Here is a 234819-nt window from a genome sequence, read left to right as displayed (position 1 = left end):
TTAAACTCTTAAACTTCTTCATCTCAACCAGTGCTGCAACTCTTGAATAACACTGAACTAGGACGCAGACACAAGAAAACCAAACGATATAACCCTGAGTAATTGTGTAGTGAAGTGTACTAAATGACAAAGACTTAACTTTATTAGAGACTAAGTAAGGGTGGGTAGGTCTTCCAAGTTAGTCGGCAACGATTAGTAATAATGTATTTTCCAGGGCTGGAATTGGCTTGATGCATCCCCTCCCTGTTCACCCAACTTTCCCCCTTGGACCATCACTACCCCTTTCATAAACATATCTTTATGTCAATTTTATAATCTTACTAGCGACCCGCCCCGGCTTCGCACGGGTGCAATGCTGATACTAAATTAAATACACTACAGAAAAAATATGAACGTTGTATATAAAAACATAGCGGCCCGCTCCGACTTTGCACGGGCATAAAATATATATGCCTATGTCACTCAATGAAAACATGATTAAAATCGATCCAGTATTTTTGGTTCATTCATTACTGCCTTTGGCCTGCACGCATTAAATTTGGAGTAAAACAATTCCTCTTCCCCTATACTTACTATGAAGATTTCCTGCTATCTTTGGAATATCTAAATTCATACAATTTTTATTACATTACACATTTTTAAACGCAAATTTTAAATTTGTAATATCTCCGAAAATATTTGTTTAATTTACATGCTGTAAGGAACCATATTGATCTATATTAATTGCACACTGTATTTAAGGTACTTAATTCGATAAGGATTAATGCCGTATTGCTTAAAATAGCTTCGTAAATAAGCCATTTTCTCACGTAAAAGGTAAACAATAAAAATGGTTAATGCGGGTTATCCCTAAAAGATAAACATATACCATCGCGGACTTTTTTGTAGACCTTTTTATGGTGTACAATACTGTAGTACATTAATTTGATCTAACTCGTAGGGTTAGGCAGCGTTTTTGCTAATTGCTAAATAAGCCTAAAAAAATAGGTTAATTTACGACATCACGTTAGAAACCTCTAAAATTAGCAATGTTGACTTAGTATATTATGCATGTATTTTACATATAAACCTTCCTCTTGAATCACTCTATCTATTGAAGAAAACCGCATCAAAATCCGTTGCGTAGTTTTAAAGATTTAAGCGCACATAGGGATATAGGGACAGAAAAGGCGACTTTGTTTTATACTATGTAGTGATTATCTATCTTATTCGGTCCAAGTTCTGGGAATTTCTCTGCTCTCACCCTGGCCGCAAGCACATATACACCGATGGCTATAAATCTCGCAGCGGGCTTGGCAGACAACCGGGCATTACGTTTCAAGCTCCCCGAACACAGAGTACCAGTATTGATCGTTGATCTATTCGCGATATTTAAAGTTTTATCCTACATCACAACACAATCCTTCAAAGAATGGCTAATCCTGACCGAATCTAGAAATGCTCTCGAATGTTTCCTGGAACAGAAGTTCAACCATGCCCTGGTCACCGACTCACTCTCGATCATCCGTACCCTCTCTCTGAATTAGATCAGGACAAGTTTCCTCTGGATCGGATAAATCGGATCGGCCTCCTCTCCCCTCCCCATCACGGATGTTGGTATCCATACTTATCTTATCCCATTCGTTTCTTCTCTCACAAAGAACGAGGTACAACGTCGTTTGGCCAAGGAGGCCAACCACAAGAGGCTCTTTGAGATTAAAGCTCTTTTTTTTTCTCTCTTCGTGTTGCTTCCCTTCGTCACCATGTCGTAGCTTTGAATCGACTGAGATTGAGCCACTGTCGTTTCTCGCACGGTCACTTGATGACTTCGAGCCCGGCTGTCCACCGTGAGTTTTATCACCGTGCCCCTATTTTAGTCTACCACATACTGAAGGATTGTCCACGGTCCACCCAGATTGGAACTAAGTAAGGGCTGCAAAATGTAAGAAAGGCCTCAACGGGAGAAAATACAGACGGACTCCTTGGGTTTTTACGAGAAATCGAGTTTCTCCATAGAATCTAGCCCATGCTGTGTTAAGTGTTACTGACCTAATAACTATTACCACTTCGGTATGGGTGCTGATGTGTGCTGTCTGGATGGAACCTCTGCACCGTTATGGTTGTGTTTGTAATCCTGTATCTGTGCTCATTTTTAAATTGTATGTACACCATTTGTACTTGTTATTAATTTTATTTATTTATTAATTTGTTATTTTATATATACACTTTATGTCTGTCCTATTTCCTTTTATATCAAGATCGTACTATTGTATAGTCGCGAAATGACGACATCCATCATCGACAAGAAATGTATTAGTACATTAAGAAAACTGATGTAGGAATACGTTTGAGACGCTTCAAATATACCAGAATCATATCAGAAGCTTTTCAAACAAAAATGGTAGATCTGATCAATTGAGCGTAGAAATCAAGAGAAAATGGCCTTACAAACAAAAGCTTCATTTACAAAACAATTCACCATATCACGAACGATAATTAAATTGAATCTAGTGCCTAGCGATCACTGGATTATAGTAGACCACATTTTTTAGAGAAAAAAATTTGGCTTATATAAAAAGTTAATTTGTGACTGCCGCAACTGAAGCTTATTTTTGAGCGTAGTGACAAAGTGTAATATACAAAAAGCCAAAGACAAGTAAGGAAAACTTTTAAATGAATTCTTGAACTATTGATTAATGGATAAAATCGAATTTCTAAAAAAAAGTGTTGATGTGTTGGTTAACTCTATAGGTAGACTTATAATTTGTTCTCATTTATAACACTGTGAAAACAAACACACACAGGAATAAACAAAATACAACAAAAGTCGTTGTTGATTAAGATAATAAAATGTGCCTAGAGTTAAATGAACCTCTTCAAAGAAAGCTTTTTGCTAGAAATTGAGAACTCCGTTTGAATTTGCATGTGAAATCGAAAGTAATGGAAGCTAGGAGATGAAAATCTATACCAGAATTGGAAAAGACATGAATTACTCCCGGATAACAACGGATTTAATACTTCGCGACGTGCTACAAGTTATGGCAGTATGTTTAAAGTTTTATGGTTCCGATAGCACATTAAGTGGTAGTGGTTTTGTTAACGCCCAGTTGTACTTGGACTCAGTGGAAATAGACACCATTGATAAGGCCATTAGAAAATTTGCCAAGGGACTTTTCATCATGTCAATATCGAGGCAATCCAGTTTCCCAACAATGTAGGTCTGACGAAACGACTCAAGAGAACCAAAGCTTTTGAGTCGGTGTAGTGTACTGTTAGTGAAAAAGCAGAGTCTAGTGCTAGGTACCCCTTAATGTAGGTGTAAACAAGTTACTAGACCTAAGGGAATGTATATGAAAATGAAAAATATAAGTCATGTACTAAAACTAAAGAGCATTTTATAAATTAAATAAAATCATTCAAGGGAAATCTGTTTTATTTTATTTCTGATTTAACAAAAGATAATTGAAATTCACCAACAGTTGAAAGGCAACATCTCTAGTAACTAATAAGTAGAATAAAATAAATAATGATGTACGCTGTAAACAGTAGAACATCGATAAATTTGGCTAGAACCGTCCAGTCTCCAGTCGATTGTGTCCCTGGGTTTGAAATGATCGCTACGCCATCTTCGCTGTTCTCAGCTGCAGCTGCACCCTAAGTACATAACATAAAATACTTATTGTTGTATTAATGCAATAGAAGTCGTAAATATAACAAATAATAAACGCTTTGTCAATAAGTAACATTGTAATTAATATAGAGAATTCTTAGAAATAAGTCTGTATTTAGTACAGATATAATATCCGTCTCATTTTTTCAAATTCCCTTTAGACATACACAATTATATCTGTATTGTTATCTCGTTGACATTAGAAATAAATACTTGTAAAAAATAATAATAAATTACGTTTCATTTAACGTGTAATGTTGCAACAAAAATATTGGTGTTTGACAAATAATAATATTAGATTTAATAGTGATATCTCTAATGTAATATTATAGAAAAGAAAGACATTCAAACCGTCTAGAACTGTAAAATAATTTACTATCATCCCGTATATAAAGTACAAGGTAATTATATGTATTTGTTTGTGATCAAAAGTAACTTATGTCATAACAGAAAGTATTTCATTGACAGGGAAATTTAGTTGGTTACTACTTTTTTCCATCTCTTGTGAAATTTTTACGGACAATTTTAGATTTTTGCGAAAGAAATACATCATAACCTATCAAATCGTTGTGTGGTGAGGTCAGTCCTCTTCTTTTTATCGCGAACTGGCCACAGAATCAGATTGACCAAAAACGATCAAGGACATACAGAAAATAGACAGCAGAAATATGCCTCTTCCGACGTCCAAGCATCTTACATTCAATCAACAATCATCCATTCAATAATCAAACATTCATACATTTCATTAGTTAATTAGTTGTATAATAGTTAGGGAAACATAGTTTCATTCAATAAATTACACGAAGACCTCCATAGTTGTTCGAATCGTCGAAAGAACTACTAGTCTGAAGAAACAATGTCTGACTCATAGAGCTGATGCGGCAAAATATCCTGATTTAGCGTTCTTAGTACTAAACTAATTTTGTATCAAAATTTAAGAAATCAGAGAACTAAAATCAGTGAGCAGATAGATAAGAATTTTAAAGGTTTTGAGGTTAAAAAGAAAAATGTGGAAAATTAATCCAATAATAAATAGGACAGGACCAAAATAACAGTAAAAAGAAAAAACTGATCGAATGGCAGAATAGTTTCCCAAGTGCATAGATATTATAACTCCCAACTGATAAAAAAGACCAATGAAATTTAAGATATGAAGGAGATAATACAAAGGCAAAGAAAAGCAGGAAGAAAGAAAAAGATGTTATTGTCTCGAGTACGAAAACAAGAGATGAAAAACTGATTCCGTATTAAGAAACAAAATCATAAAAATTATATTGAAAAAAATATGGAAAACAAAAGGTAGTTACAGAGTATAATAAAGCTAAAAAACAGAAGATACAATAAATAAAATAAAGCATCAAATGAGTTAAAAAGAACAGAGCAAAAAAAACATAAATACACTAGAAGAATTAAAGAGATAGAAATTGGGAAAACATAGGAACCAAAGACACACAAAAAGGGGAAAATAATAAAATAAAAATTAGTGAAGGATGAAAATGAAAAAATAAAAATGTAAAAAACAGAATAAGCATCTAAAATATAAGGACAATGTTGAAAGTAACTCTAATAACTTGCCTTTAAAGAATTGTCAGAAAGCAATATCAATTGACCAGGTCTTGTGTTAACCAACACAGATACAGTCGAGGACACCCAGCTTGGTGTATCAGTTCCTTTCTGCATTAGGGATTTCAACAGTATGGTTGAAATTATACTAATCCCTGTCAATAGTGTGGAATCCCTTGATATGGACACTGTAAAAAAAGATAATTATCACTATACAACTATTATTAGGTGCTTGAATGAATTCTGATTATGTTTTCGTCTTAAAAATACCTATATTGAGAAAAATTGGTACAGTAGATATCAATAGAAATATTTTCCATAACTTTCTACACCTTTTTTTCGATCTTTCTAGTATCATGGACGAATTTCTAGTATCATCATATCATCAGTCGAAAGAACAATGTTTCTTTGGTAGCAATTTAATTATAGCAACTCTTCAGAATATCCAAACCAATCCATACTCTATTGAACTAAACAAGTGATAATCAGAAAGAATACTTTATGGTCGTGAATATTCTGCTTCGGAGTCCATGTAGAGGGCTCACGTGGACTAAACCGATGACATTTTGTATTTGGTATTGTCGTAGTAAATTCGCTTTTCATCGCCATTCTCAATATGCCACAAAAAAAAGTATTTTTTTTATTTGACAAGCAATGAAACTATAGGAAAAAAAAGATATGAAATTATATTCTTAGTATAACAGGTCAATTGAAAAGTCCCCGGCCTACATAACAACCTATTTTGGGCGTCCACTGCGTTTACCATCTTCGGTGCTCATTTCACCACGTCTAAACCGAGAATACCAATTCTTGATGGTCGATTTTCCTTGGGCAATGTCCGGAAACTCGGCATCAAGCCAAGTTTTTGCTTCAACTGTATTTTTTCGCATCAAAAAGCAATATTTTATCAACACAATTCATTTTTATCCATTTTTTCGCAATAACACAAGTTGCTTCACTCAAAATGCTATAATTCAGAAACTAACGATCCGACAGCTGTCAAATTTATACACGCATCTTTTGAGGGTTAGGGATAACTAATGGATTTAATTCTAGTAGTGCCATCTATGTGTCAACTCGGTGCCTTTTCAATTGACCATTATTATTAATGTGGTAACCATTGTCCCTCGTTTTGGATCTCGATGGAGATATGACGGAACAGCATCATCATAAGTTTATAAACGTATTTAACGGATTTACATTGAATAACTAAGTAATACTAAATAGAAAACTCGTAATTTATGTCGAGAAATGTCAAAACCATCGAATTTAGCACCTGATACATTATCTAAAGAAGTACTTACATAAACTGGGCATGTTCTCACCACTTGTTGGTACAATATAGGACAGGTTCTGAACATGATAGATGTGAGCCAATAAATTGACGCAAGCCAGAATAAGGCGGTCTTTATTTAGAGGGGACATGGCCATGGTGCTTAACGTAAGCAGGATGCAAACTGAAAGGCGTAAAATAAGAACAACTACTGAGAAAACAAAGCACCTACCCAATAATGGTAAAACAACATTGACGGTATGAGCAGCCGAGTGTCGTTTGATTTCAAACACAATGTCTATCGAAGGATAAGTGCTGTTGGGGCAGCAGGAATAGTTTCCCTTATGATAGATGGCGTTGAAAGACAACAGTTCCCATTCGCCATTTGGTTCCATATCCTCCAAATCCACCATCGGTGTTAACTGAAAAAGAGATCGACAAAACAAAAATCATTAATATGTTAAGTGTTTCACCGTTCACAATATTTTCCATCATTTTCTACAACACTTTCCCATTTCTGACAACATACTATTTTATTTTAGCTGTTGCGCTAAATCGCTTAATGTTTTCATGTGACGTGAAATATTAGTAGCCAAACCATCAAAATAATCTATTTTGAGTGTCAATTATGGAAATTCGTAACCCAATTATTTGTTTATATCTCACATAACAAAACAGTTCCAATTAAGGTGCTTAATTGAAATGCTGCAGCCTCCTTGTTTGAATAGATTTCCATCGCTAATTAAACTGAACGTGGCTTATAGAGTCGGCTCTATAAGATATGTAGAGGATTAAAATTAAACAATTTAAAATATAGCTGATAAGAAAAATATTTATGTAATATAACATCCAATATTAAATCCACGAAGAAGTGCTTTTAAATTATCCTTTTTTAAGGTGACTAATATACGTGCATTAAAATTTTTATAATTCGTAAAATATGCTGAATAAAAGCGGCTCAACGTCAAACATCCCTTGGTGAGTCCAAATTACTACACAAAAATTAACAGGTAAAATAATTAGAAAATTCAGAGATTGTTCATACAAAACAAAATATCATTTGTATCAGTATTGTTAACCAACGATATAGAGATTTTTTTTTTAAAAGGTCTAAGGTTTATGGAGCTTGCTACTGGATTTTTAAATTTCGAAAGGCATTTTATCAAATCAAATAAAAATCGAGAGCTTGTGCTAACTGTTATCTGATCAGACACAAGCATTGTTAATACGCGACAATTCTGAAAAAACAAAGAAACCAAATCTTACTAATAAATTTACAAACTAGGACACGTTTAAACTTATAATGCAGAAACAAATCAGTTTAAACCTACGACTCAAAAGTATTGATGATCTTGAGCAGCAAACCCGAAAAATAACTGAAAAAAAAACGGAAATAACTGATCTAGCGAAAAGCTAGAAGAGTATGACACAAAACCGGAAATGCTTCCGAAAAGAGAGTTGCTTCGAGAACTATGTGAGTGAATGAACAAGTTCATATTCAAGTTCAAGTAATGTACTGCTTACAAGTACATCAGAACAGTAGTAATGAACTAATTTGTATATTAAGATTATACTAAACATATTTAACGAAGATGTAATTAATTTGAAAAAAAAATATAAGTTTACGTAGAGGTGATCTAATTTGCTTTGGCTGATATACAATTTATTATAGCGGATGGCTAAATTTCGTGGTTTTATTTTGTCAATTAAATTATAAATCTGCCTGTAAATATGAAAATAAATATATTAATCCCATTTCATCAGATAGGTATATTATTTCAGTGATTGTTGCATGTGCTGTTTGACAAAGAGTTCCATTTTAGTCAATCTACATGTCAGGAAATTCATAGCTCCAAAACGTCACCAACTTTCTATTTTTTTTATAACATCTTTATTAGATACGCTTAGTACAATCTTAATTATTATTATTACAATTAATTTATTACAACTTTTCCTATGTGCTACAAGTACGAGAAAATACATCAGTATGCATTCCTCAATTATAAAATTATAATTATTTATTAATTATTAACTTATAGCTATAGTTTACATTAATAACACACACTAAATGTTCACACAAGTTCGTGTGGTTTTGTTCGTTTCAATCTCCTGACATCCTGTGCGCTGTCCAGCAGTTGTATTGCTTCCACGTTAGAATGATTTAGTAATCTTCTTTCGTGTTTTAAAGCGAAATCCTGCACAACTTCGCAAATCCATTTGATTTCCAGGTCATCGTGCAGTTCTTCATTGGTAGTCAATCATTGATAGGCATTGGTAATCAATCGAAGAATCTTGTTTTGACAGCGCTGTATGACTAACTGACTTGAATTTTTAGTGCAACCCCATATTTGCACCCCATAGGTCCAAATTGGCTTTATAATTGTATTATAGGTCAACCTCTTTGATTTTAGATCAAGTTGAGAGTATCTTCCGACTAACCAGTATAGTTGTTTTATTTTGGTTCTAATGTGTTTTGCTTTTTGTCTAACGTGATGCTTCCAATTTAATCTACCGTCAAGATGGATTTCAAGGTATTTTGCTAATTCTGCTTGAGGAATCGGGCATCCATTGAGTGATATAATTAAGTTTTTATTATTTCGCCTTAATGCAAAATTAACGTGGACAGATTTGGAGCTATTAAGTTGAATTTTCCAATCTTTTTTCCATTTGTAGATTTTGTTGACCGCCACTTGCACTTTTTCTATTGCCCTAGGCAGAGATATATATTTTGCCATAATAACTGTGTCATCAGCAAAGGTTCCAAGAAGTGTTTCTTTTGTTGTTGGAATGTCAGCAGTGTAGAGCAGATACAGGAGAGGTCCTAAGACGCTACCTTGTGGAACTCCAGCCGAGATATTTTTAAATGTCGAGAACGCCATTTCGTGCTATACTCTAAATTTTCTTCCGAATAAATATGACTCCAGCAATTGACAATAGTTACGCGGTAACAATTTGCTCATCTTACAGATTAATCCCAAATGCCAAACCCGATCAAAAGCTTGTGAGACATCCAGGAATATTGCAGGGCAGTATTTCTTTTCTTCAAACGCTCTTTCAATAGCCGCAGTTACTCTGTGCACATGATCGATAGTTGAATGGTGATTTCGAAAACCAAACTGGAAATCTGGTATTGTTACCAGATGTTTAATACGTTTATATATCAGCTTCTCAAATAGCTTTGATATTGCAGGTAGTAGCGAAATAGGCCTGTAAGATTCCACTTGTTCTGCAGGTTTGTCAGGTTTTTTGAGCATACTTATTTGTGCAACTTTAAAGCATTCCGGGGCATGCTTCAGCCTTAAACAGGCATTAAATATATATGTCAACATGATGATTGCTTTTCGTGGCAGTTCTTTCAATAATCCAGGTGAAATGTCATCTATACCAGGTGCCTTTTTAGGATTGAGGTTATCAATTTCAGTGGCAATTTCCAGTGGAGAAATTAGATTTAGATCTACATCGGGTTGATAAATAGGAGATGTATCTATGGTAGATTCTATAACATTAGGCCGAAAAATGTTTGCAAAGTAACTTCACCAAAATTACCGCAAAAAGTTCGAGCGCCCTTATCGGGATCATGAATTTTCTACTTATATTAAATTTGATAGTCTGCCTTACTTACCAGTTTCAGTTTAAGGTCTTCGCCTTTGTAAATCCATGAGCCAAAACGAACCGTACATTCTTGAACGTCGTAAGGGTATTTTCTTAAGTTTGGTACGCACAGAGCGTCAAAATGCACTGGAGGGACACATAAAACCGTTCCCTTTGAATTAACCGCGCATGTCGTGTCCGTTAATGTTCTGGGGTCGGTAGATTGATCCTTCCTGAAACAACAGTATCGTTTATTTTATTGGGATATGTATTAAATATAGGATATAGAAATTCTCGCTGTTTATTTTTTGGAAATATTAATCGAAATATAGCTCACAGTGGAAGCTACAACGTTTTCCCATTTCTCAGGGGAGGAAGCTTGAATGGGTTCAAATAAAATAAACAAAAACCGCCCAGCATTGATCGAAATAAGGAATAATCAGGCCTTAAGCCTTATTTACGAATCATTTTCCACCATTGCTTGCTTCACTTTCAGATCTGGAAAAGGTTGGGCTGAAAGGTGAGTCCTTTCAACCTCAAACGACCAACTATGTTGATCAAAATTCCGAAACCTAGATATCGCTAATGCAATCAGTAATCGAGATACAGTTTTACCAATCGAATTACCGCATGGGCACGTTGTCACTCCAAAAATGTTCGCAGCAATCATTAAAAATCTCACTATCTGAAGAGCATCGGTATAAACATCCAGAGCTAACTAACATCACCAATCGATATTCGGATTGAAAAAATGTCTGAAATCACGCATATATCTCTTTTACTTTAACTACAGTCCAATCAGCCCTCTGAACCCACTATAGAAAATCATCGAGACGAGGAAGAATATTATCCAAAACGTACAAAATGATTCGATGCCAGACACTCATCGATTCATCAAGCAGGCGAAGTAAACCGCAACTTTCTGGACAAGATCCTCATGAAGGCAGACTTGTTGAACAATATTGGTCTAAATTGGAACGATATAGACATTCCAAGTAAAGGTCTAAGTTTCTCTATCGAGTAAGAAACTTATCTCTAATCTATATATATATATATATATATATATATATATATATATATGGACTGAAAAGTCACGGGCCTAACACAAAGATGGCGCTGGTTTAAAGCTGTTAAATTTTCATGACATTCTACTCATAAGTTTGTCAGTTATTATGCTAAGAGTGACACTACTTTTGTTATTTTCAAAACAATGGATCAAAAACAATTTCGTGTTTTAATTTTACACTGCCACATCTTGATGGGAAAAAAGCCGCAGAAACAAAAACAACAATAAGACGTTGGTTTGCTGACTTCAAACGTAGTCGTAGAGACATCGATGATGCAGAACGCAGTGGACGTCCAAATGAGGTGGTAATATAACAAATCGACTTAAAAAAAATCCACAAAATCGTTTCGAATGATCGAGACGTGAAGTTGCGTGGGTTAGCTAAAATCGTAAAGATGCTCTGTTCAAAATGAGTGCCGCGTTTGCTCACTGTTGACCACAAACGCATTGATGATTGTGAGCAGGGTTTGGCCATGTTTAAACGTAACAAACCGGAATTTTTGCGTCGATATGTGACAATGGATTAAACATAGATCCATCACTTCACTACATCTGAATGAAAACGATCGTCATCTGAGTGGACAGTAACTAGTGACAGGCCTTATTTTGCGGCAAAAGATAAATCGTTCTACAAAAGTGGCATTGAAATGTTAGAGCGGTGCTGGAATGATTGTGTGGCTCTGGATGGAGATTACGTTAATGAATAAAATCAATTTTGAACTAAAAAGCGTTTTCGATGTTACGCCCGGACTTTTCAGTCCATGTGTTATATATTCCCGAGCCAGTATCTTCTATTGTTCAATTCCTGTAACGATATGTAAACGACAAGGAAGCAAGATCTGAAGATGGTAGATGATATTTTTCCAAAACGTTGTCAAAAAACTACGAGTATAATTTCTTCTGCGAGCTAAAGACTCTAAAAAAAGCGAGAATTTATAAATACATTTAATGATTAACTTTTAGAAAATGTATGAAAAATGACAAAAAAATGAAAAAAATATTACAAAAATATATACCTATTGTATATGGAGATATCAGGTGTCCATATGTCGTAATCTGAAGACAAGTGTATGGATTTTATACCATCGTAATCTTCTGGTCTCCATTTCAGATGTTGATCAGCCCAATACTAAATAAAAAAGTTAATAAACATGCTAAAAATATGAATAAAAATTACTACTACCTTAAGAACAATTTCGAAATATTAAAATTGAAAACAAGCTAACAGTTTTTTTTAAAGCTTTTAATTCAAGGTTCCGGGTGGATCCAATAGGCGGAGAAACCGGGGATATAAAAGGATGAAAATTAATGAATATACATGCTCGCAAATGAAAAGACAAATTGTCAATGCCACAGCTGAGTCTAAGTCCGCATTTAAAAACCTCTTAAAACAACAAGACAAGAAAATAACTAATTCTCTGAACCGGATATTAATAATTAAAACACCTTACTTATCTTGAATCTTAATAACAAGTCTCCTATAATTCCATACAAATTATCATTACCATGGATTAATTGTCTTGAGTACTCTCAGTATCTGATCTGTACTGCTAATATATCAAAACCAAAAGAAACAGTGCCTGGAACATTTGCCGACGACACAGTTATTATGGTACAAGATATATTTCTGCTTAAGGCTGTAGAACAAGTACAACTGCCTATGTTAATTTTGCATTGTGGCAAAAACCTAATTATATCACATGATGGATGCCCGATTACTCAAGAAAAATCAGCTAAATACCTCGGCATCCATTTCGACGGCAGTTTAAATTGGAAATATCATATTGTACAGAAAGCAGAGCAGATCAGACAGTCAATCATAAAACCAATTTGGGCCTATGGTGCAACTGGATGCAAACATGGAGTTGTATTAAAACATCAAACCAACTAGTACCAAATGTACTAGTACCGGAAAATAATTACCGGTTATTCTAACAGATGTCACTACCGCATATGTCATTTTATTCTACTGAGATCAAGCTTCAAAGCTATACATGTTAAATTTTGCCAAAGTAATGCCTTAATACATTTATATCTCTTTGAAGATGTCAAGTTTTGTGCCTAAAAACCTATATTTGTGACACACAATATTTTTCTTGTTTAATAAAAAGAAAAAAAACCGCTGAAAATCATTTTTTGCTAGCAAAAAATTCATCGGTGAATACAAGGTTGAGGTTGAGGGAAACGTAATTTCGTTTTTTTACGATATTATAAATATTATAATATTATATTCATTAAATATATGACAGGTCAATTGAAAAGTCACCGGCCTACAGTAGTAAAACAATTTTTTTGGCAAAATTAGTTTGTCCTTTGCTTCAAAACAGGCCTCAGTTTGGTATCTGAAAATATCTCTTAATAGTGTTAAGGTGACATTAAAAGAGGCTTGTCAAAATTACTTGTCTCAGATTATCACTCAAACATCTCAGAAGCAAGGGGTCGTCGGCCAAAACCACACATATATCATTAATTAGTGTTTGAAACTCATATAATTTAATATCATTTCTTTCGAAATCAAAGAAATCGAAATTACTTTTTCCCCAACGCAATAAATTATATTACATTACCGTGGGAAACCAGGCGTCCACACTCAGAGTATGCGTGTAATGATCCTGCAACATTCGAACTGTACTATTCAACAAAAATCGTGATACATGATCATAATACTTACAAAAGAAAAATATTTTAACAGTAATCTGAAGGAAACCACGGTTGCGTTACGGTGATCTTTAACCGACCTGATATTGGAATCATAATCGCATAGCAGTTCGGATCTTAACCGTGCCAGAGTCGATGATCCAGAGCTTGAAGGACACGAGAGCTCGTGCACGGCAATCACTGGAAACAAATTAACTCAATTTATTTCAAAACAAATTTAAATTCGTGTATAAATCAAAAAAGACTTTTATAGAAAGGTAATTTTTTTATTAATCTCGTCAACCATCTACCCGGAAGTTCATGACTATTCAATTTTACTGAGGGACATGTTCTTCTGCAAAGGGTGAATGTCATATGGGTAGATTTTGTCTCATTTACTTTAATATGTCACGTTTTCAACCACAATTTGACTTTTTTAAGATGAAGTTAGAGGTTTCTTGCGGCTCATATTGGATCCTCGTGTGATGATAAAACTGTATTGTCAGCATATGTTGCAACAGTAGTGTTTCTTGAGATCGGTAGGTCAACTGTATACAAAAGATATAACAATGGGCCAAGAACACTGCCCTGCGGAACACCCCAATATATTGGGTGTAGGTCAGTGTATTCGTCGCCCTGTTTGACAATAAAGTGTCTGTCGGTGAGGTACGATTTCAGCAGTTGAAAGTGCGTATGGGGCAAAAGCGTTTTCAATTTAACGTGCAGTCCAGTGTGCCACACCTTGTCGAAGGTCTGAGAAATATCGGGCAATATGTTTTATCGTTTATGTTTTTGTTAATTTGGTTGACTAATCTATGTATTTGTTCTATTGTTCCGTGTTTCTTACGGAATCCGAATTGATGGTCTGTAATAATAGTTCCCTCCTCTACGATTATTTTGAGTATATTAATGTATAATTTTTCGAATAGTTTAGAGATCGCAGGTTTAAGAATCATAATGATTTTAGCCACTTTCCAAGTGCTAGCGAAGTAATTAAGTTCCAGTAAGATTCTTCCAGTTATTAGATAAAAACCAGGAACCTTTTTAGAACTGCTTTCTTTATGTATTTTTCGTTTTACTTCCTTAACAGTAAATTTATCATGTGGCAGATCCATTTGAAAGGGAGTGTTAAGAAAGTTAACTATGTTATTTTCGTTTGTTTAAAAGGTTAGAGGAAACTTCCGCTTTATCTTTATCATTCTTATCTAGCCCAGGTATTGTTGTCAATTTTAATGGGTGGATTATATTGTTGATGTTCTTTAATTTTTTTTTGTTACTTTTCAGAGAGAATATTCCGTTGCATCATTTGGCGTTAAGTTTTCCAAATTGTTTTGAATTCCTTGCTTTTTGTTCCTTATTTATTAGCTCTTTCAACTCTTTTGTGGCCTTGTTGAATTTTCTCTTGTTTTCATCTGTTCTGACTTGTTGCCAGATTGTTCGCACTTTTCTCTTTTCGGCAATTTTTTGGTTAATTGTAGATGAAATATAATTAAACTTTTGATATGTCACGTTATTAGGTGTTGCGTACCAAGCGGCCTCTTGTATAGATTTTGTTATATTTTTTTTTCTGCTATTTCTGCATCTCTTTCTATTTTGAGATGTAAATTTAGAGATACTAAACTGTCTAAATTCTCTCTAAATAATGGCCAGTTAGTTTTGGTGTTATGCGAAGAAAGTGGTTTCATTTTGTTGCGAATACTGTTATAATAACTGGTGAGTGATCAGGTGATAGATCGAAGCATGATTCAGCTTTGCACGTTTTGGTGTAAATATATTTTGTAACACAAAAGTCTATGGTATCGGGAATTTTATTTCTATCTGACGGCCAATATTTTAGCTTACTAGTAGAGATATGCTGTAAGTTATGTGCCTTCGTTGCTCTGACCAATTATCTGCCTTTTGTTGCTATTAATCTAGAACCCCACATTACATGTTTTGCATTGTAGTCTTCTCCGGCAATGAATCTATTACCCAGCGTGTTAAAGAAACCGTGGTATTGTTGTGCCTTGTTGTTGTGTTTAGGTGGACAACAGATAGCTCTCATTGTTAATGGTCCATGAAAGGTTATTAAAACGAATTTTGTCATTAAAGAGTGCTGTGTCAGTTTTGTTAACATTTAATTTTAAAAACATAAAAATAATTGACAATTGATAAATCGGAAAATTAATAAATACCAACAGCAAACGTAAAAATATAATAATTACTCACCAAGTTTCAATAAAACACCAAAAATAACAACCTGATGATACATATTAGTCCGAAGTTGACACAAAACTGACGAAACCCACTCGACAACTACGAAAACGTAAAGCAATACCTTACACTAAAATCCACCCCCTTACTTAACAGAAATTCAATCGATCCCATTGAGCAACTCCTACTCCACGGGATTATCATATTTGTTCAAATAGTCTCACGGTTACTGTAGCCGACAAGATTTAAAATAATAAATTAAATGGTACATCACGCCCATTATCGAAATATATTTAGAAATTTAGGTTCCAAAATATAATACATCTAAAATGTAATTACGTTTCCTATTATTATGACATTTTATACGCTTAATGAAAGTAATGCAATCACATGTCCATGAACATTACTTGTTGATATTAGCACCTACTTGATATTAATAACCAATATCACTTTTCTAGCTAAATATTCATGATATATTAAATAATAAAGCACTGAATGAAACATGGTAGTAAAAAACATATAATATGAAATACTACGTGTTATTATATAATATATTTCCAATATAATATTGAATATATTTTCAACGCTCGACACAAGAATACACTAACAATAAATTTTGTTAAAATTGTAAAATACAAAACTTCATGCGTAGGAACAATATGTCAACAACATAACCTTAAAATATTAGACATTTCAAATCAGAGTATGTGTTGTTCCTTTTTTATATTATGTTCGAGTTTTTTATCGAATAAGCATTACTATTTGAGATAACATGTTATTTGAAGAAACCTCTGATTCCTTGTAGTGAACGAGGTAAAGTTGTTACTTCTTTTATGGACAAAATGAAAGGTATTAACCATAGAGTAATATTTTTTTTGGCCTGGAACCGTGAAGGGGAATATTGTTACGGATACCTGGTCGGGGAGACCCGCAGGAATAAGCGAGTTGGACTGGTTATGTGGAGACTGCCTCTGGGCTACCCACTAAACTCCACCCTATCAGCTGATCCAATAACCCTAACTGATACTTCTTACTGTTAGTAAGGACAAGGGCCAGGCAAGGACATGGCGTCGTTAATTTTTTTTTAGAGTAGAGTAGTTTTTTAGTTTAGAGTAATATATAGAGTGTTTATATGTTGAGTATAATTTATTCAAATAAAATTCTATATAAATACAAATATAAAATATCATAAAGCAAAAATATAAGTACATAATGAATATAAGCTGTCACATAACAGTTATTTTATTATTATTTCAAATAACTATTTTGCCATTGTTGCAAATCACACATTAAATATACTTAGATATTAGAAAATATAACTTTAAAAGTTAGCAGCACCTGTCCAGACTACATAAGGTACTTGTTACATAACTCTCATATTAGCAAATTGCATTTTTCAGAATAACAGGTCAATTGAAAAGTTCTCGGACTACCATAGTAAAACACATTTTTTGGCAAAATTAGTTTTTTTAATTCAACATAATTCCCTTCAAGGATGATACACCCATTATAGCGACCCTCCAGCTTTTCGATACCCTTTTTGCAGTACGATTTGTGCTTTGCTTGAAAATAGGCCTCAGTTTCGGCGATCACCTCTTCATTCGACGAAAATGTCTTCCCAGCGAGTATTCTTTTGAGATCTGAGAACAGGAAATAGTCGCTGGGGGGCAGATCTGGAGAATGGATGGATGGATGGATAAGGAAGCAATTCGAAACCCAAGTCATGGATTTTTGCCATCGTTTTCACTGACTTGTGACACGGTGCATTGTTTTGGTGAAGCAGCACTTTCTTTTTCTTCAAATGTGGCCGTTTTTCGGCGATTCCGTCCTCCAAACGATCCAATATCCCTATGTAATAGTCGCTGTTGATGGTCCTTCCTTTTTCAAGGTAGTCAATGAAAATTGTTCCATGCGCATCCCAAAATAAAGACACCATAACCTTGCCAGCCGACCGTTTCGTTTTCCCATGCTTTGGAGCGGGTTCATCGCGTGCAGTCCACTCGGATGACTGTCGATTGGACTTCTGAGGGAAATGATGGAGCCATGTTTCATCCATTGTCACATATTGACGCAAAAACTCGGGTTTATTACGCTTGATCATCTTCAAACACTGCTCCAAATCATCAACTCGTCGTTGTTTTTGGTCAAAAGTGAGCTCGCGCGGCACCCACTTTGCACAGAAGTTTCTCATACTCAAATATTCGTGAAAGATATGATGTACACGTTCACATGATATCTTTTGGAGTGTCTGCTATTTCATTCAATTTCAATTTACGGCCATTCAAAATCATTTTGTGGATTATTTAAATATTTTCGTCGGTAACAACCTCTTTTGGACATCCACTGCGTTCACCGTCTTTGGTGCTCATTTCACCACGTCTAAACTTGACATACCAATCCTTGATGGTTGATTTTCCTGGGTCAGTGTCCGGAAACTCGGCATCAAGCCAAGTTTTTGCTTCAACTATATTTCTTCCCTTAAAAAAGCAATATTTTATCAACAGGCGAAATTCCTTTTTATCCATTTTTTTCAAATTAAAAAATTTTTTAAAAATTTTTTAAAAGTTGCCTCATTCAAAATGATATAATTAACAAACTAATGATCAGATAGCTGTCAAATTTATACACGCATCTTTTGAAAGTTAGGGCTAACTAAAAAACATATGAATTTAAATCTAATAGCGCCATCTATGCGTCAGGCCTGGGACTTTTCAATAGATATGTCGCAACATTTAATAAATTGTTTTTCCCTATAGAAACATTGGATAACGAGCTTTGAATAACAAACATATATTGTTCTATGTAACACGCAGAATAATTACCAACATAAATTGCAAAAACTATTGATCTAAAAATAAATATCTGCCTTTTATATGAAGTGAATCCCTGTTACTTTGTATTCTACACCATCATCTATTGGATTACAATTTATGTTATTTAAATGGTATATTAATGTGTGTTTTCGTTACGAAATAAGTAATAATCACTGTTTTGAGGAAACAACAACATTATTTCTACTATGTTCTGTAAACTTTTACTTTCTACCCTCTCCAGTATAAAATATATAATTATAAACGTTTCAGACCTAAGTCGTTTCTTCTTTTAGGATTTGTCTGTGAAGCTATTGTCACTATTTTCAATAACTCCACCTTACATGTCTAAAAATATTTATTCTTAGAATTCATAGTTTGAAAACATCGCTTATAGTAATTGTCACTGTCACAAATTCAATCAACTGTTATTTAGTTTCTTTAGAGTACTTGATTTTGATTCCAAGTGTTTTACCATTTTTACAATCGATACAAACATTGAACAAAGTTTGATTTCAATTTTTTATTGCAAATGTATGCTGGCTGGCTCGGTCAGAGTGATGCGGAAAAATTAGCATTTTAAAAGTGGTAATGTGATGGAACGTAACACCGCGTAAAAATACTAGGAGTAATTTTTAAAAAATCCCATTATTTGTTGGTTACGAATGTCCATAAGAAACCAGGTTGTGACAAAATATAGATTTTAACAAATCTGTAAATATCTATTTTGATACGTATAATTGGATCTTTATTATTATTTTGCCGATAAGTGCAGATGATGACGAGTCACTAAATGTCTAATTTCGACCTGTACTTCATAAACAATAGTATAGCGAGTCATCATTTAAAAAAAAATGGGATAAGCTTAAATATGAAAATTATAATTTAGTGTTTACTTCTCAACTAATTATACTAATTTTTCGCATCTTTGTGCTTTAAGTTCTTATTTATTTGTTCTGCGTATGAAGTGATTGAAAAAATGTTATAAATAAAACAAAAAATAATTGTATAAATATATTTATTGTTTAAAAAGTTCACAGTTTTTATACAAAATACCCTCCAATTATTTCTACTATATATTTAAGTAAATAATTATATAAACTGGGTAGGTTCTCACCATATTGGTACATATGAGTCATTTTATACATGGTACACAAAATGTGCAAATCAAGCAGAATTCAAACTAAAAAATATACAATAAGAAGAAGGAATGATGTTGTTAGGATTATTACCTAATAATGGAATGTGAATGTAAGTATTAATAAAACGGAAATCATTTAAAAAATTATAAATTCAACTATATCTGTACAAACTTTTCTCTCTAAGGTGCAAGCGAAGTTTCGAAAAGACAAGAAGCAAGTCAGCAACAATTTCCGTTAGCGAGTTCGTTATCTGTTTGTAGAATGTTCCTGAAACAAAACACATAACAGTAAACGCGTATACGAGAGCATCTAATTTAGTAATTCAAAATAAATTCAGAATAGTGAAATGACTATGTAGTCCATCTAATTAAAGAACTAATGTGTGCCGATCAAATTTATAACTATTATAGTTACATCATAGTTACATTGACATATGACAACGGTGTTGACTTGTACCAACAAAAATAAAATTTTATAGACCGTTTCGGTTGCATGTTCGGACGCATTAGACTTCAGTCTATCTCTTTTTAACTAGAGTAATGCTAATTGGTAAAATAAGATAAAAAATTGCTCCTAGTTTAAAAGGGACTTTACGTTTTTAGAAACTGAATTTGGTAATACGTTCTACAGTGTTGCATTGTCCGTTTTATTGAAAGGACTATATATTTACTTTAATTTTAAGTTCATTAATTAAGCTTAAATCCCACAAAACATTACCCTACAAAACAGTAAAATACCGGAATTACAATGTTATAGATGTTATATTTAAATAAATAATATTATCTGTAAGGGTGAAATTTTGCCAAAAGAGAACCAATAACGAACTAATCTACTAAACCACAACATCCCCTCAGAGTCTCGATTAAAAACAGTAACAAACTTCGTAATTAAGTTCAAAGAGCGACAATTAAGAAATCAATTTTCTTTGAATTAAAAAGAAAAATTATAGATAATTTAAGAAGAAAAAAAAGTAGTTAAATTTTCATATAATTACTAGTTAATACAATAAAAATTTAAATAAAATACCAAAAATGCCGCCTGATGATACATCATACGACAGTTACAGAGAAGTAAAATAATACATTACACTAAAATCCACCCATTAATTTTAACTGTCGACAGAACTACAACATCGATAATATTGATATAAACCTTATCGGTCAGTAAGTTCACACAGTTTATTACAGAATAGTTTAAGCATGATCAAAATGAAACTGTTTTGATTTTAAAATTTGTACCTCAAAAAAAAAAACAAACCAGGAAAAAATGTTAGATGCCTTATTTATTTTACATATTTAGTAAAAACGCTTGGAAATAACTGTTTTAATTGGTTCTTAGGTGAGCTACAAAACTTTAAAACATTTCCATAGATTCTTCGTTTCATATAATATTAGCACCAAAAGCACTACAAATTATATGTTTGTATCCATATAATCTAGTGGTCTAAGATGTTATATAACTCATGTCCTGTAACTTCTCGTTCATCGTTCTGAAATATTACGTCTGATTCTTTCTACACCACTTTCTATTTTAAACAAAAGTTTATAACGTTTAACGTTTTAAAACAAATCTATTAAAATCTAAAAAATTCTTCAACGAGAACTGTATAAAAAATAGGAAGTAACTCCCTATTAGCTATCAACACATATACAATTAATGAGGTATCATAACTGTTAAACTACAAAAATTACATCCGTAACAATGAGTGTATATGAAGTTTCTAAATCTGAAAGATTTATAAAATTCTCATTTAATTATGAATGATTATCACACCTCCAGCATTCATCAAAAATAATGTTAATGAATTCTTGTAACTATTAAATTATGTATCGTTAATTGTAATTACTGAATTACCATAAACATAGGTTTTGTGTTAATTTAAATGTTAGTAAATCAGTGGAGATAAGAACACGGGAATAAAGTTGAAATAAAACACAATTTCATTTTTAGATCAATGATTTTTATTAAGCAACTTTACACGTAAGCCTCTTGTAGTCTGTACAGGAGGTAATTTTCTGTGAAAATCAAATTTTAGGTCCTAAGAAACGAATTTACTCTTTAACATTAATTTATCACAATATATATATATACTACAACTAAAATATAACCTTAAATATATAAATAAACATTTATTAAAAAAATAATCGTAACAGAATTTACTCTAATATACACAAATCCGGCATGTAAAACAACAACAGACGAACAGGGAATTGTCATTATAGCACATGCGCCACCAATAAATAAAATTATCTTGTCATGACCGACCGGGGGCATGGCGAATATATTTACAGAAATATTACAGGGTGTACAGACTGCAAATTTGTAAAGTAAAATTAAAAATTATACAAAAATACCGTTTCATTAAAACTGAAACGATACGTAGGAAGTACATGCGTCGTACTATTTTAGTCAGTGCGATAGGTTTCATATAATTGCACTGCGAACTCTAAACAGATATATATTTATGTATAATATATTTATAATTTTTTGCAATCATATAAAAAGTTTGTACGATTTTCCAATGGACCTTTGCGTGGCTACGATGCCGCAACAGTTCAAATGGAAAATAATTCTTGAAAACCTTGTGCACCTGTATTGATACCGTATATATAAATTTTGATAAAATAGACACAGGAATTATTTAAACACAACTAATTGAATATATTTATAGGATAAAAACAAACAGACGATTAAGGCTAGTAAACAAGTGTATTCAAAAAATTCAAAGCATCGTAATATAAACACAAATATATTTACAGTACTAAACATCTAACTTTAGATTTTTGTTTGAAATCGCTAGAATAAGGAAATATTTTTTTTTAAATCCGTTCGATGAAATGCATATGTTAAAGCGCGAGAAAATATTCTTGTCTATCAGTTACTAACCGATCCCATTTTTCTGTTGGAAAATCGCCACAAAATTTGAAATTCCTTCCACATAATAAACAGTTATAGATTTATTTATTCATCTCAAATATAACATCTCTATTTGTATTTACTCGGTAGTTTTTAGACGCATGTACCCATATATCTCTTAAAGCAATTAAATAAAAAAAACGAAGACAAAGGTTGGACATTAAAAAATACATGTACCCTAAATAGGTAAATTATCAGTCTACTACTTTTTTTTACTATCTTATATGACTTTAATAAAGACATTATGCCTTTACACTATATACACAGAAAATAAATCATTTACAACACACGTTTGCATTGCAAAACAGCAGTGTTTCTATAGAAAAAAAATAATTCGTTAAAAGTTCTGTTTTGGGACACACCAATAGTCGGTTACATTCACGTCATTTGTTTCAGTGTTCTCGGTTTCAGTCTGTGTTAAAAAAAGGAAACACTTCACTAATATTCTCCACTATTTCTTCGTTGGCGGTCTGGACATTGAAGGCTGGCCAAATACAGTGACCATTGCGGACTAGTGGGGTGCCACAAAAAGACGCTGAATGGATACGGAAATGAGCGGTGCACACTAATAAAACACATCTATTTGGAATGCTTAAATTGTCACTCTACAACACTTGGTTTGAATTTTGATCCGGGATTTCACTTGGTCGGGTACGGGTTTATTACTGTCACGGCGGCCGCTTGCTGGCTAGCTAAAACAGCAGCTGAAATCAAATCAAATCTATTAATATTTCTGACACATATTGAATTTTGAAATGGCATTAAAACGATGTGTAAAAATCTTCAGTACCTTAAACATTAATTAATAGAATACAATACATTTTAATACATAATGGCATTTCAATTTCAATGTATCAACTGTCAGTAATGTCGAACTTACCACCATAGGGAGCTGCGTACATGGGATAACCGAGCCCTACGTGGGTGTGGTGATGAGTATGTACATGTCTTTGAGGAGGGGGAGATCTTGAATCCTTATTGTCTCCTGGAGTCTGTTTACCGTTCGACGGCGCCGTGCTAGGCGGCTGGCTAGTCGGCGGTGCACTTATTTGTGCGGGACTCTGGCCAGCAGGAGGGGGGTTATTAGTCGACGGGCTGGAACTAGCCGCGGACGTTTTTGGCGTCGGAGATTTTATAGCTCTCTCTTGAAGCTCGTGAATCTTATGTGACGAGTAATATTGCGCGTGATGCTGCAGCATATCCAACGTTTTGTTCGGCGGCTGGGCTCGAGAAAGATCTTCCGGAGCGTGATATCGTGGCAGTTGCGCGTGCAAGTATGGACTGCTACCATACGGTCCAGGAACCATTATACCTCGATAGACGGGATGATTGGGATCGAACGGTAGCGCTCCATAATGTGCAGACTGCATATAACTCGGGTGGATATAGGCATATTGGGACGTCGGAGGAGGAGGGGGCCCTTGCGTTTCCATCGTTGGCTTGACGCCTTCCTGTTTAATCTCCTTCTCTTTCTTATCCTCTATCTTCACTTCCTTTGATTTCATATTCGGACTGGGTGGTATCGCAATCTTATTCAACGCGGAATTATTTTGTTTCCCGTGGTCCGATATTGTTTGTTGTTGCTGTTGCTGTTGTTGTTGTTGCTGTTGTAGCTGCTGTTGTTCTTTCCTCCTCTGTTGTTCATAGACGTAATACCGACGCGTATCATCATCTCTATGGCTATGATGTTGAGATACCGGTTGCTGTTGTGGTGGTGGTTGAGTTGGCGGCTGACGGGAATATATATATGGACTCATTTGATTCTTCATTTCGATACTCTCCTTAATAATCTGATGATTTTCGTTCTGATGCTTATCCTTGTTGTCGGATTGCTTGGGTTTCCCAGGAATAGGAACTTGAATGGGGTTAGGAATAGGTGTTGGCTGTTTAATGGCTTGCTCAATGGGGCTGGGACTTTCCTTTACCCTGTCTTCTTTATGCTTGTCTTCTTGTTGCATAGGGACACTGCCATAGTTTGGATCCATATTATATGGATAACCTGGCATGTAACTATAAGGATAATAATGTTGCTGTAACATTTTCGAAGGATAGTCCGAACTCTCCTTCTTCCCGTCTTTCTCGTTTTGTATCTTATCTCCGGATTTCTCCGGTTCCTTTGCTTTATTGCCGCTTTCTAATGGCTGTTGCTGTTGATTGGGCACAACATATTGATGAGGTTGAGGAGAATAGAAGGGGTAAATTCCGTACTGGCCCATGTGAGGTAGCGTCTGTCCGCTTTCGGTCTTTTTATCGGGATTCTTATTTTTATCGGCATCCGTTTCCATACTAACTGGCGGAGCTCCGTCATCTGAAATATCGGAATAAGCCGGACTCTGCACCTCATCCCGTCCGCTCTGCTCTATTCCGAACACCGGCTGATCCGCCGGACTGGGATGAGGACTGCCGGCCGGCGATTTCCTATTTTTCTTCTTAAAGCTTTGCGGTTTTTGTAAGTTAGCACCGTTTTGAGGTTGGGGCGGTTGCGGCATCTGCTGAGATTTTTTATCGTCGGGCATAAGGGCCGAGGTGGGCTTCACCTTGAACTGAGACAATTTGGCGGTTTGTGTAGGAGATGGCGGTGGATGTTGGTGCGGAGAAAGTTGAGATGCCATCTGCGAATTGGAAGCGTTCTGATTTTGGATTATAATATTGGGCGGTTGGGTGAAAGACTGCGGGGAAATATGAGATTGCAGTTGATTGGCAAAGGACTGTGCCTGCACACTGTCCTGTTGAACAGCACCAGCCACTTCGGCAACAGGGGCTCCTGGTCGACCTGATATGAGTTGGTTCGCGTTTGTAATAGGCGAAGCTGTAAAAATATAAATATTAGTCAAGACGTATTTCCGCGACCTAACGGGAGTATCTTACGTGGCACCTGCGGCTTTGTGCCAGATGAAAATAATCCTACTCCGCCAGGAGGTGTGGAATAGTCTTCCGTAGATCCGTATCGAAGTATAGCCGGTTTTACGACAGCCTGCGGTTTACCGGTAGCAGCATCTACCATAGGCACGCTCGGTGAACTGGCAGTTACTGCCGGCAGTTCGTGTACACTCTGAGGGGTCGCCGGGGATGGAGGAGTGCTAACACTTTCGGTAGAATTTCCGAGTAGCGAAGGTAGCTCCGTCACACTGTTCTCTTTTTTCACCGGCGTCGATGGACTGTCCTGTCCTTTATCAGGAGATTTTACTGGTGTGGCAGGGCTGGGAACTTCGATGTTTGATTCATCGTTCTCCGACATGGAAGTCACATCTAAAACAGATACAGCGTCACGACACTTACTAATTTTATACAAAATACCAGTTCGTATGTGTTGTGGATTAAAAAATAAAAGATAAAAGGAAACCCCAAAAACTAATCATAACACTAATACAGGGTAATTATTAGTACATTTATTAACTGGACACTCTAGAGAGTTAACAGACATGTACAATATCATAATAACTATATTGGAGACATCATCGAAGAGCAATATGATATAAATTCAGAGTGATGAAACTCACATGATAATTTTGTCTGTCAAACAAGAAATCCTCGCGTGACCATCCCATGGGTATCTGGTACGGTTTGGCACATTGTATAGTTTGGACAGGGACCTTAGTAATGGAACGAATTCCTCTATCCTAACTGCTAAGTGAACGAACTTTGGGAACGTGTGGCACGCACGACATATTTTCTGTTATACGATTTCGCAAGTGATATTCACGATTTGGTGACAATCTTCCGACCACCACCGATATTTGTCTACGCGAGTTTTCTTCGTGTTGGTTATCTAAACGAGGCTAATAAACAAAGAAGAGTTCTGAATTATTACAAAATAAAAAATACCAGAATCTTTTTTTGTGCCACATCCAGAGAACTACTCCGATATTACTTCCTCGATATATTATTGCATTTTTGCACATAATACAATACAACCCTGTATTAATGCGATAAAAGGAACTTGAGACAAAGAGAAGCTTACAAAATGTGATTAACTATCACCTATTACCTTTAGTATCATCATCGTCGGCTATTGATCCGTGAGCGTGGGATTGATGGTACTTAAGTCCGTTGATATGCTTGTACTTTTTGGAGCAGTTTGGTTCTGGGCATTCGAGCAGTACAGGGGAGGGCGGCGGACTACCGCAGGGGGCGGGAGCAGCGGAAACGGGCGTGGCGGAAGGCGTGACCACAATCTTGGCCTTTTTGCCGGTGCCCGGGGGCGTTTCCTCCTCGCCGGCACGACTTTTCCGCTTGTTGTCGGGCCGGGGCGGTGCAAAAGGGGCGGGGGAGGCCGGTGCGTTGGCCGGACCGGCTCCGTTCGCGACACCACGGCGGCCACCCTTCACGCCACCGCCGTTTCGTAGTTTGCTGTGGACCGACGATCGTGTTTCTAAAAGAGACGGTCAGAATTCGAGTTTTTGGTCTAACATAAGTCGGTGATGCGTTTACCTCGTCCTTTAGGAGTCCTGCTGTCGAGATCGCTGGTCGGGGAATCACAGAATCTTGGTGGCGCCCAATCGTGTCTAGTGCAGTCTAATAGAGTACCGACATATGTCTTGCCTCTCCATGTCACATTGACTACTAGCACTCCTGTAAGATACATATAAGATATACAAAAATGTAAAAATAGTTCAGAATATTTTAATTCTACTCTATATTTACGATTTTATTCTCTAACTTCATAGCAGTTAACATACATAAATGTATCAATGATGATTGTGTGAAGTGTCTTGTTAGTTAGCATATAAAGAACTTTTGAAAATAAAACCTGCACTCAACGTCCAATAAAACAGCCAATCTTCAAAATGTATGGGGTCAGTATTGACTTTTTGTTTACAGCGTTTGCTAGTTTACAATGTTGCATTTAGCAATCGAATTGCAAATTGAATTTATATATTGATTCTGTTACATGTTCCGACGCATCTATCTGTTTTTAACTAAGATAAAATGAGAAGGAAAAAATTGTTTATGGTTTAAAACAAATTTTACATATTTACAAACTGCAATCGGTAATATTATATATTCGACATCATCTACACTGCATCTACATTGCACTATTATTATTGCATTTATTGGACAGGCTATAGTAGTAGTTCCCAGCGTCTATCGCACATATCGAATACAAAAATTGGTGTTGTTTCAACACGCACTGATCTTCCGCAAGTATCTTGAATCGGTTACACGAAACATATTCATTCAAATAAACTGTCACACTGGGCAAATTATTAAAATCATGTATCAAGAAAAATAAAATGCTAAATAGAATAGTCATACCAATAAAACAACCAATGCACGTCATCAACACCGTCGAACGTATTACCAAATTCAGTTTATAAAAACGTTTCCCTTTCAAACTCGTATCATTTTTCTTTCTCATTTTACTAATTAGCATTACGTCAAGTTAAATAGAGACAGAATGAAGTTTGATTCATCTGAAAACGTAACCAAATTGGTCTATAACATTCGACTTGTGTTAGTACTGGTCAACGCCGTTGTCATATGTTAATGTAAATATAATATAACAAAACAAACTCTAACCTACTAACTATTGTGTTTATTGTTAGCTTGTTTAATAAACGTCAGCACGTCGCAATGTTGCCGCATCACATTTGACTTTTGGTTTACAACGTTTGTCGATTTATAACCTCTAACTATTTTCATTAATGTTTGAAGAATTTTGTAGATATTTGGCAATAATGTCTGCCAGTACCAACACAAGTCGAATTTAATAGACTCATTCGATTACATGTTCCGACGCATCATAGAACATTCTAACCCTTTTAACTAGGGTAAAAAGAGAAGGAAAGATCTGCTCCGAGTATAAAACGAATTTTACACTTTTGCAAACTGCATTTGGCAGTATATTCGATGTTAATTATGAAAGGACTATACATACATATAATAACGCCATAAAGATAATCGAACCACTCATATATCATATCTTGTTCCTATCCTTATAGTCTTAGAAAGTTAGATTGTGGAAACAAATAAAAAGTAAAACATACCACCTTCGGTTTCATGCCAAACTATGCCTTCTAAAGTGACACTTGTACCAGGTTCGCAGGGCCCTAAACAGTCGGGCTCCGTAATGGTACCGATACTAGTGCCCACACATACATCTGCAGTTTCCTGGAATGACAAAGAGTATATCAGAAAAATTCGTACATTTACAACAGTTAAATATAAATAATCATTAATTAAAAATACTTTTATACCTTATATAACAAGATTGGAAACCATACGAACGATAAATTAATCAACTCGTCGAGCTGACGACCGTCAAGATTTCGCGTTATTCATCCTCACTCGACTCTAATGATAGCAATAACCAATTATTTAATCAATCGTAATGGTAACACGGCGGTAATCACATCCGCCGATATAATCGGGAACTGTAATATTCGAGGCTACGAAAGTGCGGTTCGTAGCCTGGGCCCCGGAGCAATGCAAGCTATTATCGAGTAAATTGTTATTGTACGATGATGTATCGGGTCTAAGTGAAGGGCAAAGAAGATCGATACATTGTCGGATTTTCAATAAATCCGTTGCGGGAAGGACTGGTGCGTGATTGTTCCTCGTAATCATAGATTAATAGTAGTTCGTCTCCTGCGTATTATTCTAGGCATTGTACTTAATAATTTGCTCACAGCGCAACTACTATAAAATATAACAGAAATAGTTTTATATATGCCAAATTTGAGATTTGATAAAATTATTAGTACCTTCTTAATTTGACAGAGAGATGTCTGAAAGATATATAATCAATGAAAAAATCAAAGATTTCCAAATATGAAGCCTAACTTTTTTTTACTAAAGTTCAACTGATATTGTTACAACGTGAAAATGAATCAACGAAAACAAATATGCTCCATTATTAATGACAATGTTTCCCCATATTTGAGTGAGCCATGATGTCATCGCCACAACTTGCCTTATGTGGCTTCTGGTTTAAATAACTCTCGAGGTGTCGGCTTTCCAACGAGCGTCCAGTGGTTGCGATATGTGTTTCCTGGAACTTCCTGGGTAACCGAAAGAAACCGAAACTTGGAATTGGAAGCTCAAATCGAATCAAGCCATTATGGAATTCAACTGGTGTGTTCGAACAATACATTTAAAGAAAACCAATTACAAAACAAATAGAAACGCTAAAAAGCTGTTATAGCAACAACAACATGAAAACTAAATGATAATATAATCACTCTCCTTCCGAACTGAAACTACAATTTTTCTAGTTTTTAGTTAACATGATAGCGACGCCTGTAATGACTTAGCTAATTATAATTATTATAATATATATTATAATATAACTATTATAATTATAAATTCTTATAATATAATTAGTTTCCAATTTCAATCCATAACATATCAAATCGCCTCGTGAACATAAAGATTTTAAGCCCAACAATGAAACCGAAATTATGATCGTCAGTCCCGTTTTATTACAGAATATCAAAAAGTAAGATCTCTCTAGACTAGCCACCGAGGTGGCTATCAATCAACAACATTGTATTAGATAGAGTCTTGCATCAAAAATTGAATTCAGAAATAAAGTGTTTAATACAGGATCAACAGAAATGATAGTATCAGTATCTAAATAAATAACCGTTAAATTGCGTATACATTATGCTAGTTTGAAGCGATTTATTGTTTGATAGTTGATCTCGATTAAATAAATCATGAAAAATAATTGTAATGTATATGTATTGAATAATAATGGTACTTTAAATTATAATTAAGAAAGTAAGCTGAAAAAATATATATAGAAATGTTATCCCATAACTTATTAATATGTTCAGTTCAGTTCTAATTTATGAACAATCATAAATTTTACAAAAGATCACTTATTACACTTATTATAATAGTAACTAGACGTTGTCCTGCCTGAATATTGGCTTTTTGTTTGAATGGAATAATCATTACTATTAGTAGCGTTGAATATGAATGTAAAAAACGTTTCTTATTTTTATAATGCCAAACAATATAAGTGAATAAGAGTATTGTATTGACGACATCTTTCTTGCACTTTAATTTGATACTACCTCTCTAAAAACATATTCTGCAGAGAGATATTAAAATCTAAAAGGAAAAAAGTATGTAGCCAGAAATACAACATTCAAACATTCTAATTAGACTTGGTGTATCCAACGAAATTTGGTGTTTTCGAGACTATTGAGTTTGGGGATGATACAAAATAACTTACAAGTTAAAGATAATTTAAGTAAAGTAACAACACTACATGAAAATAAGAGCGAAGGACTAAAACTATTTGAATACCCGTATTAGCAAGGTAAGAACATAAATTATCAAAAAGTGATTGTTGCAAGGCAAAATATTTTTCAATTGTGAACAATGTACTCACAGTATATCACTCTGTTAAACAGATTTAATTAAAAAATTATTCATTGTAGTAAATCTTCTTTTCACAGTTAAGATTGAATCCTAATGCACCTCGCAATGAAAAGCAAGATACTGTAATATATTAAATTATTATTCAAATAAACTAACATACAACAAAATATTAAACAATACGTCAAAATTAATGCTTCAATTGTATTAAAAACATAAATGACTAAAAGACCACTTGTTGAATATGAAACATTCTAATAATATTGAAAGTAATTCATTTATTATGGAAGCACGCCAAACGAAGCGTAAAAACCAACAATAGCCGATTTATTTCTACACGTCAGTTACACCCGTCCGTCGATTAGTATCAATCATCGGTATATAAATAAATTAAAGCGTTTAAAATCGAAATTACCATCGCTGCAACTTCTGAATGTGTTTGCCCGTCGCCGCCACCAATTTCACTAATAACACGTCCGTTCGCCGACTCCGAAAGGATATCGGCGCGTCGCCAGTAATGGGGAAAAATTGGCCAAACACAGGTGACGCAACAGATGGTCCAACGGTATTTCAATTAAAATATTTTACGAGCGCGATTGCAGGACGCTCTACTTGAAGCGCTGCCGTTCCATTCGATTATTTACGACCGGTTGTCATACGAAGTATTAATTTAAGAGAGGTCCGAATTCGGCGTTGGATTTAATGGGACTTAAATTATACCGAGTGCCGATGGGACATTTTGAAAAACTCCGTTAATGAATATTTATGCGACCGAAAAAAGGCAACGCGAAGCTGACAGTAATAACGGTTCGCAAAATCATCCTGCCTGAGTGAGATTTATATCAATATATGTAAACATGTTTACGTGGTCGGTATATTTCATCAGTAGAACCGCTGTCACTTTAAACATAATATTTAAAACGCCAGAAGAACAATAATTAACCACTTTTGCAATTAGTGAACTAATTTAAGTTGTCAATATAATTCTGATATATGATAAAATTAACAGATGAATAAATGGCGGATGCGCCCGATCGTTGAGTGGATTGGTGAATGCGCCAAAATATCGAAAAATACCGGGTATGTAAGTTATCCTTAAGTATAAAAATAATTAAATATGCATGACATTTGGGACAGTTTTGATTTTAAGACGGCCGTAAATTTACCTCGATCATACATTTTAATGAATTTTTTCTCGAGATATTCATTAAACTGAGGTGGCTTTATACAATTTTCTCAATTAATTACATATTAAATTATCTATGCTTAGTACAACCTTAAATTATAAATTAATTTATTATTACTGTTCTGTAATAAACGCATTAACACACAAGCAAGATTAACATATTACAGAACAGAAGTAGCGGGATTAATACATGAGTATGTATTTTCCAAATTAAAATAAAACCAAACTATTCAAGCTAAATTTAAGAGTAACACTCATTCAGTATACAAGTACGCGTGGTTTGGTTCGTTTCAATATTCTAATTTCCTGCGTGTTGTCCAGTAACTGTGTTGCACCCACGTTACTGCAATTTAGCAATCTTCTTTCATTTTTAAAACGAAATCTTGGATCACATTCGTAGAACTTTGGTTTGGAAGATTTGGATTACTAGTTAGTTTGATCTTTTTGTGTAACTCAATATTTGCACCCTATAAGTCCAAAATGTCTTTATGATGGACTGATAAACCAATCTCTTTGATTTTAGAACAAGTAAGTACAGTACCATCGAGATGGGTGTCGAGGTATTTGGCTGATTCTGCTTGAAGAATAGAGCATCCGCAAGTGATATAATATGTTTTTGGCTTTATACAATGAGCAAAAAAATATTTCTAAAGTTAGAGCAATAACTATTTATGAATAAACTGGAAAATAGATATCAAAATGAAATGGCGGACGCGACAGGATAGACCAGTAAAAATGCTCTAAATAACTGTTAGTCTAAGGATACACTGTACAATAAAGGTATACAGTTACGCTTTATAATAATATAATATATAAATTAAATATAATATAAAGTATCAATAAAGTCTAACATGTAGAGTTTAGTACTAAATCCTTCGAGTTCATTAAAATATCGTATATAAAATAATGTTAATGCTTTATTTATTATTGAACGGAAATATTTTTTAACAAAAATCGAGAGAGTAATCGAAATATTACCAAGCAAACTTCAAAAAAAACCATAAAACTATATAGGTCGCTGCTAGGACGACAGAGTCAGAAAGTTAAAAATCAGTGGAATGAAACTAGTAGAACCAAAAATAGTAACTAAAAGTACATGATTGAAACAGTCAATAGTAAATAGTAACAAAATCAGTGAGACCGAAAATAGCGACTGAAACAGTCACTGGTACAAAGTAGTAAAATCAGTCGAACCAAAAATGGTGACTGAAACAGTCGATAATAAAGAGTAGTCAATTACTAAACAGTCGATAGTTCCCAACACTAATAATGACCCACGCTCAGCTTCCCCCATTACACTCGACCAACACAATATCAAATATAAATCGTTTACCAACGAACCGAGACAATTTATATGGCAAGGCTTCAATTAAGCGGTCGGCGTGCGTCAAAAGAATATTTCCTAATCTTAAATCAAATAGGAACGATATAATTGCCGGTCGATTCAATTCAACAAGCTGACGCCATTCGGAAATTACACACTTTTCAAACGTTTTATCCCATGTTTCGAACTATCCGTGAACGTTATCGAAACGGACGTATAGAAAAACAAGAAACAACCATTAATGGCCGAGCTCGCCTACTTCGATGGTTATTAATTCGAATGGTCATTAAAAGTTGTGTTTTATAGCGTGGTTCGTTTAATTGGTGAATGATCTGAGATCACTGAACAGGAAGTTGACAAGCGATATTAACAAAGTTTTTAAGGAAAAACATCAACTATTTTCAGTATATGATAATAGAAAAGTGTTATTAGGTATAATTATATTAGTAATGAATCAGCGATATTGATATATGATATTGAAAAACTATTTTATGATAATAGGTTAGATGACTATTTCTGAAAAACCACTTTATGAGAATTACACGTATTTACTTTACTCGGAATAAAAATTATTTCTGCACAAAAATGGATTTGGAAAAAAAAATTGACGTTCAAATAATGAAATTCTAAATGCGCGCTAAAATCTGCAGGTGATTTAGTTGTTTTGGTCGGACAGGATTGTCTGTATGTGTATATATCTTATTTATATATTATTTTAATAATCTTGTGTTATAATTAGACCATATTTTATATGTTATAATTATTCTACCGTGGGTCGATAGTGGCAGGGAACCTAGTTTCATTATACATCACTAAAAAACCCAAATAAGTTGTGTATTTTCGTTTTCAAGGCGGGAACCAGCCAGTAAAGTTTGAATATTGGTAATTTGTTTACTACAATAATATTCTAATGTAAGTATTTACTATTTTAAGTATCTGTAATAATGTCTAATGTGTAATAAACGTAATATCGACGTATATAACATTGTTGATAACATTTGAGGTTAGGCTTCATTTGTTTTGTTTATTCTGTATATGAGTCCCTAATAATTTTGTTTTTTTTTAGTTACCAAATAATATACAAAATTATGTTCAATAAAATGTGACTGGTTTAGTCATAAAAGTAAGCATGAAGTCAGTATATGTTTCTACATGACACGAATGAGAACTAGACAGAAGTAAATGGTTATCCACTACTGGCCATATATTCTCAAAACACAAAGAAAAATATTAATCAATTGTCATCAGTGAACTCAAGTAAAGTAAAAGAAATTATGTAGAGATCGAGTTTAAGAATTCATAGGAAAACTTAATATGTTACAGCAGTATGCCTAATTTTTTTTAATAGTATTTGATAATGTTTAAAATTCCAATTTGTCTATTTTATTTAGCCAATATTAGAAGATAATTTGTCGTCAACTATATATAATTTAAATCATGTTGTGTTATATGTTATTTCAAAAATAGTTTTTCTGAAACACCCACTCACTTCAATACTATAAAAGTTCTTTTTTTTAAATTATTATTTCAGTTACAGTCACCATAGACGAATTCATTCTGGACAAATTCAAGTCATTTGCTTTCATTAATCCCAGTTTACGTTTATCTTTACTTGCCGTTGGTAACACAAAACCGTGTTTTTAACTGAAATATATGATAAATAATCTAAATAAAATTGAAGCCTGCCAAAAAGTTCAGAAATTGGAATGCGGAAATAACGGTTAGGAAAACTTAAGTGACGTCAATGTTTCGTAACGCTGCCTAAATAAATCCATATTTTTGTTGGTCTTTATTATAGTCGTCATACCTATTGAGTCGACCGAATATCGTTGCTCTATTAAGGATATTGGTTTTTAACGAAAACAAAACTATATATTTGGGACATATTCCAGTAAATTCAAAATGTCAGCACATAACCGACCAAAGATTATCGGACAATCTATCAAAGCCGAAACCGTTGCTGTCAACAAAACAAATATTCGGCGTTTAGACGCTCGATTTACCGGCTCTCGGCTCATAAACGACGGAAATACCACAAAAGGGGGGAGCCTGTTATATGACACCCGTTGTCTTCACCTTCCCATAACCAGTATGCGGCCCTATTGTCGTGGCCCATCCGCCTACACATTGGATTCGATTTACGTCAATGTCATCTTCCATTATTTTATTCCCTCTTATAATTATTTTTGTTCGAGATTAACGTGGTGAGTTCTATAGGGTGTCCCAATATACATTGTGTCAATGTTGTGTTAATAGAAAACACAATATTTTTTCATTTCTTTTAAATGAATTTTGTTATGAACATAATTGTAGTTAATCTCGTTGGTACACCGTCGAATCTCTTTGTTTGATACACGTATTAGTGCGAGAGGTAGTCGTCACAAGATACCGAAATTCTGAATTCTGAGAGGACAATTCACGAGAATGCACTTTTATATGCATCATTAATTTCGAAATTCACATCATTCTGTCCATTTGTCCCATTCATCTACAATAACATCCTTCGGTTTGGATGAACTCCATCAGACACACGGAAGAAGAAATTAGCAAATGGTGGAATCTTGAACAAGTGTTAGATGGAACAGAATGTAACAGTGAATGAATGACACTTTCTGGAGGTGGAATTATGATTCAATGCTGACAATACCAAGACAGGGTGATGAGAGTGGAAATAACTAAAAGGGTGAAAGATATGTGTGTAATTATTCAGAATATAAGAGCATTTGGTAAAAATGTACGTTTTGTAGATATGGCAAATGCATTAGGGAGAATGCAGTGACTAAATCTAATTTTATCAAGAAATATGTGTAAAGGTAATAACAGAAGAAACTAAGGAGAAATAGAGTGATATTAGAATGAATTAACAAGAAAACACAGCAACGAAGGAAACAAGAACTAAACATAAGAAGGTAAATATGTTCTCTAATGACAATAAAATATATTACTTGAATGTACAATTCTTAATTAGATGGATTAAGTGATACCATAGGTGCTTTACAAAAGAGTTCAACATAAATATAATAAAATAACTCTAATCTACAAATTATTGTGGCTTTTTAATTAAGTGTAATTTATGCTCTAGATGTACTATAGTGTTAAAAAAAGATGTTTTATAACATTTTTGCTTCATTGCCTTATTTATATTGGAACGTTGTTATATATCGAAGCTAAAATAAACTAAAATACGCAAAATGGCAACGTTAAATGCGGCAAAAATTGCACAGTTTCTGCGTCATGAATTGAGATGACGTGAGTTCACGGCTACTTTGGATAGACTATATTTGTTTAACGATTAGTATCATAGGAATCGTGATGTTTGATGATGTTATCGCCTAACAATAAGGCGATTTCTTGTCGGTAAAGTTAAGATCAAGATAAGCGAAACAGAAAAATTGATTTATCAGCGCGTGATAATTAAATTTTCACGGTAAAACGAAACGGAGCCAAAAACAAAGCCGACCGTAATTATATGAGAGGGCCCTATTCGGCGAAGGAACAAAGCCTCTTATTAAAAGGTTGTTAAGCCCTTAATGCCGACGTAAAACATAAATAGCGACGTACGAGCACGGCGCGGACGGAAAAAGCGGTCTCCCGCCCCCGTAATGGTCTTTTATGATCTGCAAACAACATCGTCATCAGCGACGGTGGCGGTGGCGTCGGCTGTGACGACGAACGCCCACCATTTATAATTGAACATCGTAAATTCCGATGCGAATTCGCCAGAGCCCGACTACTCGGTCGCAGTTCGATCCGCCGACCGCCACCCCCCCGGGTTCCCCCCAGAGCGGCGGCAGCGTTCAATTGCGCGCGGAGCTCTCACGATCCACCCCCTTACAGACCGCAGTATCGATTTCGGTCACGTGATGGACGGGAGTCCACCCGTTGTCCCCTGTGTCCCCCCTCACTGCTCTTCTCGCACGCCAGGCTCGACGGCGGAATCTTTTCGGGCCTTTTTAGCGGGTCGACAGAATCGGACTGGTTAAATTTATTTTCAGCAATTGGGATTCAACTGACTAGTTTTTTTTATATGAAATCGTATCTAATCTTTAATTAGTTAATAACATTGCGATACTTGCTACTGAAGACAATAGCGAAAAAGCAAATAGAAAAATAAACACGTTCTAAATAAGCGGTCCCAGACATGGAGAATATCAGTCAACGAAAGTAAGTCAATGTCAAGTACTTTGCAATTAATCTTGATGCAAAACCTCCTTGGAAAGAATCAAAGAGAATCAAAAAGTGTAATCTTGTGTAGATATATAGTGAAGAGTACTATACTAAATGGTACAAACACTGAAAAGCTACTAACTTTTATTATATTAGTGACTAAGTAACGGCCAATGGGTCTTACACCTAATAATAAGTACTACTAAATTACTGTAGAGACAAATTTTAAGTTAGTTGTCCACGACTAGTAATATATTAATAAATAAAAAATAATTTTGAATAACTTTTTAACAATTTACTTTTATGAAATAAAGACCAAGAAGTTATCTATGCATCCAAGAGATGGTTCATCAAGATCGGAGAGAATTTCAGTTCACAACTAATCACTACATATACTGAGCTTAATACTCATTTTAATTAGATCAATACTATACCCAGTTTATTGCTATTTTTTGTAGGTTAAATTTATTTTACATTTTTCTGTTCACACATAGTTCTGTATTTCTTTGGGCGTAAGAAATTATACCATAATATTATTTAACCCTAGTAATTTATGAAGATGATTTTTCGCCTCTTTTTATCAAGCGTCCTGAATGAAGCGTTCTATATGCGACATTAACTTCCTTCCAAACGTTGTCACCAAAAAAAAAAAACATAGAAAATAGTATAAAGCATTTTTTGTTATATCCACGAATCCATTCAATTTTTGTAAAATTAGCGTGTACAACTTTATACACTAGACTCATTAATAATATCTTAGTATAGCAAAATCACCAAATATGAAGATTTTTCAAGAAATTTTCAAGAAAAGAACCTATAATAGGATGGAAATCGCAATTAGTAGTAATTAACCTCCACAAATTCACACAAATCCACCCACCACAACCCACTTCTTCAATTGATAATTTAGAAAAGTTTTTATTATTATGATGATTGCTCAAAATGAATTATTTGTATAAACAATCGCATTTGTGGAAAAAATGGTTCTATTAAAAACATGATTTAATAAAAGAAAATAAAATGCAAATAAAATAAAATCTTAAATGCGTTTTTTTGGAAACTAAATTTTTCAAAACAAATTACATGATATCTCAAGTTCTACTAAACCGATTTACTTTAAATTTGGTATGAACTTTCTCTATACATTCCTCTATCATATCAATGCAATGAAGTATGAAAACTGTAACAAAATTTGGATTTGTATGTCAAAAAAAAAAAGGTAAAATAAGTATTTTTTTTTTAAAACACGACGTAGTTTGACGAAAAAAAAACTTTCTTCCGATAGAAGAATGAGGAAGAAGTTTTGTTTTTATGGGTGTGGTTTAGATACCATGCCACTGAAACAGAAAAATCCTCTCAAGATCATATTCTTAAAGGATTAAACTTTGAAAATATTTTTAAAAAATCGATTTTGTCACATTTCCCCACTAGAATACCTCTTAAGACATTATAAATTAGACAAACTATACTATACATCAAGCTTTTGCTCAAAATAATTACAAATCTAAACTAGAAACAAATCAAAATGAGAATGAAGCGTGAGAACGCTCATTCGAACCGTGATAGATCGATAAAACCACCAAATGGACGAACAGAAACTGGCGAAAATCAAGTTAAACCGGTCCTGTGCGTCACGTCCAACTTCCGTTATGACAGATGGATCTCGACACGGCACCCCAACCGTTTCCGGTTCGATGCGTCCGGATACAGACGGTCGGTATGAGTGTGTCTGTGTGTGTGCAGCGACGGGTATTGTACGAAGGGCCATGTTCGGAATTAGGGAGACCATTTTTTTTTATTGACGAACTATGGATTCATCGAACAAACGGGCGAAGACTTTTTCAATTGGTTTTAACGGATAATCAGTTATCATTATCGGCGTCACGGCCTAGTATTGCGGCCGAAGGGGATTATTGATCTTTTTTTTTATTCGGTCCAACATTTTAATCATATCGGATTATTTCACACGTTACCTTCTTTTTTGATACGAAAGACTATTATGATCATGCCATTTTAATAGAAATGGATGCTGAAACTGAATTTGTATTAAAAATAATTCCTAGATAAAATAAATTAGAAAGCTCGTGATACTAGTTTTAGGTTATAGTAGGTTATAGTAGGTTTAATGTTAACGGACTTGATGAGAAATTATTTCAATAAAAAAAATAGATAACGAATTTAATTTCGGAAATATAGTCAAAATTCTCGACTAGTTTTGTTGGCGAGTAAATAAACAAAGTGGTGTTTTCATAGACAGACCTTGGACTCACTCATGTTTTTCAAACTGTCGAGGTTTCCCATGACCTGGATAGTCAATAAGCTCGAACACTAACACAGCAACTAATAGGACTTTCTTTTAATAACATGTCCTCCTCGTGTAAAAAATTCACTGTCTATCAGTTACCATCATAAATCTTGCTATTGTCATTTTGCATAAGTTGCTCTTTCGCTGTTTTGAAAGCTTGTAACAGGTCAATTGAAAAGCCTACCAGAGTAAAACACATTTTTTTGCCAATTTTTTTTTCTATGATTCACTGATTATAGCGACCCTTCAACTTTTTGATACCATTTTTGTAATACGATTTGTCATTTGCACCAAAATAGGCCTGTTTCGGCGATCACCTCTTCATTCGACGAAAATTTCTTCCCAGCGAGCATTCTTTTGAAATTTGAAAACAGGAAATAGCCGCTGGTTGTCAGATCTGGAGAATACGGTGGATGAGGAAGCAATTAGAAGCCCAATTCATGGATTTTTGCCAATTGTTTTCACTGACTTGTGACACCGTGCATTGTCTTGGTGAAGCAGCGCTTTCTTTTTCTTCACAGGCGGCCGTTTTTCGGCGATTTCGTCCTTCAAATGGTCCAATAACGCTATATAATAGTCGCTGTTGACGGTCCTTCCTTATTCAGGGTAGTCAATGAAAAATATTCCATGCGCGTCCCAAAATACAGACGCCATAACCTTGCCAGCCGACTGTTGCGTTTTCTCATGCTTTGGAGCGGGTTCATTGTGTGCAGTCCACTCGGATGACTGTCGATTGGACTTCGGAGTGAAATGATGGAGCCATGTTTCATCCATTGTCACATATCGACGCAAAAACTCGGGTTTATTACGCTTGATCATCTTCAAACACTGCTCCGAATCATCAACTCGTCGTTGTTTTTGGTCAAAAGTGAGCTCGCGCGGCACCCACTTTGCACAGAGCTTTCTCATACTCAAATATTCGTGAATGATATGATGTACACGTTCAGTTGATATCTTTAGAGTATCTGCTAATTCATTCAATTTCAATTTACGGTCATTCAAAATCATTTTGTGGATTTTTAAATGTTTTCGTCGGTAACAACCTCTTTTGGGCGTCCACTGCGTTCACCGTCTTCGGTGCTCATTTCACAACGTCTAAATACCAATCCTTGATGGTTGATTTTCCTGGGGCAGTGTCCGGAAACTCGGCATCAAACCAAGTTTTTGCTCCAACTGTATTTTTTCCCTTCAAAAAGCAATCTTTTATTAACACGCGAAATTCCTCTTTATCTATTTTTTTTCACAACAAGTTGCTTCACTCAAAATGCTATAATTCACAAACTAATGATCCGACAGCTGTCAAATTTATACACGCATCTTTTGAGGGTTAAGGCTAACTAAAAAACATATGGATTTAATTCTAGTAGCGTCAGGCCGGGGACTTTTCAATTCACCTGTTGTTAATAATTTTAATGCTGAAGAAAACAATAATAAAAATATAGTCATACACCTAATATCTGGTCATTTTATTTCTTTTAGTATAATCAAGGTATAGCCTTAGCCTTACTACTTGGTGTGGTTATAATTTATAATGATCAGTTGTAATATTTTTACCAGATTGTGAAAGATCAAGAGACAGTTTATTATATTTATATAATATCACACCAAGTGACTCATGGGCTTATGTTTTGTCCTTATTAAAAGAATGCTATAGAACAATAACTTAGATCAACTATATTAATCAAATTTAATGTAATAGGCAGAGATTACAAAACACTAACAATTATTAGCGTTTCCCCAATTTTTTATTCCATTCAAAAAATAGGTTATCTCGATGCTTTCAAAATAGCCGTTTGTTTCAATGATGACCTCTTCATTGGACCCAAATCTCGTATCATCCAATCATTCCTTTAGATTTGGAAACAGATAACAGTCACAGGGAGGCTAAATCTGAAGAATATGCCGGACGGGATAGCAGTTCGTAGCCCAATTTATGGATCTTTTGGCATGGTGACACACACGTGTGCACCCGTCAATTGTCTTGATTGAACATTTTCTTCTTCGCCAAATGCAGTCAATCTTGCTTCAAATCTGTTCAAAAGCTCTGAAAAATATTTGCCTGTAATCATTTTATCATATGGGTTATGGATTTGAATGAATTTTTTTTGAAAATCATTGTTTTGATTGTTCTTTGATTTCTGGTGTTTTGACACATTGGACATTTGTGCTGATATTACCCAGTAAACCACTTCTTAACAATAGAAAATGATAGCGCAGAGTCTCCATAGTATCTATAAAGGTTCTCCTTGGTTTTGGTGATTTGTTTCCATTATTGTTAAAGTTCGTGAGATTTCAAAAGTCACTAACTTTTGAAACTGCTCCCGTAGTGCACTTTCATTTGATTTAATCAGCACTATTTGATTTTAGAATAGAAATGACCAACCAATACATTATTCAAATATATTATAATTCATTTTACCATAATGAAGAAATCAACGACATAAAAACTACAATAAAAAAACCTTGAAATATAAAATTAAATTAAAATACTTGACCAGACGATCCTGTTGATATTTTATTCTATTATATATTTTAATATTACTAATAAATCAATAAATATTAATGGCGCTCCCGGCCTCCATTTAACAATTTCTCCATTAAAATAAATAAACCGCCGTATTTCAACAATTTTACCTTCTCTCGCCCGAATATTCCATATTATCCCAGTTAAATATACATATTATATTTCAGGGAAACCGATAAATAAATTCGTAGGATCGTTAATAACGAGCGAATATGTTGTATTGGGCGATATTCATAAAAACAATTATTTTCGAATGGATTTTTGTCGAAATATTTACGAACATATTAAAGCGAATTCGATGTTTGTCCGACAATATACGAGCACCGAACTGAACGCGATATAAATTGGAAAATTAATTGTTTTCGGTGTTGGTTTGTTTATTGAAATTTGCATCGTTGAATTAAAATTCGCCAAACAACCGAATATTTCGACGAATTTCAATATATACACGCATACATAAAATATTCCCGTTATGTCAATATTTATTTCCGATATATGCTCCTTAGAAAACCGGAGCAATAATTTTTAGGTAATAAAATCTTAGAACTAATACGTTCCAATGATATTAAATAACTATATAACATAAAAGAATGGTTTGATGCTAGGAGAAGTAAAATTAATGAAACAACTGTACTGGATAATATGATAATAAAGTAAGGAAGATACTCCTAATTTGATCTAAGAGAAAAGAGGATGATTTGTCCGTCAACTCTAAAGCCTATTAGGACTTATAGGTTGCATATAAGGGGTTGTAATAAAACAAACGAAAGTCCTTTTATTAATTACTAATGCTTATCACTAGGAAACCGACGAATACATGCACCCTAACCTCGAAATCAAATAAATATACGAAGTTATTCAAGGTTTCGCCTTAAAATATAAAATAAAGTTGCCAAAAATTAAAAAAAGAAGAAAAGAAGAGTACATATAGTCTGTTCATATGTCATTCAAATTTGTGACATCAAAACGTTGCAATGCTGCCGCATCAACTCTGAGTTTTAGTCAAGTTTGGCTTTGACATACAACAAAATTCTAATCTAAATGAAATAATTGAACAAAAAGCTATCAAATATAATTTATTTTAACATGATAGTACAACTAAAAACTACAGTTAATTATACAGCCACAATAATTTATAGGTTAGAGTTAAACCTCTTATCATTATTGCTTTCAAGAATTTTACATTCGTCTGACAACCGGACTACTTTGACAGGTTCATTCATTTACGTGTTCGAACTAATCAGACAGCACTAGAATAAAATGAGAAGGAAAATATTGTCTGATTCTAAAACATTAAATATCTTGATGACGTATGTACAAAAAACTTTGAATACACTATATTAGGTTTCCGATGCAGACCAGGATAAAAATGACTCTTCAGTTGTGTTGAATTATATTGTACACTTTATCATTCGTAGAAACACATAGTTTATTGAACCAGGCCCTGTTATAGTTTAAAATTAAACAAAAAGTAGGATAAAAGAAATATTTTAAATCATCGGGTAAAAAACTAAACAAAATTTTCTATTATATGTTTTAAACAAAATTAAAATTATACTCACATAACTCTGATACTGTGGAAGATAATAACTGCTTACCTAAAACAAAAGAAAAATCGATTAGTGATATTCAAGCCCACAAAAGTTTATATTTTAATAAAAAAAACTGATGTTATGTGATGATTTGACGATCGCTTAAGAGAACACAACACGAAAAATAAACCCGGTTATAACCGTCAGAAAACTTTTTATTCTCCACCCCCCTCCTCTCCCTCGGAAGCGACGTCTTTCCAGCAACAACAGCACCAAAAAAAAAAGAAACGTCCTGATGAGAGAACTCCTAATCTGGAGATTCAGAGAAAACTTCACCGATTCCGAAGAGTTAATCGGAACAAAACGGGGACAGGCTCCGTGTTCGGGATTTATTCAGCGGGGAAAACAACTTCTTGTTCCCCGAAGAGAAAGTTATCCGGGCAGAATCTAAATTAATCCAACGTTTTGAACTGAGAGCGGAATTTGTCTCGAACGAAGTTTCGGGGCCAAGATAAAACAGCCCCAAACGATTTCCATAATATTTAAAATACCACCCTCCCCCTTTTCATTTCGTCCTATTGTGACGATTTATATATATATATATATATATATATATATATATATATATATATCGATCATCACGACCACAATTTGTAAATGCAGACAACATTTTCCTTCCCGTTGTATTCTAGTTAAAAAGAAATACAATGTTGTCTGATACGCCCGTACATGTTTATACTGACATTAGTGACAGTTACACTGGAAGTTAGAAACAGATTGCGTCTCTAAGGAGTTGCTTCTAACGCCAAAGAAATAATGGAGGCCTCCTCTTTCCGATAAAATGGACTTGGAGCAATGGACCACAACATGTTTTGCTCTGGTTTGAAAATCAGCTGAAGAACTTGGAGGAACCATTAGTTAGTTTCATGGAATGCAGCAATGCAGTGTACACTGGTGAAAAAGGCTGTAATTAAGTAATGGCTTGCAATACATGACTTAAGTTTTACGGAGATTAAACTAATGCTAAAGGGTGAATGTAATTATGTTAATGTAACTTTATGTAATTTACTTTATTAGAAATAAGCGTGAAAGAAACATGGTAATTCAGATACTTGAAGGAATACTAAGTGTTTTGTAGATAGGGCAAATACATTAGGGAGAAATGTAGTTACATCAAAGTGACTTGGAAAGGAATCCCTGTAATGAAGGAAACAAGAATTAAACGTAAAAAGGTAAATATGTTCTCCGATGGAAGAAAAATAGATTACTTGGATATATAAACTGTTAATTAGGTGGATAGGGTCTCCAGAGGATACCACTATAAAAAAAAGGCGAACTCTACCTTATAAGTGGTGTGGAAAATAATTCATAAATATAAAACCAACCCAAACTTAAAAAAAAAATAAAATAAACGTAATTAAAAATTATAATGACTGTATAATTAACTGTAGTTTTAAGTCCTTCGATAATATATGCATTAGATGTACTATAACGTTAAAATTAATTATATTTGATAACGTTTTGTTTCATTATTTTATTTAGATTAGAATTTTGTTCATATCAAAGCCATTTTCGCCACATAACCAAAACTGAAAGGTCAACATTGTGACGTTTTGACGTCATAAATTTAGATGACCGATACAAAAAATTATATAATGCAATGCATCCCCTTCGCGTTAGCAGCTCTAAAAGCGAATTTTTGAATTTAGGCTCAATTATCCTGAATCAGAAGTCCGACAGAGCTAAATCAAATAAAAGTTATGTATAATAATCAAATAATAAATGTTGCTGAAAAATATTAGTGGTGAAAGGAATTCCTGAAAAAGAACACTCAATAAAGACCACAGCAATATGAAAAAAAAATTGTTGCGGAATAACGAAAATGTAAGATAGTTACCATGTTACAGGCTTGTCAGACACGTCAATAACACAATTCCTAACTTAATTTTTCAAATGTGCCTACCATGGACAGCTGTTAAATTAAGACTGAATTAACATAACAAGTCGATGATTTTTTAAGTCCTTGCATAACATTAAATTTCTTATTTTCTTTCTTGTTGTGCATCAATTATCTTGCCCAGATAAAAAAAACGACATAACATATGAGCAGTGACTGTTAATTAGTTATTTAATTAATGATCGAATAATGTTAATGTTTTTTTTTGTATAAGAGGATGCATGTGATACCTGAATAATTTTTGAGTTGAGAAACGAAGCATAAAATGCACGTGTCAAAAATGGGCAAACAAAGGGAACAACAGGGAGCTATTGAGCCACCCCAAGTGACGAGGGACCGAAATAACATCTGTCATTTTCAATATCTATCCCCATCAAATAATAAATGAAGCAGAGATATATAACGTTATTTTATGTTTCAAGGATTTATTTGGATATTTGACATAAATATCTTTACGACCGTTTCTTGTCCATTTCGATTTTGATAAAGAATAATAAAATATAAAGCTATTTAATTTTAATGACTATAAAAGTCACAATATATTAAATAGGATTAATATTATTTACCTTTCGAGTGAACCAATCAAAGTTAATTCACCGAAAAAAAAAAGAATGTCATGTATTTATAATGTATATTACAAAACAAATACAAACGATGACTTTATGGAAATTCTGCAGGTTCATCCTCGAACACCAAACATTTCAACATGTTTCATTAAGATCGTAAAAGTTGAAGAAAAACAACCAGAAATAATTGAAAGTATTCACGATATCTATCAAAATATTCATTTGGATTTCCAAATTTTTCCTCAAAATGACAACCGTGATTGATCACAACCGACAATGTCTGAAAATCTAAACCATTGTTGTTGAAATATGGTTATATGATATTCAATTACAATAGTCTCTTAGAGTGACGCTCTTAGAGTGAAATCAATGAAAAAATATGAATTAAATGTGTTTGTGTGGAACAAATATTCACAGGTTCATAAAAAGACATGATATAGATGGTTATCAGTGATACCAAATAATATGGAAGGAAGACTGAAGAATGCATTCGTAATACTGCACAATCAGTGTAGAAATTGTCCAGATAGTTATACCAAAACACATAAAAAAATTTGGTATAGTTACTTTAAATATTTTGTGTGATATGGAAACTAATATAAAAGAAAGATATATTTCATCTATTACAACTATTAATTTGTTACATCATTCGACTATGAAGTAAATAATATTTTATTATGAAATTCTTTTGGGTAGAGGATTATAATAAATTCCTAGAAATCCCAGGCTGTTATTGAGACCTGAATCGGTAGATAGAAGAATAAAGCTTTCCTATCTTTTCTAAAAGTTATTAATAAAGGGTGTGTATTTCTGGCGACCTTTTGATTTTTGAGCATAAGTTTTAGCCAGGTAGGTAGGCGTGTACTTTTCAAATAGTCTTCGGCCTAATTCTTTTATGATACTGAAGTAAAATTCGCTTATTTCAGCTATATTCAAATATTAAATCCAATGGCTTAAAAAATAAAAAAGAATTGACTATACATCATTTACCAATCGATATATCATATAATTTATGGACCAATAACAATAGTTTCAGAACTGCATTTAAATATCAGTCATAAAGTGGCAATATTGATACATTCAAAGAGTTTAAACTGGTTCTTTCTACAATATCAACGATGTGGAAAAAAAGTCAAAAAATACGGGAACGTTTTAAATCGATTTTTTTTAATTATGAAAAATATAAAATCGACTCATCAAGATATCGAAAACAATTTAGTGTACTTAAGGTTCTAAAGAAAGCCAAAATGTTGAGAAATTTTGGAGTTCAGAATGTTATACCCATGCCATATTACCCCATATTAAAGTAAGTAAAGGTTCTAGAGAAACCGTCAGTATAGTTCAAAATAACCGTGACAATTGGGCAAAAATAAGAGAATAGATAGCAAAATGTATCATTCTAACGAAATACGAGTTGCAACAGCAACATTATATAAGAGCTACTATTGCTGGCTGTCATAATGGCTCTAGGTAAATACCATGAGAAAGCAGCAATGAAATTGCAAACGTTAGTAAAGAAAATTAATAATTCGGCTAAGTAATTAAGAATCAGTTTGAATGAAATCATTTTACGACAATTTTACATATAAGAGTTTATATCAGTACTTCAGAATAAATAATATTAAAGTGTCATATGCTAAAGGGGTAAAATATTCAGGAATGACATTGGACGCCACGCTGAAAGGAATTTCAAAAATATAAAAGAAGAAGGAATGGATATTATATTTAGAACAAAGTATTGGCTATTTCAAAGAAATTCTGTCCTGTTCGCATACAGTAAAGCACAGATTTATAAACAAATCCTTCAAAACAAAGTATTGAAGACAACTGTTAATACTCCATGGTACTTAGAAATAGTTCAGAAATTGTGACCTCTATAGAGATTTGGAAATAGAAACCATAAAATGACTTGCCTAAGGTCATAAACAGAGACTTCTTTACCATGTCAATATTGTGTATTGATGTATTGTGCCAGTGTACATCTTAGTATTAGTGTAAACAAGTTAATGATAAATAATAAGAGATTTTAGAGATGAGAGACATTTAGTTTTTCTGTAATATTAATCACTGAACAATAGTAATTCAAATTGTAGTTCGTAGTAATACTGACATTATTTAATTAAAATTATTTTAAAAATAACTTTACGTTGCTGCTTCGTCGTTTCGTTTAAAATGACTTACTAATGACTAATGACTTGTTAAAATGGGGTCCTATTAATTAATTCAATACAACCGGTAATTAGAACAGAATAGAACAAACTAAATCGGGAAATATTTAGAGACGAAGCTAATAATCGACCATGTTATAACAGCGAAAACCCGAAACAAGGGTGAAGTAAATTTCTATGAAAAAAAAATCAACCTCCTAACGATAGTCGTTTTTTTTTGGCAAATTGTTGGAGTGTCGTGCCAGGCCTAATAAATAGTCCATTAAAATTTAGAACAATACCCGCCCGTGCCTTAATTTCAGACCATTCGCGACGTTAACCCTTTTATACCCATTGTTCGATATTCGGCACGCATACACCCGGTAACTTATTGCCGCCATTGTGCACGCAAATACCCTGTTTTCTCGAACCTTAATAGGAGGTTCGCGTGCGAAATGCCATCTTTGACAATTTATTAGGCCGTTCCCGAAACCGACCGCCGGATGGCGTTGTAACGGCGAGGCGAGCGCGAGCTTTGCTCTTTAGACGTCGTACGTGTCGTTCCATCGAGTGCCCGAGCAGTCACCGTGCCACTTAAACAGCTTCGAGACAGGTGCCGAAGCATAATTCCATTAATACACGTTGTTATACGTCTTCGGCTACGTGTCCACTGCTGAATTATCCGCATTTTCAATGCAAATTAGTTTCTGGGAAACACGAACGACGGCATATTATCAAAAATATGTAATATTATCTAGTATCCCGGTGAATTCCGTATCACCAATACCAATATAGTGATTATATAGTAATATATAATCATCTTGATTATTAGACGTTTAGCTCAGTTTCGTTTTAACCATTGTGTTGTGTAGACGTCCAAATTGTATTATGGATAAATATACGCCACAAGAACGGGCAGAAATAGATAATATTTATTGAAAATAATCGTTCCATTATTGGCAATTGGCAAAATTGCATCAAAAATATCCTAATCGTCCAGTGCCTCGCAAAACCATAATTTATAGTTTACATGCGAATTTTCGACAGTACGATACGACAACAGATATGGCCTCGTTCTGGAAGACATCGAACTGAACGCTCTGGTATGCGATAGTGTCTCAGAGTCTCCAGAAACATCAATTCGGAGACTTGGTTCCCAGTTAGACAATTCTGCACGCAGTTTAAGGCGAATTTTGAAAAATGTTCCCGTACAAAATTCAATTAGTCCAAAAATTGCTACCGAAAGATCCCGATGAACGAGTTGAGTACAGTAATGCAATCCTAAGGCTGTTCGATGAAGCGATGAAGCCTATTTTCTTTTCAGTGGCCACGTCAATAAACAGAACAATTGGTAAATCCTCAATTAAATCACGAAACATTATTGCATCCACTAAAAACAACTCTATGGTGTGGTGTTCATGCTGGAAACATCATTGGTCCATTATTGAATGACGTTATGAGGTTTTTCGGAATCAAAAGTTTATGTGAATAAGCCCCAAACGATTCAACATCTTAAAGACAATATTCGTCACGAAATTGAAGAAATTCAGCCTCAGACGTTGCAGGATATCATGAAAAATGCCTTAAAAAGAACTGAAAGTTGCATGGCGGATAGAGGTCACCACTTAGACGATATAATTTCAATCATAAAAAAGTTTAAAGACCAAATAGACTTTTTATGAAAACTAAACTTACTTATTGTTTCTATGACCAAAGTTACAGGCAATTGAAATAGTAGCGAGTCTATTGCCCCACATTGTATATTATTTATTTAAAATATTTGATAAAGATTAATAATTAATAATCACAAATGTGTTAAAATAATTAAAAAGTTATCTAAATTTAATAAAACAAATATAACATAAAATATTATAAGTAACCAAATACAGTTTCAATATGATATCGCAATCTTATACTATTGGATTAAAACATATATAGGTTGCCTTCGATAAGTTTGTTCTTAATGTGGCGTTTACATTATAAAACAATGAAGATTGGCTCTTCTATGACTGATGGCAACGTAGAATGTTATAAATGAACAAGGGAAAATAATATTGTTATGAGAATAAATATCTATAAAACAATGAAAAATGGTAATTAATTTGGTATTTTGGCATTTAAATGCTTATTAAATTTAATACTACTCCTGTTTTAATCATACTTTTAATTATATTTTCGTTTCTTAACATTTTTTTGTTCTGGAATTATAAACCAAAGAATTTTGTTATGGTATTATACTGTTCCATGGAACTAACAGAACATATTATAATCGATCACATGCTCACTTCTGAATTAAACCAAAAATGACAACTTCTGAACGTCATACAGTTTAATTGATAGGGAAAAAGAACTTTAGTTCATTAGTCGGAGTACCTTCAACGACCTCCCGTAGTTTTCGAAACATTCGACCGCTGTCAACAAACCCGTGGCCGCCTGACTACGGTCATACGGGGTTAATACGCACCCCGTGCCTCATTACCGCTGATTACCCTTCCAGCCGCAGGTCCTTTCGACCCTCCGTAATGACACCCTAAAACTTTCAGGGTGGTTTCCGGATCCCCTTTCTACGTATTTAATGAACTGGGGCGTGTTGCGAACCTCCCCCTGCCCTAACCCCGCGCGGGTCACGTGTCACTACCTAGAACGGCTCTAATTGACGCCAGTTGTTGTCCCAAAACTTTTCATTAGCGACATTTAATTGAATTTCGACGATGAATATGAAAATATTATCGCTGGGAATGCCGCTTGTGGGTGTTGTATGTATATATGAACGGTTATTTTTAATCGTTGATATGCAAAAAATATAATAAAGCGGGCGTGGCTCGGCAGTAGCGAGGGATTAGTTACGATTAACACACGGAATGTGAAAGTGGTGGCGGTGTGCTGTGGGATATTTTAAAGTCGTTTTGTCATTACTTCTAAATTTGGAATCTTACCTAAAATCAATAGGGCAGAACGTTTTTTTATTGTTAACAGGCCAATTGAAGTCCCCGGCCTGACACATAGATGACGCTACTAGAATTAAAACCATGAATTGGGCTTCGAATTGCTTCCTCATCCACCGTATTCTCCAGATCTGACCCCCGGCGACTATTTCCTGATCTCAGATCTCAAAAAGAATGCTCTTTGGGAAGAAATTTTCGTCGAATGAAGAGGTGATCGCCGAAACTGAGGCCTATTTTGAAACAAAGAACAAATCGTACTACAAAAATGGTATCGAGAAGTTGGAGGGTCGCTATAATCAGTGTATCACCCATGAAGGGAATTACGTTGAATAAAAAATAATAATTTTGCTAAAAAAATGTGTTTTACTACAGTATACCATCGAGGACATACTGACAAGAAGAAAAATCTATATATTAAATATCTACAGATTTATCGAAAACTAGAGGATTTCTAACCCGGTCTATCTAGTCAAGTTCTTCAACGGATAATTTGCTGCTAAGACATTAATTATCTGATCGATCTTGAAGAAACTCTAACTTCCAATATATTCATATATTTTTTATTTGGTAAATACATATTATGTATTAATCTCGTAATAACCTTGCCTGTCTATTAACGCAAGTACAACCGAACAGTAGTATTAAATTAATTTGTATTGTAAGATTGTACTAAACGTATTTAATGTAAGATGTAATTAATTTAAATATATATATATATATATATATATATATATATATATATATATATATATATATATAAATATACAAATAACCAGATAAACTCATAGTTGGTAAAAGGAGACTTTTGAAAAAAATATTCAGCTAAACTATATCCCCCTATAAACTATAAGTTCTCTGAATAATTCATAAGCGACAATCGTAATGCAGAACGAATTCATGGAACGTATAAATTAAAATTTGTCATCGATTTTGTCAGGTATTTAAATATTCTGTATAATAACAAAATGCCATATAAAGCACTTAATGCAAATGAAGTAGGAGGCATATTAATGACAAAATAAACGTTGATTTATTTTGATGGCTATACACTTAACTCTCCGATACTATTAACGGATTTTATTTTACTAAAATAGACAAAATACCTTGAGCCATACGCTAAAAATAAAACCGTTCATTTTTACTTAATATATGAGAAATGAGAACGATGTTCATTATGGTTGAGAATTCCTTGTAAGAATATCCAGTTATTTATTGACATTATTCTTAGAAAGTGAAGAACTTATTTGGTATGCGATGCCGATTATTTCGCAATTTTAATTATGTCCTATTAGAAAAAATACTTTTTAGTATAAATTACCATTTTTTGATAAATAAGTCTGCAGGTTTCCATTTTTGTTTTCATTCTATTCATGGTATCATCAACAGTTTTCTGATGCAATTAACAATGACTATGATAAAATCATTTATTAGTTACATCCACCATTACAACGAATGAGTGAGACGTTTAGACATAAGATTTCGTTTATATTAGAATGGATTTAAACCCTCAACATTGTTTTTTGCTCGCTGTTCCACAGAACCCACTTACGTAAAATAAAATAGTGTAGTCGGTAGGATTCCAGGATGATCATAAAACTGCTTTCTTTTAAGTTCATTCAGTTAACCGGAATCAAATTAATTAGCAAGAAAAAAAGACAGGTTTGAGGTTGGACTGGCAATCGCTCCGCAGTTGCTCGATGCATGATTTGGTGTAGTTAATTGGGTGAAGATAACAAAAGATGAGTTGAAGATGCTCAAAGACCCCTAGCCATAAACTATTTTAATTAGGAAACATAAGAGCTTTAAGAGAAAAACACTCTTAATCTGTGGATTCCCACCACAGGCATCACAGTGCAGGGTGTAAGGCCACTAAAAGCGGACTGAAGTTGTTGGTAACTACTTTACACAGTTTACTGTTTACTGTATTTGGACAGGACCTTGCAATTTAAGATGTATTGGTTACCAATTATAATAGTTTAGTTTCGCAGTCGTAGAGTATTGGAATATGGAGTCACCAACAACTGGGAAACCAGTCTCTACAGGGTATACCATCGAAATTCGGATAGAAACAGTATCATTTCCACTTACTATAAGCTGTCCAAACGGGATAACAATTACAAACACCTCTTTAGTGTTTTCACTTTTAACCGACTTCGAAAAAGGGGGAGATTCTATGTTCGGCTGTATATTTTTTTATGTATGTTCGCTGATTTCTCGGTCAATTGTGGGCTGATTTTCAAAATTCTTTTTCGAAGCCGGTTTGGTGGTGCAGTGGTAAAGGCGATGGGACGGTCCTCCTACTGTTGCGATAGCCGCGGGTTCCAATCCTGATGGGGCAAGGTCGTAAATTTATGTATATGACTGTTTAAAATTTGTGAATGTTCTAGGTAAGAGTGTAAAATCCGACAAGGAAAACGATCCCAGTCACGCCAGTAACCAGGCTGGGCAAGACCGGATGTCTTCTGGGATGATTTCTAATGTTGGTCACTCGCCAGTCGGTAGGCTTAATGTCGAGGAACATGGCTCACGGAGTCCACGTTAAACTGTAGGTTCAGTCCAGATAAACCCATAATTGGTAAAAGGAGACTTTAAAATAAATATTTAAAAAAAATCCTTTTCCAGTCGAAAGAGTCTACTTCAGAGGTGGTCGCACTGGAACCAAATTAGAATCTGTTGGGGGGAAGGGGGGTAGACAGACGGAAACATTCAAATTTCAAAGGCACGTATAAAATTTTCACATGTTTTTTGTCTAAAATAATCAGATATTTGTGTATATATAAAGTAAATAGTATAGGTAAATAGATAAAGATATAGGCAGTTATTAAGTAAATTGTGTGTATATAGTGGAATATAAAAATCTAACTTTGATTATTTTTTAATTTTTAGTTAGTCGGTTCAATTTTTTTGTTAAAAATATTTTATTTTGTTTTTTAAGCACCTTACATTTCATAGCCAACATAAATATTGGCGAAAGGAGCAGGAAACCAATATGTATAGGTCTGAAAAGTACCATAAATTGATTATTCGATAAACCCCCTTAAAAAATAAGAATACGTCTCAAATTTTCTATTGCGAATGGATTCTCAATAGCTGAATGAAAGTTATAAGTTCTTTAAATAAGTTAACATCGTTAGTAGTAAGAAAATAGCGAAATTTCTTGGGCTATTTTCTGACCAAAAATTCAATAAATGCTATCGAACAACCCTGGTATTCACCCGATGTGACTCCTGTCGCTTTCCAAAACTTACTCAAATATGATATTCAAAAATTACATTCACATAGAGTTTTTAACTTGGAAATGAGATCATATATACTAGTCTTATCAGTGAACAAGATTGATTGCGAGATAAATAAATAAAATAGAATACGAGAAATAAATGTACGAAACCAATCTTCAGTCTGATATTGTCGAAGGGTATAACAGTCGAACCGAATTCGATCAGAAATTGTGAAAACGTAATAGAAAAGCGTCGCTATCCGGATCCCGACTTTCCAAGTTCGTTCGAACGTAAACAAGGAAACGTTTCGGGTCCAATTCCAGCGAGCTTGGTGACGGTTTAAAGCGCTACAACTTGCATCGCATTAGTTTCCCGGTTTTCTATTTTCCTTCCAGACCGAACGAGATTTTCTCGCTTTATTTGAGCGAGAAGATGGCCGGGATTTTAATAAGATCTCGCCGAGTTTTATAACGTTGCCTTCAACGAGGATATTGTCACTTTATAGCCAGCCAACTGGGAGAGCTCTTTCATGCAGTTTTTTTCGCGAAAGTTTTAAATTAAACATTGTTTTCAAACACAGCATAATTAGAATTATAATAAAATAAAAAATATATACAAAAAATGCCATGTTTGAGAGAAATTGGTTATTTTACTATGACTTCGTCCATATCCTATACTAGTAAGGAAGCAATTTTGATAACAAGTATTTTCATGTATATTGATGAAAATGCGAAAATAACTGTTAAATAACTTTACCTGTATTATTGAGTTATTCAGTCTATACAGATTTATTATTTTTGATGTGATTTTGATCAATAACATATTCGAAAACAATGAACAGAAAGATTTATTGGATGAAAACCCATCTGAAACCCTCAAAGAACTTTTAGACAGCTTAACAACTGAAGAAAAGATCCAAAACCAGGGAAATGGCTACTGTAGCTATGGTTTTAACATCGCGGCTTCATTGCTGTCCAAGTAAAAGAAGAATTGACAATGAAATGTGGATTATTGAGGAGTTAATAGATTAAGTTGATGTTTATCTTGTTTCTGCAAATATACATAAATAAATGAACCATTTTTGGTTAATGAAAAGAATCAGTGAATGTCCTAGTAATTGAACAAGCACAAAAGCTATACGTTTTCAGACATTTCACACACATTGATTAGTATATATTATTTATCTTGTATCTTTGAAGCTTGATGCTTTTAGAGTTCCTAAAAGATTCAACTGTTTTCATTAGTAATATCACTAAATTGTTATAAAACTCAATTTTAAACAACAAAATACTGTACATGTCAGGTAAAATTACAATACTAATTAATAGCAACGGTGCACTATAGCCTCCATATATTGTAAATAATCCATTTCCTAAAATTATGTTTTCCATGTAAAATCAACATCAATTAGCGCATTTAGTTCACGACCACATTAAGTGGCTTTTTTCCAGCTTATTTACTACATTGTTGATAATTAACCAAAATAATACCGAATACAAAACTACGCAATTAGTTGTTCCAATAATATTTGACGAACCGAAAATAAACAGACAACCTTTGAACGTTAAGCCAAAGCTATTTACGTTGTTTACGAAGAGTTGTTTGCCGCTCGTCGAACAGAAACAATGAAAAATATAAACAAAACGAGATTCCGGGCAATTAATTTCGAATTATTCAATCGAACGGTTCTAGTTGCGATCGGTAAAGCGGGCATCAGCGTAACTATATTAATATTTGCTTTTAGTCTGCGAATACAAAAAGTAAATAGAAAAATGTTTGTTTAAATAATATATGCGACATCGTTAATGGTTCGACGTACTAGATTTGCTAATAGATTTGTTGATATTGATGTGAAGACATTGCAACCTATTTTGTAAGTGTAAATAAACCTAGAAGTACAAAATAAACTTATTAGGTGTTCGCGTGTTTAATAAGCGATATTTATTCAGTATATACAGACGCTGATCATAGAATGCTCAAAACTGCATTTTCGGCAATCATTACCTTTTGGTGATTTGAAGATAATTGGCTAGTTCCGAAATGCCAAAAAACTGCGGAAAATGGATCGATGATTGGATATTTCCCAAACCAACATCGTTCTTTCGATACGGAATATTACCAGAAAGATAGGAAAGGTTTAATTTTAGTTCAGAAGAAAGGAAAGTACAGATCTTCTCAGCATACATTCTTAAAAACAAATTAAATTGTTAATAATTTAAATAAACTGTTAATATTAATTCTAACCTAATAATGACACTATATTCTGCCATCGTTAATATCACAGTCACAAGATATAGAAAAAAATAGAATGGGTAAGAAATAAAATCCTGGTAATTATAAAACAAATGAGGGTATACATAACAAAAATTGAAATATATATGGTCTTAGTATTAACTACAAAAGAAAAGTAAAACTAACAGTAACTTTGGAAATATCTCGACAAAAAGGAAATTACTAGAGACCAGAAAAATCGGTAAAATCACATCTAATAGAAGAAAGACGCCATTATCAAAAAAGGCAATAATAAACTTAAAAATGAATAAAAAAGAACAACGAACTGATAACGACAAACCTGAAATCAACGTATAAGAAATGAACGCCGAAAAAATAAATAAAAACATTCATTTGTTTTATATTTTCTACTTGTTATAAAATGGAATTTTTATTTGTATTTCCCCAATAAAAAAAATAGCCCTCTATAAAAATATAAATATCCTGACAAATTTCTACGCATATCGAAACCACAAGTTTTCCTTATTGTTTTGAATATTCGACGTCGCTACATTTCCCCTTTTACACAGTTCCCTGAACTCCCGTATTTTTCATTTTCCTTCAAATGTGCCAGGCTCTTCCACTAAAGGAAATATTTTTCCGAATTTTGAAACATACTGAATATATCGTGTTGATATGAGCGTTACATTGATTTTATCCGAAATGCAAATTCACAGTGAAAGGGAATTTGAAATAAAATAGCTTAATTTATATCGTATAATCAATTTATTTTATTTAAGATCAGTTGGTAGTAGTTAAAATAATATTGTAAATAGCTAAATAGGTTTAAGTAAGTATTAAGCTAAATTGTGTATTTATAGTAGAATATGAAATATGTGTAAAAGATAGGTTAAATTTTTTTTAATATTTTATTTTTCTCTTTTTAGTGTTAGATATTTCAATAAATGACGCAGTTATTTTAATTATGTATAACAATGTGTCTTACATCGAATCAGCTCAGCAATGGCATTATACAAATATCTGATTATTTTAGATTAAAAAAATATGCGTCTTTCGAATAAAAACTTTTTTGAAAACCAGTCCATGACGGAGAAATTGGTGGGTGGGCATATATACAAAAAATATGTAAAGTCGAACGTTAACGAAGTTGGTTTGAGTCGGGTGACTTGAACAACTCCAACTTTAAAAGCTGTAATTTTAATATGAAGTTAGACGCAAAAGAAACAAAAACTTCAACGAACTCGCAATATTTCCGTTGCCGGGTGCCAGGATGTAATATCGTTCCGATTTTGTATCACACGATGGACTAATTCTTCCGTGCTGGTACGTCATTGTCGTGAATGACGCGAATTAAAATCCTATTTGGTGCCGGACGGAGGATTTATACGGCGAAACGGTCTGGTTGGGCGAAGGAAAAATACGATCCGAAGGTGACCGAAACTAATGGAGTGGATTTAGCCGGCGCGATTTATGGAGGCACCGGCGAAATTGGATTTTCCTGCGAGAAAAATGGACGGAGCGGCGATGCTTTTTCGCCATGGGACACGTGTAAAGGGGAATCCGGTCGGTCGCGGCTAAATCGACCGCATTCCTGCAGATGGCGTTGATGAATTAACCGGACCGAGTAAGGAATTTGCCACGGGTTCGGCGAATTGATGAGAAATCCTTACTTTACGTGGACGACTTCTTCGATGCAATTTAACAGCCATCCATTCCATTCGGCGAACACATAAAATATCTAAAAATTGCTGATCTGTGAGATGGTCTTTTGTTCAGAATTATGCTCTTTTTGTTTCGGATTCAGGTGTAAAATATAAACGAAATCAACTGGCAACTGATTTTCTATAATTACAATTACATCATCTGAATAATATCATAAAATATTTTTTAAGAGACTCCCTGTACTCCATAATGCTTCTCTAGAAGCAACTTCTCTAGGTTCTTCAGTGTGACTTTGATAATATTTTGGATTAACTTGATTTAATTTTTTATTTTTGACTAAATCTGTAAATCTGTTCCTTCTTTTTTTGCTCTTGACTGAATGTATTAATTTAGTTGTACACGTTCGTCACTATAGCCTACTAAAAGTCGTCAATCTATCAACATTTTGTCATTTTCTGTATCACCTTACATAAATATATTCAGTGTTAATATCAATATGACAATATAATGAATAAACAATATACATAAAATATAATTGTAAACACTAACATTATTGACGAAACTTTAGGCAGAAATAGAAACTTTTTCAAAACTGATAAATAATTATACTTAGAATTTAAAAAAATGGAAAAAATGTGAAACCTTTAATACTTTTACAAGAAAAGTAATATAAATTAGATATTTTTTCATTCTAGCTGCTGTATAAGACTTGCTACAGTGTAATAGGTATTTTTCTTTATAAAGAATATGCGTAGTGCTGCTATACCATTTTGTACCTTTTTATAATTATATAATATATGCCCGAAAACATGGTATTTTGAACTAGGTATTTGAAAAAATCGATTTTATTTTTCATATTTTCAAGTTTAACCCTTTATTATTACTATTTCTCGTTTTATTTTTCAACAGCCGTAATTTAAAGAACATAAATTGTTGGACTTTTCTACGACTAATCTAGTTTATTTTATATAAAGTATACTTTTATATACCTGAAGACATTTTACATAAACGAGAACCTGAATTTCTTTAAATTCTCGAGTTCGTAGAGTAAAAAGTTGAGTTTAGAACATCAATCCAATTAAGTCTTATATAAACTATTGATCAAAATTGTATAAATAATATTCCAAAACTAATGATGCTTCCAAATTTGACCGAGTTAAGTGTTTCGCTCTTAGTCACTATTACTGAAAAAATTATAAATGTACGTATAATGCTAAAAAATAAAAATGAATATAAAATTATTTCACCTTCGTTTAGGCAAGAAAAAAAACATCAGTATCTAAAAAGGCACCTCAGTATATGTTCCTGGATTACAAAACCCAACCACACTGGTCATAATGGCGATACCGATAGAATAAAATAATAAATGAACATCTTCGCCTTCGATCAGATAAGAAAAATCAAAAATCAATCTCTAAAAAACGTCAGATCATACACAAACAGCAACCATTAATCAATAGGTCCATTTTGAAATTCCCCTAAGGCCCTGATCGATAGATTATTAAAAAAAGACCATTAAACGGCTGAAAGCGCGCAGATTTCGCCAAGCTAATTAAGCAGGCCGACGCTAATTGAATGAAAAGGGAAGGAATATCGAGCGTGCTATAAAAAGAGAGAGGAGGAGTGAGAGAGTGGGCACGTCGAGAGGCAGAGGGGACGGAATTTGATTAGCCGCCTTTTAATTAAATTCCGATCAAAAGCAGTAATTGAAGGAAGAATTATGACGCTCTTTGAACTTGCGGAAATGACTTCCAGCCATTTTGCTGCGATAATATTCGGGAAGCGTGAAAAAACTCCTAAATAAAAATTTTTTCTCGAAGCGGTTGTTAAATATTATTGTTTCAAATTACCATTAATACTGTTTAAGTAAATAAGACTTGAAAATATGAAGTAATCATTAAAAATTACTTTACAAACAAAATAATAAAAAACCAATAAAAAATATAGTTAGTTTCGTTAAAACTCAAAAACGGCTTGACCGATTCGAGTAATTTTTCTTCTGTTTCATTCGCATTAATACAGGGGTAGTTTAAACAAGTAGGAAATCCCAAAAACAAACAGTTGAAAAATGTAAAAATTAAAAATTCGTCATTTTGTATAGAATTCGCTACTTCTAATTATTTGTCATAGATGGGGTTCGAAGTGGAACTATGTAGCGACCGCTACTACGGTCCTTCAGGCGACTACGTACTCACCTACGTTATGTTCAAAGGTTGGCAACGCTGTGCAATTCCCGGCTATAAAAAACCATCACGACGTCTCTCTGTCTCTCTTTTCTCTACCCCTTGTAACAATACTACTTCCATAGCGCTTCCGTACTTCCCTAACCTAATCTAATATCCTGTCGATCCTCCTGTCGACCACATGTAGTATTTAAACACATGAAATAAACAAGTTTTTATTCAACCAGTGTTTTCTACTCACGTGTGAATTCCTTCCACAAAAATGGTAGTGAGTCGACAGCCACACATTCCGACCGACAAGACGAACATTCCTACAACTATCGTCTAATTCACGTAACATCGTTTTTCGAAAAATGACTTGTAGGTTTAGACATTGTGAGTAAAATTAACGTGACGAGAAAATGTTAGATAAATAATGATATAACCTAAGTTTTTTCTACCTTTTGAATGTGAACAACATAAAATTTGAATATAACTAGAGAAATCTCTTTTATTCATTCAAAAATCTGCTTTAATATGAGAGAATATTAAAATATAGTTAATAACATGTGTGTTATAGTAACAAAGAAACCAACAAGACAAAAAGTAACTTAAATATTTATAAAACCATCCGCAGACTAACGTTTATGAAATTTAAGTATTTGATTAAAAGAAAATAAGGGAACCAACACTTAAACTTCACATAAATATAAGAAAAACTATAATCCATACACTGAATTTGTATTACAAACACAAGCATATTTGGCATATTTTTAATTTACATCTTACGTTAGATAATACGCTTACAATAATAATTAACATATGAAACTAAATTGACTAATGACTAACTTTTTAAAAAATGGTACAAAAAATGTTCGCAGAGCAAATTCAAGAAAATTCACGGTTTTGGACCTGAGCAAACAAAAGCCAAATAAGATAAATTCGCATGTTGAATCCAAATGAGCAATCCTTTAAAACTGCTCAGAACTATCTATAACGAAATCGCTTTCAGTGCTCGCCAGTGATGAAAACTAAGTTCTTAAGGCATTTTTTGTACTTGTACATGGATAAATTAGTAAAAGATCACTGTCCGTACGTGGACGCTGATGATAGGTCAGGATATTTGTACTGTGCTTACTTTTTTGTATTTATACCGACGACATTCATCGAGCAAGTAGCAATTATCTACGTATAGTATTTTTGTGTTGTCTCCATAACGTTGGCAGAGAAAATGAAAAGTATACATTTTCACAAAGTGACCACTTGCACAGCTTTGCTCTGCACGTGTAATAAAACAATTTCGGTACCCATGACTTCTCAGTATTTACTACAGCAAAATCACGGCACAAAAACAACTTCAAAATTATGTTTAATGCAACGTCGTCAACTAACAGCCGTTATAAGAGCACAGAGCTGCCACCGTGCGTGAATTCGAAAACTAGAACCAATCTTGACATATCAATTGAAGATCTGAGTTCAGGGCATCGAATAACGTTAAGAATGGTTCTCATCGGCTTCGGTCCAAAAGCTTTTCCGAATTACTAAACCTGTGTTATCAACACACAATAAACTATGTATATACCCAGAAATGACTATTTGAAGGTATCTATGGTTGAATATTAGATCAAATACAACTAAAAATTAAAGTGTTTTATAATACCCTAAGAAAGGAGAACCTGCCGAGCATCTACGATATAAAAGGAGACATATAAAATGGACGATGCAAAAAAATGAGCTTGGGAATCGATGAAGCCGTCACAATATCAATGAAAAATAATGACCGAACAATTACCAATAAATCTATCCAACCGCAATCATCGCCCGTTGGTATAACACACGATTCGCCCCTACGAACGTGCCCCAACCCCTCGGTTCTGACGCCCTATCGAGCGTCACTCCATAAAAACAAATTTAAGCCGGCCGTGTGGCAAAATCAATTTCGATGTCGCACATCTGCGAGTGACAGTTGCAGGCCGATATCGCCCTTGCCCCTCCGCTTACCGCCGGGCCCCGGATCAGCGTCACGTTCTCCCCCTTTTCGAAGTTATTACGTTGCCCGAACAATGCACCCCGCCGACCGAACGGTATTGTCATTATGTTTTCGAGATTTCTACCAGTCCACCACGATCGTTCTTTGTTATTTTTAAAATGAACTAGACAGCGATCGAGAAGCGTTATTTATACCTCGATGGGTATCGGGGTGTTATGAGGATCGTTGAAAGGAGCCGCATTTTGATGTCCCGGTTCATGCCTCCATTTGGATTTGCCGACAATGGGAATTTATAAGTGCGGGAGGGCGTTGGAGAAAACTAATTTAACCAAGAAAGTATCCTCTCGCGCACAATCAACTTCGAGTGACATCTGACTGGTATAAATAATAAAAGATGTAATGACCATGTGAAAGACATATAATTGCTACATGGGTATATATATTTAATGAACAGTATCCTCGAACCACGAATTAGCGAGACATTCTTCAGCAACCTAAGCAAGATCGAACAGCTGCAAGTTCAGCATCACATATTATTTCGTTTCTTTTGATGGGGTTTTGAGTTGCACAAGCGTTATTGCAAAATAAACAAATTTCAAACCGAGCTGAATCATAATGGAACTTTGAACGCTAGAATTTGAAACTAATATGTTACAATCAAATAGAAGTAAAAATGCCGGTTAGTTATTTTGCAAAAATGGGAACGTTCGGTTACATCTTCAAATCCGTGAAAAAAAAAACGTCTAAATGCTTAAAATGGAAAGCACTACCTCAGGCATCGTATCCATCAGACATTACTCGTTCAATGTACTGCTTGTTCCAGTCGATCTCTCTTAGGAAGATGCCAAAAATCATGTCCATTCTTGGATCGTCTTTAGAAGAAGAGATCTTATGGAAAAGGCGGAGAAAAGTCGTTGCTAACAAAGGACAAAGGCAAAAAAAGTTAAAACTTATCTGTAGACCTTATATATTTTCAAGCAAGATGAAATAAACAATGCGCTTTAAATTAACACTATAATTAGTACTGTTGCTTTCATGAAGCAATAAAACAGCGAAGGAGCAATTCCGTGACCAAATAAATGTCCTGGAAAATTACAAACATTCAAGTTTTAATCTATAAAACGGATATATAAAATTATACGAATACCGAACTCATACTGACGCCGTTAATCACCATAAAAAGTCAATTTCGCTTTAATCCAAAGCAACAAGAAGTTAATCCTTTTATCATCCGGACCCCACCAGAAAAACGAACACCTGCTACCCGAGATAGAGCCCCTCAACGAAACAAACCTTTTTCGTTTCCCGTTTCCCATAACCAAGATCGAGACCGCCAATCCCGGACGCCCACCCCCATCCAGATAACCTCCTCTATCCTCCCCCCCAACCTCCGCTGGCCGGCTCGGTTCGACTCTAACGAACTCGAGCGGCCAATTTCCCGCTGCTTTATCTAAACGGCACCCGCCAGAGGGAGCCACTTATGCGCGGCCGTGGAGGCTCCATTATCGCCGTAATTATCTTGCATGTAAAGAGCGCTTCCGGCTCCCCCTGGCGGCGTCAAATTCGACGATTAATGAACAAGGCATGCAACATGGCTGGCTGGTGCAGCTGACAACGGATGACAAATAGCGTAAAATACATTAAGACATGATGTTGAATATTACGGAATCTAATAATCTCAACATTCGCTAGATACACAAATGATTTTAATGAATCAACTAACAGATAACAATTGAATATCAACTTAATATGGTTAATTAACTTTACCATCAATCTAGATAACTGTTCTGTTGTTCAATAAATAAGCTTCTAAAATCAGTAAAAGGATGTTAATAAACATAGGAATAGTATGAAAGGAAGAAAGGAAGGAAGGAAGAAATTTTCGTCGAATGAAGAGGCGATCGAGGTGAATGAAACTGAGGCCTATTTTGAAGCAAAGGTCGCTATAATCAGTGTATCGCCCTTGGAGGGAATTATGTTGATTGAAAAAAAAACTAATGCTGCCAAAAAAATGTGTTTTACTATGGTAGGCCGGGAACTTTTTAACTGAGCTATTACGAAGTCATGCTAAATAATGGCAACATTGATGGAATGTCAAGATTGTAATAAGCATATCAAATATAAGATCAGATTAGAATATAACGATGTCGATATTTTAAAGAAAATAGCCGTATATCGATATTTTACTGACGGTCGATTATCAATGGTAAACTACAATTTTACTCTGTATAATTATAAAAAAGCAACAGCGAAGCCATCCATGGGTAGGTGAAGAAAATTATCGCAGGAAAATGCAAACGAGGACGATCATTTCGGTCGTCAGCGTTCGCGTCCATCAACCGAACCAATTTAAACTTTGTTAAACTTTAATGAAACGCCCTCTCCCCGCTCCCAAGCCGTCGCCGAAACTCGTTTTATCTAATGACTGCGTGGAATGGACGCCATATCGCAGGGACCGGGCCATTTACTCGGCCAAAAATACCTCCAACAATTAACACTACGCTAAAAAGTAAAGATCGAGGTACACAGACCAGAATAAGTCAAAATACCAGTTTTATTTTCTTTTCTAATTTGTATTTAAATAATAACAGCTGTCTTTGACTATTATTACAGTTAATTTTTATTTAATCGTTTTGGGCTCAAAGGGAGGATTGAAATAAAATAGGAATTTTACGATATTTATTTTAAGTCCAGAACCAACAGTTTGCAAATTAATTTTATAGCCCTTTATTCTTGTTTTCACAAGATGAAACCATACAGATCATTATTTATATCAAGAATTTTGAGTTGTAGTTATTTAACACGAAATATTCATTGATAACCGAAAGATACCATTCAATCAATAAAAACTGTGAGGCAAAAAACTTAACTGGTTAAAATTAAACTATTAAGAGTCATCTGAGGTATTTGCACGACAACGAATTTAAAGCCAAAACACACCACATGATTATGTACACCCTAAGGATATGTCACTATTGTTATCCACTGAATGAAGTCATTACAAGTTTATACTATTTGTTTTTAGTATAATAATATTTTGAATCTTAAAACAAATTATGAAGAATCAGAATATAGACGAAAGTTGTCGATAGATCAATAGAGTCGAAAGCGATATCCAGAGGAGATGATTTGATCCCAAGTTTCCTAATTTTCAACATATTGGGATTAAATTTAACAAATCCCAAGATATTTTTATGGATTATCAAAAATGTTTTGAATTGTTATAATTGTTGTATATATATATATATATATATATATATATATATATATATATATTTAGTTAATAAATAATAAGATACAAAAAAAACAATTTCGTACTTTTTTAATTGATTATTTTATCAATGCAAATCTTGCTCTTGTATTGTATTGTGCTTTGATTTATCGTTATCCGTTTTACTTTTACAATGCTGAAACCCCAGAATAAGAAAAAATAACTGGGATCGAATCATCTAATTGAGAAGCAAGATCATTGATATTGCAGCCAGACCACACCGTTATAAGCACGTTTCAACTCCAAAACTAATCGGAACTATTATTATGACAAGTTATATTTGTTTTTTTCTATTTTGGTGTATAATTGTAATTTTCCACGATGTGAAGATTCAAATAAAATTAATTATTTTCCAAAAGTTGCTGCCCTAGCGCAGAAACAGTTTTTAAAAGTAAATAATGATAAACTTCAGGCAACTTTGTATGATCTCTTCCGAAGGAAGGTTTATTCTTTGCATTTCTACTAGATGAATATGAACCCAAATATGGAATATCATTGCTTAACCAAGATACAATTCCTAATTGTAATGATAGTAGTAAATCTTTCATTAAAATCAATATCGATAATTGAATTGAAATAAATAATATGTGTATATTCACAGATCATTTCCCTTAACCTATCTTATATATTGGAGTCATATTAGAATCTTTAAAAGTATCGTTTTTTTTAAATGAATGAATCAAATGAAAAATTGAGAAGTTTGAAAACTGAAAATTATAACAGACGTTTTTCCGCAGATGCTTTTGAAACAGACGAATCTGTAGCTTCAATTTCATGCTGAAAAGAACCAGACAGTATAACACCAAAAAGACTAAAGACTAAAGAACCTATTTTAATTCGTTTGTGTGGGAAGCTATATCTAGACTTTTTTGATTTATGTACATAACCAAATATAATGAATATTTTCATTCAGTTGTTGTCAGTAAAGTGCGATCATTTTTAAAATAATTAATAATTAACAACATACCGAGCAAAGGCAATGTAATAAGAAAAATAATAATTAAGTGTTACTTGTTGTGATGGACGAAAAAAAGGATTATAAAAGACAAAATATAGCAGATTAATTGAAAAGTTCCCGGCCTGACACATAGATGACGCTACTACAAATAAATCCATATGTTTTTTAGTTAGCCCTAACCCTCAAAAGATCCGTGTATAAATTTGACAGCTGCCGAAGCAACTTTTGTTACTGAGGAAAAAATGGATAAATAGGAATTTCGCGTGTTGATAAAATATTGCTTTTTGGAGGGAAAAAATACAGTTGAAGAAAAACTTGGCTTGATGCCGAGTTTCCGGACACTGCCCCAGGAAAATCAACCATCAAGGCTTGGTATGCTGAGTTTAGACGTGGTGAAATGAGTACCGAAGACGATGAACAAACAATAAAATCTCTCATGCACGAACAAAACTTGGTTACAACTTTATACAGAAAAGATCGCATTTTAAATCTGTGTATTATGTGAATGTATATATATACAGTTTAAAAAAAATGTCAATAGAACAAAATGACATATGTATCAAATCATAACAATGCTTATTTATGGCCAGTAAAACTATTGCTGCTGTTAAATTATATAATTCGTAATAAACAGGTTTGTAGTTTATCGTAACGTTTTGTATAACAAAACGAAGGTGAAAACATAACGTAAATATAGAGACACATTCAATTTAATATTTAGTTGGGTTTCCGCCGTTTACGGACGTTCCATTTCCCGGGAGGCACATAAATCCGACCGGCGAAATTGCCTCCCCTCACACTCGGTTTGCTCAAAAACTAACAAAACCACAGCGCTCGTAGCGCGATCGAGAGTGACTCGGTCCGTTTAACTGCAGCGAGAGCAGCGGCGTCGTCGTCGCCCGAACTGCAGTAGGATTTCAGGCTCGTTTGCATTTCATAACGCCAGATACGTACGCGAATTCCTTCCGAACGTTCAGACCAAACGAGCGAAAAATAATAAAACGCCCGTATTTATGTTAGTTTCGGGACAGTTTCCGAGCATTTTATGTCGGCTTCATTTCGGAACGGCCTTTTTACGGTATCGATGCAAGTATGCAAATCGCGGGATTACCGCTCGGCTTGCTCTCGAATGGTCTCCAGTTATAGATATACGTATATTATTATTCGCTTACTAAAAAGTTTAATGGAAAGTTTGTGTTAGAGGTGCTATTATGACGTTATAGGTCTGGAAACTACTTAGGAATGGCTCGACGCTTTTAAAGATCACGTTAGAGGAAGAAAATAGCATCAGGACGCCGTCGAATCATAAAAGAGTGTTAATTTTATTTAAATCAAATCTATGCAATTTAATTTACATATTCATGACCAAAATTCTCATTAATCAATATTTATTAAACTATAAGTATTTACTTAAATACATAGTTTTAAGAAATCGCAGAAAATATATATGAACAAAAAAACAAAAAAATTCATCAATATTGGGCCAACCATTTAGGAACACTTCACTGATATACACACAGACAGAAGAATTATGTATAAATACTTGGAGCCCTAACATAGACTATTTGTTTGGATGGAATAATTTATACCGACAACAACACAAATAGTGATAGTGTTGTGATATGTTCTTCTTATCGAAAACTATTTAAAACTTTCTGGAAGTCAATCGCAGCGCCGCCTATCGGGTCCAGTTGTGAATCCAAATCATTCTCGAATTCACAATAACACACCAAAAAAAATCCACTAAACCCGGTTCAACCGCTTAGAAGGAGCAATTACATTGAAGCTTCAATTACATACCTACGGGCAGAAGAATTATATATGCTAATTTTGAAAAACAATCAATCAAAGAGCCTCTGAACTCTCTGCATCTGAGAAATTAGCTACTATCTATTAACTAACTTGATTCGGAAAGTTCAATTCGCCTAGAAATGGCAGTTGTTTCGGTGGAGGCTGCAAAATAGCTTTTAAGAAATGTTGAGTAAAGTAAGTAACTTTTTGAAATCTTCCTTTTCCCTCCTTGACATTTCTTCTTCGCAATTAGAAATTAATCCTTTGAAAAAGGGTGTTAAATATTAAGAGGTGGAGGGGGAGATGGAAGAAGGTCATTCCAGTTACGACAGTAACTAGGTTGGTTAAAACCAGATGTCTGGTATGATCACTCTGTCAGTTGATAAATACTAAAGATACTAAAGATAATGCTTAAGTAAAGTATTAATAGGATTTGGATCACTTATATAACGTAAATTATGCAAATCTCCTGTAATTTGTATAAAAGTTTTATTATAAAGCTTTACTTCCTCGAAGATGTCAAATTACGAAATAAGAGTAGGAAGGTTGTAAAATCACGAAATAAGAGGTAATGTCGATTCAAAAAACCCTGTTCTATGAAGAAGATAATTCGGGAACCAAATCTGATCTCTATCCATTAAAGTATTTTCAGTCAAACATTGAAAGTAACTGTTTAAAATGACAGTGTCCGGCTATGAAGATCCACCTGGCAATGATTACATGACCATCACTTATTTAACGAGGCAGTATGTCCTTTCTACGAAAATACTGACACTGACAGAAAAATTCAAAAAAGTAGTAAACTATCATAGACGAAACCTTACAGAAAACAGAATAAAAACAGCGAGAACTTATTAGAGAACAAGAAAAAATGAATTAATTCCTAGAATAATGTCTCACCCGACAATAAACTCTGAAAAATAGTTGAAGAAAAGCTATTTTTTTACAAAATGTGTTTTACAAAACAATCATAAAAATCACCTTTTGCAATTGACGCCAAACTGACGAAATAATAAATACTTGGACGATAATGAAATAAGTTTATATCTCGTTTGAAAGTTATTTATCTGACTAGTGAACAGAAATCTTTTTTTAATTTAAATACGTTGCTTTTAGGTAGTAGACCCTGCCATAAAAACCCTTACCCGAGATATAATCCTGTTCCGAAGCCGAAGAATAATTGAAAACGTAGCCTTGTAAGTCGTATTTTATCGGGAGAAAGAGAAAAAAAGAGAACCTGCCTCAGGTAACGTAGATATTCGAACGAACCGCCCTCCATCGATTTAAATCCGAGACCGTTCGAAAACCGCCCCCTAATACCCTACTCACAGCCGTATTCCCTCCTCTCGGGCGGTTTCCGACTATCGTACACCGCAAGGGCCAGAAACAAGGAGCTTTTCCGGAGAGAGGGCTCTCCGAACACATTTTCACTACGTCCAAAGGCTTACATGCGAAAATCCCAGTGGTAGATACACACAGTGGGACGAAATCCGGAAAATCTTATCAAAGGAAAATAGTTTCTCACACCAAAAACCACGTCGAATACATATATTAATATAAAATAACGGATTTTGTGTAATATACGTTATAAATTTTATAAAAATTGAAACAAATAAGCATTCAATGGTATGTGATGTTTTTTTTATCGCCAAATATCAGTTACAATTTCAGATAATCACTACAAAAATTAGAAAATCACCCAGTAGCTTGAACTAAAGATGTCCGCAGCAGAGAAAAATATTGATATATTAAAAAATATCGAAAAACTAGAAATTGTGATATATCGGTCCAAAAAAATTCCGATATTCTTTAAATATATGTTTAAAAACGCAATATTTTTAACAAACCTTTAAAACTAAATACCAACTCCACCCATTATATTTTGAAAAAAAAATCGATATGTCGGCATTTTTCGGCATCACTTGCTTGAACTGCTGGAGCTATGAAGCCGGCTCTAACACAGTGTAATCAAAATGTTAAATATCCACTAGAGCTTTAAACTCTTAAATAAGTAACATATATAATTAAATACCTAATAATAATGCATTCTTAAATAATCAGCTTTGTAGTGATCATTATTTTTATTATATCTTACATTAGAAATGCTTAGTACAATTTTAAATTACAAATTAATTTATTATTATATGTTCAACACATAAGCAAGATGAGTACGGGATAAATATATCAATACGTATATTCCAAATTAAAATAAAATTAAACTACTTAAGATAAAATTAAGAGATTAATACTTATGTGCTATTCTTTCATGCTTAAAGACGACATCTTAGATAACTTCGTAAATCCATTTTATTTATTTATATATCATCGTGGAGTTCTTCGTTGGTTACATGCGATAAGTATTGGCAATTAGTCGAAGAACCTCGTTTCGGCAGCGTTGGAATTCTTGTTAGATCGTTAATGTTTTAGTGCAACCCTATATTTGCACCCCGTAGGTTCAAATTGGTATTATGATTGACTAATAAACCAGTCTCCTTGATTTTAGGTTGAGAGTATCGTTCGATTAACAGTTGCTTGATAGTGAGTCTGATCTGCCTTGCTTTTTATCTAACATGATATTTATAGTAATTATGACACAAATGATAATAACAAACATAAACTATATAATCAATCTATGATAAAGGTTCGATCAAATTTATTCTGGATAGAAAAGGCCAGAGATTAATTAATTTAGATAAGGCAACACAACAGAGTTACACGATGAATTATGAAGGTATATAAATTGTCTGCTAGAATTCTATATCAATTAAACCAAAACAGATATTTTTTTATTGAAAAAACAACAATACGTGTTGTACATGTTATAGGGTTAGTACAATTAAATACCCAATAATAATGACACAAATGATTATTTATAAAAAAACAGTATAACTAATCAATGATAAAGATTGGATCAAATTCATTCGGGGTAGAAAAGGCTGGGGATTAAATCGAGATCAAGCAAACCCGTAGGGTTCCGCATTGGACTATGGAAGAACTAAGTTTATGAGAACCCTGTATCTGTTAAACTGAATGAGACTCTTTTTATTGAAGAAAACTCTTAGCAAGAAAAGTACATGCGGGGACACATAATACGTAGAAGGAATGGAGACCTACCCCTAAATTAATACAAAAATTCCACCACCAGGAATTGAGAGAAAACCGAAGTACTGTTGATAATATAATTGTCTATAAAATTAAATAACCCTGATAAGATGCTTTAAAAAGCTGGAAACTAAATTTTAAAAAATTACTATTACTATATCACCCTTTTACAAAAAAAAACTCTCGTTACTATGAATGTTATACGAGTTAGACACGTTTTGTGTTCATGTTTTTCAGTGTGTTATTTGGTCGTAATTTTGAGCGTTAGAAGACAAAGCATTACTCCAAGAAGATGAAAGTCAAAGGTAGGAGATCAGAATCATTAGGAGCTACGCAACAAGCAATGTCCGTTGAAGTTTAAAGAAATTATTGAACAAGCAAAGTAACTGGATGCCTTATGGACTGAAAGATCAAAGTCTCATAATAATAAGATGTACAAACAAAAGAACCGAACTAATTTGTACCACTGATAGTTAATATAAAAATCAATATTTTTACAGCATTTTCACAAAAAAAAAAACGTACCACTGCGCAACATTTTCGCTCGTCTCCCCTTTCAACGTTTTTTCTCCTCATCCCTGCCCCATTCCCTTCATCGCCCTAATCCACCGCACTTCCGTAAATTCGTTCTTTATATGCGCACAGTCTTCCGCCACACGCCATTAATTCCCGCAAGTCGGCGTCGGATTAAAGGCAGATTGGAGTACGGGTGGCGTTGGCGGGGTTAGGAGGGAGGTGGGAACGGCACCCGTCGGGAAAATGGAGGGTGCCCATCTAGTAAATCGGTCGGATAAGTTTCGATTTGCATATAATGATTGGAATACGAACCAGAACGGCAGGTTATCCGAAGTCTATTGGAACGGAATAACGACGGATAGGTGTCTAATACTACTGTAGAGAGGATGCTTTAAAATTAATAAATAATTAGTAGCCATAGTTTCACAATAAGGCCCAAAAAAATAATATTTAGAACCTCTTATACAATCATAGAGGTTTTTGATGCAAACCTTTTATTTCTGTACTTATTTAGTGATTTATTATCAGAAATTCTCCAAATAATTGAAATAGGTTTATTAGAATGGTTTCACAATAAGGCCCATAAAAAAAATACTATTTCAAACCTCTTACATAATCACAAACAAGTTTTTGATGCAAAACTTTTATTGTTATCTAGTGATTCATTATCAAAAATTGTCTCGAAATAATTAGGATGTTTATTAGAAGGTCTTTCATTATACTAATTTATTGTTTTTTCTTATTGTAACTCCAATGTTGTTCCAAACAATTACATAACTATTATTATGACTACTCAACTATAACTATTATCTCACCTCTAGCTCGGAAATGTGCCGATTTTATTCCATAATTTCCATTAATTTCCAGGCCAATTTTTCATGATTCATGTAAAAATGGATTTCGTTGCAGAATTGATTAGACTTTGTTCACCAAATGAGGAATAACATAGTGAATATAAAGTTTGTGTTTATATTTATTATTTAAATAACATAACTCATGGTTATACTAAATGATCGATCAATCAGTTAGCGGAGAACCATCTATTCGTGAACATAAAAAAATTAATTCAATTTCACACAGCAAGCTGGATGGACACGTGAAAATGAGTGACAGGCCCAATTGAATATCTTAGCAATGAAATAGAAACACATTTCACAACGTTAACTGAAAGCCTTTTGTGACATTTCATCATTATGAATGAGATCAGCCTCCATAATTCTAAATCAAATAATGCTTAAGGCCAAGGCAAATCACTTGCTCACACATCTTCTGAATAACTGCGTATAAATTGTTTTAATATTCAGGTTATTGGTCGGGTTTAGCTCTCTCTCTGATATATTATATTGTATTGATTATACAGGTTTATCTCTACTTATAAACCACTTTTAAATATATCAGATTTCCAACGTTAGTTATAGTTATCCAACGTTATCAAAACAAAGTTATTTGGTTAATTATCAATATTTATCACTACGTAACCAACGAAGAACTGAATGATGATCTCGAAATCAATTCTATCCATGAAGTTATCCAAGATTTCGCCGTAAAACATAAAAGAAGATTCCTACTGAACAACGTGCAGGAAATCAGAAGATTGAAGCTAACCAAATCACGTGAAATTGTATAAAGTGTTACTATTAACTTTAACTAATAGTAAATTGATCCAAATACAACAGAACAATAATAATAAATTAATGTAGAATTAAGATTGTACTAAGCGTATCTAATAAAATGTTTGTAATCTACTGTTTCTTATAAAATGGTTAGAAACGCATCTTTGATCGGGTGATGTATTTGTTTTAATGAGATAAGATTTTCCATCACATTTCATTTGACCTTTTATTAACCTTTCTCCTTCGGATCACGGCTCTTATATCTTAATAGTTACAGATAACCAGCGGGTAAACAGAGTAGTAACAAACTATATCAAAAATTAATTGTAAAACATTAGGTTCCGAGATAATTACAAACAATTAACGTTATTGCTTTTTGTCGATAAGGTTATCGGCTTTCCGAAAAATACAGACCAACTTTAGCAGTGGGATTTCGAACTGTTTACATTCTCGTGTGATACAAAGCCTAGCCGCGTATATGTTCTAAAGATAACGGTGAATATATCTCCAGTTATTTTATTCAGACATGCGATTAAATAACGTCAGAACTCCTAATAAATATATCTAAACAGAGGACATGAATTATTTGAGAATAAACGCGCTGGATGGCGAACATTACAGTTTTTAGGGGCGAGGGATTTTTACGACAGCATAAAGACAAGACAAAGGGGGCTACTGACGCTCCGCTCTCCGGGAGAAAATCCTCCGCGTATAAATAACGGCGAGCGGCTGCAGTAAATTTTCCTGCTCGTTTTCGAGGCGCCTTTTCCTGCATTGTTAACCGAGACGGCGAGAACAACGCTCTCCTTTCTCCCCCGGACCGGAGAAGGGCGAGATAGGAGGGAGGTGAAATGGGGGTCTCGGGCCCCACCCTAACCATCTCGGCGGGATACGTTTGAGGAAGCGTCACTTTATGGCACTTCTCAATTCGTCCATCTATCGATCGAGGTTGACACGTTTCTGCTGTTACGCCCGAAAGCAGTGGCGGAACGTTAGGAATAGACCACCGAAAATTACATTTTATTAAAGTAGACACAAGAGGGCTTTACGTAATCGATTAGAGGAAGAAATATATATATAAATATATATATTAATCGGTATGCGACTCTTAACAATGAAAGAAGAAAGCACATACATATATCATGTGCAATACAGGAAAAAATAGCAGAAAAAAAGACTGCAGAGGCATTGACAACACGTAAGAGCAGCAGAAAATAATATAATAATTTTTATAAAAGCAATAAAAGCCCTGAAAGAATTGATCCAAAATGAACAAAACCAAGAAATTCGAGAATACTTCTAAAATCTCACACCAACGGGGGCTACAGATTATTCATTATGGAAAGCAATGAGAAAGCTCAGAAGTTTCCAGCAGCTAGGGCTAGATAATACAATAAAGAGAATGGTGATATTTTCTCAAATCACTTAAGCTATCGCGAGCTGCCCAAAAATGAAGAAAAGAAAATTACCGGCTTCCTAAATTCGATATTTGAAATGGAACTGCTACATGAAAAAAGTACAGTCTGAGAAGCTAACAAACTATAATGAGAAAGATACATTGTAAAAAAGCTAGAAGCAAGAAGTATCAGAGAAGGGTGTATAAAATTATTAACATTAATATTTAACGCAATAGGACAAATGAATTAATTTCCTAGTAAGTGTAAAGTAGCAAACATAATAACGATTCTCAAATCCTACCAACATCGCTCTATAATTTTATTACAGACAATCTCGAAGGATATTTTTCAAAAATTATACATAAAGAGGATTAATATAATAGAAAAAAGAAATATTATTTATTACGAGACTATAGAACAAGTGCATAGACTTGTAAACAAAATAAATATGGACTTAAATGCCAAAAAACATTGTTCGATTGCATTTCTGGACATCAGGCTTTTTATAAAGTATGGCACCCAAGATTGCAGGTTAAATTAAAGAAATTCCTTCCTCATCCACATTTTCAGTTATTAAATTATCTCACAGCATTGCACATCCAATATATTCAGGAGTTCAGCAAGGCAACGTATACTGAATCTCCTATACACAGCCGATCTACCAACTACAAAAATCACTACTGTCGCGACAAATACAGACAACACAGCTATCTTAGCATCTCACGTAGATCCGATAGCAGCATCAAAGAACCTCCAAACACACCTTGATAACATACAACTGTGGCCAATGAAAAAATCTACCCTTATAACTTTTCTATTCGACTTTTCCTTACTAACATTCGATCTGGTCAACAGGCAGATTTTAAACCAATATTTCGACTAAGATGTCATGAATAAAGTACCACGCCAATGAATGTATATGTCGTATACATAATAATTATCATAAGAATTACTTATTGCCCACTAGGCAGATCATATCTAAAAAATCAGTTGATCAAGTACGAATGATACAATACGGCCCATCTAAAGATAAGACGTGATATTAAAAGTGATTTTAGAACCAATAACCATAACAATTAGCCAAGTGCCAAAAATTATTGGAATATTAAAAAAAGAGAAATCTTATTATTTCGTTTTATGACGTAATTTTATTATATATCGACACGACAATGGTAAATATAACTATTCGATACTAACATAAAATCAAATTGACACGTAAATTTCCGTCAGGAACGTCGACAAAATGGTTTTTTCCTACTTCGTACTACTACACCCAAGAAAAAAATCATTCGCCTTCATTATACCGAACAAGGGCGTATACGCTCCCTATCTCTCCCACTTTTATCAATCCACCCTGCTCGTCAATGCGACAGTCTGTTACGATAAAACCCATCGACGTCCACTTAACCTTCGCGACATCTCGATTTTCCGCTCTTTTTTTTCTGTGCGAGATCCTATCGCTATTCTCCCTATCGCACGATCTGCCATGCCATCTTTTATTAAATTCCGAACGGCATTAGTCAACAACGCCGTATTCAATTTATTAAAAAAATATATTGTCACGAGAGATATACATAAAAACATCGAAAACCTTAAGAAATCGTCTTGCGTGTATGTTTTTCCCTTATTTTTATATATATCACGAGAAAATTTAAAAATAAACGTTAAAAATGTTAAATTGTTAATATTAAACTAATCAAATCAAAAACACACCTTAGTAATACTATTAATACAATTTATTGAAAGATGTTCGACAAGACATTGTAACTAGAAAAATAATAATTAAGAGTTATTTCTTTTAGTGGATTAATTCAGCTTATATAGAGACAATTTACAATTATATAGTTACAATAAATATATAATAAAGAGAATTGTTACATTTATTTTGGTATCAAATACAACGTGGGGCAAAAGTCTCACTACCATTGACGCAATACTGACTGGCAATAATGGAACCATTATTTTCAATAAATATTGTCACTATTTCTACTCGTTCTTGTGGCGTATATTTTATCCATAATAAAATTTGGACGTCCACACAACATAATGGCTAAAGCGAAACTGAGCAAGCCATAACCATATCACATAACCAAGATGGCGCGTAATCAAAATGGTAGCGGGACTTTTGCCCCACACTATATTATATGCAAAATTTTTCATTCAGTTCAAGGAAAATGAGCAAATTTACTTGCCTATACGAGTATATTTAGAATCATTAAAAATATAAAATAGTAAAAATTCCCATATAAAATGGTATTACTGTTGTAATAACGTTTTTTTTTTAATTTATTACCCTATTTATCATGTAGTTTCGATATAGGTACTTAAAATGCGAATATTAAACATCCTATTATCGATCGATCTCTCGTGACAATACTTAAATAAAAAGTATTTTATTTCTTTTATTGTGTGTTTATTTTCTTGTTATACGTATATTTTAAATTTCTCGATATTCATTGGTGGCTGTCACATCCTCTGGTGGCAAAACAAATCTAACTGTTTTCACGACTAATAATTTGTGGTAATGCAGGAAAAGATATGGAACAACCCGAATACGGAGAAAAATGTTAGTATTAAACTATTTAAATATTATCATAAGATATAAACTTGCGTATCTTAATTAAACTATAAAAGTAAACAACAATCGGCTTTGGAAGAAAGTAAGCCGTTAGTCAATATTATTTCACATATCTTCTTAGATAAGGAAATAAGTGTAACCAAGTGGAATAGTGTTATAATTATAAAAACAATTAAAATAGTTTATTTAGATTTAATTGTAAGTACATAAACTGTTAATATATTATTAAACTCAGAAGTTGATATATAAATATATCACCAACTGTATATCTTTAAATAAATAATAATTACATTTATCACACTTTTTTCCATATTTATCACTGAACACTCATAGTTTATTATGAAACATATTATTACCAAATAAAACACATTTTATATCTATACAATTATGTTAATGGTTTAAAAAATCTAATAAAAAACATACTATATACGATGAAAAGCAATTAGTTATATACCAAAACAAGATAAGAAGAACCATGACCAAATTTTGTTAATAAATAATCACCAATAATTTAACTAAATAGAGCTGGAACAATATTTAGGGCACTAATGTATAATCGACGTTTAGAATAACTTTCTTTTATTTTTCTGACAACAAATTTTAACGCCAAGAAAGATGAACCTTAAAATCGAAGGAATGTTTCTACCTCTTCATGCTGCACCTTATATGCATATACTCATGACATCACCTCTTAAAATGGCAAAGCTTACGATACACGTCACATTCAGCTATTGAGGAATTCAACGGACTGACGAACCTCTCAAATGGACTGTGTTGCTAGTGTTTTTAAATAAAATCGTAGCAGACTCAAAGTTTATTACAAACTTCTACAAACTGATCAAAGGCCAGAAAGACCACATAATTTAGAATAAAGTATTGTCTATTATGAAGAAATTCGGCCCTATCAACGTACAACAAAGTACTCCGATATAAGTAAATCCTTAAGTATATATATATCCATATGGCAACTAGACATGAGGTTATACCAAGAAGAGCAATTTGAACAACCCTGTAAGAACAAAATATTGCAACATTATATATTAATGCCCCGTGGTACTTTAGAAATAGTGATCTCCATAGAGATTTGGAAATGGATTTATTATTATTAATTGTTAAGTATGAAGTTGCTGCGTTTTTTATTAAAAATTATTTTTAGTCATTAAAATATCTCAAAATATGAAAAGTATAATCTTGGATTCACCGAAAAGAAACCGTCCTTTCACGAAGCGGATGACGAATCAAGACCTGCTTGATGTTAGCTCTATCAGAGATCAAATATATGAAATGTATAATTTAATACAATTATCTCAGAGAAAAATGTTAGTCTGAAAACTATCCGAAAGAAAGAAATCCGTAGAAAGTTGAGATATATGCAGTTATTTGAGGGATGTAGCACATCTCTTTATACACTGTTGTAAAATATAGGTTTTAAATTGTGTAAAGATAACCCACGAAAATGCCTAATGGAACTACCCATCATGACATAGCTTTTAAAAGAATAGAAATTTTAAAAGCTTATAATAAAATCAAGTAAGAATTATTATTTCAATTTGTGTATGTAGATGAGACATGGATATTTCAGAATGGGATATTGGATGGTAAGATGATAATAAAAATAGTGTTAAGAAAAAAGTTGATGGAAAAAGGTAAACGTTAGAATAACAATCGATTATGTTTTATTAGTCATAACATTTATTAATAATTCATTGCAGATATATTGTTCTTCACGCTGGAAACAAGAATGGTTAATAACATCTTCGGTTTGAATGAACTCGATCAGACATATTGAAGAAGAACTTGACAAAAAATGGAATTGTGAACAAATATTAGATAGATTGGAAATGAACAGCTTAGTCATTCACTTGAATGAAAGTTTCTGAATATGGGATATTGATTCAATGCTGACCACTTCCAAGAGAGGGTGATGAGAGTGGAAACAAGTAAAGGTGCGTATATAATTAATATGGGATAAATCGTATTGCAGTCTGAAAAAGTCTGTGAATGCAAATATGTGTGCAATTGTTCAGAACATACATGAGCATTTAGTTAGAATGTTTGAAGGGAGAACAATCGATATAAATAACTGAGAATAACTGATAATAACAGATATGGTAAAGGCATTAGAGAGAATGCGGTTAATATAACACAAAGTGTTATTATAACATGTTAATTATAACAAAAATACTGTTAATTAGGTGCATTAGGCCTCCAGTGGATACCACTGCATAAAAAACACGCCTAGAACTCCAACCTGTTGATGGTGTGGAAGAAAGCTAAAAGTGGAAGTGGAAGAAAATGTAGCTCTAAGTCCTTCGATAATATATGCATTACATGTATTATGACGTAAAAATAAATTATATTTGTTGACATTTTGTTTCATTATTTTGTTTGGATTGGAATTTTGTTGTCGGAACCAAAAATCCAGAGTTAAAATGCGGAAAGACTGCGACTTTTTGACGTTTTATTGAACGGACTATAAGAATATATTATCTTCTTTGACACTTACCTTATGCTCAGTTTTTAATTTCTTCCCTGGAGGAGGCGAAGTACTATTAAGTCTCTGATCGTCGTGTCCAGCGGCACCACTAGATGCCGTAGCGTTACCACTCCCGCCGTTGGTACTTCCTGACACGCCCACCTTCGACTGCTCCGGCTTGGCAGCCGATCCCTGAGCAGTAGCAGCTGCTGGACTGGCCGGGGGACCTGGAGAAGGTGGCGGCGGTCCCGGGCCGGTACTAGCAGGAAACACTGATCTCGGAGGACCTGGTTGCGGCGCACTGGCGGTCCTTAGTAGTCCGTTCATGTCGCCGGACGACGAAAGGCCGCCATTGCCCAAGGTCGAGGGCGAGGAAGCCATGCCCACCGGCGCCTTGGCCGGACCCTTCTCGCTCGCCGAGGCACTGGAAGATGACGAACCGGAGGTCTGCTGCGATGATGCTCCAGCAGCACCTGATGATGCTGAAGAACTGTGCACTGGAACGATACACGAGAAAATCGATTAAACCTTCAAAATCCAAATGAATCCGGAAAATAATTTACCGTTCCTGTCCGTATGTTTGTCGCGAGACGCCTTGTCTCGACGATGGCCGCTGGAACCACGCTTACTGGTCGTTCCGGATCCGGTTCCGCCACCCGATGATCCAGAAGAAGAGTTCGAACCTCCGCCACCAGACGACATTGCTCCAGACCCAGGTTGAGACGCTCCCGTCGATGAAGGGGCGTGTTTATTGCCGCCAGGACCTCCGGGAGGTCCCTTGTTGAGTTCGCTAGCGTCTACCACGCCATTCTGTTCGTTGGATTTCACTATTTCATGTTTAGCCTGAAATTTCAAATAAATAAGGTAATTTCTGATAATGTAAAGTGGGGGAAAAAGAAGTTTCGTTTTTTTTTCAATGAATACATAGCGTATTTGAGAGTCTGTTCATCGTCGACTGTTTCAATCTATTACTTTTAGTATCAATATTATTTTTCCGCGTGATACCACTCGACCACATGTTGCAAAACCGGTAAACTTGGAAACATTAAAATGGGAAATCCTATCTCAACCGCCGGATTCTTCAGACTTTGCTAATTCTGATTCCTACTTGTTCCTATATATGAATCGTGACGCTTCAGTTCTTATCAAGATACCAAAATAATCGGTCGATAGCCTCAAATAATACATATTTCTTTCGAGGAAACCGTAAATTCCCTGCGAGATGGGAAAAAGTAGCGGCTAACGATTGACAATACTTGTACAGATTTCACAATAAAGCTTGAAATTAAAACAAAAAATCCTTTAACGAATTTATAGGCCTAATATTATTGTAGAGCCCGCTGCAACCCTTTAGGGCACCAGTCATATACCTACATTAACTTCAAACGTTGCCAACGCTGATGGATTGGTACTATACGGTCTCCGGCTATAAAAGACCATCACCACGACGCCTCTCTCTCTTTTCTCTACCCTTTGTAACAGTACTACTTCCATACTTCCTTAACCTAACCTAATATCCTGTCCATCCTCCCGTCGAAGACATGTAGTATTTAACACATGAAAAAAAAAACAAGTTTTCATTCAACTAGTGCTTTCTGTTCCCGTGCGAATTCCTTCCACAAAAATAGTAGTGAGTGTTCCGATAAACGATAGCGACGACAGTCACGCATTCTGAGCGCCAAACGAACATTCCTACATTATATTAAATAGTCGTACCTTGGTGGTAATGGGATCTTCTATGTCCGATTATTCTACGGCGAAGTAGACTAACGTTTAAGACTAACAACAAGCTTAATAAAAATATATTTAAAATTCACTCTCTTAATTCACCGTACTCGCCAGCTAACAGTTATCAAAGAAAAAAAAACAGCAATTACACAAACACAGTCGTTTTCTCGGCAAATAAAACTAATATAACCGGCAAGAGAAACAGAAAAAATTGCCCATCACAGCGTGAATAATCCGATTTTATTCATCACGCTCGCCGATACCCGTTCATCGATTAATAATCGATCTGCGTCAGATCATAAATTAAAATTTTAATGAGATATCCCCGGTCCATTTAGCAATTTCCCCGAAACCGTTGCCGATGTCGAAATTAAAACGCAATTAAATTAATCCCGACCTCCCGCAGAGATCGTCGGTCCTCCACCGCCCCCGCCTCACCTCTGACGTCTTGGTCCCGGGCTTCGTCCTCTTTATCTTCATCTTAAGACCCTTATCGGCGGTGGCCGAATGCTCGATGTGCATCTTGCCAGTGGCTGCGGCCTTGGATGCCTGAGGGCCACCCCCCGCATTGGCAGCCATGTTGCCGACGGGCTGCTGCTGCTCGTTCGTTTTTTCTATGTCCGCATCCAAGTCGATGATTAAGTCTCCAATTCCTGCAACAAAACAAAAAAGTTTTTTTAAATTCCGTGTTTAATCGTGTACATTATTATTTATTATCAAATGTACAACCGTGTGACATCGACGAGAACAAGTGGAAATTGAAGGAGACGATATTTATAGTTTTGTCCTCATGATAGTTTCTTTATATGTAACGTATGTACAACGAAATAACCACTTCTAAAATGCTAAACCAAATGAAACTGTTATTTACTCTTAAGACTCCAAAAATATTCGCAACATTTGTTGACTATCAGAAGACATAACCTTTTATTATTATATTTTGATTAACACCGTGCAATATACTACATCTCGTTACTTGTTGACATCACTGCTCCTTCTTGTAGGTTATATTTCCGTATATTATGTGCTTCCTTCGGTGATTAAACCAGCCGATCGGTGAAATTAGTAATCTCTCAGAGGTCAAATCGCTTATGCTCAGTTACCATTAAGGTCTGTGACAAAAACAGTTGGATTATTTAACGTTTCATGAACGACGGCATCCATGCTAATGAGAATACTCAAAACATGCTAAAATATCATCGGTGAAAAGAAATAGCGGTTAAAACCCAAAATTAACGGACAAAAACGAACGAATATTAAAAGGTATTGTGTCCAAATGATATCATATCAAAAACTATCAGGACAAAAGTGACAGCACAACTCAACACTCGCTTAAGTAATCCTTTATAAGAGACGCTATCATAAAATGAGAACAATTGGTTATTGGAAGAATGTGGTATGTATGGCCCAATGAATTATTGTTTATATTGTTTTCAACAAACAGCCGAATTTTTGTGCGCAGAATCCCAAAAGAAGCCTATGATCCGGACTGCTTGCCTCCTACAGCTAAGCATATGGCGGGTTCCGTTTTGATTTAGGCGCCAATATCGTGGTATTTAGCTGGTTCTCTCATTTACATCACTGGCCAGATTACTGCGAATGAATACAATGATATACCCTTAGACACCTCCAAAAAGCTTCAGTCAGTCAAGTCAACATAATGGAAATGTTATGGTTTTAGAGCAGATAGTGAGGTGTAAATTTGCATCTACAACATTATTGAAGCAGTTAACGCATGTTTTGGTGCAAAAATGGGACAATTTTCCGTTAGAAACTATTCAGACAGTCTGAGAATCTGTTCCGTGAAAAACTGCAGCTGTTATAACTAATGCAATGCAGGAAAAAATTACCATTTATTATAAAAACAATTCAAATAGTTTAATTAAATCTAATTATATCTATTTAGGTTGTTAATATATAGACTAAACTCAAAGGTTGACATCGCGAACTGTAGTGGTAACAGTTTATCTTTAAATAAATAATAATTACTTTTATCACACTTTTCCCCACATTTACCACTGTACACTCGTAGTTTATTACGAAACACATTTCTATCAAATAAACCATTTTATATTCATACAATTACGTTAGCTTAGTTACGATAAAAAAACCTAATAAAAAGTATACTATATACCATAAAAAGCAATCGGTTTCATATGAAAACAAGATAAGAACATAACGCGAACACATTTCTGATAGACAATCATCTACCCCTTAAATAAATAGAGTTGGAACAACATTTAGGTCACTAATATATAACAAATGTTGCTTAAATTTAAGGAACATTTTAATAACTCGTCATTATTTTAAAACAATGATCGACTATAACTATATATTTCATCAAGTTTTAAGAATGCCACAAAAGAACATGTCACATACATGTCATGCATGTCATTTTAATCTAAATAAACAACAGAGAATGTAAACTATGCAGCCATAATAACGGAAATGTTCTATAGTCAATTCAAAATAGTAATGACACACGTCACCAATATGTGTCTGTCAAAAGTTGTAAATTCATTTGACAGTCAGACAATGTTTTCCTTATCATTTTATTCTATTTAAAAAGAGATAGAATGATCATGTAACCGAATAAGCCTGCAAAAGTTGTCCGTTTGTCAAACGTCTGCAAAATTCTTCAAAATATTATAATTACGGGTTATAAACTGGCAAACGTTGTTTTAACGCTTTGTTTTAATAAATTTGAAATCGCCGCGGTTTTCATTGAAAATAATTTTTGCGCGTTGCAGCTGCACTGAATATTAATACGGAGACGGTGACTAAAATATCTCAAAAAATAAAAAAATAATATAATCTTATATTCACCAAAAAGAAATCGTGTTTATGTTTCAGAGATCAAATAAACGAAATGTATAAAAACGGTAAGTAGTTTTTTCACTCGAAACATAATTTAATACAGTTATTTCAGAGAAAATTGTTAGTCTGGGAAGTATACATAACAAGCCAAAAGATATACAGCTATTTGAGGGATGTAGGACATCCGTTCATACATTGTTGGGTAAAATAGGATTTAAGTGGTGTAAAGATAACCCACATTATGGAACCTCCCGACATTGCTTTTAAAAGAATACAATTTTTAAAAACATATAACAAAATCAAGAAAGAATTATTATATCAATTTATATATAAATGAAACATGAATATTTCAGAATGGTACAATGGGTCGCTTATGGCAAGATGATAATAAATATAGTGAAAAGACAAAAGTTGATGGAAAACGGTAAACGTTGGAATAACTATAGATCAGGTTTTGTTAGTCATAACATTTATTAATAATTCATTGCAGACATATAATTCTTCATGTTTTCAGAATTAGTGTTTTCTTCTAAGTCCAAGGGTGACTACCATGGAGAACTGAACCATAACTTGTCTTTGCATTAGTTTGAAAATCAGCTTTTAACGAACTTGGAGGAACCATCAGTTATTGTTATGTACAATGCATCATATCTACCATATATATAGTACACTAGTGGAGAATATCCCAACAAGTGCATCAACAGAGGCTGCAATTAAAGAATGGCTTAAAGTACATAAAATAAGTTCCGAGGAAACCATGTTAAGAATAAACTATTTCAAATTGTTACTCGCTAAATATAAATAAATAATAAATTGGATTTTATGTAATTTATTTTTTTAGAAATAAGCCTTAGAAAAGATACATGGTAGATCAGATTACTGAATATAATGGCCACAGACACCTTGAAGAAGAAATTGATAAATGATAGAATTTTGAGCAAGTTTTTGATAGATTGGAAATAAACAGCTTGATTATTAACTTGATTAGTGTTTCTGAAAGTGACAGTGATTAAAACTTTATGAATGATTCAATGCTGACAATTACCAAGACAGGGTGATGATAGAGGAAACAACTAAAGGTCAGTATACAATTGATATACTTTAATTGTAGAGAATTGTATTATAGAGTGTGAAAGCTTTATGAGCATGTGTGTTATTATTCAGAATATACATGAACGTTTGTTTAAAATGTATGAGGAGAGAAATTATGAAATTGAAATAAAGTGCTTTGCAGATCTAAAGAACTGCAGAACCCCTGTATAATTAATTACTACACACTAACAATAAAACCGTTGTTGAGAAATGAAGAAGTATCTAGATCTAGGTCACATGCTGAATTAAATGAATATGAATATCATACATGATTGAACAGTAAACAGTATTAAGTTATATACAAATATTTTAAATTCGGATTCCAAATCATGTGTCAATCAAAACAAACATTATCTTTGAGGAATTTTATCTACGAAAAACCGATGATAAGTCAATATTTGCTTTTTTGCAATTTTATATATCCTTGAGAACAGTAACTTAAATAAATATATTTTAATAAGTTATCTCAACCGACAGAACGAAGACTGATCACCAAAAGGGTGCTGTATAATTCAGAAAAGGTGCGGGTAAACTGAAATGTAACCATTGACATTCCAACGGTGTTTCTAGGAATGTTATGGCAGCATATGGGCACAAATAAGCCGATGCAGAAATATTTCTCTATAATCACAGCTGAATGAATATAGAAAGAACATATGTTCCTAAGAGAATGCCCCTATAGTCGATAATCAATAAAACCGAACACAACAAACAAAAGAACGTTTATTGCTTGTACAATACGTAATAAACAAGATATGTCGTTCAAAATTTAAAAATAACGTTAACTATCACGTTACTATTAATGCTAGGGATAAACATTAATTATTATGGTATGTAACAAAGTATTATAACTCTAACTAACAGATATGTAATGTAATTCAAGTAAATTATATATATTTCAACCAAATGTCAATTATTATTAGTATTTTTTCATAGGCACACATAGTTTATAGACGGATTATAGTATTTAAGTAATCAATCATAAAAACAAAAGCCACGTATTTATTCACTATAAAGAAGGTAATTCGAAATGATTAACTAATTATCTAGAAAAATCAAACCTCTCGAGACAGAGATGAATATTATTTAAAAATAGTTCAGACAATACTGATAAAGCCCAACTTGCGTGTATTTCAATTAAATCCATTTTAAACACATATAAATACAGTTTAACCAACCCAATGTATTAAGTGTTAAACATAAACGAATTAAGAGCAAACTGAAACAGAAAAAACTAACCTAAAACTGATGTAAATATGTAGAACACTAAATTTTCACAAGTATTATAAATTTTACACGTTTGAGTATTATATTGTCATCACATCATCACTGTATGAATATTCACTGCACAAAATATCACACAATAAACTACGAATAATATTTAACAACTTGCCAATGAAAAATATTTAAATAGAATAAACCTTAAGTTCAACAAAAATTTTTAAGTTCGAAACGTCTAAAAATATCGAAATGTAACGTTATTATTATCACAAATTTATCACTATCGCGACAAAATTATCACGAGAAATAGTATAAAATCCACAGAGAACAACCTATCTAGCTGGTTTTCCAACGGACAAGGGAATACAATATGTCTCGGAGGGTCGTAGGTATAAACCAGACAAGGACAGAACCAAAGCAATAGAACGAAATGGAAACTACCCCATTACATTAACTGGTTTTATAACCTCCATCGTAAGTTGTAACTGTAAAAATGTTGCTACGTCTGGTAGATCTATTTATGAACAAATTATTCATTCACTGTATTAAAAAAATGAGTTTAGTAATGAGGAGGGTTTAGGGTTAATTGAAATGATTAAAATGTACTTCGAGAGATAATATACGACTAGACTGTCAAATTGTTTGTGTTAATTAAATATTATGACGTCAAACAAAAACGTTTTAATGGTATTTGTACTTACATTATTAATAATTCATTGCAATTAAAACGAACTAATAACAAAATGCTCTCACATCCAACTAAACACTAGGGTTCGAACTCTCCCTAAAGTTCGGTAGAAATCGAACAAGGACGGAGCTAGATAATAAAGGGAAACGAGACCAACCATATGAATCAACCAATTTTCAACATAATCTTTCGTATATTATACGTTTTCTTTTACTCCGTATTTGTTACTTACTATTAGTTTCCTGAATTTTATCACAAAAATTGAAATGTCACTTCCATTAAACTATTTATAAATCCAAATGGTTAATATTCAGATAACAATCACAGATATATAGACAGCAACAAGTTATACACACTACATTATCACAAAACTATCACAGACACAACACGTGGACTTCGAAACGTTGTACACACGCGAATCAACAGCGAAAAATCCCAAGATCCATTTTGAAATAAAATATTAAACTAGTTTAGTCGGAAAGATATACGAACACGTATCGCCTCTAAAGGCCATTTAGGCAGAACTAAGCGACAATATGGAGTTTAGGACCGTCTACAGGGTACCTGTATTGAAAGTTAACGTTTTACGGGTTTAGACCAGGTATAAAATTATTCAGACAATTATAAAAATGGCGTGTACTGTTGTAAAGAGATTAAATGAAGCATCTCTGGGTTTATTTCAATTTTTATGATATCTCAAGACCTAAAATTACAATAATCTAATGTTTAATTTAGTTTTATTACGGTGTATAAAACCAAACCAACATTATCAAAAAATATATCGAATATTTAAGATTAAACGGAAACTATAGCCACTATATATCAAGGATGGTAGATAAAAAAGAGCAAGGACTACATCCGTCCAAAGATAACGTAGATGAGGAATTTAACCATAAACCAATATCAATTAAAACCAAATTATCAAGAGTTCTCAAATAATAACAGATAATATAATAATAGGAGCATGAATATAATTGAATATATTATTAAAAAACATTATTTATTATTATTATTAGTTAAAATATTACTATAACATTATATAAAATAATGTAAAAATGTTGGTACTATATTTTCTTCAGAGGCACGAGACAAATAGTACCTTCTTTTTTGGATATTACCTTACTATTGACCAATATTGATTACTATATCTTGGCAAAACAACAAATAGGAATTATTACAAATATATTCATTTACAAAGAAATCTCAATTCCAATGATATTGTCAATTTTAATTAGAACCTACCTAAAAGTATATAAATACAATATATTTTTAATAATTAATAATGATTAGATTTTATTACCATTAAACTATTGGCGGCGAATCACCATATTAAGTTTTGCTAATGCGCCTGTGAAATATTAATTTATTGCATCATTTCGATTTTTTATTCTTTAGTCATCAAACAGTATGTTTTAAATATATATATATATATATATATATATATATATATATATATATATATATATATATATATTGTCTCAGGAAAAAGAGATATAACGTGAAAACCAAAATTGTAGTGGTCAAGAGAGCTATACATATATTTACATAGATAAAAAGCAAAACACAGAACCAAAGTAAAATAACTATACTGATTAGTCGGAAGATACTCTCAACATGATCTAAAATCAAACCGATTGATTTATCAGACAATCATAAAGCCAATTTGGACCTATGGGGTTGCACTAAAAATTCAAATCAAGTAGTCATCCAACGATGTCAAAACAAAATTCTTCGATTAATTACCAATGCCTATCGCTACGTAACCGACGAAGAACTGCACGATGACCTGGAAATCAAATGGATTCGTGAAGTCATCCAAGATTTCGCCTTAAAAAACGAAAGAAGATTACTAAATCACACGCGGAAGCACTGGACAACGCGCAGGATATCAGAAGATTGAAGCGAACCAAACCATACGAACTTATATAAAGTGTATACCTTTGGTGTAAACTGCTTAAGTTATTATAATTCTATAATTGAGGATTTTATAATTATCCCGCACTCGTCTTGCTTATGAATTAATCCAAGTACAAATGAAATGTAGCAATAAAAAAAATAAGTAAAAATTGAACTAAGCATATCTAATAAAGATGTTATCAAAAAAAAATATTTTTTTTTGATAAATTGTGTGGTTCGGAAAAAAGGTAGCGACTTTCCGGTACACGTATTATATATTTTATGATACAGTAAAAATAATGGTAATCTATTTTAGGACACTCTCTCTATGAAATAATGTAGAACTAGATAAAAATATTTACCACCAAAGAATGCTAATTTATTATTAATAAAAATCAAAAAACAATTATTGATATGAAAAATAATATTAAATAACTTTCCGATGTAGAGTAACATTCAATGTTACTCTACAACCTCTATTTAGTAACAACAAGAGAAAGTTACGAAGCATTTACTAATACTGTTTTTATTCAATTAAAAACCGTATTTCGTTAATCCGTAAAATAAAGCAATTACTTATTGGTCAACGAAACGTGGTTTTTACCACCAAAACTGGTTATTGATTTATAATTTCTTATTATTAATTGGCCATGCAATAAATCAGGATAATCATAGCAACTCGTAAAGGCACAAATGTCGAATTTCAATTATTACAAATTGGAATTCAATATTCCGGTTATTACAAATACGTTTACTTAATAAGATGTGATTTATTTTTGATATACAGAGAGAGATATTAAACAAAGCAACCTCAATTCCTATGATTTATTGCCTTTTTTAATTGGGAACTACCTTACAATATATTTTTAATAATCAAAAACAATCAGACTGGATTCATTAGATTTTATTGACGTAAAAATAAATAGCTTAATGGTATTTTAGTATTTGAAGGATCCTAATAATCATAGAGTTTGAAGTTGTCATGTTATTCAACGTAATGTTTGCTTTTGTATTAGATTCACTTGTTTCACTGTTCATTATTTTTCACTATATTTTAGTTATGGGATATTTTACGTAAAGTGGACGGCAAAAAAGTGAGATCTGGAAATTAATTATTATTAGGTTTATTTGTATTTCTAGAGGATGAGAATGTGTACACGTAATATATACTGTTTAATTTAAGATACCTATATAATATTTAGAAATAGAAATAATGATTAATATGTCTTTTATAAAAAACTGTTGTTCTTTATGATTTACAAACTAAAGTGCAAATGTATTATTTTATGAAAACTAGAAGTAAATATCTGTAATCATAAAAAATATATTATTTTATAATTTTTACAACATTACTATTGTATTCAAAACTAAGTCGGTTTATAACCGTACCTCGGAAATAGTGACGATCAATTGAAAGTGTGGCTAAAGAAAAACTGTTAACCATCAATACTAATCTAATTTCCTGTTATAAAAATTGTATTTGGAGATCAAATCATTTATTTAAAACAATTTCACAGGCATTATTCTAGGAAAGATGAAAGAATATATAGTTATAGACTACAAGCAAAACATACGTTCATTGTTGTTTCTTCCGTAACTATATTTGTTTATATCGTCAAAAAAGTTTTTATAATTATATGGTTATTTAATAATACAGAAGACGAAAGGTCAGTTGAAACTAAAATTTGTGGATTCACTTTACAGTGGATCAAGCTTAGGCAATATACCAGGTAAGTCCTTCTTGTTTTTTTTTCTTTTTGCAAAAGTAAACATATTATTTACAATGGATAGTTAAAATTTATTTATTCAAAATATTGGCCGTTTGATTTTATATATTTTGCCCATCCCTTAGACAATCTAAGAATGCCCTCCGAAAAGAACAGTTTCTCATTTTTTAAGTCAATTTTTAACGGCTTCAAGTTTTCTATCAATTGTTTTTGAGTTTGTGTTGGGTCTTCATCCAATAACTCCTGCAAATCCACCTCTTCAAACATTTTCGGCCTACCAGGACGTTTTTTGTCTTGAACGTTGAAATTACCACATTTGAATTGTCGAATATCTCACATGCCCTTATGGTTGTAGCATACTCACAACAAATGTCTACCAGCAAACGAAGACTTTCAGCGGCTTTTGATTGCATATCTTCAAAAAATCATAAATTATCTAAGGCTGTTAATTTGGTGAAACGTAGCTCGTGCAGTTTTGAGGTTAATATCACTAGAATAAAATTACACATGTACCAAGTTATAACGTTGCATATTTATGGCTAGTGAAATATGTTATAAATATCGGATAGTAATCACCGACACACCTGGTATGTCAACCTGGAGGAATTTTCTAGGAGTTTCCTATTAGTGCTTTAACAGCACCATTTTATTTTCGATAAAAAATTCTTACTGGAAGCCTGTATTATTATTAATTAAACCGTATTTAGCGATGCACTCGAAGTGTCGTTACAGAGCGACATCAAAAACATGATTAAAATGGAAATCGGGGAATATAGTAGACCAGTTTCAGTAAATTCGATTTCTAGTAAATTGATTTTCGAACATATCAGTAAATATAACGAAATTTTTGAAAACAAGATGCATATTCTGAACAAGTTATTGTAAAATATGAATATGACTGCTGCAACTGCAACTGCAATGATACGGCAATATTAGCATTAGTAGTAGGAACCCGGAAACTCTTATCTTCTCTTGATAATATTGCTATCTGGACTAAGGAATGGCGAATCAAAGTAAATGAAACAAAATCTACACACATCGAATTTACAAATAAGAGGATCACGCCACAATGCCAATACAGCAACATACCTTGGCATGACATGGGATATAAAAAAGAAGTGCGATAAACCCAACATCAAGTTCAGGAAAATATATTGGTTGGTTAGTCGAAACTCCGGGCTAGCAACTTACAAAAAGCTTATCGTATATCAGCAGATACTGAGACCAGTGTGGAGCTATGGAATTCATCTGTGGGGCTGCGCCAGTGACTCCAATTCAATGTTCAAGTGATACAGATGTTCCAAAATGATGTTGAAGTGTATTGTGAACCTCCGTCACATCCTAGAAATTTATATGGTTACGGACACTATCAGAAGATTTGCCGATTCCCATTAAAGAGGATTCCACATCAACACGGAAGCATCCAAACTTTTAAACGGGCGTAATGTCATTAGATGTCTCAAACGGAAAAAACCTTCTGATATTGCAAATGTTTGTGTGCAATCTTAATAAGTGATGCAGTTGTTTGTTAGTAGGATAAGTCAAATTAAAGTTCATCATTAGTTGTATACTAGTTTTAACTAATAAATTTAAAAAAATGGTTATGGGGTGGCCACCTTGAAGAAAGTCTAATCCTAACCATTATAGTGTAATATATATTCTGTAAATGTATCTGCTAAGCAACCGGTAAAAATTTAAAAGAATCAATGAAACACCTAGCGTTCAATCAATAGGAATCATTTATATGTTAAACATCTGGAATCGTGAAATTTGGCACGGTTAAAGCTTATATCGAGGAAGAATTTTTTTGTCTAATATTTTTGTGTAATATGCGCTACAAATAAATATATTTCAATAAAACGATAAACGCCCAATCAAGCAACATGAAATAGCGGTCAGGACCGGTGACATATTTTAATAATAATATAATGCATTGTGGTCGATTTTCGATCACAGGGCGATCACTAGTCAAAATAAGTACCCGGATACTGACCTATATCCCACTCGTTGTCATCGTACTCGAAATTGGTCGCGGAAGCTGTCGTTTGGTTGGTCTGGTGCTGCTGCTGCTGCGGCTGGCCGGCAGATGGCTGGTTGGGCCCTTTGGCGGCCGTCACGCCCTTGCAGGAGTCCGCCACCCTTGCTCGGTGGCCCTGGCCGTCCTGCTGATGGCCCGACCTCATTGGGGCCGCCATCCCGCCGGGCGCGCCCTGCAGCTGCCCGATGCGCCGCCGAGTCGCTGCCCTGCGGCGCACACCAGCACTCCACACTGCATCTTATTCCTGCAACAACGAGAAAACAAAACGTCATTATCATCGGAATTCCCTCCTCCTACTCCTCCTTCAAGCGGCAGCGTCGAAAAACGTTCCCACGCAAAATGCGCCGTCCATCACATTTCATGTATTCACGGTGCCACTCAATTCATTATAAACCGTTTATAAACATTTAATTTCAATTGCTAATTATGTGGCTTTAAATCTTCGGCGACTTTAATTGCTTAAAAATAGTCTTAGACAATTTAATTAAATGGGAATGTGAGAACAGTACTTCTTACATTCTTCATTATACTTTTGTGTTGAATTGTAGATTCAGAATATATTAAAATGCATGATATAGTACAGTAAATTTACAATAATTCAATAATAACTGAATAGTTAGCAGCTATGCTTAAATTATAGGAGATTTACAACAAAAACCGATCAAATAGAAGAACTACGTGAAAATATGCTCCTTGATTACGCACCTAATTACATCGTTTTAGACTGACGAGACATTAGAATGATTACATAAATTGATTCTTTGTTTCATTTTATTACTAGTTAATAAAAAACAAGTAGACAAATATGCATAAAAATAAAATTTATAACTTTAATTTCTGCCAAGAGTTTTACGATGGCATCATAAAACTGAAACCCCGAGTGAAGTGACAGAGCACTTTTTACAGTAATAAATTTTATCACACTACGACAATAATGAAACCCTACCATTAGTTTTAATTGCACCCCTCAATATACTTAGAATATGTAAAAAAGAAATACAAAAATGAACATATAATAAAAGTGTATATATAAAATTGGCATTGATATATTTTTTTAATAGACGTCCAGCTTAAATTTAGAGGAAGAACAAACATATAAGGCCAAATAAGGACAAATTTGAAATATACAACTTGTAATCTGAGATCAAAATAATCTCGTATTATTGAGAAAACAGATCAGCAACGCCATCTCTTGCTGAAGATAGTTACTCTCCTCCATTACCCTATCTGGCGTGACATCATGCACATTACAGGTTTCTCAGTTTCAGTCATAACAGGACCTGGGTTACTTATTCTTAAATAAATTTACTTTTAATTATCTTCTTCTTCTTTTCTCTTGAGAATTAGTTACTTAGTCAATCATCACAACTATACTCTAGAAATCATCAAGCAAATAAAACAAAGACCAGTTGAATTACGGCCATGTACCATGTACGTTGATATGATATGATAAATAAAATATGAATTTCGTCATTCTGTGATTTAGTAAGTAAGATATATAACAAGTGCTAACTTGCAAGAGATAAAAAGAAACGAAAACTGGATTTTCATCATGTATATCATCTTTAGATACAGAAGACTCATTATTATTCATTCCCAACATTTTTCTTGATATATAGGGAAAATTGGATATCCTTGGTATTTTTAGAAGTAACAAAAGGTAGTCGTCTAGTACAATATGCATATTCTTTAAAAATCAGTTAATACATAAAAAGTCCTAATTTATTAAAAAGTGTTTAAAATATTAGACAAGTAAAATCTTAAGCTAGATGCCTCAACAGAATATGTATATATTTTATGACATACACATTCATAGAATGACAAATTCTGCGACGTTATTTCTATTTTATATTTATATTGAACAGGAGTAAAAATACGTTAAAAAATGTGATTACAGGTTTTAAAACGGTTCATACATAATTTGACATCATCTGAAAAAATTAATCAATTGGAAATAAATAATAAAATTATAGTATTTTTTGGATGTAATATTAATTGCAGTTTGTGAGGAAAAAAACAGAAATAGCTAATAAAGTTTATATAAAATTAAACATTCATTCGAAACGGTTGCTTGTTGGGACTAGATATTGGTATTAAGTATTTAAAAATGTAATAAAACACAGTAGCAAATTGGTTTCCTTTCTTCTTTCTCCAAATCTACAACGTTCTAGTTCTATGAGAAAGACTTATTTTAAATTAGAAACCCAGGGGAACACAGCTACAGTTAGGTTACATGTTTAAATCTTGAATTTTTTATAGATTAATTTCCAGCTTCCAAAATTTTAGCTATTTGACAGTTATATTTAACTGTATTTGGGGTTTATAGTGCTAGGCAGCGTCATCCGCATAGAATGCTTTTTGAAGATTTTGCTATTTCAACCTTAGGGATATCAGCTATGTAGATACTGAACAGTACCGGTGTTAGTTCGTGGAATGCAAGACAGGATGAATTTCCTAGTCGAAAAGGAATCACTTACTTTGACTTGAAATGAAATGTATATCAGATGTCAGGCATCAGGTTTACAAGATCACTTGAAATATTAAGTTTAATGCCTTGAATATTCAACTATACTTTATCGGAGACTCTATTCAGGTCAATAATACAGCTCTCATGATGATGTTGTCATGAAAAATGCGGTTTACTTCGCCAACTAGCCTCGCAGCTCGATGAAATGATGACTGTTTAGCTCGAAAGTTGGTTATTCATTTGTAACTTCAATGTAACGTGGGGGAATTACTCTTCCAATGATTTTAATTGTAACTCTAAAAAATGATGCCACATTAACAAATATTTTAGCACTATTACAAAAAATGCTGTAATACAATCAGTGTAAAAAACCTTCAAAACAGATCAGCAAAAGAATTCATAATCTCTGGAATTACTTCAAAATTAATAAGTTTGGATTCGATAATTGTTAAAAATAAAGGAAACAATTACGAAATATTCGTAAAATAATTCTTATAATGCATGGAATGAATCTGAATCCTACTCGCATGTACACTCCAGTGCCTTGACTTGTTATCTCTCGTTTAAATTAATAAGATTATTATAACAACTACATCAACCTGTACCATCGAAGCGTTTCATTATAACCTACAAAAACTGGTCCCAGCATCGCTAGTATCCGTTTTTTTCTCATGCTCGTAACAACCCGTATCAATTAAACGTATAAAATTAAATAATCGCCAACAGCCCGAGCAATGATAAAAACAACGCAGGGAGAAAAAACGGACAGCGAAAAGGCAACGAGAACACGGACAAAAACAACGAACCAGCTCGGCCAGCCAGATAACCGAAATGCAAATCCAAACAAATTATAATTTACGACATCCTTGAAGAGAAATCTCTAACGAAAGAGCGTCATAAATATTAATTCGCACAGGTTCGGATCGGCGTATTAACATAATGTTTCGTGAGACAAGACTTTTATAAGCGACAACTCGTCATTAATATTTATACCGATATGTTCAAGATAAACGTTGGGCTTAAGAAGCGAGATTAAGCAAAAAGCTATCATGTGGGTAGTTGTAGATCTTAATTAATATTAATATTTAACTAGGCATTACAAATTATGGATAAACATATCGTGAATATAACTTTACAGAGTTACAGATGTATTCAAGAGTAAGAAAGACAAATATTTGTGAAGATGCGATGAAACAATATGAGTAACTGCTGAACTTATTCATTTTGATATTTCTCTGCATAAAGTAACAGTTTTACTTTTAGAATTATTGTATAAAGTATATTAAATAAAAAAAAATCTCTATTTGTACATAAGATTGGTAGTATTTTTCACATGCTTACAGGCTTAAGTAAGTACGTTAAGTAAGCGCAAGTAAGTTTTGAAAAAGCGGTGAATGTGTAGCGACCGACGTGTAGTGCACTATTACATAATACATTAAGTTTAAAGGTGGACAACGCTGGTGGATTAGTACCATGCAGTCCCCGGCGTTCCCTTCTCTTTTCTATCTATCCCTTGTAACAGTACCACTTCCATAGCGCTTCCGTACTTCTTTAACCTAACCTAATATCCTGTCCATACTCCCGTCGAACACATGTAGTATTTAACCCATGAAATAAACAAGTTTTTATTGAACTAGTGTTTTCTGTTCCCGTGCGAATTCCTTCCACAACAATAGTAGTGAGTGTTAAACAACGTCTGTTACAGGGGCGTTACGCGATAAACAATCGCGTCAACATTTCTACAATCCCCGACGTGATCTAAGTGCCTACTGGATCAACAACACCAACAGGACCCACGTGGTCGACACGTACATGGAAGAATAAGGTGAGGAATCCCTCACCCACAGAAACCTATCATGCATGACATCAACGCATGAAAACCCTTGCATCAGGAAACGGGACACGTAAGGCACCACTCTTATAGGTACCCTAAAATAAATCGGAACGTCCCAAGACCAACCAGGTCTGCTACTCCTTCGATGGCAGATGATCCCGACAAACTTCTGACTATGATTGCATCCCCATCCCATAAGCAATCCCTGGGCGATTAATTACATGATTGCAAGTGTTCTCAGGAACTTGCACCACTGTATGTATGTTCCACAACAGCTCTACTTGAAGGGGAGTAATGTAGCCATCGCTACGACTCTTTAGGCCACCGTATAAACATCTGCATTAAGTTCCAAGGTTGGCAACGTTGGTGAATTGGTACCATGCGGTTCCCGGTTATAAAAGACCACCACGACGACGGCTCTTTCTCTTTTCTCTACCCCCTGTAACAGTACCATTTCCATAGCGCTTCCGTACTTCCCTAATATCCTGTCCATATCTCCCGTCCACCACATTAAGATCGAAATAAACTAAAAAATAGTAGTGAGTGGTCGGCCAAGCAATCGCGTCGACAGCCACACATTTCGACCGACAAAACGAACATTTCTACAAATGCAATAAACTAGTGCCATTTATGTGTTAGTGCCGGAGCTTTTTAGCCAATGTATTAGGAAACTAGATTCCAAATAGCTCTAATGATAATCGTAAACTATTCCGTTCCTTGTGAGTAAACAATGACTTTAAATAATCGATAAAACCCATCATAATTAAAATCCCCAATCTCCTATTGTGCAGAACTTCACTCTCCAAATATCCCACGATATTGATATAGTCGCGTGACTCATTCTCGACTAAATGAATGAACTCTAGGCGGATAATTGATTTCGAGCGCGGCGAAATGTTTATGTCAACAATAAAGACGACAGAAAACAATTATTTTTAAACCGTATATCGTGGACTGACGATAATCTGGAACGATTTGTAGTCGACCAGCGAACAGCTTAATATTTACGGTATCGCAACCGTGGAGTCTTGCATTTTGGCTAATAGCCAACCGACTCGCGCTAGATTTAGATCGGGCCTGTGCGGAGGCCAGCGCCCGATGCATCTCTGACATGTGGTCAATTGCTGGGCGGAAACTGATAAAGTCGTTTAGTCAAGTGTACTAGAAATAAATAGTATTTGTAACAAAATATAAAGTAACGCTAAAAATGGAATACAGTTCTATTGTCTAATAAATAAAAATGGGCAAATTTTCAATTTATCAACAGACGTTGTCCTGCGCGAAGATTGACAATAAAATAAAGATGACCACCACAATAACATCTTAGAACCGAAAAAGATTCTTCAACATCCTTGAACCCTATCGCAGCGCCCCCAATCAGCTTCCGTTGAGAAACTAAACCGTTCTCGAATCCACATAAACACACAAATTTATTTTACTAAAATCGGTCTAACCGTTTATAAGTTCAGTGACACGGACATAAGGATTTATATATAAGATGACAGTAGAAATAATATGTGAATATTATTGTATTATTATATGTTGCCTTTGTGGCATACCCCTATTCATAGATAATCAAAACAAATTGAAAAAAAAATGTTAGTATGCTGAAACCTATTCACATATTTGACTATGATAATTAAATTCACTGTATCTCACTAATTACTGTTTCAAATCATTAGAGATAGAAATCATTAGGTGAGAATAAAGTCCAGTTAATTTTTGGTAGGCCGCTGACGATTAACATTATAGTCACTTTCGGGGCTTTTGCAATAAAGAAACCAATATTATGAATTATAATTGATGATTGATGAAATAAGTGTGTATCTTAAATCAAAATCTAAATAAAAACTAAAGTACGTAAGTGATGAACTCAATGTGATTTTTGGGATTCCTTCTGTTGTAATTTTATTTATATTAGAAGTCATATCAGATGTTGATAATAAAAATAAGTTGCCAATATGCATTCACTTAGTGATTAGTACCGTATTTATTCGAGACATAATTAAGATCTGAGAAGGCATTTTTACAAACATATATTGATCCGAAACTATTTAAGAATATCCAGGCCAAGTCTGTTAGGTCAGGAAAATATTTTCTACACACAAATTGTGTACTTTCGAAGACATTTTTTTGCAGTTCAGTAAGTCCTAACTAGACATTGACAAGATAAGTTATTATTTCATTCAAACTATTCTTTAAATTTACTTCTCAAAACTTTATATCTGCTCTAAAATGGCTAAATGTTCGTTTCATAAGTTGGTATTTTTAATATTTATTTTATGTGACTTTATTTTATCTTATATCTGCTCTACACTCCTGACATTCCAACAACAAAAGAAACACTACTTGGAACCATTGCTGACGACACAATTATTATGGCAAACGACATATCTCTGCCTAGGACAGAAGAAAAAGTACAAGTGACATGTGAAGTACAAATAAAATGTAGTAAAAAATAAATTTATAATTAAAATTGTACTAAGCGTATCTAATAAAGATGTTATAAAAAAATTATGCGATTGCTTTAGCTGACTAAAGGCCTCATAGTATAAAAATATATCCTAAGGAATATGTCTGCAACTTCGTATATAATAAAAAAAGTCCACCAGCTATGAAATACTAAAATTAGAAAATATCAACACTTCGAAAGAATACCTTGCTGTTCTGTATTATTGCTGTAAACTAATATAGCCTACTGGAATTTGAACAGAAGCTTGGAATTAAAGGTGAACTGCCACCAAAACCAACGGATTACAGTAGCTCAATTGCTCAGCTGTAGAATTGGAATTTGAAGTCACTAAAACTTGCTAAAACATTCAACACAAGTTATACCACAGATTTTAGGTAAAAAATAGTGCTATTTAGAAGATAATTAAAGGGAAGCTGGCAGATGAACGATTCAGAAATACAACAGATGTCACTGAGACAGTGTTAAACAATAATATTATTACAACTTGTCCAGATAACCACGTTCATCCCTTTCGTCTTCCATTTCCTGTTTCCCCATTTACCATTTAACCAGATTAAGCTTCACAAACGTGGCCTGAGTATACTTAATAGAAAATAAAGGATTATTTATTTTAACTTGATTAAAAAAATCAAATCAATAATAAAACATTTTATCAGCATTAGTCATATCAGCAATTAATTAAGAAAAATCAGATTTAGGATATATCCTGTACTATAAAACATAATACTCCTAAATAATTATACATATACAGTTATGTATTTAATATGAAATTTAATTAGGTTCATCCACTGGAATAACTGAATTATCAAAAAATCTATAGCTTCGTTCAAACTAATGAACCGTACGTAACAAATTAAAATTTATTAGACCACAAACCCGGCGGCTTCAAAAGCATACCCAACAATATTTCACTAATTAACGAACACGCAACCAAATTAAGAGAGAGGGACAGAAAGAGATAATCCGTTCGAACAACGGAAACAGTTAATTAAATTTCACACAAATACTTTCAGTCCCTGCGGCGGCACTTTGCACCCCACAATAGGTATTTATTCCGCAAAACGCTCATAAAATATGGAACAGTCAAAGAAATAAAAATATAACCCTTTAGGATATTTAAATATAAATAAAATAGAGGAAATCATGAATAGTGGGAGAGTGAAAATTTTTATTGTATAAAAATTATTTTAAAAAGTTTAAAATTTAATAAAAATTGTTCAAAATTTTTTGACGTTATATTTAACTTGCTACGCACTAGTAATTTTTAAAATTTACTAGAAACAAAAATTAGTCCTACAAACTATATTTCCATTTTATATAAATAAACAAGCAAACCCAACAGACGTCGTCCATTTTGACAAAAAAATTAATCCTTCATGATGATCACAATGATGATTCGAACTTATAATTGAAAAAATCTTGAAACCCTATTACAGCGCCACCTACCGAACCCGATTGTGAATCTAAACGATCCTAGAATTCACATAAACACGCCCAAACCGTTTAGGAGGAGTTCAGTGACACATACAGAGACAGAAGAATTATATATAAATAAAAAGATAAATAATTAATTTTTTAAATAAAACGTACAGACAGACGATCTGGTCACCTCTTTTTTCTCACACCAGAAATTGAACATCAAGTATTTTTGTATATTCTACTGTCATTCCAAAAAAGTATATTTATCAAAAACTAGCGACCCGCCCCGGCTTCGCACTGGTGCAATGCTGATACTAAATTAAATACACTACAGAAAAAATATGAACGTTGTATATAAAAACATAGCGGCCCGCTCCGACTTTGCACGGGCATAAAATATATATGCCTGTCACTCAATGAAAACATGATTAAAATCGATCCAGTATTTTTGGTTCATTCATTACTGCCCTTGGCCTGCACGCATTAAAGAAGAATTCCTCTTCCCCTATACTTACTATGAAGATTTCCTGCTATCTTTGGAATATCTAAATTCATACAATTTTTATTACATTACACATTTTTAAACGCAAATTTTAAATTTGTAATATCTCCGAAAATATTTGTTTAATTTACATGCTGTAAGGAACCATATTGATCTATTTTAATTGCACACTGTATTTAAGGTACTTAATTCGATAAGGATTAATGCCGTATTGCTTAAAATAGCTTCGTAAATAAGCCATTTTCTCACGTAAAAAGTAAACAATAAAAATGGTTAATGTGGGTTATCCCTATAAAAAATAAACATATACCATCGCGGACTTTTTTGTAGACCTTTTTATGGTGTACAATACTGTAGTACATTAATTTGATCTAACTCGTAGGGTTAGGCAGCGTTTTTGCTAATTGCTAAATAAGCCTAAAAAATAGGTTAATTTACGACATCACGTTAGAAACCTCTAAAATTAGCAATGTTGCCTTAGTATATTATGCATGTATTATACATATAATACCTTCCTCTTGAATCACTCTATCTATTGAAAAAAACCGCATCAAAATCCGTTGCGTAGTTTTAAAGATTTAAGCGCACATAGGGATATAGGGACAGAAAAGGCGACTTTGTTTTATACTATGTAGTGATACGTTACAGTTCTCGTCTCATATTTATATGATACATAATCTAAATATCATCATAATGCAAAATGGTTTTTGCTCTATTGCATAATCGGATGATACATTTTGCGATTTTCTATGTTTTTGGCCTAGAGAATAAATGTGATATGCACATGGGATACGATTGCCAATATTTGCGTAACGTTACAGTGATGTGGAGGAGATATGGTTTTAAGAGGAAAGCACAGTCGGTTTACTGAAGGAAACTTTTGATGAAAACATAATTTCATATGTTAGACATGTGAAAGAATGATAAATTTTGTCCAAATGTAGTAGTGTGTAAAGTTAATTAAGTTGATTTGTTAAGTCTAGTTTATGTTAAGATTCAATGGTCTGATGAGTGAGACATCTAGAGATGGGGGTTTGGATGATGATAAAATAGATTCAAACCGTCACTGTAGCTTTGTATCGGCGATCAAAAAGTTGCCACTTCTCTTCATTACTTTTTCTATATTAAAACTCACGCAGTAGGTAGGATTCCAAGGAGATTTTATAAGGATGTTCTCTTATGAATTAATATAATTACCAGGCATCAAATTAATTATCAAGTTTGAGGTTGGAATGACTTCCAGAGTTACTCGAAGCATTCTTTAGAATGTTAAGTGGAGTTCGAGCAAAAGTACTGCAACTGAACCTATAAAATCAGAGAAAGTTGATTGCAGGTGTTCGAAATCACCTAGCCATAAACTATTAGAAAACACTGGGACACATTAGGACACAAAAATCACAGTTTAGGGTGTTTTAGATGTGAAATACTCAACAACCTTTTACCTTTTCTTTCTTTAAAGCAAATTAGTAGCTCTTGTGTTTTAAACCGTTCCCATTTCATAACTTATTTACTTACAAACAATAATAATATACAGAAATCTTCAACACTAAAACCTGGTGTTATAAATAAGTTTTCCCAAATTAATTAACGCTTGATAAAACTCATCACTGCAATAAATTCACCTTTTAATATGAATATGAATATGATGATTTATACGGAACGGTACCGAATTAAAATTAACGAGAATTTCGGGCTCGGCCCGACCGAATTTAATCGGATTCTCGACGGCGCGCTAATTCTTAATAAACTCCGGGCAATATTAATCCGGCCGGATCGACATTAAAGGAGGCTTTATCGACTCGACCCAACCCTGCCCGACCAGGCCAGACCAGTTCGAATTTGTTCACGTACAACTACGAATTACGACGACTCTTGCGATTTCTGTTACGGGATGTTGGAAGGTCCTGTTTTTCTTAACAGTTTTGACGATGATAACATGGTTAATTAAAGAAGAGAAACATGGTTAATTAAAGAAGAGAAGCGAGTCAAAAGGAAATCAATATAAATTATGATATGAAAACGATATAGAGAGAAAATACCTAATAGCTACATACCAATTTTAGTTTAATGTTTGTTAGAAACATTCAAAAAAATTGATCAGGTGCATAGAATAAAAAATGTAATTGAAAAAGTCTATAAGGGTAAAAAAGTATGTCCAGCTATATTCTAAGATGTAGCACAAGCCTTTGATAAAATATGGCATAATGGACTTGTTCATAATCTACAGAAAATGTTACCAAAACAACACACTGAACTATTCAAATCTTAAATTACAGCCAAAATGTTTAGAGTCAAACAAGAAGAAGCTTACTCTACAATAAAAGAAGCTAAAGCAGGTGCACCATACCATCCCTCTACATATGTGATATACCACAAATAGAAAATATCAAGATGGCTACATCTGCTGATGATACTGCGATTCTTGATGTTGGATACAATAAGAAAGAAGTCACACGAAAATTATAATAGGCGAGTAACAATATAAATAATTGGAGACATATCTGGAAAATAAAAATTAACAAAATCTGAGCATGTGCAGTTCAAGTATAATCCGACCGCACAAGCACCAATAACAATAAATAATATCATTCCATATAGCAATAACGCTAAGTATCTCGGAATGAATCTTGATGCAAAATTTCGCTGAACGGAACATGTAAAAGAAATTAAAGAACTGCAGTTAAAATATTGAAAAATGACTTGGTTAACTAGAAGAAAATCATAATTATCCTATATGGGACATACGGAATTCTATTATGAGATGTTCTGCGAAAAGTAATATAAAGACAATATAATTTTTCAAATGTCCTGAGAAATATTGTAGGTGCACCCAGATACTACAGAACTGATTATTTACACCGAAACCGAGACCATATACCGAGAAGTATTACAACTTTTGATCAGTATTACAACTTTTGATCAGAACAGGACGCACACTAAAAAGAACCATACCATTTGACCTTATGTGTGCAGTGTAGTAAGGTTCATTTAATACAAAAACAGTAATGTTAATATATAAGCATTATTACATCAGAGGCTAAAATAGACCCGATGTTGAGCCTATACATTTGTATTGTAAAAATAAATTGTAGATTAGCAACGACTAGTAAAAATTTGTATCCATATAAGAGATGTATCACGAAATATTGTCCCAGAATAGTATCGATCTAAATCTCTAAAACTGATATTCACAAGAAATTAACTCTTTAAACCATGAAAACATAAACAAAAATATTGAGAGTCATATCATCATTTACTAAATATTAATATCTCCATTATAAATTAACTCGTAGGATACATGATATGTGAAGTGTTACTACAACTTACAACATATAAACTGAAGTAATGATTTAATTTAAAAAATCTATAGATAACACGAAGGCGTCAATATACGTGTTCCATTCACTTTAAACATTCTGACGATTTTCTTGAACTAGCTCATTTGAATATTACCGTAGGTGTATCGTGTAGACGCCTAAATTAAAGGCCTCCTAATTGGTTTGAAAATAAACCGAACTGACCTAAACAAGATAGTATCCGAGAGAAACAAATTGGTTAATTATCAACGCGGCATATCCGAAAATGTAGTAGAAATTGCCCACGACAAACGCAACCACGTCTGTCCTCCTCCGTGTACAATTACGGATAATCACACCGTCATTTACACAACACAACATATCGGTTCAAAGTACAAGTTGTCCCGCAACTACGCCAGATAACGTTAATTGGCAATTACGATAAAGAGTCGCGTTATTAGACGTGCATTATACCGTTATTAATGGCGATAGTGGCGTTAATACACCGTCGATGTTACATCTTAACACTCCACGCATTCATCATTTCGGAATGTTCATGGTAATATAACGTTATTACCGCTGTAATCGTAATTCAGACAATATGATACGAAACTTTCTCGTTATATATGGTGGCATATGGCTTCTGGGTATTTTTGGATTATATACGGGGCCTATAAATTGGTTTAAAGGATTGTTTTTGCCTATAAATTGGTTTAAAGGAAAATTTATAATGCAAATTTGCCATACCAAATTTAAATCTTCCTTCATTTTGACTCTGACAACAAAATACTAATGTAAAAAAAATAACGACTATTAAAATGACTTTTTTACATTATATTTATATTTAACATTATAGTTATTTTAGTTATAACAAGTTCAAAAGAGATTTTACGTTTTTATTAACTGTATTTGGCAATACGTTCGATTGATATTCGTGTTGATGACACCGGCTGTTTTATTGGAAATAGTATAGTTTACATTTTAGACTGAATGACTATGAACTCAAATGGCTTATTGTCGGCGTACGTATCTGAATTTGAATATATAACATGCCTTTAGACATTAGCTCTACCAATAGAGAAGGAAAATACACCAACAAATTCAACTTCAGTCAGTAATATTATTTGTTTGTACTGAAACCAAGAGAAAAAATTAATTACGTCTATTCGGCCGAGGAAATCGGTCCTTAAGTCAACAGGTTTGACTAATATGGCAATATCATCCATTAAAACACCTTTCCAGTTTAAATCACTGCTGATATCTCAGTAGCCTAATACATGATAAAGATCGTAACAGCTACTTAAAAAGACTTTATACAAAAATTAATATTACTAAAGATTTATTTTTGGATGTTTTTGATAATTTTTTATTTAGATTCCGAATTACACTACGCTATTTTCAATCTTGGTTTAGTTCGTATTCCGTTTGAATAATTCAGCGCTGGGACATCATTAAGTTTAGTTTGTACTTAGAGGCAAGATCTACAGGTGTTATTAAACTTGATGGGATTGAGAACAGAAGATGGTATGCGGTAGACCTACCTCGGACGAAAACGGTTGAATTAGGATTCGATTATGTCGAAAGTTGGTTCGAATTCGGAACACGACACATCGTTTTCGTGTCTAGTTAACTCAATTACGAGCGGCGGTGTTTATATAGTTTGCAGGAAGTTGGGCGGTCCGTCCTGCTCGATGCATAATTTATTTCGGCCGCTTTGGATATTGTTTTCTTCCTGCGTCGGGTCCGTGTGTTCGAGGGACTCGAGTATACGTGTTAGGTGTCACGAACGTGGCCATGGCGAATGTTTATATTTTCCATTAGCGAAATTTTGCCAGGTCCGATGACGACGAACGCCCGATGGCGGGAGGTCGACCGTCGGTCACTCGCCTCAAACGAATCCTGTTGGCGCGCTTCATTGTTATTCGTCGCAAAATTCCAAAGAAGGATATCATGTTTTTTATTTCAAGTTGGAAATATGTGCTTCAAATATCTGTATTAATGTAAAGTATTGAAAAATAACAAAATATTATTTGTAATTCAAAATAAAATACTAAACCACAAAATATGGAGAACCTAGAGTACATCTACTGCTTAGTTATTAAAGGATTTAAACTACAGTTAATTAAACAGCCTTAATGCATTAAACAGCATTAAAGTTGTTTTGTTGTATTTACATTAACATATGACAAAGCTGACGACTACTACCCACACAATATTGAATTTTATATACCGTTTCTTCTTAACTAGAGTAATGCCAATTAGTAAAATGATTCGAGTTTAAAAGGGATTTTACGTTTTTATAAACTGTTTTTGGCAATACGTTCGATTGAACAGCAACCTAATAGCAGTCTGTCTCGGCAATTAACAGATAAATGCTATACAGCAGTAGCAGAACCACTATGCGACTCAGGATCCCTCACCGTCGAATAGCACCTTGTTGGATGGCCTTGCGGTGCGGCACCTTGCGGAAGCGGAGCTATTGAATTGTAAATTGGATTTAAATGATATATCTTTAAAAGCTCCAAATCCGGCTCCTGCTACCACATTTGCAGAGGGAAGACTTCCCTCTTTAATGTCCTTGTTTCAACTTTCCTCACTCAGTACGTCATATAATCATAGAATACCCCTGACCACACGGAAAGCTGAGCTTGAACAAAATCAAATATGGCCTCTAAGTGGATGAAGAACTTACCAAGAATAAACCAAGGCACTAGACACAATGAAACAAATAGCAATTTTGATGCAGAAGATCGTATGAAACTAATCCAACAAAATTTTGCTGATCATCAGTTAGTTCGCCTTTCTCCTAAATATTCCTGAATGACTCATTAAAAGGTGTCATTCTTATTTCAATTAATTATTCAAAGAGCCATCATGGACCGATCAGAATTCTAAATATTTAGTTAATATACTTTAATACACTTTTTAACATTAAAAGAAATACGATTGGGAATGCCCTTAGGCATCATATCAGAACCTCTGTATATAGCCACACATAAACATGAAAAACAAGGCTCAAACTGAACAAAAATGAAGAAAAAACTTCAAGTTATTCAAATATCAAAGCCCAAGCCCAAAAGACCAAAAAGGCCAAAAGCACCAACCAGGCTTACATCTAAATGATACTATGATATTATAACGAGAATTGTGACATGAAGGAGTGACATTAGATACGAAACTTAGATGAAAAGTACAAAACAAGCGAAATAAAAATAAAATATTGAAAGCTATTCGCAAAAAAATTCTAAACTAAAAATATATGTATACTGAATACAAATTTGAAATGGCGTTCACACATCGTTCATACATTCAAAAGCACTAAATCGTAGAAATTAATGTAAAATAACTGTGGATAAAGTGTTAGTGAAAATAGTAGATAGTCAACTGAACATAACACTAGATTTTTTACTTGTAGTTCGCTTGTCTGTGTCCTAGTTCGATGTAGACCAAAGTTTGCAGCACTTTGGTGTTAACATGAGGGTGGAGTCTTTTCAAGTTGTTACGATTTCCCCAATGACAACGCTGTATGAAATATATTAAACAAATGTTAGCTTTAAGACTCAGGTTCATAAATAAATTCATTAAGTAAATTCATTAATAAAATACAAACAGTAGTTTTAATAGAAATAAAAATACTATGATATAAATTCTAAGCCATCTCGACGTCTCGGTCATCTCGGTCGAATATTGATTTACTCGAATTGATTATTATATTTAAAAAAAAAAAACGAAAACATTTCTCCATTAACATTGAGATTAATTATTTTGTCACCATCCGAAACCGACATCTATTTTATTACGTCCACTTTAATTACCGGATCAATACCTCTCAGGATCTGTAACTACATACTAATAACATCTGTAACTCTGTGGACCTGGTCAATTGTTGAATGCTGTTAATAAACCCAAACTGATGTGTTGGTATTAGGTTTTTTCTCTCTATGATTGATTTGTATATGATACCAAATTTCATACCGATTTCATTCCGATTCTAAAAAGTATGTACTTTAAAACGCCTTTATAACGCATATTTTTATATGGTCACCTCGGTAAATTATTTTTGAATAGCAAGACAACACGCAAAAGTATCTGTCATACTTTATGTTTGACCAGCAAGATTTTCAGTTTTCTGAATAAATAATAAATGTTGAGTAGTTTATTTTGCCTGTCTATTATTATCTTACCTCATTTTACTCTATTTTAGCTAACTATATACCAAATAATAACACTTTCTTAATAATGCAAAACTTACGCACGTATTTTCGTATTGTGTGTCGCTAATTTTATTTATTAAGTAACAAATAATTATATAAGCTAATTGAAGAATACATACATGAACATAACATCAAAATACTACCTAACAACGCGTGGTCACCGGCATCGAAAATTTGGCAGGAGTTCGGAGGTATTTGAACATGCGTAATGCGCAAAAGGGCATAGGATTCGGTTGACTTTAATGCATACTAAAAATGTTAACTTGGGTTTCAAGGAGTTTTTATGAATTCAACTGAATTCTTCAAATACACGTATATTTCGCTAGAACTGGCAACGTCGCTCGCCGGGCGTCTCAAGAATTAGACCCTCGTAACGGAAATCATTTTAACCAGAACCAGGACGATTTTTCATCGGTCCGCGGTGCGATTTTCACGGGTCGACGGATATTCCTCGCTTCAACTTTTCGGGGTTTCGCTTTTAATCATCGCCCGCAAAATATTCTCGCCGGGCGAGATCGCATTTTCGTGACGTGGATATGCAAGATTTTATTAGATGTTGCGACTATTAAGATTTATTCGAACGGTTTTCGGCATTTCCAGGGATCGGGCGAAATTGGGTAATTTATCGTCACGGTCGGTTATGGCACGGACGTGTTTTGAAATTTTTATTAGCTGGTGTAATATGAAATATCAGCTCGTTTTTAAACAAGAAATTGATCGTTTACGAAATTGATCGTTTTTATTTAACTTTATTCAGCGAAATTGGTACTGTATATCGTATTTCAAATGTTTTCCATCGCTAATGATGATTTCTCACTGTGACTCAGACAGTATTCGAATTCTAAACTGAATACATTCTTCGTCTCTTAATAACTCGATCAAAAAATGAGTCATGACAAGGAAATTAGTGTGATATAGAGCATCCCACTGAAGCGCCACCACTAGTCTAATTGGTGACCCTGTCCCACCGGATACATTAGTATAAAAATTACCATTTCTAAAACACCAGAACCAGAACACCAGAAGAAAATTATTATTCGAAATCCAACTAGGATTTATTTGGACTTAGGATTAGTGCTTAATATGGGCTCCGAAGTACAGTCCTTGGTGTTAAGTCTTCCGACTGGCAACTAACCCAACTTAGAAGATACCATCTATCTTTCACCACTACATTTATAACATTATTACTAATGTTATCATATAAATGATCAAAATAATAAACATAAGGCAACATAGAGAGTTGTTTTAAAATACTAATACGTAGAATTGATACTAACAACGGACTCAGACTTAGAAACTTAATAAAGAAATAAATAACAGTAATCTAAAAATCATCAGGACTTTATATTGTTCGAAAACTTATGACTTTCTCCTTTAGACCTTTTTCTAATATACATGAATATGTTTATATAAACTTAATCATATCTGTTCAAAAATACAAACAATTAAATATAATGACCAAGTATTAAACCAATGTCGTTGATGATAAAATAATATTTGTTTATATATAATTTAGGGGAATTAATACCAATTAATTTTCCTAAAAAGAATAACACAGAGGCTTGTTCAATTAAATTGTATCTCGGCAAGATCCAAAAATTCTATATATCCTCATTCTTTCGTAACGACATTTCATCAGCAACCTGATATTTTTGATACTTTTTAACCAATTTCTTCCGATAGGTCGCTAAAGCTGTTTTTTGTCTCTATTGACTTCTGTAGCCAATAGTCACTGATTCTTGTTTGTTTCCTCGCGATTTCTTCTTCTGGGCTTCTCAATCGATTTTTATTAATGACTATAGTCCATTCTGATGGTGGAATTTGCGTTATTGCTGTGATTGTGGTTTACCATTTTTAGATTTTTAATATTTTATATACTTTATTTACTTTCAGAGGATAAAAAATAAAATAAATACATTTTACGCATTTCATTTTTCACTTACGTATTATTTTTTTCATTAGTTTTTGAGCAAAAATACTATAAATGAATTTCAAAAGGACTGTTGTAAAATAAGAGGAAATAATTTTAAAACACTAATAAAAATGAGATGCAGTCTTTCTGCCTGGACACGTAAACATGTATTCACTACACTTTAGGTCTGCTGAGAGACGGATAGCCGCATCTGTTGACACTGTATATAAAAACAAGTTTACAACTATAAAACTAAAGATATTAAATACTACAAATTTTCAAGAATATAAACCCTGTTCGGAATTTACCAATTTTACCAACATCGTAAAGACGGGATTATCGTTTTTGATGTGAAACAGGTCCAAGAATTAATACTTTAAAGAATTTATTACAGACCATAAACCATTATTAAGAGGTACCTTAATTCGAGAGAAAAAAGGGCCCTTCGTGAACAATTTACTTAATTTATCATAACCCGGGGTTATTTTTACGAAAAGAACGAAAAACAAAGACATTAAACGGCGTAATAAAAGCAAGTTCTCCCGCTCCGAGGGACCTCAAGCTATTAATAGAAATTCGTATGGGCAAAGTCGAAATACGATAACACTAATGGCCCAGGATATTTATTATTCCCGCACAACAAACCCATAATAAAATAACCGAATAATTTCACTTAATTACCATTAAAGGAAACAAATGTTACTTGCATGGGTATAACATGTTTTTTTAATGTTTATTAAATGGCAATTATACATATAATGGTTGACAACTTTATACTTTATCTTGACTGGCATTAATTACACGTTGCCATGTTTAATATAGGTCGGCATAAGTCGATTCTATTATTAGAAATATCATCACTTAAACAGATTCACTTGTTATTTGTCCTATATATTATGTCTAATTAATACCCAGCGTAATATGTACTTGCTAACTTAATAGGAATTGAATGCGTTATAATAGTAACACTGAAAACAGATAATTGCTGAAAGCAAACGTTATCATTACATAAAATAAACTAAATATTGAAACCTAAATATTAAATATTAAAGTAGTACTATTCAAGTAGTACTACAAAATAAGATTATTGCCCCGTAACTCAATCTTTTCATATTCATATTCATTCTTGTTAATATGGTAATAGTTAATGATTTGGGATAGGAAACTCGCTATCTTTTGGCTATAAAACAAGAGGTTGCTTTATCTGAAAGGTAGGTGGAAGGGTTGCCCTTAATTTTGTTTTTAAATTTAAAATTATTGATTGATTAATAGGAATTGAATGCGTTATAATAGTAACACTGAAAACAGATAATTGCTGAAAGCAAACGTTATAATTACATAACACAAACTAAATATTGAAACCTAAATATTAAGTATCAAAGTAGTACTATTCAAGTAGTACTACAAAATAAGATTATTGCCCCGAAACTCAATATTTTCATATTCAAATTCATTATTGTTAATATGGTAATAGTAAATGATTTGGGATAGGAAACTCGCTATCTTTTGGCTATAAAACAAGAGGTTGCCTTATCTGAAAGGTATGTGAAAGGGTTGCCCTTAATTTTGTTTTCGAAAAACCTAACCCTACTAGAACTTCTGCTTTGCCTGAAACTGAAAATAGAAGACAAAGATTCCACCTTAAGAAGAGGGACTCATCTAATACTAAAGGATATTGTTAAGGTCCTTTGGCATGCTTGGAATAAATGTCTAAGTGGGAAGCTGCGGAATGAAAACTGGTAAAAAGGAAAATCTCGAGAGATTTCAACCACATGTTCTTCAAATATTCCAAAGTTTTACATAACCACGAAATCTGAACTAATAACGACTAGGTATAATGAAAATTTTACTATATATCTTTCTGAAATAATATAAACTAATTGAATCAACATCCAAAACATTACATAACAATCAGAAATAAACAGAAGGCTTAATGAATGAAATAAGTAGTTTTTTTTATTGAAGAATATAGAAAAAATTTAAGGCAAAGCTTTCCGTATATTTAATATCTAAGCTTTAATCACGTAAACGTTTTCTCCTTCAAAGATTTTCCAAGCATTTCGTTATAAAAATTGTCACATCTTGAAACTACTCGGAAATACTTTGTTTGAAATTTGGAAGTCTGAGGTTTTTTATATATTAGTACAGTGACTCTCGGACACTCTACCATGCCACGAATTTGACCTCTCTGATTGCTATAAATGTATAAAGAGCAATAGCAGAATTCAGGAATGATGCATCCTAGATGTTATAATAGGTTATAAAGCTAAACAATAGAAATGTTCACTGTAGGAAATAATGACGATACATTAAGAAACTATTTGTCCCACATTGTAGCCAATCGGTTTTTTTTATCGAATGAATAATAAACTGGTAGCAAGTGCTTTTTAATAACCCTATTACTCCACATAAGCTATAATCGTTTGACCCTTTTAACCTATTTTACGTTCCAAGGTCCGTTTTAATTATCATTTAAGCACTTAATAGCCGAATATTCGCATATTTATATTGTATGTTGTTGCCGACTAATTTTATATGCATAATTTTTAAACATGATATTTTTACATATCTTATTAATATGAGAAAATCTTGTGTTAGACCGATAAATTAATTTTAAAGGATTTACAACAGATGATGTTACTAAGGTATTAATCTTTGTAAATTTGTAATCAACTTCATGTTGAAGCTTCACTGACAGACTTCACTTTTCGGTATGTGTCATGAATCGAAGTCATCGAATGCTCTGTGAAGTTTATGACAAACATGCTCCATCGATTTCAACTAGTTCTAAAAGTGGTGATCTTGACACCGAAGAAAAAGAGCGTCCTGGACAGCCAAACAAACTTGAAGACTAGGATTTTGAAAGTATTACACGATGAAACCATCAATGGAGATCGTTATAGCCGAACACTGTGCGAAAAACAGTCGGAAAACGAGTAAAGATACAAGAATGTTATTCTTCGGCATGGCAACGCTCGACTACATGTTGCAAAACCGATGAAAAATTACTTGAAAATATTAAAATGGGAAATTCTAGCTCATCCACGTATTATCCAGACTTTTTCGTTCAGGAATAATTTATTACAATGATACTTGCGACGATTTGGCAATTATCTACAAAGCAACTTCATTATGGACTAAAAATTATTGATTGACTAACGAGACAAAACTGATGGAGTGTTCCCAAAAACAAAAATAATTCGTACAGTCCGAAAACAGCTGCGAATTGAATAAAATCAATTTATCGAGAAGGCTGAAGTTCTATTATATTCACGTGGAATCGCAAAATAGTTGGAGACTGAAACTAACCGTAGGAAGATGATAGGACTTTGAACGCGATTATTTCGGCATTGAAACTGTGGTTTAAGATCAATAAAAATGTACGAAAAATGCAAGATTATTCAATGCCATGGCAAAGGTGCTGAAGAAGAGAATTTTTTCCACCTCAACTTTTTTCATAAGTACGAACTCTAAAAATATGCACTCGTTGGAAAACACAAACAAAAAAGCGCAAATATTTTTTTGATTCCTTAATCGCCTCGTTTGGTTCGTCGTACCCGGGAAATGATCACTGTTCCTGAAAACGCGAGGCAGCAAAGCAATTTTTCAATTATACGGCCAAACGGACACGGCGGTCGTCGGATATTCCGTTCGTGGCAACGCGGCGTCCCGATTTTCCTCGGCACGCAATACGAAAAATCGACCGAAACAAATCGTCAAGTTTTCCCATTAGTTCTACTCCTGGGTCGGAGGGGCGCTCTATTAATAACGGCAATTTAAACGGCGGCCCAGAACCGGGGGAAAATCGGCCCGATAAATTAACCCACTTGGCACAAAGGAAAATTAACTTAGTTCGGAGCGAGCTCGGAATTTATCGGGAGATTTGCGGTCGGTGTGCGAACGCTTATTGTTTGATTTTAGCTGATGACGCGTGATTCACTCACTAAATAGTTATAGCCTATCTAAAGTAGCAGTGAACATACGTCAATAAGATGTTTAACGTATTGCCTGCCGTATTTTGTAAATTCGTTTCTAGTGTGGCGACCGCCACGACCCTTTAGGACACCACGAATTCACCACCAGCAAGTACAAAGATTGGCAACGCCGGTGGATTGGTACCATGCAGTTCCAGGCGATAAAAGACCATCACGACGACCTCTCGTTCTCTTTTCTTTTCTCCATCCCCTTGTAATAGTACCACTTCCACAGCGCTACCGTACTTCCTCTACCTAACCTAATATCCTGTCAATTCTCCCGTCGACCACATGTATAATTTAATATTAAAATAAACAGTATTGCTTCAACCAGTGTTTTTCAGTTCTCGTGCAGTTTCAGTTCTGACAAATAATCGCAGCGTCAGCCACACATTTCGACCGACTGACCGACCCGACGAACATTCCTACACTAGAATTAAACAATATTTTCCTTCTCATTTTATTCCAATTAAAAGGATATACAAATTCAATGCTGTCTGATAAATTCGAACATGTACGAATGAACGAATGACCCTGCAAAAATCTGCAATACGTTAGTGATAACAAGAGGTTATAAACTGGCAAATGTCTCGTCGCTTTGCTAGTTTTGATAAATTTTAAGTCACTGCTTAATACGTCATATTACTCTGATTGTATGCCTGATTCCTCAAGCAGAATCAGCTAAATATCTCGGCAACCATCTTGACGGTAGATTAAATTGGAAACATCACGTAAGACACATTAGAACGAAAATAACTACACTAGTTAGTCGGAAGATAGTCTCAACTTTATCTATAATCAAAGAGATTGATTTATCAGACAATCATAAAGCCAATTTGGATCTATGGTGTCGCATTAAAAAGTCAAATAAACTAGTCATCCAACGCTGTCAAAACAAAATTCTTCGATTAATTACCGATATCTATCGCTGCGTAACCAACGAAGAACTGCACGATGACCTGGAAATCAAATGGATTTCCGAAGTTATCTAAGATTTCGCATTCAAACACGAAAGAAGATTACTAAATCTTACTAACATGGAAGCAATACAACTACTGGATAACTCCCAGGATATCAGAAGATAACCAAACCATATGAACTTATATAAAGTGTAAATGTAAAATAACAAATAAAACCTTTAGTGTAAACTATAGCTTATGTTATTATAATTTTATAACTGGGAAATACCTATTGATGTATTTATCTCGCAGTCGTCTTGCTTATGAATTAGTCATGCATGAAAATGCCGAAATCAGTATATAGTCATGGCCAGAGACTGACCGCGCCTCTAATCAGATATTTCGAACGGGATCGAGATAATGGAGGCCCCCACTTGTAAGTAAATTCCATTAGAGAGCTGAATGCACTGTGATTTAAAGAATTAAGAATAGTATATTAGATTCGCCAAAAAAACTCGTCCACATAACGGGGTGACACGTCAATCATCTTGATATTAACTCTATTAAGTATTTTTCGATAAACATAATTTAATAAAATCATTTCAGAGAAAATTGTTAGTCTGGAAAGTATCCATAAAAAATTTGGGGATATGAAGTTTTTTGATCGATGTGTAGAAGAAGCAGTGTAAAATTAAAACAAGAAATGGTTTTTGATTCATTGCTTTGAAAATAACGAAAGTAGTGTCACTCTTAGCACAATCACTCACAAAGTAAATGAGTAAAATATCATGAAATTTTAACAGCTTTCTTTTGAAGGTTAGTACTAAGTGAAAAAGTGGCGAATGCAATAAAACTAGCGCCATCTATGTGTTAGGCTCGAGATTTTTCACCCGATTATGTTAAATAAAACTTTAGCACACCGTACATTTTTCATCACAACTCTTAATAAAAATATTTTTAGGTCTTAGATTCTACAATTAAAGGCGGCTCGTCATGTTATTCATGTAAACAATACAAAGAGACAACTACACGACAGAACTATAGCATAGTTTGGTAAAAAAAAAAATCAGTAATGATGGGTAGATCCTCCTCTATTTTAACTTCTTCACTCAGTCTCGTCAATATGATGCAAAAAACCATTCCCATTTTGCCGTTAAGGAGCATTTCACACATGACCAAACGCCTTTCAATATATCTTTAATTCAATTCGTACGACACAAAATAAATATCCAAGCTTTGAATCATCCCCATGTTCTTCAAGTAATTGGAAATAGTTTCTTGTATTACTTCCAACAATCCTGTATATTATTCTTGCGTTCAAAACTCTTTTTGTCTTCCGTGTCAAAATTACCACTTTTAAAACGACGAAACCAGTGTTCACACGTTGAAATCGGCGAAATATGGCTGCCATAAGTTTCACACAGCATTCGATTGCCTTTAGCTACCTTAAATTAAGCTTTTTAAATAATTTTTTTAATTAAGTTAATTTTAACTGAATGGGTACATCGCATTTTACATGAATATTTGAATATGAAAAAGATACACGCGCGACAGTTGCTGGGATTGCTCACGCTCCAGCTCTGTGACTTATTCAAAGCTTTGAGGCGTCGCAAAACAAACGCAAAAACGACCACATTTAGTGAAGAAAAAGTGTTGTTCCATCAAAACAATGCACTGGTGCACACGTGTGTAAACAAAAATCCACCATTTTAGCTACGGACTGCTCCCCATCCATCATATTCTCCCGATTTAGCCCCCTGTGGCTATGTTCCATTTCCAAATATGAAGAAAGAAACAAATCTTAGAAAAACATTGAAGTAAATCTATTGATTTAATAGGAAATTAGGTTGAGAAATCGATCTAAATTTAAATTTTAGGTTTTGTTTAATTGTTTTTTTGTAGTATTCATTCGTTTATATTAACCAATTTTTATATCATATATAAAAAGTGATATTTAAATAATGATATCTTTCAATATATTAAATTAAAACAATTCGTTGGAAATAAATTGTCGAACATTACCGAAATAATAACGAGACACAATTTTATTTTCGTCAGTTGGAAACTCTTTGCGAAATTATGTAAATGTCCCCGACAAATTACTCCATGCCTGTTTAGTATTATTAGCGGATTTTCATTTTGTTATAACGACACGGAATCGTTAAAACGTATTGCCGCGACTGTCGCCTAAATAATTCGTTCACGACACGGTAAATAATAATCTCGTTTTATCGTTCCATTAAATCAGGAAAATTATTCGTGTCGAGGCGAATTCAAGAGATGGTTCAGCTGTTTTGTCGCTAGATGTTGACGTTTGACGATTAATTTGGAACTTGTACCGTTGCCAGAAAGGCTACTCTTTCGCACGACAAAATTAAACTCGAAATGTTCGTTTGCTTTTGAAAAAGAAACCCTCTTTCATTAACTTGTACGTTAATGTCAGGCCTATAAATTAATTAATATGTTTCTTTTCGCAAAAATTAACGAATAATAGATCCAACCCCCTGAACAATCAGACCCAGGGTAAACTTAACTTTTTACCGACTATAGAACCAGAATACTTGGAGGAATTCATCGAAGTATTGTATTATTGTTGCAGCTTTAGATTACATTCAGGTGATCAAATCGAAGTGCCATTAAATCTCAATAATCAACAAAGTATTGATAAGTTTAAATTATTACACCACTGAACTTAATAACAAAGTATCATAAGAAAGATTATTTTCAGATCTGTAACAGCTTAAGAGAATCAAAAGTATATATATATTTCTTTACTTTTATGTTAAAATAAATATGGAATAATAAATGAAATACATACACATGCGAATATTAAAATAGAGAATATATGAATAAAACAATTAAGAAATTGATTTATTAACTATTGCTTTAGGCCTATAAAGTAATTATTATCATAATAATTGATAGAAAGTTCAAAAAATAAAATGTCATATAGTCACATATCTCATTACATTAATCGTTAAACGCTTTAATATTTACCAATGCTTTAAAATGTTTACCAATTTACTGTTAATACGTCATAATTTCTTCTATTTGTTCTACGTGTTCCATCTATGCAAATTATGTAGTTACTTTCATTTTAACTACAGCATATCTCTCACCTAAATAAACCAGGCTGACTAAAAGAATAATTTCTTTACCCATGTATTTAAATAAAATTGCATCGTTCTTTTTGCTTAATTATACCACTCTTCGATCTCACCCTTGCAGATATCTCATTTTTAATCTGCCTTCATTCATTTGTCTTTTGCTTTCTACTTTGTTTTATGTCCCAACTTCAACAACAACTCGCCAAAAAATAAGAAATTAAAATTCTGTGAAGATATTTTATAATTGTTAATATTCTTTGTAACATTCATTTCAACTCTCGGTACCCAAACTAACATATTTATTACCTGCAATATTTGGTTGAAATTAATTAAAAGTTTACAAAAAATATATATAAAATAATGTCTGGGAATAACAGAAGCGGCAGCTTTACTAAAGAAGATGACGATTTTACTGTTCTTACGGGCAGGGACAGTGATCAACCACAACCATCAAACGTGGAGTTAGAGTTAGCTTCTTAAACGATAAGGACAACATGCTCACCATCCTCGAAAGCTATCCAAATGTAAAAAATGTGTTCATACAATATAACATAAGTTTAGGCACATCAGGATCTGTAGCTCAAGATTTTTTTTCAACAACAACAACAGGCTGTTTGTCTGATATTAGATATAGATTAGATAGTAGATGATTTGTCTGTAGCGTCATGAAAGGAAATTATTCTTTTATACATTAATAGGCTCAGCTGGATTAGTTCTATTCTGTTTATATATCCCTCATTGTATTTTGAATTTTAAATAGCAATAGTAAAAGTAACATGAAAACGACTTATAAGAATTGTATGTTTCTTCTTTTAAATACACGCGAGATAGTCTTTTGTAATTTGTATCTATAGATACATAAATAGGAATATATCCATAAATTGGTGGATTATTGGATTGAGTTATTGAAACACAACTATAAGTATTTATAGGCTCTATTTAAAGCATTATCTACACCAGCAACCCTTAATCATATATGGGAAACGAAACATCGAAACAGTTAACGTAGATAACGCGGCCCCCAGCACGAAATGTTTATTTGAACAATAGAGTGGCGGCGACGATATCGACCACCTTGCCCCGTCATTACAAATAATAAACCGCAACACTAATTCACCGGCTGCGGCGTCTAATAAAAGCCACAGGCAGCACCAACAATCAATAAACCCTTCGGATGAATTATTGTTGTTTCCGTGGGCGTGGTCCCTACTATCGATTTGTTTATTTACGTATCGCCCGTTGACGCTCAGACTCGCGAGGCCATTTTCCGCTTTATTAACGGCCCTCACGAAAATGTCAGCCCCGAACACCGGTTAATGCTGCTGCGCTAACCGCTGCTTTTAATAATCGGAATCGTAATAAATTCGGCGAACGCAAGCAGGACTGCCAAACGGACCGTAAAACTTTCTGAAATTGCGAACGTTTCTCAGAAGCCAAACGCTGATATCTTTATCGATACAATTTATAAAACTCATATAAGAATTGTTTATAGTTTATTTGTTCTTGTAAAGTTCATATTTTGAAAGCTATATAACAATTTTAATCTGGACAGACATATGAAGATATTCCATCCAGATGCATATCCATTCAATTTTCATTTCAATTTTTTGAATTGGATTAAATTCTATACCGAATTATTTATAATTTAGGCATAGTTGACCCTGCGAAAGTAAAAGTACAGATAAATATGACACGATGCCCTTTATGTAAGTATATCTCATCAGAATCACAGTTCGTTGACCATATTAGCCGATTCACAGTATTAAAATTGAACAAGAAACATTGATGTTTGGCTCGCTTGAAGATTTCTAATGTTGGGGGTTCTTATTTTGGTAAAAATATTGGTAAATATTATTAAAATCAAATAATGATTGCAGCCAAATTAACACCATTTTCAATAGATTCTATAGTGGATGACCCTCGAGTTAATTTAAATAAAGACAAATTGAAAAGACTAGATTTATTGACTTATAAGCTATTATGAATTTATAGATATTTGATAGATTTATTAGCACATATGACCATAAGAGAAAAAAATATTGTCAACTAGTTTGCTTAGAATATTAGCTTATTAGTAATGAAGGAACAATTATTAGCAATGACTTCTTGGTTACCTTCCAAACCTTGGAAAATGTAATTAATGGTAATTCTCGCCGTTTCATATTTCTCTATAGCAACAAATGAAACCTAATTACCAAAGACAATGTATAACGCATATTCAAAATAGTATATAAATTAATGGATACGTAATATATAAAATGGACCATAATAAAGTTCACTAAAACTTCGAGAAATGTCACATTCGGACATTTTTAGGTCCAAATGAATGAAGTGAAATAGTACAATGAATAATCAGTCACGTGGTTTAAACAGCAACAACACCGAGTCTTCAACATTAATTAAAAAACTTTGGCCTAATTAAAACAAAATATCATGAAATCATCATCAAAAAATTACGGCAATTTCCATAGCAACTTGTAAGAAACATTTGAAAACTTATCTAGATCAGGCAAACGTTCCAGTCAGTTTAGAGCACGTCTTGATGATATTATAAACAATCTATGGTACAGCCTGTAATTATAATCTGATATATTTTAGTCTACTTTACTATATTTAATTCCATCAAAAACCTGTTAAATCATAAATAAGAAATGTTAACAACAATATACCCTGACAATTATTGATTATTTAAAAATAGATAGCCATAACATACAATCTAGTGGATTTACAATCTACTAGGATTGTGGTCGAGTTATTTTAGTCCCACTTATTACTTTTTTGTGGTAGTATATATTAATATAACATTAATATTTATCCATTCTTGAACAAACATATTTTATTTACACTACCATAGATTAGTCTGCTGTCTATCCTAATAGATAAACACATGAGCGAATACATGCGATAAGTTCAGAGTACTTTAAATGTACTTTGTTACTTTCTATTTCTCTTTAATACTGAACCAACCTATGGACGGTAAAACTGTCATCATATCTCTTCTTTTTGCATTAATAAACTACGGCAGTACACAGTTTCAACTCTCGAGATAGATTTCAGACACCTTGTAGTGGTATCTGGCCGACGGCAAGGTCCGGCCTCGTCATATTTCATACAAAACAAGAAATTAAATGCAACTATGCATGTACACATTATATTTACGCTAATTAATGCCTTTACTGGGCTTCAGCCGTGGCTGCCAGTTTAAATAATACATTAACAACTCTGTCACGCAATCTAACCATCAGGCGATATAACGACACCGGCTGGATACAAGGCGAACGACCAAACAGCGGTTGGACTTGTACACAGAATGGACAAAAAACAACGTTCTTTGTAATCCTAGTTTGTTAGAAATAATATTCGAATAGGAAACTTATAAATGTTATCAAAAAATAAAATCATACACGCCAAATCACCAGTATCATTCTAAAATATTTCCAGTGCATTAAAAATATACTATAAGATACGATAGTTCAATAAATTATGTCGTTCATTATGAAAAACATGTTTTTATGGTTTAAAATGCATTAGAAAATATATTTTAATGCCCAATATCAGACAATTCTCAGTTCAATCCACTAATGTTTATAATGACTCATTGAGTTGCATAAAAGAGTGCATAATCTTGATCAAAAATTATTCTTTTGTGTTGTAAACCAAGTATTTTATCTGTTAGAAACTTTCTTTTCGATGGTAAAAACTATAATAAATATGAAATATGGCCCAAAAACAAAAATCTGATATTTGGAACATTTCTCCATGTGAAGATTATCAGTAAAAATAAGGAGTCAACTAAATCGATATAACGCATGAACAACACTGAATGAAGATACTATTTTTAATTGCAATACTGATATATAAACAGAATTGTCTATAGTTGCATTTTAGTGATGTCACTATTCAATTTATTTAAATTTATCTCCTTCCTTCTTCACTATATTCTGAGATCCAGTATAATAAAAATCATTTAATTAGTCGTCATTTGATATTTTATTAATGAATCAATGAAAAACAATAGTACATATTATAATTATCGAATCGTAGTTACCATTGTCCCATCCTCAAGCACTGAACCAGCACTACAACATAACTTTATAGAAGCTTATGCTGTATCATATCAAAGTCAAAGGTACAATTAGTGTGAAGAATGACCAGTCTATATCCTTTACAACACTGAATCATATTGTAACCTACAATATTCCAGGAACGATGAATTAAGGATACTATCTTTATTGATGACTATTGATATGGAATGCATTTTTTATACGGAGTGTAGACACATAGTGTGTTGTCGCATACGTCCTTACATATCAATTTACAATACCTTTCGGTCATGTCTTCTCTCTATCTGTCTTGTTCCCCTTTCAGATTTTTTGATCACTTACAAATGCATCTCCGTATATACGATGCAAGATTGTTTGTCTCGCTCTCTTATGTACCAGTTCCTGAGATTGTAGATTTAAGTATCCGGTCCATAATCCTGCTTCACATTTTCCTTGCATTTATCAATCACAACTTGTTCTTACAGTTCAATAAGTCGAGATCATAAGGCTATTTCGTTTAGAATTAATTCAATTAAGATGATTATGTTCACGTTGGATTGGTGATTATTCCATAGCTGCTCAAGTCATTTCTTAACATAGTTAACGGCAGTTCTGAATAAATTATCGTAGTTCAAACTGTAACATCACTAAGGGTGAATTGAAGTTCACTAATTCACTATTACAATAAAGAAACAGATATGATGTGAAAAACACCCTAGTGTCAATGGCGAATACGAGTTGTTATGAATTGCTGGAATTAGCTGCACGTCGCGCTACTTATTTCCGTAAAAATAAAATAGCTTTTAAGTAAATTAAAAGTGTTGTTTTAATATATATCACGCATTTCAACAAATAATAAAATAGAATATTTAAAGCATCACTACGGTTTTAAAGTAAACACATAGTATAAACATCATTATTTACGAGATATAAAGTAATGTTTGAGAAATATCCTCGACGCTTTTTATAAACTCTTATACAAATCTTTCCCGTCAAATATGTCATGTAATAAATTTCAAATGAAAACATCGCGGCAATAAATAAATCCCATGCCAAAACAATTTGGGACGGATCACGTTAAACGGAGCCCCCCGACTATGAACTTGAAAATTGAAAAATAGCCATTCGTCAACGAAAACTCCGCTCTGCCACTGCATAGTCGCTCAACGAAGCAATACCTATTTACATTGGCACGTAGCAACCAACTGACGCACGTCCCAGTGTTTACAAAATTTGAAATATTCAACGGCTGTTCCCGCTCGAGGTTCGTCAAAGCCGCCGCCGATTCATTTAACAAGAATGTTCGGAGTTGTGTTCGACACTGTATATAGTTTTCGGAAACTATTCGAGAGCCTGGATATAGAGCTCTGTGTCGTACGTAAATTGTTCGAAACCACTCTAAATAACAATAAACTGTCAGTGGAAAGGTCGCTCGCACTGATATTTTCATTTTATTGCGATTTTCGAGTGCGTTGTAACCAGAAAAGTTTTGTTGGAACGGCGACAGGAATAAACTATTTTCGTCAGAACGTTTTAATTTGCCAACTATTAAAAAACAATTTATTATGTGCTCTTATAGGGTTTTTTTCACGTAAATATAAACACAAACAATATACGAAATGAATAAATTTACTTGGCTTCAAAATTATCATTTATTTGAAATAAAAACAATTTTCTTGTGTTCTTGCATGTATTTTGATCAATAATATCTATTGGTGAAGTATAAAAGTAAACAACCATTGAACTAACGAATTTAACTGTCAAATTTGATGCTCTTAATATTTACGTACCTAAAATAATAGTTTTCCATTTAGTATTGTAAAGTTATTTAGTGTATACTAGAATTTGTATTAGAATTAGAATCTAATCTTGTTTTACTTTCGCCAACAACACTGTTTTTTTTGGAACATATGAGCTTAACTGAAAGAGGTCAGATTGTATAACGATAAGTAGAAAAAGGAACACGAGAACCTGAAAATGGCAGATGAGATTCTGTTGAAACGTCCTCATAAATTGTTCAACAGCACTGCCACTAAATTCAGGCAAACACTTTGTTTCGAAAATCAAGAGAGCATTTATTGGAAAACCTATTATAATATAATAACATACACATAATCATGCCATTTCAATATTGCAATTGAATTTATAAAACATTTTTTTAGATGTCGGGCCTTCCTCTATGCTTTGCAGGACGAGTATAAATATTCCTGTGCCCATTATACGGCGTCTCTCCAAATGTGTGTTATGATAATTTATCCTAAAAATTTGACAACGATTTGAAGGCATTACTCGGCGAAACCATAAAAGGAAATAGCTATCGACTTCAATTGATGGGTTTGAGCCGAACACTGCGCGAAAGACAGCCGGATTACGACCAAATAAATAACAATGTTATTCTTCAGCATGACAGCGCTCGACCACATATTGCAAAACCGGTGAAAACATACTTGAAAACATTTACACTGATTATGAAGATAACAAAAAATGGGTCGATTCGTAGATAACCTCCAAAGATATATCGTTCTTTCGAGCTGGAATCCGTAAATTTCCCGAAAGTTGGGGAAAAATAGCGGCTAACGATTGACAACAGTTTGAATAAAATGCATTGTACCAATTATTCACAATAAAACTTCAAAGTAAATAATAATTTAAAACGAATTCATAGCATTATTTATAAACAAATATTTATAATTAATTATAAAAAAGTATTATTGAAAAGGTTTTGATATATCGTCGTTTAATATCCATCACATTTATTTATTTTTTGTACTTAAACCAATTATATTTACTCGATACGGCGACGATTGATATATAAACGAGTTCATATCTAAGGATTTAAACCAACTAGATCAAAAAAGATCTATGGCACAACCAAATAAATTATATATGAATGGCGATACTCTATTGTCGGCTCGATATATTTAACGGAATTATATTCCCACTATATCGCTTTGTTTGGCCTCTCGGCCACAAACAACGACAAGAACAGAACATTGACCGGTTTTTACCGACTCTCCGGACCACTGCCAACCGGCTACCAGCCTTTTCCATTTACAGATCCCGATCGTTTGTATAACCGTGTTTAACTATACATGGCGGTGGCTCTGGTCACGGCGAAGTATGCGGATTAAGTACGTATTACGGCCAATTTGCTAATGGTAATGGCATCCGAACTTATACCGCTATTATTAGTTGCGTTACGTCGGCATCATCATGACAATCTTCGCTTTGGCGGGCTCGTACAATGAATCATTCTTCTTTTTTTTTATTTAAATTCCGATTCACAATCGGATTTAGCGACCAATTTTTTTGCAAATCGATTTATATTAGCTTACTAAAGAAGAAACATCGCAGAAGAACATTAGCAGCGCTTAAAAAAATTGACTGGTGAAGACTGCACACTGTTGGATCTATAGATATATGTAACAAAACTAATACCAACATACCAGTTTGGGTTTATTAACAAGCATTCAACAATCGAACAGGTTCACAGAAAAACAAATGTTATTGAAAAAGCCTACGAAAGTAAAAAAGTATGCTCAGCTATATTCTTAGATGTAGCACAAGCCTTCGATAAGGTTTGGCATGAAGGCCTTGTTCATAAACTACAGAAAATGTTACCAAAACAACACACCAAACTACTAAAATCGTACATTACAGCCAGAAAGTTTAGTAAGTTTCAGTTTACTTTAGTTTTAGTTAAACAAGAAGAAGCTTACTCTACAATAAAAGAAGCTAAAGCAGGTGTACCACAAGGAAGTGTACTAGGGCCAATGCTTTATCTACTCTATACTTGTGATATACCACAAAGGCAGAATATTACGATATCAACATTTGGTGATGATACTGCGATTATAGCTGTCGGAGACAATAGTGAAGAAACCACACGAAAATTACAACAGGCAAGTGACAATATAAGTAATTGGACACAAGCTTCGAAAATAAATCTGTGCATGTGCAATCCACCTACAATCAGACCGTACAAGCACCAATAACATTAAATAATACTATTATTCCATATAACAACATCGCTAAATATCTCGGAATGAATCTTGATGCAAAACTTCGCTGGAAGGAATATATAATGAAGAAAAGAAAAGAACTGGAATTGAAATATAGGAAAATGTATTGGTTAATTGGAAGAAAATTACAATTATCAGTACATAATAAATTGCTATTATATAAGCGAACACTGAAACCTATATGGACATATGGAGTTCAACTATGGGGGTGTACTGCAAAAAGTCACATAAACAAAATACAAATTTTTCAGAACAATGTCCTGAGAAGTATTGTAGGTGCACCCAAATACTACAGGACTGACTACCTACATCGAGACCTTCAGATACCCACAGTCAGTCAAGAAATCATGAAAATTGCAAGGGGAAATGAGGAAAGACTCCATTCTCATGAGTATATGGGAGTATTGCAACTATTGGATATCACCAGGACACAGACTCAAATCATCTGATCTTGTATAGTGATGTGTAGTGTTATGCATATAACAAAAAATACAGCAGTGACATGTATAAACGTTATTTCACTAGAAACTGAGATAGGGTTGATGGGTCCTCCTAGTTATATACCTTGATTTAAGTTATCATACAGACAAATTGTAGGTTAGTAGCAAACGACTAGTAAAAATTTAATAATTAAATAATAAAAAATTACATATATAGCGTTATAAAATACATATTATTTATGTTTCACAAAAACTATATTTAAAAATCATCAATCATTAGTGGATTAGTGGACTTGGACAGTAGCAGTTAAATAACTAAGGGGCTCGAACTATAACACCTTTTCAACATCAACTCATAGAAAAAAGCCATAGGGGATAAACATTAATGCTGAAACTTACAACAAATAAAAATGTGGAAATATGGAAGCATCACTAACTGATGTAATAATATAGATTACCCACCCATCTGTTAAACTAGTTCGAAAAAACACAAAAGGGCCTCTTCCAGTTCTCGAATGAATGTGAAACCAACAATACGATAATGCTATAATGCGAGAAGAAAACAACAGGACTAGTAAGGGTGAAAAAAGAGGTGAACCATACAGTTCCGGTCTGGGTAACCGGCAAAACCTAACACGCACATCCCAGCAGGACTAATTACATTAAACGTTCACCGTTAGTTCCGCCCGTGTGGTTCCAATTATCCTGTAGTCGTTCTGGCTCCGTGAACTGGCGACTGGTCAAACGCGAAATATTATTGGGACGACACAGAGAAATTATATTTTAAAGGACTCTCTGTTGATGTTGACAACAACGGTCTGAAAACAATATCCCATTGTTCAAAGATTTATGATTATTTTTAAATTTTACATTTAAATTGTAATATAAATAGTTGTGTATGACATTGATACCAAATACCAGAGTTGATATGATACCAAGTAAAATTATTTTGTGAAACAATTATTTGATATGTTTATTACTGATATATTGATAGCGTTCAAACTTAGTAATTAATTGAGCAAATTTGTTGATTCAATTCACCTCAATATATATCGAATACTGAATTTTTTATTTCAATTAAATAACTGAAATATTGACTATATAAACAGAACATGAAACCCAAAGACCTGTCCATATAATGGATATATATACTACGGATGCCGAATATTTTTGATCGATATATTTTTAACCGATATATGGATATTTTTTCGAAAAAATTAGATATATTTCTTAAATATTATAAAAAAACGGCTTAACTATTTTTAATAAACCTTTTAAACTGGTAGTTAATTTAAAACGCTCTGTATATTTTGGTAAGTACATTAGGTTTTTATCACAAAAAAATATCGATATATTCTTTTCTCCGATATATAGGTACTTTTCTCGGTGGCCAACACCCCTAACATAAAATATCTGGTAACAATCTTCAAAGAATAGTTACAAAAAAAAACAACAAAAAAAGAATAAAGTAAGTTCATACTTTGAACATGAGTGAATAATAGGGGTCGGTAAAGATCAGCCTTTTTATATCAACACCATAGTCATGAAAATTTAAAGTGATTAAAGTGATTAGAAACATCATATTCTAATAAATAAGCCAACAATTTGAATATTCGTTAAGTAGTTGAAGCAGTAAATTTTTAATTGAAAAACTGGAAATTAATGAGTAACATAGCGCAAAATGTTTAAAATGTAGAATTATATTCATAATACGAGTGCAATTTTTAATGTTTTCTACCCAACAAGAATAAACTACGTTGGGGGCGACAAGTTTAGTGAAAAATCCTAAATAATGTAGCGAACAGTTGAAGAAAGTTATTGTGCAAGAAAAACGACTATAATGGTCTCGCAATGTGACTCTGATCATCGTTTCGAAGATTAACATTGACAAAGCTACAATATTTTTATATGCTATATAGAAATTTGAAAAAATCTATTATTTCCCTTTTCCAAACCTTGGCTCTCTAAGAATATACCAATAAGATTTTTCAAAATTCAAATTATATATAGATATAGCTTTCTTAGTAACGCGGTATCTACAAAAGAAACTTAAAAACGCGTTTTTTCGAGACAATTGACATATCTCAAGTTCTCCTACACATTCTTCTATCGTATCAAAGTTAAAAAAAGTCAAATAATTGTTTTTCACGAAATTAAGGTTGTTCATATACGATACATGTTTTACCATTTTTATAGTTTTCACAGCGTTAAATATCTGGGGATATATTTTGATCGACGCCTGACTTGGAAAAAACATATAGTGACAAAATCCAATGTATTGGCTGATAGGGCGTAAATCTAAATTATCATTAGATAACAAGGTTTTGCTGTATAAGTCAACAGTTAGGCCCATCTGGACTCATGGTATTGAACCGTGGGGTACTACTAACAAATCTAACATAGATATTCTCCAGAGGTTCCAGAATAAAGTGTTGCAAGTCATCGTCGATGCCCCATATTACGTGTCCAACAAACTGATTCAACCCGATATCCTCATAGAACCCATAACGAGTGTGATTCAAAGTGCTAGTACGAAGTACTCTGAAATACTATTAGTGCATCCTAATGCACTTGCCTTAACAGTTAAATGTGCGTGATGACAGTGAAGTGCGTAGGCTCAAACGCAAACTACCATACTAACTGGTTAATAGACACATAGAGTGTAATTTAATAATTTCTAGAATAAGTTAGGATAGTATCTAGAATAACATTTAGATTATAAATTGTACAGCAGATCACTTACTGAAGTGATCTTCTACATGTTAGGATGGTTATATTATGTAATAGAAATCAATAAACTAAGCCCACGGGCAGATTGTTGACGTTCCTAGAGATTAATTAGATTGATTATTTTTTAAATAGTAAAAATCTTGATTCAGATTTATCTACGGATCATCCCAGAAGACATACGATCTTACCCAGCCTGGGTACGTGACTGAGATGATTCTCGTCCATGAACTCTTGCCTTATAAACAATAACAATTCTGAATTATCGCAAACATAATTTTACCACAGTAGGAAGACCGTCCTGTCCCCCTGACCACAACGCCAACCAAATCAACGTCGACAAATCGACGTGAAAAAAAATTATGGTCAATATACGACAAAAAACTGATCTTTATTCAAATCCTCTTATGTTCAGAAACGCAAACAAAGGTTTTCTTTAGAGATTGCATTTTCAAAGTTTTTACGATCATACAATAAATATAATATTTAGTAATCCGTTTTCAAAGTTATAGACTGGATGTTGAATTAAGAGTCATATATGTAAATGTTAATAAGTAAATATATATATATATATATATATATATATATATATATATATATATAAGATTTATTAGATAGTTAATGACTTGATTGATACACGTTGCTAAATACTACGGCATCCCATATCATAAATCCAATAATATAATCATAAACCGTTAAATTCGAATATTAGCATACTATTGAAAAACCTGTTATATTATAATACAATGTAAAGCTTCATAATATTAGTTTTTACAAATATATTCAATTTTATGCACACTATAATGTTATTCCTTAAACTCGTTTTATTATACATAAAAATGTTGACTCTATGTGTGACTGGTATGTGTGTTATTTGTCATCATTAACATATACAAGTTGGCCCACGTATTGTTAACCAACGACAGTCTAAAATGTTCGAACATTCACACTGTATCTCGATAATGGTTTTATCTTCATTAAAACAATTAATAGCATCATTCATCAATAAACTTGAGAAAATAAGCCGATAATATTTATTGTTTGAACAGATGTTTCGTTCTGTCATACATAAATAGCTGACGGATAAAAAATAATGGGAAAGTCCTTTACCATTTTTAATTGTATAGTGACAGATTGATGATGATGGTTGAGCAGTGAATCAGGACGAAATAAAATACATATGACAATGTGTTTAGTTTTTAATAGGATTTAAACATTTTTAAGTGCTTGATATATAAAATCTGAGATGTTTGTCTAAAAAAATACGGGGGTTGCTGTTTATATTTTGAGCCTTGGCAATTCTAATTGTTATTAGGCTCCATTTGACGAGTCCAATGGGACGTTTGACCTTAATAACCATAACCTTCTTCAGAACGGTTTGTAATTTACTGTAGCTTGAAAATTTTGTTTCAAAAATGGAGTTAAGTCGTGTGCATTTTCGTGCGATGACTTTTTACTATTTTAGACATGGATAAGACAGTAGTGCATTTATCACCTTACTTCGGCTTGCGGCGATTAAGCTCCATCCTTGCTCCAGTTTGCTCAGGAATGACAGTCGTAAAAGCCGATCAAAAAACAATAAACTCATTTTCGTTAATAAATTAGGTTTTGTCACTATTTAAATGTTTTATCACTGTTAGTTTCAAAATATAAATAGCACCCCTGGAAAGAGATTGATATAGAATAAAGTGTAGTTCAATACCAGACGGAAATTATTCATAAAAGCTTAGTTACTAACTCTATATAACAATTACTTGTTAAAAAGCTTATAACCAAAATAATAGCTGTAAAAACCGCCCGAATATAAAAACAGCACTGATTAATAAAATGATTAACAATAAAACACCAGACAAACAGAATCAGCGTTTTTCCTTATTGTTTCCTGTAGACTTGCGATACGAAATCGCGCCGCAAACCACACAATAGCGAAAAGAAACCGTATAAATTGATCTTTTGTCTTTAGCGATGACGTGAAAGTTTGCCGCCATATTTAATTTGTCACCAAACTCAATTGATAAACTGGGTTAATGGTTCGTTTATTCCACACAATAACGGCATTGTCTAACAATAACATTCTTGATTATGTACACACTTACCTGATTCACCCGACTTGGGCCCCAGTGACTTCCGCCTTGTACTGAAACTAATAAGAAAAAACTATTAAAAATGTTTGTATAAAATGCAATTAAATAATAAAGACGTACAAATAATTAATATTAAATATTATAAATTACTTGTAATATTCAAAGTAAAACTGAAGTTGAACAGTACTGCAATCCTCCAGTCCCGCTGATGTTTACTGACCCTTTCGTGAGATACAGTGTGTGTTAATTAATTTATAGTAATATACTGAATAATAAAATAGCATTGCCGACATAATAATTAATAACTAAAAACCGACAAAAAATATATAGTTTAAAATAAAATGGAGTTTCTTCGCAAGATCAACATAAATTGTTCTTTTGGGAAACATACTGTATTCTTGTGATCTTCATAATAAAATTTAAAATGTAACATAAATAACATAATATAATAGTTTAAATTAAAATGTACTATTTTCGATAGTTCAAGCTAAACAGTGTTTTGAATAGTATGCTAGAAGAAACAAGATCAAAAAGTTCTTTATACACGTATTTGTACAGCATAGATTTGGTTGTTTAATATTTTTTAATTCAAATGCATACAATTTCATTATTTATGATTATGAAAAGGGACCTTTGATAAAGTAAGAACAGAAATATTAGATGTTATGGGTTACATTAAAACAAATATGAGTAATCCAAAAAATATATAAGACAAACACAAATGCTGTAATTACAGACAATAAAAGAACACACCGCAAAAATTGAGCAGGTCTAAGACAAGGTCAAGTATTGATAACAACAGACGGTCCTGTTCATCTACAGAAAATCTCAAGCAGATGGTACACGGTATTAAGGAAATGTGAAATGCTAGTGAAAAAAAGTAACACGAAAGTTATTGTAATTCATTCAAAACCTCAGCATAGAAACATTGGTCGAAGGAGAAAGACGGATGTCTACATACACAAGTAGTTTTCTGAGAGTAGTCAAATTTGGTTTATTCACTGAAAAACATGGAAGTACTATCTGTCTATTTATTAAATACGTCGTTGACTATTTAGGCATCCAGCCATATAACTTTTACCATGTGTAGGAGAACATATCCACCAGTGAATATCAATCACTGTCGACTCCCCCCAGGCAGAAGATTAAATATCTTGGTATGCATTTAGATCGACGCCTAACCTATATATAATGAAGTGATTTTCTATATGCCATGTATATTTATAATATAAACATAAGAAATACTTATTGCCTATTGCGCAGATTGTGAAACCACTAAGAGTAATAAAAAAAAACTATTGAGACAATTGGAGGTTGTTAAACAATAAGGAGGTTATTTAGACAATAAATATATTAGGAAGATACTGCCGAAAAGGTGAAAAGGCTGACGCAAGAAACAATGAGACAACAAACACTAAATATAGCGTATCTACACCACTTAGTGGTACAAAATGTGTTTTTGAGCACGCACACCTTATAATTTCCGGTGATGCATCTCTACTGAACATTTTAAAAATATACGTGGCAAGTTGGCGACGAATAAATAACAAAAAAACCCATTAAGTCCGCCACGCAAAGGCCACAATGGCCTACCGCTTCGTCGAAATAATTAATAACCGAACTGGGGAGTCCCCCGTGGCCCTTCGACAAATTACGATGTCGCTCTAGGGCCACCTCCCGACGCTGGTCTTTTTCTTCTTTCGCTTTTCATTTTGTTTCATTCCGCAGCGATCCCTAATGGAGCTACAGCATCGTCGACAAGCACGCGGAGAATCTCGATGGGCGTCCGGCTGTTATCGCGCATAAATCTTCGGGGTCTCGTAGCTGCCTTCGGGACCGCTAAAGCATTGTTCACACCGTTACTGCCCGACACGCTATCTGGCGGTGTTAATTTGAAGAAACAGTTTTCTATTTAGCACAATTGACTTATTTAGCTGCTGCTTCTGGTTTCCACGATTTAAACCTGGTGATTTTGATATTAATGACAAAGAATGTCATGAGAAAAAAGTTCGAAGACAATGAATTGCAAGACTTACTCGACGAAAAGCTAGCTCAAACTCTCAAAGAACTTCCAGAGAGTTTAGCAGTTGGGGAATCAAATGTTTCGAAACCTGTACATGCTATGAAAAAGACCCAACAAGAGGTTTCTTATTCCATATTGACCAGCTAGAACTAAATGGTATTTTGCTGATGTCGCTTCGGGTTCGGGATAGAGAAATGTTTTGCGGGCGACAGAGACCCTGGGTTACGATTGGGATTGTCGTAAGTTGGTTAGCTACCGAGGGTAGGGATTTGATCAGATTGTTGTCGTGTTATAAAGCGGCTAAGGAGAACCATACACTGAGCATGTTCGTGAAGTAGTTCCAAGTTATCTCTCAGAGACGTACTTGTACCACACCTGTGCTCCGTACAGGCAGACTGGATGGACTAGCATCTTATACAGAGTAGCTTTTTGAGAGATTGGGAGTCTTTGTCTTTGCAAATAGCGTGCTGGATTTGGGCTGACCATTGGAACTTGCGATCGAACTGGAGACCGAAGTATGATACCTTTTGGAGCCAGCGGATTGGGACTTTATAGATTTGGAACCGATAAGCGCGGAACTCCTTCTTGCGGTGGAACAGAATAGCTGAGTTTTGCTCGAGTTAATCTTCAGCCACCAGGATTTGTACCATGCAATAGCCTGGTTCAGTTGGACTTGAAGTCTGTCACGGATAGCGTCGGGACTGTAACCGGTGGTAAAGAAAGCTGTATCATCTGCATAAAATGCTGTGTGGGAATGTTTGTGGAGTGGAAAATCAGCCATATAAAGGTTTAACAGGGCTGGGGCTAGTTGAGCACCTTGCGGAGATCTGTTTTCGAGAGGAGACTGTAATTCTGCCACGAGGAAACTGTATCTGTAACGACACAGGTCTGCTTAAAAATTCTAAAGCTGTGTACGTTTTGGAACGTTCTTAACTATTTTGGATATGCTAAATTCAAAAATGACTTCCTTTTTGTAATAGGACGACACGTTTCTTTACAATTTGGGTAACATAATAAACGAGCTATTACATCAAAATAAAAGAGAATGGACTTTTTCATTTAAAAACCATTAAATATACATATTGTCGTATCTAATATACATTCCTTTATTCCCAATGGGGCTCCTCTTTGTACATTTTCGCTCGTGAGAAACAACCTGTATAATTAAACCCGACGACACATTAAAACAGGATTATAATATTTAGAATAAGTATGACTTAACCAATATCCACGATAACCATCAGAAAACAAACCAATCCTTATCGCTACCTATCATCAAAATATCCAAAACCGTGCCGAAACAACGAATCTGGTCGGCCTCCTGGCGGTTCGGTGGAGCGCACTCTAGCGTGAACATGAGGAAACCCGTCCCTATTGTAAAACACTACAATGTTACGGTCCGTCCGAGCGGAACAATTGAAAAGCACGCATCTGTGACCGATCAACCCTCTTCGGATTATAATGAATGGAGGTCTACATCTTTTTTCTAGTATTCTTTTGTAATGTATTCTTTTTTTTATAATAACATACACGCTGATCTATTAGACAATATGACAAGTAAAAAATGATGCAGCTGCGATAAATATCTGAAAAAAAAATCCCAGATTTTTTACCCAAACTTAGTTAATTACAGCTTATTTAGCTTTGCTGGTTAAAGTACTGCTACTCGACCATATGTTGCAAAATATATTAAAATGAACATAGACATGTTTAGATAAAATCAAAATCTCCATATTTAAAACGTTAATAGAAAATGAGACTATATTTGCAACTAAATAAATTAGACAAAAGTTTTAATATATGTAACTAGAAAACGCATCTTAACATAGCGAATATTAAAAATTAATGAGAAAAATATAATGGGATATTTAAGGGTATGAATGCTTTCATATATTGTATTTAATAACGTAGTTTAAGTATTTTAATAACATGCCATAAATAACAGTTTTATGACACAATGAACGAGGTAAAATATAAAAGATTAAGAGGATAAAACTCTCTAGTTCAACTGGTAAAGACACAGACTCCCTCATGATTTCACTATATTGAAAATGGTTTTAAAACTTTATCTGGAAAAAATCAACGATTTCGGCAGCAATTGCAATTACAAAAATAGAATAATAACCTTTGTCACTTCACGGGTAGAAATGATATTCGGTCAATAAGCAAAATGTATTTCTTCTGACAAAAATAAATATTGGTGATCAAAATTGAATTTATTGTTTTTAAAAATATTCTTCTTGCACTTTTCCATAAGTTGGAACTGGGATTTCGTAGCAGTTTCTTTGCTTCGATCGAGCTCAAACCCCGCATCAACAACTTCTTTGGGATTTAAAAAAAAACACTAGGTGCGAAATCAGGGCTATTCAGTGAATGGCCCATCAATTTCATATTTTGGCCAGTAAACAATTTAATTGTTTGAGACGATATGTGTACGCTTGCTACGACTACTCGAGCCTACTTTTGATAAACAGAGGGTCGTATAACATCCAGATTTCACGAAAAAAGAATTAAATTCATATATACACTGTTGATTTTTTGTTGTTGTTTGCTAAATCTATTTGGGCTTGGGGGTTTAAATATGGAGTTATCTGTTTAACGTGGGCTCCAAACCATGGTCTTTGGTATTAAGCCTACCGACTGTCGAGTAACCAACTTAAAAATCAATCCAGAGGACATCCGGTCTTACCCAGCCTGGTTACTGGAGTGACTGGTATCATTTTCCTTCTCCGATATTACACTGTTGCCTAGGACAATCACAAATATAAATTTACGACCATGCCCTAGCAGGAATCGAACCCGCGACTATCGCAACAGTAGATGGACGGTCCTGTCGCATTTATCATTGCACCAACCAAGCCGGCCACAACAACAGTAATAAATTAATTTGTAAATTGGCATGGAACTATGCTTATTTAATGTATGTAATTAATTAAAAAAGAATAGGTTTAGTGTATAAATTGGTTTCCTTTTATAACGAGGTGATAAATGTTGTTTATACTCTTCCAGTAACCCAACAGTTTACTATTTTGGTAAGGATCTAACATGAATAATGATATCCAAAACATTCCGACAGTATCTCGTACGCGTACATATTGGCTGAAACTTTCCAAATGGCGTATTTGTCATCGACATAAGCTCTTACCCGTTTTTATATTTCATCGTTCCCATAAACAACGGCAAAAAAAGACAAACAAGCTTATCGACACATCCAATCGCAATACCCTCGCCATCATATTACCATATGAAATATGTCTTGTATCGCCGGCGCTCCTATTTACGGGTCTACCGACGACAGATCCTAATCGATGACGACATCTACATTCGCCGCGAGCACCTCCTAATGGCTTTCTGATGTAAACTTGCCGACGGGCAAAGATCGGTCGAGATATCGAAGGATCTTTTGTGTTCCTCCTGTTTGCCGTCTCGATATACACGATTGCCGAAACGAATCCGGTGTTTTTTTGCTCTTAAATATATTTTTCTTCTTAGTTCTCGAGCCAAAGACGTGTTATTGTTCGTTGAAATAATTGAAGTTTCGTGCCTGATGTGTTTGCGGTTCGGTTGTTGTAAAGCTTGGTGCTTTTTGTTGAATAACAACCAAAGTATTTTCGATTATTCTGTGAAGAGGTTTTTTTCTGGAATCCTTATTGAAAAAATTGTTGGGTACTTCTTTAGACTGAACCGTAATTATTCTTCACGAGAGTATTTATATAGCTATATGAAATCCTTAAATAATGGTTGTAGGATTAAAGATTTATGAATTACTTTTCTAATAAAATATTAACGCAATTTCTGTGTCTCCAAATAAAATACTAAATAACTTACATTAATTAACACTTTGTTAATTCTTGAGATATGCAAGCTGTCCAATATGCAAGTTATCTGAACAATAATTTCCATGTCAGTCCTTAACAGTACTGTTAGGCCTACAAATTAGTTTTAAAGGATTTCTTTAATTTGAAACTTTATTTTGAAAAATTGATATTAAAAGTATTGTCTATCGATCGAACCTTCAGACAATTTAAGGATTCGTTCTTTCGTTTTGTTTTTTTTTAAGATATCCAGGAATCAAACCATTTTTGACATTTTCGTAAGAACCGAAGCGCTGCTCAGACAGGTCGCTACTCGACAGGCTACAGACAGGCTATTTTTCGTGCAATGTTCGCTCTATTGGTTCAATAGTATGCCTAAATTCCTCGTCTACAAAGTTTTTTGGCTGTCCAGAACTGTCTTTGTCTTACAGGTACAGTTTTAGTGAAACAACTTTTGCAACAATAACTTATTCAGAGTGTTTAATAAGAACAAGAGAAGCGCTTTCAAAGGCAAAACAGAAAAGTAATGTTTCATCAAGACAATGTGTCGTATCGTAAGTCGATGAAAATGATTAACTAATTGAATAAATTGTGCTGTCGCAAAATAATACTCCAAGGAAAGAGGTTTGACTAAAATGAAGAAATTTGGCGATTTTGAGTGTTGCTTAGTGTTATTGGATAGCTCTCTGATCTGAGAAATTCGAATGAAAATCCTGTTATCAAGAACTTTATAACGAAATTCTTCCGCTGTCTCACAAGTCTCTAACTACAAGTAATTTTGTCACCTGTGACCGTATTGCATCAATTATAGTCGATAGTGATCCCTATTGATAGTTTCATTAGGTTTTAGTAGCTCACAGTATAACACAGTAAGCTGATATCATCAAAAACAGAGCATTAACTTGGAGCCATGGATATTGTGCTTGGGCTATTCAGAATGGCATCGATAAAATCAAAAGAATCAATCTATTTTGTAATTTCGAAAAAAAATTTAACGCTCTTAAAAAAAGATGATTCAATTTTACTTCGGCCTCTTGTGAACCGAGCCTAACACCGCATCATTTCTCAAACAGGGCAAAGAAAAAAAGGAAACGTGTCTCGGCACCGTTGCCCTTAAAGGAACGAACCCCATTATATCGTGGTCGTTTTGGAAGCTCGGAAGACGTAACAGATGACGTCGCTTAAGCCATAACGTCGACGATACATTTCGTGCGGCATGAAAGTGGTTTTGCGGCGGAGATATGTTCATGATAAAGCCGTTTCGGCAATGGCAGGCTTCAGGTCATTAAAATGAAACAATGAGGGAAGCACGGAACGTCGTTAGTTGTTGTGTGTGTGCGCGCTCGGGGTGCATATGAATTTAGGATCGCACGACAAAAAGTCGACTAATCCGGTTTCATACAATACATGTATTGTTGAAGCTTCGTCGACTTCATTAGCTTGTTTAGGTGTCGCTTAGTTAGTTCTCTTTTTACGACGGCTTATATACATTGATTTTGTTATCTATTAATTTCAATGGTGGATAATTAGCTTAGATAAAAATAGAAAAATAAATAAAAAAAGAAGAAATAAGAGGAGAAATAGTTGATACATAAATATAACAAAATATCGCAGTTGTTATAATCGATATATGATACTGTCATCATAGATTCAAACAAAGGCACGTTCAAAATTCGACACCTAAAATTTCGACGACCAAAATGATATTACCTCCCAACAAAATCATAAAACACCAGTACTACAATAAAACCCATTTACTTTAAGTATAATCAAATATTTTAAATAACAAGAGGGTGCTAAATCAAAAAAAAACCCTACTCAATCATACCAGCCCTTCCGGATTAACAACCCCAAAATCGTTAAATGAAAAATATGGGGGGTTTTAACCGTTGACGACCGGTTTAGATGGACTTTGTTTATCCGATCTATTTGTCCGAGGGTTGGGAATATCATTAGTCATGCCCAGATCCAAAGAGGATTATCGTGAAACTTTAATCGACGGGATGTGTAGAATTGGTTTTGATGAATTTTATGGCTTGTCCATACGTATTTAGTAGACATCTTTGACGTTGCTACGGATATAACTGAATTAATGTACGTACGAACGATTTACGTAAGAGATATTAGTGTTTTTCAATGATGATTTTATATAAAATCATCGATAATTAGATAATTATAATCATCCGTTATATTTTTTTATTTATTATTTATTAAATCTCAAATACTCTTAAATATTAAAGTTAATCTTCATTTATTATTTTCTATTTGTAATTCTCTATTCATTGTCTTCTACTTATTTATTTATCCATTTATCGTTATCTATTTTATTCTACTCTATTTTATTATTTATTCCACTCGTCCTATGTTCCTCATAATTCTAAAATTATGGTAATCATAGATAATAGTTGTATGGTTGTAACTATAAATATAAATTATAACAATTTTATAAACCAGAAACTAACGCCAAAGTGGCCAGAGTTATTGATGTGTAGTTAGATCTATGGATAACTTGAAGTATACATAAATACTACCGAAAGTGGTTTCTACTGGCTCTTGGTTGAAGCGTATCTAGCGTGTGGCTTTTAGCTTTTTCCCTTGTGCACATTGCAGGTTCATCATAGTCGGACTTAGCGAGTACTACTAAGCTTAATGGCAGGATCTCGTGCGTCTGCTTCCTTTGATCTCATTGCACGTCCATTATTCTTAGCGCTCGGACATAAGGACATTCTTCATCCCAGCATAGTTCATTATTGCTAGCAGTTACCATTATTGTCTCTTTTATAATGATTGTCCCTCAATGTAATTGACTACTACGGACTAATATTGTTGTTAACCATCCTGGTTATTCTATCACTGTTATTGGCTACCATTGCCATCGCATTTTAGTGAGGTTATCAATACCATCCATTACACATTGACTTTTTTGTTGAATATAAATCGACCGGTAATTGTCGATACATTTATTTATCAGTACTATGATCCGCCAGCAAATAATTAATTACCCGTACATTTAGCTGCCAGTATTTTAACTGTCAGTGCCGTTATATTTTAATATTACCTGGCATTAGAAGTACCGTAACAATTACCGTTACCTGTTATATTTCAAGTATATTTTTAATTTTACCCTTGTCACTGAAAACTGATTGCTCAGGAACGTTTTCATTACCAGACCAATTGAAAATTCCCCGGCCTACCCTAGTAAAACAAATTTTTTTGGCAAAATTAGTTTTTTTTATTCCACATAATTCACTTCAAGGGTAATATACTGATTATAGCGACCCTCCAACTTTTCGATACTATTTTTAAAGTATGATTCGTCCTTTGCTTCGAAATAGGCCTCAAAATTATTCCATGCGCATCCCAAAATACAGACGCTATAACCTTGCCAGCCGACTGTTGCGTTTTCTTACGCTTAGGAGCGGGTTCATAGCATGCAGTCCATTCGGATGACTGTCGATTGGACTTCGGAGTGAAATGATGGAGCCATGTTTCATCCATTGTCACATATCGACGCAAAAACTCGGGTTTATTACGCTTGATCATCTTCAAACACTGCTCCGAATCATCGTCGTTGTTTTTGATCAAAAGTGAGCTCGCGCTGCACCCACTTTGCACAGAGCTTCCTCATATCCAAGTATTTGTATGATGATGTACACGTATGATGTACACGTTCAGCTGATATCTTTAGAGTGTCTGCTATTTCATTCAATTTTAATTTACGGTCATTCAAAATCATTTTGTGAATTTTTTAAATGTTTTCGTCAGCAACAACCTCTTTTGAGCGTCCACTGCGTTCACTGTCTTCGGTGCTCATTTTGATGATTGATTTTCCTGGGGCAGAGTCCGAAAACTTAGCATCAAGCCAAGTTTTTGCTTCAACTGTATTTTTTTCCCTCAAAAAGCAATATTTTATCAGCACGCGAAATTCCTTTTTATCCATTTTTTTCACAATAACAAAAGTTGCTTCGCTCCAAATGCTATAATTCACAAACTAATGATCCGACAGCTGTCAAATTTATACACGCATCTTTTGAGGGTTAAGGCTAACTAAAAAACATATGGATTTAATTCTAGTAGCGCCATCTATGTGTCAGGCCGGGGACTTTTCAATTCACCTGTTAATTACATCATTTATTTATTTATGATGTTGAATTATTTTATATTATTTTATTTGGTATAATTTTTATTTTACGCCCTGGTTTTAAAACTAACCCTACAAAAGAGACAACGTAACAGTTTCTCTACGTTATATGGTTTCTGTCCGATGGCATTTGTTGTGCAAAGATAATAAAATCTGGGAAGCGAAAGAACATCATAAAATCTAAGTTAAAAGCACTTAAAGCAGACAAAAGGCCCGTTCGTTGTGTGGACGCGGCCCGTTAACACTTACACGTGAATCGTTTTAAATAAGGAAACGTCGCGAACAATCAGGTTTCCTCGTTGAAATGGTAGAAGCGTACGTTCGCATTTTCAGCGAACGATAAAAACGACAATGTAATAGAAAGAAGAGGCGACGAACTCGACAATTTCCAAGACAAAAGAAGGTGTCGTGAACGTAATTCGATCGGCGAGAGAGCATCTCCTTATTTCGGGACGGGCGTTTCGCAATAAACGTACGCATCGGCTACGAACAAGAAAAAAGCGAGGACGATCCATCGAGACACTCAATGTTCAACAGATAAAGAACTGATTCCCATCCGCCCGCTTCGCTTCGCTTTGATTTATTTTGTTTGTTATGCGTGGATCGAACCGCTTCCAACGAAATATATATGCATGTATATTTCTTTTCGGATTTGCTTTTTTCTCTCCCGTTTGTTTCCGTGTAGATTCGCAGCTGGATCAAATAAAGTTATAAATGGACTTTTCCAAGGATGGCGTGATATTATTAGACGAATAAATAATACGATATTGCTTGGTTTAACAACCCCTTATTTGTTACGCCGTCTGTGAATAACGCCTTTTATTTTATATTGGTATGAAAAATATTAATAGAAAATCATTTTTTGACATTTTAATATTTCTTAATTATTTATTGGCTAAATATGTCCCGGTTTTAAGAATAAATACTGATACAGTAAGTTTAAAGTGTTAAATAATAAGTTAAATATAAAGTATAAAGACCCGACTTTATATTACTTTAAAAATATTAATAATAATACTTTCAATAAATCAATAATTTATTCTTTAATTAAATAAAAGTCCAACTCAAATAATTACTTACAGGTTAAATAATGTCTCGGTTTTAAGAATAAATATTGATTTCAATATGCAATATAAAGAGTGAATTATCAGATGAAGCGCACAAAACAAGCACATCCTGCAATACGTAATAAAGCTGTGCTTAATTAACCTAAAAATAAGGTTGGGTATAAGATATTTAACAACATGTGGCGACCGCCACGACCCTTTAGGCCACCACCAATTCACCATCAACAACTACAAAGGTTGGCAACGCCGGTGGATTGGTACCATGCAGTTCTGGAGTATAAAAGGCCATCACGACGACGTCTCGCTCTCTTTTCTTATCACCGTCCCCTTGTAACAGTACCACTTCCACAGCGCTACCGTACTTCCTTCACCTTAACCTAATATCCTGTCAATTCTCCCACCGACCACATGTATCAATCGCAAGTTAAAATAAACAACTTTGATTCAACCAGTGTTTTTAGTTCCCGTGCAAATTCCTTCCAAAAATAGTAGTGAGTGTTCTGACAAATAATCGTAGCGGCAGCCACACATTTCGACCGACCGACCGACCCGACGAACATTCCTACAAACATATTTCAGGAAATATAATTCACGTTAGACAAAAATAGTGCAGATCAGACACAAAATCAAAGAATTGTACTGGTTAGTCGGAAGGTATTCCCAATTTCACCTACGATCAACAAATCCAAAACAAAGTGCTTCAATTAATTACCAACGAAGAACTGTACTGTTTACATATATGATGTACCTTACATGTCACATCATCTACTGATGCATCTATTATATCTTTGTTAAAGGCACTCCGAGATTATTTTGTCCATAATGTAAATAACAATATATAAAACTCAACAAATCCAACAATAATTAATTGGTAATTATTCATTGTTGAAAATTAATGTTTTTTCTCTCCTGATTCTGAGGACTTTAATTTCAGCCCAACAGGAAATTTTCGTAGGTTCATTTGGTAATGGGTAATTTACTTCAGTTAAACATGATAATCAAGCCGGAAACGCCGTTTTTTACGGAAACTTTTGCGCGAGACGACAAAATAATTAAGAATTATTTTTCAACGGAGGCTAATTGGGAGACTTTATGGCGTGAAAGTTTTCTCCCGTAGCGGCAAATTAAGATGGTATCGCGGCAAACGACCAAAAATTTCGACGTGACAAGTTTCGTCGTCGACGAAGAGCTGGCGTAACCGCTTTGGCATTGTCTAAATGTAATTAGAACGCGTTGTTCGAAAAGCGAAATTAAAAAGTCGCACAGCTGGCTTTCCCCATTTAATTTTTCATTGTTCAAGATCACCGGATGGCTGCCAATTATTTATTTATACATCAGGTTGTCGGGATACCGATCATATTCGTTTAGAATAATGCAACATTGGCCTTCTTTTTCGATGAAACATTGTGTTCATGTTTAAATATGTTACTACATCATATTTCATACAAATAAAACACTGAAACCGATACATAAATAAAACGGCAATAATAAATAAGCAATAAAGCATATTGCGAAGCCAGGAATTTGAAATTTCAAATAAATATCGTATTTCACATCATCAGGAATAACTTCAAAAAGCTCTTTGCCAGGTGGTTGTTAAATATACAATATACGACAAAAATTTGGTTGAATATTGTGTCATTGGTAGTAACTGTAACCGACCAGATAGCACGGAAGGTAATAAATATGAAATATAACGAGAGGATTATCGCACGAAGCACACAAAACAAGCACAATCTGCAATACTTAACAAAATGCACGAATGACCTAAAAACAACTTTTGATATAAGAAATGTATCAACAGGTTTCAAGAAATATACATCGCTGGAGTGCCAAAAAGGGCATGAAAAAGATGCTACCAACAGTTAATAGATTGATCATTGCAAAAACTTAAATTTTGTTAAAAAAACCATGCCAAGAAAATTTGTACTGAAATATCACATAACTGCAAAAAATGGTTAATGTTCTATTAGATAAGTCCAAATTAAAACAGAATAACTTCGTTAATAATAAATATGCAGTACAAGATGTTTAACAAGAAATAATTACTGTTATTAAAAAGTGCATCAACTTTGTATAATATTATATAATTATATTGCTTTAGCTGGTAAAACCACAGAGTTGAACACCATAAGTCCGCACTGGTTTCAAAACTTACAGGACTATACTAACAGGACTGACCAGTACACCAGTACAGTTTTTGTACTTTTGATTACACATTACGTACAAAATATTTAGCTGAATTGCCATACAGCACCTGCCAATAGGCACTGATTTATTTTTATTCTTTTTGATCCGCCATTTTTCTATCCAGCATTGTATCTCGGTAATAGCTGTTTGTAACTTTTCAGTTGATTCAGTGTTATTATTTACAATGGCTAAAATTGCAATGTCATCTTCAAATATAACAACATTCTCATTGAATGTAGGCTAGTCCTCAATGTTCAACAGATAAAGAACTGGTCTCATTATACTTCTCTATAGAAGACCTGCTCGTATTTTCCTCAAGTTAGAATATACATCTTCTTGCCAAACTTTATCGACAGCCTGAGCAACATCTGACAATATTGCAGAACTCATTTAGCTTCCTTCTAGTGATATGTCTATGATCCATCTGTAATTCTGAATAGATAAACAAATAGCCAAAATTTGATCAGTTTGATGTACAATCACATATGTTTTTCGAGAGTTAGTTCGAACCTTAGCGAAACTAACTAAGTAGACGCGCTCATTCTGTTTATTGACTAATTAATATTAAGTACGTTTAACATAACTATTGAATCGTTTAACGATGATTAAATCTATGCTAATGTAATAGCATTTCACGACCATAAGGAAGGCTATTTCGAGATGTTTTCTTCGCCTAATATTCGAAAGCTAATTAACGACAAACATTTTCCGATGCTAACATTAACATTATCTCGCGTCCTCAACGTTTCTCTTTGCCAACACTAATCGATGCATATCAGATAAGCCGTAAAAGTGAACCTACGACAATGTCCCCCATTTAATACCGACAATGTAACACAAATTGACTCTAAGCGTCCGTTTAACAAGCTGGAACAGGGCCAGTAGACCCACGATCGAATTCCTGTGGGCGGTTACATCCATGACATTTTTTTTCAGATTGGATACATCATGAAATGGATTTACTTTGTTATGAAACGTTTAAAACTATTTTTAAATGATTATTCATATTGTATAAGTGCACATATATATTAATTATTACTCGTTAGTGGTTCAACAATCTGCTCAGTGGGCAATAAGCATTTCTTATGATTATAATATATACATCACATGATATTATAAACGATTTAGTTTACGCACTTTACTGTCACGTCGGACTAAAATCTACAAATGGACGAAAGATTGGAAACTCCAACTTAATAGCTAATTTTTCATGGCGGCGAAATAAAAAGACTTAATTATATCACTCAATGGATGCCCGATTCATCTTGACGGTAGACTAAATTGGAAACATGATGTTAGACAAAAAGCAAAACACATTAGAACCAAAATAAAACAACTACACTAGTTAGTCGGAAGATACTCCCAACTTGATCTAAAATCAAAGAGATTGATTTATCAGACTATCATAAAGCCAACTTGGACTTATGGTGTGCAAATATAGGGCTGTACTAAAAATTCTAATCAACTAGTCATCTAGATTAATTACCAATCCCTATCGCTACGCAACCAACGCAGAACTGCACGATGGCCTGGAAATCAAATGTATTTCCGAAGTTATCCCAATATTTCGCCTTAAAATATCAAAGAAGATTACAAAATCATACTAATGTGGAAGCAATACAACTACTGGACAACGCGCAGGATATCAGAAGATTGAAGCGAACCAAACCATACAAACTTATATAAAGTGTAAACTGTAGCTTAAGTTATTATAATTTATATAAGTAGCAATATTATATTGCCGATCCACTGTATATATTACAAGATTTTAACGTCACGAATTGTTAATATCAAATAGATAAACCGTAAACAATCAGTAATCGTTACGAAGGTACTACATAACCAATACACGTTCAAATAAATTTGATATCATTAATTACCAGCAACGGCTGGTTTTCTAAATGTTCTTATTTTCTCGGTTGACTTGTTCGACCTCGGCCATTCCTCAATCATGTTCCACTTTTTCGCCATTAAAAAGCAATAACGCAGCAATATGGCATTAATGTTCGAGCCAACACCAATAAAATGAGCTTTTTATAGATAGAAAACGTTTTTCTGTGTCAACATTATTAACGCAATTATGTTTCTTTTCAAACAATTAATATAGTAAGTAGCTTCGATCATGCCGCAATAAAATACCAAATATATATTTATTTTATATCGATAGTACATTTTAAGTTGATTGATTTAAACACAGGCTCGATAATTTAATAAATATATTTATTCAAAAATAAATTCGAAACATAAGAAAAGACAGTTAATATGGATGTTTTTATTTTCAGATGTCTTGTTAATTTCTGTGTTTGTGTCATCGATTGAAGTCGATGTCGGTCGATGACCCTGGAATGCAGAGGTCCACTTAAACATTATTACGTTCATGTTTAGTTATGTATTATAACAGGCCAATTGAAAAGTCCCCGGTCGACCATAGTAAAACACTTTTTTTGGCATTTTTTTTTTCATTCAACATAGTTCCCTTCAAGGGTGATACACTGATTATAGCGACCCTCCAACCTTTCGATACCATTTTTGTAGCACTATTTGTCCTTTGCTTTAAAATAGGCCTTATTCGACGAAAATTTCTTCCCAGCGAGCATTCTTTTAATACCTGAGAACAGAAATAGTCGCTGGGGAAGATCTGGAGAATATGGTGAATGAGAAAGCAATTCGAAGAATAATTCATAGATTCTTGCCATCATTTTCACTAACTTGTGACACGGTGCCTTGTCTTGGTGAAGCAACCCTTTGTTTTTCTTCAAATGCGGCTGTTTTACGGTGATTTCGCCCTTCAAACGGTGCAATAACGCTATGTAATAGTCGCTGTTGATGGTCCTTCCTATTTCAAGGTAGTCAATGAAAACTATTCCATGCGCTTTGGAGCGGGTTCATCGTGTGGAGTCCACTCGGATGACTGTCGATTGGACTTCGGAGTGAAATGATGGAGCTATGTTTTTTATATGCTATGTAGGTTTATTACGCTTGATCATCTTTAAACACTGCTCCGAATCATCAACTCGTCGTTGTTTTTTGGTCAAAAGTGAGCTCGCGCGGCACCCACTTTGCACAGAGCTTTCTCATACCCAAATATTCGTGAAAGATATGATGTCCACGTTCAGTTGATGTCTGCTATTTCATTCTGCTCCAAGAAAACCAAAAATTCCAACTGAAACCAGGCCTCCACAAGGTTCTGCATGGAGTAACCAAGGTGGCAGGAAGCTAGCCCAAAAATTAGCCAGCGCTACTCAGCCTGCTCCAACTCAAACTCCTGCTCCAACCAATACACCGGACCTTAACTCCACAATGCAGGCGTTTACTGACCCGCAGGCTTTCCTACAAGTGATCGCCCTGGCTCACCAACTTGCTCGTCTTTTTCCAAATGTCGCCGCCTAAGCGGCAACACTTACCTGTCTCTATAACTTTCAGCAGCCTTTAACTCTTCGAAATGGCTGTTCCGAAATCTCTTATACTGATGACATGGAATGCAAATAGCTTACGCGGAAAGCAAGCGGAATTGGAAGACGTCATGACATTCTATGACGTCGACATCGTGCTCATCCAGGAAACTTTCCTGAAACCTTCGCATCGTCTCTCTTTCGAATACTTTTTTGTCTACAGAAACGATAGGACTCCGGGTCGAGGCGGTGGAACCGCCATCCTCGTCAGAAAAGAAGTCAAACACGAGCTCCTTCCATCGTTATCAGTAAACAACTTCGAAACAACCTCCATTAAAATCGATATCCAAGAACGTCCCTTCGTGATTACATCCCTGTACAGGAAATCTTCTGCATTCAACTATGCCGAATACCGATCACTCGTCGAAGGAAAATTTCCGAAAATAATAGGTGGCGACTTCAACGCCCACCACCCCACCTGGGGGTGTTCCAGAGCGAATTCCGCAGGTAACGCCATCGTAGCTCTAAGTGCAGATCTGGGCTACGGTCTTGCCTTGCCAGATGAACCCACCCATCACCCTAGTACAGTCTCTCAAGGCGCAGCAAGAATCCTTGATTTCTTTATTCTTCAAGACGTAAATCGCGATTCCGAAGTTCGAGTCCTTGACGAACTAGACTCTGATCATCGTCCGGTCCTTCTCAAACTCGGAAACTGCGCCACCACTCAAGTCCCACTAACAAGATTCAGGAAAAAAACCGACTGGAAAAACTACCAATCTCTTCTCCTGAAATCCGATCCAATTCCGAAAATTAACACACCAGAACACCTCGAGGAAGCCGTACTCAAGCTAACTCGCGATATTCAGTCTGCTCACGAATCTTCCACAGTCAAAATTTCATCACAACCCCAGCCGTGGAAAAACAACCTTCCCGCTTCTCTTAAACGTGAAATTCGCATCAAAAACGGTTTATGCAGATTAGCTCGATTCACCCTTGACGCTGCAGACAAAAGGAAGGCGAGCAATGAAATGGAACTCATTTCTCGCGGACCAAAGGCTGGATGGCCCCCCTTCCTTCTGGCGTGTCTCCAAATGCCTCGTGGGGAAGACGCACAATGTCATCCCTCCCCTGAAGTCAGCGGTTACAGGAAATTTCGCAGTCACTGACCAAGAAAAAGTCGAGCTCCTTGCAGAGACCTACGAAGCTCAAATGAAATGCCTCCCACCCGCACAGAACACTAAAGCTAAAGACATTGACACTGTCATCAACGAATCCAACTCCGTCAAAAGACCAGTAACCCCCGCCTTTCTTCTCAACCATTTTGTGTCTCCAAAGTCTCTACAGACTATGATCGGCAAACTTCAAACCAAAAAATCTCCAGGTTTCGATGGAATATCGATTACCCAGTTAAAAAAGCTCCCGCATAAGCAGCTCGCAGAACTGGCAAACATCATTAACTCCATCATGAGACTGCAACACTTCCCGGCGTCTTGGAAACACGCACATATAGCGGTTATACCCAAGAAAGGAGCAAAATCATCTCCATCTGATTACAGGCCTATCAGCCTTCTCAGCGCCATTTCGAAGCTTGCCGAGAGGGCAATACTCTACGCTCTCAACTCTTTCACAAAGGAAAACAACATCATTCCAGATGAACAATTCGGCTTTCGCGCTCACCACTCATCCGTCCATCAAGCTTCCCGTCTGGCTGCACACATCCATCATGCTCTTGACCAACGTAAAAAGCTTGGAGCAGTTCTTCTGGACCTAACCAAAGCCTTCGACAAGGTCTGGCACGACGGATTGATCTCTCGGACAGATCTTTCCAGGTCAAGATCAGGGCGTCACTTTCCAGTCGTAAACAAATCGATGCTGGCGTACCTCAAGGTTCCCCGCTGGCCCCAGCCTTATTTAATCTCTTTATTTCAGATATGCCGAGAAAAGAGCATTTTGACGTCGCCTTTTACGCTGACGACACTGCTTTCTTCACGGCCGCCAGGTTCGAAGTTACAATTCATGAACGTTTACAGAAGCAGCTCGATCATGCGGTCAAGTGGTTCAAATTTTGGAGGTTGCAAATCAACCCCCTGAAAACCCAGGCCATCATTTTCCACAAGAAGCGTTACGCACTGCGCGTCTCGCAACTTAAGATCGACACCGCAATAATTCCATTGCTGGATAACGTTACGTACCTAGGTCTTCACTTCGACCGACGGTTCGGTTGGCATTCCCAAATCCAGAAAGCAATCCAAAAAGGTTCGGGGATAGCAAACCTGCTATCTTCTCTGATCTGCCCTTCTAGCAGACTGCCCATCTCCATCAAATGCTTATTTTACAAGATGTTAATTCGGTCCGTACTCCTCTACGGATCTAATGTCTACTTCAAGTTTGTTACACCCAACCAGGTCAAACGGCTTCAAGTTTTCCAAAATAAGCTCCTCAGGAGAATATTAAACGCTCCATGGTTTGTCAGAAATAATCAAATTCATAGGGAAACTGACACTCCAGAAATCAAGCACTTCATATCTCAATCATTCCACAAACAACAACTCAGCTCAAGTTCTTCTGAAAACGCGCTTGTTCGCGAGCTGGTCGACATGCTGGGAGCTTAGCACCGCGTCACCGCTAAGCTCTCCCCCTTTTCCAGGCTGAAACGACCTCATCCGTCGCTACAGTCATAACTTTTGCCCCCATACAACAGTACCCAGTTGTGTGTTAACTCAGGTTCGCGAATCAATAGAATCGCCGGGCCCTCGTGCCCAATAACGGCTGCCCGATCAGCGGGTGCCATATCCCAAATTTAATGCAGTAGCAGTAGCGATCCACAGGGGTCAACTGTGAGGCGGTTTCGGTTTAGTGTATTGGTAAGCCCAGAGGCAGTCCCACATAACCCGGTCCAACTTGTCATTCCAGGGCAAGTCTCCGCGACCAGGTATGCGTCATGCATTCCACCGCCTGGTTTTTAGGCCAGAACAAAAAAAAAAAAAAGCTATTTCATTCAATTTAAATTTACGGTCATTCAAATTCATTTTGTAGATTTTTTAATGTTTTCGTCGGTAACAATCTCTTTACCTATCCTTGATGGCTGATTTTCCTGGGACAGTTTCCGGAAACCCGGCATCAAGCCAAGTTCTTGCTTCAACTGTATTTTCCCTTCAAAAAGCAATATTTTATCAAAATGCGAAATTCCTTTTTACTATTTTTTTCACAATAACAAAAGTTGCTTCACTCAAAATGCTATAATTCACAAAGTCCGACAGCTATCAAATTTATACACGGCTCATTTGGGGGTTAGGGCTAATTAAAAAACATATGGATTTAATTCTAATAGCGCCATCTATGTGTCAGGCCGGGGCTTTTCAATTGACCTGTTATTATAGAGCCTAGAATTTGGAAGAAGTAAAAGAGTATTTTTTAATCACAATTGTAAAAATAAATATTATATATCGAAAAGAAGTATTCAAAGGAAATATTAAATGTTAAAGATTTGAATTATACAGTAAGTCATTGAATTGATCGAAACTGGCCAAAAAAACCCAACCCTATTAACAAAGAGAACTGGTTACTTGACCATTACATAGCAAGCATAAAGAGATTCAACTTGATTTCAATGCTCCTATAGTGGAAAGATATTAACAGAATTACTTGATAATGAAAGAGGTTAAAATTCAATAAAAATATTCAAACCTATGTAGTAAGTGACAGTGAAGTTCTTTACAATTAAATGAACATTATGTGTTGGACTATGTCACAGTTTACACGTGTTTTAAAAATATTACTTATGTGAAAAATAATATTAGTATATATATTCATATCATTTATAACCCAAACGACCTAGAAATAAACCACAAAACATAAATATAACCGAAAAAACATCCATATTTCGAAATATTGAAGAAAACAGTTTCAATACAAAATCGATCTAAGTTTTGCCTAAATGAGTTAGGCAAGGCGTAAACAACAAAAAAAAAACAAGTCTGAATAAGTTTACCAAGAATCAATACCACGAATAATAAAAAAAAATTAAAAAAACACTGAGTGATAATTTAGTGTTGAATAATATAGAAATATACGAACAAGTCAATAAATTATAAGCTAATAAAAAAGCAATTTATGAACATAAAACAATGTTAATAGCCCGATAAGATCTATAAATACATAAATAATTTGATTGCATTATAAACCAATTAGCCTTTCTATTTCAAATTAAGATAAATAATGTCATGACATTGTAATATCTAAAGCTGTATTTTTAAACGCAGATTACGATACAAATATACGGGAAATATAACAGAAAACAATAAAATAAGAAGTGCAATTTATGAATCTATTTATGAATCATGGAGGATGTTAATTGATACTACAGTTTGATCAATTATTCAAATAACTAATTATTTATATATTAGATTAAAGTAAAGAATGAAGAAACTGGAGGATTTAGAATCGTTTTTCTACTTCTAATTACTCGTAGAAACTAAGAAAAAGGCGACAATTCACTCTGTTCAAGCTAAATCGCTCTTGAAGTATTTCACAAATAGAAGGATCACGCCACAACGTGTCTGTATTAAGGGCATGCGAATTCTATAGGCCAGCACAGCAAAGTACTTTTTCCCAGCTGAATGGAAGGAGGAAGATAAGTGGAAAAAAATAAAGGCGTTTTTAAAGTTTTAGTAGGAAAGTTCTTTTTCATTAAAAAAAGCTAAATAAAGGATACATTACTCGCCAACATCTCCGAATTTGGCGCATGTCCACATTAGCTCCATTTATTTTGAATACAGAGAATAATCTGAGTTTGGTGTATGCGTATATACAGCTTTAATTACTTGTGTTTGATCGCGTGGTTATTGGATTTAATGTCGAATATATTAAGCAGGTAAATAAAAATGGTAAAATTGGAATGGAAATAGTATTGGAAATAACACATTTTATTTAAAAAAGTATTGAATAAAACGAAATAATAAAAATATAATTAATATATGTCCAACTATTAATTTTCTATAAATAAAAATACATAAATATGATAAATAATTGATGTAGTGTTGAAACTATATAAGGAGAGAGATAAGCATTGAAAATTTTTTGAATAACACATTTTATTTTAAAAAAATATTGAATAAAATGAAATAATAAACATAATTTTTATATGCCTTTCTATTTTTATAAAAACACCATATTTAAATAAATTTACATATTTGAACAATTAACAAGAACTCCAAAAACCATATAAATAAATAATACCATAAAAAGACCAAAATCGTTTAGATCAAACATAGCCAATATAGTTTAAATGAAACGAAACACTATATATAAAAGCAGTAAAATTTTCTTAAAAATCTCCAAATATTATGGGTACTATTCTTAATCCACAAACCCCATTAATAAATTGATTACCTCGAGCTTTCGATTAACATATTGTACATCTTCTCGTCTAAAACGAATACCATCATTATATTCACAAAACAATAATTTATTTACCTATACTCATATAATAATGCATTGTATTTTCCTTGACATTAGATCACTAGGGTGTCGTTACTACTGTTTTTGCTACTATTCTTGATAGACAAACCTCATTAATGACTTGACTACTTCCAACACAACAAGAATCATTTTCTTCTCTGTTCTTGTTATCATTAAATTTTGACATATGTTGATGCCTACTCCAGGTCGTTGAAAATGATGTGTTATAAATTTGGCAGCTAAAATTCCCAATATAAATAAAATGGATGCTGTATGGATTTTATACCTTTTAAAAATTTAACCTTACATTTTGCACTTACCCTTGTTCTTTCATATTTTCAAACCAATGTATGTTAAACCGCAAACAATTTAATTATTATTACTACAGAATTATTAATGTAACACAAAATCTAAATATTCTAGATTTGTTTGTTGTTTTGATCTGATCGACCGTACCGATCAACTCGAAAAGAATAGACCGCCATTAGAAAAGGAAGACAATAGAGGTTCATATAGTTTATTCTTTTCTATGATTTATTTTGTGCAGGAGAATGCGCATACGGCAAATCCGGATATGTTGGGGAATAATGTATCCTATAATGTAGGTGTGACCTCGTACTTTAATACTCCATAATAAAAAAATATAGGCAGGCAAATTCTATATGCCAGCATAGCAAAATACCTTGCTCAGCTGGATCGAAGATGGAAATAAACGTGGAAAAAAGCAACGCGTTTTTAAAGTTTTAGTAAATACATTAGTTCCATAATATTCCATAATATAATATAATAATAAACATCTATTGCTCAAAAAAAACGATGGTCGTTTCCCATCGAAGAAAATATGTTCCCTTCGTAAAACGCAAAACCGTCATTTCACCGGTACTCATAAACGTCGCCGTGTAGTAATTAAAAGCTGATTAATTCAGCAATACGTTAATTTGAAGGTGTGACGTATAGGACAGCTCGGATATATTAATTGCCATAAATTACGGGCCTTTTTCCACGGTTAATGCGTTCTAGACATATGAAACGCGGTGAATAATTAATTGTTTTGCGAGAAGTAACAACCGCAGCAACCGCAATCAGTGGGTATTAATTGATGGTTTTGGAAATCAAATAAACACGTTCCTTTATATTTTATAAACGGCGTATCGTGCGGTGCAATTTAAATGAGTAATGCACGCTGTAACATACACTACACACACGCATTTTTTGACGAAAACGTAGATTATCGCGTTGGCTAAGCGAGTGTTCAAAAACAGATCTAAAATAGAAGGTCTAAAATCGTTTTAATAAAGATATTTTTGTTACAAACATTGGTGGATCTGACATTGTTTGTTCTTAATATATCTTATCCATTTTAGAACCCCTGTATATACTGTAGGTGATCAGCATTTTCATTTTTATAATTAAAAATTATAATTTTTTTTATAACATTTTGTTTATCTTTGAAATATAATACAAAACATCATCAAGTACAATTTACTTCATAGTCATATCATAATTATATATTATATATTGATACATTACACATCTTGGCCTTTGTTCCAAACTAACTTCCACACAGAACGTGGAGGTGTATTCTTACCGTGATGTTTACTGGTAACCTAATCCATAATTATACATTTAACACATGGGCTCAGAAGTCCCGGGCCTAACACATAGATGGCGCTAATTATATTGCATTCACCGGTATTTTGGTTAGTGACCAACCTTCAAAAGAAAGCTGTTAAAATTTCATGATATTCAAGTCATAAGTTTGTGAGTTATTGTGCTAAGAGTGACACTACTTGTTATTTCCAAAAAACAATCGATCAACAGCAATTTCGTGTTTTAATTTTACACTGTTCCTTGACGGGAAAAATACCGTTCAAAGCAACAATGGATTGAAAAGGGTTATAATCAGAAACAATAATAAAACGTTGGTTTACTGATTTCAAACGTGGGTCTTAGAGACATCAGATGATACAGAAAAATCTACAAAATGGCTTTGAATAATCAAAGTGAAGTTGCGTGAGTTATCTAACATCGGGAAGATGTCAAAATAACGTACGTGGTTTTATATTGCATGAGGAAGAACGTCTTGGTGATTCTGAGCAGTGTTGTTGCTATGTTTAAACGTAACAAACCAGAGTTTTTGCGTCGAGCCGGAATCAAAACTATCGTCATCTGAGGGGACAGCAACTGGCGACAGGCTTATTTTGAGGCAAAAGATAAATCATTCCACAAAAGTAGTATTGGAATGTTAGAACGGCGCTGAAATGATTGTGTGGCTTTTGATGGAGATTACGTTGATGAATAAAGCCAATTTTGAATAAGAAACGCCCTTTCTTTGTTACGATCGGACAGCCCGTGTTAGAAAACATTATAAAAAACTAATAGTTGGCTATTTAATATGCCTATGATGACTTTTATATGTCTATGACTATAAAGATAAAATTCTGATCAATTAATTAATTTAAATATTATATCCCAGAATATTATGTTGTTTCTTGGTGATAAAAAACATCATTAAACCAACTCTATAAATATCATAGATAATAATAAAAAAGAGATAGGATGTTTTAAACTTCAGGCATATGTTTGTTGATTAAAACTAGCGTTCTATTTAGAACTTGTCTAACCTCAAATAACCTAATATGTAATACAAGAATGAATACTGAACCTTTAATAACCGTTTATCCATTAAATATGAGCTAATTTATTTAATAATAGCCACGCAAAACCTCTAATATCTTCGTTCATTCAACTTATAACTGTTCCAAATCATTTCCTTTTCTTGGTTCTTCGACCTTGTCCATTTAAGTGTACTACGCAGCACACCATCGATCCTCAATTAAAAAATAATGGCACCACAACGTTATTAGATGTTAAACGATTTCTACGAACCCGACCGTATATAATTATTATTTTACATTCATTTAGCACCTTGTTCGGAGCGCATATTTTCAACAATGATACAAAAAAAATAACCGCAAGTTTATTAAAACATACACATGTCCAAAACCATTTAAATAATTGAATGCTTTACGTCTTGACAGAACTAGACACTGACTGTTTTGGATCTGTTTGCTCGATCTTGATTAATAATAATAATAATAATGCCATATTAGTTCGTATTTCGAGTCAAATAAATGCGGGGATTTATATTTTACTGATGTCGTTAATATAAAGTGTAATTTGAATGAATAATGATGGTCGGGACGCTTAAGTATTCAAAATCACTGGCGTGATTGTTGTATAAAACATAAATCATGCGGTACAAAAAATACGTCAGGTACTGGGTAAACGTGGAGCGAAAGATAATTACGCGTTTTCAGCGAACTTAGCGTTCATGTGTAATGTCGATGCATGTTTACAAGACGTGACATAAAACTAGTTTAGATTTTGTTATGATTATATCAATTCCGTCTAGTTTAATAAATTTGCTTGTGTTTAATCGTTGGGGGAACAAATCAGTTCGGTGGGTTAACAAATTAGTCGGTTTTGCCAATTCAGATATACACAGAGTAAGCCAGGAGAGCTCGGACCAAGAGAGAGACCAAGCTCAAGAAATAATCCCGAGCCTTCATCTAAGCCATCTGATAACTAATAAGTGATTCAAATATCTTAGTTGTATGGTAATTATTTGTTTTTTTATTTATTTATTAATCTCCTCAACATATATATGTTATTATAACACACATAAATAGACAACATTCATAAAAAAAATAAAACAAAATAAATGTGACAATGTGATCATCATTGGAATCATATATTGTTTCTCAGTTCAAGCATGCATGAAACAAGAGTTTTGACAGGTTTCATGGGATAAATATGGCAGGTAGTTCTAGATGGAAATCGAGTTCAGATCTCAAAGTGGCATTCCATGAGAATGTGACACACTGTGTATGGAGTGGGACAGCGGGGACATTGTAGGTGAGATCTGCTCGCTCACGGTGGCTCTGCAATATCCCAGGATGGACCGATTTAGAATGATCGGGCAAAATCTGGATTTGGAAATGAAAATGGAGGAGAAAAGATTGTTGTTATTGTTATCTTCAAGAAGGTCCCACACCAACTGGGTCTAATTAACCTTAGTTTCAATAACAGCACCGCCGAATATATATATATATATATATATATATATATATATATATACCAAAGAAGCAATCATAGTTTAAGGCAAACAGAAATTATTCGTTAGTCGTACACTAGTTTCAATAAAATAAACCTTAAAAAATCCTCAAGAAATAGAAGCTCAAATAGTAACCAGAAAGGGTTCTGCCTGGAGAATATGGCAGCTGGAGGGTGAGGTATTTATTTGAGCGTTTTCATATAGTTGTTGAAACATTGTTATGTAACTTTTTTTTGCAATGCTCAAATCATTAACCGTAATCATCATTGTGCTGTTATCATAATAATAGTAATGTATTCAATGTTTTTTATCACATCATTCATCAATTGTAAGACTTGACTTACAACACATACACTAAACCTTTTATCTACTACAATTAAAAATAAATTAACACCATTAAATATCTAATAAAGTAATGGTATACAACTCTCTGAAAATGGCAATACTTCAACACCCACAACTATTCTCATTCGGTATATCCATTAAACGTTACGCTGAATCTATTAAACGGTTCAAAGCTATGCTAACTCAGAGGTATGATTGTTCAAATTAATTAATTGCTATAAATTACCAACGTTTCTACACAATCGAAACGATTTCGACATAAAACACGCTAAATAATTAATTGAAATGTAACGATCGAGGAAAACCCAACCGGTAGACACTGATTGATAGTTGTAGTTGTAGAAATAAACTTATTGCCTTATATTTTATTCACTTTGTTCCGTAGAGTGTAATTTGAATAAATGATGAGCATTAGAAGGCATAACGAGACAGGAAATGGATACGTATCTATTAATATAGTAAAACGTTGGAGTAGCATATGTACATCGAGTTTCATCGAGTTTATATATATATATATATATATATATATATATATATATATATCAATTTTTTAATCACATTAATTCTTAATTACTTCCTAATACGCCGTGTAAACTTTATATGAACTTTCATCGAGACAATAATATGTAAACATCTGAGTGTACAAAAGTTAAAAGAATTAATAAACACTATACGACATTAAAATATTCATAAAAAGAATGTTTTATTGATGAAGTATGTTACATATTTGTTTTTTGTAAAAATGTTGAGATGTGGAAATAACAGTGAGTGTAATCTGGCTAATAAACTGTATGATGTTTTTGTGGTATGTGAGCAGGTGATTTTTATCATCGTGTAAACAGTGAAAAGGTTATAAGCTTAATTAAAAACTTTGAAAATGGAGTAACAAACACAAATTTCCATGACCATATGTATGGAAAAAAGGGCAAATTGTAAAACAAACAAACAAGGTAAAGAGAAAACTCTCCAAATACATGTATTTTATTGCGAAAGAAACAAAAATGCATGTTAAATTGCTTTAAAATACATACTTTTTAAGATATGTGACAAAAACTGAAATACATTAATTGTTTAAAAATTTATTTTTCATTGTATAATATAAAAACTAGTAGCACATTTGTACTACCAACAATTAAAATTATCTATAATGTCTGCAACTTTCATTAAGCTGGTATTACTTAAATGGATATGGGAGTAAAAAACTTAAAAATAGCAAAAAACAGCAAATATATATATATATATATATATATATATATATATATATATATATAATCAAATTTTTTCACCTCCGATAAAGATATATTTTGGAGTAAAAGAAACAAAAATTCATGTAAAATTGCTTTAGACATACTTCTTAAGATATCTAACAAAATAGGAATACAGTAATTTACCGATTTGAAAATAATTCATGAACAAATTCATTTTCTCTCATTACTTAAACAATTCAATTCTTCAGAACAAAACACACTGATATATCAGCAATGAAGAATCTACCATAACCTTAAGAAACCCAATGGACGCGATATTTATACATTACCGCAACAACTAACACATTTGCCGCACAAAGCGTAAAACAACCCATTTAAAAGAGACATAAAATTTAACAACAAACAAACAACAATAAAATCCCAATCGTTGGCACAGATTCGCCGATGGCGGTCGACGCGAATGGCAGTTAAAAATTTTAAACGTCTACATTTCACATATTGTTCTCAACATAAATAACTTTACGATATTCAAGCATTAAATATCATCGATTCAAACGTCGACCGCTTTAATTAATATCTGGGCCTCCCGGCTTGTCTCCACTCGACCTCGCCGTTATTAAATCATATTAGATCGCATTTCGTAACCCCTTATTAGAATATAATAATATATGAACGGAATATTAGGCCGTAATTGATTGATTTTAATAGTTATGTCATCGAGAAATATAACGATAATTTAATGATATCTATTTTATTTACAGATGGTAAACGTAAAGTAGGATGTTCTAAAAAATTGCCTTCATTAATTTTCTCCACCAAAATATATTATCAGTTAGAATCAATGATAATAGCTAGTCATTATTCGGTAAGAAGATGCTGCAATGACGAGCTTAATAATAAGCATTTTATAATAAAGCAATTGATTAGTAATGCGTACAATCTTCAGATAGGATGGATAAATAGTTATCCATCGAGTTATATTACGAGAAGAGAAAATACTATAAGTAACTTGAACAATTTTTGTTCAATTTATTTATACTCTTTTCAAAACAAATAATTCTAATGCCTTAAGTATCTACTCTTGAACATTGCCAAGTTTTCTTAATGGCCTGGTTAATGGTGACCATCTCCAAGGCCGTACACTACAGTTCTAAAACCAACGAATTATGTTCAAATTGCCCTTCTTCCCATATCTGGATACCATATGTCAATATGCATACTAAGCAATATATGATATATTATATATGCCATAATATACATTAGTTCCCTTATATGAATTTATGACTATTTGAAAGTTATTTGATTTTATTGCCCTGTATTTTTATCTGTATTACTTCAGACATACCATGAAGCATTCAGAATCATCATCAGCATAAGAACATTGTAAAAAAAATGTTCAGTATTTAAGCATAACAACATCACGTTAAACAAACTAGATCATGTACTGGTTAGTCGGAATATACCCCCTACTTTACCTAAAATTAAAGAGATTGGTTTACTAGACAATTATAAAGGCCATTTGAGCTCATAGGGTGGAATTATAGGGTTAGCAAACTTGTTAACAAAGTTCTTCGATTAATTACCAATGCTTATCGCTACATAACCAACGAAGAATACACAACGACCTCGAAATCAAATGGATTAACGTTATCCAAGATTTCGTCTTACATACTCATATATTTATTCCACACTAGTCTTGCGTTTATATTGACGAAAGTACAAGAGAACAATGTTAATAAAACTTTAGGACTAAAAAATCATATAAACAAAATTAACAAATACCCATAAAACGAGAGCATCTGTAGGACATATTTGTTATTGTCAGGTAGGGATGCCGAAAAAAATGTTTTAAAAAATATAGATTTATCGTTTTAACATTTCGAACTTTAAATTTCAAATTAAAATATCGATATTAAAACCTAGAGCTTTTGAAATACAGTAGCGAACTTTTGTTTTTAGATTTTTCCCCCCGCCTGCTCTCAAATATTTTTTCCGAAAAAAATCGATATTAAAATCAAGGATTTTTTAAAGATTTATCGAAGTTATTTTAAGAAATCATCCCCCCTGGTCGTCAAAATATTAAGCCTCAAAAACTAGGGTTGGATTGAATTAATATCGATATTTTTTAGAGGTTCTCCGATATATTTTTCCTTTGTAATCGTACGTCATAGATATTAATTTAGAGCCAATATATGTCTAATTAAACGTATTATAACCGAAAATAACGTCGACATCGCACAAAAGATGCTAATTGATACTTTTTACACTTCAACGATCGACATATAAACATGGTTTCCTGCTAAATTAACTCGGTTTCGAAATATGTAATTTAAGTGAATAATAGATGTTGGAACAAATAACGATACAAACAGTCGGCATGATTATTGTTCGAAACTTAAATCATTACGACGGGGAACGACATTAACCACGAACCGAACACGCAACGAAAATAAATGACAATAGAAAACGTATCGTTTTGGCTCGCGTGTTTGTCACAGAGCAATAGGCATGGTGCTATAAAATATACACGCTTAATTTTATTTTACACATAGTAGATGAAATATCTAATTTAGAAAATAACGCTTTTACTAGGAACTATTTGTTTTAGTCGTGTACGCGATATAATTATTTAACTATATTAAAGTAGCGTAAGGTCACATACATTTCGTAATTTCATTATAAAAAAAAACGTCAAACCATGCATTGATTAATTAAATGCCACTGAAATGTTAAAGAACATGAAGTTATATTCTTAATGATGATCGAAAATATACATGGCATGACAAAAAAAAGAACAAAAAGGAGAGGTTATTAAAAATAGAATAAAAGACGATTTCATTTATAAGGGGCATATTTAAAAATGTATATGTTCGAGAACTGCAACATTTTCAAACAGATTATGCTGAGTACACTGACTTATATTCAGCAACTATGAAGATATTCTTAAAAATATCTAAAAGACTGGACAATTTAACTATTTTAAGAAGTTATCTATAGAGCATTGTCATGAAGATTCAACATCACATTAGACAAAAACTAAGCAGATCGAACTCAAAATTATACTATACTGGTTAGTTGGATACTCCCGCATTGACTTAAGATCAACTATTGATTTCTTAGTGAATAATAGAGCCTATTTGGGGCTTATGGGGTGTAAATATGCGGATATCAAAGCCATTGGTTACCAATTCTTATCGCTATATAAATTAAATGGATCCAAGATTTCGCCGTAAAACATGATAGAAGGTTGCTAAATCACAACAACGTGGAAGCAATACAACTAATAGTCAACTCATAGAACCTCGTAAGATCGAACCGAACAAAGGTTATACCTTAAAAGTTAGTCTAATTTAATTTTAATTTGTGAAATATATTAATACAAAAGAAAAGTAATAATAAAAAGTTATACTTAATATTATACCTAGACGGTAATATACTTGTTCACCAAGTGTAACAAAAATACCTTGTACTATTAATTAAAATTATCATAACATCTCATAAAAATTCATGAGTTGGATTCAAGCAACGTGAAAAAAATTAAAAGAAGTGAAAAATGCAATTAGCGGATACCGTCTAAGAATGTGAAATATCTATAATTACACCATAATCTACACAATTGTTTGCCACACTATCTGAATTCGTCAAACAATAAAACAAGTTTAACATGACTAGCAATTAATTACCTCTATTGACACTGTAACCTCGTTGATTATATCGTAATGCCGTAAGTACACTTTGAATCAATATAAATTTGCATTGAAATAATTATTGCGTTCAATATCAAAAGTATCATGGACAAGACATTAATAGAATTATTAATTGACATAACTAAACTGACAACCATATGTTACATTTACAGTCTTTATTTGTATAATAGGCATACCATAACCTTCCATTTTTCTGTGGGGTTCACCTACAAGTGTTCCAAAATAAGACGTTGAGTCTTATAGTAGAATTGTCTCAATAACAGTAAAATCCCAATAAAAGGAACCACCACCGCCAAAAAAATGTCTATTCGTTCCATTCTTCTATGCTAATTCTGCTGCATTCATTCAACTCTGCTACTGTAATTATGTTTACTCATTTGTAAATATTGTTTGTATATTTAATCATGTATAAATTTCACACTGCAAGCCTGAAAATACATGCAAGGAAAATACAATTTAAAGATATTTTTGAAACTGCCAAATATCACACCCAAAAAGCATCCAAGTTAGCAGAAATTGAATCACCACCAGAAGTGGCTGTCACCTAAGAGTTTTTCGAAGACACTTCCCAAGTAATAAACAAAATAATGTTTATATGGTTACATATACTACCTGTTACTCAACTCCATAAAAAGAAATAAAAAGTATTTATTTTAGCAATAAATAAACTGGAAATTATTCAAATCATTAGTTCACATTATAATTCAATTAAAACCATAGAAAACAAGGTTTATTTGCCATCTAGTATGTATGTTATCTTTCAAAGTTTTGAATGAATAAAAAAGAAAAAAAATACTTGAAAATAAAATGAAAAGAAATATAAACTGACAATGGCAAGTTCATAATCCATCGTGGAAAAGTAGTATGTAAAAACTGTAGTTAATAAAAATCCTCCCTTTATAGAGCTTTATTATCAGTCATAACTTTCTTATAACTTCAAACTGAACAAGTAAATAACACTAAGTGAAAAATCCGTAACTGAACTAATAAAATAGTGAGTGTTTGAAAATGATGCATTTATTATAGGCCCATCATCATTAAATGTATGTAGGAAGAATATAAATTAGTATTTACAGCCAGCCCAAAATATGCTTTACTGTCAGAAGGACCATTGGAAATTATCGACTGAAAACAGTGAAAACAGTCGATAGTAAAAAATAATCAATTACTGTCGATAGTTCCCAACGCTAATTAGAACGTTTCAGGAAAGTACACACGTAGTCCAGTAACCACAACAAGTAAATTACTTTGTCTTTGGACGTAGACAAAATAAGATTTTGACCGTCCTTAAGTTAACTGATGATGCACACTGCGTATTAGACGGAGTAATTTGTAATTGGACATTCAAAAGTTACTTGCAAGAAATTTATGAGATTTACTGCCACTAACACGTACATAAGGTGGAACAAACAGGAAAAGGCTACCTTGCCCTTTCATTGAATGAAGTAAAAAATATCCGGGATACTACTAGGGGGTTCTGAGTGAGACGATATAATGTCTTTGAGGAAAAATAATGATAAACTTATTTATATTGATAAAAAAATAAAACATATATAGGTGTTAAACAAAAAGTAGAGCAGATTAGACTCAACGCCAAACAACTGTACTGGTTACTCGGAAGACACTCTCAACATGGCCTAAAATCAAAGAAATTGGTATATTAGTCAATCATATAGCCTATTTGGACCTGTGGGGTGGAAATATGGGATTGCACTAATTAATTGACAAATTATAACAATAAAGGTTGTACTAAGCATATCGAATGTAAGATGTAATTTATTTTTTACGGAAATAAAATTAATTAACCCCATTAGTGATATCCTAATAAAATTGAACGGCCTCCTGATGACGTCGCCAAGCTAAATACCCCCGTACCGTATAAAGCAATTAACTCCGATCTCTCAAAGTCTACGTCGACGCGATTAACAAAAAGTTGCACCTCTTCAACGCCCACATCTCCTTTCGCGAAACCCATACACGTTACTTTACAGCAATTAAGCGCTGATTAGATTGGTGAAGCCGACTCAAAGGTGCGGCCTATGACATATTAATTGCAATAGATCGCCGACATTTTTTTAACGTCGACCTAAGCGTTCTTGACATATAAAATGCACTGAATAATTGATTGTTTCAGAAAATTACTGACCACAAACAGAACAAGTGGGTACTAATTGGTGGTTCTCGGAATGAAAAAAAAAAACGATCAAAGTATAAATAAACGGGTTTAATTTATGTTTTATGGACGTGTGGTTCGGAACCCGACGATTTTGAATAAATTATCGTGTACATGAAATAACACAAAACGGCGTTGTATGTGCGTTGCGCTAAATATACAGTGACACGGCTAAAAAAGACATTAAACAGGAGGTATGCCTGCCACGGATCTTAAATTACAGTTACTTTGAACAACAATAGTAACAACAGTGATATTTTTATTAGAATAAGTAGGAGTAAATACATGTATGTAAAACAGAAACAAGTATTTTAAAACGTCAAGCTTCACTTAATTAATTATCTGTATTAACCATAAAATTACCAGATTTTCCTTCAAGACTACGACTGTGCATTAAGTTTAAAGGATTTACATTAACTTATTGCAAACACAAATTGGTCCGTTTTCAAAAGATGTTCTGGCTGTTGACTCGGTTATTTCATAGAAGTTTATATCGAATTTTGAATTTCATACAAATCCCTGATCTCTGTCGTTATATATTTATTATTTTGTGTTTACCAAACAGCAATTTTGGGATGTTTTAGGTTTCCACTTTAATTGGGAACAAGTGGAAAACTGTTCCTGAAATAGAAAATTGACTTACTTAGTACAATCTTAATTTACAAATTAATTTATTACTACTGTTCTGTTGTACTTGCATTAATACACAAGCAAGGCGAGTACGGGATTAATACATCAGTATGTATTTATCAAATTAAAATAAATCTAAATTACTTAAGCTAAAGTAAAGAAGAATGTTGTCCATTAGTCCGGCTTTGGTTTACTAATTAATTTGATGTTTTAGTGCAATCCCATATTTTCATCCCATAGGTTTAAATGGTCTTACTGACAATTGACGTAAACTGACTGACTGATAAACCAGTCTCTTTGACTTTAGGTCAAGTTAGTATCAAGTAGAATATCTTCCGACTAACCAGTACAGTTCATTTTGAATCTGATCTGCACCGCGGAATCACTGATTGAAAGATGCAAACAATTAGTTACCAGAACTTAAGTTCATTAATTTGTCCATGCAAGATGAATACACTTTTCCTCATCTCACCTCACTTTTCTGGGTAAAATCTTCATGAGTATAGTCTCTAGGAACCTCACCAGGACAATGACCTCCCATTTGACAATGGGTGACACCAAGATGTAATTGTTAAGGCATTAAAGTTGATACCAGTGATCTTAGAAATTCCATAATTCATAAAACCAGTAATTCCAAGTCGAAGACGGGTCATTCGTTTTCGACTAAGAGATATATCCAGTCTGGAGTCCCACAGAATTCCCCAATCGCCTCTGTACCACTTAATATCTATACGGCCGATAACCCCAAAGTTAAAATAGTAAGATACGAGTTTGATGTTTTTCGCGGATGAAGCCTTCTTTCTATTCTCTTCATCTCACCTATCACACTCAAATATAATCACTATCACAAATTCCAAGAACAGCTAGGTAACAGCACATAAACCAAAGTGACAATTTTTCATTGTAAATATTCCCTTGCAATTTCAATCTAATATTTCAATTAGTTTGAAATAATATTTAAAGATTGCATACGAATATTTAATTTCGATGGCTATCTAAGATGGTTAAATAAAATGCAGGAAACCATTTCTGAGGGTTATTTCGTTTTCTACAAAAAAAGACAATAAATGAAGAAAGTTAAGAAGAGTTAACGTTTGACATAACCAACACAATCATTAATTATAAACTCATGCGGTATTGAAACAACTGATAAAATAATTTATTACTTAATGAACAATATAGTATTTAAAAACCCCATACCCACATAATAATTATTGAACAGTAAAGGTATAAATTACACCCGACCGTATTTGCATAATTGAATCAAATTATTTCGAAACAAATCGTTAAATTATCAGAATTATTTAAAAAAACGATTCCAGTGAAAAAAACCGGTATTTTAATTGGTGTTTTTGTTATTGTTAACCAAGAGATATATATAAATTTTATGCGCCATAAAATTAGATCTGAAGCGAACGCCGTGTATGAATTTATTATAGATATACGTTATCAATTAAATCATTATCTTTCCAAGGAAATGGGAATTAATACGTTATTAAGAGTGATAAATTAATGCTAATGATTGAGGAATGCGATTAAAATTGAATAAAGATGCAAAATAGCTTTGCCGGTTCGTAAAATGAACATTTCAATTAAATTATGTGGATGTATTTACTCCAGATTATAAAAAAAAATATGGAACAAAAATTGCCGATTATACTTAATTGACAGGCATATAAACCTCAAAATTAGTGTTATTATATACAAACATAACATTTGTTATATAGTACCACTGATTAGTTCTTGGTTATTCGAAAAAAATGGCGTGTTTAGACTGACTTCAGAAGTTTCCTAACCATGAAGTAGAGGCATGTACGTAAAAATATTGATACTGTACCCAATATCTATGGTTCTAAATACACCCTGTTTCATTAAGGATACACTCATTCAAGGATTTTCCAATAAAGCAGAAAATTATTACCAGAACACAGTATGTAAGTTTGAAATGTGAAAGGGTTTAAAACATAAAAAAAACTATTAACATACTCTAAAAGAAGAGGCAACTTGTTGAACGGCAATATAAAACGACATTGAGGGTTTTTATTTATTACAAAACAGGTGAAAACCCTTATCGACATCTGTTTTGAATATCTCACTGATTGTACCATTCAATTTTAACACAAGCACTTGAATGCGCAACCTAATCTGTAGCCAGTGACAGTCGCGCGATGTAACATGTGTATCAATATGTGGTTTTAAAAATAAATTAGCTTTTTTATACACATTAAATTAACAATAATAACAAACCCAAAACCCTCATAAAACATGTAAAAGTAGAGATAGAGCAGTAACAAATAGATGTTTTAAAACTGATTTTATTTTATTTTTAATTAGGCGGTTAGATAACTAATCACCGACTACAAATTTACTAGATAAACCCAAAATATAAAAAACACGATAGAAACTGTAAGCAACTTCTTTCTGACTTTCATGATTGACTTCTTTTTCTTTTTTTAATTCACTTTTTTTGGTATAAAAAATACTGAGTATTCTTGGTGATGTTTTTTTAATTTTTTTCTATAATTTTAAGAAAAATTTGGAAAAAATGCAACAATTGTAGTTTAAATAGTATGTCTTTCATCGTGATCGATATACATAATTCAAGACTTAATATAGATAGTCATAATTAACAAATATAACACTGGAATCAATAAAAATTGTTCTGTCCATATTTGAATCTCTAAAAGGCATTAAAGATGCAAATACAATATAATTTTTAGACAAAGTATATTGAACTAGAATCAAACTCAATCAAACCAATTTATCGACCGAAAAATCACTACTGTAGGATGATATGCAACCATCTTAACATCTAACGAAGATCAAATAACAACATCAAAGAACCTCCAAACATACCTTGATAAAATACAACTGTGGCTGGAGACACTGCGTGTACCATTAAAATGAAACAAAATCTATCCATGTAACATTCATTCTGCGTAGAAGAATATGCTCACCAGTGGATATCTATAATTGTCAACTTAAGCCCTTAGGTTGAGGATGCTAAATATCTTGGTATGCATCTGAACCGACGCCTAACCTGAAAGAAGCACATCGCTAAACGAAAACAAGTTGGAACTATGGGTACTGCTAGCTAATTTAAAATTGTCATCTTACAACGCTTCCAAAACAAAGTGTTGCGTGTCATTGTCGATGAAGAACCCTGTAGAACCCATATGAGTGTTAAGTACTTTAAAATAGTGTTAGTGCACCCAAAGTGCCCTCAACTAAATCAGCTAAATGTGAGACGTGATAGAGTAAAGTGCGTAGACTAAAACATTAAACATCCGATCTGGTTATAGGACATATATAAACTTAAGATAATATTTTGCACAGGAGTTACTTGTGAAGTGATTTTCTATATGTCATGTATATAACATAATCATAGGAAATGTTTGCTGTCCACTTGTGTAATAATTTTAAGAACTTCAGGCCGACAGGAACCAAGTAAGATCAAAAAGATCAAGATGTAAATAAACTGAGGTGATAGTAAATTGATTTATTACCAAAGAAAATTCATTGATATTGAGTTATTTACGTATTAAATTAAATATCAAAGAAAGATTTCTTCATATTTGTTAAAAATTGATAGATTAGATAGGATTTTATCATGTGTTTTGAGAATGTTTGATTCAAATGTTGATAGTATTTAAATAGTCTTTGTTAAAATCGTTTATTTTAATTTCCCTTTGCAATTATATCGTCTTCCCGTATTCAAATAGCTCTACACTTGGTTTCCTTTATTCATTTTCGTAAACTTGCTGAACAACTTAATACTTATGTAATTGGAAAACTATACCAGACGACAAACAAACAAATCACGCCTCAATCAATCCCGCAGCACACGACAACAAAAACTCCCTCTCGACCTGGCCATAAATCACCTCGGGAACACGCCCCTTCCATGTTTCTTAGCCCGACGGTCTCTCCCTTTGATCAGGGCCTGACCGTGATGTGGGTCCGACGAAAATCTCAATCCCGCCAACCCTCTCGCCTCTCGCACCCCCTACACAACCCCTTCATCCTCTTATCCGCAATGTGTTTAGCGCGTGACGTCAAATATAGGGTTTAATTTTCAGGGTGGCGACGACCTGTCCTCCACAAAGTTGGACCCTCGGCTTCCATCTCACCCCCATTCGCCACAAACCGACGACACACAGGAAGCGGACGGTCGCGTATTGGTATACGGACTAATGGATCTCGCACAACTTTCTCGATGCTGAACATGTTTATTCGTTTTACCAGCACGTTTTAAAGGGCTAGGAATGTGCTGTTTAAATGTAACTTTAAATTAAAGCCGACCCCTTTTGTCACTGTTGGTTACAAACGACGCTATTCAGTTATACGATTATTACACAAAAGAGAACGAGGAGAAAACCATCTGAAACCTTCGGGTTATTTATAGAACACGTAATGTATATAAAAAACTTAATCTAGACGAAAAAAATATACCTGTATATATATGGAATCATACCAAATGTGTCTTTCTGTTTCTTTTCACTAAAGAAATTGACTAAAGAATTTAACTAAATGCAAAAATAATAAATACAATAAAAATATATTTATACACGGTTAGTTACTTAAAATTTGTTTATTGTATTGTTTATTTGATTCTATACATTTTGTCCATTTCTCTAGCAATAGCCGTTTCAAAAGAATAGTTTTTCCTTTATGCTAAATCATTCTCCAGCCATTTTTTAACTTCTTCGAATGACGTGCTGCTCACTGTTACAAAAACCAGGAAAATCTTCGGGTATCTACAATATACAAAATATTGATACCACAAAATGAAAACGTTGAATACAAATTAGGAAAAACATAATTACCAAAAGAGCAAAGAACGCCTCACAAGAGAACTATAGGTACTATTTACTATCGACTGTTTCAGTCGTGTACTTTTAGTTACTATTTTTGGTTCTATTAGTTTCATTCGACTGACTTTTAACGTTCTGGCTCTGTCGTCCTACCCACGACCTTGGCAAAAAAGTACCCAATTTATGTTTACATAGATTTATATGTAATATATATAGCTATATGATTTTTTTGGTAGTTTGCTTGTAAATAACAATATATTGTATATTAATATAGCAGCATTTTGGAATGATATTTTCAAGATTGTTAATGTAATAGGGTAAAAAGATTAAAATTGTAAATGATAAATAGTAAAAAAAATTGAAAATTGTTTTTATGGCAATAATAGGTAATATTTCGATGACTCTCCCGATTTTTGTTAAAAAATATTTCCGTTCAATAATAAATAAAGCATTTAATTTATTTAAAAAAGCTCTAGTAGTTATTGTGCGATCATTTTTAATTATGTCATGGATTAGTTTTTTTTATGATTAGGTATGTTTAATTTTTATAGTAATTATTATTTTCAGTCGCTAGTTTTTTGACTATCTACTTTTTCGACTGTTTTGCGACTATCGACTGTTTCGACTGTTTTCAGTCAATAGTACCCAACGCTTGACTTTGTTTCTTTCGTTTTCATTAATGTTTTCAAGGCCTTAATTTATATTATTTTAAGTTAATTAGTAATAATAATCTATTGATCTAAAGTCAAGCATCCATAAAAAAAACCAATGAGGAATGTACTATCTCGAGATGAGTGCAATAAAATAAGTTCGAATTAAGGACTCGAGGTAAAGGACTTTATATAATCGATATCATTGATTCAAATTAATTTTAAATGAATCCGGACACTCTCAATATCATTGACACAACATAATCGACAAATATATGATAAAAACCGCTCTTCGTTGCCAATTTTAATATATTATAACATTTCAGTTGACTTTTGATGTTATTGTGTTTTACTAAAGAATTACAAACTCAAATGAGTAATTATAGTAACTTCCCTAAACATAGATTTACCTTCAAACGACACAAAAAAAACAACAGGAACCTAATTTATCGGCATTATATTTTCTTCAGTGCTGAAGAAAAGTGAGTGGTGAACATGGAAGGTCGTCGGAATCGAGTACAGATTTCTTTCTATTGACTCGACATGGCGTGTCCCATTGTTTACTGAAACTATCCGTAAAAAATCCAATAGACAGGCAGAAATAAAACCTCTAAGTTACATAAGCTATTGTTATTCGACATCCTTCGAACATCTGTCATCACTATTACCTTGTTTATCCACAAGAAAAGATTAACATGTATATATATATATATATATATATATATATATATATATATATATATATATATATATATATATATATATATATATATATTACTATTTATATTACTAACAATTTATCTTTACAATGACATAAGGTACCTATCTAGGAAGACCCACTGTTCATTACTTACTCTCTGATAAAATAAAAATTAGTAGCGGTTTTCAGTATTTTCAGTATTTTTACCATTTTGTACACTTCACTAAACAACTACATAAGATTACACGCTTTGGTTCTCTTGAGCCTGCGTACGAATTCAGTATTATCCAATAGTGCAGTACTTCGGTATTAACATGAAATTGGGGTCTTTCATCATGTCTCGTTATGAATCTCTTAATTTCCTCTACGACAGTTGGAATACGAAGGTCTCGGTGTAAGTAATTGTTCTAATAATACCTGGGTGCAACCACAATACCTCTTTCTTTTCTATATATAATACTAGAGCTTTTCTGAAATACTTGTATTATGTTGATATTATTTCTTGCAAAATATAGTTAAGGTGATATTCATTCCATAGGTTCATCAATTACATTCATTATACAACATCAATTTATTATGTAGAGGAAATTTAAATTTTCTTCCAAATAACCAATGCTTTTTTTTGTATTTTAATTCCAGTTCTTTTCTTTTTGATATGGTCATTCAAGCGAATTTTACATCAATATTATTAATATTTATAGATACAGAAATGTATATAAGAAGAAAAACCAAGTGATAAAAAACTCAAAAATTAATTAATGTTAGTTATAAAGTGCTTATTAACTTTATAAAAATGTTAAGAAATTTTGAATAGTTTTCAATACTTATTTTAGAAATATCTGAAAAAAGACATTGTTATAACATTTCCTAACTTATTATATGTATATTCAATTACCAATTAAAATCAGTCGTGCTTTAATATCATCACGCATTACAATCTTCATTATTTCATCAAGTTAAAATATAATATCCATGTCATAATTAGTATTTTAATTTGTTCCATTGTTGCACAAGGCTATTGCCTAACGAGAAGTCATGAAACTGAAATGGGTATTAATTGTATGATTTCGTAATTAAAAAACATGATTTTCATTTGGATCTGATTGGTATTGCTGAAATCAGTTTCAAATTATTTTCGTCATAAACAAGGCGATGATGAACATTTTGTTTTATATGCATGACAAGTGGCATTATTAATATATTTTCGGTTTCATTATACAAAGAAATTTAAAGAATTAATAATCATTTTAAATATGTTGGTAGTACATTTCCAATGAAGGAGCAGGACAAATTAAACAGTAACAATCTGTGTGGGTCAGGTATTTAATCTCTGCTGTCTATTTATCTACCTTATAAGTTGCTATTATTAATGCTGCTAGGTGTCTAATGCTGCTAATGGAAAGAGAACAAAGTATCATTATCAGCTTCAGCAATGATGGCAAGCTTAAGCTCGCATGTTTTTTTGTTTCAAAAAGTTTTTTACTATTTGTGATTCCATAATCTGCCCTATAGGCAATAAGTATTTCTTACGTCTATATTATACATACATGGCATGTAGAAAATCACTTCATTAAGCGATCTCCTGTATAAAATATTATCTTAATTAATTAGTGTTATTCTAAAGCTTATTCTAAAGTCTATATATGTCCAGTAATCAGATCAGGTGGTGTTAAACGTTTTAGTCTACGCACTTCACTATCACGTCACATATTTAGATGGTTAGCGAGTATGTTGGGATACTTTTTCGAAGTACTTCACACAAACACGTTGAATTACACTCGTTATAGGTTCAAGAGGAATATCACTTTATTTGAAATATAGTACGGAGCATCAACAATGACACGCAACACTTTATTTTGGAACCGTTGAATGATGGATATATTAGATTTGCTAGCGGTACCCCATAGTTGGATTCCATATGACCAAATAGGAGTATAGACTCATACAGCAATACCTTGTTACCTAATGATAACTTGGATTTGCGCCCGATGAACCAGTAAATTTGATATAATTTTGTTGAAGTCCAAGTTGCTTTCGTTTAGAGAGTATGTGCTTCTTCCAGGTTAGGCGTCGATCTAAGTGTATATCAAGATATTTAACATGCTCTGCTGGTGGGAGTCCACGATGATTGATAGTCACTGATGGACATGTTCTTTTACGCAGGGTAAACGTGTTACATGGGTGGATTTTTTGGTGGTTTCATTGGCTTTAATACGCCATGTCTTCAACCATAATTGTAGGTTTATTGATGTTGTGACTGGATCTTCATAGGATGCTAATATTGCTGTGTCGTCTGCGTATGTTGTTTATTTTTGTGGTGGGCAATAAAATGTCTATCAGTACACTACCTTGCGGAGATACGATTTTAGTAACTGATAGTCCGGATGAGCGAGAAGTTTCTTTAGTTTAGTCAGCTTAGCTTAACTCTTTAGTTAAGCCCGTATGCCATACTTTGTCAAAAGCCTGAAATATATCTAGAAAAGCAGCCGAACAATATCCTTTAGACTTTTAGGTCAGAGTTTATTTTGTTTCCAAGTCTATGCACTTGTTCTATAGTCCCATGCTTATTACGAAAGCCAAACTGATGTCCTGGAATAATTTTTCTTTTTTCTATTATATAGTTTAGCTTCTTTATGTATAGTTTCTCCAAAACGTTCGAGATTCTTCTGGTATTTTTTGTCACAAAAAGTGATATACAATGATTATCTATTAATTTAACTCTTTTTAGACATTTTTATGATAATTAGAGAAGTCATATACGGAAAATAATTAGTAGGACCTGTCAACAACATCCTGTTCTTCAATAAACATCAAAGATACAATTCCATCTAATTAATAAGAGGCAAAATTTTACTGGTATAGCAGAAGAAGTGATAAACATCGGGTTCCGTTAGATGAACGTTCACTCCGAACAATCTCTCATCCACTAAATCATCATTAATAATTTCGTCTACGGGGAACAGAGAGAAAAACCTCGTACAATGACATCTCTCTTGATTACACTCATCGTTTTGTATTTTTTCCCACTCCAATGTCCCTCTGTTACCCAATTACACGTTTCAACTGGTCTTGTTAATTCGAACGATGTCAAAAAGAACCGCCGCATTTTTTATCTGCCGTAATTACGCGTCAATTTACCGAAGACCATGTTGGATGCCGACCATATTTCTTTCCTTTTACGCGTTCTTTTTTCATTCTTCTCGCTCTTCTTTCTGCATCGCTTCATGCCCCTTAATGACTACTGGCGCGACTGTGCTTTTTATTAAGACGGACGCACATCTTAGCATATTGACGTTATTAATTAAAGAAATTATTTAAAGGTTACGTGTGGTTGGAAGGAACGGTAATATGGTTGATTGGATTTTAATTGAAAAGTTAACGGGTGACACTTTAATTAAGCCGTAAGTAGATTTGTTGGATAACGTCGCGTCGAATTTGTGAAAGGCGGTTTTCTATAAAACCGCTTCGAGTGGATCTGTTGTACTAATTAAAGTTAATTTGTATCGGTACGTACGAGGCTGTGAAATTCGATAGAATTTGAATTGTATTTTTTGTGTACGTGTATGCGTTGGTCGATATCTTTTTGTTTGGCTGCGACTGTTCTTGGGGTATGATTTTTGTACATTTATTGTCGATACTTAGATAATTCTATTCTCACCGCTTTCTGATCAATATATCCTCTATAAGCTTTTTGGTCATAATTCTTCAGATCACGAAGATACATCACTCAACAAACATCAAGTGCTCAAGAATTTCATTTCATGACAACAAATTTGAATGTACTATCAGACAAACAGCTTCTTGTTGGATAATCAATAGAACCTGCTAAAGGAAACAATATTTCTACAGGTCCTGATGAGTACAAACTTTTGTTATATTGACGAATTGTTACTTTCTTTTGATGTTTATTGTTTTGAGGTCTAGGTTGGTCATTGTCCCTTTTCGCAAAAAAAATCATATTCTTCTTCACTAGTGCAGCTACCCCTCTCATTTATTGTGATGCTTTCTAGTAACCAATGCATTTTGTAACTAAGGCTAAGGCGATTTGGCTCCATATTTATATCAGGCGACAATTTAAAAAATACATCAAATCCTCTTTCTAGGATATCTTTTAATTGTAATGCAATAATAATAAAATAATTTAAATAATAATAATTTCAATCAAGGTAATTTCAATATTGCGACTCATCTAACCTGGTTCTTACAGACCTTACTGTTACCCTAACTAGTAACGACAATGGTACTACTAAACTTAATATAAAAAAGTTTCGTTAAAATAACCGTTTTGGAATTAAAATGACAATTGACGAGAATAATCATATACAGATTAAGATAGATTCCTGTCAAAAGGATTGAACAATGATTGTTAAAGTGTAACTATTGCTAATTAATACATATCAATTTGTAGTAAATGCTTTTCAGCCGGGTTATTTGTAGTACTTCAGAAAGTTGGATCTAAGATTATTTTTTACTACTTGATTTGTCAATTTCTCAAGTGGGAAAGACTCAAGTCAACCAAATGCGTCTTCCTTAGGAGGAACACCGCTGCTAGTAAATAAAAATGTAAAATTCTAATAAATTTTATGAACAAGTGTTTACGTTTATCCAAGTTATCTGCCCAATCTTTCAATAATCAAGACAAAAACGGTGTTAAAATTGAGCAAATCGCACTTCGTATTGTTTTGACATACACCAATAATCCAGATATGATCCCTAGTGACTCTTCATTCAATAGGAACTTCAAAAGAATACTCTACGGAAACTTTGGCGATATGAGAAGTAATTGTCGAAATTGAAACCTATTTAGAAAGCAAAAACAACTTATTCTCCGGAAAAAGTATAAAAATTAGACGAGTATTGGACAAAATATACTACATTTGACTGTCAACGAGCTTATCTTGGCGAATAAAGCTTAAAAGTTGTTGAATTAGACATGGGACTTACTAAGTAATGTATTAGTAGAATATATAAAATATTTTAAGAGACTCAACACTCCAAAGTAAGACAACAGTTTCCTTAAATTCGAAAAGATCACCTCTATTTGAGAAAAAAGTCCATCAAGTCGGAACCTCTCCAGTTATAAGCAAATAAACACCACTGTAACCAAAGAAACGTGAACGAATGTCGAAAACAAAACCGAATTAATAAGATAAACACTGAGACCGAAAGCGGTTTGCGAAAGGGTCCAGATGACGACGGGCTGTTTTTATCCCAATTTCTCGGTTTAATTCACAGGGAATACAATTCCAGATAATTGATAACCACTTCGTTACTAGGATGATGACTAGAGAATTAATAACTTGTTTCAATTCTGTCGCTTCCATTCTGTTCCATCTTTAGACATTTGAAATAATTGCCCCCACAGGAGGACTGACAATTGGTTTTAAATGATCGTAAAGTAAATCTGAAAGAAATATATGACAGCCTAAAGATCATAGAACTTTTTCAGCTATAGTACGTTGAAAAGAAAGCATGTATTACACTTCACTCCCTATATTTTCGATATTAACGCAGTACTTCTTGTCGTAAAAGCTTTCCATCAAAAATCATATAAGTATTGAAGATACTGGCAATTAACTAAGCTAAAGCAGCTACAGCAATACTAAGAAGAAACTGGTTGGCGAAACAGGTGATAAACAGCCTTAGAAATTAATTAGATGTATATTTAATCAGGCTTTATGCTGCCTAATTGCCTTCTGATCCACAGAAAATTTGATTTAGTTTATTTAAATTTGTAATTACCTTTTTGTTTCAAAGTTATCATGTCATTTCTTCCAAAAATTACATCCTAACAAAATGATAATGTATCTATACCCAAAAATATTAATGTCCTAAATCCCTGAACTAATCAACTAAATACTGATCAGAATAATGAGCCACATTTTGCAAAATGGAAGTTGATACATTCATTCAAAATTTAGATGGTGCCAGGAATATATTACTGAACGTTCAAGCCTCTTACATAACAAGACATTCTAGGAACAGCGAATTTTTATCAAAATGACATCTTCTTCTATTCGGATTTTGATTTGATTCACTTCATTAATTTTAAAACTTCTACAGCTCATCTGTTTTAGAAGCCAATGATAACGCTGATTTAAATGAAAGCAGTTGTAGTAGTTTAAGACATTTTCAGTAAATTGAAAACAAAAAGACGTAATGGAAAGTGTATGAAAACTTGGAATTGAAAACATTGGAGATTGCCATAAAATGAAGTTGGGGCCTCTTAAGTCAAACATTGAATACAAACTACTGTAATGTGAAGACTTTAATCATTGAAATTACAAAATCAGTGAAAATCTACATGCAAGTGCTTAAATGCAAGTTGCTACCGAAATAGTATTTGCCACACATACTTTTCAATTAAAATAAAAGATTTTCTTATTTCAAATCCTTCATATCTGGCGCAGTCGGTAGGATTCCGGGAAGATTATAGGGCTGTTCTCTTTTAAATTCATTCAATTAACTTGAATATCTGTAGTTAAATGGAGTTCGAGTAAAAGTATCGCAGCTGAAACTGTAAGATCACAAAAAGTGGATTGAAGTTGCTTAAAGTCCCCCAGATATAATCTATTAGAACTAGGAAACATATGCATTGAAAAATATCCATAGTTCGTGAATTACTGACATGTGCATCCCAGTTGACGTTATAAAACCATCAAGGGTGGATTGAAATTGTTCGGGAATAACATAGTTTACTACTAGAAACTTGGACAGAAGCTTGCAGTTCGGGGTGTAAGACTACCAGGTATGTCTCTGAGAGAGACAACTTGAACTACTCCAAGTGTTCCATTCCCAAAAAGTCCTCGCGTTACTCAGTGCCCCCATGGTTTCGAATCAGGCGTCCAGTTCCTGAAGATGCTTAGTGTGATAAAATCCCTACCTAATCCACAAACCTCGGTAGATGACCGACTGCAACAATCCCAGTCATAACCCAGAGTTTCTGTCGCCCGCAAAACAATCATATCCCGAACCTGAAACGACATCAGACCAAGACCATTTGGTTCTAGCTGGTCATCTTGAAACAATAAAAAAAACCACCAAAGGCTGATTGCAGTATGTTAGTTGCTCAGCTTAGCTGACTATTGAGAAATATAAAATATGGGAAATAATTCCATACCGGAAATTTTGGATAAACACACTCAAATCATCGAAGACAAACTGGCGGTCGAACATCATCTTGGCCGTTTCTTCAGCAAACGGGTACTAGGAAGTGTATTTAAAAAGTAGCTATTTCTTTCCATTAAAACAAAATTGTTTTAAAATTGACAGTTTTCATTTTTATAACCTTACACGTTTCATAATTTATATCGATATTACCACCAGATTAAGCACGTGAACTAAAAAAATGAACACGACTGAAAAATATTAATTAAAAGAAAATGTCCACCCAGCTATGCGGAACGAGCTGCCCGCAAAGAAACATTATTAAGAATAGAAGACAATGACCCTCCATTTGAATATTTATAGGCCGTTTACGCCACATTTTTTCCTCTCTCTCTTTCCCCCGTCGTTTATTGTTATTAATTATGTAAACGAGTCGCTTTATTTAATAATTAAAGTAGTAATTAATGTTATAACACCTCCGTAACAAGCGTCGCTCGTTTACGAATTCATTATCGTCGAGTTGTAGGTCAGAATAACGATAATTCTGCCCGCTGCCTGCTCGCCTTCCCACCAGGACGATTTTAAAGCTGTTTTGTTCGGGCACGTTCGAAATTCCTTTGAATAATTTTATGTAAATATATATTTACCGATTTGAAAAAAAAAAACAATGTAATGCAAAAGCAACAGTTCGCGTGTCACGTATTGAACGGAAAATATGTCAAGTTTTATGATAATTTGGTGACAATGTGGTCGACAATATAACGTGGCAGGAATAAATACACAATATGTGAACATAGAAATGGTGACGTCACATTAACACAAGTACGATCATCAAATAAATCAATACAAAGTCTTTATCTATTTATATCTAAAACAAAAACATTAGTTTAATTTTTTTTCTAGCAGTGATTAAACTAATTAACTAAATTGTAATAAAAGTACGATGACTAATTTACTATTGAAATGTAATAAACGCAGCAAAAATTAGGTACGCATATCCCATGCGTAACAATGCTGTAGACTGTTGTAATAGAGAATAATCTATAATGAATAATTTTTAGTAAAAACTTTGAATAAAAAACAAAAATTAATAATTATTTTTTAATAAATATCTAATTCTGTGAATAATACTTTTTCAAGTTTTTCGAAAATACCAGCTCTGTGCAAAAAATTAAAATTGACAGATAAGATTAAGTAATTCGATTGATAATCCCTATTAAGGACTAAAATTGAATAAAATTATATATATATATATATATATATATATATATATATATATAGGTAGTTTTAAAAGAGATGGCCGGATAGTCAGCCTGTATTTCATAACATCTCTCTCTTTTTAAGCCATCTACCTGAATAGTGAACGAGTGAAGCGTGTTGCTCTGTTTTCTAATAAATAAGAACCCCCAGTGTCGCTTTGTATCTCCGTTCGTCGCCTCTTCTTACCGTACAATAAAACAGTTTTTTTTTAAATTAAATTAATAGTTTTTATTTAGTAAACCCTTTCATATTTTATAACTTATATGCATGTGAGCATACATCCCTTATAGAATCAACAAGCCGAAATAAAACTCTAGTCGCCTATCCACAGAAGACACAAGTATCAGGAAGGTAGGCCTTCAGTAATAAAGAGGCAATGCAAAAGTTCGACGAGGTTTTGATCTACATCAATAATTAAATAATATGAGCCATTCGAGAAAAACTTTATAAGAGTTTTATGAATTTTTTTTTCTTTTTTGATATTTTTTTGGCATCCCTTTTAAGGAGTCCTGTAGGTTTATCACCTCAATTCTCACATAGATATATTATTGTTGAATAACTAAAGTACATTAACTAACAATAATGCATCTATAAAGCACTCCCGGGTCACTAAGAAACCACCAGGAATATCAGATTTCTGAATTTGTCGATGCTGAGGCGTTTAAATACGACTCCCAGACAAAACAAGTTATAAACCTAAATTTCGTCGAAATGATGGCAGAAAAAATAAAACCAATTCAAATAAACAAACAGTACGAATTCATATAAACAATTTACACGATCCTTGTTTCAAAATATAAACGTTTATGTCACATTTTAACAACTTGTTAACATCATTTTTATGTTTAGACAATTAGGGAAGGTCATCATATTTTGTTTTGTCAATTGTATTCACTATAATTAAGCACATTACAGTTACAAATAAATAAATAAATAATAAGAACTAAATAATAAATCATGAGTTATTTTGTAATATACATTACACTAAGATATAATATATATATATATATATATATATATATATATATATATATATATATATATATATATATATATATATATATATATATATATATATATATATATATATAAATAAAAATGAATCGCCAAAATGTATGTTTGTGTATAACGTCAGAATCACTGCACCAAAACCACTGAAAATTGTTTTAAATTAAAAGAACGACAGATAAAGATGTGTGACTAAAATAATACACTCATTCAAGAGCAAAAAAAAAGGGGAGATATTTAAAGGCGCCGTTAGGAATAAACAATTAAAACAAACAATTCAAAATATCACCAAAATCATACTGAAAAACCCCCCATATCCATCATGTAGTGCATAGAGAAGTTCTTAGAAAATATAGTCAAAGTCATCCTGAGCTTCATAGAAAAGTTACTATTCAAACGATAAAATGGGAAATCGGTTTTTATGTATATGGTGTCGTGATTTAAAATGGAAAGGAGAACATTTACAAATGTGCTGTAGTAATGGTCAAGCTCCTATTCTTGAGGCGTACCCTGAACCTCTTAATTATCTCCATATCCATCAGGATCTGCTCTCAGAAAAAAAGAAGTAAATACTTTAAATTCCAAGTATCGAATCTAGCAGTAATCTATGTAATGTTACGCAATTTCAAACTTTAAATTTATCACTACTACCGGTTTGAAATTAATAACTTTGTCAACTTTTATAATATCCTCAGCGAAGCAAACGGATAACAGCTAGTCTTAAATAAATAAAACCATTACAAGATAGGATTTTTAAAGAAACCACTAACTTAAATAATTATTTGAAGCGTTATAATCCATGAAACCCATAAACTGCTATTCAAAGAACTTCTTAGAACGAAAATGTTTAAATCATCACCCGAAGAAAAAACCAACACTATTTGTCGACGTTTTTAACGCCCGCTATCAATTTTAATACCGTTTATTATTTCAGAGAAGCCATTTGACGGCTGTTAATTTTGATTTACCCACACGGCTTGTCGCTATTTACGGAGGATACGTCCTTCTCGACCTCTCTCCATCGTCGTATCCATAGAGACAAAGCCGAAAAGCACAACCGGCTTCGGATAATTTACATTTTCTCTTCGGTTTTATTTGAACCCGGGACGGAGAGCAAATAAAACGATCGTAAATCGTGCCGAAAAAAAACATCTACTTTGTTTCGTAATTGATTATATCCAGTAAAAAGTAACATTAATCATGCCGAAATACGACGAATAGGGTAAACACTGGCAAAATATTGTTTAATTTTAAACCGAGACTAAATATATAATCCACAAAATACGAGAATAGAATTTAGACGCCCCCGTGATCTATTACTGGTGAAAAGATTAAAAATAATGTTATAATTCAGACATATTATTTTATATGTAGTGCAAATTTATCGTTAATTTTTCTAGTAGTATTTCTCTGTAAAAATACCTATAAAAAAGTCATAAAATAAAATAATTTAGAAAAAAAAACATTTGCGTCATTATAGATCATAAATAAACTATTTTAAATTTTAAATTTATTCAATGTTCCCATAGTATATAACTTAGAAAAAAATACTTAAAATATAAATGGTACCAATATTTTTTATGTTATGCCGTTTTATTTTTATTATAAGCTAGATGACAACCTTGAAAAACCACCTTATAACAATTCTACCTATTTACTTTATCCTGAATAAAAACAATTTCAACAAAAAAATTGATTTGAAAGGAAAATTGACCTTTGAAATAATGAAATTTGAAATGCTATATCGCTTCAAACCTGTGACCTAGTCGTTTTGGTCGCACTGGACGGTTTGTATGAATACGGATCTTATTTATACATTCTATCGTGTATCGATAGCACAAGGGGCCCTAATGTAATTATAAATCGTTAAAAATCTCGAACATGCTGTGTATTTTCCTTCCAAGGCAAAAAAATATTGCAAGGCTGCTTCCTGCCTTATAGTTGAACATCAGTAATTTATTAACAGCAATGATACCATTCTAATATAAGTATTTACTATTTTAAGTACCTAATTATGTCTAAAATGTAATTAACCTAATATCAAAGTAAATAACACTATTGATAACATTTGAGATTATATTCAATATAATGTGATCACATGTAGTAAAGTGCAAAATACACATTTCCTGTGGTTTCATTTTACTTATTTTATTGTAGAATAGGCTTCAGATTGTTTGACTCTAAACATTCTAATTAAGATGTAAAAGTTTAGCAGTTTACTGTACCGATTGAGTAACATTTTCTGAAATGTGTGGATAAATTTCGAATGCCAAAACTTATGGGACACCTCTAGGAATATAGTTGAGTAGACTTTTTCTTCACAGGTCTGTCATTCTATACACCTGGTCATTTGCTGAATGTTTGTTCATAAAACCAAACGTTAAGAATAAATGAAAAGCAAGTCAAAGAAAAAAAAGTATAATTATAACAAATCCATATTATTAATATTCGGCACATATTACTATTTATTTCAAAATCATGGCTGTCATTATCACATGAGCACCACACAATATTAAATATCAAAAATAAGAATTACGTCAAACTATGTAGTTATAACTTATTACAAAAGACTTCGGTAATGTCAGACGAATATCAAATCCACTAATTTATTACTGTTCAGACATTTGAAACGATTTAAAAAATGTTGTTGATTGATCGTATAAATTAACAAATATATCATTAACATTTCATGCTAAACTTAATGGAAATGAAGATATGTATGCGTGCAACAATTTTAATTTCGTATAATCTAAAATAATCGAATCACCTTTTCTCAAAACAAAGGTCATATTTTTCAAAGGATTTTAAAAGCTGACACAGTTGATGTATGTAGGTCTTTCTTGATCATTAAAAGATCAAAGTATATTTTATTCAAGAGAAAAAAAGTATTTTTGGATGATATATGATACAACAATTCACCGCTATTAAAAGAAGATATCAATAAATATCAGCTCGTTATTTCTGATAAAATTGGATATAAGAATATAAGGTGGGCATATGCTATTTGTAGGTAACGTTGTACAATCAATCATTATTTATGAATCAATGATGATATTGAATATTTTGATACATAATACCTCATAAAATGATAATCGAATAAGAATTAAACCAATATCACGGATTATTATAATTACAATTATGTTGGTACTGTTAGAATTGAAGTGCTGTACCGTATTTTATTGCCGAGTGTCCGCTCTCGTGATGTTGGTGTTTTCTAGGAATATCCAACCTGTAATTCGAAGTGATTCGGTGGATTCCCTGACATAATCGTCACAGTACAGGGTGCAAAACCACCAAAGGCGGACTGAAGTTATTGTGAACTAACCTAGTCTACTAAAATTTGGGTAGGAGCTTACGGTTCAGTGATTCAGAGATGCTTTAGCTGCTTGGAGCTATTAGATTGAAATAAAAAGGATTTCAGGTATGGATATGTGAATAAAAAACATCATCAACTGAGAAAGACCCAGTGAAAGCCATCTGAAGCAATCAAAAACTCAAAAGTCGATTGAGGAGTTATATGCATATTTGATTGTCAGCTATCTTGAGAAATTAAACTAATAACGAATATTGCATGACTCTGGCAAAGACTCAGGTTAAGACTGAAATCAATGAAAACAATGGTTAAAGTACCCTTTGTATTTTCCGGAAGTCTCGATGTGTTTCCTAGCACATACACACTTTTTATCGAAAATGTCCATAAACCATTTGCTTAAATAGAGAGATGAATCTCATACTTCAATACGGGGATGGTTGCGAGTTTGCTGAAATAAGTCTTTGGTTTCAAATAAGACCCTAAAAAGAAATGTAAATCAGTTTATCTAGGAGACTAATTATGGTAAGTCCAAGCAAGCAAAATCTAATGATGTATAGAATGAATGACACATTGTGGATGAACAATCAGATTTGAGTTATGTGAACCCTAATGAGGCAATTTTTTGACCATCAATAAAACCAGTAGGGTTTAAATAAAGTTCACCAGTTATAGGGCGATTTTATCCGAAATCTATACATTTGTTGATATGCAATAACCCAATTAAAGATCCCTCTTCATATTGTATGCTTATCAGGCTTCAGGTTTTACGTCAAATGAACTTTGGCAACTTGCGTGATGCACATACAAAGCGAGCATACGTTGTAGAGAACATCTTGAAATATCTTATCATTTTCCACGATGCTGAATTGATAATTTATCGGTTTACTAAATATATTGACATTTGAAGAGCTCGTTATTGGAGGTCAGTGATCCCAGTATCACCAATTGATTCAGGCTTTCTAAATTCAATTCCTCTGTTCACAGTTGCTGCGGTAAAATCAATATTCCGATTACATTTGTACAAAGTTTGAAACCTTGTTTAATACTGAAGACGCATTATTTTCTCATAGAATCCTTCATTTTTTTCTAGCATTAAACTGGTAAAATTTTGCATAAAAAAAGTGAAATGCTACTTAATATGGATCTTAACACAATACTATTCGTGATGATTTGAACACAATGCCTCGTGAACATGAAAACGTTTATTATAATATATAAGACATTATCTTTCTTTCCGTCACACGGCTCAGTGAACGATAACGTATTCCCAAGCAATAAAAATGAAACTCAAACCAAATTAACCGCTCATGTAAAAAAGGAGACGTCCCCTTATACGCGGTACTTTGTACTTTCAAAAATCAAATCAAGCACAGAGAGAACGGAGATTGACGCTGTTTCGTCGCGTCCCTGTTCGAAAAGGGCCGCCGGCTGATTCTTTTATGTGCCATTTTGAGGCCCCGACTCGAGCCCTCTACGTCCTTTTATCCGTTATTTAATTTATCACCCGACCGACTCAATAGAAGGAACGATATGGCTGCGAGGGGACGAAGAGCACCGATAAATAAAACATCACCGAAACCCCCCGGTCCACTGGGGTAAAATATCGATAAATCGAGCAAAATAATAATAGCTATGATGGGGAATTTGCATGAATGAATAAAAAGACAACACTTAGGACATATAACAGGAATATTTGATACTATACGTTTTGCCTATCTCTCAAGCAACTTATGGAAGGTATTCCAAAAGAGCAGTTTCTCCTTTGAACTAAACCATTTATCGAGTTATTTTTTAACTTGGGAGTAGTCGAATAGAACCAGGTACAGAGGGAGTATGACGGGTGCGACAGAACGTCCCGTCTAAGTGATTTCAACACTTCTTTGACTGGTTTTGCTGTATGTAATTCTGCTGCAAAATGACCTATATGAAACTGGCTACCAAAAGAAGCTCAATTTATAAGAGTCAAAGGCGTTTTGCGCGAAAAATATGATAGATCGAGTCATTTCTGAAATATATCATAAACTAGTGATGAAAACTAAAACATGTACGATAATCCAAAAACATAACATCGTGAACAAATGGTGATAAGTAATCACAAGCTTTTCTAATGAGTATGATACTGTATGTGTGGTATAGACTAGGAAAGAATCGATGGACTCGGAAAATGGAAGAAACAGGTTGGTATTATTAAATAAAAGAAACGGTCTGAATAAGACAAAGGCCGACCCCGCATTTGTTTGACGATACATCAAAAATTGCATTATAACAAAAAATGATAATAATATAAAGACCATGACATCATATTAAAAGACAAAGATACAAACAAAATCCAAGTTGTCGTCCAACATATATATTTAAAATCGAAATATAAAAATCAATAAAGTTTTTATTCTTATTACCGTATTCCCAACCACTGTTCCACATATACTTGAAGCCCTTTGTGTATCGACAAACGGCCGCATTTCCTTTTTCGATTGGAAATGGGTATAAGGGGAGGTAAGGGATTCAAGCTTGGCGGAAAACTAGCGACCAGAGAGACTAAATCTATTAAAAACGTAGGAACAAGTCGGACAAGAAAACATCCCAAAAAAGGGGGAAGAGCATCGAATGTCTTCGAAGCGAATTCAGCGTTATCAGAGCAGTATCGTGAAATATTGAATAAATAGGGGAATGTGGTCGTCAGCACGAAGAGATAATAAAAAAAGGAGGAAAAGGAAACAATACAGGAAAGTTTTGACACCGACTCATCCAAAATTCAAATAATTGTAAAATTTCGTTTTCCAGGAATTTTGAAATTGGGTAATTTAATAGATTTTGATTTTTTCGAATTTCAACTTTTTCACCTCGTATCATTGCCGCTAGCGCCGCCATATTGGAAAAATGGCACCTAAAAGCCGGTTCTCAATCTCAATTCGCGATAAAAACATTTATATACAAAATGCAAGTAGAGAAAATTTCGTATAACATATGTAAAAACCGTTTTTCTTTGCATTAATGGGACAAATTTTTTTTCTAACCTGACAAATACATATTGTAAATAAAAACTGTGAAAACCTACTTGAAGACGCTCAAAAAATGATTCCATTTTATTTACTAGACATTGTCACTTGGAAGTATCACGTATATCGATAAATACCATATAATAAGACACTTCTTGAATAATAATGACGCCCTTGAATATATTTATAAAAACAAATTAATTCACACTGTTTATTCAGTATATGAATATTCAAATATACAAGAGTGCAACTGTAATATTAGAGAGCTCAAAATCGTAAATTATGTTTAATGCTGCTCACTTATAAATCACAGTAATTCGCAATGTCAAAACAAGGCAATATTTCCAAATATTTATATACAATTCCTAGACAAATGTCATTAAAATGTTAACGAGGTTATAAATATTTGAGATATTATTATAATTTACTTCGAAATAAACATATTATATTCCAATTATATGTTAAAACATCTATATTATAACGAATGATTGATGAAATTAGGAAAATGTAAAACGAGGAAACAAGATTTAAAAAAAATAAAAAGTGAAAAACGTTCCCTATTATACATTATATTAATTTACATATAAAACCATTAAATAAAACAACACGAAAATCAATTAACCATAACAGTAAATTTATGCAAAACTGCAACCATAAAAGATATATCGTAATATTCAGGAGGATCAAGCATAAATCAATATTAAAATTGGCCATTTGAAATTATAATTATGATGTTTAATTTAATAAATTATAGATATATTCGAATTATTATTTTCTCTGGTGATGCTTTCGAAATATTCATGATGCTTAAATGTGTAGAAATTTAAGCTGTATCAATTTAATCCATTACAAAATGGATGGATTATTTTATTTCGCGTGCAATCAACTGATAATTGTGTTATTACATCAGTAGTCGTAATGGAAAAAATGTTTGCGATATAATATTAGCGGCAATTTCATTAATACAAAGCGCATTTAAAATGGAATTTAATTTAAATAAATTATACACTATAGATATTGCATTCGTGAACGACTCACTAATTACCTGTCCATGATGAAACAAACGGGGATATAACGACATAATGAACCTGAATTGGATATTTAAACAATTGAATACATTTAATTTAAAAAAAACGCTGGAAAATGTCTTATTCAAGCACGGCGTACCTGGAATTCAGAAAAAAATCTATAGGCTGCTTTGATCATAATTCATTAATTATCCTGAGTTCTGATTTACTAAAATATTGTTAAAAACTTCCACAACCCATTATTATAATTCCTCATGATATGGTACATCCAAAATACACAGTTGATTAAGAGGGTATTTTTTAAAATTTAACTTCTAGAAACTACATTTTTCGAAATGGTTGATATATCAAGTTCTGCTACTTAGTTAAAATTAGTTGTGAGCCTTTTCCATACATTCGTCTATCGTATTAAAGTAAAATTATAAGAAAATGTTTACTACCTTAAAAACAATTTAAGAAGTGTAAAAAATTGTTAAAATGTCTCGTTTCTTTTTAACAGCCGTAAATTACCGCACAATTACATTTTTAAAAACATGATTCATATATTCTTAAAGAGTTAAACTTTGAACCATATTAGAATACCTGCCTTAGTCATAATACGTAAATATATGATCACATCTGAAGAACTTACATATATTTACAGTACATAAAAAAAGAGAAATTCATGTTCTATAGGCTACAAAACACAGGAATACAAAAAAGTATGTTTTAATCAACTTTTTTAAAAGCAATTTATCTCAATATTCTGTAGTTTCAGATACTGAAACTATTTTAATATCAGTTTTTTATTATTATCCCCAACCCTTTACCACAATATGACATTAATTATAAATTTCCAAAAATAGGGAAATGTTGATACGTAGCATTTTAAAAAAGGGCGGTTATTTGATCAAGTTACGATTTTAATTTGTAATGCTATAAAAATTGCGACTAAAATCATGTCATGTTTCTCACCAAAAAAAGTCTAATAAATGAGATTTAACATGAATATAGTTTCAAAACTAATGAAAGACATCAATGAATCGAGACAACGACATAATATAGACGTTTTATCGATTGCTATCAAATTACTACCGTTATTACTATTATTATTATTAATGACTGTACGTTATCTATGCTTCAAACGCTCCACACGCAACCACAATTACAAAAAAAACCTCATTACTGCCACAGGAAGGAACGAACAAATAGGCACGAAGGAAAAAAACAAGGAAAGATGGAGGAACAAAGCTCGTGCAAAGCGTGAGACCGAGAAGAACGAACGCCAGAGGCACAAAAGATTTACTCGGCCTTCTCGTGGTCGGTCCTCAGACGACAGGATTTAAAAAAAAAGGAAAACGATGACTGCCTCGGTCTACCTTCGTGAAAACCGGTTCTGAGTTCCCTCGGGGCCACCACCGTCTGTCTAATTGTCTTTTCTGCTGTTCGTCTGAATGTGCTGGAGACTTTGAATGTTTTGAGTGGACAAAATCCGGTTTGCGACATAAATATATGAATTTTGCCGGATTGTTTCATAACACAGTCCTACTCCTAATTAGTACAATCTTCATTTACAAATTAATTTATTACTATTGTTCTGTTTCCATTACAACAAGTCACAAATAAGACGAGTGTGGGATATATACATCAGATATATTTACGAAACTCAAATAAAATTAAACTACTTAAGCTAAAGTCAAGAGTGACATTAATACACTATACAAGTTCGGGTGGTCTAGTTTGCTTCAGTTTTCGAACTTCCTCCGTATTGTCCAGTAGCTACGATTTAGTAACCTTATTTCATGTTCTAAGGCGAAATCTTAAATAACTTTGTATGTTAGATCCATTTGATTTCGTGATCTTCGTTAAAGGTTCGATATGTAGCGATAAACATTGGAATAATTTTATTTTGGTAGTGATAGATTACTTATCAACCGTATATTTGCACCCCATAAGAACAAATAGGTTTTATAATATTTATGAAAAACTGATAAATCAATATCCTTGATCTTTGATGATTAAAAGTTTTAGTCATTCAATAAATAAATGAACAGAAACATTTTTCAACGAATATTTTTGTTCTCGAAGTTGCAAATATTATTTCTTGAATAAATATTTTTGTTACCAATAAGAATCAATAAAATTAAATTCAAAAATCCTATTAAGCATTTTATTAATAAACCTTCAACGAAATAGACTAAAAATGTCACCAAACATTAATCAGATTATTAATAAAAAAACAAGTAGCACATTTTAAAAGTTACTCAAAGATAATTAGTTACATTTAGTCATTTCAAACCGACAAATGAAGACCTAAAAACCTCAAATTATATATCTCGAAATATATCAACATAATGAATCAACATCCTGCTGCGCACAGTAAAAAAACACACAAACACACACGCATCCACAAACTCAAATAAAACGATATCTGTCTCCAAACGAAAGCCTTTCGAGTGTTTACGATTATATTTCATTCATCACTGTCAACGAGCGCAGGATACTTAAGATGCGTCTGAGTATAATCTCTTTTCATCTGTTGCCAAAAATACTCTCCGATCCAGGTTTAAGATTCTGAAGTGGGGCAGATATTGCCGAGATAAAAAAAATCGGACTATTAACCCGACTTCCGAGAATCGGCCACTTATTCTGCGGCGATATGAATTTAGATTATTTTTAATGGCTTTAATTGTATTCAAATGCTGCAGTGTGTAATTAACGTCTGTATTTGAGGAAGATAATGTTTTTCAACGGCATTGATTAATAAGAATTCCGACTGCTAATTGGTTTGTTTTTATACAGAAAATGTTTTTACTCCTTGTTGATCAGAATGTTAACGTACTGTACGAGGGTTGCTAATTATATTTCTGGCCTTGGTGCTGCTAAGTGTGGTCGATTGAGATTCTTCGGAACATTTGGTAATTTGAAGAGTCGCAACAATGTAACGATGAACTTAATTATTTATACAATAATAAAGGCCAATCATACAGCACTGTAAGTAATTGGTACTGTAACGAATTGAAGTGTGACTGATGTCCGATCCAACACCAATTCCATGAAGGTAGCCCGAATTGATAACTTCTTTTTTACTTCGAGACTCGAAGAAGCGGCGAATACGTTGGAGAATCGCATGTTTTGGAATTACCTCAGAGTGGCAAGAAGTGCTACGTGAAAATTGATTCCAACGCATGGAAAAGTGCAATTTTCATAAAAAATATTTTGAAAAACAATCAATCCAATACCAATCAACAATATCTGTTTCTCCATTATTGGCATAGAAATAACAAGAGCAATTGTCGTATCATGTCTCTACGCAGGCCAAGTCAGAACATCCTTGATATTTTAAATATTGAGATATATATGTTAACGAGTTATGATAAATAAAATGAATCACTAATTCCTCAGTTGATATTCATGTTTATATTAAATATTTATTAATCAGAATTTTATTTTCAATCTTAAAAAGCTTCAATATAGATATTTAAATCATCTGAATTAAATACTGAATCACACAAAATCTCCACTAAGAACTAGTAAACATAACATTATAAAATCTCTTCTCACATCTCAAAAGCACGATTTACAACACACGAAGAGGCCTTTTAGAAAACTACATTGATAGGAGGATAATTATAAAAAGCGTATTAAAATAGAACAAATTACTCAAAAACTTAGTACATATAGTAATTTAATTATTGTATTCAGCTTCAAACCTAAAATAAATTCTGAACAAAGGTAGCTACAGATTAAAACTTTTAAAATTCATTATATTCCAAGCATTGAAAGCAACTGAACAGTTCAATCAACCAGAATACGTTCTGTCTGCAAAATAGTTAGACTTCATTCAATATTATTCTCCAGTTTGACATAAATTAGAAAGAAAAGTTAGGTATTGAGAACAGAGACTGACAGTGATTCAAACAATTACTAAAATATTGTATACTGCTATATTTATTTACCAATTCTGGTGAATAAAACATAATAACAGAAGATATTTCATTTGAGTATTCGCCGAATAACCGAACACGAATGAATTTGTAAATTTTCTTTACATTTTTACAAAGAGATTACGCATTGTGTTAAGCCGGCTATTATTCGAAACACCAAACGCGTCATCAAAAAAACTGGTAGAGAACAAAAAAATATTACGGCTCCTAATTGAGCGGTTGAAAGTCGAACTTTGCTTTACCTGAGAACCGAAGAGGAACTGTGTTTCCCACACGGAACGCGTCGGTCAAGTCAGCGTCCTGCGTCCAATTTACATAAAGCTAATCGTTCTACGTCAGATACTCACTCTCTGCGGACAAATATTCACCTGGAACAAAAGAAAAAACGCATTAGCTTTTTGTCGTTTTACTCTGTCTTATAATAAATGTTAAAGTAAAAAATTGCTTATCCAACTTAATATGTTTTAATTAATTACATCTTACATTCGATATGCTTAGTACAATCTTAATTTATAAATTATTTTATTACTACTATTCTGTTGTACTTGTATTAATACACAAGCAAGGCGAGTACGGGATTAATACGTCATTATTTGCCATCTTAAAATAAAACTAAACTACTTAAGCTAAAGTTAAGAAAAACACTTATACACTATACAAGTTCGTGTGGTTTAGTTCGCTTCAATCTTCTGATTGAAACGTTGCTGTGAGTTAGCAACCTTATTTAATGTTTAAACGCGAAATCTTGGATCACTTCTTAAATCCATTTGTTCTTTCGTTGATCACGTAGCGATAAGCATTGGTAATTAGTTGTAGAACTTTGTTTCTGCTGCGATGGATTAATAGTTGATTTGATGTTTAGTGCTACCCCATATTTTCATCCCACAGGTCCAAATTGGCTTTATCATTGACTGATAAACCAATCTCTTTGATTTTAGGTCTAGTTGAGAGTATTTTCCGACTAACCAGTACAGTTGCTTGACTTTGAGTCTAATCTGATCTGCTTTTTGTCTAACATGATGTTTCCAATTTAAGATACCATCGAGATGGATGTCGCGGTATATAGCTGATTCTGCTTGAGGAATCGGGAATCCGTCAAGTGATACAATTAGGTTTTTGTCATTTCGCCGCAACGTAAAAGTAGCATGAACGGATTTGGAGCTGTTAAGCTGTATTTTACAGTCTCTAGGCTGTAATTTTGATATCGCAGGTAGAAGCGAAATAGCAATATTTTATTTTGCTTTTATTTAAGCTTAGTTTTTGTGATTACTTTGAAATCAAATTTCCGATAACATATATAGGATTTTTGGAAATTAAATTAAACAAGCTGATAAATTTTCTTGCTTGATTGTGGTAATTTATATTGATTTTGATTATTATTTACGCCCATTTACACTATTATAGGAAACAAATAAACATATATATTACGCTATGCATACTTCATTAATTTTAAATCAAACCAAATGCATCACGGCTTTTAATGGACTAATGTGAGATTTTGAGCTTTGTTACGTCATGTAATTTGTGTTTGACAGTCATTGACGGCACTCAATCCCTCGAATTTTAAGAAAAAATATTTAAAAAAAAAGTTTTTGTTAATTAAACATTTATTACAAAAAAAACATCACCGAGACAAAAGAAAGGCTTGATAAATATTATGGAGCCTCTGCGCCATTAATTTCAGTAATTAAGAAGTGATTTACTGAGCTCCATTGTGGTCATAACCGCACAAATGACGCCGAACATTCAGGTCGCCCAAAAAAGGTCGTCACGCCAGAAATTGTCATGGAATGATATTGGATGATCGGAAAATGAAAGTACATGAGGTGGCTGAGGCTATAGGCTTAACTGAGCGGGCACATCACATTTTACAGGAATATTTCAATACCGCATGAGCTTTTCAAAAACCTATTCAAAGGTGATTGGCAGATTTGATAGTGATTTGAAGCAAAAAAGACCAGAAATGGCGAAGAAAGGAGTAATGTTCCACCAATACAATATATGAGCGTAGTTACCATGGTAAAATCCATAAATTAAGCTACAAACTGCTACCCCATCCGGAACAATCTCCAGATTTAGTCTCCTGCGACTATGTTCTGTTTCCTAACCTGAAGAAATAGCTGGGTGATAAGGGGACATCATCGCAACAAACGCCTATTTTGAGTGCCTTGAGAAAACCTACTATTTAGAAGGAATTAAAACACCACAAAATGTACTGAGAGGTTATGTTGAGAAATAAAATGCTTTTTTACCGGAAAAAAAAGCACCTTTTATTCGAAAAGTCTAAACTACCCTAGTATTAGAATACGATCCCTTAAAATAAAGTACTCTAAATAAAGTAAAAATGCGTTTCCATCCCTATACATAAAGAATAAACAAATACGCAGAAAAACTATGAAATAAAATTTAAATAAAAAAAATAAACATTCGATCTGTTCGCCAAAACACCATTAACAAGTCGTGGGAGCAACGGAATGATCAAAACACGTATTTCAAATAACTTTTCAACAACTTTAAATTCAGCGGAGGACAAACAGAAATAAAACGAAAAACAACGCGAAGCAATTATTGTCTTCTTTCCCTTCTTCTTTTGTTTTTTTTTCAGTTGTTTTCGTCCCGTTTCGATCGATTGCGAAAGTCGTAATTCGTCTGGGACAGGTTCAAGACGGCCCTGGAAACTAATGTATTTTAATGCTTCCATTATGGTAATGTGATGGCTTATAAAAATTTATTAATGAACGATGTTCTGAATTAAAAGCGAATAGGATTAGATTACTCATTTACGTCTGATTTAAATGGACTGGTTTATTTACATTTTGAACGTGCCGCGTTGTTTTCTAATTAGTTTCTATCACCTTTCGATATACGACGGTTTCTTTTCTTTCTTCAATTATTCTTCTATGAGCCCATAGAAGTTTAATAAAAAAATTTATTTAAAAATTTTACATTATAGAAATTGAGTCTTAAATTAAAGTCAATAAGCAGAAACCCAATATTTTTCCAATAGATTTTTTAACTAGCTTTGGGAACTATCGATTGAAAACAGTCGAAACAGTTGAGAGTCAAAAAAAATAGCAACAGAAAATAGTATTACTATTTTCAGTCAAATGCACGGTTCGACTGTTTTTTTCCATTCGTGATGTCAGACGAAGATGTACATATTCTTGTCTGTATAAAATGTGAGATAGGAAAGGACGGAGATAAATGCTTGGAGCAGTTAATTATAAATGTCTTTATATTCTCCAATGTATATAAAGGAAGTAGGATTACTTTTATACTGAATGTTCTGTGGATGTATAAAAAGGAATGGAATAATAACACCACAAATATTTTATCGTGTTTTAATATATTAATTGCTATTTTTAAATAACATAATAAATATAAATAGTACAATAGAACTTAAATAAAACCTAAAAACTAAAGATTTTCAATAACCATAACTACTAAATAAAATGTAAACGTATACCTAATCATTGAAAAATGTAATCCATGATGAACCTAAAAATGATCGTACAATAACTACCAGACCCTTTTTAAATAAAAGTTTTATTTCTTTTTGAACGGAAATATTTTTAAATTACTGCGAATATTATCATGTTCAACTTTTCTCCCGAGAGGCGATTTCTTCGATAGTTAATTATTTGCCCAGATTTTGAAAAAACCCGTTCCCAGGGGATAGGTGTTGTGGGTATAGAGGAATATTTTACGTGTAACTGATATAATTCAGGTAGTTTCATTTTATGGGTTTGCCAAAAATCCAATGGGTTTTCTAAACGCCCTGGAAATAGAAATAGTAAATGGAATTTCCAAATACTACTAAATCTGTAAAGTTGCTGCAGTACTTGGAGTAATTATTCTTTCATTCTAGCCATTTTTTTATCAAAATATCTTTTGTGGTAACTTTTTGTATCGCCTCAGCATTATTTGCAATCCTGCTTTCTTAAATCTAGGATCTAAAAATGTGGATTTCCCGCATATCGTATTATAGGTAGCGGTAGTATATAGGTTGCGGATGGGACTGAAGGCGAGAACGTTAAAAATCAGTCGAATGAACTAGTAGAACCGAAAATAGTAACTAAAAGTAAACGACTGAAACAGTCGATAGTAAAGAGTAATAAAATCAGTCCGACCGAAAATAGCTACATGAAAACTACTGAAAACAGTTACTAGTAAAAACAGTCGAACCAAAAATAGCGACTGAAATATTCGATAGTAAAAAGTAGTCAGTTACTGAACAGTCGATAGTCGATTTCAGTCGATTGTTCCTAACACTAGTTCTCTCCCAGAAGAATCTCAGAAAAGTACTTCAAATTCAGAAAACCAGGGAAAAAATCAGAAGTCGTTTTCTCCGATCGTCCTATAACTCTGTTACCTGTGATATCCAAGGTTTTCGAGAAACTACACATAGTAATCATAGAAGAAAGAAATATTATTCCAGAGCATCAATTTGGTTTGGTTTGGTTAGGCTTCAGGTTAAACTGAAAAATTTTCTGCCCCATCTGCATTTGAAAGTTGAAAGACTTGTCCTCCGGTAAATATTAACAACCATCAACACCCGCAAGCAGATAATGTTAAATATCCGAATGCATCTGAATTGCGTGTAATTTGGAAGAAACATGTACTAATGAAGCGCAAACAACTTGAGCTTAAACTGAACCAGATATTGATATTGGTTCGTAGGGCGTAAATCTAAATTATCTTTGGATAATAAAACACCATCAAGTCAATTCTTAAATCCATATGAACGTATGGTATCGAAGCATACAGTACTATTACTAAATCCAGCATAGCTATCCTTCAGAGATTCCAAAATAAAGTGCTACGTACCATCGTTGATGCCCCACATTATTCCAGTAACAGCGTAATTCAGCGCGATATCCCCCTGGAAACCATAACGAGTGTGAGCCAAGGTTCCTGTGTGAGGTACTTTGAAAAAGTGTGAATGCACTCGCTAAATAATTAATAATAGACACAGAATTGGTCTTAGTATAACATAAATCTCATCAAATACTTGTTGACTATTGGACAGATTGTGGAATGATAAGAGAATTATAATAAAAAAAGATGATCTTAGAGAAAAGAAGGCAGCGTCATCCGTAAATTTCATACTACATGATCGTAAATTTTACTATTTGAATTATAGCGATATTAGCCATGTAGATATTGAATAGTACTTGGAACAAGTAGGGAACGTTCTGAAACACCAGAGTGGGTGAATCTTTTAGTTCAATAAAAAAAAATCGCCGGCTTTGAGTTGGAATATCCGGTTTTCCAAATATGAGTGTATCAAGTGTACAAAATCACTAGGAATACCAAATTAATACCTTGAATATTAGACCATGATACTTTGTCGAAGGTCTTAGTCAGGCCGAAGAATACCGCTCAATATATTTTTTCATCGTACAAAATAATTACAGGTGTAATATAAAAAATGCATTGCAGATTTATTTTCGTGTTCGGCGCTTTCTATTAAACTAGGAAAATCATGTTCGTGTCAAAACCTCGCCTGCCTCGATCCGAATAATCGAGCAAGCCCCGAACTGTCCGAAAATGTACTAATAAACGCTCATTTCCATATTAGAACAAAGAGCCTGCGGTTCGTGACTAAAATCAACGTGATCGGATAACGTCAGATTTCGTGCTACAAGCGACTAAATTTATTATGTTATTTATCCGTTCAAAATCCCATTGTCGCTGTGACAAGCCGAAATCGTTTGATAGCGATATTATTTTAGCCAATTCATTGTTTTCTATGCGAAAGCTCTGTTGCTCTATACACGTATTGACAAAACAATTTAACACTTCAACATTGATGACATGGTTTGAATGGCATTTTATGTAACGAGTTAAAAAAATTTAATAATTTTTTATTAGCGTGAAGAGAAATATAAAAGACGACTTGGCGTAATAAACTGAACAATACATGTAGGTCTCATTATTTACACGGAACCAGTTTTGTCAACATGCAACAAGATGTAGTATATTCCATGGTGTTCACATTATTTTGTCTAGCCCCTGTATATAAAAAAGTATGTTTGCTAAAACACATGACACATAAAATGACCATCCCATCCTTAACAGCTTTAAAGCATTAAAATAAAAAACCTGGTCCAAGTGTAACTCGAACAAAATACTATGCAAATATTATAAATTCTTCACGACTCCACTAAAACCCAACCCTAACCAAAAAGGAAGATGACCAGAAAAAAAAACGTAAGAAAACAAACAGTTTTTTTTTTGCTTTATTTGCTGTTTGTCCAAAAGCATCGACTGGTCGACGTGGTCGACCAACTGGAAGGTCGGTCTCGGGCGCACCAGGTAAAAGTCTAAACACGAAACCTCTACATTTGTACGTCGTCCGAAGGAACGTAAATAATCGTCCCTGCGGGAGAGGCGATAAACAAAACGTCTCTTCCAAAAACGACGCTGTCTCTAATGGACGGTTCCACCTTGAGACCATAATTGGGGTCAGATTTTCAGATTAGGATTCGCTCACAACTGAACGGAACTGCTTTCGCGTTGGGTGGAGCAGGATGCCGAAAGAGAAACGACTTGTAAAAGTGTCGTGCATGTTATTTAATTAGAAAACTATTTATTTTACACGTATTAGACACACCAAACTTGATTTAACCTAATCTTAGTTCTACTGTATGTAAATTCCTACCTAAATGTCATATTCTCTATTTATATCCTTAATGTGATGTTATTAAAAGCATATATTCGTGAGAATGCGAAATATCAATATAAATTACTGTTAAATACAATTATTTTAAGTCAGTTTTGGTTCCAACGATTTAAAAGCTGCAAGTTCGAAAACAATGAATTGAGAAAGACTTATTGAACGAAACCCCAAATCAAACTCTCAAAGATTTTTCAGTCTGCTCTGCAGTTGAATAAACTGTTTTCGGGCGTTTATATGCAATTGGAAAGATCCTAAAATGGGAAAATTACTATACAATTACCACTTATTCAGATGGATGCATGAAATGAGAAAATGGATAGATAATTGAATCACTGCCAAACCACCAGTGTTGTTCTTTCAACACGGTATCGCCTTGTCAGAGATATGGGAAAATAATTGATATATATTCTACCAATTTGTCTCGATAAACGCCTATAAAGTGAAAAAAAATAAGAGAATACACGCAAACACGCTCCCATTTTTCAGGGAGCAGTATTAAGAAAAAATTCTATGTTAGAGAACAAACAAAACAAAACTCGATAAATATATCAAAAATGTCATCATGGTAGACAATCTGCTATAACAATCTACTAGTAGATTGACTGCTTCTACACGCAATCTTAGTGATATTATCTGAAACAAAAAAACAAGTTTTCAACAATAAATTTCAGAAAATTCATTGCTATATAAAATTAAATAAAAACAAAATGAATATTATAAAGTGAAAATTTGAACAAAAGATGATATGAAAGAGCTAATAGAGAACATCCAGTCTAATAAGAAACAAAATAACAAAAACAAAGATACAGACTTAAGTTTAATAGCTATTAAAACATGATAATGTAGACAGTTGATCTGGCAAAGTACTCTAGTTTAGTAGAACCTTTCGAACTATTTGGTTCCTGTGATAGTAAAAATACAGATCTAGTCGTAGTAACATAATAAAATCAAAGAGAATAAAACAGAAATAAAGTGTATTGTATCATTTGAATTTACTAAAATTAAATGCAGAACATCATCTATGTATGAACATTCACTGCAACCCACTTTTACCTACTTCAAAAAGTATGTAAATAATAGAGAGTTGATTATTGAGCAGTAGATGATATTTTCATTTTAAATAATCTTATATTTTGTATATAATCGTATTTCTTCATGAAGTGATCTTATGTTTAAAACATCTGATTTTAAATCTTGTTCAAAAATGTATATGTTCATTAATCAGATCGGATGGTAGTAAAAGTTTCGGTCTGAGCACTTAATTTGTTATCACTCACATTTAACTAAGTATATTGGGGTGAATCCTGTATACTTTTGAACTCTTTGAACGTTATAGAAGTATATCAGGCTATATCACTTCATTAGGGGCCTTGTATGAAGAATCGATAATCACCAAATGGGCCTAAGTATACATTTGTACAGCCTTGTACATGTTATCTAAGAATAACTTCGATTTGCATCTGACAAGTCAATACATTTCGTTTAGTCCATTAAGTCCAAGATGTTTTCGATTAGAAAGTATGTGTTTCTTCCAAGTTAGACGATGTGCTAGAGATACGCAACGTAAAAGCTACACGGGTAAATTTTGTTTTATTTCAATTTTCAGCCTCAGTTCTTTTATTAAGGTATATATGTTATATTGTGAGACTTTTGGCTTCGGATTAAACTGCAAAATGTGTAAAGGAATGAGATGTCTAAAAACAGACGTCGTCAAGATAAAGGTTTTTACCTAGTTTTGCCCTCAGTGTCGTTTTGTATCACTGTTTAACAAGCCTTCCTTCCGTAAAACAAATAGTAATTCAAAGTAAATTGAAAGTGTTTTGTTTTGACCTCGTGAAGTTAAACAGGCAAAAAAATATGGCGTCCACAGACATACATGATCAGCCCGCCCTTATAGAAAATCACTCTATATTTATTGTTGGTATGGGTGTTTAGTATATTATAACTAGAGTTAGTAACTATCGACTGAAAACAGTCGAAACAGTAATAGTTGCAAAAGAGTCGATAGTCAAAAAATTAGCGACTTTCAGTCAAATGCATGGTTCGCCTGTCTTTTTTTTCAATTCGTGATATCAGACGAGGATGTACGAATTCTTTCCTGTATAAATTGTGAGAAAGGAAATGATGGAAGTAATTGCTTGGAGCAGTTAATTTTACATGTGCCTATATTTTCCAACCGTAGTATAATCGAGATGGAAATGTACATGTTCCTTCACGTACTAACTTTAAAAAAGAAAAGGGAAAAAATAATTACTGGATCTCATTAACATGCAACTATCTTTTTCCTTTTATAGGAAGTAGAATTACTTTAATACTTGAATGTTCTGTGGATCTGTAAAATCAAATGAAATTCTTCTATGGAATAGAATAATACCCCACAAATGTTTTATCGTATTCTAATATGTTAATTGCTATTTTTGAATAATATACTATAATGAATATAGGCAATACAATAGAACTCAAACAAAAACTAAAAACTAAAGATGTACAATAACCATGAATACTAAATATAGTTAGATCATAGGAAAAAAAAGCCTAATCCATGACATAATTAAAAATGATTACACAATAACTACTAGAGCCTTTTTAAATAAAGTAAATGCTTTATTTATTATTGAACGGAAATATTTTTTAACAAAAAATCGAAAGAGTAATGGAAAAACAGTCTATTAACAAACGTATTTTACTAATTATCATTCATAATTTTAATTCTTTTATCCTATTAAATTAACAATCTTAAAAACTATCTTTCCAAAATGCTGCTATATTAATATACAATATATTGTTATTTACAAGCCAACTACCAAAAAAGTTATTAAACTATAAGGACGACAGATCCAGAACGTTAAAGATCAAGTCGAATGAAACTAGTTGAACCGAAAATAGTAACTAAAAGTACACGACTGAAACAGTCGATAGTAAATAGTAACAAAATCAGTCGGACCGAAAATAACGACTGGAAACAGTCGATAGTAAGAAGTAGTCAATTACTAAACAATCGATAGTTAATTTCAGTAGAAAGTTCCCAACACTAATTATAACCTACTACGAACAATAATTAATATCACTTCATGGCTGTTAAAAGGAATAAAAAATAATTCAACCCTCCGAATATAAATAGCCCGTCAATATCAACAAACAGTTAAGATAATTGATAGTCCACTCGACCAATCTCCCGTGAACAAAGCACCGTATCGGAACCAATTAGGGCCGACATCAAACAACTACAAATTTTCGTAGCGCCTCCCGAGGCCATTATTACATTACCGTAAATCGTGTATGTGCCCCACTGAACAACAGACTCAATAGGTCAAAGAGTAGTGCAGATCCCGTGACCCCTCTGCGCCTGGACGACGCTGTCGCCTTTATCGGGAACGAAAGGGTCGTCGCCGAAACTGGTTTTCGAGCCGGTACCGCTGACTGCTTTTAAAGGTTGTTCAACGAAGCGTCACGAAACGACGGCGATGGGTGGCTGTGACGTTTCGGATCGAAATGTATGCGGGGTGATTGAAACACGAGGGTTGGTAACCTGAGTGGTGGTGCGAGAGGTAAATATCTAGGGTGAGTGAATGTTTGACAACGAGGATCTCGATCTGTATGTTAATAAAAGTGAGGAATGTATTAACTGATCGGAGGGGTGTTTTTATAACTTAACATCCGTTACTGAACATGACTTTTATATCATTTATAATGAGAATAACTGAGTAAGTGTTTTTAAATTACAAGAAAATATATTAATAGCTGATTCGATTAAACATTGTCCTTTCCCAACATGCCGTTTCTTTAAAACAAGTAAATTGTAACAAAATTACAACTAAAAAACTATAACAAGACAATATTTAATATTTTAAAGTTTCCTTTTTACCAACGAGGGTTTATCTCGACTGGACCTACAGTTTAACGTGGGCTCCGAACCACGACCCTCGGCTGACCAGTGACCAACTTAGAGACCATTACAGAGGACATCCAGTCTTATCCAGCCTGGTTACAGGCGTAACTGGGATGGTTATTCCTTGTCAACATACAATCATAAACATAAACTACATCTATGCCCCAGCAAGATTCGAACCCGCGATTATCACAACAGTACTGTCACCTTGACCACTGCGCCAACGAAGCCGGCACAAAATATTTTGTCAACGGTTATATTTTATAATAAAAATTTTAAAAAATCGTCCCTTAGAATCCTCTCACAGCGCCGCCTACCTAGTTCAATTATAAACCTTACCCAGCTCGAGATCAACTAAAAAGCGCAGACAAAATTTCATAGAAATCGGTTCAGCGGTTTAAGAGGGGTTCAGTGATATACACACGGACCGGAACATATGCCACTCTGACGTTATTCAATATTCATACATTCCAACACCACAATTATTGAGATCCTCTATCATTGAGAAACAATTCAGAAGGTTTACGAGCAAATGCCTAAAGTTACTTATTGACAATACATTACTCAATGGGTCTCTGGTTTCATTAAGGAACACATTTCTGGTTATATTGGAGATTTTTCACCTATGATACATTTCTTCTTGAGTAACGCATGCATTGGAACGTTCTACTGTTTTATCGACGCTTTTTATTAATATACGATTTATTTTTGACCGCTTTAGTTAACTTTTACTAGATACTGTTCTCTCAGCAAACGAACCTATTGATTTATATATATCTAACTTCCAACTTTAATGTATCCCAGTATGTTTTCACAACTGTTGCAACATGTGCAACAAACGCATCAGTTGTAGTTGACAGCAATCCCCACTGATCATCAAATCCTCGTCGTCAATTTTTTTTCAGCTGACAATAACGCTCTTTGTCTTCGGTGTCAAAATCACCACTTTTAAAACATCGAAATCAGTATTCAGACATACTTAACTTTTATTCATACTTCGACATACATTGAAAAACCTTTAAGTCAGGCTTCAATATGAAGCTGGTACGAATGTACCCGATACAAATTAATGCACAATAATTCCATCCGTTACAAATCCTTTAAAATTAATTTTTAGGCCTGATATGTAGTAGTAGATCCATGTTCACATACAGACGTAATGAAATTTCTTCGTGCAGGCTGTTTATTAACCCTTACAAAGACACTAATTGACTTCTAAGCAATGTTTTATCAACAGGAGAAATGTGTTAATCATTATTTCAAAACAAAGTTCCTCAATTAATTACCAATGGTTATTGTTACGCAAAAAAACCAAAATCTACAGGACGACCCCGAAATTAAATTAATCAAAAATTTACCAAATCTATCCATCCGAAGTTACCAAATCACAAGATTTCGGCTTAAAGCGTGAAACAAGGTTACTAAATCAGAGCAACGTGGAAACAGTACAGCCACCAGGCAACAAACAAAAAATCAGAAGATTGAAATGAACCAAACCATACGAACTTGTACAAAGTTTCTGATAACTTTAGCTCAAGTTAGTTTTTAAATTATATAATATAATTTTATACTTACTTAGGGAATATATATATATTCGTGTATTTACACCGCATTCGTCTTTTTATTATATCTTGTTTTCTGTAAATTTAATAATTAAAATTGTATGTATCTAATTAAATATATTGTTAAAAATGTGCCTGCTTATCATTATAATTATTAATTTTATAGAACGAGGTTTTAATAAAATACCTTGCCCTAGAAATATTTTAAATATCTTGGCGATTTAACCGAAATGCCTGGAATAATTGTTGAATTTGACACACATACGAAACAATTCCGACAATTCATATCACTCTTGCAAGCCGTATTCAAACATTTATCGAAGATAAGTACCGTGGTTTGTTTCGAGGAATTTCCAACGTTTTGTGGTGTTTGTTTTCCATGCATAATAAACACAAACCGCTCATTGGAATTTTTAATTTCGCAAAACGGATACGTAAAATGAGAGTTCAAATTTCTGAAAGCGAAATATTAACACGTAAACAATATGTTCGAATTAGCCTTACGATTTAAACCGCATGAAGTGTTGTAATTTCGTACACGGTATTACCTGTATCCGAATATTCTGCGATATACGGAACATAGCGAGGCAAAAGTACTCCAGGTCAGCGAAGCACATATAACTCCATGGAGTTGTATTGTAAATATCAAATAACACAAACACTCGTTTCACTACTAATAGGGTTTTGAGATACTAATATTTATTGACATATATATTTGTCTACAATGTCAATCCGACCAGGACATAAGATAGCAGTAACAGTATCAATATGATATGTTATACAAGGGGGAATCAAATATCAACGCTAATTTTCTAAAATAAATTTGTTGATTACTGGTATACACAAAGTAAACATTTAACATTTTTTTGCCACCGATTTGGAAGTTTGAATATTCCTTCTTAATACAAAGTTTAGAGGACGAGTTGTCAGCCAATTGTGTACATACTCCTCAACTTCTTCATTGTGTGCAAAAGCAAGTTTATTTTCTCGATATTTTTTTCTTAAACATTGGTAATTTTTGTGTAAAAAGATGAAAGAAAGCCTCTTGGACTTTTTAGGGTCGTAAATTTTCATATCCTTTATTGTATATTTTTTGTAATGTACCTATTATTGTATTTTTTAACAACCTTTAGCACCCGCAAGATAATGGGTCTTAAAAAAAGTTCAATGATAGTGTGAAGTGTGACTTTTTAATTATAGGATTTGTTGCCTTTGCACGACACCCGGCAACAGCAACAATTACCATGAATGGCAACATTCTTGATACTTTTTGGTAGACCGTTATTGCCAAATATGCCCAAGGGACGTTAGGACTTATAAGAGTTTATATATGAAGACGCGATGCTCAGAGTCACTACCATTCTTTTTGTTCAGTTGATTTTACTGTGTTTTGTGCTTTCTAATCTGAGATTCATCAAACAGTGAGTTTATTCACAGAGGATTCCAGTCTGTTTTTAATTTTATTCTATTCTATTTATTCCAATTGTTATCTTCTATTTATTATTCTTTATTTAATTATTTATTTATCTTTGTTTAATTTGGCGCAACACCTTACTAATGATTAAATATTGTCTGTGAGCATCCATCCTGTATCAGAACAAATAGTAATAACAACTATCTAAATTGGTATTTGCAAATAGTATGGCATTTCCCAGGAGACAAAAGGTTTTAACAGAATTATGGAATTACCAACACCAAAAGAGAAAACACCTAAGTCCCGCGCTCATTCAAGCACCCAAGGATGAAAGCTTGACCAATAAAAAACCCGACGATTTTCTTTCTGCGCGTTTCCTCAAGTAGCTGTGAGCCAATCACTCGAATAAATCTTAACGTACCCACCATTCTAACATATTAACATTATATGTATTAATATTATTTTGTCCAACTCCCACATATACGAACCCTTTGATTGGTTTCATTTTTCCGAAGACGTAAAATCCCAACTGATCCGACATTATCATTTAGCCACGTAGCAATCCAATCAGCCCGAAACCATTAAGAAGGCAAATCAAAAACACCATTCAGCAATCAGTCAAAGGCAGCGTATCAAGACAGTTTGCCATAATGGCAACATCCGAATTGATTACGGCGAGGTGCTCCACGTTCGAAACTCGTTCCGCGCGTCCTTTTACGCGATGCCGATACGGACCGGATTAGATTACGTCGATCCGCTGGAATTCGGATCCCATAGCGGGCGTTATAATCGCGAACCGGCTGGATTTAGACGTGGCCCGCACGAACGAGATTGGGAAGAGGAGGGGGAGGAGAGGTAGAAGCCGACGAGCGAAATCGAGCTGATGGAGGCCGATGAGGGTGGGTGGCGAATGAATGGCGGAAAGAACGCGGGGTGGGTTTCAGGAGCTGGGGCGATATCGAACTCGATGCGAGCTGCTGCCGCGTGGCGAGATTCAATTAAGTTGCCGTTAGGCCATTATGCAGTTTCGGAAAATAAGCGACGGCTAATGGGGAACCGGAGCTAGGGCTAATTGAAATTGTTCCAAGTAGCTCGGTTAGTTTTAATCAACATAATGAAAAGTCGTTTTTACATTTTCGTACTCGTACTAGTCAAGTTAAAAAAAAAGATTTTACTACGTCGGAAAACGCTATTCAATTCTTTCGTATAATCTATACATTAATCGGCTTTTGCCTCCCTTTTTGATGAAAACGAGAGCACCGATGGGCTTGAAATTTGGCAAGGTTAAAGCGTATACGGAGGAAGGATAAAATTTTTGGGTAATATGCCCTACAAATAAGTTTATTCCAATAAAACGAAATACACCAAAATCAAGCAACCATGAATAGCCGTTAGATCGGTGACACAAAATATATAAACAGGCTCGATTTTCATTGGATCTAGCCGACCCGTTGCCAGCTCTAATTCTAATACAGTAGATTATTCACCGTTTGTGTTCTAATCGACTAAAACCAGTAGAGGGAAGGAGCAATGTTTGGAGAATAGAACTGGTGGGATTTTTTATAAATTTTGACATCAATTTTAATTTATAGGGACCTCCTCAATCAAAGTTCAGTTTAGCTTGATCTACCAAAGAATGCGCCTTTTATTTTGAATAGCAAATAATTTGTATAATAATTTTACGATATAATTAATAATAATTAAATTAATATATAATAATAAATATATAATTAAATTTTTATCTTACACCATTTGGAGATAGACACTTCAGACATTTGGAAGGAGGAGATGTCATGTATTGGGCTGGTATAGGTTTTGAAAGAAGGACAGAAATAAAATTCATTTATGGCAAAATTAATAGTATGAGGTATATTAAATTATTCTAAGAAGAGCTTGCTAAATATGGAATATAAGACAATGCTGCTGTTTAAATTATTTTACAGAACACAATAATCAAATTTTGATTTTCGTTTCCTTCGATTGAATATTATTGAAAATTGTTAGGGTAAGGCAGCACCTACTGTGTACTCAAATAGTAAATAATGAAATAGCAATGTCGAACAACTACAAAATGATATCCATGATGAGTGGTTAGAACAAGATTATATTAAATACCTCTATGAAACTATACCGAAAACTGATTGAAGTTGAAAAAATATTGAAAAAAAAACAGAGAAAAAAAGATGTAACGACTACTGAAATAAAAATTGACGAATCCTTTATTTGGTTACCTATATGTGCTAAAGTTTTGTCACGCCGTTCAAGCGACCAATCTATTTTTCCTTATAGGTTCCGCTTAAAGAACATCCAGTATTATATACTGAATTTATAGAATATATATATATATATATTAAGAGCTGAAATATATATATATATATATATATATACTGAGTCCAGTATATATGAGCCTGTCTTTAGAGTAAACTAGAGAATTAGGGTAAAGCAACGCAACAGTATAACAAATTATAGTCCCTATCAAACAACGCCTTTGATCCCCCGACTGCGATTCAACGGACCTCCCCAGATCGGCGAATATTCCGTGTCCGCTCCCTCCGTGCCGCTACCCCATCGATTTTTCACACACACACACACGTTCACTCATACATACACTCTCTGGCGTACAAAGAAGTGACGCGGCCGAAGAACCGACGTTTTCTGGACGGGTAGTAGACAAGAGCATGCCCGCAGAGCAAGAGCCGGTTACGGCACGAGGACGCGGGTGCGACAAGGACGGGCGGCTACAAGAATGCAGACGTGGCAAAGAAACGCGGAGGCCTTTTGCGGCCTCGTCATAGCCGGGAGAAACGAACGAAGGAAATAAAAAGGTTTATTTTGACGCCCTTCCGAGGAAGGGGACGGGAACCGTGCCTTGTTCGCCAGTATTTTCAAGCAATACTTGGAAACAACACTTCCAGGAAATGAGAGAGAGCGGGACGGGGAGAGAATAGAGAGTCAGGAACCGACCTGCAACTTGGGAAAAACTTAATAAAGTTCAAAGTTCAAAATGAAATTAAAATAATATTAACATCAAACGTAACAATTGTTGAACAGATTTTAAAACGGATGTTTTAACGAACAAAGAAATAAAAGAACGACAAAACTAAATTAATTTACGAAGGCATTAAGGTAGAAATGCATGCCCTCGCATAACTAGAAAAATATGACAACTACCTAAACTTCCCGACTGGTGATGATGACTGATACCTTCTTTAAAAGAAAAGAATGTAAGAAAAACTTTATTTGATTCAACGTATTAATAAATCAGTTTAACAACGTTCTTTCATCCAAATCATCTATCCTCTCAGTACAAAATATTCACTATTTTCTCGTTATATCGTCCATTTTGTCCATTAGATCGTCGAACACAAACATTATTCAATAAATCTGGTTTCACTGCTTGCCAAATTCACTGTATTCGCCATAATTTCGTAAAGTCTTTGCGGTAAATTCACTTCCATAATCGCCAATTATTGACTAACACTATCAGCATTACCTTTCTTGAACTTCTACTTTCACAATTCAACGTATAGTGCTATTCACTTGCACTTCTGATTTGTACGAAAAGAAATACTTTTATTTCTTAGTAAATAAAATACAAACATTCAATAAAACATTATAATGATGATCACTATCCTGACAATATGCAAGGTAATACAAAGTCAACATACAACATACGTCATCAAGATAGTCTTCGAAAGACTAAGAAACTAATGATTTTCAGTAAAGGCGCCGGCCTTTACCAGATGCCCTCTACGTAATTTGTCAATAATTCCGATCTGGATTTTCTTACAAAAATCCTTAACAACTGTCAAAAAAAATGATTCTTTCATATTGCGAAAGTCGACAAGAGGAAAGACATAACATAAAGTAATAAATCGGGCAGCCAAAACGCTTGAACTGGAACAACTTTTCATATGTTTCACGATATCTTTGTACAATTAGTTTGTCAAATTAAAATATTAACCATGTAGAGAAAAGAACTGCCTCCAAACTGAAGGAAAAAAACAAAACTTCGGAAAAAGCGTATTGACGGATAAAATAATTACAAAATAGTCTAGTTTAACCTTTCAACAAATAAAACGAATGATAGGAAAGCTGATGGGAATGGGAGAATTGCTCTCAACCAAGACCCAAAATATGAGTCTGTGATTGCTAAAAAGTAAAACATATTTAAGAGAATCTTTTGCCCCTGTAAATATTTAAGAGAATCCAACATGAATATTTTTCCAGTATAATTCACAATAAATGTGTTTGGATGATATCCAAATGCGACCATTTATAGCACATTTAAGACATGACCTGTTCGAGAATGTACATACATATGTACACAGTATTATGAACATAATCGCAAACTCATTAGTGAATGACTGAAATTAATCACATTAACGTACTAAATCTTTGTTAATTATTACTAACATATATAAAAATACTAATTTCAATGAATTTCCTCCATCAATGTATAAAATAATAAAGCATCATATTATACAAAAAACAGAGTAGATCAGATTCAGAATCAAGCAATTGTATTGGTTTGTCAGAAGATAGTCTCAACTTGGCCTAAAATCAAAGAAAATGGTTTCTGTAAATCATAAAGCCAAAATAAAATAAATACTGTTTAAAATTATTTTACAGCTATTTATAACCAAAACCACTCGTCGATTATATTAAAAAAACACATTTCAACCAAACAAATACCGTTGGTGTAACACAATTTAACAAATAACTCAACTTTATTTACCAAAGATAACTCGGCTAGGTATCGACGGCAAGATGAAACATGAAAACGCAAATAATTTTATGGATATCCAACGTATTTGAAAGTGATTAGTCTTTCTACAGATCAAAGGCGTCTAACCACATTCATATTAAAATAAATTGCCCTTACTTATACCGATTATATGGTAATATATCCGATTAAATGAATCTCCAATGATTTATAGCCATATAATGTTTTTTGCGTAGGCGATTTTCAATACCTCACAAACATATTTCTAAATTTAATTCCTGATTTATATATAGGTTATAACCCACATTAAAAAAAAAACATTAAAAATGTTTGAGATGTTTGATATATATAAGATCGAATTTATGTTAATTAACAAAGAGCAAAAAAATAACACAGTAACAAAAATATATACACAAACACACGTTTAAATCTGTGATTCTTTTAAACATTTTGAAATTTTTATGATAAATAATTATAGCTATAACAGATATTATTTTATAAGTCATAAAATATAATAAATAGAAAGTACAACGGTATCATAACCACTGTCCTTCTGAAGAAGGCTATTGTTATTAAGATAAACATGCAATTGAAAACGGATGGAGCTTAACAACATTTGCTATAATAAAAGTTTATAATTTAAACACAGATTAACAAATGAAAACAGTACCTACGTAAACAAAACAATGAAAAAAGAATTGATCCCATTTACGCAAAAAAAAATATCGATGGGAATATCGTACAAACAACCGATTCATAAAGCCAATCGTGACTAAACAAAATGCTGAATGATCGTGAAATGTCAGTTTTCGATTTAAATTCATCCCATAAAATCTCCCCGGGTAATAGACCACAAAAAAAGTGTAATATCGATTCAAAAGAGTGGAGATAATTGATATATTTTGAATAGGGTTTCATGTTCTGTTATCTATCTAATAAGTATAGTATATCTGAGGTTAGAATATCTGACGGAGGTGTTTTTTTTATTTAACAAAAACAGCAATTGCGATGCAGCTAGAGAGCATCGTATGAATCATTCACATTCAAGAAGTTTAGTTGATGACCTAGAAAAATCATCACCTTGGTTCATTTCAGTGTAAATGGTTGATTAATAAGTTAGAGTTACAGTGAATGCTTTATTACTTCCAAGTCGAGTCGAGCTGAAATCGTCAGTCTGTGAATCGCTAGTACTAACAATACAACCAAATAATAGGGCACCAAAGGCAGTTTACGACGTTTACAATATGGACGACGAGAGAACAAGTTTATTAACACTGACATGTGCGACATTTCATAGGAAAACTGTTATTTTATGTAAATATATATCAAATAACAGTTAGGTTTTACACCGATTTACACTTAACATTTTTATCATATAGATATCGGACGTACCAAAATATAGACAAACAAATGATGATACGGAATATGGGAATAATAGACTTCAAGAAACCATTTCTAGTCGTGTGAAGAACATGGGAATGATCCAACAGCTTGGATATTTGGTACCGTATGAATTGAAACCAAGGGACATTCAATGGTGATTGGTCACTCAAATATTAAAATGGGAAGCGCTTCCTCACCCGCCGTATTCCCCAGACCTTGCACCTTCTGATTTTATATTCTCTATGTCTAATGGTTTTAGTAAAATATCTTTAACGGAAAAAGCACAGAATCTAACGACCAAACTCAAGATTCCCGTTAGAGAAATACCGAATTTTAAGTCATCATAACGAGTCGAACAACACCCACAACATCCCCTGTATTAAGCAAGTTGTTTCCAGTAACCGACGTTGGCGATCGGTGAAAACAACATTCTACCGTATTCTTGTTTTACAAACAAAAATCGGTACCCACGCAGGTAACAACGAGAACCCGGTCCCCTCGACGCCAGCACCCGAGACATTTTAAAGCGGTCTCTAATCGACATCGAAATTGATTGAGGCGAAGCGACCGCTCGAAAAAAAAATAAACCCGCTTCAACGTCAGTTAAGAGTCAATTAGTATCGCGGACAAACAAGATATTATCTCCGCCGTGCGTAGGACATGCCAAACAATTATTTATTTTGGAGGTACGTCCGTCTCTGTTTAGTCCGTCGCTATCTCTGTTTACGGGTACTCGGCCGGTGAATTATTAACGTTCTCGATACAACTGTTTAGCGGTTTATTATGAGACAGAATACATCCATAAATTACCATACATCAACTTATGGTTCGTTATTAATCGACTCACGTCACGGTGACAACGATCTGAAAAATATTCTTTCTATTATTCCTGTAGCGATCGGCAGGCATTCACACATATCCGGGATATTGTCGATAATAATCTACGTGTTATACAACTTCGGAGACGTAGTAAATGTGGCGCTCTTGGAACACCTTTATGCGATCCATGTTATATTAGGACTTAAACCAACTTATTAAGACCATCTTAAATTTAGTGCCATAAAACAAGAACATATTATTTTGATTTTCTTTAAATATTCCAAATATTCCAGTGCCAAGACAAGTGGCATTATTTTAAAAAAGAACATTTGTACATTACAAAGCACTATTCTTAACATGAAGTACTAAAGACTAAAATAAAAGATAAAGTATAAAAGATAAAAATTTAATAAACAATATAATACAAAAATAAAATAAATAAAAATAGAGCAAACTATCGTTAATGTGAATTAATTCATAATATATATAACTATAATTAATTTGACAATAATTTTTTAAGCACTAAAAAGCAATTATTTTTCAGTTAGAAGAAAAACATTTGCAGTTTCAGTCTGCTTTCCGAGGAGGAGGTATTCAAATATCTGGATATGATGGGAACATTCTCTTCTTATTACCATTTGTCTCCTTGTCTTCGTCCCATAAATTAATATCAGTTGGAGCACAAAATGTCGGGAGTCGTCACTTTCAATGAGTTCACAACATCCAAGAACGCAATGACAAAAAAATATAGGCATTCGATCGCAATTATTCCCCATATACACTTGCGGGAACATCGTCATCTTGATCATTGGAACAAAACAGATGGTTCCTACAAATTTGAATAGTTTCTTGGTTAAGAACATATCAGAGGCCATATGCAAATTTAAGACAGGTTCTTGTAGTGTACCTGTTTTAGCAACATACATATTACCACGAATAAAATTTCAACATAGCCTCAAATGCCAACATAAATATAATAAATATTTACAGTAATCTCAAAAGGTATCTCTCCATAAAATGAGAACACTCACAGATAAACAAAAACAATCCACTTACATCTGAACGCTGTATGTGATACTGTATAAATAAAAAGGATAATTAATTGAACTCTCTCCAATTTTAACAACAATATTTATCTCAAATCAATAAATAACATTTGATTGTAAATGTTGATACCGAATTAATTTTCATAGAGTTCATGACGGAAGTCCGAAAATGAAGAAGTGGAGACTCAAGACTTAGAGTATATTATTTGAGGCACTGTCTAACCAGTGACCAATCCCAAGATCTCAGAAAGCATAAGATTACTGGACGAATGAAATTATGATTTCAATTCAGACATTGAATACAATAGATTCCGTGATCCAAAATTGGTACAACCTCAAAATCATTAACAAAAACGGCGACCCAATTAAAAAGAAGCAATAACAATCCACTCAAACTAAACAATGGTGCATGTGACATTGTACGACTACAATCGATAATTAAATCATCCACTTTTGAAATCAGTATTCACGATGAGATTAAGACAGCCATCACAATTATGTTGCATTCAAAATTCCTTGGCAGTACAGAAAATATACACTCGTCAGTTAAAATATAACCATAAAATTTGCAAAGAATAAACAGAACCTGATGAAGATTACCGAAACGCGCATGCGCAGAACGAGCTAATCATATAGGACTTCTGATTGACTTCCGTGTAGCCTGATACAGAAGCCAACACAACCAAACGAATGATAAACTAACCTAACAGTATACTGAACAAATCAATTAAAATAATTTCTTAATCGCGCACAATTTGTCACAATTAAAAATATTTATGTAAATGAACTCGAAAATAATATTGAAAAAAAGGCAGAATAACGACGGGGAATCGCCAAACAGACACCGCTAATCACGCGAACCCATTAACTAGCGATTTAATGGGCATATAAAATCTCGAAATGCGGTAAAGCCAACGGGTCTTTTTTTCGCTTCGGGCCGAAAAGTATACGTTGTTTCCAGATCGTAAAATGAACGCGAATTTATGACTAGTTAGAATTGAATTTTGAATTTGAATTGTTTAGAATAGGCTGAATGGTCGGACGGTCGAAAGTAATCTAAACAAATAAATCATTGGAAGAGATATTTTTAGATTAATTATGGTGCGATTTGTTACAGGTTCAATCGTGCGGTGCGGCGGTTAAGATATTTTATGAAATTTTCTCGTTTTGTTACTTCATTATCACTAACACATCGTTCGATAAATTTCCGATCTGACCAGGAAATGTTCTTGTTAGAAACTCAATGTTATTCTCACTTTCATTGAAGAGTAATACAAGTTTTGATTTCTGTAGTCTCTGAACCTTTTTTATTTCACTTTAACAATTGTATTTTGAGGATAAGCAAGGTGACGTGTTGGATCTACCGATGCGCTAACAATACTGACGATCTTTGATGGAATTACCAGAAATACAGCAGTAGAGCTTCTATAACTTTCGAAGCCATATTACCAAAATATGTGTTTTCCAGCTTTCGGATTTCTTTGACTCACATTTTAGTTTTTTTTTAAATCACACCACTTTTACTATTGAGAATTCAAAACTAATATGTAAAATAAATGATTTTGATGTTCTCGCGCTTAAATTTTCTGAAAACCTTTATTCCCTAAAAACACAACATGATATTGCAAAACAAAAATGTATAAGGAAAGAACGAGCAGAACTTTATATGAGGCTCAAGAAAATATGGTGGTTGCTTGGACAACAATCCGAATTATCAATGTACAACAAGTTATTACTAGATAAACAAATTTTGAAGCCGTAATCATAGGGTTTCGCAAAGAAAACCAATATTAAGATGATTCAAACCTACAAAATAAAGTTTCTTCGCAGTATTGTTAGTGCCTCATGATATATCAGAAATGACGGCATCCAAAAAGACATAAGCGTATAAAGACAAGATTTTAAAACACCAAATGAGATTTAAAGACACCAGTGACTAAATATAGGTCTGAAATCTTACATCTGGACATAAAGGATAACATTAATGAAAAATACTTGATAGTAAATCATTAGTTCTAATATGTGCCATGTGTTCTTCAAATAAAAAAAGGTGGTTTAGATTACAGAAATAAAGAGATAGATATGGAAGTTAAATGGAAGCAATCGTGATCATGTTCTACGATTTATTGCTTTTAGTTGTGTATTTATTGTGTTTGTATACAATTTTAACGACATTTGTTGTTATAAAGTCTTTTTATAGGATATACGATCAAAATAATTTTGTTAAATGTTAGTAAAATGTAAAAACGAAACAAAAGTGTTGTGTTCCAGGATGGGTCAAATAATGTGCGTTATTTTCCAAAAGATCCTGTTCTAGCCTAGAAAAGGTTCTTAAAACTAAACAATAATAAACTTAAGGACATCTCTTATGATCTCTATGAGTACAGGAACGTTTATTCTTTGCACTTAAACCGGAATTTTACATATACTTTCATATTAAATGTTGCAGAAATTGAAAATGTATCATTAATATTGAATGAAGACATGATTTACATACAGAACAAAAATTTCAGTACATTCCCATTAAAAATTATATTATTGTCCTAATAAAAAATATGTCACATTTGTTAAACATCAACAGATTGGATTGTCAGATTAGATAAGATTTTTTGATGTTTTTGATTGCAATAGGTTTAGTATTCAAAGGTCACATATGCAAAATCTCATTAAATATTATAAGATATTGATGATGATTTCTAATATTAAAAGTAAACCGTCTTGGACAGATCAAGCTAAGCAGCCCTTGGCTCCCTAACAGTGCTTTACTAAAGAATAAAAGAACATATATATGAGAGATCGACTTCTAAGTATCTTTATCCTATGGTTTTAAGGTTTACCTTTTGTCTAATTATTTGGGAATTAAGAATTGAGAGTAGCCTTATTTTAATTTTTTTGGAGTTTATATTTCACAAATGATCAATTTTTATAAAAAATATCAAAATTATTTCACATTATTGTAAAAAACGTTGATACTGAAAACGTAAGAAACAAAAACTTTCTTCTGGTACTTCTTCCAAATAAACAAATACACGGACGAAACCTAAAATAAATTAATATTATTTGAGTGCCTTTGAAGTAAGAAACTCATACAATCCATCGACGATGGCCCTCATTCTGCGAGTTCCGCATCTACAAACGCCAAACAGAAAAGCAAACTGTACCTAAACGCAGATAAGTCGATCGCTGTTTGCTTAGATAAGACCAGCCCGGGTTTACCGAGCAAATAAATACGAGAATAATATTTGAATAAATTATTTTTATCTCTCGCGCCTTGATACATCACAGGCGAACGTCTTATCGAAAGTGTTCGTCGATTCTTCCCCCGTTTTTTAACCGTCTCATAACCGAAACAAGACAATAAACTCGTCAGATAACAAGGATCATGTTAATACCACACAATCGGATACAGTTAATGTTGATAAGAAACAGTAATAAACAATAAATCTTAAACAAACTAGTACTTTCTCCAAAATACCAACAAGATAAATAGTATGGAGTGTATAGAGTTGACACATTTCTCTTAAAATGTTAATATCACGTAATTTTTTTTAAATGTATAAAATACTAAAAAATATTGTTTATTATTGGTAATTCAAAGTAAAATATGGTATCTTTGACAGATTAACCTCTACTGTAGATTCATTTGGTTTAGTTCTTTTCGTGGATTTGGAAACGATACAATGTACAATGTACTGAATATTGGCAACAAAAGCGTAACATAAAATTACACAAGTGATATCACCAACAAAGAACTGCACGATGACCTCGAAATCAAATAAATCTACGCAGTTATTCAAGCTTCGCCAAGCATGGGAAAAGGTTACTAAATAACAGCAACGAGGAAGCAACACGCAGGAATTCAGCAAATTGTAGCAAAACAAACCACATTAAATTAGCATTAAATGTAACATCAAAAACATGAAGGAAAGAAATTATTATATCCAAAATATATAAATTACTATGGACTCAAATTACAATCTTAAGTGGAATCAGGAAATATGTTGTTTCAACAGTAACACTCAACTACAAGTTGCAAAATCAATGCCATACTGAAAACGTATCGCTTAAATGGCCCACGTATTCAGATACGGATCCCTGTACTTATTTACTAATAATTGATTGAACCAAAAAAATACACCGATAAATATTCTGTTGATTAAATTTTTAGAGTGATACGACCACTTGAACTCAATATATTTTTCATATAACACAAACTTTAAATGTTACAACTGAAACTGAAAAATTAAGGTGGCGAGAATTAATTAAGAATCGTGGCGGGCATATCTTAGTCACTGAAACGTCAATAGTGAGCCTTAGATCAAATTAAAAAAATAATTTCCGTAATAACTCACGCACAACTTGTTTTATTCCATTTCAACATGGACAAGCACTTATTGAAAATATACCCTTCGAATCTCATTACTCTTAAGGCACTTCAGAAACTTGCTGTTTATCAACCATTCTATTTAAAAACTTTATCTATCAATAATCCGCTTCTGTATTCGATAATATTGTTTCCGACAAGTTCGGAGATACAATTTTGATAACATTTTGGTTTAAACATTTCAAATATATTTTAAACTGGATAAAAACAAATACTAACTTACTGAATTATCGAGCAAAATTGATTTGATAGATTCAGCATAATTTATGGAACTTTACTTAATAGCCTTGTTACAAAATGAGTTATATTGATAACTGATCACACTTCAGAATTACAAAGTACTTGAATTGATAAAATCTGCAGGTTTTATTCGCATTTTTATGATAGATATCGACGAAATTTAAAGCTAAATAGTTTAAGATTATTATTATAATGTATACTAGGTTGTTGAATCAATTCATGCAGCACCATATTAAACATCAACGTATCATTGTTTAGGAAGTTGTGTGAGTACCACATTAGCAACAGTGAAACAAACCTCTTCGAGTGTTGTTACAGATTTTGTATATTGGTGCAAAAAACGTTTTGATTGTAGATCTAGAGTGAAACGTACGTCTTAAAGTTTAAATTCTTACTCCAAGAAGGGCATTCAACAAGGTCAATTTTGGTTTAATGTCAATGGCAAACAATATTGGACGCTTTAGCGGTTAACGAATGAAGTGTTTCCAGATCCAGTAAATCAGACATTTATTAGTGGTGAGAAAATATAACAGGAGGGAAAATTACTATCACACTAATTGACTGAAAATAACATTTTGAGTCGCGATTTGGTTGCCTGCTAGGCAAAAAAAAAGAGTTATTTGTAGCGTATTGTCATTAGCGATGACGAATAGTTCATTACGACAATCTCAAGCGCAAAAGGTATGGATTAGTCCAGGAGAGCCATCTACATCGAGACAGAAGTGGCATATTCATGGTCATAAAATCTTGCTGTGCATATGGTGAACGAAAATGTTACTGCAGATGTCTACCGACTTCAAACAAACTGAACAAGGTATTGTTACAAAAAAAAACCAGCAATAACAGACGCTAAGTCATCCTCTGCATGACAACTCTCGGCGACACGTTGCAAGAATTGTCTTTTAGGGACGGAAACCCTAGATTACATTACGGTGGACGCTGAGTAACACGCGACATTCTTTGGATTGGAACACTTGGAGTAGTGCAAGTTGTCTCTCGGAGACGTACTTGTACTGTGCACCAAAAAGGCAGACTGATTGGACCAGCATTTTATACAGAGTCGGTTTCTGGGGGATTGGAAGTTTACTTTTTCTGCAGAGTTGTGGATATAGGAGGCTATACACGCCATTGCCTTTGCAGATAGTGTGTTGGATTCGGGCTGACCACTGGAATCTGCAGTCGAATTGAAGATCGAGGTATAACACGTTCTGGAATCAGGAGATAAAAACTTTGTCAATTTGAAGGCGATATGCACGGAACTCCTTCCGGCGAAGGAACAGTATAGCCTGAGTTTTACTCCTATTTTCTCAATCAATCTTTATCAACTATATAACCATCCAGCCTTCATTTAAATACAATAATAATTTTATTTATCGTTAACCAGATATATTTTAAGATTATTATTCGTTGAAACTTCAACAAAAGAAGTTTTAACTTTCAAAAGGCTTGAACAAGCATCGAAAGACTTAGAAAATCAAAAAAGTCACTCAAAAATACCTAATAATTGACAAAATAACGTAAATGTAGTCAAAATTATTTTACTATGATTTACTATTTATCAATCAAAATGTTGTTCTGTTTACCCTATTACATTAATAAATAAACTTGAAAAATAGTTCCAAAATGCTGCTATAATAACATAAAATATATCGTTATTTTCAATCAAAACATACAATCATATATATTACATATAAATCTATGTAAGCATGAATTCGCCACATTATTTTCAAAATCGCGGCTAGGACGCCATAGTCATATCATTAAAAATCAATCGCATGAAACTAGTATGAATGAAACTACCATCTGAAACAGTCGATAGTTCCCAACGCCATTCATAATACATCCAAGGTCCTAAAACAAAGAGCAGAAACGGCCAGCAAAAAGAAATTAAATTTAGCGAATTGCAAATGAGAATTTTTGACGACAAAATTTAATCCACCATAAAAAAAACTCCCCCGTCCACGAACAAAGAAATAAAACATGCGAAAAACGCGATGGCAGTTATTGTTATTCCCCTTCGAAATGAGAGGAAAAAACCCAGAGAGAGAAAACAGCGCTCCCTTAAACAACTGGGCTTCTAATTAATCGATCCGAAAGCGCCGACACGCATTTTCTCCTGATGGGAAATATAATTTGAGCAGAGGGAACATGGGGGAGGGGGGTGTGCAGAGCGTAAATGAAGATTCGTCGGAAATATTTCATTTCAGTGGGGTGTCTAATTAAAGAGATCCTACGTCGTTCCAACCTCCCCCGGATCCCCGCCCCGACGCATTCCGGAATTAACGTCCTTTCTTCGGTTTGCGAGCGGAACACGGGAGAGTGGGAGAGAGAATGGAGAAGACGAGGGTGGATGGACCCGGAGCGATCAACAAAGAATGTCCACGAATGGCGCGCGTCTGCGGTTGTCCTATGGCGACGGTATGTCGACGACACGATAGAAATTCCGGCTCTGCATTAAGGACCATTAAGTGATTATTACATCCTAAAGGCTCCATAATTAAAAATCCTTATATATTAAACCAGGAATTTCAGGTCTACATGTTTATTTTAAAAGGATTTACAACAGATGGTGCGGGAAGTTTTACTTATTTCAGGAAGAAGGTCATCGAGAGCTGTGTGAAGCTTATGGCGATCATGCTCCATCGATTTCAACATGTCGATACTGGTTTCGAAGTTTTAAAATTGGTGATTTTGACGCCGAAGATAAAGAGCGTTTTAGACAGGCAAAAAAGTTTGAAAACGAGGATTCGGAGGCATTACTCGATGATGATTCGTGTAAAACGCAAGAAGCGTGAGAGAAGAAACTATTTTTAGTAGCTTGGAGAACATGGGGATGATCCAATTGTTTGTGCCGTATGAATTTAAACCAAAAGCTTTAACGGCAAAATCGGAGAGGTCTTTTGCATCGTATTGTTACTGGTGATAAAAAGTTAATCCATTACAATAATCCAACGCCAAAAAAAATAGAATCATCTGGCAACGCATGACATGTATTTGGCACTATCGGCTTGGTGTGGAATACTATGAACTGCAAAAACCTAATGAAACGATCAATGGGGATCGCTAGCTTGGAACTGTTTAACTTAATGTTTCCATTAAAATGCTGCCGTGCTACCCCATCCGCTATATTCTCCCGACCTTGCTTCTTCTGATAACCACCGTTTCCAACATTTGAGTCAGCGCATTACTGCTTATGAAGATACCAAAAAAAGGGGCCGATTCGCGGGTAGCCTCGATCCTTTGAAATGGTTCTACCGATGGACAAACTTTGGATAAAATACATTGTATGGAAATTTTCCAATAAAGCTTAAAATAAAAAAATCGTTTAAAACTAATTTATAGGCCTAATTAGAGGTGTCGGTCACCGAGAAAACTATCGTTTTTTTTTCGCAAAATATATCTATATTCTTAATAAAACCTTACAAAAAAAATAAGGACCAATTTAAACAGTTTATAAACAAACTTATTAAATGGTTTTTTATAATGTTTAAGAAATATCATTGATTTTTTTGAAAAAATATCGAAAATATCGATATATCGGTCAAAAATCGATGTTTTTTCGGTATCCCTAGGTCCAATGGATCAACTGCTAAGCTGTGCGATGGTTACTTGAGACTTTCAACTGGGTTTTTGGTCCAATAAATATTATAATTGATTACCTTCGAAATTTTTTGACCGTTCTTGGTTATTGTAACAAAATCACCACCTCCAAATCGTTGAAACCAAAACCGCCAATTGGGATATATTAGAGCAACATTAGTCTCTGTATACACACACTGAATAACTCAAGAACAATAATTGGAAACCGTTTTGTGTAGAGAAATGTCAAAGCCATCGACTCTAACAATTAAGTTAGATTTTTATTGAACAGTTGTACATTCCATAACCATAAGATCATAGTGAAAATGTCATGATTATATTTAATGTAATATAATAATTTTAAAGAAACAGCAAATTATGTATTTTTATCAGTAATCGATGAGATCTGTCTTTACAGTCAATTTTTTAGGATGAAAAAAGAACAAATTACTTCCATCCAGTTTATTCGCCTGAATTAGCTCCGTCAGACTTACGAAAATATTTATTTAATGGAAAAAAATATTCAAACGAAACAAGAATTCAACAAGAAAGGTTCCAATCACCCAACTTCCTTTTGCTTCTAATTAAATGTCTAATTAAAATTCTTCTTTCACATTCGTTTACCTTCTCTGCCATCCTTCAAACTATGTCTTATGTTCCTCATGCTCCTACTCCCATTTCTTTTATAATTTTCGACGTTACGTTTCATAATAATTCCATATTTTACATCACTACCCAAATATGAACAAATATTTTCTTCTACTTTCCCTCTATAGTAATTTATTCCTTCCACTTGCCTCTGTATTATTTTTTAGGTGCTCTATTTCGTTACAAATACTTTAACAGGCTTTCAACTAGAATATTCTACTTCCCTCTATAACAATTTTGTGTTTTTCTTTTCAATATTTCTCGCTCTATTTGTTTTTCCTTTATTTATTCTCCGTTTTCGTCAAATGATCATGCTTGACGACAGTACGTATTTACACCACCACTTTCTTACTTTTCAAAAACGGAATAACCATTATTTACTAATTAACAATTAATAGCTATCTAATATTCAAGATATATTGTCGTGCTTTCTCCTAGAAGTTTAATAAGGTTACATTTTTTTTGTTAATAAGATTATATCATATTTTACCATCGTATAAATAAATAAGTGTTAATACAATGAATTAATGCAAAGATGTCATGAATGGGGCACCTATGTACTTAAAGTCGCCATAACAGAGACCGTCGGCTCAAATTACCCCATTATGATGACGTGCTATCGTGAGAATCGAAGCGAATCCACGACCAACAATTGAACACAGTTATAATCCGTACATAATGCTATACCTTTCAATTCAAGTCCCTACTGAATAAACCGTGTTTATAAAATAACATTATATATTGTCTAAATTATTTGTATCGTTTAACATATCCTATGAAATACGTCAAATGAATCGCAACTCAATCGAAGCCTCAAACCACTGAAGTATCGAAATATAAAAGCTGTCGAATCGGGTGTGACCACCAAACTGTCACAATCAATCACGCCGAAAACATTCCGTCATCTCTTGACAGATAAATGTTGATCCTCGTTGACTTTTAATTTACTGTCAACGCCACGAAAATTTAGCTGGTTCTCATATATTTTTATTATTCGTAAATCAAATCGATCTACGTGTAAATCGTCAGGTCATCTTTTTTATAACATGTTAAATCAGCATAAACTATTTATTAACCGTGCTTATTCGATTGAAATTCAACTCAAACAGAAATACGCGAAGAAAGCCTACTCGCTAATATATCATACAATTATTGATCCAACCATATATTTAAGACTGACGTTTATTCTATTACGTGTACAATTAGAACAGAGCAATATAAATTTATATTACACAAAGCCTTGGGATATGTTAATAAAACAGGGTATTTATTTACAGCAAATAGCACACAACAAATATTTATCATGAAATGTTAATAGTGTAAACTAATATACATTACTTTTATGTTTGACCGGAGATTTATTTTTAATGGGTTAACGAACAATTTTATGATTTAAGGGCAAAAAAAACAGAAAAAAGGATCTGTCAAGCCACAATTACAAGATGGCTTCCTCGGGATCGAATGTAACGTAAGCATTTTAGCCTCTGCCGACAAAGAAGAAAATATGTCTGGATGATGCGTCAGAGTGTAATGGAATGCTATACGTTGGTTTCGCTCCGGTGTAGGTGCGAGAGAGACCACTGCCGTTGGCAAAAAATCTCCCGGACGCGTAAATAAAGAGTCCGGTACGGGCGGCGATAAAGGGAAAAATGCTTATTCGACCATTTCAACCGCAGTTTAAATCATCGATTTTAATACGGGTGAACTTACCGGCCAGACAGCGATGAAAATGATTCTTGGGGACACTCTCTGTCTCTATACGCGATGCGGCGAATAAAGTTAATCCAGGGTGATAACGGCGACGAAAACACAAAATCAAACACTGAAATCACTAGCACTGGTATCACAAAGCACACAAATCGGCCCGAAATACGGGCTGCGAAATGCCACACCACACAAAAACACAGTGAAAACAAAATTTAAATCCTGTCATTGGCACGGCACTCTTTGCTCGGACATTCTATTCACGAGAGCGAACGCCAAGCGGCAGCCACAGGCACGGTTATCCATACAACGAACCCGACGCGGCGATGCCAAACTTCACGCTAACGTTATCAGGTAATTACTATTAACATATTTAGCAATAGAGAACTTCTCAAAGATTAATATCCAAATACATGCATCAAAATGATATTATTTATCATAATTACATTATTTCCGTGATATAATCAATACAATATAAACAAAATTAGTACTACATTAGTAGATATTAAAAATAGTTTGTTAAAATGGAGTAATAAAACGTTAATAAAATATCAAAATAATTACGTCAAAATTTTCATTAAATTAAGCCGACATTATAAGAATATTTCATTCTAGCAAACATTCTATTATGATTTAAAAAATACAAATGTAGATTCCCAAATAATTTTAAGGATTATGGAGTTATTTATGAAAGGCGCGTACTACCGGCAACGTCGGACAGTTCATCGGTAATTTCCGATTCACCACGAAACTTATCGAATGAACGAACATCCCTAAAAGACGTGTTCGTATTTTCTTGGAACGAAATTTGATTTGTTGAACTTTCAGCTATAATCCACGATTTATCAAAGATTTTGTGAAAAAAAGCAATTTTATTTTCAACCAAATAAAGGATATTAATGTCGAAAGACTTGAACTTGAAATAAATTTAGTATGAGTGTTTAAATTGTAGTCGTAATCTACCATAATGATATAAAACAATAATTAAGATATTTTGTAGAAATTTGTATAATGTAAAATAACAATAGTATATGGAAAAAGTGATAAATTATTTATATTAAATATAATAATGTTGCACATCAGTCATAATAAGTGAAATTTAAAGATAATTTGAATTTTAAAATAGAGTAGAATTCAATCTACAGTGGTTTAAAACAATAATTAAGATGTTTTGTTGAAATTTATATAATATATAATAATAATAGTATATAGAAAGTGATGAATTATTTATGCAGTATATAACAATGTGCAACATATTAATGAGAGAAATTTAACAATAATTTTAATAATTTGCGAATAGATACCGTAATTTAATCCTGATATTGTTTAATATGGAACTTATTATTTATGCAATATGTAAAAGTTCATGGATCAAAGTGACGTTATCTGTTTTCTTTATATAATTTAATATATAAACAAAAAATACAATAACTATTATTTAAATGGACTTAGGGATGATTAAAATATTAAAATTGTGCTTCAGTGGTATTAAATTATACAAAAAACGCATAAACATTGTTCAACATTTTTTCAAAATATCTAGGCCACTTGATTGTTTGAAATATACATGATATCGTTATCTCAAGTAATATCTATCAACTTATTCATCATATTTTGATACTTGCTTGTACCTGTCATTCTAGTTTATATTTTGATTAGGTTCACTTGTTAATCTGCATATCAGCAAGTAATTAATATATAGGATAATCCAGTAAAATATCCAGTGACATGTTGTACATCGTGTAATGTCATTCTTAATAGGAATTCTAATGTCACTGTCAATAATTGCCATGTATATTTAAATATGTTATACAAATAAATATCAGAAGTATTTAAACATATATTGTTTAAATATCTTGTTTCAAGCAAATTTCATCAAATAAAAACAGTCTATTTTATTAGTTGCCGGTTTTTAAGATGTTTTAAGAAACACCACAAAGACTGTGAATTAATTTTAAAGCATTCGTTCAATTGTTAAGTTAAATAAAAACTCGAAAAAAGGTTACACAATAACAAAGTTATTATCACGTTTCCCACGTCTGAACTAACTTTGGACAATATCGTGACTTAAAAAACATAATTAGCAAGCGGTCTGTGTAAGCCGAGAAGCGATAGATACAGTTCTTTTACAATAATCGTATTCTTTTTCGAGTTTAAATAAATGCCATATCACCGCCCGACTTTTTGTTTACTATAAATCAATTTCAAACACTTTATGCTTGTCATTATAGTTCTTTAGGGGTTATCATAATTATTTATTAAGAGGGTCACCCTGTGTGTGGGTCGTTTTTTTTAGTTTTGGGATCTCTTGACGAGCAAGAAAGATATAAAGCTTAAAATTTATACTATTTTTTGATTGACATTTCAATAAGAAATTAAAAGTTCTGTATAAAGACAAGTTAATATAAAACAAATATGATATCACTTTTCGTAAACCCATACAATAACAACTATAAATTATATTGAAATTATTTGTGAATTTTATCTCATTTCTCTTCCCATTTTTTTTAAATTTAGAAATAATTTAGGTAAACTATAACTTTGATTTGTTATTATAATGTTTATATATTGATCAATAACTACATATTGTTTTGTTTTCCTGTTCGTAAATTCTTTTTATTACACTTTTAATATTTTTGCAACGTTGCCAGTTGTTAAAATGTATACGTATATTTTAAGAATATAATATAAATAGAACCACTTATCTTGAATTCATAAATTAACCTAATATCTTAGAACCTGATATTTCTGTTGAGACACAAGTTAAAATGTTTTGGCATATTTTTCGTCGCATATAATTTTAAAAATGTAATACGAAGAACCATTTGTAAACAGCTACCATTTTAAAAAGAAAACAATATGTAAGTATTTATCAATATATAAACACTACAGTAATAAATCAATGCCATAGTTCTAGTAAATTAATCATATACTTGAAAGGTATATTTTATATATTCTGGAATTCATGAATTAGCTTAAAATCTCACTCTATTAGCTTATATATTATGTCTAAGTTATTTATTTAGCGTTTTATAAACATATTTAATTTATAAATAACAAATATAATTTATATATCAATATATAAAACACAAGCATCCATTTATCTTTAAAATTAATCAATAATATATCTTGCCCAGCGCTAAAAAATACCTTCATTGTTTCCTCATTAAACATCCTCGATATGAAAATATTGCATGGAAAAAATGTGTGTGTAGAATATACACATATAATAGGCTATATATAAATGGCTACATTCTTTTAACATTTCATATTGTCCTTCATTTATTGTGAATAACATAAAATCTTCTTTATTTAAAGTAGGATAGGTACTCAGAAAGTAAGATTATGGCTTATATAACACACATCCTGTATTTTTGAACTCATTTACCCATGCTTCAACGCTTGTAGCATCACTTTTATGTTTTATATCTGTCGATTTCAATTGATCTGGTTGCTGAATATTATGTAAATCTTTATGAGTCAATAAATCTAATATTTTCAAAGGGCTACTACTTAAATTAGCTCGTGCTTCATCCAATATAGCATCCATTGGAATTTTACCAGCTAAATTGGCTGCAATCATATTTTTATCTGATTTTAATAGCTCTCACCTCTCACCTTTTCATACACTCTTATGAATTTCTAATGAATTACCTTCAAATTTAGAAGTAGTAATATGTTTACCAAAACAGGAATCCTTTAAATACTAATAAATACCTTAAAAATCTTCAAGCGAGCCAAACTTTAATGTTTCTTGTTCAATTTTAATGCTGTTAATTGAATATATGATCAACAAGCTGTTATATTGATGAGATATACTCACATAATAGACATCGGGGGGTATTTATATGTATTTTTCTTATTTTTTCTACTTTTACTTTATATAATAACTTTTTTGACCACATTCAAACATTCAAAATATGAACAGTACAAGAACAAATAAATTATAAACTATAACATTCTTAATCTTGCAAAATAGAGCTGCTACCAGTGCCATGGTCAAATTATATGATCAACGAGCTGTTATATTGATGAAATATACCCACACAAAGGATATCAGGTCGTATTTATATGTATTTTTCTACTTTTACTTTATATAATAACTTTTTAGACAATATTTCAAAATATGAACAGTACAAACATTTTTAATCTTACAAAATAGAGCTGCTACCAGTGCCATGGTCAAATTATATGATCAACAAGATGTTATATTGATGAATTATACCCACATAAAGGATATCAGCTCGTATTTATATGTATTTTTCTACTTTTACTTTATATAATAACTTTTTAGACAATATTTCAATATATGAACAGTACAAATAAATTATGAACTACAAAATTCTTAATCTTACAAAATAGAGCTCCTACCGGTGCCAGGGTCAAATCCAAAGACAATGAGTACGTTGGATTTTACCTCTTGATTGCTTGTAAATGGCAACGTCGCAAAATCCGATGGAAACTACCGAAGTTTACCGACTGTTTATTCAATTTGTGATGTCAGATGAAGATGTACGAATCCTTTCCTGAGAAAGTGAGAGAGGAAAGGACGGAGATATTGCTTTGAGTATATATATATATATATATATATTTCTTCACGTACTAACTTTAAAACAGAAAACGAACAAAATAATTACTGTATACTATTAACATGCAATTAATAATTTAATTTTAAAGGAAGTAGAATCGTACTACTGTAATATTAATCTCTTACTAGAATACTGGAATCTACTTACTAGTATTTTTATCTTATAACGTTTTGTGTATCTGTAATAAGGAATGGAATTTTTCTATGGAATGGAATAATACCCCACAAATGTTTTATGGTATTTTAATATATATATATATATATATATATAAAAAAAACTAACCCATGACAGTTAAAAATATCGCACAATACTAGTAGAGCTATTTTAAATAAAGTAAATGCTTTATATATATATATTTCCATACAAACAGTCAAAAGTACTTTACTATTTATCATTCACAATTGCAATCTTTTTAACCAATTACGTTTTCAATCTTGAAAAATATCTATAAAAAAATATGCTGCTATATTAATATACAATATATTGTTATTTACAAGCAAACTACCAAAAAAATCATAAAACTATATATACTACATATAAATCTATGTAAGCATAAATTCGGTACTCGGTATTCGGTATTCGGTTTTGTCAAGATCGCGGCTGGGACGACACAGCCAGAACGTTAAAAATCAGTCAAATGAAACTAGTAGAACCAAAAATAGTAACTAAAAGTACACGGCTGAAACAATCGATAGTAAATAGTAACAAAATAAGTCGAACCAAAAATAACGACTGAAACAATTGAGAATAAAAAGTAGTGAATTGCTAAACAGTCGATAGTCAATTTTAGTCGAAAGCTCCCAACTTTAATAATCTTATCCCTAACGTAAAAATTAATCATATAAACTAGACCCACAAATCTTTCTTCGAAACCATTAGAAACAATTTGTCCTAACTTATTATTCCATTTAAATTATTTATATAGCTAATATAAATCAATCACTACCGTTCCGTGGCTTTTTATTTATATCTATATTTAAAATACGTCGTGTCGCGTACACCGAGCGCTGTAGAAAGTTGGGCGTGAAATCATCCAATGCGCGATGACCAAGACAGGCAATTAGCACTTAATTGAGAAAAAGTTTTCCGTTTGGACGACATAACAGCGTATAATTAGTAAACATAACAAATGATTTATCGCAGACGGTACGTAAAGAGAGCTGTAAATTTGTTGTTTCTCCTAAAGTTATGGAATATTGTGAAATTTTGGTGTAACGTTATGTAGAAGTCTAAGACAATATAAGTTTTTAACATTAATTAGTATGAAATATTGGTCATTTATATGGAAATATTGGGAACCTATATTGCGGTCTAAATCATAAAGAAATACTTAAAAATATAACTGCTAAAAGTTATTTTATACACTAATATTATAAATTACTGCGGAACAGAATTATTCTACCATTTTCGATATATTTGTAATTCTCTAAATTTTATCTCTTATTTCGCAATATAAATGTATTGCCACAGTAGCAATAATTATTATTAAATGTCGAAAAAATATGGATAGTGGTTACAGTGACTGCTCTCATTTTCTGACAGAAACGATAAATATTTATGTTAAGCAACGACAATATTTAGTTAGGTATTATCAAGTAAATCAAACATTGCCAGATAAAGGGAGATAATGCTATATTTTCTAGAAAAATAAGGCAGTTTCTTGTGAATTAGTAAAATAAATGTACACGAATAGACTTTATATAGAGAAATATGAGTTAATGAAGTCACAGTCACTTTAACTATTTATTACCATTTATTTAAGTATCATCAATCATTGATATCAATAAAATTATCAATACAAACAAAGAAATATACAAGGACTAGTTGGTTAGTATCTCCACTCAGTTCAAGATAAAGAAAACTCAAAAAAAGATTAAGCAATGATAAAACACATTGTTAACTATTAAATTTAACTATAAAAACATATTAAAACTTCCATTCATTCTTCTTTATACTCATCAATTTCTAGGGTCATCAAGTTACCATTATTGAAAATATAAAGATATATTTTTCTTACAGTTAACCAAATTAGCTATATTTAAATATGACACGGCAGTAACCAGGCTGGGTAAGACCGGATATCTTCTGCGATAATCTATGCTGCTGTCTCGAAGTCCACGTGCCGCAGTAACTTCAATTCAAATAAACCATAGTTGGTAAAAAGCAAACTCCAAAATATTTTAAAAAGTTAAGCCGAAGAAAGCCGATATTAGCCAGTAAAGAAAATAAAAGAGAACAAAATCAGCAACAATGTTAAGACATGATCTACAATGACTATATTGATTAACATTACAACATTTATAGATGTAAAAAAAATATAATTAAATAAAATTAACTTATCATTCAAAGGAGTAAAAATCAAATCCATCGATCAAAATCAACATTATGCCAACAAACATTTATTTCCATTTTATATATTATTTATTTACACACTATTTCTTTCACTTTCAAGCTAATTAACGTTAGTTTATTGAGTAATAAGTGTATATTTCCTTTCTCGCGGTCTACTTTGTCTTCTGTATCTATCCTATAACTGTTGAATCAGATGTAATGCAACCGATCAAAATAAAATCAGGTGGGGCAAAAGTCCCGCTACCAATTTCTCTTCATCTAAATTTTATTATGGATAAATAAATATACGCCACAGGAACGGGCAGAAATAGTCACAATATTTATTGAAAATAATCCTTCTATTATTGCTACTCAGCGGAAATTGCATCAAAAATATTCTAATGGTCCAGTGTAAAAGCACAATTTATCGTTTACGTGCGTACTACAGTAATGCAATCCTAAGGCTGTCTGGTGAAATTGAAGATTTTTCGTCTAAATTGATAATGAGCGATGAAGCCCATTTTCTTCTCAGTGGCCAGGTCAATAAACAGAACAGTCGGTTTTGGGGAACACAGAATCCTTATTTAATTCATGAAACATCATTGCGTCCACCAACTGTATGGTGTCATACTGGAAACATCATTGGACCTCTTTCTTTGAAAATGACCTAGGTGTATGTGAACGGTGTGACTAGAGGACATGTGGTTTCAGCAAGATGGGGCCACAGCACACACAGCTCGTTCAATTATTGAATAACGTTTTTCCATGAAGACTAGTTTCGCGAAGTGGCGATTTAGCATAGTCAGCCACATCTCCGGATTTAACTGCACCAGACTTTTTCTTATGAGGTTTTTAAAATCAAAAGTTTGTATGAATAAGCCCCAAACGATTCAACATCTTAAAGACAATATTTGTTACGAAATTGAAGAAATTCAACCTCAGATGTTGCAATATGCCTTAAAAAGAGCCAAAAATTACATAGCGAATCGCCGTCAACATTTAGCCGATATAACGTTTCATTCAAAACAAATGTAAAGACCACATAAACTTTTTATGAAAACCAAACTTATTTATCTTTTCTTTGAGCAAAGTTATAGGCAATCAAAATGATAGCGGTACTTTTGCCTCACGTTCTAATTACGGCTGTTTCAATAATATTTGCAAATGATATGTATGTCTTATTAATACTAAAGGTCTAACATTTTAATTGTTTGAAATATACAGTGTGCTTATTAGGAAAGTTCAAATTTTAAACTGTTATAAATAAAATAAATGTATTTGCTGATATTGCTTGATATGATCTCATATCTACTTCAAGAAGTAGATATGAGACACAACAGGGT

The 234819-nt window shown here is 33.3% G+C and overlaps 2 protein-coding genes and 1 long non-coding RNA gene across 12 annotated transcripts; all 3 read right to left on the bottom strand.

Annotated features, from left to right (window-relative positions):
• Window positions 1–3394: 3394 nt before the first annotated feature.
• Window positions 3395–16109, bottom strand: nAChRa9 (nicotinic acetylcholine receptor alpha 9 subunit). The gene is made up of 9 exons (XM_076411556.1): window positions 15988–16109; window positions 13814–13980; window positions 13710–13754; window positions 12159–12271; window positions 10108–10309; window positions 6718–6907; window positions 6517–6669; window positions 5225–5400; window positions 3395–3633 (listed from the first exon to the last, which is right to left on the bottom strand). The coding sequence occupies exons 1-9, from the start codon at window positions 16028–16030 to the stop codon at window positions 3475–3477; spliced, it is 1248 nt and encodes a 415-aa protein (XP_076267671.1). The 5' UTR covers window positions 16031–16109; the 3' UTR covers window positions 3395–3474.
• A 5753-nt stretch (window positions 16110–21862) lies between these two features.
• On the bottom strand, window positions 21863–226867 carry LOC143200829 (uncharacterized). Of its 8 annotated transcripts, none has more exons than XM_076411547.1 (14): window positions 226563–226867; window positions 194828–194848; window positions 133420–133466; window positions 93950–94238; window positions 82954–83168; window positions 81351–81630; window positions 80818–81284; window positions 44237–44272; window positions 28828–28951; window positions 27272–27412; window positions 26829–27212; window positions 25709–26089; window positions 23721–25649; window positions 21863–23544 (listed from the first exon to the last, which is right to left on the bottom strand). In XM_076411547.1, exons 4-14 carry the CDS (start codon window positions 94149–94151, stop codon window positions 23480–23482), a joined length of 4224 nt encoding a protein of 1407 aa, XP_076267662.1. In that variant the 5' UTR covers window positions 94152–94238; window positions 133420–133466; window positions 194828–194848; window positions 226563–226867; the 3' UTR covers window positions 21863–23479. The 8 variants fall into 8 exon arrangements, with proteins under 8 accessions (XP_076267662.1, XP_076267663.1, XP_076267664.1 ...); XM_076411548.1 differs by having other exon boundaries at window positions 21863–23532; XM_076411549.1 differs by lacking the exon at window positions 44237–44272.
• Window positions 155322–155851, bottom strand: LOC143200832 (uncharacterized). Of its 3 annotated transcripts, none has more exons than XR_013006828.1 (3): window positions 155816–155851; window positions 155605–155734; window positions 155322–155463 (listed from the first exon to the last, which is right to left on the bottom strand). It is a non-coding gene; the product is annotated as an uncharacterized LOC143200832 (long non-coding RNA). The 3 variants fall into 3 exon arrangements; XR_013006826.1 differs by having other exon boundaries at window positions 155329–155463; window positions 155517–155734; XR_013006827.1 differs by having other exon boundaries at window positions 155370–155463; window positions 155511–155734.
• Window positions 226868–234819: the final 7952 nt, after the last annotated feature.

The sequence above is a fragment of the Rhynchophorus ferrugineus genome, unplaced genomic scaffold, assembly GCF_030347505.1.
Source record: "Rhynchophorus ferrugineus isolate W39M unplaced genomic scaffold, kcgeb_rfMv2 rfM8, whole genome shotgun sequence".
Taxonomy (NCBI): domain Eukaryota; kingdom Metazoa; phylum Arthropoda; class Insecta; order Coleoptera; family Curculionidae; genus Rhynchophorus; species Rhynchophorus ferrugineus.
Note: the sequence above shows the minus strand (reverse complement) of the source record. Positions and strands in the feature narration are given on the sequence as shown.

Excerpts from the sequence above, each read along its gene's own strand:
- LOC143200829 (XM_076411547.1), bottom strand. The coding sequence starts at position 94,151 with ATGGCGGCCCCAATGAGGTCGGGCCATCAGCAGGACGGCCAGGGCCAC. Across the intron at positions 27,413-28,827 it reads TTGGCATGAAACCGAAGGTG|GAGTGCTAGTAGTCAATGTG; the intron begins GTATGTTTTACT and ends TGTATCTTACAG. Across the intron at positions 25,650-25,708 it reads CACAAAGCCGCAGGTGCCAC|CTTCGCCTATTACAAACGCG; the intron begins GTAAGATACTCC and ends ATATTTTTACAG.
- nAChRa9 (XM_076411556.1), bottom strand. The coding sequence starts at position 16,030 with ATGTATCATCAGGTTGTTATTTTTGGTGTTTTATTGAAACTTG. Across the intron at positions 13,755-13,813 it reads TGTTAAAATATTTTTCTTTT|GATCATTACACGCATACTCT; the intron begins GTAAGTATTATG and ends CGAATGTTGCAG. Across the intron at positions 6,908-10,107 it reads AAGACCTTAAACTGAAACTG|TTAACACCGATGGTGGATTT; the intron begins GTAAGTAAGGCA and ends TCTCTTTTTCAG.